The 288,358-nt window shown below is 36.5% G+C and overlaps 1 protein-coding gene and 1 non-coding gene across 5 annotated transcripts; one reads left to right on the forward strand and one right to left on the reverse strand.

Annotated features, from left to right (window-relative positions):
- Positions 1-31,148: 31,148 nt before the first annotated feature.
- Positions 31,149-234,313, reverse strand: SEMA3D (semaphorin 3D). Of its 4 annotated transcripts, XM_004739634.3 has the most exons (19): positions 233,873-234,309; positions 219,561-219,762; positions 158,452-158,642; positions 138,405-138,565; positions 120,581-120,643; positions 112,410-112,529; positions 107,078-107,171; positions 104,083-104,211; positions 94,229-94,371; positions 79,582-79,696; positions 78,110-78,179; positions 75,030-75,174; positions 60,807-61,029; positions 58,345-58,433; positions 56,220-56,261; positions 53,088-53,245; positions 50,656-50,720; positions 43,485-43,624; positions 31,149-35,663 (listed from the first exon to the last, which is right to left on the reverse strand). In XM_004739634.3, exons 3-19 carry the CDS (start codon positions 158,600-158,602, stop codon positions 35,238-35,240), a joined length of 2,334 nt encoding a protein of 777 aa, XP_004739691.1. In that variant the 5' UTR covers positions 158,603-158,642; positions 219,561-219,762; positions 233,873-234,309; the 3' UTR covers positions 31,149-35,237. The 4 variants fall into 4 exon arrangements, with proteins under 4 accessions (XP_004739691.1, XP_012916243.1, XP_012916254.1 ...); XM_013060789.2 differs by lacking the exon at positions 219,561-219,762 and having other exon boundaries at positions 233,873-234,308; XM_013060800.2 differs by lacking the exons at positions 219,561-219,762; positions 233,873-234,309 and adding an exon at positions 233,367-233,434.
- Positions 126,254-126,358, forward strand: LOC123387100. The gene has a single exon (XR_006601462.1). It is a non-coding gene; the product is annotated as a U6 spliceosomal RNA (small nuclear RNA).
- Positions 234,314-288,358: the final 54,045 nt, after the last annotated feature.

Here is a 288,358-nt window from a genome sequence, read left to right on the forward strand (position 1 = left end):
TTGTCCACTAATACTCAGTTGCCATTCTCTTCATTGTTAAAGGTTTGTTTGAATGAGTGTCACTGAAACCAGATGATGCATACAATCAGTCTTCCACTGTACTTAGATGTCTTTTTTACAAATTTTTTAAAAGATTTATTTATTTATTTATTTGACAGACAGAGATCACAAGTAGGCAGAGAGGCAGGCAGAGAAAGAGGAAGGGAAGCAGGCTCCAGAGAGCCTGATGCGGGGCTGGATCCCAGGACCCTGGTATCACGACCTGAGCCGAAAGCAGAGGCTTTAACCCACTGAGGCACCCAGGCACCCCCTTAGATGTCTTTTCAAAGATATCATGTTAGAATGAACTGTTCTGCTATTAAGTTTTAAAGTGAATACTTAATGTACGTTGATACAGAAAAATATCTTGTAGAAATAAGTGAAGACCACCTAATAAGACCACCAAAGGGGAACAAACAGGGGATATTTATTCAGAGCTTGCTATACCAAGAGAGTCAACCACCACCTCTTGGGTTTGGCAAAGGCTCAAAGGCAGTCACGAGAGTGGGAAGCTTTACTGTGGAGGGGAGGGGAAGAGGGAAGGCTTCATATAAACTTTAATTGAAGTTTGTTGCCATGAGCAAGCTAGGGCGAGGTTAACTAGAAGTAGAGGATCCTGTGTGGTTGGTTTGAAGAGCACATTTGACATTCACTAGTTGGTCCTAAGCTGGGAGCATGGGCAAAAATTAGGGATACTGGCTGGCACTCATTGAGTGAGTCTATCCACCAACTCCTTTCTGTTCCGGGCTGATTGCTGCAAAGACCATGGTTTGCCTTTCCTGCTGGTTGTTCAGATTATGGGTCAAAATTGTATTGTCATAAATGATGTGGCCCCTGTACATTTGTATATCTATTTTCTGGATATAAAAATAGTTATGGGTTTGTTTAGTAACAATTTGGTCAAGATATTACTTTCCTCCACATCTTATACCAAGAAGCAAGTGAGTTGTGTGCACAGAAGATTGCATAAATTTCTACCTCCCATCGTTCCATTATGCAGTCTTATTAGAAAGTTGCTTTCTACACAATGGCCACAATTGCCAAATTATGGAAAGAGCCAAGATGTACTTCAGCAGACAAATGGATAAAGAAGATGTGGTCCATATATACAAAGGACTATTACACAGCAATCAGAAAGAATGAATACCCAACTTTTGTATCAACATGGACAGGACTGGAGGAGATTATGCTGAGTGAAATACGTCAATCAGAGAAAGTCAAGTATCATATGTTTTCATTTAACTTGTGGAACATAAGGAATAACACGGAGGGCATTGGGAGATGGAGAGGAGAAATGAGTTGGGGGAAATCGGAGGCGGAGACAAACCATGAGAGACTGTGGACTCTGAGAAACAAACTGAGGGTTTTGGAGGGGAGGAGACTAGAGGGTTAGGTGAGCCTGGTGGTGAGTATTAAGGAGGGCATGTATGGCATGGAGCCCTGGGTTTGGTGCATAAACAATGAATCTTGGAACACAGAAAAAAAATTAAATTAAGATGTTTAAAAAAAAAGAAAGTTGCTTTCTAAACTAAAATGAATGAAGCTAATAACAATTCAAATATTGACAGTTAAAGCTAAGTTCCCAATAAGTCACTTCATTAAGTTAAAAATCCTCAGCATTATGTATTGGTAAATTGATACATGGCTTTATTTTGGCAATGTCTGACTGATAGAAAATCTCCCCAATCCCTCAAGCATATATAGGAGAAGGTCAAATCATTGACTTCATATTTCATATAGTTCTTTTCACTTTTTTGTTTTTAAATTTTATTTATTTATTTGACAGAGAGAGAGAGAGCACAAGCAGGGGGAGAGGCAGAGGGAAAGGGAGAAGCAGGCTCCCTGCAGAGCAGGGGAAGCCTGATATGGGACTCGATCCCAGGACTCCAGGATCATGACCTGAGCCAAAGGCAGTGGCTTAACCAACTGAACCCCCCAGGCACCCTACTCTTCCTTTTTTTCCCACCTTGCCAAAACTTGTACAATGCTTCCTCATTTGCTGTATATTATATCAATAATGTATTTATCATTGAGGCACAGATGCATTCAAGTTTATTACACTGTCACTGAATACTTTAAAAAAATACTGATTTATCCAGCATAATAACTCAGTTAATGTCAAATTTAGCATCGTGTCAAAAGATATAATAAAAAATTACCAATTTATGATAATCTCTTAAGTATATTGAGAGTATTAAATATGAATTAGTTTAAAAGTTTAATCGTATCTAGCAAGAAGAATCTTATATGCTCTTTCAATAGTAAAACATAGAGAAAGAAAGAAAAATGTACTTTTAAAAGAATAGATTTCCAATGGCTTATTGATTCTATTTTTAGAGTTGTTTTCTGTTGTGTCTTTTTATAAGCATGTAATGAATGCTGATGACATTTTGCATTCATCTCTTATTAACTGAACAGCTGCCTTTAGATAGAGGAGTTATTACCAAATAAATAAAGTTAAGATACTGACAGAGAAGGTATATAACAATTATCTTCTAGTCACCACATACGTTTTGGACATACCACATCACCGAATACTGGGCACAGTTTCTACTGGATGGGCAGTGACACACCTAGACCTAACCTGTCTCCTCCCCTGGGTTACAGTTGGCTGAACCCACATTCACACCTGACACTAGACTGATCCGATTTTCTCCCATGAGAATTATGGCTTAGAGGCTAGATAGTGATTGTCTGATATAGAATAAAGAAAAATTATATCATCATTCGACAGATGTAGAAAAAAACACGTCAAAAAGCTTTCAGTAAACCAGGAATATAAGTGAACTTCCCCATTCTGCTTAAAAACATCAACAAAAAACTTAGAATAAACATACTTAATTGTAAAACACTGAAAACAATAAGATAAGAACATGGCTAGGATAAATACTGTCTTTACTTATATTCTTCTTGTCTACTGTCCTAGGAAGGAAATATGGGAAGAGAGTGGGAGAGGGCGGAGAAGAAAATGAATTGAAAGGAAAAAGTACAATTTATATTAAGGGTACGAAAGGGGCTTGTGTTACATTTGAGTGTTCTATTTCTTAAACTGCTTGCTTAAGATAATACATAATCCAAGAGGAACCACGTTACCGAGTAATTACTTGGGGTAGAGATAAGGGAATAACCTTAGGTCATTTAGGACAATTATTTTTGTAGTCAGGTGATAATTGAATCTCATTAAAACTACCACATGTGAAACTATAGCTCCAAGCAGAAAGTGAGGGTGTCTTTCTCCTATATTGTCCCCAGAGTTGGAAAAGGCCACCCTCCTTTCTATTCAGTGAGTTCCCAAAAGATTTAATTCCAAATTTCTACATTTACAACTCCCTTCTACTCCATGATTTCAGAAGGGCCGTTGTGAGAAGCCTTGGAGTGGGAATCACCAGTGGAGTATTGTTGCCTTCATCAGTATATCATTAAAAATTATACCATATAAAATCATACAAAATCATATAAAAATATGATTTACCAGTATTAACTCCAGACTTTTCAGACCCCACAATTTCCATTCTCATGTCTGAAAATAGATCGCAGCTCTGATAACAGTTCACGCTGTTTTCCAAATTAGGCCAGCAGAGCCTTTAACAGCCAGTGTTTTAGAGAGCATGGCCACCAACTCTACTGTTACAGGTACTCAGATAAAGCAGATGTGATTTAAGGGACACAGGAAATCTCCCCAAACACAATATTCACTTATAAATAAACGCGGATTGCCCACTGGTCCTACCAAGGTGTCTAAACACTTCACCATCCTACATAATTACAAGGAAAATAAATCTAGAGTAATTCAAGTTTAGACAGAGATGGAGAGTAAGAAACAGAGACCGAGGGAGAACTAGAGAGATTGCTGAAGGGTGGATGACAGGGAGGGGGAAATAAGCTTGAGAGATGGAGAGAGAAAAAGAGAAAGGCAGAGAGGATGAGAAACACATGGAGAGAGGGAGAGAGAACAAGAAAGTACAGAAGAGCACTAGGAAAAAACTTGCTCTGTCGCAAAAAGAGAACAGTAACTTTATGAGTGTCTTGTGAAACCCACACACAAGATAAAAGCCAGGCCTCAGAAGAACTGAGAAGGAATTAAGGGTGTATTCTACTTCCTAGATTCACAAAAGAAACTCTCATTTTTATCTTCTTCAATGTACTTGCTTCATTTTCCTTTGCTTTTTACAGACTGACTTCTCTTTATTCATTCACTCACAGAAGAACACCAAGAAATGCTGCCTTTAACACATGATTCCCCTTGGTTTTTTTTTTTTTTTTCCATGCCAATTAATTCCCTCTCTGAGTCTCAAGTTTATTTTTTAAATATTTATTTATTTATTTATTTGAGGGGTGTGGGAGAGGCAGAGGGAGAGGGAGAGAGAGTCTGAAGCAGACTGTGTTGCGGGCAGAGCCCCGTGTGGGCCTGGATCCCACAGTCCTGAGATCATGACTTGAACTGAAACAGAGAGTCTGATGTTTAAATTACTGCATCACCCAGGTGCCCCTGATTCTCACGTTTTAATTCCCCAAAGAGCTAATTTGATTTGCCACACCTTAGGTGTCCATCCCTGACCCAAACCAGCAAGGCAATAGGGGGAGGAAGGAGCTTGTCAAATGCAAGGTCACAAATTAAACTGGTTTTGTTAGAAGTGGGAGTAAGACAACCACCTCATAACTCACCCACCACTACCTTTAGTTCAAATGATTAAGGGACACAATGAAAATGTGCATGTTGCCTGGAAAACCACCCCCTCACACACAGTGACTCAAACGAGTGTGCAATTTTTTAGTCAACCTCCAGTGCATTCAAATCATCCCTGATATATGAGTGATGATCTAGGGCTGAGTTTTGTGCTAGGATCCATGGCCGGTCTGGGGGGATGAAGGAGGTGAGGAGGAAGGAGAACTGGTTGACTGGAGAAAGTGGCAGATATGGAGGATGCTGAAATGTGAAATTTATACCGAAGCACTTAGGCAGAGTTTCCTTACAGATATGATTGTCAGTTCAAGTTAAGTGTTTATCTACTACAAGCCCCTGCCCTAGTACAGAGGGGGAAAAAAAGACAAAGAGATAGTAAGCAGTCAGGTCATGAATCTGCCTCTTAGCCTCCACCTTCTATCAAACTTCCTTTGGGAATGACCTTACCCCGACGCCTCTGTTTCCACCACCTTCCTCCACATTACAAAGCATCTGGGATTCCAGCTCTGTTTATGATTCTGACATGAAATTGAGTTCCTGTATTAACATGATTAACATGCAGCACAGTAGAAATTACTGCGACCACATTCTAAAGTCACGCCAAACATGCACCCTCTAGACTTGATAACCTTCAATAAAGATCACAAATGAGCGTTTTCATTTTCAAGGGAGAACATTTACTTCAGGATCACCACCCAGAGAGCTACACTCATGTTACTGGGGCATGATTAATTTTGACTCATGAAAATGGAACTCCTTTCAGTCGTTTCTGAACTTCCATTCGACCTGGTAGGAAAGCAACTATCATACACAAAAATACCAAGAAGGGTACACATTAAACCCACACAAAGAGGGATTCGGGCCAGGTTTTTGGAAGGATATTCGAGCTTAGCTCATGTCACTGTTGCGCAAACATAAATTAAAGAAGGGAAAGTGCCAGTATCCTGACCTAGTAACAGCATGAATCTAGGCTTGGGCCTAACGTCTAAATTATCCATTAATAATATTTTCAGTCTTGTTCAAACGGGGCATGATCCTTAGAGCAATTCGGAAGGGTTTGATGTGTGGTGAGCATTGCTAGCCCACATAAGTCAAGTAGTATCAATCTCTCATGGTAGCAAGAAACAGAGGTAATTTGCCAAATGCTACCCTACTGACCTGAAAGGACTGATTTACCTCATATGGAGGTTTCATTTAAGTGGGGATTTTATTTACTAGACTGACATATTGTATGCTGATTAAGAGGGTCTCAGAATATTTTGCTTCCCCATGGTTCCCTTTTGAAGTAAGGTTTGTATGTAGTTGCACATTACAAGGTACTGAGATAATATTCTTTAACTAGAAATCAAAAGTATGGGAAAGCCGACTCAGAAGGATATCTTTGATATATCAAATTGTTAAAATGCAGACTGTTTATCACTGCTGATTCACAGAGGAGATGCTTTTCTTCTCAGAAGTATTCAGCAGATGTTATTTTTTTATTCAGAGTTTCTCTGTACTGTATATCCTACAGAGACATTATATTTAAATGTGATATATTGAGGGCTTCTTAGTCTGTTGTTTAGGATCATGTTACTAAAAATGAGACTGCTTCTCTCACAAAAGGAAAAGAGAAAAGCCCTTTGATAGGAGTTACAGTGAAGCATTCACATTCTGAGATAATGCAGAAAAAAGGTTATCACCTTGGAGTGCACTGTGTCACTGTAATTTCTGTTTAAAGAAATCATTTTGGGGATTATGCTGAGACCATTCAAAAAATTCTACCATCATAAAAAACAAATTGCTTGTCAAGCCCACGAAGTCGAAAACCCAGCTGACTTGGGGAGTAAGAAGGAGAAATAATTGTTGAAATACAATTCCAAATGCTTGAGAACTGCCTCTCATGTTTTGTCCTGTGGGTCTCTGAAGGACTCAACTGACAATAATGCTGTTGCTAGCCCCGGTGATACTCCCACGGCGTCGTTTAGTGTTCTCTCATCATTAAATAACAGACATTTTGTGGAACTGATAAATATAGTCTTCAACATTAACTAAATAATCCTCCCAATAGCCTGGTAAAACAGATGGAGAAAATAAAACAGAGAAGTTAAGGGGCTTAACTCAGTCCATAGAGAAAACCTTGTGACTTAGTTAGTATTAGACCTCCCTAGTTTCAGTTTATGACACCTCTTCTTCCATTTTTTACTAATAAATAGCAACCAAGTCTCCAAACCACAACCACCCCAACCCCCACCCCCTCAGGCTTGTCTTTAATTCTTTCCATTTAATCAAGAACAGGACACAGTACGGCTGCAAAGGGAAATTGTAGCTGTGGTCATGTTTACATTTTTTAAATGTACATATTCATAAGCACTAAGATAGATGGCTTTTAATAAGACATTTTTAATGGATAAATATCTTCATTTTAACTTTTTTTCAAAAGACCAAATTGGTTTGAAGCACCTTTTATCTATCAGGCTCTAAATTATTTCCACTTCTTGCTCTTTGATACAATCAACTCTTCTATAATTCAGTAGAATTAGCTTACATATTTCATTTTTTCTTGGTGACAAACACTTTGTTAGCTGCTAGAGGAGTATAAATGAATATGAACTGGGTGTCATATTGAAGGAAACCGGGATGGAGAAGGAACATGATGACTGAAAAAATAGTAACGGTCATAGTAATGACAATTCCTGAGAGTTTATTATGTTCCAGACCCTGTCCTAAGCATGCCTCATTTCATTTGATCCTTTAATATAGGAGCTATTTCTAGTCTCATTTTTTATCGACCATGGAACTGAAGCTTACCAGGTTAATGCCTTTACACACTGAATCCATATAAATAACTAATAATACCCCATTCTCCCATCAAACAATCTTTTATCACTTAAATTTTTCATATAATTTTTCCACACAGAGCTTTTCTGATAGTTTTGGTTACCAAAATAATTAATACTTTTCTTTCTGGTTTATATTTTTATTATTTTTCTTGGCTTGAATTTCATCTCCAAGTCTAATCAATTCTGGTTCAGTGACAAACAGCATTTCAGAACCTGCAAATTTGAGAACTATTTTGACAAATATTTTTAGGTCATGCTACCATGTCAGTTTTTGTGGGTTAGTGGTTTTTCTCTCAAATACCAGCTGATCTTTGGAAACTTTCCTGAGTTTTAGATGGATGTGAATACTACTTTTCTATTGCCCTTTAAAAACATGCCTCCATTGCTGTATTTATTTTTATACCTTAGTTATATGATATCCTTCATTTTCAAATGGTGAATATCTTAAGACAGAAACTAAATCTTGCTAAATTTGGATTCTTCAGGGTCCAAGTTCCATGTCTGGTATATAATAAGTTTCAAGGTTTGCTTTATTGAACTGAATTTTACTTTCTTAAGAAAAGACCTTTATCTATGAGATCTTTAACTTTCCTTTGCATCACCTAGTCAGTATTTCTGTCTCTGTATCTCTCCTGTATTTATTTCTTCTTATTTCAGAGGAGTAAAGGTCTCCCCTCATTTTCCAAGGTGACCCTAGCAGTTTTGCACCAAGGTCGCTATTGATCTGTTTTTCTCCTTGACCAGTAGTTACCAATGTCCATGCTCCCTTCAGCAGCTTTCACAGCTATTTCTTCCTTTCCAGTTGATTATAAGTTTTATTTAGACTTGTCAAAATTCCTCCCAGAGGTTACAATAAGGGAAAGGGTTGGGGGGGCAGGGAAGAGAGTAACTTCATAGTAGAGAAACACTTACTGATCCAGAGGGTCAAGGTCAACACCAACAGGGGTAAATCACGTTGACAGCATGTACATTTGACACAATATGAGAAAATGGCTCTTCATCTCTGCAATTTTCCTCTAAGAATGCATATCCCCAGTCTAACTACAAGAAAAACACCAGACCAATTCCAATAGGGGGCATTGGAGAAAATGCCTGACAAGTACTATCAAAGGTGTCAAGAGCACTGTTTTCCAGTGTTGGTAGGGCTCTGCTCTCTGCAGAGGTTCTAAGAGAGTTTCTGTCCCTTGACTCTCCCAGCTTCTGGTGCTTGTTGCCCTTCCTGTGCTTGTGAATGCATCATTTCCATTTCTGGGATCACAGTTCTTCTTCCCCTGTCTGTATATCTCTCCTTTATTTGTCTATTATAAGAACACTTATGACTGGATTGAGAGCTCACCCCCTAATCCAGGACAATCACATCTGAAGACCCTTAACTTAATTACATATTTTTTTTAAAGATTTTATTTCTTTATTTGATAGAGATTACAAGTAGTCAGAGAGGCAGACAGAGAGAGAGAGGAGGAAGCAGGCTCCACGCTGAGCAGGGAGCCCAATGTGGGGCTTGATCCCAGGACCCTGAGATCATGACCTGAGCCGAAGGCAGAGGCTTTAATCCACTGAGCCACCCAGGCACCCCCTTGATTACATATTAATTACATACAAAAAGCCCTATTTCCAAATAAAGTCACATTCACAGGCATTGGGGATTGGGACATGAAAATATATTTCAAGGACCACTATTCAGTCATCTATAGTCATCAAAAACAAAGAATGAGAAGTGGTGACAGCCAAAAGGAGTCTAAGAGGGCACAACAACTAAATGTAATAATGTAGGATCCTAGACTAGATAAAGGACATTACTTGACAACTAAGGAAATATGAATAAAGAAAATGAGTTTAGTTTATGATAATACATCAGTATTCGTCTATTCATTGTAAAAAATGAACCATACTAATTCAAAATGTTAACAGTAGAAATTGGGTGGGAATGTATGGGATCTAAAACTATTCTAAAAACAAAGTCTACTCTAGAAACAATTCTACATTTAATCCTTAGGTCCTAACAGTTCCATTAAATAGAAATATAATGCAAGCCACTTGTGTAATTTTAATTTTTCTAGAAGTCAAATTTCAAAAATACAAGGAAATAAGTGAGATAAATATTAATAACACCTTTCATTTTATGCAGCCCAATATATCCAAAGCATTATCAATTTAGTAAATCCTTGATATAAAAATTAATGCTGTATACTGGCAATCCTTTTTTGGCAATATGTTTCTATGTAGTACTAGATAAGACAGAGGAGCCTGACAGCTCTCCAATCCAATAACAGTACTGTAGACAACACAAACAGGTAAAGCGGAATGTCAGTCTACGAAAACAACAGAATAACAATTGTATGTTGCTTCAGCTTTTAGATTTAAAGGAATGAGTTTACATAAAATTTAAAACTCAGTTTCTCTGGCATACCACCACATTTCAAGTGCTAAATAACCACCTGTTGCTAGTAGCCACCACCTGAATACAGCCACTCCACATTCTCCTTCTTGCCGTTACCTACTACATAAGAAACTATCTTCCCCCAAATCAGTGCCTTCCCATAACAATCATTTATTATATCTCATAATTCTTTGAGTTGACCTGGAAGTCATTTTCTGGTCTTGCTTTATGTCTCTCATGCTGATGGTGTTAGAGAGCCATGGGGGCTGGAACATCAGTCGTGGTCCTATCACAGTTCTGGCTCCCCAGCTGGGAGAGCTGAAAGGCTGGGCTGAGCAGGGATACAGGCATGGCCAGGCCTCCCTTCTCCCAGGTTGTCTCAAGTCCTCTCCCTCCACTGGTGCGCCCTCCATGTGGTCTCTCCATATGGTCCCTCTAGCACAGTAGCCACATTTAGTGCATGGTAGTTCAGTGCCCCCAGAGACTCAAAGGTAGAAACTTCCAGGCCTTCATAAGGCTTAGATCTGAGACTTGGGCAGTGTTACCTCTCCCACATGCTGTGGTTTCAAGTGAGTCACAGAGCCAGCACAGATTCAGAGTGGAAGGGAAATTCGCAAGGGCATAAATACCAGGAGGCAAGGCGATTAAGGTGCTAGAGTGGGGGTTAAGTTTTCAAAAAGCATTTCCTTTACAAAGATCATCACTGTTAATTCTCATAATTGCGTACCATTATTTCAACATAACAGAGATACAAGAGGTTAAGAAATATGCCCAGCAGGTTGCCTCATTAAATGGGGAACCTGGGATTCAAACCCAGGCAGTTGTTCTGACTCTGGAACCTCTGCCCTTCCTAATTGTTTAAACACGAAATTTGTTAACTTAAATGACTTCTAAGAACAAAAAGAAAGTGAGAGAGAGGGAGAGGAAATGGGCCTAATAAGCAATGTTTCAAACTCCTGATGTTACGTTTGTTATGTTTAATGACATTCTCACTAACAGGGATTTTACAATCAGCATTAATTACACTTGCTGGGAAAAGATCTCTCTCTCTTTCTCACTATCTCACTCTTGTTCCCTTTCTCCCTTTCTTTCTACAAATAAATTGTGGTTGTGTGAAAATTTCTGCCAGCTTTACACAAGCTTTGCACTTAGAAGCCTCAGTAAAACGCATTTTTGTCTAATCACCGGTCATTCAGGGCTCTTTCTGCTGACCTTAAATGCTTTCTTCTTCTTTATAATCAATGAAGACTCATCAGTGACATTAGTAGTTTCGTGTAATATAATATTTTTGCATTCCATACTTTGCGGGAAAGAAATCAAGTCTGACAAAGTAATGACCTCAAGATAATTGTCATTAACAAAAAGGTTACAGTGTTCTCACCAGAATAAGAGAGCGGGTAATCACTCTACGTCTTACTTTGCTCTGAACTCTTTAAACATAACAAATAATCATGCTTTATTAAGCACCTGCTCAGTGAAGTTGGGAAATCAGAGGATGGCGACATTAAACCCTGACCTTTGACTTCTTCTGTCAGATGCCAGAATGATTATTTCTACTGGATCTTGGTTTGACATTAGGGAGCAATCTACTAATCTTCATTCTCCAAAACTTGCTCTCTCTCTGGTCTCTTGCTAATGCTTATCTTGTTCTGTGTCTTAGATTTATTATGATTTATTCACCATGTGGGGTAACAATATCTCTTTTTATCTCCACAGAAACAGCATCTATATAATGTTGAGTCCTAGTTCTCAAGGGAACTCGGGGAAAGTTTGAAAACTTAGGAATAGGCATTGACCTCTACCCTTTGTCTTCTTTCCTAATACAGAATTTGGACAAGTGGATGAGTAAAGAGACATGTGAGAAGAAAAGACACTGAGTCCAATAAGCTGGGACTTCTCCCTTCAGGAATAAATATTGGAATAACACCACACTCAGAAAAAAAGAGTGATGGATTTGATAGCTTTTCTAAACAATTGGCCTAACATATTTGCTTTCAAATATAGTCACTGGGCCTTTCGTATTTTGAAAGTGCAGTTGAAGTTGACATTGTCTTTAAATTATAGATATGATGAAGCCCAGAGCTATGAATATGTCAACCCAATTATATACAGAATGAAGTGTGGGGAAAAAGTACTTTAGGGGACCAGACAGGAGAGAGAAAACTTGAGGAAAATACGTACTCCCATAGAAATTGTAAGAGAAAAATGAGAATTACATTTACTGGATATCCATTATGTGTCAAGCGCTGTGCGGGGTAGATCACAATGAACAGGAAAACTGAACAACAGGAAGCCCACAAAATGGAGCAGAACAGAGTAATAAGGAGATTAGTAAGGACAGAACGTCAGTGAAATAATGAATTTATAATGAGGATTTGCTAAAATCACACGGAGATAACATCCATTTCAAAAAATTCCATAGCATATCAGAGCTTGCATCATCTATAAAAATATAAGTGGGGACAGACAGCCTTTCTCCTACTTCCAGGCAATTTATTGAGCTTAATCAATCCATAAGCTCCCCAATGTTCTTTTCAAGTTACTCATTCCATTTTGGCTGAAGTTATCCACCCAAGTGTTTCCCTTGTCTGCTGCTGTGAACAGGTTCGCCATCATGAAATGTGCTGCTGTTGAGCCACTTGTCTCAATTTTGAATCCCTTTAAGGATTCAAGATGAAGGTTGCTAAGTACAGAGTTCAGGTTCATACCAATGCAATTGCTTAAGGGGAGAGAGGAGAAGATAGAAGATAGAGGGTAAGAATATTCAGGAGGTTTTAATGTGCAGTGCAGGGCCTATACCCAGGCCTAGAATGAGAAACTATCTAGAAAACAGAGTTTCTGAAGGAAAAGAAGAGAAAGGGTAATGGTGATAGCCAAAGAAGTAGCTCTGATGTCACTATTGGCTTTTTGTTTTATATTGTTCCATACTGATTTTGTTTGTTATATTTTCTTTATTTTCTTCTCTCACCTCCTCCAAAGATTTAAACCTGGAACTCCAATAGGAAATATTTTAATTCTGCTCAGAAATTATAATAGAAGTTGTAGAAAATAATCCAGAGTAAAAATTGAGAGTCTGATGGATGGATTTGAAAGCAAGCAAAAAAAAGAAGACCTGAAAATCTTGGGCTTCAAGAAAGGACCTACAAAGTAAGAGAAAGGATAAGAGGAGCTATTAAAAATGTAAAATGTTGGTTGATTTTTTGCAATGGACCCAGCAGAAAAATTGACTATTTTCAACTTGACCACACTGACTAAGCAGTAAGAAACTTACTAGAGATAATCCATATACAAATAGAACTGACCTGAACTGTACTTATGAGACACATATCACCCATGCGCTTATTTTTTTAGTATTTATCTTGCTCAACACACATACTCATAACACATATTCATTCCCCAACATGCACTCACACTGTGCATTTCATGCTGAAGTTAAATGTCCTCATTAAATGGGGAACCTGGGATTCAAACCCAGGCAGTTGCTCTGACTCCTGAACCTCTGCCTTTCCTAATTGTTTAAATATGAAATGTGTTAACTTAAATGACTTCTAAGAAGAAAAGTGAGAGAGAACTAAAGAAAGTGAGAGAGAACTAATTAAAAGAAAAGGAAAGTGAGAGAGAACTAATTAAGTATTATTATTACATCTCAAGCTAATGATGAAGACATCTGGAACTTTGTGATCCTATGGATGAAAGCACTAGGGGTTTCTGAAGACGAGCTGCGTGTTAGTAGGATAGAGACTAAAACTGAGAGGACGTTGCAAAAGATATTGTAATGTAGAGGCATGTAGGATACATGTGGGGCCCTTGGTGTTTTTGCTGAGCTGTTCTCCAGAAGGAAGCACACCGTGGGAAAATGATAAGTAGCAGTTCCCTGAATGAGTGAGGGGTTGCAGGCCAATGCTTCCATGCCTTTTCCATGGCACGCAGGCCTAGGAAATGTATGGCAAGCACAGATAAACAGATGCAGTTTCTTGAACTGGAGGATATTGACTGCTGGGGTTCCAGCCTACCCCAGAGCTTACACGATGCTGAAAGTATGCAGCTGGGTTTCTGAGCACCTGTGTGTGCTGTGGCTTATTGCATGGGAACCACCAATGAAGTCTATGAAAACTTCACTTTCAATACACTTTTCTTGAGGCCTTGTATTAGTCTATTCTGACTTTTGTGTCTTCTGGATAGATGACACTTATCTGGAGTAGAATTGTGTCCTCTCCCCTAGGTGAATGTAGCTCCCAGTTGGTAATATCTACATCTTGGCACTAGGTACATGGACTAGATTTTCCTCCTGCTCACCCACCCACTGGGCCCTCTTACAAAATATAGTCAATGCTTAAACAACACAGTGGTTAGGGACACTGACCCCTCACACAGTTTAAAATTCGTGTATAACTTTCACTTCTCCAAAACTTAACTACTAACAACCTACTATTAAATGGAAGCCTTACTGATAACAAAGTCAATTAATACATATTTTGTAGTCTATGTATTATTTACTGTATTCTTCCAATAAAGTAAGCTAAAGAACATGTTATTAGGAAAATCATAAGGAAGCGAAAATACATTTAGAGTATTCCACTGTAAAAATCTGCATATAATTCAAACCCACACAATTCAAACCCATGTTGTTCAAGAGGCAACTATATATCCACTCTGTATTTTACTGTCTTTTTATTTTAAAAAATTATTTACCTTCCAATCTAATGGTCACAGACTACTGTATACACCACGCAGATTTACTCCTGTGAAGCTATCCTTTGGCATAAATGTGTGTTGTGCGTATCTGCACTCTACCTGGAGAAGCCACACAATTCATGGGATAGTCCCCAAGTATCCCATTGTTGGATCAATGATCCCATGCACTTAAACTTCCCCTGTGGTTTCCATTTTGCCTAAGGGATATTACTGGGCTTTTGAGATATCACTTTTTTGGGGAAAAAAAAATCCCAAGTGTTTATTCTTTTTGTCTAAGGGATATTACTGGGCTTTTGGGATATCACTTTTTGGGGAAAAAAAAAATCCCAAGTGTTTATTCCGTGCTATCCTTTAAACTCATCTCAGTTGTCTAGATAAAACAAAGATTTAAATTTCTGGGGGTTTTCAGTAATAGACTTCTTTAGTTTTCTGCAGTGATGTAGCTTTTCCTTACGTGTATGTCCTGTTGGTATTTCCATGGGAATAGCAGGAAGGGAAAAAGCAGTTGGTTATTTCACTCTCTTACATGGAGAAATGTATGCGATTTCTAGAGACTGAAAGAGAAATGGTCTATTTTCCATAATGTGTATTTTAAATTTTTTACATGAATATGGTTGTAATTTCTGCAAAATTTTATCAATCCAAGACTTATCAGACTTAACCCTTTCCAAATGAGAGGGAATCAGTGTAGTAAATAGCTTTAAAGATGCTCTTTAGTAGAGAAAGCCTCAGGCTCCCTCCTGCCACACAGCCCAACATTTCAAACACTGACATAGCTAAGAGATGACCATTTAGCCAACTTACAAACCTGCTGACCTGTTCCCAAGAAAGGATTTCATGAGTAGACATTAATCTAATGTTTTACTTTAAATTGTCTTCCTCCTCTCACCCAGAAAATCCTCATCACTGACCCTTAACCCCAATAACTGTGGAGTAAAGGAATGAAAGCATTGTGATGTTGTGCTCAGAAAATTACATTATACAAGTGAAATAAGAGTCCGTATTTTCTGCATCCATCAATGTCTGGTAAAAGCAAAATATCTTAATATCCTTATTTCTGCCATTGCTCACTAGTGTAGATGAGATTGATAAAGACTGATTTCTTTTTAACTGGTATGTTATTTTAAATGCATTCTGAGCTATAATCTCTTTAAAAAATGAGAAAGACTTTGAAAAGTATCTAGGTTCTAAATGCATATAAAATTGACATGAAAAATGTGATCCAAGCTCAATTAACCTTGTTAAACACATTGACCCCCAAAAGTAAATTGCAGCCTTAATTTATTTAGATCTTCCATTTACAAATATGCACTGTGAATTTTCAAGATATTTAAAAAAGAAAGAAAGAACAGTATTTCCAAAACATATGTGATCAGTCAACCCCTTTCCAACAACATATCTGTTAAAATTTCTAGAGGAGTATTTCAAAAACCACTATTTGGGAAGCACAGCTATAACACCTTTATCAGTGTCATGAAAGAAATCTGGCAGAGATAATCAAAGTGATGTGTCCATAATCTCTTAGCGTCAATTCCTAGAACAGTACCCCAAACTCTAGTTTCCAGGCTTATCTTCCCGCTACATTGCATGCTTCAAATATGTGTACATATTGTCACGAGATGATCATCATTAAACACACTTTCCTATATAAAATTGTATTGTCTCTTTATCATTTTAGAATATATTAAGGAGTTGTTTCATTGTCTAATGAATCTAAAGTCAAGTGTATAATCCTAAACTATTGAAGCTGTTGTGCTTTATTTTTTGTTTATATTTAAATCTTGCCAAATACATATGTATACTATTAATATAAATTGAATGACACCAGACTGATAGGAATCAATATAAGTTGGATGATTTTGTTTAATCTTAGCTTATAGCCCGCAAAATATAGTCAAGTAGCTCAAGTTGGCCTATCACATTTCCCTTCATTGACATGACTGCAAATTCAATCTGAACCTAATGTTTATGTATCTACTGCATACTCTGAATAAAGAATTGATTGAAGCCCCTTTTATAAATACAGTTTTGTTATTAATCAAGTTAAACATTTCAATAATACACAAAATTACTATTTTCTTGGAAGAGGGTATCAGTGGTAAAGCCTATGATAAGAGCACTTAGCTCAGGAAATAAGAGATGGAGTTGTAACTTTAAGAACTGAGTCGGGGGGGAAAATAATAGTATTTTTATATGAAGGATTTTTGGAACTTTCTGGAGGTCTTGAAAACTATTTGGTAAATTGAAAAGTAAGAATACTTTTACCAAGCCGAAGATAACTTAGAAAGTAAAATCTGATTATTGCCATGACTAGGAACTGTTGTTTTTAAACCAAGATAAAATGTGGTTTAATTTATCCATCTTGTATAATAATTACATTGTTATCATACTTTCATAGGGAATGCAGTTATGACTGTTTATTATAAAAAATTTTTCATTCTAGTATCACAGACACTTACTAAAGAAAAAAATATATCAAATTCTAATGGAAGTTTAGCTATAAATGAAAGGAACCTATTTATTTTTCTTTCTTGTGGTTCAGAGGTATGGGTTTCTGCGTCCTTGAAAAACCTAACAGCATGCAGCATATAAGGGAACAGAAGGTTTTTTCCTTCCATCTGTCTCCAGGTTAGAAAGATCTTTCTTTCTTCAAGTTCTTTTAACGGTCCCATCTAAGCATAACTTAAAAATAGCCCTAGCCCTTAAAGATTCCCTTTCTCTGGAATCACACTTTGTTTTTTCAGCCCTATAAAGAATAGAACAACAAGATACTACTATACGCCTATTAAATGGCTAAAATCTGGAACACGGAACACACCAAATACTGGTGAAGATGTGGGGCAACAGGAACTCTCACTCACTCATTACTTGTAATGCAAGGTATCTTTAAACAGAAACACACATAAAACAAAGCTATGTATTGATTGGTTGATGCAAATGTACTGGGCACTGACAGGAACCTAACCCTGCATGTTTCCTCTGGGAGCAATGGCTTAGTATTTGTAATTTCATGATTGCAGTGACCAACATACAGACATGCAAACAAATAAATATACAGTTGATTTTCATAATTGGCTGCAGTAATTTTTCATAAAGTCGTTGGTCACTGCAATCATGAAATTACAAATACTAAGCCATTGCTCCCAGAGGAAACATGCAGGGTTAGGTTCCTGTCAGTGCCCAGTACATTTGCATCAACCAATCAATACATAGCTTTGTTTTATGTGTGTTTCTGTTTAAAGATACCTCATTTAAATATGACACTGATTTACTGAACTCAAGACCAATGGAACTGGAACTCATGCTTGTACAAAGATTATTTACATGTCTGCAAATGACTGTTAAGAGTACTGGTTACAAATTAATTTTAGTGACAAGGCACATTCTCAAAACAATCTCAAATGATAATAATCAGTTATAATTCAATAAATGGAGATGTTCTGAGAGAAGAAAATAAAACATATAAGGCTGATGGTTGGATTCAGGGCAGGATTCACCAAGAAACAACTCTTTGATATGAGACCCTATAGATATGTGTTTTCCAGGCTGATACAGAAAATGGGCAGTCTCAATGGAGAGCATAGCATATGTGTGTGCACAAAAGAGAACCTGCATGTAATGTCTGAGCATAAAGAACAGGATAAAGGACTAATAGAAAATGAGCTAGAATGGCAGGAAGGGACCAACTTGGTAGGATTTACTGTAAGATAAAATGTTTGGAGTTTGTGAATCATAAGGACGTACTGGAGAATTATGAGGAAAAGCGGTGGAATTATCGGATTTCCCCGTTAGAGAAACTTCACTGGCATCTCATGAAGGATAGATTGGAGAAGCGTGGCACAAGTCAGGGAAACAGAAAGTGAAACAATTTGGCAATTATTCAGGAGACAAGTGGAGGTACCAATATTAAGGCAAAACTGAGATATTGAGAAGATAAACCTAGAAAATATTTAGGTTCTCTTTTGAGTTAATAAACAATAGTTAACCAAAATAAATGAATGATAGTTGATGTCAAATTTGGGAGCAAAATGAGGAGAGAGAAAATTTTGGATGTTGCCATCCACCCAACTAAGGTCACGTCTTCAGATTTGCTTCTGTTGCTTTGAGATGAACGGTAAATCCTGAAAGTGATAGCTAACAGAAATTTTGCCCAAAGAGTTTAGGAGAAGAATCTTAGTACAAGATGCCTATTTGAGAATCTTTAGAGTAGAAATGGCAAGTTGAGCTGAATACTTACATTGCATTATATTATGATATCGGTGTTATCCTCAATTTACAGGTGGGCTACAGAAAGGATACATAACCTTCCTCAAGTCAAATAGTTTTCAAAATGTAGAACATGGATTTGAACCAAAAGGTTATGGATTCAGATAATTCAGAGTCTTCCCTGGAGTATGTTATAATTTAAGAACTAGATAAGATAAGAAGCTGAAAAAAGACTTTAAGGAGAATGGCATAGTAGAAGGAAGAACCAAAAGAGACTCATGTAATAGAGGCAAAGATGAAATTAATTTGATGTCAATCATCAGTGCCAGAGGTGGGAGAGAGATCTAATAAGAGATGAATAAAAAATAGTGTCACCTTTGAGTCACTGGTTATCTTAGCAGAACTCCAATTCTTACTGATTTGGGAAATACGGGAAAAGAGAAGAACTAGATGTAGAAAGTATACTAATTTTACATTTAAACATAAATGTAAAAGAAAAGAGATTGGAAGAGCTATAACCAGAGAATATATTTGAGGAAGAAGTGATGTTGAAAATAGAAAATAAAAAAAAAAAAGAATTGATGTAGTGAGTTCTTGGTGAGGACAGAAATGGATGAGATCCAAGAGTACAAGTGGAGAGGTTACCTTCAACCTCTAAGGTACAGTTAAAGAGATAAGATTAGGTGCAGGTATAATATAGATAAGAGGGAGGTTGAAAAAAATTGGAACTGGTAGAGATTTTTCTTTGAGAAATAAAAGATAAATATATTTTCATTTTATTTTTTTTCAAAGAAGATAAATGGCATTATAAAAAACATGGCAGATGAATGGAAGGAATGGTTCTTTGGTCAGAGGGGAGTTGGTAATACACTTATGCTGTCAAGATGACTGTCAACCACACCTGGAAAGCAGTAGAATCTTGACTAGAACTTAACTCATTTTGAAAAAAAGGATCAGTGCTAGGAAGATTTCCTAGGGATGTTTCACTTTGGTTATCTTAAAACATAGAGTCCTAATCTTACCGTGATGAAGGAGGGAGGAATGGGGTCTCCAATCATCCACATGGCTTTAGCCCCATTCTTCATCCTTTCTTGCCTTCAACATAATCCCCCCCAACCTCTGTCACCAGGATGTAAGAAATACCATCATTTGCTTTACATATTGGCTTTCATCCCTACTTTCACTAGGATCCCTCTAGCTGAGGATTACTTCTTCCCTTGGAGCAAAATTCTTTGCAGACCATAACTCGACCATAGTTCATATAGTTTTCTCTATCTGTCTAGAATCCCTGATTCAGATGTTTATATGTTACTTCCAAATCAATCTGAGAAACTGAGTGTCACCTTTTGAGCCTTTTTCTTTGCTTTCTTACAGGACTTTCACTCAGCTTCTTATCCAGGTTTTATTTCCTGTTAATTTTCTAGCTGTAATCTCTACTATGATTTAACTTACCAATTCAACCTTACTTTTTCTCTTATCCCAGTCTCCTTGCTCTGTTCATCAGCCTTTACTTCGCTTCTCTTGATTCTCAATGGATCACAATCTCATAACATCTGTTCAGTGTAGACACACTGTGTGTGTATGTAAATGGGTATAATGCACAACAAACATGTACTTGATACCCACTCCACAAGGCATGTGTTCACACCTACCCAGGAAGAGTGTGTATTAAGGCAAATGAGTATATGGTTGAACATCTTTGACAAACTAAACTGTGGAGACACAGCCAGGAAGCATATTATAAAAGTTTTCTTAGGCTAAAAGAAACTATACAAATCATATAGGAGATGATTCCAGGCAGGGCAAGAGATAAATCTCTGTCAGATTCCTAGCATACTGAGATCCTCACTAAAAAAACACACTTTCCCATGTTTTTTCTTCTTTTTCCCTAGCTGGATTAATTTCTTACCTCACATATCTTCAAAGCAGAAATAAAATGATGAGTGAATGCTGCCTATACACACACACATGCATGCACACACACACACATACAGACACACACATTTGAAAAATTTAGATCCTGCTTCTAAAGAGATTATTGTTCTAATGGAATATGTCTGATCCTATTGGTTTAGGGATCTCTGCACTTCAACAGTGACATGGAAACTTCCACAGAGGGTTCTGAGGGGAAAGAAAAGATACAGTTTAACAAACCTGTATTGCTTTACTCTTTCTTATAATTTTGGAGGATTATACAGTATATATTAATCCATAATGTGTTCATATAACATATGTTTCTTAAATTAAAAAAATGAATACGATACAACTTAAAATAAAGAATAAAATATTGGTGGAGTACTGCCAGGCTCCCACTCACCAGAAACTTATAAATTGGAATATTACTAATCACTACTCCTTTTACCTTTTACTAATTTTTTTTCTATTTTTTTGCTGCTAATCACTCGAAGTCATTTTTTTTTTTTAAAGATTTTATTTATTTATTTGACAGAGAGAGAGAGAGAGATCACAAGTAGGCAGAGAGAGAGGGGGAAGCAGGCACCCTGTTGAGCAGAGAGCCTGATGCAGGACCCTGAGACCATGACCTGAGCCGAAGGCAGAGGCTTAACTCACTGAGCCACCTAGGCACTCAATCACTCAAAGTCTTAAGATGTTCTCTGTAGTTCATTGTTTTTATAAATACCCAGAAGAGTAATTGCCTGCAACTTCCTTTTGGAACCTAGTCTTCCTTATGTCATGACTCCTGCACCTTGGTCAGCACAGAACACGTAAATGCTGTTCTGGAGTGAACACAGCCTACTCCTTTTGATAGTGTTACCTTATATATGTCCTGATGATAACCTTGGCTCCCTGGAGAGAAGGGAATCTGTGCCAAGGGAAAAATGGAATTGAGTCCACTAAGCCTCCAGTAGAGGCTGTCTAATATGCCTTCTAAAATGGAGTCCTAAGTCACTTCAGTTCTACAGGTACTATCACTCTTTACCTCTATGCAGAAGAGCAGGTAACTTCTGACCAGGAGATCCTCTCAGTCTTAACAAAGAGCCCTAATTGGAGATTGATCTGATACTCTGGGAACCACAATTGTTTTAGCAGAAAGGCTAATGCTAAAACACAAAAACAACTAAATATCAATGAAAGGGAGGGTTTCAATTTTATAAGTGTGAATGAACAACTAGAATGCTACTAACTGAATTTATGAGCGTAATAATTTAACTTGGTGCATCAACTACCACCCAGTTCATTCCACACCATCTTCTAACTCCATGATTGTGTTTTCTAAGTCTACAGGAATATATGAATTCAGGAAATCAGAGGAATAAGACATCATCTCAGGAGAAAGAGAACAAATCTTTATAATAATTCTTATGTGGCCACATGGAAAGTTACTATGACTATTCTATTTTTGTCATCCAAATTCATCCTAAGTATAATTTCTTGACTGTGATAACTTAATAGGTATAGCTATTCCTAAAACAAAGTTTAAGGGTTGGGCTTGAGAATCAGTGCTACTTTTATCAATATGCAGCTACAAGACAATATAGAATGAGTCAGAGCCTACCAAATGGGGTTCAAATACAGTCTCTGCCCACATGGTGCCTCAGTTTCCTCATCTGTAAAATCGGGATGAAAACAGTACTGTTTTCACAGGAAACTATGGGAATTAAATGTGTTAATATTTCTCAAGCATTTAGAACTGACACAAATTGTGTCTCTACTAGTATGTGTAAAATAAAATAGCATTGGAAAGCTCATTTAATCTCTGGAATTCTGTGTTTTTTCATTAGGAAATAAAAATTCAAGTAGTATTAATTTATTAGGTTGTTAAAAGAATTTCATACAGATTGCATTACATAAACATTAATTCCATAATGATTAGCTATTAATAGAAATAAAACTAAGTCTCCATATAGCAGTAATGAGAACACTTATTACAGACATTCTCAATTTACAAATGGGCCAAGAGTCAGTATTATTATTGTTAAAAACTTAGAATTTAGACTCAAACAGCCTGGATGCAAATCTCGGTTCTGCCCCTTACCAGCTTTATAATATCTGTAATGACATTAGGTCACACATTTATTCTCTGCCCTGTATTAGCTTCTTCTTCTGAAAAATGTGGACAATAATTCCTATGTCTAAGTGTTGCTGTGGGCATTAACTGAGATCATGTCTTCAAAAGAGCTGACACATCAGATGCATGCAATAATGGGTAGGTATTAGTAACTTCCGTTTGTGTTGTGTCCCAACATTTGAAACTCAAATCACATTTTCCTCAGGAAGCTGTATTTCAGATTGTGACCAATATCTTGGGAAAGTCCATGTAAGAATATTTCACTAAAAAATTAACTAAAATAGGGACGCCTGGATGGCTCAGTGGGTTGAGCCTCTGCCTTCGGCTCAGGTAATGATCCCAGAGTCCTGGGATCAGACCCCCCATTGGGCTCCCTGCTTCCCCCTCTCTCACTGCCTGCCTCTCTGCCTACTTGTGATCTCTGTCTGTCAAATAAATAAATAAAATCTTTTTAAAAATTAACTAAAATAAAAACAATATTAAAGTGGAAACATAGCAATCTAAAAGGAGCCATTAGGAAACCTGGACTATGGCTACCTTCCTAGGTAGGTACCTCACACTTTTTTTTTTTTTTAAGATTTTATTTACCCATTGGACAGACAGTAGTAGCAGACACAAGTAGGCAGAGAGGCATGCAGAGAGAGAGGAAGGGAAGCAGGCTCCCCGCTGAGCAGAGAGCCCGATGCGGGGCTCAATCCCAGGACCCTGGGATCATGACCTGAGCCGAAGGCAGAGGCTTTAACCCACTGAGCCACCCAGGTGCCCCGTACCTCCCACTTTTTATAGGAACATCCACCAGGAGATGTTTCTCCATGGAGAGGCAGATGTTCCCATGGACCAACAGTTCAGTAGCTGCTGTGTTCTGCTGGTCTGCTCAATGCGGCACTCTTTCTCTCCCTTGGTGATCTCAGCTACAGATGTTTGAGCTGATTATAGTTCATAGTTCAAAACATTAGTAGTGCAATTGCTGGGTCCTAAGGCATTCTATTTTCAACATTTTGAGGAACCTCCATGCTGTTTTCCAGAGTAGTTGCACCAGCTTGCATTCCCACCAACAGTGTAGTTGGGTTGCCCTTTCTCTGCATCCTCGCCAGCATCTGTCATTTCCTGACTTGTTAATTTTAGCCATTCTGAAGTGATATCTCATTGTGATTTTGATTTGTATTTCACTGATGCCGAGTGATATGGAGCACTTTTTCATGTGTCTGTTGGCCATCTGGATGTCTTCTTTGCAGAAATGTCTGTTCATGTCCTCTGCCCATTTCTTGATTGGATTATTTGTTCTTTGGGTGTCGAGTTTGCTAAGTTCTTTATAGATTTTGGACACTAGTCCTTTATCTGATATGTCATTTGCAAATATCTTCTCCCATTCTGTCAGTTGTCTTTTGATTTTGTTAACTGTTTCCTTTGCTGTGCAAAAGCTTTTGATCTTGATGAACTCCCAATAGTTCATTTTTGCCCTTGCTTCCCTTGCCTTTCGTGATGTTCCTAGGAAGATGTTGCTGTGGCTGAGGTCGAAGAGGTTGCTGCCTGTGTTCTCCTCAAGATACAAACGTAGTGCTCTGAAGGGGCACGTGCACCCTAATGTTTATAGCAGCAATGTCCACAATAGCCAAACTATAGAAAGAACCTAGATGTCCATCAACAGATGAATGGATAAAGAAGATGTGGTATATATATACAATGGAATATTATGCAGCCATCAAAAGAAATGAAATCTTGGGATTTGTGACAACGTGGATGGAACTAGAGCGTATCATGCTTAGCGAAATAAGTCAAATGGAGAAAGACAACTATCATATGATCTCCCTGATATGAGGCAGTGGTGATGCAACATGAGGGCTTAAGGGGGTAGGAGAAGAATAAATGAAACAAGATGGGATTGGGAGGGAGACAAACCATAAGTGACTCTTAATCTCACAAAACAAACAGGGTTGCTGGGGGGAGGGGGGTTGGGAGAAGGGGGGTGGGGTTATGGACATTGGGGAGGGTATGCACTTTGGTGAGTGCTGCGAAGTGTGTAAACCTGGCGATTCACAGACCTGTACCCCAGGGATAAAAGGTAAAAAACTAAAAAAAAAAAAAAAAAAAAACAGCAAAATACCATTATTATCATTGGTTCATGCAAGTGCACTCTCTTTGTTTATTTTGTCCCTGAATCTAAGCTAGTCCATTAAGTTTGCAGAGCTGAAACAAAGGTGTGAATGGATGCCTCAGGCATCAGGCTGGTGACTCACTCTATCTGCCTCCCAAACTTCAAGGGGCCTCCAGCATGTGCATGTGAAAAATTCAGGTCACATCTGTATTCCATCCTCCACTACCACCCTCCTTCTTGGGCCCTAGACATCAAACAGACAAAGACTCTTTCCTTCACCAAACTTCACGTAGGCTCCCCTAAGCCCTCTTCTAGACTTTGATCTGGGGCTTCAGTGTCCATCCTATAGGACCTGCTGTATTGCTCAGTTTCATAAGAATCTTGTCAAGTCAGTTTATCCAGAATCCCCTACCGTCAATATCTGATCACCCTTGATATCCCATTACTTCCTCACCCTTCACCATTCCTAAATGTAATGTGATTACCTTGGCCTGCCTTCCTCAAGAACCCTGTTAAGTTGGTTTAACCAGAATCCCCTCTTTTTTTTTTTTTAAGATTTTATTTATTTATTTGACAGAGGGAGATCACAAGTAGGCAGAGAGGCAGGCAGAAAAAGAGAGGAGGAAACAAGCTCCCTGAGAGCCTGATGCGGGACTCAATCCCAGAACCCCGGGATCATGACCTGAGCCGAAGGCAGGGGCTTAACCCACTGAGCCACTCAGGCACCCACCTGAATCCCCTCTTACCCCTGACATTTCCTCTTAATAATTTTCTCCTCACTGACCCTCACTCACCAGCTTGCCCATGTTAAATTTGGGATTGTGCCCAGTTTTGTGGCTTTCTAAAAAATTTCAACAATGGTGTTTTTAACTTAAGATGTGGAATCCTACTAATTCACTCTCACTGACTCCTTGCAATTTATCTATATCCCCCCCACCAGTTAGAGAAGAACAGAGCACACTTTTATTTCCCTTTGGTCCCCATCACCCCTCACACCATTATAACAATACTAAGAGGGGTGAACTGACACCTTACCCAATTGCCCATGTTGGCAAGAGATACCACAAACTACTTTTCTGTGTTAGTAGCTCTCTTGGTAAGGTACAGTGGAAAACAAAGGAGATTTGTCTAAATCTGCGTGGTATGGAGTTCCTTTTTAGATCCTCAGATGCACATCTATATCATGTAAATCTCAGACAACTCTCTACTTTTACCAAAATAATTACTTTTATATTTTTGTTCCTTAGATCATTTGTATACTTGATATGTAAAATACTGTTGTATAAATACATTGACAAAGAGCTTTAATTTATATTGCATCCAAAAGGGAGGAATGCAGTTTGTTTTTGTTTTTATATAATCACAAAGAAAGCAAATTGCTATAGCTAGGAATGTTTGTTTTTCAGACATAGGAACTTGAAGAACTGATTTCTGCAAATTACATATATCATCCTGTGTTCAAATTAAAATCAAAACTCTCATATGTCGGTATTTCACTTTTAAGATATATAATGCATCTGAAGTAACACATCATAATAGTTCCAAGTGACAGAAATTTACTTTGCTGTTTAAGAGATAAAATGTGTAAATGTAAGCAGTGTACCTAATCCAATAACATTTATAGGGATGAGAATTGATAAACTGTTAAAACTTTGGTTTGCTTTTATTGAGCACTTGGCTTTAAAGATCTAGTAGAATGTTTTCCCAAGATTTCATTTAACACTTATGTGCTCTTACATGTGAATCAAACAGGAAAATGCTTTGGCAAAAATAAAATACTATTTACAAAGGATATCTGTCAGAGAAATCTATATTCTTGACTACGCTATGAATTTAAATCATTTAAGTTTTCTTTAAAGACTTCTTTTAAGTCAAAGCTGCTTTTAAGCACAAAGTCCTGTGCTTAAACAAACCATCCATTTTAAATTATATGGACCTTTTTCTATCAGTTTAAATCTTGTAGTTTGTGGCATGGAGTCCACCTGAATCAGGAGGAAAAACCCAACAATACCAGTTTGTAATTGTTGTTTAAAACAGACGAGCATTCAAAATGAAAATAGACCTTCATCAATTTACCAATTTAATTTAAAAAGAAGCACATGGAGCAGGAATTTTTAAAAATGTTTCCATTTGGTGGAATTCTTTTCTTACTAGTTCCTTAAATAAAGAATCACAATAATTTTGAGGGAAACTCTTTTGTTGTTTCACAACACTTGTTTAACTCTTTTGTAGTTGCTAAACACTGCTAGATACTAAGAATAGAGATTTAGTTGTCAAGCAATTTAGCTTCTGGCGAAAAAAAAAGGGCAAATTCATAATTTTGTATGCTTTTTGGTACCTAAGAAATATCTCATTAAAGTACAGAAAAATTAGTGATAATTTACATCAGGATACACACTAATTTAAGCTCCAAGTTGACCACCCACTTCTGCTTATGTTCACTGCATGCCTTATCACACCTGCTTCTGTCACCCGTGTCAATGACCACAGAATAATTCTAGCTTTCATTTCTCCTGAGCACCAAGTCCGTATATCAGACTGCTTACCAGACACTGTTCAAATCATTCCCAACTCAGTATTTAACGTTGAAACCATGACCTCCCACCCTCCCCTTTTCAGTAATCCTCCCTATCAGTGATGGATACGTTCCAAGACCACCAGTGGACACCTGAACATGCAGATATTACTGAATCCCACATACACCATGATTTTCTTTTCTATTACATATATACCTATGACAAAATGTAATTTACAAATTAGGTACAGTAAGAGATCCATAGCAATAATTAATAATAAAATAGAGTAATTATAAAAATACACTGTCATGAAAGTTAAGCGAATGTGTTCTCTCTCAAAATACCCGATTGGACCGTACTCACCCTTCTTGCAATGATGTGAGATGGTAGAATGCCTTCGGGAGGAGATGAAGTGAGGCCAATGACGGATGCAGACACTGTGACGTAGCATTTGGCTATGAGTTACCTGCCGGTTGGTGAGTGGAAGGATCATCTGCTTCCAGGTCATGGTTGATCAGGGAAAATGAAGCTGCCCATAAGGGGGGGGGGCAGCTGTATTTACCTTTTATTTTTTAACTGTCATATATCCAGTTGCAAAACATGGAAATTGAGAAGTCATTTTTCATTTTATATTTATTTCTCATATGCAGTTTATTTTTTTACCATCAGATGAGGTTTTTTAAAAATTAACATACAATGCTCTATTTATTTCAGGGGTACAGTTCTGTGAATCATCAGTCTTACATGATTCACTGCATCTAATATGCAAATTTGATGAAAATCTTTTTCTGTCAATTTTTTGCTTAAAAATACCGAAATGTCCCCCTCTGTCTATAAGATTAAGTCTCTATCTAATCTGAATCATACAGTTCCTAATAATCAGACCCTTGGCTTCTTGTCCAGCTTTCTATGATTTTCCCATAGGAGTAAGTTATGTTAATTCTCATTCAAAACTGCCTGTGGCCACTGAAACCCGAGATCGCTTCCAAATGTCAACAACGCAAATTACAACAGGTGATTCTATGTTTTTGTTTATTTGTTTTTCAATAGCAAAAATGACCTGTATGGAAGAGCTACAATTATAATACAATTCAGTAATTGAAGATAATTGCTCATACTAGTTTCATTATATTAAAAGCTTAGAGGGATGTGGCCCGTTAAATAATCCTTTTCCTGATTCTAAACGATAACTTCCCATCTCATGAATTGGTTTCATTTGCTTCTTTGCTAGGTTTATGTACTTAAATTAAGACTCTCTGAATATGCCCCCTCCGCATATTCCTGCAATACATATTGAAACACACTAGCTCCTCCCTGACAGGACCCAAGAAAATTGAGAATTTGTAAAAGGCGAGAAATGTCGGGCTGCCTTTTGGCCCTTCTCTATACATAAACAAAACATAATAGTAAATTAAAAGGGCAAATTATATTGATATAAAATCTTTCCTACACAAAGTAATGATTTGTGGGACCATTTAAAGACATTTTGCAAATTGTAAGTATTTCTCTTCCTTCTTCAGTTACCTAAAGAGTATAAGTCAGTTTATAATTTTGATATGTAAGCCAGAAAGAAGAAACTCTATATTTTAAACATCAACCTTGAACAGTGTTCAATCCAAGAAAGGCCAACTCAGCTGTTTGGAGTCTTTTTGGCATATTAAGCACGAAAGTTCAATATCCCAGATGCCTTAGGCATTTCCATAACAATAAGGTGTTACTTTGAAAACTCAACATTATCCCAGGGTCCCTGAGGCCAACCAAACTCTTAGCTGTCATGTTTAAAAAAAAAAAAAAAATCAGAGTGTCCGGAAAAGTCCATAATGTAAGAGTAAATGGAACTGGAGGGCTGCGTCTATTACAATGGTTGAGTACCTAGTATTTCTATACACTATTCTCTCTTTTCCTCATCCTTTCGAATTTACAATAGAGTAATTTGTTCTGAGACTTAGAGCCTTAATTTGTGTTCTACTGTGAAATACCTGAAGCACACAGAACTGTAAGAGAACGATATATTGAAATGGTAATTGAATGCCCAACTTTGTCAACTATTAACATTTAAATATACTAGTTCCTACAAATATATGCAATATAATATAAATACAACATTGGATTTAGATATTTTTTTAAGAAAATAAAACCGAATTAAAACAATGGTATCTCCCTATATTCTCTTGTTTCTTGAGGAAAATTTATTTGAATTTGGTGCTTAACTTTTCCAGAGTGTTTTTTTATATATTTACTACTTACATATGAATGTATGTATCCATAAGCAGTATCATTTGCTTCTTTAAACTTGATATGCCCAGTATTATTCTGTTTGCATTCCTACACTCCTTGATTGTACTCATTTGACATTGTTTCTGAAATTTTCTATGTTGATCCTGCAGATCTTTTTTTTTTCTCATGTAAGCTTCTGTATCCATTTAGCAACTATACTTCCAATTCATCCATTCTCCTTTTGTAGAACACACAGATTGTTCTCTTTTTTCTATTATAATTAATCCTACAATAACTATTTTTGAAAATGTCTATTTTTGAAGGTTCTCAGGGGTATGCACTTAATTGTGAAAAGCTGATTCTTGGAATATATACATTTTAAACTTCATTGGGTGTGCCAAATTAGTCTCCAAGATGTATGTTTGTACCAATATACACACAAAGGAAATGTATATGATCTTCTGAAAGAAACAGTAAAGTAATTTGCGGCTTCATCTTCCTGATGCAAGACTTCCATGGGCTAGAAAAACTGTTCACGTAGGTAACAAGTTGTGTGGTTATAGATGATTTAATTCTCAACTTAAATATTAAACTCTTGTTTCTTTCATCTTGAGAATTACTCATGGACTTTTCTACATTCAAACAAATACAATTGGAATTTTCTCCATTATTAATATTGTGTTGTGTTTTATTTACACTAACGACTTGGACATGATCCTAGTAAGATTCTACTAAAAGTGCCCCTTATAAAAGTATTTTTTTTCTTGTAAAGATTATATGTTATTTTAAACTCTCAGGTTTAGAGATTGCCAGAGCAGCCACAAAATCTGACATATTTTTGTACAGTATCCCTACAAGCTATTTCATAACCAGGATTGGGGGGTATATATTACCTATTACAAATACAAAATTTCCTTCACAAAATGTACCAAATTGGCAAGAAACATAGTTTTCTCTAAAAGAAATTTCTTTCTAAAGCAAAAACAAAAACAAAAACCTCACTAACTCCTTTAATAAATTATACTCATATAGCTACACATATAGAGGAGTACTTTCAAATCTCATAAGATGATCATTGGAAATCTTAAAAGTAGTTACTTGTGGGGGTGCCTGGGTGGCTCAGTCGTTAAGCAGCTGCCTTTGGCTCAGGTCATGATCCCAGGGTCATGGAATTGAGCCCCGCATTGAGCTCCCTGTTCCTGGCTCCTGCTTCTCCCCTTCCTTCTCCTCCTCCCACTTCCCCCTTCCCCTGCTTGTATTCCCTCTCTCCCTGTGTCTTTCTCTATCAAATAAGTACATAAAATCTTAAAAAAAAAAAAAATAAAAAGTTGTTACTTGTGATGGTAATGTTTATGTCAGTGTGCCAAAGTCTAAATTTAGATCACAGTAAAGTGTAGCTATATAACTACATTGATTGGGGAGAGACATATATACCTTTCTTTCATAAGAGAAATTACTGCATACTTATGGTGAAAAACATATTTACTGAAGTTTACCAGGAGATTTTTTCTTAGGTAATGGATTTAGTGCAATTCCATGTCAAAAATCCGGTTACCATATTTAAGGTTTCAAAACAAAACTTGCACACACACGTTGCAACATTCTGTTTATAACCATAGAACATTAATGTTTGTGTTTTATTATAATACAACCAAAATATACATTTGACAATTTTCAATTATTTTAGATTACAAGACTACATTTCTTTTAAAATAGCAAAACTGTAATTTGAAATTGATTGGTAGCCACTTACAATATTAGAATTAAATTACATGATTAACTGATAGATTATTGCCCTTCCCCCAAAAAAACATCTATCTCAAACTTACCATAAATACTTTACACTACAAAATATTTAAATGAGAGGTATAAGTCATGTGCATGTTCCTGTCTTTGCACTGTCACTATGTAGAATGCTGGAATTTTAGATCTTATTTTTTAACCTCACATGTAAGCCAAGTTATTTAAAGATTTTGGTTATTTCCTGTGAGAAAAGTATATCTTTCTATAAAAACACTTGAAATATCTTTTTTTCTAAACTGTCTATTCTCAATAAGGCTAATCAATTTTCCAACATGTTGTCTAAGACAAATGTAACATTCTAAAGAGAAGCTGTTTCAGTTTTAATTTTTCTTTGTATTTATGATATATATGAAATATAGCTTATACTTAAGTTTAAAATAATCAGTGTTTAATTAATGCTATTGTGCAACTTCATGTTTTGTGGCCATCTGGATAATAGAAACTTGTCTTTGGAAGCTTAATTTTGATAATGTTGAAAAACAGGCACTGGCCCCTGAAAACTTGTTTTTTAATCGAGTATACAATTCAGCAGGAACAAAACTTAATAGCATAAAGGAACTGAAATATAGACCAAAGGCAGAATTCAATAGTAAGACCATTTTGTAGGCAGCATATTGTAAATGAGCATCAGTTAGCCAACAGATTGAAGAGATCTGGTGTAGACTGCAGTTCTTCTACTGTTGTAGCTTTTGCAAATTTCTGAATTTCTTTGTGACTATTTTTCCATCTCTTAAGTAATTTGGTTGGTTTTCAGAAATGTTTATTCAGTAATATGAATGTAGTGTGTTGAGCTCTTTGGAGGAAAAAAAGGATCTACATAAATTAATTACTTATACTCTTCGTTTCTAAGCAAACTCTTAAAATTCCCAATAAATTGAATGTAAATGTATGCAGAAAGGCAGGATTCCATTTAGCAGCATAAATAGCTGGAATGAAATGCAGGAGAGAATATGCAAGTTAAAGACGTATGTATTCAAAACAGGGGAGAAAAATATGAAACCAAGACTAAGCAGACATTTTAAGACTTCTCCATAGATAGCCCATTTCTTAAACATATCTAAAACTACTAACTATAATTTCATTTTTCATTATTTCAAGGAAAATTTGGTAAAACCTTCAGTGGTGAGGAAGTATATATTGTATCTCATCTCTAGACTTAATATATTCATACTGTCCATCGAAGTGTTCTAGTCAGTTAAAGGTTAAAAAATTAAGTGTAGCTTAGATGTCCTCTGTTTTTATAAATACACATAAACCTTTGCCCATATGTTTTTTTTTATTCTATGACATTTTGTTTACCCAATATTTACAATATTTCAAATATATTTTAAGCAATTATCATAAATTACTGTTTTAGATCCAAAGCAGCCAAAATATTAGCTGTAAAGTAAAAGAGGTTACCCAAATTTTATCTAAATAATTAAGATCAGAAAAAAGTAATTAAAAATGGCTTGAGCATTCATATTTTGATGAAAACCAAATTTATTACATAGGTCAATCCTAACATTTGAGCTTCATGTAATTTTCCCAAAGTCACCTATACTTTGATCATGACTGTCTGATATACAAATCTTAGGAAATCTTAAAAAATGAAACATGCTCCCATTTATTTGCTTTGAGCTTGCCACAAGTTCCTGGGACTTTTAAACCCAGCAGATCAGGAATCACAAACACTTTCCTTGTGATACACAATGTGCAGCCTGATTCTCCCCCCCAAACCCCACAGCTATTCTTCCGCATTACTTTTTAAAGAGTGATTGTTTCTGGTTCACTTTGAAAAACAAAACAAAACTTTAAGGTTTCCATCTAGTGAAACATCCACAAATATTCACGGGTATCATTTCAAAAGGGGTCCCTAACTTCGTACAGCCGTGTGATTACTCTGAGATAGGTAAGCAAGGCAAAGGAAGTGAATGTAAGACTGAATGTTCCGAACATAACGGCAGCCACAGACATGATACTGAAATTCTCAGAAGGCACCCTCTAACCACACAGGTTCTCACAGGCTCTTCTTTCAAGACACGCAGAATGCATGTGAGACGAGCAATGTCTGCTATTTAGTTTTCTGAAAGGCTGCCTTCCATGTGAGGAAGTGACTAATTTTTCATTTCACACTAAAAAGGGCGTGAAGAGGCAAAACAGAAGAAGGCAAAGGGTTCGTGGTCCAAGAAGGAAAGGTGAGTTCTGCTCCAACAGGCAGGAAACATACCATACGTCCGCAGAGAGGGAGAGTCAAATTGGAAACATTTGAAAGTGCGAACAAAATGTGAAGAATGTTTATGTTAATGCTGTGAGTTTGGTTTCCTTACATGCATTAGGCTTATTTATTATTAAATTACTAAAACAAGGCTATTTGAATTACAGCATACAATCTCGGAAATGCAAAAAGATTGTGTGAAGAAAAGATGTCAAAGAGTTAATTTAACCCTTTCCGTTGTCAACATGTTTGCATTTGTTCTATTACTCAACAAATACATATCCCCGCTCCCCATCACCGTTGTCTACCTATTTCTATCTCTCTCTATATGTATATATTGTTCTTTTCCTAGTCACTCAAATAAAATCCAATAATCCAATATTCAGGAGGGAATAAAGGCAGTAAATGGAAATAATTTACAGAGTATAATGAGATTTTAGAAAATGAGAGAGGAAGTACTACTGAAATCCCATTGGTTGTAAATAAATTTGTGTTCATTCTTCTCATGATCTAGAAAATTTACTTTTCCTCAGACTTTCACTAGCAGTTTGTTATAAGGTGGAGTTTTTTTTAACAGATGTATTTCAAACTGGCAGCTATTTACACTCTAGTGAATAAAGTTACATAACATTTTGCCCAGTTTATTTGTGATTGTTCTTCCTTTTTATGAGGATATGAATTTCCCCCAAAGCTAGAATTTATCACTGTCCTTTCTGTCTCTTAACAAATCCCATCTGCAGGCCTTTCCATTAGGATGCAGGATACATCACGGTGTTTCCCTTATTAAAATGTTTTCCCGTCACTTATTAAAATATTTATGAAGGGCTCCATCCCTGGAAGCTCAGTATACATTCCAAAAAGACATAACGGAGCAACAGCTCCTTTCTGTGAACTTGTTAACTCTTGACAAGTCACAAGGAGCCCTGGGAGGAACATTTATATCCTTCAGTAAGTCACACTGCTGTACACCGAATGTAACCTCTGTGGTCTGAAATAACGCACCTCTCCAAATTCCTGGACCCTGCACCAAGAGTGAAAGTTCCTGCTGATAGCGTGAGCTGTACGAATTTGTGTCTTCCCTCCAACTCCAACCACAGGGTAGCCAGTTCTAGAGTGGAATGATGTATCTGTTCCTAAGAACGCATATACAGCACAACGGCATGGTCAAGTCCATGCTTAATGGCCATACAAGGGAAATAGAGCCCCTTATCATAATACCAAATTTGAGGCTCACTCCGCTCAGTGATTTACATCACATAATAAATTCAAAAACTCGGCACAGCAAACATTTACAACTGTGAAGCCCCCATTTTGAGGATAATTCTGATACTTTGCAGGTACGTGTTTAGTTCTTGGAAAACTGGTTCAGAAGAATTATTTGCCCTTACTAGGCCATATTCGCCATATATAGTCTTATTCAGATCATTGTTCTCGTGTGCTTTGCCTTAGCAAAACTCCATGGAAAGCTCTTATGAGTTAGTGTACAGGGTGCACAAAACAGAAGGCGGTATTTTTGCAGGTAAAGAATTCTTTTCTTTAAATTAAAAAGACAACTACGTGTCCACGGCTCTAGGAAGCCCATCCAGGTCTCTGTGATGTCTTCGATTCCGTTTCTTCTTCATTTCCTGCACGTGCTTCCACTTCGGGCCGCCCTTGTTTCGCTGTCTTCGCTTCTCCCGGTGCCACATCTGTTCGCATAACTGGTCGAGGCTGAAGTTCGGGCTGCTGAGGATTTGGATGTAGTCTTTGTACCTCAGCCGGGACTCAGCCAGCAGATCCTTGACCTGCCCCTCCTCGTGCTCTGCCCTCTGGGTATTTTCCATCTGTTCGTTCTCAATGACATTCAAAGTCAGCTTCACTATGGTGTGGATAAAAGTGTGTTCCTGGGCTCTGCAGTAATACATTCCAGAGTCCTTCTTCTGCAGACTTCGAATCAGTAGCCCATATTCTGTTTTGATGATCCTTTCATCAGGTTTCAACTGCAGAATTGGAAAAATGTAGGTAATAAATGGAAAACAGAGAGGGCTAGGAGCAAATGAACAGAGGCAAACCTAGTTTTACTTAGTTGAACCTAAGAGATCTATCCCCATCTCTGTCATCGAGCGCAATATTATCAGCCATAGTTGAGAATTTAAAAAATTCCATTAAAGTAACAGCCCTCAAAGATGCATGTTTGCCTCTCATTATTATCTAACTAAACCTCTGAATATAGTTAGTTTTCTGCCAGTCTACAGATAGGAATGAAAAGCTATAAAAACCAATGAAGTAAAACTGGAAACTATCAACGAACCATCTTTATAGAGATTTTAGATACCAAGTGGTATATTAAGAACACCAATCGGTATTTAAATTCCAGAGCTAGAGCCAGACATTGACAGCCTTTGTGCAGAAAAAGAGCGTTTAGGGCATGCTACCACCTGTAATGGAGAAATAGAACAATGGGTGCAAAAGGAATTTACTCTGTTTCCTGGATATCACCCAATAAGCGAGCTGAATAGCATATGGAGACTCTTAAGTGGTGACTTGTTAACAGTCTAATGGAAAAGCATGGATATAGCTTTTTGGGTTTTGGAGCTGTAACTGAGAATGACCCTAGTTCGAAGGTTAGCAACATTTAAACCTGAATTTCCCTTTTTACTATGGACCGCATTTTGATACCGTGTGTACATGTGATACTTGAGATGATGTCATTTGTGGAAATATTTGCCATACCTCGGTATACTATAACACAGTAATGTGATTTTAAGTGTGAGAAAACTCAATGAACAAAAAGAACCCCTCCTGGAATGGGATGCTCTTTGCCCTTCGAAGCCAGAGTCCTGAAAGACAGCTCAAACATTTGAGCTTGACTGGCCCATGGGCTGGTGTGAAGAGCAAACCTACCTTCCTTAAGCCTAGAGGCCTCTTTAACCACACCAGAGCCCTGTTTCATGTGGAATTTTGTTGAGGGTCTCGGTGTTAAGTAGAATAACAACAACAACAACAAAGAAGTCGGGAAGATTTCCCAGTTTACACATCTGCCCTGTACTGTAGGCTTTCAGTTGACGGAAATTGAGGTAGAAAGACAGCTAAATTAAATTTATTCACAGTGGGTGGACTCAACTCCGCATCTTTATGTGAAAAATATGTAGGAAAAAGTCCCTCCTATTCTGGAAATATGAGAAAAGGAAAAGAAATATCTCTGGCTACTGGCCCAATTAACTAACAAGTATACCAACCACCCTCCATGCCAGAGAAATGCAGCTGGTGGGGTACCACTGGAGGCCAAAGGCAGGTCATGGCCCAGATCCTTGGTTCCTGAGGCTGAATGGTCTCCAGCCTAACCACCTTCCAGGCTGCATCCACACCTTCAGGATTTTGTTCATTTGTTTGTTTCCCTTAACTTTCCCCATTTGGTGATTTGGGTGTATACTATTTATTTTAAGAATGGATTTATTCTAAAGGCCCAAGCATTTTAAAATGCGACCGTAATACACATTAATGTTGAATTCACTTACATTCTCAGAGATTTGGGGAGCCTCGTGCCTAAATTAAATGTGAACTTGAATTGGGAGGACTCTCAAGGACCAGTCCTCAACAGAGATAACAAACTCACATTTAACACACTACATGTACCTTTTCCTTCAAATGATTTTATTGTAGGCATTATTCTGTAAATTTTAAATACATCTTAGATCACAAAACGCTGACTCCATCGCGAAGGATCTGGTCCTTATCTGCGCACTCTGCTTCCCGTGATTACTCATTTATATTCCCCGACTGGTCCTTCCATTTATCAAGTTGGCGACATAGCATATGGTGCATTGGGGGGTTAAAAGTAAAGCTCTTTGAAGGTGAAAGTGTGAAGCATTATTAGGAACATTATAGACCCCTGCCAGTGTTGCGGGAGAGTGGCAGAGCTGAGAGGTGACGTTCTAAAGCCTTTATTTGTGTAATTCTCCTCATAGAAAATGGCCCGTGGTTATGAGCATGACAGTCAAAGTGGGTGACTTCAGTTCCATGTCATCTCTTCATCTCTAGATTCCCTTTTTGTAACTGGGACACTTGCTAACGCTTAAACTGCACTTCATGTGGCTTTGAGAGATTGTCATAGCTCTGACTCACGACTTTTTATTGTTCTCTTTAATCTCCTGACAGGAAGAAATTATGACTTTGATTTCACACACATTATGTAACACTTCATCATTATCCTTGCTATTCTCTTTCTGTATCCTGTTTGTCCGGCTCCCCTTCCCTCCTTTCTAGGCCATGTCCGTGGCTACAGGACTCCATGTTTCATAAACACCTGGCATCTCCTTACTCCCGTGTGGTCCCTTCCTTTTCCTTTCTTCCGTGGAACGCTTGGTTTTCCTTTCTTTCTTTCCTTTTTTTTTTTTTTGGACCCATAGATATAAAACTTGCTTTAATAAATTTCTTTCTGGATCTATTGTTTATTAGATTATTTCAGTGTTTTTTATTTTTTTTTTTTCCCTACCCGAATCTTCAAAAATAGGCGTTGATTGAAATCCTATCTCTAATAAAATACAGTTGGGATTGATATATTTTCCTAGGATTTTTTTTTTTTTTTTTTTTTTTTTGCGATCTAGAGACAGGAATCTGTGCCACCGCAACGAAGCGGCTGGTTCACGTTGGCCTACTTTACATTCCCATTCTCTCTGCCGCTTTCATTCCCTGCTGGAAGAGGATACATTCCGCAGACTGTATCTCGACAGTGAGATGTCAGCACAGTCCATTTAGAAAATGCAGCTCCTTTACAAAGAGATAATGTAATCTCTGGCCACTGATTTAAACTCATGGAATTTTCTCCACTCTAAAAGTGATAAGTAAGAACCGCTCAGCTAAATCAAAACCATGCTTGAACTGAGGTCGACTATTCATTTGCCTAATGTGAGCAAGGATAATATATTTGGCATTATTAAATGTAGATCTTCAGTGAAGGGCAATTCATTTAAAATGAAAAGAGTAACGTGGAGAGGGACAAAGGACGTTTAGGTACTAAGCAGCAGGTAAAGGTCAGGGACTCTGCTCTCCGATAATAGCAGCCTAATGGTAATTCCTTTGCAGATAATTCACCTGTCAGTTCTCTCAGAGCTAAAGTATTGCGCTGTCTTGGAAGTGACTGGGCCTTCAAGAATAGCTCTTCTCTGCAACAAACATAGAAGGCTTATTTAAAAATAGTACAGAAGCAACTCGTTATTTAAAAGAAAAGAAAATTTGAATTTGTATATATCTAACTCCTAGATTAATTTGGTACCTTTGAGTAAGTGTAAATAGAAAATGTAAATTGCGATGGTAATAATAACATCACAAGATAACTAGAAAAAAATATATATTTGCTGTTTTATTGGGGAAAGAGTTTCTAAGCATAATGAGTGAGAAATCATAGACATATAAATCTACAGGTTTGTCCCCATGAAATAGAAAACTCTTCTTTGTGAGGAACAAAAAATTTGGAGACAACGAACATAGTAAATTACTTCTAATATGTATAACATTAGAATGTTAACATCAAGGGGCACCTGGGTGGCTCAGTGGGTTAAGCCTCTGCCTTCGGCTCTGGTCATGATCTCAGGGTCCTGGGATCGAGCCCCGCATGGGGCTCTCTGCTCAGCGGGGAGCCTGCTTCCCCCCTCTCTCTCTGCCTACTTGTGATCTCTCTCTCTCTCTCTGTCAAATAAATAAATAATATATTAAGAGAAAAAGAATGTTAACATTGATAATATATAAAAGGCTGTGAAAATGATTTTTAATGAATACATCAATGTATTCTTAGTCAATGTAAAGTAAGCAAATGATGGGTAAAGCACTTCACCAAATACACCTGAAACCAACAGCTAAGAAACATGACAAGGTAAATTCACAGCCACTAAAATTCAAAGAAATAGGTGTTTACAGGGGCACGTGGGTGGCACAGTTGGTTAAGCATCCAACTCTTGTTCCAACTTGGGTCCTGATCTCAGAGGTGTGAGATCAAGTCCTGTGTCAGGCCCCATACTCACTCTTTCCCTCCGCCCTTCCTCCCACTCCCAAATAAATAAATAAATCTGTAAAATATAGATATTTACATAATATGTTTAGATTATATGACATTTTTCATATCAAACTAGTAATGATGTTCTTAAGTTGTAATACACAGTTTTGCCTCAGAAATTCAGAAAAGGTACTAATATAGTGACTTTGATGAGAAATTAGCAATGTACAGTTGTTTATCAAAAGCCATAAGAAAATTAAAGCCTTTCACTCAGTTATCTTACCCCAAAAGATCTGTCCTAAGAAAGCATTTAGGAAAGCAGAGGAAGATTTAGATATCAGGAAGCTGACTAGTTTTTTTAAAGAGGAAACATGTTATTTAAATAACATGGAATAATCATTGGTGACTGTGACATCAGGGTAGCGGGTGTAAGGGCCAGGAAAAATATGATATTATAATAGAATGTTAAAGAAAATGCTCACAGTATAATGGTTAGTGGAAAAAAGCTGGAATAGACATCATCAGAGGGCGCACAATTCTTTATATGTCCCTATATTTTCAAGACCATTTATATTGCTTTTATTTTTTTTTTTTAAATTTTATTTACTTGACAGAGATCACAAGTAGGCAGAGAAGCAGGCAGAGAGAGAGAGGAAGGAAAGCAGGCCCCCCGCGGAGAGGCCCTGGGATCATGACCTGAGCCCAAGTCAGAGGCTTAAAGCCACTCATCCACCTAGGCACCCCTGTATTGCTTTTATTATAGAAAGAACAACAATAAAACAAGGGCCTACAAAGAGAAAAATACAAATATTTGAAGATGTTTTTAAAATGCTTTTTAAAAGCTACACACACAAAAAGATATTACCACAAATGGTATAAGGTATTACTTCTAGTCATTCAGACCCCAAGAGTTCAGCAGAAGCTCAGGGACTTCCGATTAACTCGCTACTTACAGCGTAAACATCATCAATTTCAAGAGTAGCTTTGTAAGGAAGTCAGCACATAAGTGACTCATGACCTCCCCAATAGCACCCAACTGTGAAACAGCTCAGCGAGGAAATGTTCTCCTCCTGGCAGAGAATAAGCTGGTGACAGCCTCTTTGCCACAGGAGAGTCTAGTCCCTCCCCCGGGTTTTTTTTCAGTAGGGGAAAGATTCCGAACTGTGACCTCCTTGGTCAGGAGCAGAAGGTAGCCTGCTGGGAAAAGTGCTTCACATCTAGTCTGGATCTTGCCCCTTTCCTCAGTTCAGGAAGCAGGATCGCATATCCTGGACAATGTGTAACTACCTACTTACCAATGTAGATGAAAATACCAGTTGCAATATTACAGCTAAGATACTTTAAAGTGAAATACACTATTTCTGCTCCATTAAGATTCATGGAGCATGGTATCACCATGACTGTGTGATACACTCTTTTTGTGTGTGTGTGTGTGTGTGTGTGTGTGTGAGATACACTCTTAAAAGTGTATTGCCTTTTCAGGAAGATAAAAGACGTGAATGCAAACATGAATAGGCAAATATATGTATCTCTAACTAAGAGATTACCCCAAGCAGAGCAACATATTTTTTTAAAAGTCAGATTAAATTTGCCATGGAAGAAACATAATTATTAAAGATTTCTATTTTACTGATGAGAGATGATCAAAACTTACTGACTGTAAAATCAAAATACTAGTTTGGGACATTTAAAAGTAAAATATTGCACTGTAACTAAAAATCTTCATGTTAAAAATATTCAGAAAACATTCCCCCAAGATTTCTTTGATAAAAAGTTAATGCTTTATGTTTCAAAGTTACATAATCACTTCCAGGTCAGAAAATTCTTTAATATATATGGGGAAAAATAACCATTTAGTATAAATGTGGATATGCTGTAATCTTAGAATTTATGGATGTCAGTAATGATGAAGCATCGAGTTTTATTGGAGAAATCTGACATAACAAACACTGGAGTATTCCCTTGGTTTTAACTATGTAGAGAGTCAACATTTTAGCTTAAAAAATTGTTCTCGAAGATTTCAGATGAAGAGAAAGGTCTTACCACCTTAATGTAACAGTGAAACACATCTTTACATCAATTTCTTATGATAAAATTTGGTCCTTCTACTGCAAGGCTTCTCAACCTCAGCACCACTGAGTTTGGGACAACAGAATTCTTCATTGTGAAGAATTGTGAACTGAAGAATGTTTAACTTTATCCCTGACTTCTATCCACAGGATGCCAAGAGCAGCCTCTGCACCACCTCCCACCAGCTGTGACTATCTATTCAGTATCTAGACTATCTATTCAATATCTAGAATGTCTCTAGATATTGCCAGACGTGGACAGTGTAGCAGCAAAATCAACTGCCGTTGAAAACCACTATATTATACTAATGCCTGACTGATTACATACATTATTTAATTTTTTAAATGATTTTATTTATTTATTCAAGAGAAGAGAAAGAGAAAGCGGGCATGATTTTGGGGGGGGGGTGCCATCAGAGAGACAGAGGGAGAAGCAGATCCCCTACTGAGGAGGAAGCCTGATGCCCACCTGGATTCCAGGACCCCAAGGTCATGACCTGAACAGAAGGTAGATGCTTAACTGGCTGAGCCACCCGGGTGTCCCTTAAATGTTTACAGACTTATCAAGGAGGCTGTATTTTAGAGCATTTGGTCTGCCTATTTATGTGACAGAGAAACTAAGTGTTAGAGAAGTCACGACCTGCTCATTATCCTCAGCAGTCAACTGAACATGTGATCAGTGCTAGTTCACATTTCACACATCTTCCTGATGGAGAGTTATCTGCAATTGTATACATGTATTTTATACTTGTGAATAATCCTCTGCTTTGAAATTCACATTCTCTTCTGTATTTTCTCCTTTTATTTTCATAGTAACTTTTGTATTTATTTTGTTCACATTAGAAAATTCTGGCCTATATGGGCTCAGTGATATTACCAAAGAACACAGAACCAGAATTCAATTGAACATCTAATTCTGAATCCCAAGTTCATGCAATTACTCGCTAACTTGTCCTCAGTTTAATATCAGGACTATTAGAACTCTGTAATGAGTTTCGCTGGTTTCTCTTAGGCACTGAAAGAGAAAAATAAAAACCCTGCCAATTTCCCTTTGTTTCATGGCCCTTTAATAATAATACAGGATTTCTCAAGCTACCTGAAATCGTCTCATTAAGTTCAGTAACATACATAACCTATCTACCTCACAAAATCTCTGTGACTGTTTCAATTCCTATGTATGTCCTAGATACACTGAAACAGAAAAAGTAAAAAAAGATGAAGGGAACATCCATGTTACTTTCCCCTGTTGATTTAATTTTAATATATAACTGTGAAAAGGTACATGTCCAGTTAGTTATCCAACTTGTCCATATAATAGAACAAAGATCTTTCTATTGTTATACATATTCAACCTGCTTTATTTTATGATAGAAGTTAAACACAATCTGAGTTAGAATTTAGTCCTTATCTTACTGTGGAGGAAAATATTGTGTTCTTATTTTTGATCAGGGAATTGTTCTACAATATAGACAATCAATGAGAAAAAAAATTTTGAAAAAAATTATGTAAATTTCTCCTAAAAATTCAATCCTCTTTTAAATATACTTTGTTAATGTATCTGTTTAAGTTGTCCTATTCTTATCTCCTATGCATTGTTAAGTTTCATGTTAGTGAGTATAAATTGTTATCTTCCTTTTTATCAAATAGTGATGAGAGTACTGTATGGCACTATACATTGAACATCTCTCTCAACCAAAACTTGATTTAACTTTTATACTATTTCCCTCAATATGATCATTCTTTGGTGACTTCTAACTTACCTCCTCTCGATGCTCATCTCCTGACCGCTGGACATACCACTTAATAGATGCTTGTTGGGATTTAGGTATACATTCCAGAAAGGTTGAATTAAATTCAATGCCAAAAATCACCTTTTCATCAGCAGTTTCGTGACTAATGCCTGGAAAGCAAACATGGAATAGGAGATTAACCTTGACCTTATTTTAAAAGCAATGGGAAAATAGACTGATTTAGAACAGATGCTATGGGGGAAAGATTCATATACATTATTAAAGAAAAAGGAAATTCACAATATAATATTGTTACCTAAGACTCAAATATTATCTAATAGACTGACTTTTAAAACTCTATCCCTGCACTGCAATTTTAACCTTTCATGAATATATTAATTTGCAATTGTTTTTTTTCAAATAAGAATTCATAAGACCCAACTCTAAACCTTGAATCTATTTCTCTGAGCTGAACTGAATAAAACTTTAGTGTCTTTCAATGCTTCACATGTTTTAATTTGTAATAAAATGCATCCAATTTTGTGGATAGTTTGAGAAGAAGAATTTACTTCATCCTTTAAGAGAAATTCTATTGTGAATTGATCCACAGAGCTGACCATATAACATGAAGACATTTTAACATCAAAAAAGTAAGTACAATGGTCTATACTTGATAAAATTCCATAATAATGATATTGACCTAGATGCTTCTAGCTAGATTATTGAGCTAGATGCTGTAATACTCTGAATGTGGACGTTATCTGCATTATCTACCAAAAAAACAAAACAAAACAGTTTTCTTTTATTCAAAGAGGGATACTTAAGCCCAACATGCATTTGCCATAAGACAGTTAATGGGATGCTAAAGGAACAGTGTCTCAGACACCTTATTCTCGTAAATCAACTGCACCATCTGAAATACATTCCATCCAGAGTAGCCAAAGGCTGTGTCCCATGTGTGATCTAAGATCTGTAGCTCAAATTTGATCAAATAAAAAATGACGGCTGTTCAGCCTGGCCCAAACATGCACTTTTTCATCATATATTCAGATGTCTCAATTCTGCAGATGGGCCTACTTAGCATTTTAGGCATAAACGAAGAGTAAGGCTTAAGGGACCTCTATGAATCCTAAATGTAAGCAGACAAAATTATCAGCAAATGGCATGAATGCTCATTTATCCAATAGTTAGACTTTCCTTTGAAGAAACTTCTTTTGAACTTGTTTGTGTTTTACCAGCAATGATTAAGTCAGGCGTGCTGACACCATTATGAATTAACCTCCTCTAACCTTCAAAATGTGTGGATTCCATTTGAAACTTGTAAGATATCCACGGTCCCTGCCAATTCAACAGATTATATCTACGATTTTCACAGTTAATAAATTCCTAATGCACAGAAAGATCGCAGTGTCAATCACGGAAGAGAAAGACACACATTATTTCATAGCAACAGATGCCATTCTCCTGAGAAAAAAAGCTCCCGAGCAAAGCAGGGAGTTTGCAGGCTGATAGTAAGGTGATGAGGCCAGGACTGGAGAGAAATCAATTAGACTGATTCAAGCAAAGAACCGGTCAAGTCAGTAAAATCTACATTAATGAAATCAAGGAGAGAAGTGAAATAGCTGAATATGTGGAATCCTTTATCCAATAAGTAAAAGCAGTGACCCCTTGACACAAAGTCCTCACGATATCAGTTTGACAAGCAATGAATTCATTGTTGTTACCAATAATCTTCATTTCATTTCTGAGTTTTATAGTTCCCATTTTTAACAATCTCATTTGCAATTCCAACAAAAAGAATGAATATCTAAGCATAAACTTAACTAAGGATGTGAAACACCTACACACTAAGAATTATAAAGCATTCATTAAAGAAACGGAATAAGGCACAAGTAAATGAAAAGGAATTTCATGCTCATGGATTAAAGGAATTAATATTGTCAAATGTCCATACTACTTAAAGCAATCTAAAAATTCAATGCAATCATGATCAAAATTCAAACAACACTTTTCACAGAAGAATAAACCATCCTAAAATTTGGATGGAACCATAAAAGACTCCGAACAGCCAAGACAATCTTCGATAAAGAAGAAGAAAGCTGGAGGTATCACACTCCCTGATTTCAAACCATATTACAAAACTATAGTAATTAACACAGTATGGTATTGGCATAAAAATAGGCACAGATCAATAGAACATTAAATAGAGAGTTTCAGGAATCGACATACATGTAGATAGTCAAATATTTCACAACAACGGAGTCAAGAATATACAATAAGAAAAGGACTGTCTCTTCCACAAATGGTGTTGGGAAAAGTAGACAGCCAAACATCAAACAATGAAACTGGACCACTATTTTACACTACACACAAAAATTAACTCAAAATGGATTTTAGTCATAAATGTAAGACTTGAAACCATAAGACTCCCAGAAGAACATATAGGCAGTAATTTCCTTGGCACTGATCTTACTGATGATTTTTTTAACTTGATGCCCGAGTACAAGCAACACGAACAAAAATAAACAAGTAAGACTACACCAAACTAAAAAGCTTTTGCACAGCAAAGAAAGCTATCAACAAAATAAAATGTCAATCTACTAAGTGGGAGGAAATATTTACACATCATATATCTGATAAGGGCTTAACATAAAAATTATATAAATAATTCATACAACTCCACAGCAAAACTCCCCAAATAATCCAATTAAAAATGAGCAGGGGAACTGAATAAAACATTTTTCAAAGAAAACACAACAGATGGCCAATAGGTACATGAAAAGATGTTCAGCATGCCTCATCATCAGGGAAATGCAAATCAAAGCCACAGTGACTTGTCCCCTCCTATCTGTCAGACTGGCTATTGTCTAAAAGATAAGAACTAAGAAGTGTTGGCGAGGATGTGGAGAAAAGGAAACACTTGTGCACTGCTGATGGGAATGTAAATTAGTGCACCCACTATAGAAAACAATTTAGAGGTTCCTCAAAAAAGGATAAATGTAACTAACATATGATCTAGCAATTCCATTTCTAGGTAGTTACCTAAAAAAAATAAAATAAAAACACTAACTCGAAAAGATGTATCGCTCCATGTTCACTGCAGCATTATTTAGCCAAGATATGAAAACAGCAGTGGGCACCATCAAGTATGAATGGATAAAGAGGATGTGGTAGACAGCTACACAATGGAATATTTTTCCGTCATAAAGAAGAAGAAAATCTTGCCATTTGTGACAACAGGGATGGGTCTTGAGGACATTAGTCTAAGTGAAGTAAGTCAGAGAGAGAAAAATACCACATGATCTCATTTATATACAGAATCTAAAAATAAACAAACAGGGGCGCCTGGGTGGCTCAGTGGGTTAAGCCGCTGCCTTCAGCTCAGGTCATGATCTCAGGGTCCTGGGATCGAGTCCCGCATCGGGCTCTCTGCTCAGCCTGCTTCCTTCTCTCTCTCTCTCTGCCTGCCTCTCAGTGTTCTTGTAATTTCTCTCTGTCAAATAAATAAATAAAATCTTTAAAAATAAATAAATAAATAAATAAAAATAAACAAACAAAAAGACTGAGCTCACAAATACAGAGAACAGATTGGTGGATGCCCGAAGCAGGAGGTGGAAGATGGGTGAAATGGGCGAAGGGGGTCAAAAGGCATAAGTAAATCCCGGAGATGTAATATATAGCATGATGGCTATAGTTAATTGCATGGTATTCCATATTTCAAAGTTGCCAAGAGAGGACCCCTTAAACGTTCTCATCACAAGGAAACAATTCTTTCTGCAACTATGTGTGGTGAGGGATGCTAACTACACCTATTGTGATTATTTCGCAATGTATACAAATATCCAATCATTCTTGTTATATCCTTGAAACTTATATGTTCTATGTCAGTTATAACTTAACCAAAAAATCTCCTTAAGATTGCAAATAGTTTGTAAATACCCTCATACCTTTAACTTTAATTCCCACAGTTGATTCTCTGTCTCTGGCTTCTCTTCTACAGGTGTCAATTCTATTTTTTTAAAAAAAATGCTTTGCCTTAGAAATATGAAACAACTCCTTATAAGCTGCAGGGTACACATGAACTCACAAACTTAGCCCAACCTATGTGAGGTCTTTCTGACTTTAATTATTGATGCTTCGCGTGCTTTCAAATTTGTCTTTCCCCTCATAGTGCAGCTTGAATGCCATCTGGCTAAGCATGCTTCCCTTTACCATGCACTACCCAAACATTCTTGTGTGCCTACGGCACAGTATCCATTCCAGGGACAGAGACAAAATCGCCAAGTGAATGGAATCGATAAAGAATATCGCATTTGGGTGTGCTGTGCCCTACAAGTAAGAATAAAACAGATCAGAGAGTAGGAGGTAGAATGAGGAGAGAGGATGGTCAGGACAGGATGGTCAGAAGAGTTGTCTCTGAGAAATGAACATTTTAACTATAAAATTCAATGGTGTGAAGATGGAGCCATGTGGACACAGTACCTAAAGAATTCTTCAGGTACAGAGGAAACAAGTTCAAGTATAATTGCAGCCAGAACGAGGTTGGGGGTTTGGAGAAAGAGAAAGCTGGTGAGTGAGCCATGTAAAAGCGACCGCGAGAGGGGCTCAGAGCACGTGCCAGTAAGCAGAGTCTGGAGGCCATGGTAAAGGCTGTGGATTTTCTTCTAATTGTTCTTAGAAGCGGAGGTTTTTGGAAAGGTCATTCAGGCTACCAAGTGGAACAGAGATTGGCCAGGGGTAAGCATGGAAGCAGGGGAACCAAATAAACAGCTCTGGGAGAGCTGTGGTGGGGGTTTGGGTTAAGTGGACATGTACGCAGGGAATGAGAAGTAGGAGCAGACGCAGCCATAGGGTTATAAGGACTTACTGACAGGTTGGTACCAGGATGTGAAAGGAAGAGAAAAATAAAAAGATGACGTCTGGGGGCGCCTGGGTGGCTCAGTGGGTTAAGTCTCTGCCTTCGGCTCTGGTCATGATCCCAGGGTCCTGGGATCGAGCCCCGCATCGGGCTCTCTGCTCAGCAGGGAGCCTGCTTCCTCCTCTCTCTCTCTGCCTGCCTCTCTGCCTGCTTGTGATCTCTCTCTGTCAAATAAATAAATAAATAAATCTTTAAAAAAAAAAAAAAAAAGATGACGTCTGGCCGCTTTTGTCCCTAAGCAGCTGAGTGAGTGGGGGCGCTATTTATTAATATGGGAAGGTCTGCAGAACACTAAAGTCTAGGAAAAAACACAAATTCTTTCTCAGATATAATTTGGGATGCTTATTAGGCATCTAAGAGGGGCTCTTGGCTGGGAATGCAGGTCATACAAGTCTGCACACAGGAGAGGGTTTAGAACCGGACTCTGGATTTGGGAGCGAATTGCCTTAGACCCTATTGAAATTGATGGCGTTAGGCAGTAAAGAGGCAGAGATTTTCTGTTTAGATGGTGGGATGAAAAAGACAGATGAAGAACCCTCGGAAGGACAGCCCGTACAGTAAGGGGAAAACCAGAAGGATGTGAGGCCATGAAGGCTAAAGGCGCTGGGACACATCTCTTTGAAAACAAAAAGCCCCGATTAGTAGTTCTTGTTCAATTTCCTACTGCAAAAACTACTACTACACCTGAAATCAATCCATGGATGGCTTAAAACCAGCTCACAAAATTCCTAAATAATAAGCCCTCAGCTCTCATGGGACCATAAGGACTGTTTCTAGGACGTGCCTGCATGGAAGTCAAACGAAGACTGTGTTCCAAGGAGGAGGGAGTTGGACATGAAGTAAAAACGAGAACTAAAAATTGGCAATTGGATCCGGCAAGGTGGAAACTGCTGGAGACCCTGCCAAAAATTCGATCGGGGGCAGTGATGACGATGGTGAGCAAAGCTGGGTGTGGTGGGTTGTAGCAGGAACAGGATATGATGAGTCACTTGTCTCCACCCTCTGCGGGAACTGCTTTCTGTCACTTTCTTTACAACAGTTATCACTATCTGACAGAATATATTGCACTTGTTTTTACGTTTCCTGCCTGTTCCTTCCCCTAACACAACGTGAACAGAATTTCCAGGGATGCGAGGGTTGTTTCTTTTTTATTCACCGGTGTTTCTTCAATACCCGTAATGGTTCCTGACAAATCTCACGTGTGCGAATGAAAAACCGTATCAGAGCACATGGCAACGACTGCTAAATGAAGCACTGGACATGACGGGGAGTCACCCACACATTAGAACGGGGAGTCGAACATACGATGTTGGACTGGAGCTTATTTTCCAGAAGAGTGAAATTATGAATGATAAATACTGTTTTGTTTTTCAACTACAAACCTTTCAGGCCACCAGTGAGAGACTACGAAGTTTGGGTGGTTCGTTCGGTGCTGGGGTGGTCACTAACCATGTGAGGCAGCATTCAGCTGTGTGTGCACGCACGTGTGCAAGCGCATACACTTTCTATCTGAAGGTAGAGCTTGACAGTGGAAAGCAAACAAAGCTTTGGAATATATACTCTTAAGAGTTTTTTTCTCTGTTATCAGACTCGACAGAAGTCTTTCTATTCTGTACTCTGTCCTGTTTGTACTCAGACTCTCAAGATCTTCCATGAAATTTTCTCTGAACAATACAGCCTCTGGTGATCACTCTCTTTGTTAAACTCCCATTTCACTAATTGTGCTTTATGACATCTCCCCAAAGAATCTTAAGCTCTCGAAGGAGTTTCTTTGTCCCAAAGTGTACCCAGGACAATTACATGCACATGGAAGTCACTTAATAAACATTTACTGATTGAACGAAACCATGAGTTAATAATGAACTCCAACAATGCATAGGCTAACTTTCTAACAAGTGCCTACACTCTCATCAAACTTTTCTGGGAGGGTCTGCGAGTTTATCCTAAATGTCCATATGTTTTGGACTATATCCTGTTTTGTCTTTATTAGCAGTTTCTAAAATTTACAAGAATGGATAAGGCAGTAAAAAGTACAAAAAAAAAAAAGGACAGGAATTTTAAAAGACATATGAAACAAATAATGATATAACAAAGGATTATTCACTTAGGCATGTAGACAGGGGGTTGATTTATAAAATCTCCTGTTGCTGTTCCAGAACATACCCATTATATAAAATAAGAGCTTCTTATACAATATATATTTTAAGTCATACCATAAAAAGACACACAAAGACTAGGCTTAAAGTTTTAAATGGGAGGAAAGCATATTAAAGCTATACTCACTGTCTTCTACGTCCCAGCACTGGGTGATTGGGTCTCCATACTTCACATCTTGCCGTCTAGCTCGCCTATGGAAAAGGGATTAAATGGTTCAGAATATCAAGCCTGAGAGCCGGTAATATATAAAGTCTGCATCTAACACTAATAACAGTGGCAGAGCAGAACTACTCTTGTATTATGGCTCAATTGAAATACCGGGCAATATTCCCATCATTCTTACAGTACTTCAAATACTACTAACAATAGAGTCCTAAGAGAGGTGAATCCTGTTTTGGAAATAAGTTGACTAGACCTTTATTTTATTTATTTATTTACTCATGTGTTTGTTTATTTATTTATTTTGTTTGTTTATTTATTTATTTATTATGCTCAGTAAGCCAATGTATAGTACGTCATTAGTTTTTGATGAAGTGTTCAATGATCCATTAGTTGCATATAACACCCAGTGCTCTTCTGACTTTAGACAAATTATTCAATAGAACAGGTCAACTATAAATATAATCCAGGTTTCAGATACATCCAGCAGGGTCAACTCTCCCTACCCTCTTTTTTGCCATCAGTCAATGGAAAAGTAGTAAGATATAAGAGCTTTAGCTAGTGGTCAGGGAAGTAAACGAAAATAAACAACTCTTTACCCTATGAAGATTCACTGTTAAATAGATTCGATTGAGCAACTAGTTAAGTATTGTCAGTGCAGATGGAAGTACAAGTTTGATACGGCAGGAGTGGCCCAAAGTCACACCTATCTGCTGAGAGCTTGTTCACTTTATTTTTCAGAGAGTAGCGTTAGTGATAATAATAAATAGTGCTGTTGTGCATTATTGTCCCATATTTCCTTAAAACAATCATTATTACATAAAAAAAGAAAAAGCTGCTACATCAATGTTAAAGAAGTTCTTACACTCTTACAATATATTTTCATTGGCTTTGGCTATTTGATGTCGGCACTTTGGAAACTATAAAAGTCACAGTAAACTCGGCAACATCTAGGGTGTCCCTTCAGGGCAGTGCTGATCAGGTGATAACCCCGTACAAGATTTATCTATCATGTACATTTTTTTGGCTCATGTGCACGTTATGTTAAGGTAAGGGAAAATATCACAGCGGCATGTCTGAAAGATCAGAGATACAGTCTTGGGAAATATAAGAAGAAAAATTATGATGGCATAAGGTACATGAGGTCAAGAATGTTTTTAAATCTTGGCTTCTTAAGAAACAGGGACAATTCATCAAACTGAAGGTTCATTACCAACTAATGAGCACTCTTGTTTTTTAGCTTCTAGAAAAGAAAACTATTCCCCAAGGACTCCCTATCATAAGTATATTCTTAGCCAAAAACTATAATGAAATGTTGGGGTTTTTTACTTTTGACTTGTAATAATAGTATCTCTCCATACACATCTAATGTGACATTTTCAGGGAGTATAAAGTATCTCCTAATTTTAAGCAGTACCTGCTGTTGTACTCTACATTGAATCTGTGATTCCTGGAATTTGAAATTCGACTGATTTGTCAAATAAGAAACAAGTGTGTATGCACTAATGGGACTAACCTATGCTCACCTGTTATCATCATATTTTGTTACTACAGACCTAAAGATAAAAAAACAAAAACAAACAAACAAAACCCCACCATATACAATTTGCTGACATTTTACATAGAGGAGAAATACACTTTGAACGATAGTAAAGAAAAAAATGTTACTAGAATACACATTTTAAAAATTGTTATCACTCTACATTTAGCCAGCATCAGTCATATTGATGGCGTTCAGGTTCTTTCCAATTATTGCGCTGTTGAAAACAGTGCGGAAACCAGATCAGTGCTTGAATGGCTTTGCGGTGCTTTTGCCCATGTGTGTCTTGTTGGCTCAAAATAGCATGATTTTTAAGAGCACATAAAGCAATGAACAGCAAACAGCCGAGCAACATTTTGACATTTAAGTATTTCTGAGTGGCAGAAGCTGACCAAGTTAGAGTTACTGTAGTAGAAATAAAATTGTACCAAGTCACTGAGAGGTGCCTGTGGGCTGTGTGTAATCCACACTTCTACAAACCCATATATTCAAACTTTATTTGCAAAACAGTAAGGCTAAATATATACATATTTAAAAATAAGGGAAGAAGGGAGGAATGTAAGCAAGAGCAAAGTAGTCGAGGAAAACAAACTTGTAACGGTATTTAACATAGAGAAGGGAAATAAACAATTGATCTGAACTTCTAAAGTTCCCCATTTCAGAACTTCAGAATATTTTATTTTATTCTTCTTCCACACTGAGTTTTATGCACAAGTGTAAAACAACATGGAATTGTAATATTCCTACCGCACACCATGTTTTCTATCTATTTTCTCATGAAACTGTAAGACAAGGGATGCGTGTGAGATATTCACTGTGTGGAAAAGAAGGCTATCCCTTAACTCGATGTGCCTCTTACCTTTTTGAAGTGGGTGCGTATCGAGAGCATGCATTTCCATCCCAGGCACAGTAGGGGTCTCTGGCCAGACAACAGTCTGCACAGGCTTTCCCATACGTGTCGCATCTGTGCAAGGAGAGCTGAACCAATCCATCGCGGGAGCCAATGTACAATTGTTGCTACAAATCAAGCAAGACAAATGAATTGGAAGCATCTTTCAGACCAGTCTTAAGAACTTTCCTTTCTTGAATACCACACCACAGACCTAAATCTGTCTCCTCGGGCGTCCGTTGTACAGAACATAAGCCCTGGTGTAGAAACATAACCAAGACGAAGGTAAGTCAATCGCTTCTACTCCCGGCAGGATGGTGGTTGGATGACGTTGACACTGAAATGGACAGCATTCTAGGGCTAGGCTAACCTTGGCAGTAATTTAAGAAGGTCAAAAACCAGCTGTTAGACTGAGGAATTAAGACGTCAAATTCTTTCTCAATGGTTGAAAATACGCTTTGGTAGATTATATCAAGCACAGATGCTTGAGGCAACACTGAGGGTCTTCCTCTGCTGTGGCCTCCGACATGACAGATGACTGAAAAGGGATTTGTAAAACCTTCTTGTGGTTTGAACCATCTCACTTGCTAATGAAGTATTTACTGATCCCTGAAGGAAAATGGGTTCTAAGAGGAAGAGAAAATATTTGGTATCACTGTGAAGAAAGTATTAAGGAGGTTGGAAAGATGCTACATCACGAATGAAAGGCTACGGGATCCTAAAAATGTAGCACATGAAGTCACATTTTGAAAATAAGCCCTGAGAAGAATGCACTGCTCTGTAGAGTGTATGTGCAGGAGGAGGCAGGGAGACAGAAGATAGAGTTGAAGGAGCCAGAGTCTGTGCCTTTGGGGAACTCATGGTCAATACTCCTGGACCATGTCAAACATTGAACAAGGGGGAAAGACCTGAGAAATAAATATTGACATAAACACCATATATGTACTCAGCCTGCAGAAACATGTCTTATACTTCTCCAAACCATGACAGTGTTAGCTAGGACTTCCCTGTTGCTAAAAGCAATGGCTCCTTGTCCAATGTCTGCTTTATTTAAATTCTCTATGGTGTTTGATGCCAAGAATGATACCTTCCTTGAAACTCCCTTCACTTTTTCTTGTTCTCTGTCTTTACTTCTGCTTAAGACTTTGGTTTCCGTTGATGATTCCTTTCTTTGCATCAAATGTTAGGGGGTGCCTTGGTGGCTCAGTCGTTAAGTGTGTGCCTTCAGCTCAGGTCATGATCCCAGGGTTCTGGGATCGAGCCCCGCAAAGGGCTGCCTGCCCAGGGAGAAGCCTGCTTTTCCCTCCCCCAATCTCCCTGCTTCTGTTCCCTCTCTTGCTCTCTCCATCAAAAAAATAATAATAATAATAAAAAAATTAAAAAAATAAAAAGCTAGGTGTCCCTTCTTTTCTATCCTCATTCCTTTGCCTTTCTTATTGTCTAGAGTCAGTGGCATCTTGAAAAAAATGTTGAGGTGGACTTATTGATTGCCCTCAATCTAGCCCCGCTATCCTGCTGTGGTGAGAGGCATCCGGACACAAAGGGAGCAGTTGTCCCTGAGTCCCCCTCTCTCGGTCAGCCACTGTATCCTTTCTTTTCTCTTACACAGAGCCCTTCACTTCTCTTCCTCTCCTTTGCCTCTGGCACCGCCACCAATTAGCCTTATCATTTCTTTCCTGGATTACTTCTAAGTGTCCTCATATTCCCCCTGGCTTCAGCCTTGTTTTCAACCCCAGGACTCTGTCCGTCCTCCACCATGGTGTACCACACGGACCCTCCTAAGAGGAAAATCTTATCCCAACACATTCCTGCTGAAAATCTTTAAAGTTTTCATTGTCCTTAGATAACATTTTTAAACTTCTTAGGAGGATATAGAAGGATGTCCCTAATCTCCTCTATTTTGTCATCCCAGATTCATTTCGAGCCTCCTTGTCTCCTGCATACACATATGCCCTTTGCTCTAAGTGTCCACCAGCTTATTAGAAGCAGCCAAGGTCTCTCACTCTTCACAACTTTCCAGATGTTCTCCTCCTCCCCTTGACATAGGCTTCCTCATCCTACCCTCTGAATTTATTTGGCTAATGGAAACATCCTTCATAGTTCGGGTACATGTGTCTTCTCCGTGCTGTCTTCCTCTGCGCCTCCTGGCTCCTTCTTAGACACCCTCGTGTTCCCCCAGTATGTGCTTCCACTATTGCTCTGCACTGTCAGTGTGCTCCTCCTCCATCTCCTGGCTCCACTGGGAGCTTTTGGAAGTTAAGGACTATGCCAGTCATTCATTTCTATACCCTCCAAGGATAGACGTAGGCTTTCAAGAACTAAATGTTGCATGGACAAATTAACAGAAAAGACCAAAGAAGGAACCTATTTAGATCCTGTCCCTGATACCCTCTGTATCATAACCAGGCACAGGAGATTAAGACAATGTTAGCAACGCCTTATGGTTCAACACATGGAGCCATAGCTTTCTTAGCTTAATGCAAGTCTGAACCTCTGAAACAATTAAGATTTGGAGTATCCAGAGAACTGCAGAATCTAATATCATTATTGTTATTATTATTACTTCCCACTCACAATGTAGCAATTCTCTGTCTAGAATTTTGCATGCAGCATCCATTCGTCAGGAGGCGGATTTTATTTCCCTAACTTCACTTTCCTTAAGGAACTTGATTCCTTAGGAGACAGGTACTAAGTGGAAGGCTGGAGGTTGACTCTTGGACTCTTCACCACCACCGTCTGTAGTCTAACTTCTAGATTCCCTGATTAAAAATAATTTTTAGTGATTAGGGCTGGTGTTCTACATGAATTTCTTATGGCCTTGACAGAAACACATCCTCAAGAGACAAAGACAGTGAGCTCAGTTTTCAAGAGCCAAGGCAAGTGGAGAATATATCATTCACTTAATGATATTTGGTTCTACTTTAACTAAGGCAAGACTGAAACAATGGCCTCTAATGGGTTAAAAAAGAAACAAATAATCTAGAGCTTTTTACATTATTTACAATTTAACTTCCAACTTTAGTAGATTTTCCTTACAGTGAACTTGAATTTGAGTAACTTGTTGTTTTTGTGGCTATTTTTTACACAAAAATTAGAAAGTACCTGTTTCAGAGACAGCTCCATGTTCAAGATGATTGATGAGTGCTGAAAAAAGAAGTCAAATGTTAATAAAGGTAATTAATAATGTCTTTTATAGTAGCCAATATGTTGTTTTATCATGTACCAAAAATCTCTGAAGTAAACTTAAAGGGTCTGTTACACAGGGCAGAAAAGGATATGAATGTTTGCTATTTCCTTTCAATGTGTTGTAAATTCCACCTTAATAGAAATGATCAAAATAGGTATTTTAAAGTATCTTATTCCAGAAAAATTACCTAAATGTATGAAGAAACACTCCGTGCATTGAAAATCGCTCCCAGTTACCCATAAGGCTTCTCTTTCTAAATCTGCTTATCTTAACTGCTTCCATATAATTCAAAGTAGCGTTGACAAGAACATCTCCATAATTATTTATTACCGCATTCTGCTTTTCCTTAGATGGGTAGTTCAAAAGCTTGTTTAAGTAGCAGAGTTCTGAAGAGTTACAGTGCTCCTTGCTGATGAGCATGGTTCTTTCTGGAGCACTGCAAGCTACTGATGCACATGATTTTGAGATGTGAACTAATGTTAGCTTTATTTGTAGAAATTATGGCTTTGTGCATTCAATAGAAAATTAGAAACATGAACACAAAAGTTACCCAACTAAAGGATGGCAAGCTTCAAAAATTTTTTCATCTGTTTATCATCTACCAATCTTTCTGTTTATTACTCATTCATGTTTCACTGGTCAATATTTTCAAACTGATAAATAGAAGCAAATACCAAAAGTTTAAGAAAATACATAAAAAATGACAGAAAGATGTTAAAATGAGAAAGTTCTATCCAGTAACTTTTTTTTTTTTTTTAATGAAGAAAATATTATTTAATTTTAACGGTGGAATCCGAACAATTCCTCTTGACCATGTAAACCTTATTCTAAAGTGCTCTATGTGTTGTGGGAGTTATATTTTTGGCTTCTGGGTTCACACTTATATTTGACATCAGCTTCTCCCTCAGGAACCACCCACGACTTGGTTTTTGGTAGATGCCACATAGCAGATCTTGTTCTAGTTAACTCCTGGACCACTATTATCATCACAATGTAAACAGGATCCTGTGGAATTCAGCATGTTAATTACTTCACTTTCCTCCCTGTGGAGGGTTCTTCCCCCATTTTAAGGCGGTAGGTGTTCACAGGGAAACAGCCCGATTTAATGAACTCTTTCAACACAAAGCTATGAAAGGAACAACATATTTTTTACAGGCTCCTCTCAGAGATAAAATTTTATTTCTAATGTTATGCTCAGAAAATAATTTTAAACTAAATGTTACTAAATGTCCAGAAAGAACACCACAGTTCAAATGCACTGTTAAATGACTATGGTCTCTGGGAAACAAACGGAGAGTTTTAGAAGGGAGGGGGGTAGGGGGATGGGTAAGCCTGGTGATGGGTATTAAGGAGGGCATGTATTGCATGGAGCACTGGGTGTTATATGCAAACAATGAATCATGGAACACTACATCAAAAACTAATGATGTACTGTATGGTGATTAACATAATTAAAAACATGTTTCCTAAAAAAAAAAAAAGAAAAGAAAGAAACACAAAATTTAATTCCCCCTCCCAAAAAGTCAGACATTCCCCAAATCTGGAAAACTATGATTTTAGATCTACTAACTCTTTAGGGGAATGTAGCATACATAAAGAATGAAGACTTACTATCATGCAACTTAAAAAAAAAATTCCTTACATTAAAGTAGGGACCTGTGATTTACACACTCTTCCAGTTTTCTGAAATTCAATTGAGGAAGAATTGAAAAGTAAAATTTATGAAGTAGAAAAGCATCTGGATAGTCAAAGAGACCCCCGGCTTTCATCTACTGTGGTGATTTGTCTGACCATATGCTTAGAGAATAAAGTAATGAGGGGCAATCCCAGGAGCTCTGAATTTAGTGGTATTCTACAGGGAAAGGGGAGTCCCCTTCTGAGTTGCTTTTACAACTTTTTTCCATTGCCTAAGGAAAAGGAAAATAAAGAAGCTAAGTGCACAAACTTCTCCAGGGAAAGTGCCAGTGTATTTAAACATACTGTTCTAAACCAAGTGTTGTTAAGTTTCGTCGTCTCTTCAGGAACTCTGGACTCTCTTACCTTGAATACCTGCAACTCCTCCAACACTACTTCTTCCATATTCCACTTCTCCTTTGAAATGCTGACCACTTTGAGGACAGTCCCAATGTCTGAAAAAATACATTACCTATGATCCAGCTGTTTCTACTTCAGTGTTTGGCTGTAAGTATATAGCCAGCTACCCTGAAAATGTTTCCCTCATCTTTCTTCAATGCCTCTCAAGAAGTCAGATTAAATAAAGCATGCAAGAAGAAAGCTTAATGGATGGGATTCTCTCCTTTCAAAACACGAGAGTTTCTAGCTCATAAAACACACACTTATAAAGAATATATTAAAAGATGTGTACTTGAAGTACATTCCTAGCCATATATATAATATATAAATATTGGTTTATGTAAACATAAATATTTATATATATGAGACATATATATAAATACATAAATATAGGTTTAAGTTATAACTAAAGCGGAATGACCTTTTTGTAACTTAATTTGAAAGGTGCAAATACACTAAAATATTTTTTTTTCTCTTTCAGCGTAAGACGTATTTATTCAGTACTTATATCCAACTTACCATGAAAGGTAGGATATATACCTTTTTTTTTTTTAACATTTTATTTATTTTTTTAAAAAAAGATTTTTATTTATTTATTTGACAGAGAGAAATCACAAGTAGATGGAGAAGCAGGCAGAGAGAGAGAGAGGGAAGCAGGCTCCCTACTGAGCAGAGAACCCGATGCAGGACTCGATCCCAGGACCCTGAGATCATGACCTGAGCTGAACGAAGGCAGCGGCTTAACCCACTGAGCCACCCAGGCGCCCGGATATATACCTTTTTAAATCATGTTAACAAATGATAGAGAAATCACTGAAGCCATCTACAATGTTGAAAATTGTAGTGCACTCATCAGACCTGTTTTATTTACAGAAACCTTACTAATGGGCTAGAAACTGAAGTTTTGTTTAAAATTATTTTAGTTTAATTTAAAAGAGTAACCCAAATTTGAAAGACCATTGCAGTTTCTAAGGCAGCATCTTATTACAAAAAGACAATCAAAATCAAAAGAACGTTTTAGAAAAAAGAAAAAAAAATCTCACTTGGAAATTAACTTACACAAAATAGATGCTTTTAAATTCTGCCACTGGGTTGAAGAATATTCACATGTATGGTAATGATCTTATTTGCACAAAATAGTCTGAATTATTTAGCAATGTTTTTAAATGATTCTAGGATCTTTGAAAAATATTAAATATACATTTCCCAAATGTCATAATTAAAAATCTATCCATCTTAGTTACCTTATAATTTTCTCAGGAAAAGTCAGGTAGTACCACCTAGTGGCTGACTGGCATTTACAACACTAGAAATGTTGACCTAGGGATGCTTTGGACAGGCTTTGCAAATTATATGGTAAACTCCTTGGAATTTGTGAGAGACTAATTATCTCAAATTTTGTCACTTCACTAGTAATCTCTATAGTCTTGAGAGAATCACCTCCTTTCCTGGGTCTTGGTATTGCCATCTGCAACATAATCAGGCTTGACAACTGGTATTCCAGAAACGCCCTCTAAGTGTGGCACACACACACACTCCCAGATAAACCCTACGTTTGTAAAACCAGTATATTTTAAAAAATAAAACTGTTCTATAGTTCTGAAAACCTATTTCAATAAAAATGTCCATTTCTTGAAAACCTATTAATTTCTATTTCTTTATGCAAGACCTGATTCATGAAATCATATAACATTTATCCAGGATGAAGTACTTTGGTCTAAATGATGCATGTTACCTTTACTGCCATTAGAATTCACCTGATATTTTATTAAATGATACTTTCCTCTTTCTTTTTCTTTTTGAGACATACTAAATATGCAATATTTCCCTTTCTGAAGAGAGATTTTAAAATTGTTTTATAATTACTGAGTTGACAGATGAAAATATTAAATAAAATAGGCTCTAATTATGAAAGTGATAATCCACAAAATTCAAGAAGAAAAATAATTTTCAACAACTTTCTACTTTTAAAGATCTTTAAAATATGTTGCTTAATTTTTGAAAAGCCATTTTAACTCAGTCAGCAATTCTCAAAATTGGGTGAAGGGATCCTTTGAGGGGGTTTGTCAAAAATCTCCCTAGAGACAGGAAAATGTGAAGTTTGAAAAGAAGCATTGCTTTGATGTGCTCGTTTAATTTTAGTCCATAGTTGATCAACAAATATGTGTTGAGCACCTACTCAAGTAGGCATATTGTAGTCATAACATACAAATCTATTTTGAAATCTCAAATAACACTAAAGCAGGCAGGGAGATATTTACAACGGTCACTTAAAAGCATGTGTTATGCAATGTTAAGGAATACTGACTAGATATTAGCTACTAATTACCCAGTTCGATTTTGACCCATAATCTTTTGGAAGTTTTCGTTTTCTTTATTTAATACTGAAAAATTCTTTGGGAAGAAATCATAATCTGGTTTTAGCATACCTGTTCCAAGGAACATCACGTCATATTGGCCATCTTCTGCAACAACATGATCCACCACAATCTGGGTCAGTCTGTAGTCCACATTGATCCTCTTGAATGTTGGTCCTCCCGCAACAGGGTATACTGATTTAAACATCACAGGGTGCCGCTTTATGAAACTGATGACGTCATCTGGGAAATCTCGGGTGGATTTAATCAGTGGATCATAGGTTTTGCTTGGACACTGAGAAGAAATGAGGAGAGGAGTAAAGACATTGTTTATGTACCTGAGGAATTTCTACCTACTTCTAATAAGGTTTTTAAGACTCACCATTGATAATATTAAAGGAATGGTCAACAGGATCAATACAGAATCACATGTCCTTATATATAATAGCAGTTTATCTTGAATATATTTAAATCCAGTTTTCTCTCTCAAAGACACCTTAATTATTTTTTTTAAAGATCTTATTTATTTGACAGACAGAGATCACAACTAGGCAGAGAGGCAGACAGAGAGGGGGAAGCAGGCTCCCCACTGAGCAGAGAGCCCTATGAGGGACTCGATCCCAGGACCCTGAGATCATGACCTGAGCCAAAGGGAGAGGCTTTAACTCACTGAGCCACCCAGGCGCCCCAGACACTTTAATTATTAAAGTGGAATATTATTCAGCCATAAAAAAGAACAAAGTTTCATCATTTGAGAAAACAAGGATGGATCCGGGGGGCATTATGCTAAGTGAAATAAGGCAGACAGAGAAAGGCAAATACTGTGTGACCTCACTTATATGTGGCATCTTAAAAACAAAAACACCAAAATCATAGATACAAAAAATAGATTGGTGGTTATCAGAGGGAGGGAGTGGAGGATTGGCAAAATAGGTGAAGGGGTCAAAAGGTACACATTTCCAGTTATAAAATAATCACCTCATGAGAATATAGTGGATAGAAGGGTGACTAGAGTTAATAACACTGTATTGCATATTTGAAAGTTGCTAAGAGAATAATCTTAATATTTCTCTTCATAAGAAAAAGAATTTTATAACTCTGTATGGGGTATGTTAACTAGACTTATTGAATGTTTTTCAAGATATACAAATATCAAATCATCTGAAACTAGTTTGTCTCATCTGAAACTAGTATGTCCATTATACTTCAATTCAAAGTTGCATATATTTTAAGTCCTTTATCTATGCCCATTTGGGATTTTGCTTTTGAAATACTCTTTTCAGCTATACTAGCACAAGTGAAAATTTACAATTTCAAATCCAAGGCAATTGTCTTTTCTTCCAAAAAGTCTGACCTCAGAAAGCTGAATATAAAACCCCCATGCTACATATTTCTGTTGTCTTTGAACTGTTCTGTTCTTGAATTAACTTCAAATCTCAAAAGACAACTGTCATTTGTTGGCAGGTGAAATGGCTAATGGTCATCAAAGAGAACCCAGTAAAACAGATTATCCTTGCTTATTCAGTCTTCCCAAGTTTCTCAAAAACTTTCTAAATAAAATGTTTTATTTTTTTTTTCTGTATTTTCTGAAGTTTCCACAGTGAATTACTTTTTCCTATGTAGATACATGAAATATGAGTTGAGATAATTATGAAGAAATTGATCTATAAACAGGAGGAATGTATGAGAAACCATTATTTTCAATTTCTTTTCATTCATTTATGATTGCAGTTTTAAATTAAACCCATAATTATTAAAAATTAAATGGAACAAATTACCACATCATAAAAATTACTTGTAAAAGAGCTCTAATAGTTTTACACTTTAATTAGTCAGTTTTTTAAATAACTCGTGTGAAAATTATGCTGTGAACAATTCAACAGCTCTTTCCTGAAAGGATCTGTGGAGAAGCCATTCAGGGAGTTTTTCACTTCTGTCTGAAACTGTGTGCTTTTTGAGTTCACTAATTCAATAGTTAGCATACCCTGCCCCCTGGTGTTAAAATACAAAAGTTCAAACTAGTACAAATTGAATTTGGTGTGCCTTTATCCAAAGAACACACGAATTCAAAGAGGATTCTTTTATAATTAGATTTTTTCACCAAATAGTTATCCTTCCTCATGCCAAATATATTTTGTTATTTCAAAATATTGTAATTCATAAAGTTAATTCAGAACAATTCTGTTATCACATTTGAATTCTTAACAGACTAATACATTCTTGTGGAATGGAAAACTTCGGCTCTATGTTGCAGATGTAGAGAAGAAAATGAGTGACATTAAGGAAAGTCTATAAGAAAGCACTGATTTTCCCCCCTAATTTCATATTTAGACAAGTTGGAAACATAATCTCCCCTGAAATGAGCCATTTACACCAGGCTCTAATTAGAATCTTGCCAAGGCTTCAAGCTGTACTTCACAGATCCTTGAACTCAAGAGGATCATTCTTAGGGAATGAAATATACTGGAGTTAGTCACAATATGTGACCCCAACCTCCAATTTTAAGGGAATAAAATCATAACGGGTCACTAAATTAGAAGAAATCTTAAAGAAGTTGTACTAAAAAATGTTCATGATTTTCCATTTGTAATTTGAGAGTATTTCTATCTTTTATAGAAATCTTGCATGTCTGGTCTTAAAACAAAACAAAACAAACAAACAAAAAAACCTAAGCTTTTCCTGATAGCTATTTATTTGTCCCAGGTCTGCACCAAAGGGTACAGCATATTAGCCATTTGGTAATTATTTAGCATATTCTTAACTGGATGCTAATCTAAAGATCTAAGTGTCTTTACTCATTGTTTCTAGCACTTAGCCTCCAGCCAAGTGGAATCTGTCAGCTCGATAATGGAAGGAACCCTATATTAAATAGATTAAGCTACAACTCAAAAGGATGTGGGGCTCAAATGATACAAAGCTCTTGCCCAATTATAGGCTGCACATTTGAGGCTAAGTCAAAGGCAACTTGCAATGGGCTTATGGCTTATACTGCCTGAGGTACAATCTGGATGGTCTATCATTAAAATCAAAGCAAAAGCATGATTTTCCTTGCATTACATTTTTGAAATAGCCCTCCAACTTAAGAAAAAAAAATTTTCTCTTGACTTTGCAGCTGTAGTTATGTAAGTAGGCAATTTCCAAAAGAAGTATCATGACATTCAAGCCACGGTTTTTGATACCAAAGTTTCAAATAATTAGGAATTTTGATATGAGTAAGGTATAAAGGAATGAAGACATGGACAATTTAGCAAAGAAGCAAACATGACAATTTTCCTCTTTGCTCACCTCTGACGAAAAAGATTGAAGGGTAATACAATCTAAGAAAAAAAGAAGAGAAGGAAAACCTGGTTTCCATTGACCATTATAAAATGATCTTTGGAAATACATTTTTCCCCCCTCTGGCAGCTTTTCCATCTGGCATGCTGCCAGTGTTTGGATAAGATCTTTATCCTGTAGATTGCTGTGCATGATCTCTGAGGGCTGTGTCTCTACTCTGCTTTCACAAGCGAAAGTGATTTGGTAGAGTTGCTCCCTGAGGTTTAAGATAGTACTGTTTGAACTAAATATTGTTATTTTAGCACATTAAAAACAGTGAAATTTTTCCTTTGATATCATACAGCTGTGTAGCACACAGATCTAAAAATAACTAGAGATGCCAAGCAACCTAAGCAGGTAAGACCGTAAAGAAGGCAAGAAAAATCCCATAAAGGAAAAGAGAAAGTGTGGGCAAGTGATGCCTGGGTGGCACAGTCGGTTAAGCGTCGACTCTTGGTTTCTGCTCAGGTCACAATCTCAGGGTCGAGAGATCGAGGCCTGTGGCGGGCTCTGTGCTCAGGGAGGAGTCTGTTTGAGGTTTGCTCTCTCCCTCTCCCTCTCCCTCTGCTGCTCTCTCTAAATAAATAAAATCCTAAAAAAAAAAAAAAAAAAAAAAAAAAAAAAAAAAAAGCAAGGGAAAATGGTACATCGGAAGTAAATGATCATATTAGCTTCCTCCCCAAACCCTAGGAAATGTTTCTATCAAAGCTATACATCTCAGGTATTAAAGATCTCATGAATTTTTGTCTGTATGTACGTCCTCTTCCTTTCTAGCTGGTAGTGATGCAGTCCATCTGACTCTATGGTAGAGGACCATTTATGTGGGCTCCAGCTTTCTTAACATTTGCCTGATTTCCACCACTTCAGTTCCTATAGGAAATAAGTCAGGGAACTTCTCTGTCTCCACCTACTACGTTGAAAAAAGGCGTAAGTTAGTTTAAAATTTGAGAGGGAAAGAAAAGAGCTATACCAAAATTTCAAAGTGTAAGTCTCTTGCTGGAAACAAGAGCAGCACGAGAGTGTCCCAGAAGAGGGACCTGCCCGGGCGCACCGTGAAGGGAAAGGGTTGAGCCCACCCGCAGCCGGCCCCCCGGTTGGGCACCCATCTCCCTGGGCCGGCTGCACGTATGGCTGGCGAGGTGTGACTGTCTTAGGCTTGGCGGATCTGCCTGTTTGTACAGGGCCTTTAGCCGGGCACTGGGAAGCGACTGAGGAGAAAAATAGGTTTTATCCATTGAGAGCACTTTGCCCCTTGGCAAGGCACCAGACAGCTGTTAAAAGTTTTCTCCCCCTGCTGCTTCAGGCTGTTCTCTACAGGCTGCACTTTCCTTTTAAACAAATCAGAGGATTGACTCAGGCGAGGGAAGAAAGACGCGGCACACAGGAAGACTAAACTGGGCTTTCATTTCTAGCAAGCTGAGAAAAATAAGCTACATATGGAAAGGAAGTCTGATTTGTATTTATATTAAAAAAAGGTGATTTCATAGGTGCCATCCTATCCCCCCGCTGATTCATCTAAGAGGCATTTTATAACACAGATGAAGAAAGATCCTGTATTTAATGTTAGAGCCAGAAAGGCCAGGGGTACAAACATACAGATACATTTGTCTCTTTTTCTTTTCTTTTCTTTTCTTTTTTAAGCCCGCTTTATTCTTATATTTGAAAGTTGACTACTCTGCTATGTTTAAAAGGTAACAACAGCAACAACAAAAAAACCCCTCAAGTTTCTTCTTTATTGTTCAACGTCTAATAAAACAATGTGTCTTCTAACATTTGAAGAAATGAATTTCCTATCTGCAAATATCCATTCCAAATTTTATTTAGCAAGTGAATTTCAACCTCTGGACCTAAGCTCCCCAGCTTATACGAAGGCTGGATTCTGTCTACTCTAACTGTGTAGTAATTTAAAGAAGACAATTAAGCCAACAATTCTGGATCATTTACTTTCTAAGTTAAATAGTTTTAAGCTGAATTTAATCTTGCAAGAACTTTAACAAAACATGGCTGTAGCTCCTTCTCTATTTTAAAAGTTTCCTTTCTTTTAGAGGAATTTCTATACAACAAAAAGGAAAACAGTATTGAACACAGTAAGTGATGTGGGATTTGGACAAATTCATCTTAAAAGAGAATGTTGGTCCCATGGAAAAGCAAGCTGAAAGTCAGCTGAAAAGATGAATTGAGAAATGTTAGAGATTAGTTGTCTCTCACCTTTTCAGAGAAACACAGCCTGTATACAGTTAATGGAAAATGATAGTGATGTTTTGTCATATGCCCTGTTAAGTGTAGTCAGATTTGGGAACTGAGAGTCAGGAGGCCCAGATTGTTACACCTGCCTCCGCTTCTCTCTTCGGGAATCAAAAAGCTGAAGGGATAGAATTAAAGATAGCCTTGGTAAGAGGTAGGCCATGCAGCGAACAGATGTTGGGGAGAAAATAAAACTGAACTTAATATAGTTGAGGCCTCTACGAGCTAGTGGTGCCTACAATGAGATCTTCCTAAAGTTCCCCACAGATTTTTAATAAAGTAGGACAGCTTTTCTTAAAACGAAACAACAACAACAAAATGCTAGTCCTCTTGTGCAGGTGCCTAAATCGGAAGCTAGTGAGAGATGCTGCAAGGGAATTCTTCCGTTATTTTTCAGTCCCATTTATTAAGACTATCACAGTCTCGCACTGTGATAGTCTTACTAAATGTTTAATTTTTTGAGGACCCTCCATACTGTTTTCCACAGGAAGCTCAGGATACTATTCTTTAATCAAGCTTTTCATTTTAATGCCAGTATTGTTAACGTACAGTGCTATATTAGTTTCAGGGGTACACTGCAGTGATTCAACAATTCTATAACATACTCCGTGTTCCCCATGGTAAGTGCACTCTTAATCCCCATCACCTCACCCATCCCCCACCCACCCTCTGGTAACCATCTGTTTATTCCCTACAGTTAAGAGTCTGTTTTTTAATTTGTCTCTTTTTTTTCCTTTGTTCATTTGTTTGTTTGTTTCTTAAATTCCACATAGGAGTGAAATGATACAGTATGTCTTTTTCTGATTTATTCTGCTTAGCACGACACTCTGTAGCTCCAATCTTGTTGTAAATGGAAAGATCTCATTCTTTATTACGGCTGAATAATGTGCCATTGTTTGTATGTATGTATGTATGTGTGGAGATTAGATTGATAGATAGATAGATGTAGATAGGTATCTTCTGGATATAGATCTTCTTTATTCATTCATCTGTTGATAGACACTTGGGCTGCTTCCATAATTTGGCTATTGTAAGTAATGTTACAGTAAACATAGGAATCCTTGTATCCCATTGAATTCTCATTTTTATATTTTGGGGGGCAAATATCCAGTAGTGAGATTCCTGGATCATAGAGATCATAGGGTAGTTCTAGTTTTAATTTTTTGAGGACCCTCCATACTGTTTTCCACAGTGGCTGCACCTGTTTGCATTCCCACCAGCAGTGCACAAGAGTTCCTTTCTTTCCACATCCTTTCCAGCATTTGTTGTTTCTGAGTTTTTGATTTTGGCTACTCTATCATTCTGAAGTGTGAGGTGATAGAGGATACTGTTTTTGAATTATGTATTTTTCTTTTTTCATGCTATGTTTGGATTTGGCCTTAAAACATTTCTTTTCTACAAGAAGAAAATCCTTGCTTGCTTGGGACAGCTTACACCACAACTCGGACCTAGTTTAGATGAATGAAGACATACAATTCTAAGAATCATCAGCTTATGAAAATAATGTATTACAGGAGTATGTCATTGTTCATGCACGACAGTTTTGGTAGATCAGGAAAGAGAAGATAGGGTGCCTACAGAGTTTTGAAACTTGTGGATTCCACAGTGATCACAGACCTTTACCGTTAAAAACTTGGGCCAAAGTAGAAGTTGGAATGTTTAAGCAGTTACTCTAGTTTTAGGTGAAATGCCATTGCATGGACCCAGTCCGCTACATAGATCAAGTTACTAAATATAGAACAAGTTACTAACATTACATATTATTACCCTAAGACACAATTTCTCAGGGATTTGCTTTTTTGAAGCAAAATCACAAATCAATCACGGTCAAGTCAGTGATGCTTTGGCACATTAAAAGTAAAAATGGCCTTCTTAGCCCAGGTGGACGTGCCAGGACCCACAGCCGGTCCGTGGCAGCATATTTGGTAAGACAACATTTCCAGTGGACCCGGAATCAAAAGAATCTTGAAACGTTTCAGGGTCTTTTACAGTGTTAGAAAGTTCAATAATTTGGTGGAAATAAATAAGGACTGTTAGACATATCCACACTCACATTCATAGTTTAGGAGATTTTATCTGATAGCAGAGAAGAGAGACAATAAGGGGGTGGGGTGGGCAACGTTTAGCCTTTACCTTTGATTTACGCTGAGAAAAGCCCATCTGAGGAGTTCTACGCAATGGGGCTTCTTGTTTAGATAAGACTTGAGATGTTATAGGAAGGGAGAGAGTTCATTGTTTTACATTTGGCATTCGTAGTTGAAAAATCACTTAACATTAAAGCAATGTTAATGTTGACGTTTTGTAGTGGGTTGGTTAAATGAAATAGCTAGTTGATTGAGGGGAAAAAAGATGTTCAATATTTCTAAAGATCTAAACTTCTAAAATAGAGTTGAAGAGGGGAGATGTTTATTCAGGGATTATTTGAGATTTAATAATTGTTAGTCAAGGGGCACCTGGGTGGCTCAGTGGGTTAAAGCCTCTGCCTTTAGCTCAGGTCATGATCCCAGGGTCCTGGGATGGAGCCCTGCATCGGGCTCTCTGCTCAGCAGGGAGCCTGCTTCCTCCTCTCTCTGACTGCCTCTCTGCCTACTTGTGATCTCTGTCTGTCAAATAAAAATAAATAAATAAATAAATAAATAAATAATTGTTAGTCAAGTTTTTATAGAATACGAGGGCCAATAAATAGGAATAAGCAGGTTAGCCTAGGTGATTTGATATTTCATTTGACTTAAAGGCACCCATAGGATAATCAAATTACGGAATTAAGAGTACCTATAACAACCTCTTTTTGCTTCCTACCAAAGAATGGAAACTTAGTTGGGAAAACCATGTGTAAGTTTTGATCTTTCCAAGTAAAGCTAAAACAGTTCAGAGTAAAAGCAGTAAGTATTTAGTGGGCAATGGAATTTTGAAATGAAGTTATTGTTACAAAATTAGAGGTTTAGAAATTGTCAAAAACTGTGGCAAAATAATTTGAAGAATAGTGAAACAGACGTTTCTTAAATATTTGAACCTCAAAAACAAGTCCTTCCCACATTTTGGCTATTATCAATAGTGCTGCAATGAACATGGGAATGTTAATCTCTTTTCAAGACCCTGATTTCAATGCTTTTGGATAAATATCCAGAAATGAGATTGCCGGATCATACGCCGGTTCTATTTTTCATATTTTGAGTAACCTTCACACTGTAGGTGGAAACAGTGTAAATGTCCATCAACTGATGAACGGGTACAAAAATGTAATATATACACACAAAGGATATGATTCAATCTCATAAAAGAAAGGAGATTCTTCAATATGTGACAATGTAGATGACCTAGGGCACATAAAGCTAAGTAAGTTAGTCCAAAAGATCTAAAAAAAAAAAAAAAAACCTGCATGTTTCCACTTACATACATAGTCAGACTCATAAAAGCAGAGGATACAACACTGGTTGCCTGGGGCGGGGGGTGTGGGGAGGAGTGGAAAGTGCGATGGCACTCGTGAACAGGTTTACAATTTCAGTTACTCAACATGAATCAGTTCCAGAGATCTGTTGCACAGAATTTACCTACAGGCCATGGTGTATTGCGCACTTAAAAACCTGTTAAAAGTGTAGCTCTCACAGGAGGTGTTCTTAAGGCAATAAAACATTTTTAAAGTACTCTCTTCTCACCTTTTTGATAAGGGAATGGCTTACCAACTGAAGCTGACTTTCAGGAAAACATTTGTTAACATTTTGCACTTTGGCAAGAATTATAAGATTCCTTATCAACAGAAAATAAAACTGCCAAGTAAATCAAATGTCAAAAATGAAACCTTCGGCCTTTAAAAATCCTCCTGATTCTGCGTTTTCGAGCAGCCTGCTACTGTTGGCCTGACCTCAGTTTGGTTTTCATTTCTGACCTGTTCTGCTCGCTGTGGATTCTTCCTTATTTTATTTCACGTGGAACTTACTATCAAGGCCTAAAGTTCAAAAATGATTGAAAAAGCCCATCTGAGCAACATTCAGTTTGTTCAGGGATTCAGTTTGGACACCAGAGGGCAGGAGAATCCCTCGGAGTGAAGGAACGGCTCCTTGTCCTCCTCGAGTTTCCAGGCTGCTTGACATTGTAGAGTAATGCTGTCGTGGTAAGGCCAGGAGTTTAGGTTTGACTTTTGTCACAGGAAGTGCAGAACCCTGTCAAAACTAGAAAACGAAAGCAGCTGTGGTACATGGAGAGTCATAATGTTTGTGGCCCTCAGTGATATTGTCCGCAGAAGGACCAGGGGAGCACAACTTTAGAAGCAACCTTGATGAAAACATGAGTGGGGAAATGTAAGCGCAAAGGAGGTTTTTAAAAATAATCTATTTAAAAAATTTTAAGTTCAGTGGAAAGTGGCTTTCACTGAAGATGTGGACTTTTCGTACAAAGCAAATGATTTAGCAATGGTTTTATTAAAGTAAGACGTGTGCCCCAGAATTACAAGAAAAGAAATGACAACCATAAGAAGGTGTCAACACTGCATTATTATCTGTGCAGAAAACAGATCAACCCTCGGGGAAACAATCTGTTTCTTTACTCACTTTGATCTCGTGGAAGGTAGAATGGTGCTGAGGTTAACGGCATTTGATTCGGAGTTTCAGGTAGAGTTAAATTTAATCCCCGTCTTACCACTTCAGAACAAGAAAGACCCCTATGTTTAACTGAAAGTGTAAAGCAAAATAAACAACTTCTGACAGCAACTAGAATAGTCGTTTTTGTGTCGCTAAATTCTATAAAGAGGACATAATCTTCCTGATCAAAGTGAATGCTATTCTGCTGCTGTTTTTCTGGACTCTTTCTCTGTCTCCACTAAAAATACTGGCTCTAGTTTGGGCTATGAAAGGTTTACAGATCTTCCTACACTTACAGTTGGGGTTACGTCCCAATAAACCCATTCTAAGTTGAAAATATTGTAGGTCCCAAGTGCACTTACTACCCCTAACCTGGTCAACGTGATCGCTTAGCCTAGCCAAACTTAACCGTGCATAGAACACTTACATTATTAGTCTACAGTTAGGCTAACTCCTCTAACACAAAGCCTACTGATTATCAAGTGTTGAGTATCTCATGTAATGTATTGAATACTGTACTAAAGTGAAAAATAGAATGATTTTAAGTGCATGGGTTGTCTAGCTTACAATGGTGTGACCATTATAAGTCACAATGGTGACTTACACCATGTGTGTGTGACCGACTGGGAGCTGTGGCTTGGTGCCGTGCCTGGCCTCACCAGATTCTCACACTACATATAACCAGCCCAGGAAAAGATCAAAAGGGAATATTCTAGGTATGGTTTCTACGGAATATGTTCGTTTCCACACCATCATAAAGTCTAAAAATCAGAAGTCAAACCTTCATCAGTTGGGAACTATCTCTAGTTACAAGGCATAATTATCAAACCTTAGTTACAGATTTGAGTGTACTTACACATGTAAAAAAGTATAGGAATTTCTTGAGAAACACTGATGTTTAGAAAGGCTAAAGAAATGATTCTGTTAAATGACACTTTCTTGGGCCTGATATTTTTCCTTTTCTTAATTTTCAAAGAGAAAAAAAGAAAGGTGAGGCATCTCTGTGGTCATTTGGATCCAGCCTATTTCCTGGATAAAATCTGAATTCTAAGAAAATATGTACAGTGTAAACACTGTATACTTTGAGAACTAAGTAGCAAAAACTGGTGTGTTTACTGTGATGGGACACTTTTTTTCTCACTGATGGAAAGCTCTCCTTGCTGACTTATGCATTACTCATGGTGGGGAAAAGTCGCTGATTCAGATTTCAAGGAAGGGGCTATGCTCTTAGGAGGAGAGTACTGGGACATGTGATTTGTCCTTCCTTTTTTTTTTTTTTTTTTTTAAGATTTTATTTATTCATGAGAGAGAGAGAGGTAGAAGGAGGAACAGAGGGAAAGGGACAAGCAGATTCCATGTTGAGCACAGAGCCTGATGCTCCACTCAATCTCATGACCCTGAGAGAAACCAAGAGTCCGACGCTTAACCGCTGAGCCACCAGAGCTCCCTGACACATGATTCATCTTCAAGCCTCCTATGGCATTTCACAGCTCTTCAGGCAGGAGGAGAGAAGTGGTGACAGGTCCCTTGGATGCACCTCTAACCTATACTATAATTGGAAAAAATATGCAATCTGGATGCATTAGCATATGACCATTTTCATGATTAATTTCAATTTTTTTAGTGTATATATATATACACACACACACTAATATACATATACATATATGTGTGTGTGTGTGTGTGTGTGTGTGTGTGTATACACATGTAAATCGTTTTCTCAGGGGTGCCTGTGCGGCTCAGTCAATTAAGGGTCCCACTCTTGATTTTGGCTCAGGTCATGATCTCAAGGTCATGAGATCAAGCCCAGGCATGGGGCCTGCTTATGATTCTCTCACTCCTTCTCCTACTGTCCCTCCAACCCCCCAAAAACCATTTTCTGTAATAGTTTCAGTCCCAAATTCTCCAATAACATCTAGATGACTGAATTTTTTTTTTTTAGTGGCCTGAATGGGCATAGTATTTTCCAAAATAAACTCATGTAGAAGCAGCTCCAAATGTGATGATCTGTGATATTTAACCCCATAATCCTAATATGGTGAAATTTCCCCAACTAGAGTTCCCTCTGAATTTTAACTATCTTCCTCAAAAAGCCCCAAATATATATAAAATATAAATTGAAATTCTACATATACTCATATATAATATACTATATAATATCATTATATATATTATACTATAGAATATACTATAGTACACTATAGTTCAGTATACATATATATAGAATATACATTCAGTAAAAGGTATTCTATTCTATCAAAGGGGGAAATAAACATATTTTAACATAAAAAAATTTTAACATAATGTCATACTACAGAGACTAAGGCCTTGGACTCTGCTGCCAGAGTATCTGGATTTAAAACTCAGGAGCGCTACTCATTAGTTCTGTCACCTTGGGCAAGTTACTGCACCTCTCTGTGTTGGACATGGCTCATCTGTACAATGGCATTAATGACAACAGCACTTGTCTCTTAGAATCATTATGAAGTTAAGATCTGTAAAACCTTTAGAAGAGTACCTGTGCATCCTAACCGTAAAGAAGACGTGATATCTATCTATCTATCTCTATATATCTATAATGGAATACTACTCAGCCTTCAAAAAGAATGGAATCTCACCATTCACAAGGATGTGGATAGAACTGGAGAGTATTATGCTAAGTGAAAAAAGTCAGTCAGAAAAAGACAAATACCATATGATTTCACTCATATGTGGAATTCAAGAAACAAATAGATGAACACAAGGGAAGGGAAGGTAAAATTTGAAAAGGTGAAAACAGAGAGGAAGACAAATTATAAGAGACTCTTGGCTATAGGAAACAAACTGAGGGTTGCTGGAGGGGCAGTGAGTGGGGAGATGGGGTAACTGTGTGATGGGCATTAAGGAGGGCACATGATGTAATGAGCACTAGGTGTTATATGTAACTGACAATCACTAAATTCTACCTCTGAAACTAATAAAACAGTACATGTTAATTAAATTGAATTTAAATAAAAAATTTGTAAGTGAAAATCATATTATTGGCAAAAAAATCCTTTTTCCACAGAACTGTGATCACCTTATAATCAGTCCAGAAAACATACTTGAAATGTATTCCTATTGAGGAATTACAGAAGGGAAAATAGACATGGTTGTAAAGTGTGTTTCCCAAATGTAATTAGGCTATGTAAGAGGAAGATGAAAAGAGAATTCAGAAAGTCTGGCCACCAACTGCTTCCTGTTTAAGAGCAAACATATGAAAAGATAAAATTCAGTAGAGTTGTATGGATTAAGTCAACATTTTTTTTTTTAAATTTTATTTATTTATTTGAGAGAAAGAGTGAGAGAGAGAGGGAGAAGCAGATTCCGCTAAGCAGGGAGCCTGATGTGGGACTCCATCCTGGGAATCCAGGATCATGACCTAAGCTGAAGGCAGTTGCTTAACCAACTGAACCACCTGGGTGCCCCAAGTCAACAATTTTTTACAGAGATTTTGATAATTACTTTAGATCTCCTGTTGGAAATACTCATGTGAAACATATGTGGGAAAAAAGGGCATTTATCTCTTTTTATTAGGTCAATTAGCTCATCCTAAAATATTTAAATCACTTAAACTGTTTTAATCACATCAGTGAAAACAAAACAAAACAAAAACCTTCCATTTACAATGCAAATACAGATTTTACACTGCAAACTGATTTTTTTTTTTACAGATGCCACATAATAAAGAAATAAATGAACCGTTGTAATTGATGTAGTCTTTGAAAAGTAGAAATGAAGGCCTGAAGACTCTAGTTACATATAGAGATGTATGTGGGAAATAAATATTTATTTGGCATTTTCATTTAACCTGGAATATTTGTCATCCTATATATTCAAGATAAATCATCTTGACTCTGTAGACTTACTGCAAACAAGCACTATATTTTCAGCATCGCCTGCTCCTTATGATACAACCCACTATTTCCTGTAGAAGTTAAAGCTCTTACTCAAAAGAAAAAAAAAATTGTCAAGTTCCAGAGAAGGATGGAAACGCTAATACATCACTGTGAATAAATAATAGGTATTTTTTAAACCCACAGTACATGTTGCTGTGGTGAATAGCATAGTTTATTATAATAGAATTAGGAAGAGGATATGGGCTCCAGAAAAGAATTTGATTATGAAATTGGATACATACTGTGCCAGGTCGGGGGTAAGGAATTCTTCCATCATACTGCACCCAACGGTGGTCTGCACTTTCCTTATGAGCATAGGGACCATTGAAAACTGCTCTGATGTCAGCCATGCTGTACACACAAACAGCTGAGCCTTTGAAGATGGAGCTGAAAAAAAGCAACATGATCCAATCACTCCCTGCACGTCCGTCACTGTACATTTATTTATTGGGCACATATTATAACCAGGTGTGTGGACAAACTTGGGAAGCTCATTCCATCTGAGAGATGCTGCAGACAGAATGTGTGGACGTCTTTAAGGAGCTTACACCCAAGTAATCCTGAAAAAATGTGCTAGCAGTTACATTACGGATACCTATAGTAACAAGCAAAGCAAACACACAGATGGGCCCCCAGTAGAGGGCTGTCTGGTTATGTTTTCAGAGAGAAGGGGCCATCTACATTGACACTTGATGGATACATGAGGATTCACTAGAAAAATGAGAACAGAAGAAAATATGCAGAAAAGAGTATCAAATGTATGTACATGCTTTTGAGATTTATTTGGAGTTCTTGCGGCATTTAATGCCTTCTAAAGAACTTATAAAATAAAAAAGTTATATTACCTATTTTTTTTATAGAGGAACAATTTAGGTATAAAATTAATTACCTCATTTCTGTTTTCTTCAAGCAAGTGAATGTCCATAAATATCGGCCATTTATAATTTCCTAATTTCTATTAATTTGAAAAAATGTTGAAATTCTTTTGTGCTTCTCCCCGAATTTTTGAATTTCTTCTTGAATTTATGTATGTAACTTATGGATTACTTAAAATTAATCTTAATTACATAGGACGGGAGGAAACATAATCCAGAAGCAGAAAAGCTCCATTGGAATTTCACAAGTTTTAGTAAATTAGTGGTGAAACACTGCCCTCAGATGTTTATTTTCTTTTTAACTTCTGGAAAATAAAAGACATCTCTGCATCTAAAATTTTCAGTGATTTCTGTTCATTAAAATGAGATCACCCTTTATGATCTAAGAGACCTAAAATCTCAGCACTACACAAGCAAGCCAAGGATTCTCTAGCATGGGAAACTCAATCATTGATATTCTTGGAATGAGGGGCGCCTGGGTAGCTCAGTCAGCTAAGCATCTGCCTTAGGCTCAAGTCATGGTCCCGGAGTCCCGGAGTCCAGGAATTGAGCCCAGCATCCGGCTTCCTGCTCAGCAGGGAGTCTGCTTCTCACCCTGCTCTTGTGCTCTCTCTCACTTTCTCTCTCTCTCTAATAAGTAAATAAAATCTTAAAAAAATATATATAATCTTGGAATGACATTAATGGGAAGCATTGGGAGCTGAGGGCAAACAGGCAGCTGGGAGAAAACTCTGCTAAGAAGGGCAGTGATGCCCCCATAAAAATCACATCCTCTGCGTAGGATATTTTAAAGGAATGATACATCATGCTTTATGGTGTTTCTATTGTCACAGATTAATTACATCTTCTCATAGGACAAAGGGTGGGACACTGCATCCCAATATTACCTCGGTCCTTGGGGCGGCATTAAAAATAGAATAATAAAGTACACCAAGAACAAAGGGTTGACTTGTAACTTCACACTCTGGGTGGGCAGAAAACTTGGTAAGAGAAAAAACATAACTATCTTGGGGCTATATTTCCCTGGCACATGTCTATGCCTTGTGTTGGAACACACAGTGACTTCAAAGACAGTTCTGGGAATGGAAAGATGCCAAGAGAACTAACGCTGACATACTTGAGTAACTACAGGCACTTGCTTTTCCTGCCTCTTTTTAGTTCAGATATGAATTTGCAGAAAAATGGAGTCCAAAGAGCAGAATTCTTTGGGTATCTTCTTTATTTTTATTTTAAAATTTCACGAAGCATTTCATTTTCTGATGTCATCTGAACCAACTCTACTGGCATAAGGTGTAAGGTGAACTGAAGGAAGGTAATCCCACAGAAGAGAAATTATACTTTGCCTGCAGACTATTTTAATAATTTATTTGAAAGGAGGCAGTAAGACTATTTCCCTAATACCAATACCAATACTGCCAATTCTTCCAATACTAATGTCAATATAAACAATAGTGATAGCAGAGCTGTGGGAAAAGTAAAAAAGGAGTTCAAAGAAGGTGTTGCAGGGAGTAATGTGTAGCAGGAAGAAGGCTGTCCCATGTTCTAATGTAAGTTACTGAATTAAATGAAATTAATATTAGGTAAAATTATGTAAGGTCCATATATTCTTTGAGAAAGCTTCAGAGATGCTAGGACAACTTTTAAGGAAGTCACAGAGTCTCAGTGACAAGTGCAGGACAGTATTACATGGAAAGAAGACAAAAACACAGGAAAATTAAGAAAACACCTTTGGTTCTAGTCCCGTTTTTAATACTGGTTGGCCCATCTTCCTGGCGCAAGTCATACAAACTTCCTTTGCCCAAGTTAGTAGAGCAAAGAGTGTCGCATCTCATGACTGAGGCATGTATTTCTGTAATACTACTTCTATGTCATGCAGCTTAACCTATTTGTTATGGTGAGTATATGCAGGCACCTTTGCATCCTGTAACTTTAGTCTGGGAATTTAACTCGCAGATGTACTTGCTTACTTGCTCATATAGGGAAAGAGCCGTATGTACAAGTTTAGTCCCTGATGTGTTGTGCGTATGGCCAAGCCCTGACACAATAGAGATGTCTATGTACAGGAAATTAGCTAAATGAATTGTGGCAATGGATACGGAAGTACTCTGCTGGTATAAAAAGAACAAAGAGACATATTATGTTTTGATATTGAAAGAGTTCTAGGAAACACTATGTGAAAGAATAAAATGGGTATTTTTTTTTTCCACATAAAAGGAAGGGGCCGGAAAATACAACTGTATTTCCTTACATATGCCTTACAATTCTATAGAAGAATTCCAAGTGTTGTTTTGTTTTTAAAGGGAGTGGGAGAGGGAGAAGCAGGCTCCTGATGAGCAGGAAGCCTGATGTGGGGCTGGATCCCAGGACTCCAGGATCATGACCTGAGCAGAAGGCAGACACTTAATGAATGACCCACCCAGGCGCCCCTTGTTTTGCTTTTAACTTACCTGGTTGTGGTAAAGACTCCATAGACCACAGGATTTCTTTCATCTCTTGTGGGGAGTAAGTAAATATCCTCTATTAATGGAAGAAAAAATAACAATTCATTATATTTTTATATTTTAGTATTACGTATTTGCCTTTTCTTTAAGAATACAGTACTTCTGAGACTCTAACAGGTATAAAATTCAGATAACAGTAAAAGTCGTTACATTATGACATAAGAAATTAGGGGTTAAAGGCCGGTTTTCTCGGGCACCTGGGTGGCTCAGTGGTTTAAGCCGCTGCCTTCGGCTCAGGTCATGATCTCAGGGTCCTGGGATCGGGTCCCGCATCGGGCTCTCTGCTCGGCAGAGAGCCTGCTTCCCTCTCTCTCTCTCTGCCTGTCTCTCCATCTACTTGTGATTTCTCTCTGTCAAATAAATAAATAAAATCTTTAAAAAAAAAAAAAAAGACCGGTTTTCTCACTAGCTATGTGGCACTGAACTGGATATCAAGCCTCTTAGGTGTCTATTTCAATTACCTATAAATGGGATGATTCGCTGATAATCTCCATGACTATTCCCAGTCAGAAGTATGTGACTTCTGACAGAAGAGTAACTAAAAACATAGGGTGTTTTTACCCTCCGTTGTAAAAAAAAAGTCTTGCCCTGTAATTGTGTCAACTTATTAATAACTCAATTATCTATTTGCTAGAAATATAAAAATCGCTACACAAGTTAATTACCTGCAAAATACTTGCTCAGTATTTTGTAAATAGTTAAGCAGTATTGATACCAAAGTATGTGTAAACAACCTCCATTAAAAGTTTTTTAAGATGTGAGCATGCTTATGTACCACATGAGAAATCAGCCATGAAGAGTGAATATATACTTTAAATACCGTATGGCAAAAATCATTCAATGATAACATCATTTTTACACAGCAAGGCAAAAACAAGTTCAAAAGATAAGATTTGATGATGTTACCTTTATATATAGCTGAAAAAATTCCTTCTAGAACTAGCTTTGAGAGGAGTAAAGAGGGGAAATTCAAGAGAATGACCCATTGAACACTTCTGAGTATTCTTTTTTTTAAGTCGGAGGGAGTGAGTTCACCCAGTCTCCCGGGCTCTCCAGCAGAGGGCATCCTCAGAATAAAGAACCCAAGTTCTCTCTGCCTACAGACTGCCGCGCCTTCCAAATTAAAAGGCCACATGGAAAATGAATGGATTCCAGTGAACCTTTGCTGGTAGCTCTTTGTCTCTTGCTGCTGCTTTGTTTCCTCCTAACTATGAGGATGCTTACAAAGAGGGGAATTGCTTCATTACAACGTGCTCTGAAACCTAGAGCACCTCCATGTTCTTTGTGTGTGTATATTTAGTAATAACACTCCTACAAGCTGTCCTGGGCTCCAAGGGGGGCTAAAATAAAAGAAATGCTGAATTTATTAGGCAGTAGTTCATTTTTAAGAAAAAAAAAAAAAGGAGCATGTGACTCACGAAGCTCATCAAAATGAGTGTCTGCCCCATCATTTCCAGGAATAGAGCAAACCAATCTGGCTTTAAGAAAAGTCGTCCATTTGTTTATCAGGCTGCGTTGTCCTCCTACATCATTCTGGGTGGGGGAAAAAAAAGAAAATAGTAAAGATACAGATTTAACATCATTGCTTACAAAGACAGGGAGTCTACACGTTTAACGCCTTGAACTTTCAAATAAGGGAAAAGGCAGTTTTGTCCTTTCTTATTCATGCTTTTGTCATGGGTGAATGACTACGGTGTGTACAACACGGCTCTCCTGAATGAGATGCTGGCAGGGCGACCCAGGACATGACTGGGTCCTGGAATCAAATCTCACCTCTACCACTTTGTGCTCCATGGCCTACAAAAGGCTACTTAACTCTCCAAGTTTCTGTTTCCTTACTGAAAAAAGTATGAATAGTGTCTTGAAATTGATTATTTTGATGATTAAAGGGAAAAATTTGTATACCATGCTTAGGATAGGGGTAGAAAACTTACGTTCAATAAATCCTAGCAATGACTTGTATATTATATACATGATAAAGATCGTGATGTACAGCCTTTAGAAATATGCTATAGACTTAAAAAAAGTCTTTTTCCAAAATTAGTGCCCTATTAATTAAGCAATAAGGCAACATAAACATACACATAAAACCAATCTTGTTTTAAAGGCTAACTGATGTCTTTTCAGACTTTCTCTCACTGTGAAATATTTCATTAAATTGTTCTTTAGACAATTACCAAGCCCATGCATTTAAATCAATTCAGTAAAACAAATTCAATAACACCATAAAAAGATCTGTTTCTTATTTTTAATTTAATAGTTTCCCATGAACACTAAATTCATACAATTTGTTATCTGACCAGACTAGATCTGCTATGTTTTCAATAAGTAAGATGAGACTGTTTCATGGCACAAATACTGTAAGTACTTAAATCAAACTTTCAAAAATTACTTCTGGAGTCACTGTTTCCATTAATGTACTTACATCTAAATGTAAATTATATAAAAAAATTTATCCTTCATGCAATTTATGTTTTATAAAATTAATAAAAGTTCGCTATGAAATACTAACTCTGAATATTTCGGAACTGTATTCCCTGTGCTTCTTGTATCTCTGAAAATTATATGAAATTAGAGAAAAGTATCTAAATAGCTCCTCCAAAGAGGAGAATTCGAAGCTGGAGAAATAGTTGCTATTCTTCAAGAAAGGGAGAGGAAGAAAGGGAAGGGGAGGGAAGACAGAGATCCCTTTGCATATTAACTTGGGTGATATGGAAACCCAAATTCCAGATGATATAATCTTAGTAAAGCAAATCTCAGAAGGCTATAGATTTGTAGGAGCACTCAGAACACAGTGAGGTCCTGAGACCATAGGCTGGAGCTCTCTTTATAGCCTTAGCATCTAACACCCTGGGTGCACCAGGGCACCTAGAGTGAGTGAATCCCATTTTATTTTGTTTTGCTTAAAGATTTATTTATGTATTTGAGAGACAGAGAGAGAGTGCACTGAGGAGAGGGACAGAGGAAGAGGGCGGGAAAGAGTCTCAAGCAGACTACCCTCTGAGCACGGACTCAGACCCAGGGTTCCATGCCACGACCCTGACATCATGACCTGAGCCTAAATCAAGTTGGACACTCCCACTGAGCCATGCAGGCACCTGTGAATCCCATGTTATATCCTCTCTGCTAAACACCAGAATACTTTTCACCAACAGCTCTGTGGACATAAGTAATAATTTTTATGTTCTTTATTTGTTCTTTAGGTTTATAACAATGTAAAAAGAAAAAAAAACAAATTTAAAGACATTCAAATTCAATAAAATATTTCCTATAGGAACTAAGATTTGCACTTAAACAAAATACTGTGCCTCACAGTTTGCGCTGTGTCTCGCTGTTTTAAATTTTAAATGATCCAAATCAGTGTGCACTTCGTCTTGGAACACATGTCTCCCCGAGTTCATGTGGACTGGCAGATATAGAAGAGAACCTCCATGGTTAAGTACAGCGATTGTTTGGAAACTGGACCAAAAAAAGACCTTTCTGGCAATAGTATTTTGACACTGACACTGTTCAGAATTTCTGACATGTGGCGATAAAGCAAAGCAAAAGAACATTTAGTTGATTTTCTCATAATTTTTCATTCTTCTCAGAAAATGCACTCCCTATTCCTTTCATCCAACACCTACTGTGCATATGTCACTAATACCCTGCTTATCAGGTGTTTAATAAGTACATGTTCGATGATTAGTGAGTAACTAAAAATACAAGATAAAATTGATAAATGTCCTTTGAAAGTATAGATAAATACCAAAAGAGTTAAGTCTCCTCTGAAATGTCTTTGTAGTGGAAAAAAGGAGAACAGGCATTGCTGTGGAGTTAGACTCAATATTGTTCTTAAAGTGAGGGTTGAGTTCAGACATGCAGAGGTTGGACTCTTCAGGAAATATTCTAGGTGCTAGAAACTAGGGGGAAAGGGCAACAGATGGAACACTTTATAACATGTACAGAGAACCAGGACAAATTTCATTTAGATGAAGACTGGGATAAATGAAAATAGTGGAGGAAAATGTTATAAAAGAAAATTCGAGACAATCCAGGAAGGCTTTCATACCAGATCAGAGCATATTTATGTCATTTAGTAATATGCTATTTAGTATAAAGTATTACTACAAATAAATGAAAGAAAATGAATACATGATCTATTTCATATAAAAACCCTCTAGAAACCAATGTGTCTATACTTGCTGTTGAATATATGTGTTGTATACGGTGCTTCTATTGTTGTAGTATCATTGCTCAATAATAAAAATAATCAATATTTAAGCTAGCTATTGGATGATTAACGATGGCTGCAGCTGTGAAGACAGATTTATCTAGATATGACCTTTATTTTTTTTTTTTTAAGATTTTATTTATTTGTCAGAGAGAGGGAAAGAGAGCGAGCACAGGCAGACAGAATGGCAGGCAGAGGCAGAGGGAGAAGCAGGCTCCCTGCTGAGCAAGGAGCCCGATGTGGGACTCGATCCCAGGACGCTGGGATCATGACCTGAGCCGAAGGCAGCTGCTTAACCAACTGAGCTACCCAGGCGTCCCGATATGACCTTTATTTTTACTGCTAACATCCTCAGATCATTTAATAAATATAAATCCAGATGTTAATATGAACAGGCAAAAACACGGATGCTTCCTTCTATTAATGATGAATTCTGTTTTAATGTTTAGTAGGATTCCAGTGAGAAAATATGTTATCTGGAATCACTCAGAAAGAAAGAGATTTCTAAATAAACTTAAAAATAAAAAGTAAGATATCTTCTCATCTTTCTCATGTTAATATGAATAGGCAAAAACACAGATGCTTCCTTCTATTAATGATGAATTCTGTTTTAATGTTTAGTAGGATTCCAGTGAGAAAATATGTTATCTGGAATCACTCAGAAAGAAAGAGATTTCTAAATAAACTTAAAAATAAAAAGTAAGATATCTTCTCATCTTTCTCATGAACCTTGATTTATATCTTTTTACATTCATAAGTGTTCTGTCTTTTGTATTTTTATGTTAGCAAAGCCCTACCCATACTAAGCCAAGCTCTCATTAAAATCTTTCAATTTTTTAATGCACTTACAAATTTATAATATTTAAACATTTTCATTGCCTTTATTTGCACATTTCGAGTTAGCAATAAATACTAAAAATAGTGTTGATTCAATATACATGAGGAAATATATCCACTGTCATGAATTTAATGCCAGGGACTATGTTTGGTTTACTGCTTTACCGCTAGCAGAGTCGTTGCTCAAATTATTTTGTTAATTGAATAAACAGATATATCAAATATTTGCTCCACAACATTCCTCTATCAGGTATCTACATCACTACTTCCATAAAAATTAGCAATCACATCCACTTATAAACATTTTATGAGATAAAGGCAACAATAAATGTCCCTTTTCAAAGTGTCCCCCTTTTCCATTTGCAGTGATCATCCATATTCAAGACAAACCATGAAACAGTTCTAACTATTCTACGAGGCTCAAATTTGTTGGACAGGAAAGGGACTTACACTGTAGCTTGTGTGTGTGTGTGTATAAAATATTATATTATAAATATAAATAAAAATACTATATAAAGATATATAAATAATATATATTTTATATATACTTATATATTAAATTAAATTATATAGAAATTATATAAAAATTAAGATATATATATTTATATAATATGTATATTATATATATAATATAAAAAGTAAATAAATAAACAAATATATATTTATATAAATATATAAATATTTATATAAATATATATATTTGAATAAATATTTATATAAATAAATATATATATATATATATATATATATATTTAACCCAACAAATGGAAATTGCAATTCTCTGAACAAAAAGAATCTTTAAATGTTCTTGCCAATCGTCGAGCACCCTTTCCTGGCCCCTCAAGGAATAAAATGATAAAAAAAACAAGCAAAATAAAAAAAAAAAATCCAGGTCAAAGATGAAAGCCACCTGCTCTCAGCAGGTAAAGAAGTATAATTTCTAGGATAATAGTTCTCAGGGATGGATTATAAGCATTTAATGACTGGATAGTAACTCTTAGAGACATCCAGAAGCATGACCTGGAATGGCAAAGTTCAATTCTCAAGGAGTTGTATTTCTCCTGTAGGAAAGGAAGTGTCAGTTGACTGACTTGACCACCTCTCAGTCCCTGGATTTGTTTGCAAATCCACAAAATCTCCCCTTGAAAACTTTAAGCCCTGAGGAGGGCTGAATGGGAGGTAACCACTTTTGTACTAAATTGTCACCTCCTTGCTTATTTTTGTGAAGTTCTAAAGAACACAACTATCTCACTAACACAATAGATTTATTATTGAGATGTCAGAATCAGCAGCTTTTAGTCACCTCTCTTCTGTGCCTCCACTCTATCACAGCTTCTTTGTGGTCAGATTGCCAAAAGCCTTGACATTCTCTACACAAAGATGCAGATGAAAGTAACAAAGAAATTAAATGTAAACAAGTGAGACCACATGGGTTCCATGTGGGGGGTGAACACAGAGGGGGACTGTTTTCTTATTCTCTATGGCTTTTTATATGTTTGTGACAGTTCTTAATTTTAAAAACAGAAAAGACAGAAGATGAAACAAAGCACAATTTAAAATCCTTCAGCAGCTTGAAAATAAACTCTCTGGGCCAGGTGCTCTAGTGATGGCTGCATATTACGAAATACTATGATTTCCACTCATAGGCTACTGATGGGTAGATCAGTCAGAAGGCAGGTTAATGGTGATTCCATTTTGCTTCTACTGTCCCAGCAGATTCAAGTGCTTATAAATCTTACATAGACATGTGGAGTAGCTACAAACTGTCACACATGAACTTTTATTGAGTATGTCTTTTGACCTTTAGGTCACTATGCTGGGTTCATCTGCTAAACACAATTTTATCTGTATACATCATCCTCTTTGCGGATCTCTTAGCACTTTATAAATATGATCCTTTTCACCTATGTCTTGGGAAACAGAAGCTCATGGAAAATACAAGAATTGACTTTTAGCTTCTACGCTCTTAACGCCTGAAGACTTTATAAATCAACGAAATCACAAGACATCTGTGAACATGTTGTATTCCATTAAAATATAGATTAGCGTTCAGAAATCTGTAACCATATTTATGAGTTTAAGTTGAAAGACACCAGGCTTTTCCAGTCAAAAAACACTGAAGGATGGCACATCTTCAGCACTTAGAAAAAAGAAAAAGAGAAAGAAAAAAGGTTTGATGCAGGAGTCAGGCTGGTTCATAAATTCTTCTTTGCTTAAAATTAGTTCTTTTGCTTAATGCTCTTCTGCATCCTCGTGCGGGCAAGAGAATGGAATTCCCCCAAACACTTTGAAAACTATCATCTGTGTAGTTTTTATGCACACTTCTCCCCAATTCTAGCTTTTAATGACATTTAGTCCCAGAGATTTTGGTTTGAATTAATACTACAATATTGTAAATCAATAAACGTATTTTTTTCCATAACTGAAACTGCCCCACTGAGATAAACACATAGATTTCCCATGGACCCTTTTTACACATTCAGTATAAGATTAGGGCAATTTAATACTTTGGTGTTTGCAATGTAATGCCTCTTGTATTTTTCAATACAGCATTCATATTCTTTATCTGATCTGTCATTTATGATAACAGCCATCCCTTGTGAATTTTAAACAGTCTCGTGTTAAGATATCCCTCTGAATTGCCTGAAGACCCATTCCACCAGGAAATACTGGGGCTAAGACCCCAGCAACTGACCTTTCAGAGCAACTGTCCAGTGTACTCCCTGGGCTGCCTCGAGCTTCACACACTTATTTCCAGGGGCGGATTTTAGAACCTTTGTAAACTTAATACACATGGTCTGTATGGGGCTGGGTACGTAAATAAAAATGATAAGGATAATCCAGACACAGAATGGCCTATTTAGAAGCTGGAAACTATAATCATGATGTGACAGAAACAAAAAATAAAATCTGGAATAAGAGGTTCCAAGAGCCTCATTAGGAAAGCACATCATATACACTAAAATATGTATATGAGAGCAGAGCTTAAATGAGGACATTTTTAATACATTAAATGAACTAATGGAAGACAGTGAATTACAAGGACTGAATCAAATGAGACAACTATGTCGTTGTGCTTTCCTTTTTAGCTCGGATCTTCCTTTGCAATGTGTGGTAACCACGTTTCATCTAACTGTTTCATTGAGATGGGGGAAAAAAAGTAATAGGGTTATGACCACCAAGAAATAAAAGCAAAATAGGAAAGTAAGGAGTCTTCTATTTCATCTACAAATAATCTTGAAATCCCTTAAAGGTAAAAGAAACAAAGCTATGCAAACTCAAACATCTCAGACAAAGGGGGGAGGAGAAGAACAAAATAAACAAAAAAACTTGTGTGGCAGGTATTAAGCACAGTGATTTTTAAGGGATCTATTCTGAAGAGGCTTTCAAGACAACATATATATATATATATATATATATATATATATATATATATATATTTTTTTTTTTTTTTTTTTCCCCTAAAAGGGACTCTCGTGTTTAGAGATGACTGTTTTTGATTTGCTATTGGAGAATCAAAATGGAGAACATGTTTTTCTAACTACCGCAAGAACTTGTAAAGATTATTAGAAATGCAGAACTAGGTAATAGTCTCTACTAAAAAGTTCAGTTTCTAAGATTTGACAGGTTAAAATTAAGTAAATGTAATCATGATAAGCATTTTTTTTGTTTCTTTTTTTTTTTTTTTCAGGTAGGATCAGAGCTCAATAAATTAAAAAAAAAAAAAAAGCTACAGTCAACAGTGTAAATCCTGGCCTAGGAATTTCTGACAGAAAAACAGATGGAAGTGAAGCAAAAGCACATCTGTAACTTGTGGCTCTAAATCTCTCATTTAGGTTGTAAGTGACACGTTGAAAAGTAAGCAAAAGACCCCCACAACTCGGCAGAGATCAATAAATACGGAAAGTGTCATCGGCCTAAAAACACAAATCTTCAAAGGCAGTAATTGTCCAAAAAGGACCATATATCAAGGTAGACAATGCAAGTGGAATCAAGGCAAAAGGCTATTAATGAGACCCCCAGGCAAGTTATGTGAAAGGACCATCCAAACTGAATTCCTGGCATGGACCAAAGGAAATACTGCAAAACAAAAAAGAGAACTGGCATAACCTACAGCTGGAATCCAGAGTGGGCGAGCTTAAGTAAGCTAATGGACAATGCTTCCAAAAATGAACAGAATCCCAAAGTAATGGGAAACAGCCTTGAGGCGAAACGTTGCAAGCAAGCCTCACTGAAGAGACTGGTATTTCCACACTGTAACTTACAGAGTGAGTCTTGAAGGGACACACACACACACACACACACACGTGGTAATAAACACCACAGAGACATAAATAATAGTATCTGAAAGGACTATTCAGAAGGTTTATTTCAGGCTGTCTCACCTGTTCTTTCAGTTAACATTTATTACCTTGCCATGGAGATCTGTGTAATTTACCATTTATGAGAGCAGACCAGGGTGTAAGGTGCACCATTTGGTGCTTGAAATATTGGCTATATGACAGAATAAAGAATTATAAAGTCTGGCAAGGCTCTAGAAATCATCTAGGCTAAGCATCTTATTTTAAATATGAGAAAAATGGAGTAAGAAGTTTGGTAGGCAAGTAGGGATACCATTGAAAAATAATTCATCAGTAAATGTGTTCTGCCATATACAAAGATAAACATACTGAGTGTGAAAGTGATTGAAAGGAGGTGCTTACTCTCCTGAGGTTGTCATGAAATGTACTCTAATTCAGCTTCTTTACTACATTTAGCGTCTCTCCCTGTCCACGTCTCTTGTCTAAAATTTGCATTGTTCAAATTCTCCACAAAATTTTCACCAGACATGTCTCCAAATCCTTTTGACTACATGCAGAAATAAGATCCACCCTCCAAGTACAAATGTTGCTAAAAATGAAGGCAAAATAATAACCATAACTTCAAACATCGAAACTAATTAAATATCATCTCTTCCCATTAACCTTTAGTAACTGACCTATCTCTAACCAACCCCTGTCCCTAATATAAACATACTACCACTCTTGCGCTCTCAAGCGCAGTTGGTTGACCGGGCTCCAAAAGTGTGAGTGTGTATGAGTGATATGTTGTGTGTGTGTACGTGATTTTTGACATTTAACTCTCTGTTGTATGACACGGCACATGTCAATCTTCTACATTGTTGATTGCTTGAAAATAGAGACCTAGTTAAATCACTCTTGTTTTCCAGCACCTTCCTCAGTATCTGCCACACCCAAATTCATATGATCTCATTTAAGTCTCTCACTTCCTTGGTAACAACATCATGGAAGAGATGGGTGCCCTCATTTCCTAAGTTAAGAAGCTAAGTTGGGGGGACCTGGGTGCCTCAGTCAATTAAGCCTCTGCCCTCTGCTCGGGTCATGATCCCAGGGTCCTGGCATCTAGCCCACTGTCAGGCTCCCCACTGCTTCTCCCTCTCCCGCTCCCCCTGCTTGTGCACTTGATTTCTCTCTCTGTGTCATCGAAATCGAATATGTGATTTTTAATAATAATCTTATCTGACTTCCTTTTGGTGTGCAATATTACTGACAACTACTTTCTTCTTGAAATAGCTTTTGTCCTTTGTCATGGCACTCTCAATGAGTTCCCCACCTACTATCAAAGTATTTCTTCTTGGATGCCTGGGTGGCTCAGTTGGTTGGATGACTGCCTTCGTCTCAGGTCATGATCCCGGAGTCCCAGGATCGAATCCCACATCGGGCTCCTAGCTCCATGGGGAGTCTGCTTCTCCCTCTGACCTTCTCCTCGCTCATGCTCTCTCTCACTGTCTCTCTCTCTCAAATAAATAAATAAAATCTTAAAAAAAAAAAAAGTATTTCTTCTCAATTGACTTTATAGTATTTTCCTCTGTTTTTGTTTTATTTTGTTTTTCCCCTTAAATATTGTTGTCCCTTGGGATTGTGTCCTTGCTCACTGATCTCATACTACATATTTCCCTGCACTATTTCACACACCTCCATGACTTCAAGAACCACCAGTACATGGGTGATTTCTAAGTTCATAATTCCAGACACCACCAAGCCTCAGGTTTCCATTTTCAACTGGCTATTTTGGCAGCATATCCCAGAGCCACTTCAAGTTCGACATGTCCAAGTATAAAATTCATGCCCTTACACAGTATTTGGTGTTTTTGCTATCAAATATCAGAAGATATCTCTTTGTGAATTTCCCTCATCTCTGGTTATCTTCTGGAAATCACAATTACTAAGAATATAGGAGTCTGTGTCTATGGGCAGGTATTAATGTTTCTGGGACAGTAATAGGGAAGAATTAAAATGCATCAAGGATCCAGTAGGACAGGAACTTGTTGCAGCCTCTCATATACATTATGATGTCGCTATCTGCAGTATCAGTCAGTATACGAATGGGGAAGATAAGACCTCTTATGACTTGAAATTTTACGTATGTTTTAAAGGGGAAACAATCACTATCCTGTTAATTTCCCACGTACTTGTTATGTTCCCATCACAGCAAAGCTCTTTCAAGATTTTTTTTTTTTTAAGGCTTTACTTATTTGAGAGAGAGAAAGTGAGAGAGAAAGAGAGCATGAGCAGGGATGGGGGAGAGGGAGAAGCAGACTCCCCTCTGGAGCCTGACACCAGACTCAATCCCAGGACCCTGAGATCATGACCTGAGCCGCAGGCAGATGCTTAACTGACTGAGCCACCCAGCTGCCCCTTTGATTTCTTAAATGCTCTTTCCCACCTCTGAGATTTCACATGTGCTTTTCCTTCTGCCTGGAATATTCTTCCCGATCCCTGTCTCTTGGCCCTGCAATTTCCTGATCATTTTCAATATCTGGTTCAAAAGTTACTTTCTCAGACAGAAGATCTTCTACAGCCAATCTAAATCCCACCCATTTTTCCTAACCATGCCCTGTGACCACCCGCTCACTTTAGCACTTATCGCACTTTCCAATGATATATTAATCTGTGTTTTCTTGTTTAAAGCATATATCATTTAGTAGTTTGCAAGCTCAGTGAGTACAAATATAACTTCTTTTTTCTTTTTATCTTCTATAAAACTATTGTTTATTTAGCAGAGCATTGTGCACACATTGTTAAGTAAATGAATATTTTCATAGTTTATATTTATATTGTAGCCACTAGCCATGTGATACTACTTATCTTTATTACTTAAAGTTTTTATTTTAATTCCAGTGAGTTGATAACACACATGATACTATTTAAATTAATATCAGTTAAAATTAAATAACATTAAAAATTCAGCTCCTCTGTCACACTAATCAAATGTTAATACTAATAGCCACATAGCTCCTATGTTGGAGAGTGGACATATGGAACATTCCTATCATCACGTAAAGTTTGAGTAGACAGACTAGTCTACACTAAGCAATTAATAAAGGAAAAGTAACAAATTAAGGACTTATTAGACATCCATATCTAGATTCTATGCATTCTATTCTATTCACTTCTATTTCCTTTAGGGTCCTTAGTCACAAATATTTCTCAATCCAGATGGTTCCTCAAATTATTGCTAAGTATATCTATCCATCAAGTCACTTCTTTTCTAAAAAAAAAAAATTGATAATTTCTCATTGCCTACAGGATAGAGTTTGAACTACTTAATATGGAAACAAGACTTCTTATCTTCCAAATTACCACTCTAATCTCAAATGACATTGCCCCCCATATACACCCCTCCAGTTCCACTTTCAACAAAATTTCACCCTTCTGGAAACCAAATGTATGCTCTTACACTGCCTGAAAGGCTTATCCTTTCCTTTCCTTTCCTTGATGTAGTCCTCCTCCTTCTATAGGATTTGATTTTTGAGCTTCGTCAAATATGCAGTATTCTCAGCTCCTACCTGTCACTTAATATTGTGATTATCGGTTTGTATCTCTATTTCCTTCAGTGTGCTGGGAGATTTCAAAGAAAGGGGACAGCAGTGTACTTATCTCCCAGGGTCTAGTGTATTACTGCATTTTGTCCAGATCTTATATTTTGTTATTATTGAGATAATGAAATAATATAATAATGAGTGGGTTACAGAATTGAAAAGACTCACTCTTATTCTATAAACAATCTTTAATAATTTTTGTGTAATTTTTGCCTATTTCAATGAACCTTCTCCCCACCAATCACAATACACTACACAAATAGTACTATCTTTGACAGGTCAATAAAATGACTTTTACTTGAGTTTAGTAGCTGAAGAGGTAGGGAACACTTAAATTGTCACCAGTTTGGAGGCTAAAGGTCATCAGCTACAAATGGAAACAAATAAAAACAACAAAACCAGAATATTTATAAATATATGAGCCTGTAGGAATATCCTGGTGGAATAAAGAGTATAAAGAACTCCCACATTACTAAAAAGTTCTCTAAACTCAGTAAAGTGTACACAGTTCACTTTTACTTCTCTAACATGATCTCGGACTTCTTGGATCTTTGCTTATATCTATCAAACTCAATTTTGTTTCATAGCATAGACATACATTTGTTATTATTTCTTGAAACTGAAAAGCAGTGTTGTAATAATCCCATGGGGGTTAAAAAAAAAAAAAGGAACCAACAGAGAGGAATAATATGTTCTGAATAATGTCAGAAGAACATTTTATGTGAAAATAATATTTAACAGCAACTATGAGGCCAAACAGTTGTTTTCTTTTTAATTAAACTTGTTATTATTTACGGGACGCCTGGGTGGCTCAGTCATTAAGCCTCTGTCTCTGGTTCAGTTGTTTAGCCTCTGCTTTCGGCTCAGGTCATGATCCCAGAGTTCTGGGATGGAGCCCCGCATCGGGCTCCCTTTTCGGTGGAAGCCTGCTTCTCCTTTCCCCACTCCCACTTCCCCTGCTTGTGTTCCTGCTCTCTCTCTCTGTCAAATAAATAAAAAAAAATCTTTTAAAAAATTAAAATATAAACTTCCTATTTTGACATATTTATAAAAAGATTTCAAGTCATTTTACATCTTGTCAGTGAAATCTCCATTTACAAGTGCTCATTTTTTGCCACACTTTAACCCTAAATTATTAAGTAGAGTTCAAAACTGTCAGAGCATGCTGCAATTAAGAAATTTTAGAGATGTATGCAAAACCAAATGTTGTAAACATTTGACGAACGGATCATATGTGTAGTGGAAAATTCTGAAGATGGTACTAACTAGAAACAGTGATTGAGTGAAGAGAGGTAAGAAGGACCTCCATTATATCTTCTTTTTTTAGAGGAAATTCATCCATCACATGTCCTTATTTGATCTCACAATTTGTTAGCTTTTTATCCAAACACAATGGCTTGACAAAATCTTGCTGTGTGGCCTTGAGTTTTTTGTGGTGGGAAGATTCCTGCACTACAATTCTCTCAGCCTTTTTAATTATATAGGAGTTTGTTCATAATTAAAACAAAATGCCCCAAGGCTTGTAGTTGAGTCTCTATCATAATTTTAAAATAAAACTTTATAAACGGGGCAACTACATTTTTCTTCAATATATTCTTCCACCTCTCACATAGCTTTCAGTACATTTAACAATAGAGTACAAATACTATTTTGTAACAGATGATTTTCTATCACATGTGTTAGACCTACGAAGAAATAAGTATTGAACTCCTTCACAAAACACTTGTTATTGGTGTTCATCAGAGAGTGACTTGTAAATCTTTTTTGACATATTTAATGTAGTTCATTTATGTAAATGATGTCAATCCACAGCCCCGCTTTTCAGGGTCGGAATACTGTTGTTACAAAGCATGCTTCAGTACACTAACATGCTACGACTCCTCCAAGCAATGGCCATTCATCTCTAGGCAAGAGGCTTCAAGAGAAATTACTGTGAATTCTTGGACTCTGAAAGAATGAGGATGCTTTTTAGAGAGGTCTGTCCCCTGGGGGTAAAGGGATCAGGGGGAGGCAGCATCAGTGGCTAGGACACTAGGAAAAGAGTGATGTGTGCTTGGCCTCATTCAAAGCCATGTTTTCATTAGCACTTTTAAGCTCTGTGATGGTTTGTATTTCTGTCTCTGAAAGTGTTCAAAAGCCTGAGGGTACAGATGGAGACAAAAAAGTGATCGGCTCAAATAGAAGAAAATGAAAAGTTTGTACAAGACCTAAAAAAAGCTTCCTATTCAGAGTACTTATTAACTTAACAGCTCTTTTTTAATAACAGAGTTTATGAAAGGTGTCTGGCGATTTAAGGAAAGTTATTTCAAGGAAGATAAATCCAACTGAAAAAATAATATATTGAAATCAAAGTGTGAGCCAGGAGCATTACTATTCTATAAAGCTTGTATTCACTCAAATGAGAACTTGAATGGAACAAATGGAAGTGTTTCATAGAATTCTGTTTTCCTGTAACTAACATAAAATGGCAATCTTAAAAAATGAATTGCAGTGTTCTTCACAAAAAAAAAAAAAAGTTCTGCATTTTGCTTTGTTTTTTCTTCTTATCTCATTCATTCTCAAAGCCTAATCTAGATAAATGGTCTAGAAAATATTTACTATAGTATTACTATAACCACATTTTCAACTTACTCGATCCCTATAAAGATACATAATTTTGCATGTGTGATGTGTTTTCATAAAAATACCAGACCTTATTCTGTCCATGTTTAAGTTACTCCAGTGATTACACTACTTTCAACTTCAAAATCAAATTTAATGTCCAAAAGCATTTTAATTTCCATGGTCCAGGACAATGCAGGGATCTTACCGGGAATAGTGAATACTGGCAAAGGGATAACCTGTCAAAATAAGGAGCAAGCTGCCAAAGAGATCTAAGTCAAACCTGGTTAACAGTTCTTACTGGGGAAAAAAAAAACAAAAAGCAAAACAACGAAAAAAACCCTAATACTAGAAAAATTTGTATCCTTTTCTTTTCTTTTCACTTTTGGATCGTAAAAACTATTCATGTAAGATAGTGTGAATTTATCTTACCACTTATGAATGATGGACATTGACTTTTACTTCAACATTATATAATTAATTGTTCATACACACACATACATGTTACTTAAGTAAGATAAATATATCTTGCCTTACAAACTCTTCCAACTCGAGAAAGGATGGTCTTATCAGAAGTAGTGCCTTCTTGAGATGATTCACGAAAGAAGAAATATATTTTATCGTCATCTGGATTATAGGTGTCCGGTATAGGGAAAGTTCCGATAAATTTTGCTCCTGTTTGAAAGAAAAGAAGCTATGGATTACCATACGGAGACAACGCATCCAAGATAGCATCATCTTGGGAACAAGGTGTCTTTGAATGGGAAACAACGATCAGCAGAATAAAAAATAAAACACAAAAATATGAACCATAAATGGAATGAGTAAAATGAGACATACCCACAAATATACAGGACATGATACAGAAACATGCATTAGTATGCAGGGATCTCAAACAAGTTCTCTAGGAATTCCAGAGAGCCGGTGAGAACATGACTGGCTGATGTTCACAATTGCTTTAACTCAACAAATTTACCTAGAAAGTCCTTTCAAACCTGGAGAATCTACGATTTTATATTTTCCTTGTATTTGATGGAGTCACTGTTTTTTTGTTTTGTTTTGTTTGGTTGTTTTTTTTTTAATCACAATGTATAGAATGAAGAGCTTAGGGAAAACTAGAAACAACACCCCAAATTTTTATACATCATGATGTTACTTGCCACCTTTTAGGGAAAAGGGAAATTAAAACAACTAATTAATAGAGCTTGGGTTGACTCCCTTGTAGGTTCTGGAGGCACTCTTTGCAGGTTTATATCCTATCTCTCCCACTTATTACACGGTGGCTTTATGTGAATTTTTGTCTTCTTTATGTCTCAATTTCCTCATGCCTAATATGAGGCTATCAATCATCTACCTAATAGGATAACTGATATGATAACCAAGTGAATTAATGTATGTAAAGCACTTGCTATCTGGTAGTGACTGACACACAATAAGGGTTCAATAAATGTTTCAATAAATTTATTTATTTATATTTAATTTATAATATTAATTGTATAATTATTTTTATAATTATAACATTTAATTTTAAATATAATTTTTAAATTTAAATTTTTAAGTTAAAATTTTAAAATTTTAAATAAAATAGAGTTTTATGATTATAATATTAATTCATATTTAATTTGTAATATTAATTATTTGTAAGTGTTCAATAAGTTTATTATTAAATGAATCTTCAGGATGGTAATCATGATTATGAACACAAACAAGAGATTGATAGAAAATTTAGCACATCCACACACTTGTTCAAATAACAGGTAGCTGATAAAAACAAAGTACACATTCTAAACATACTGGCATGGAAAGATGCCCATAATATAGGTCAAATGAAAAAAAATATTAGAAACTCAACTAATCCCTTGGCCCTGCACCAATGACAAGCCAGTTTGGATTACTAATTCCTTGTTTAAAAACTTTGGGGCATTTTCAAGTTTGGGTTTTATAGCATTGTGAATGAACCAAGTGACAGATCTGTAATGAGGTGATACTAATTTGGAAACTGTTCTTTTGATTAAGGCAAAATAGAGAGTATGGTTATTCGAGAAGAAAAGAACCTCAGTGAAGTAGAAAATGGGAGATGCCTGGAGGGAAGCACAGAGCAGTCTTTAGGAAGTAGAGCAGGAAACAAGAGAAGACAAAAAAATTTCAAACCACAACCACCAGCACCATAACAAAAACAAAACAGAAAAGAAGATCAACATTTGCCCTATTGTCATGTACCCCAGGAGTCCCGAAAATCATCTCCTGCTAAAGCAGAGCAGTAGGCCAATAGCCCAGTAAACAACTTTCCCAAGAGCTTTCTTCAATAAACAAAAGTTAATGTTTGATTCCAAGTGATGGGTAGTTCAGTCTTTGACATCCCAGTCAGGCTGGGTCACTGGGGTTTCCTATCCAACCTCTTCTCTGCTTAAATGGGAAACTTTAAGAGGAAAATGAGTGGGAATTATGTGCATGAACTTTCTCTCCTTTGTTCTTTATTATTTCCGAGTTCTTTCCCTGAAGTTTAGAACTCCAGTGGACTCTTACGCTCTTGATAATCTCTCTTTTCATACAGTCCTAGGTTACTTAAAAAAAAAATAATAAAATAAAATAAAATTTAGAAAATCATGTAGGGTTTTGGGGGATGCCTGGGTGGCTTGGTCAGTTAAAGCATCTGCTTTTGGCTCAGGTCATGATCCTGGAATCCCGGGATTGAGCCCTGAGTCTAGCTCTATGCTCAGCAGGGAGTCTGCTTCTCCTTCTCCCTCTGCCCCTTCCCCTGCATGTATGTGCGCTCACTCTCTCTCTCTTTCTCTCTCCCACTCACTGTCTCTGAAATAAATAAATAAAATCCAAGAAGAAAGAAAGAAAGAAAGAAAGAAAGAAAGAAAGAAAGAAAGAAAAAGAAAGAAAGAAAGAAAGAAAGAAAACCATGTAGGGTTTTGGGGTTTCTGGGTGGCTCATTCCACAAAGTGTCCTACTTTTGATTTTGGCTCAGGTCATGATCTCAGAGTCCTATAATCGAGCCCCACAGTGGGCTCTATGCTCAGCAGGGAGTCTGTTTAAGGATTAGCTCCCTCTCCCTCTGCCCTTCCTGAGCAGGAGCAAGACACAAAAGGGATAAAACTGAAAAGATACATGAATTATAGGAATATGATTGGCTTGTTTTATCTTAACAAATATTTGAACTTTAAAAGGGGATTCACACAAATAGAATTTATCATAGCACTCATATAATTTAAATAAAAGTTCTACATGAAGCATGTCACCCTTGTAACATTTATATCCTATCACTTTAATGATTGAGTTGAATTTATAATTTAAAAAATAACCTTGTAGTACAAATTTACAGTCCTTTCTCTCTAGAGAGGAAATGAGAATTTAGTGATGTGAAACAGAAAATCATTACAGGTAAAAGGAATTCCAGTGTGAGAGACAGAGTTGCTTGTAAAGCTTTCCTCAGATACTCAGATGGGTGAAGTGGTTAGAGGAGACAATTGGTAAGTCTTCACTTGTTTACTGAGTTCAACAAAAAAAATAATTCTATGACAAAGTGGAATGTAGATGGTCTGCAGGGTGACCAAATAAATATGACAATTCCTATTCTCCTTTTGCAGAAATGCACAGAAAAACCTACTTTGGGTATTGAAAATACTATCCAAGTTCAGGTATCACCATTTGAAATGGTCAAAGGTAGAATATGACACCAGTCTACATTCCAGGAATTTTATCTATGATATCAGTGGGGGAAAATAGAGTAAATACTAGCCAATTTGTATTTCTTTCACCTTTTAGCTAATATACAATACAGATGATCAATAGATCCTAGATGTTCATAGATAGATAATCACTTACATTCAGTGACTGTTGATTTTATTGGATTCTCTTTTAAATGTTGGTTCTAAGTCCTATAAGTCAACCATTTTGGAGTACTGTGAGAAAACTGAATGATGGGGATTTTGAAGCCAAATGTTTATTATAGGAAGAAATCTAATTATGAAAAATGAGGTAGTATCAAACAGTACTCTATTGTGTGATTTCAATAATAAGCATACTCATGAGGAAAAAATAAATGCGTTTCAAGAATATAGAATATCTTTCTTGCAGATTCAATTGAGGTCCTGTCTTAGAAGAATATTAATGCTAGTATTTTAGTATAGAAACTCTTTCTTGAGTTGCTGCCAAGTTTGAGTAAAAATAGTTATCGTTTAATCAGTGTATGACATGCACAGTTGTTGCATTAAATAATTTAAAATCATAACAATAGACACCTGGGCTTTATTACAATGGCACATTTTCCCCCTTCGGCATTGAAAAGACATGCTCTAATGGGGATAGAGTTTAAAATCATGCATTTTCACAAATGAGCTATTAGTATGACATGTAGAGGCACTGCCTAGTGAAAATGGCATCAACCCACGGAGCCTGCGATATGAGTCACCAATCTCTTTGCACCAGATGAGCACACCCACACCGTGAATTAACAAATAGTGACTTCCTTCCTTTCCTTCACTTCTTGCAATATCTTCTCACTATCCCTTTTAAAAAATGTTACCCTTTCAGAGTGGAAGGAGAATTTGCAGACAACAGAATTCTCCAGGAGAATTTCAATGAAACACAACTTTCAGTGAAAACTGCCTCCATATGTTAAAAATAAAAATTTAAAACAGAAGTTCTCATCTACTCCAGCAAAGAAAATAAAAACATACGCATCAGAGGCATCATTGTTTGTTTTCATTTTCCAAATGGTCATCATACTTCTAAGCTTTACCCTAAAATTCTCATGAAAACTCAACTGTATTTGAGTAACCATTCAGACTTGTATCTACATTCCCGTTTCCTGATGGTTCTAAGATTAAGTTGATTAAGAAAAGTGAGAAAGAGAAGTATGGAACCATCCAAGACTTCATCCAAAACCGCCCATAGTACTGCATCTTCGCAAGTTTTCATCCTCCTGGTGAGGTATTTAGCAGACGGATTGGTCTCCCAAAGAAGAGGTCGGTATTCACACTTCTTAAGGTTACTGAACCTGGATTAGACAAAGTCCTAGAGGAATTCTGACAAGGATCCTTGGACTGGTAAGTGAAGAGGATAGCTGATCTTGCTCTGGCTAATTTTGGACAGGGCAAAGAACAAAATACGGGATACACACAAGCATTAAGGATTTTATGGATTTAAAAAAGATTTACATAAGAAGTGTGTAAATCTGGAGATTCACAGACCTGTACTCCTGGGGATAAAAATACATTATATGTCTATTAAAATAAATAAATTAATTAATTAATTTAAAAAAAGATTCACATAAGATCATACTTTTTAAAAGGTTAATTATTTAAACACACTCAATTGCAAATTTAATTTAATTCTTACATTTCACTTAATCTAAATGTAATATTGCTTTACAATTACAAGAGTTTAGTGAATCACAAACATAAAATTATCATTCTAAACTAAAAGTGGAAGTACAGAGAGGAAAATTTAACAGGAAGAAAACCTTTCAAACTGTCTAACCAGAAATACATAATACAATGATGTTTTACTGTATAGTAGAAACTGATTTGACATTGACCCCGACTCCGTCATTTGAAATATCGAATATCTGTCAGTTCTTTCAACCTCGCAACAATTTTATGAGACCAAGGCATGAGTTTCACATACATCTAAGTGAACAGTAAAGAAAATTTATACTTTTGTTGCATTATTTGATTGTGAGCTACTGCACACAGTTAATAAATAAGTACCGTTTTGACCAGCACTGTCTAATAGAAAAATCCTGTGATGATGGAAATGTTTTACATCTGTGCTGTCCAACATGAGAGTCCCTAGCCCACGTGGCCAGTGAGCACTTGAAATATGCCCAGTATGTCTAAGGAACCAAATTTTAAATGCATTTAATTTTAATTAATTTAAATGTACATGTGGCTAGTGTCTACTCTATTAGTGCCACTTCAAAGCAAGTAGTCTACATCAGTAACTGGTACATCAGGTCCAATGTTAAGGCAGAAATAGCCTCTATTCCCGTAACTGCCACCAGAAGGGCAGTCAAACTTGTGACTCAAGAGATAGGGTACACTACTGCTTTCCGAGGTTTGGTACTGGAATGGAAGGCCAGGCTTGGGGATAATAGACCTGGACACACCTTCTTCATGTTATCTTAGTTTATGGAATATGAGGTTGAATAAGATCATGTCTATGATAACCTTATTCCCAGTAATCTTTGCAGTTTCCCAATCACTGTATTTTGTTTCCCCGTCCTCCTGATTCCAGCGAGATGATCCACTGACCTCTGTCTTGGGACCCCAGGGTAACTCTATCTGGAAAATGGCCACTTCTCAGAATGGAAAACAGAAATGCTTCCTAAGCAAGTCAATCTTTTGCCTTAGCCAATCAAGTACTTCCTCATTATAAGAAACTCATATAGTTTCTATAATTTCTCCCTTGCTGTGCCCTAGTTTCCACGAACTGAGAAGCTCCTTGGCTGAATGGGTCTCCTGAAACATCATGCTCTTCTAATTCTGGGCTGCCTGTCCATTAGCAAACAGCTGATCTGATGTTCTCACTAACCCTGACTTCAGAGATTTTGCCACGGTCTTCCACATCACTTACCCAACCACATGTTCTCTCTCTGCTCTAGCACCTGCAACCAAACCCACATCCTCAGTTTGCTATTGCACAACGTAGTATGTAGGCACAGCCTTTGTCTGTAAATAAGGCTCCAGGAGCAGGGGATGTGCAGTCAAAACAACAGAATTTAGGCCGATCATAAAATATATCCTAAAATGTCAAGAAAAAAGTATCGAGAGCAAGAAAGACATTCCTGACTTTCAACCCCACATCTACTAGCTATCTGTGCACGGTATATATGACTTCTAGTCTATCCCCCATATGTAAAGTGGGAATAGTAATTCTCTCAGGATTATACCGGTAAATAAAATAATACTTTAAAAGTGCCTAAAATAGTGATATTATACAAAATAAGTTTAAAGCAGAAGAGATTAGCGACAGGAAAGTGGATTAACAAAGAATAAAATAGTGGCAAGAACCCAGAGATCAAGTGATGATGAGCTACAGAATGATGGTGGCCATGGAAACAACAAGGTCGATAGATATTTTGGCGGAAGTAAAGGCCCTAGTGATAGATAAGATAAAAAGGGTGGGGGAGAGGAAGGAATAAAAGATAACTTCAAGGTAAATGGGTGGATAATGTTTAGAAAGTTAAGATAGATAGAAGTCAGGAAACTGGTGTTGAATGGCAGGTTCTAAAGGGAAAATAAGATAATTTAAATTAGATTCCAGGGATTTTAGATTTTTACATATTTAGTTTTTTACATATCTCTATCTCTATCTGTATCAGCATATATTTAAAGAAACTCAAGCAAAGGATCACAACTTAAACAACTTGTAAAAAATAACCAAAGCCCCCCTTGTGGCACTATCAGGGTGAAGGCTTAGATCTCTTTATTCACATATGAAACATCAGTTTCTTTCTTGTGAACTGGAAGGAAAATATAAGACACACAAATAAATATTTTTAAGGGCTCTGAGTTGCAGAAAAAAGGTTTGGAAATATAGTTTCAGGAAACTTGAACACAGGAAACAGTTGGGAATCTGAGAGTGGATGAGCTCACAGAATCATGAAATGCAGAGAGAAAGAAAAAAAAGGTGGTCAATAGTTAATAAATGCTTATCAGATGTCAGTGGACCACAGAGCCTTTGGTGTTTTAGTGCCACCTCCTGTCTTTTTTACCATCAAGAATAGTGACTATGATGGTGATGACAGCATCTACTCTGAACTCTTAAAATTGTCTTCCATTAGATTTCCCAGTATCATCTTCCCTATATGATCTAATTTAATCCTTAGAACACCCTGTGAATAAATACTATTACTATGCCAAATTTTTGACAAAACAATGTAGACACACAGAAAGGCTTGACCAAGTTCACAAATAAGTGACATTCAGGATTTAAACCTACATTCTTTAATTCCACAGAAACAGAGCTGTGATTCTTGTCTAAACTAGGACACTTTCGAGAGATACAGAACATTAGAGGTAGACTGGAAATATGAGGGCATATGGGTCATATGGTCTCCTGGCCCGTAATCACTAAGCATTTTGCTTTGACTGTCTTAGAACCACAAATGTTAGTTTTCCTAATTCTTAGTCCTTTGCTTGCATTCAGTAATCTTTGCACTAAGACTTTTCTACTTTTTTTCTTCCTTTTTCCTTTCTTCCTTTTTACTGACTTCTTTAATCACCAAGTTCCTTCAGTATCCATCCCTTCTCTTGAATTCCGTCCTCATAGCCTTGGATTTTTCTATCCCCAAACAAATATCTTCTATTTAAAATATTTGTTGCTGTATATTCTCACATCCATCTCCACTGGCAATACCTCTGTTCTTGTCCCGTATTTTCCTATTTCCTTGCTCTGGCTTCTTTCACTATCCCCATTCTCTTCTAGTGTTCTCGTCATGCTAGTGTCAGTTACCTTTATAAAAAACAAAGATCTGCTTCCCTGATTAAGACCATGGTATGGATGAAGGGGTAAGAAGGCACAAACTTCCACTTATAAAATAAGTCCTGGGGATGTAATACACAGCATGGTGACTATAGCTAATATACTGTATTGCATATTTGAAAGTTACTAAAACAGTAGATCTTAGAAGTTCTCATCACACACAGAAAAATACTTGCAACTATGTATGGTGACGGATATCAAATAGACTTTTTGTGATCATTTTGCAACATATACAAATATTGAATTATTATATTTTACCCTTGAAACTAATATAATGTTATGTGTCAATTATACTTAAAAAAAAAAAACAACAACAAAAAACTAGGCCATAGTTAACTTCCCTGTGGTGTCAGGATAATATTTACAGCTTTCCAGTCCCAACTCCCACTCTCTCCTCCTAATGATTCCAGTAGCCGTCATCTGTGAGGTCAGTAACCCTCCCTTGTCATCTTTGTAAACCCAGGAGTAGAACAGCATTCATTATACCAAGGGTCCTCAAAAGTTGTTACTAAATAAACCAACTAAAGTCTTCCTTTGTGATCCTTTTCACACAGCATTAGAAACATGCTAGTCAAATAATAGTTGAATAAAGATTTCCGACATTATTAATTCTGCAATGCCATTGACTTCTAAATGGACCTGTCATTGTTAAGGGATAAACAGAATAATCTCTGAAAAGAGTAGCAATTTAATGACATTTGCCATCCCAAGATTAAGAAATACAATCTATACTTCATTTTAAAGCCATATGTATATCTTGTTACCTAAACAGATATGGGTAAGTTTTTCTATTTGGTAAAAATCCATGGAGTCACTCTCAAACCAAGTATTTCCACAAAAACCTCACAATGCTCAAGAAGATAGTCTTGTCCTGACTGAGTGTAGAGAAATTAATGAGAAATCACATAATTTGGGAGATATTCTAAATTTGTCTTCCCCATTAATAAGGCTCTTCTTAGGTCAAGGGAGAGCCCATTGTTGTGTAAACAAATGTATCTGGAGGTTCAGACTAAAGAGATGTTTTAAAGTGTTTTTCCCTTCTGTTTATGTTGTCACTGCTTAAATGATACTGAGAGATGGAGAGATAGCCCCTAGGAAATGTCTACCAAGGCCTCCTGCACTAAAACCCAGTATTTATGGTGGGAACGAGAAATGTTGTTTGCTTAAATGGCAAAATGTTATGTGATTCTGCCACGCTATATCGCAATAAAGTCCTATGATAATTAGACAACATTAGACTACCATGATTAAATCTGACCTGCTGTAAGGAGAACATAAGCAAACAGTAATTAATTAATTAGTCAATTAATTCATTAGTGGCTTTCTTAAAACTCAGAATACTCAGAATAAAAAAGTCCCCAGATAAACTAATGTCAATATTAATACGCTTAAAATTTTAGAGGGACATTCAACCCAGGTATAAATTACTTTTAACCAAAGAAGTTAGCATCACAACCTACCCCCTTGTCGATAGTATTTGGCTTAGTCATTAAAAAACAGACTTCAGGAGAAAGATCGCCAACTTGAGCCCCAGGGTCTATAAGTGACCCGTTATAAGAATTTGACCAAATTTCTCAACCTCACTCTGTTTAGTCATCTGTAAAAGGCACATAATAAGAATGCATACCTCATATGTCATTGTGGACATTTAAAGGATCAATTAGAGCATGGAACAGCATCAGGACAATAGCACACTCTCAGTAAGTGTCAGCTGTTATTATTATATACACAACAGGTCCTGGGGATTTGTCTAAGAGGGAAATTAATCAAATGTATTTTATAATGTTAAGCTAAACCACTTATTCCCAAACACATCTGAGTGAGTAATAATGAGTTTCTTATCTACCCAAAAGCAAAGGCAAAAAAAAATGAAAAGAGAAAAGCACTAACCATTGAGCCAGTAGTGCTCTGAAATGTCAGTTCTGATGTAATGATGGTCGTGAGTAGGCCCAAGGGACCGCGTGAATGCCGTGTCTTTGCCAAGGAAATCAGATGCTGTTCCAGAGTAGAGGTACTCATCTGAGAGGGAGAAGAAAATACACAGGACTTCTATGAGTACAGCAGCAGATACTACTGGCAATACACTAATTTCATGGCATGAAACCAAAGGCGTTCCTTGCTTAATATGAAAAGATACTGTTTCATAAATTTTACATTCAAATTTTGAAAAATCTGTAGCGTCAAAGACCGGATAACTCAATGAACTTTGGTATGTTGATGCTAGAGACCTGAAGATAAAAATGGCCAAAGTCTTCAGAATTCATAACTGCATATGCATTAGCTTCTCTTATGAATAAGCTCTTCCTCCTTTCTCCTCTCCCCACAAATAATTCAAAGATACACTATAATTAGGAGTTTGCCTTTGTAGCAGCCCCCAAAAATTACTAAAAAGTAAATGCCATAATGAGGAATGGATTGCGTAATTAGTATTTACTTAACCGACACAACCTCAATGACCACAACTTTTCTCTGCCTAACCTCTGCTGAAAGGGAGCTTTCAGCACTGAAGTCATTCTTGGTAATTATAACATGTTGCATTCCTTGTAGCTAATCACATCTCTAATGGTTCTGATAAACAGGAATTCCTGAAAAGAAAAAGATGTGGCTATTACTGCATACCGAACTTCTTTGTCCTGTTATTTATGTAAAATGCATATCCATGTGTTGCCAGAAAGAGAGAAGTGGGGGTGGGGGTGGGGATGCAGAAGAGAAAGAGCAGGGGAGGGAGAAGGATGGGGAGAGAAAAGGAAGAAATGGGGGAAGAAGGGGAATAGAAAAGGATTGAGGGAGAGAAAGAGGGGTGTGGGCCACTGTTCCTTAATGCTAGTGGGCACTTGGAGAGGAGAGAGACAAGAATGCTGTCCCTACGTTGGAATATATTGCCCTTTGAAAGCTATGCTTCTATTTTAAGAAATCCTTACTTATAGTCAACAACGTTGAGTACACCTAACAGACAAAAAAAAAAAAGACTAATTTCTACAGAACATTTAGATTTATAAATGGCCATGTATAAGAACAGTGAAAGACACCGTTTTATCACTAAAATCCAATTTTTTTCAGAAACATTATCTTTAAAATTCTGACTTTTTTTTTTTTAAAGATTTTATTTATTTATTTGACACAGAGAGAGATCACAAGTAGGCAGAGAGAGAGGGGGAAGCAGGCTCCCTGCTGAGCAGAGAGTCAGACGCAGGACTCAATCCCAGAACCCTGAGATCATGACCTGAGCTGAAGGCAGAGGCTTAACCCACTGAGCCACCCAGGCACTCCTAAAATTCTGACTTTCTATAAGTGATTGAGATATTTCCTGAATCTTCTGATTACATCCATCTAAATAACCTGTTATTCAACTATTTGAGTCAACCAATCTAAATAATGACAGGAGTCAATTTCCAAAGGAAAAAAAACAAACAAAACAAAACAATACACAGAAGAGAGAAATCCAGTTAGGTAAAATAAATATAGATATGGTATTACTTCCTTCTCTTAAAGCAATCTCCTAAAATTAATGGTAAATGATAATATTTCATTTGTGGAGCAAATTTTTAAAAAACGGAAGAAAAAAATAACAACATCAAAAAGGCATTACTTGGTAAGAGTTTGAAACAAACTATTCATTTGAAACATAAAAAACTATAGATATTTGAACATATTGTCCAAAAAAAAAAAAAAAAAAGTGTGTGTTTCAACCTAAAAACTCTATCTGTAGACCAGGCTTTAAAACTGTCTTTGTATTTAAATCACTTAGGGATTTGTAAGAGGGGTCACTGATGCCTGCAATCCATTGTTTTTATTAAGGCTCTGTCAACCCCACTTGACAGATCAGAATCCCAAATCATCTATCTCACTTTCTGAGGATAAAGACTAAACATCAGTCATACGATTTTCAAAACACACAAAAACACGCACGCTTTCACTTCAAAGGAAGATCACTAGTTCTCACTAAGTGAAAATTAAAATGTCATGGTACTTCACTCTTACCGTCTATTCAAACATTTGATAGACAAGTTCAATAAAAAGAGAGTAAAGTCATGAACCAAACCAAGACAAAAGGGATCCTTATAATGTTGGACTTCAGACCACACAGCACTGCCTTCTTTAAACAGGACAGTCACCTCACAAGCGAATTTAAAATGTAGACAAAGCAAGAGAAGACTGAATGTGCTAACAAAAATTTCGCATTGAGGGAAAAGGTGTTATCACATTCTATTATCTGTATTTTATATTACCTGTATTCCACCATTTGTTTTATTAGTTTATCTGCTACATCTTATTATTAATCCTTGCACTCAAATCTTCAGCATATTTTGTAACCTGTTATGTTTAAGGAATTGCTAAATTTAACTTCCATAGAAGCCAAATAGGGACATAGCTTCGTATAAGAAAATCTAAGACATCGAAATAAAATTATAGAATAAGAAAGTATGTGTCGTTTGCATTAAAAAGAATTCAACCTGAAGTTCATTTAAAAACTGTGTAGAGCGGGGCCTGGGTGGCTCAGTGGGGTAAGCATCTGCCTTCAGCCCAAGTCATGATCTCAGGGTCCTGGGATGGCCCTGCGCTGGCTCCCCGCGCAGTGGGGAGTCTGCTTCTCTTGCTCTCTCTGCCCTTCCCCTCCTTGTGCTCACACACTCTCTCTCTCCCAGATAAATAAATATAGATTTAAAAAAAAATTAAAACTGTGTAGAAATGAAGGATTTGCTTGGTCCTCCGCTGAGGATAAGGATGCTAAATATAGAGATACGGCACTAAAATACTATAATCAAAAAGCCCGTGAAAGAGTAATCCTGGATAATCTTTAACTCAATAAGAAAATGTGGTTCAGTCCACACAAACCTTTTCAGAAAACCACCTAAAAGCGAGACCTGCCTGCCATTGATCTTACCTGTCATTACTGAGGCAAAAGGCTGCTGAGGATCAAAAGGACATTTCAGTCTGCCAGACTCCAAATTCTGTGTGTCTAGTTTGAATATAACTTCCTGTTAGGAGAAATATTAACACAAGTGAGGTTTTTTTTTTTTTTTTTTTTTTTTTTTTTAAAGAGCAGAATCAGCAAGAAGATAGGAGATAAGAACGAAATTCTAACTCATTAATTCAGCAAAAACTGATTGAGCGTTTAGCACAGGCATCATGCTGGGCTCCTTAATCTTCAGCAAATATTATTTCTGGCAAGGCTCAATTCCCAGGTTTTGGTCTGTGTTTGCCCCAAGTAGTACTGATAATACTGAATGAATTTTTCAATCGGAAGCAGTGATCTAACCATCAATTCACTAAGTCTGGACCACTCTCATTATCAAAATCACCAGCAAGCACACATATTTCTTAAGGCTAATAACAAATTTATTAAGCCCCATGAGCTAATTTCCTCATCTAAGAAATGAATTTATAGGGCGCCTGGCTGGCTCAGTCCGTTGAGCATGTGACTGCTTATCTCAGGTTCATGAGTTCGAGCCCCATGCCTTCGGCTCAGGTCATGATCTCAGAGTCCTGGGATCGAGCCCCGCATCAGGCTCTCTGCTCAGTAGGGAGCCTGCTTCCTCCTCTTTCTCTGCCTGCCTCTCTGCCTGCTTGTGATCTCTCTCTGTCAAATAAATAATAAATAAAATATTAAAAAAAAATAAAGATTTTATGTATTTATTTGACAGACGGAGATCACAAGTAGGCAGAGAGGCAGGCAGAGAGAGAGGGGGAAGCAGGCCATTTGGGGCTTGATCCCACGACCCCAAGATCACTACCTGAGTCAAAGGCAGAGGCTTAACTCACTGAGCCCCCCCAGGTGCCCCTAAGGATTACTTAAAAAAAAAAAAAAGAAAAGAAAAGAAAAAGAAGAAGAAGAGGAAGAAATGAAATTACTCTAAGAATTATATTTTCATTACTATTGTGGTTTATTTACTCATACATTTGCAACTTTACCAAAATAGGCCTTGTGACACAAAATAGGCCTTTGTGATTTTAGAGACATAAAATCATTCTAAGGCAGGCAGTTCATTTACAGATCTGTTGATAAATGTGGGCAAAAAAAAAAAAAAACAACAACAACAACAAAAACCCTGTTGTAATATTTTCACTATTATGAAAACACTGTACACATTAAAACCACATAGTTATTTTGGCTGAAATATCTATTTTTATAATAGTGGCCACAGACAGAATGACATTGGCAGACTTTTAATATTCAGGAAAAAATAACATCTTAAGTTGAACATTCCAAGAAAAATATGAATGTATAATGAATATGGCCCCATGAGTTTGAGTGTTTCATAACAATGACAACACTACCACCCAGCAGAAAGGCTGATGACTCACCCTGCACATGCGTTAGTTAGAGAAATCCAGCATTTCAGAAATGTTCTCTAGATGATGTATCTACCAAGTTATATCAGGACACACGAGTAATAAGAAAGGAACACTTAGTGCTGCTTATCGAGAAAGTAAGCAATGAAGCACAAGGGATAGAGGGAAACGGATTGTTTGCCATAGTGTGTTGTCGTTTCAGATTTGTTTCTTCTGAACAGAACCAATAGCAAGGACCACCTTTTAAAAAAGAGGAGTGAGAGTAATTTAAATTGCATGACTGACAATGGCTTTTTCATAATTTTAAGTAAATGCACTTTAATGTTAACAGGAATAGTGCCTGCAGTGAATAGGTACTAACTGTGGGCCGGGGAAATTTATGTACATGGTCTCCGAAATCCTTGCCATAAGCCTAAAACTGTAGCTACTTTAAGAATTCCAGCTTTGCAAGTGGAATACTGAGGATGGAAGGGGTTAACTATTTTGCTCAGCATCATATAGCTAGTAAGAGCTACAGCAGTAGCTTGAACTCTCAGGGCTGTCCCCAAGTTCATGCTGTTAATGAATCTCACCTCAGAGTTTCAAACTCATGGATTTAAAAAAGTGTTGAAATCAATTTATAGACTCACCATGACCATGTCATATGATCATGTCCAAGTGTGTTTAGTTAGAACAGGCCAGCTAATGACAAGCTGCGATAGGAGCCTTGGCACGAAAAAGGTACAGTGAGAACCCATTTAGGGTGTGCTTCTCAACTGGGAATGGGGCTAGAGAGACGTCAGGAAAAAAACACCTGTAGACAGTGGCTCTTATGTGTGTTTAAATATCACTAAGGGCACATTATTTCCCACGGGTCATGTTTGAACTGTGGACTCTAGAGCCTATAATGGGATATTGTAATGGGAAAAAAGTAAACTGAAGCCCAGTGTGCCAGAGAAGGAAAGACGAAGAAAATAGGAGAATGTCACAGTTGATGAAGAGTACGAGATAAACCCTCATCATTGTACAGACTTCTGTTTTTAAGGTGCAACATTTCATTACATTCTAAAGATAAGCCCATAACACTGATATCTTGAAGTCTTAGGACAAGGTTTCCCTTATAATTTCCCAGAGAAAGGAACTATGAGGAAAGCAAGTTTCCTTAAACCAGAGTCAAGGACACTAAGAAGAAAATTTTGTAAAAAATAATGGTTGACTGAGTGGACTTTGGGAGATAAACTGACTGAATTACAAGGCACTCATTTTTGAGATAACTTCAGTTTCATAAGAAAATTCCTCCAGCATAATTAATTACATAAGATGTACCAACGTGTATTGTTGAAGTAAAGAGATGAGCGTGATAGGAAACATGTAATCATTAGAGCAATGAGGCAAATTATTGTTAATACCACCCCCACTTAAAGATGAGATTTCTGGCAGAAGAGGGGAGATCCCAGAGGAAAAAACATACCTCCAGTGTAATTATTAAACAAATATCAGGCATTGCCAGTATCACAGAATAAATGTATATATTTACACACAAAGAATATATACATACATATATATATATATACAACCCACAAACACCTACACACGTATGTACCCGTACACATATATACACACAATTTACACATACATACGCATGTATACATACACTGCAGACATTATTTTTACACGAAGTTCCCATACACACTTATAAAATCCTTGCCTTGCTGCCTTTCACGCTCCTATTGCCTCGCATGGCTCAACAGTAAGTAGTAAGTGCCTGGAATGAAGCAAGTGCTCTGCCAAAGCCCATACAAGCATTTTCTCATTTTATCCTCCAAATAATTCTGTGTGATAGTTACTATTATCATCATCCTCATTTTGCTGAATAAACAGACGCTTTTGGAGTTTATGCAGGGCATGTAAGTCTACAGAGCTGGTAAGTGACTGAAGCCATAATTCAAACTCTGGCTCCCCAGGCTCCCAGATTAGCTGCTGACAACTGCCCTGACGCCTGCCCTGGAATCTGGATCCAACCAGCTGCTTGGCATGACCTCCCTGAACATTTCCCAAACGCAAAACGTACAAAACTCACTCACTGTTTCCCTCGCAAACTTGTTACTATTCTCACCTCAGTAACACCGCTCTCCAACTCACTGCCAAGGACAGAAATCTGGGATTCATTTGAGCTTTTCTCCTCTTTCCTCTCACTGCCCCAGTATTCCCCAGAAGGGGGACTTCCTACACTTCCCTTCTCCATCCCTCATGTATACTGCCGGTCCCTCTTTCCAGCCACTTCAGGAGCAACCTTATCTACTTGAATGTGGGAGATCCTTCTGACTCTTCTTGGAAGAGCAGTGAATTCCTCACTGAAAAACATTAACGATCTTCAAGCAGTGTAGCCCTACAATTACCTGACTCCTGATCGGTGGAAAACTCATCAGGCTCCCATCGCAGCTCACCCATAATTCTCTGAGTCACAGAACATGCATATCTGACTGCCCCAAGCCCTCTTGACAGTCCCAAGCTAGGTAATTAGCTCCATCTAAATTCCCTTTCAGCCCTCGTGACTTTTAGGAGTTAGAGAACACTATGTGCATCCCTCAGCAAGTTGTGAGTTTGGCCTTTAGCCTCAGGCCTCCCAACACATCCACGCTGTGGGGCTATCTAATATAATTACACCCTATGCTACGAGCTACTGTTATATATTACCCTTCATCAAAGCGAGGCGAGCGAACATTATACCAGCAACAAAGAATGATGGATTCAAGTTGCCAAGTCTCCTAGTGGTTCAGAGATTTAACTATGAGGGTTGTTTTATTTTCAAACAGTTGAGAATGGGCTGGTTAGACAAGTTGGTTAGAGAGGAAAATTAATCCAGCCACAGCTGTGGGTTTGATCTCTGCATGAATCAGTTAAATCAATGTAAAGAAACCTGTTCCATAAGCCCAGACTTTACTTTCAAACACACAGCCAATTATCCTGCAAATATGTGTGGTTATTCACAAGTGGTATATACATAAACATAAGGATGACAGTACAACCCATCAAACCCATACAAAGAAACAATTTAGAGTATGTACTCTAAAGCCCAGTTGGGCATGCTTGATCTAGAGACAGCTTTGGTTCAATTCCTTGCCAAACCACTTATTAGCTGGATGATTTTAGGCATGTTATTTAATTCCACTGAGACTCCATTTTTACTAACTTGTAAGTTGGGAGTTATAAAGGTACTAACTTCAATTAAGAACTTTGTGAAATTTCAAAGAGACAATCCATGTAACGTGCCTGGCACAGTCCAAGATGCAAAGAAGTCACTTTAATGTATTAGCTATTCATTAAATTACTGAAATCTACATGTTTGCCATTTATTAAAATGTTCATTGATAGCTGGAATATAGTACTCTTAATTTAGTGCATCTTTATTTGTACTACGGCAATTTGGCATGGCAGAAATAATGAGTTCAGTGTGCTAATGACTATATAATTTTAAGAAAATAATTAAAATTCTCTGGACTTAGCGTGCACCACTGTCACCGTATGTAACAGGTCAAATTTGCTGGACGGGAAAAATGAAATTATTTATAAGATACAATTCCACTGCGAGGTTGTGTGGGATTTGGATTTTTACTAAGAGCAACCAGTATAGACCTAATTACAATGGAAACTCAAGAGAAAATAAAGACATACATGGAGCCCATAGAAAACAAACACTTGAAACATTTTACACTTTTAATTTTGATCATCTCATTAAAAAAACTTCTAATAAAAAACTTTTTATTGGGTAGATAAAGTGTGTAATCAAAATGACAATCTATAAGGTGCCTGGGAACCTGAGTTCTTATGATTCATAAACTATATGATACACACTTTATATTCAAATCTGCCTGTTTTATGTCAAAGACATTAAGTGACAAGATATTATAACTAATTGTTTTCATGCTATTTCATTATATTACCTCCTTGTAGACTCCAAGATCAATATAACCACATATTGGATGAAATGCTCCAGTTCCACACACATAAAGATGAGTTTTGTTATAGGGTTGAAGTACACGGATGAAATTTGCACATTCTGTCTATTGGACATAAAAAAAATTAAAGCATTAGCACGCAATTCACGTTTTTGAAAAATTATCATTCATACCACCTGTTTTCCAAGTAGATAAATCATTAAGAAAAACAATAGAAATGAAAATGATTTATAAGACATGCTTAAATATCTGACTTAGCGAAAGAGGCAAAACAAACTAGAAACTGTGGCTTAAATGAGTGACTGAAGCTTTTTTGAAGTTTTACAGGTGTTGAACTAATCAGAAAGCTAGAATGCACATCTCCACGGTATTCAGCAGGGCCTAGAGAATGGATGTCAACAGAATGAGATATCCACACCTTCTTTCAGGAATTACCTAAGAACAAAACCTGTCATGTTCTCATGTTCCCACATTTTTATCCCGCATAGATCCTACTGTTGACAACATCAACCGTCTCAGCTACACTGAACAAAACACAAACACACTTGTGTATTCCCATGTATGTATTCCATTCTTATTGGATGGAATGCCCTACCACTTTATTCCCATCTATTTTCAATGTTACAGAGCATTTAAGATTTAATTTATGTTTATTTCAAGAGTCTTTTGTTTTTCCCACCCATTTTCTAACACCAAGTCAAATTTTTAAAGGGATTTTTATATTTCTGCCCATTTTGCATGTGCTTGGTCCTAAAAATATATCTTGTATTATTATTTTTACTTATCTTGATTCCGATCTATATAAAATATCAATATCCCTGTGGCTATTCAGATTTTAGAGTGAAAACCTATGCCCGCCTATTTGTCGTACAGAGTTCCTAGTCTCTAGGATTTTCGTGGGCCAGGTAGCCTTGCAATTTTATGTCTCAAGAATTCATAGATCCCAATTAATAAAATGTGCACATTCTAACGCAGAAGAATGTTACAATGAATTAATGGTATCTTCTGTTCTCTGCTTTCCTATAAACAAAGCAGTTGCTTAAAACTGCCTGAAGGGACCGTATCATTATCGGTCTCCAAGAGAGCTACACAAGTCAAGAAAGTTTCTTTCACAGATAGGCAGACTTAGTCCTCTTGAGGCTGGGCGGGGGGTGGGGGGATGGGAGTGGGGGCACTTCTAAGAATGTGCAAATTACACTATAGACATCTTTATTATCTTGAATATTTTCATATATTTTGTGTATGTTCTCAAACATTCATTATATGCAGTCTCTTAAGAAATGAACACTTCAAATTCACTAAGACAGTTTTCTGGCAAATAGTCTTGTTTAACAAAATCCTTATTATATCAGTTTTCACCTTTCTGTCAAGGTGTTTGATGGAGAGAATTTATTTTCTGTTTGCACAAAGGCACCACGGGGTTCTAGCTTCATATTCTTTAACATCATGTTAGGCAATCTCCAACGAAAATCGAATTCAGATAGTACATATGTCATACTCATGACTTAGAACAAATTATAGAGACACAGTAATATGAGAAAAGCCAAGGCAAAGGGTTTAAAAATGTCTGTGGTCATCAGATCAACTGTAATGACGGCTTCATCACTAGAATGAGAGGTTTTAAAATTCTTCAGCTTTTATTTTACTCACTCATGCTCACTGAAGGAACTTTTATTTCTTGGTCGTCCCCCTCCCCTCCCCGCCTCACCATGAAGCCCTTTATACAAGGGTGAGATCTATACCAGGAACAGGACACAGGGAGGGGAAGAGTAGAATTACACTGCTGGAGTGAGGAGGGACTGACTCGCTGCCCATTATTTCATCATTTTTAAAAAAGCTATTTTAACAAATAGTCATAGAATTTAGAGGGTAATTGTGATGAAGGGAGCACATGTGTCCTCTAAAACTCAGGGGTTGAAACCCTAAGCCCCGCAGTGGGATGGTAACAGGAGGTGGGGCCTTTTGGAGATAATTAGCTTTCCAAAAAGACCCCGAGATGAGGATCATCATGATGGGAAGAGACAGAACTCTCTTTCTGCCTTTATCCCCCTCCTTCCCTTTCTCTCTCTCTCTCTCCCTCTCTCTCTCTCTCTGTGCCAGGTGAAGATAAAACAGGATGATGGTCATCTGCAAGCCAGGAAGAGAATTTTCATCAAGCACCCAATCTTTTGGCACATTGGTCTTGAACCTCCCAGCCTCCAGTACTGTGAGAAATAAATGTTTGTTGTTTAAGCCACCTAGTTTTTGAGGTTTTTTTTACAGTAGCCCACGCTAACTATGACAGCAATTTTAAAAGATTCTGCAACAAGTATTTGTATAAAGAGATAAAGCCACTTCTTTTCCAGATTATAAATTATGGAGTCGGAAAGAGTGGGGACTATGAGAGACACAGCATTGTTTTTAAAAAGGCTAATAAGGTCCGGGGTGAAATTTTATACACAGAGGAGACATAATGTTACTGATTATAAAGAAAAAGCTCTGAATCACACCTAAAATATTTCACATCCTTTAACTTTTCTAGGAGTACCTTATGAAAACGCAGCCAGCCCTGGAAAGTAATTTATTATGTTAGTTTTCTGACTTGGTGAGATATTCACTAGGATTTATGACATTCCTCCTCCTCCCAGATTGGGCTGACATGGACCAGAATAATTTATGGGTGAACCCTGAATTGTCTGACAGTTTACAGAAAAGTCAGTTCTGCTCCAACTGTTCTGTAGTGAATTTGAGAGAGGGTAACTCTCAAAGCAGCCTGGAGGCAAGGGAAAGGCAATAGTTGCCTGAAGGAGAAGAAAGCTGGGAACAGATCCTGCAAGATGGAGTTTTGCTTAAATAGCAGGAGCAATGATTAACTTGATTTAACTCAACTTAGCGACCTGCATGGGTATTCATGGCAGTGTAATTCCGTGAGGCATGAGAAAAGATAATTTTGAGAAGCAGCTTTTTTAACTTTTCCCGAAAGCTGGCTAATTTGTTAGCTATTCCCTACAACTCCAAGTGTGGTTGCATGTGAGCGAACATTTCAATTTAGGGAGTAATATGCTCAAATTTGGAAAAATATGAATTTCTCCTTCCTTCCTTATTCTTCCCACCTACTTCCCCCCCACCTACTAGTACTTCCATCAGAAGAAAGAGAAAATTTAAAACTAGTATCAACTTTTCGATTCTCTCAAGTAATGCTTCAATATTTTACCTCACATATACATTTACAAAATGAAATTAAATAAATAAGACATATGTAAAACTGAATAAATATTATGTATTAACACTTGGAATTTTAGTTTCACCCTAGATATGGTGGGGGGGGAAGCAACACATAAATGCATCAATTTTAATTCTCTAGATTTATATATAGTCCAATTAAATCTAATTCAGCTTTATATATATTCTGATAACTAATTTATAATTGCCAATTTTAATTTATTTAGGTTATATGTTGAGAGACACTCATGACTTAGGTATCAAGTTTGTTTTTATTTTTAGTGTATTTTGCAGAATATAGTGATCATTAAACATTTTTGGTCATTACCACAGACTTTGCACAGTGCTCCAGGGTCTAACAGACCTCAGAACAGAATCCAGTCTACAGAGTGTATGAGTGGTTAAACGGCTTAAGCAGCCACTCTTGATTTAGGCTTAGGTCATGATCTGAGGGTCCTGGGATCAAGCCCAGCTTTGCTCTATGCTCAGCGGGGGTCTGCTGGAAGATTTTTTTCTCTCCCTCTTCCTCGGCTCCTCCCCTGATAACACATGCATGCATTCTCTCTTTCTCAAAAAGAGATAAATTCTACACAGGTATGTGCTTAGGTCTTACAGTGTTGAGAATATTTTGATAAGTTGTCAACACTTCAAAATAAATACATGAAAATCCCCATATTACATTTCTCTCTTAAAAATGCGAGATCTAAAATAAAAGTTTCTACAGAGCAAAAACTAGCTGTTGTAGCAAGACAGAGGAAAATATTTTAAAGAAAAAAAGGAAAGTATGCCTATTAAAATATTTAAAAGTGGTTCAAAGGATCAAATTTATCCTATCAAATAGGATAATTGGGAAAAAATATTTTCAAGTAAGTTGATCACAAAGTAATAATATATTTTATACATATTTATATATCTTAAAACATGTATAATAATGATATAATAATATATATATGTTGAAATCTGTAAATAACCAGTAAGGAAAAAGAAAACACTAAAATTTAAAAATAAAGAAATTATAGGGATATGAAATTCCAAAAAATAAGCCCTAATTTTACAAATACATAAAATATTTAGGATTTATAGTGATGAAAGAACTTCAGGCAAAAATAACAAAAATAATTTTCTTTTTGTTGGCAAAGATTAAATACATTTATTTTATTCATTTACATTTTAGCAGTAAATATTAACCATATGTTATACCCACCATAATTAGTAAGGGTATGGCAAAATATACCCCCTCATGAACATGCACTGCTGGTTTAAGCACAAAAGGCATAAACGTTCTGGAGGGTAATTTTTGCAATGTGTATAAATAATTTTATACCCCCCCCAAAACCCCCAAATTATATCCTTGACCTGTAATTCTACTCAATAATCAAAGATGTTCTCAGTATTTACATATTAGATTTTTCATGTGACGCATCACTTATAATAGCTAAAAACTGGATATATACCAAACTTCTAACAATAGAGGATTGATGAAATAATATATAAAGGAATGCAGTGTGGCTATTAAAAGTTGTGTTATAAAAAGGAATTTAATGACATGGGAAAATGCTCATGGCAGTTTGCAAAGTGAAAAAAAAATGTTTTAGGGGACTATGTATACAATGATTTCATTCTGAAAAATAGTAAATAGATAAGATAGAAGAATAAACATCAAAATGTCACCAGCTATCTCTGGGCAGTGTTCATGGGGGAGGAGATATTTACGGATGACTTCCATGTAATTTGCAAACTTTCGACAAGGAGCACTTTGTTTTGCTTTTAGACGTTCTTTAAAAAAGAAGAAAGAAAGAATGTAATCACAGAAATTGGGAGATGGAGGATCCTTGAAGTCTACGGCATGTCTCCATTGACAAGGTAGTGTGCCTCTAGGGTTAAGATGACAAACACAACCCAGGCTACCCACATCCTGTGCGTTCTTTTGCCTGAACTGAGCTGTTGACTCCACTCTTTATAGTCAGGACTAAGGACATTTCTTTAGCGACTTTCTTTTGAATAATATTCTAAGCAGAAATAAAATACTATGAAATAGCTTCCTGTCACTATTTCCTTTCTTTGGACCAAACTGGAGACTGTGGTCCAGAAAGGGGAATAGTTCTCTTTTGTTTCCTCATCTTCCACTCCCTCCCCACGCCAATTAGTTAACTTTCATTACGGTAAATAATTCACTATTTTTCCAGTTATATAGTACCTTTGTGTAAAGGGACAGTCTTTCCAAACACTTGTTAATCCTAAAAACACTCTTGGGAAGTAGGTAAAAATTACTAGAGAGAAGGGAGGAGAGAGGGTAATGCCAAAGGTAATAAAGAGGTCAATAAAACCACACACTTGTCTCAGTTTTCTGTCGGCTGAAATCTGTGCAATGCTGTAAACTGAGGATCTCTGTTATGGGGACACTGAAGAGAGAAGGGATTTGAGGGGTACAGTTTGAGGGATAAAGTTTTCAGACCTTATACAGAGAGTTCAGACCTTTATGTGTAGATCACAGTGTTGTATAACAGCATGGATTATGCGGCAAGACTTCTGGATTCAATTCCTGGCCTCGCTATTTACTAGATATATGATACTGGGCAAGACATTTAATTTTTCTGGCCTCAGTCTTCTCATCTATAAAAGGAGGGATAATAATAAAGTCTAGCATATGATATTGTTTTAAGGATTAAACAAGATTATAAAGCATTGGAAGCTGTTCCTAGAACATGGTAAGTGCTATAAAAGTGTTAGTATTTCTAAAATCAAAAAACACTATTATTTTAAAGATTAAAAAGATTAAACAGATTAAACAGAAGGAGACAGAGATATTATCCCTACATGAGTCAACATCAAATTCTACAGATTGCAGTACAAAGAGAAAAACTCTCCACATCTCTAGTCCTGGGCTGGTAGTAGGTGTGCTTGAAGGTTTAAGGTGATTATAGCTCCCAAATACAAACGAATTGCAGGAATAGGTTCCATATACTGGGTCCTACATGCTCTAGGATACCACCACCAGAGAAGTTTATCACCCTTTGCTTTAACTTAATAATAAGGGCAACTGAGTTACTATATAACTAGAACTAGTGAACATTCTGAAATGAGAACATTGTCACAAAACCTTCACTGATTGTTTGACCTTGAGTCTTTATTCCTCATGGGAACACTGACATTAGTTTATTGGAGGAAATTTAAACCACTTTTTCCTACTTGCCTCCTTTTTAAACAGTCAGTACTGGTATGACACAAAATATCAAAGTATTTGTGTTGTTATGGCATGTTTGTACTGTTATTAAAATAATTTTGAAAACTCTCATAATCAATGCATCTCTTTTTCCCCTACAGGTACAGAAAAAGGACTGAGGATTTGCAGACCTGAGCACCTGCTCAGTTAAGATATTAAACAGGGTGAAGAGATTAGAGATAAGACAGGAAGAAGACTGTGTTATAGAATAGCTTGATCTTTTTCATTTCAAGTAAAATAAATGCAAAAACTATTTCCTGTTTCCTTTATGCTAATAGCCCCTGATATATTTCTGTTAACATAAATGTGCCTGAAAAGATAGCATTTAATACTGAAAGAAAACAAAATAGGGCATAATCATAAGTTTCTTTCTTTTGTTTTGTTTTGATCATTTTGTGTTGCAGTGGTCGTTACTATGTGTTAAAAGCTCCATGACAGTAAAAACTGTATCTTTTCATACACATATTTATGTACATATTTAGGTTCTTAATAAATGTTTGTTGAATAAATAAATACATGAACAAATGGATGAGCAAACCAGCTGCCTCAAATTCTTAGTCTTCTAAACTTCCCCTCAATTATTAAGCATCATGTGTCATGTTGTTTTATTTTTGTCCCATTGATAAAGTGAGAATTTTTGTATCCAATTATGCTTTCCTCTAACACACACTCTTTGTTGTTATTAAATATAAAGGCATGGCTCAGCTTAATACCCCTGGGTTACTGTGTTTACAGCAACATTAGAGCCCGTTGCACAAGAAGCCTCAAGATATCCATGTTTCTGAAAAGTTTAGAACCTCTTTTCATCTTTAGTTATGTTCAGGAAGTCATTTATTTTGCCAAGAAGGAAAAAAAAAAAAGAGAGAGAAAGAGAGAGAGAGAGAGCGCACAATTCTTCCTATCACCACAGGGCAAGAAGTCAGGGCAGAACACAGAGCATCTGGCCTGAATCAGAACACTCCGATGAGGAGAAGAGGCAGAAAGCCACAGCACTCTTCCATCATTGCTGGAGATAAAACAGACAACACGATGTGGGGGAGAATGCAGGACAACTTGGACAATGTGAAAGCAATTCAGACAGGATGCCTCCGAAGCAATTAAGTAGGTCTCCTGTATCTATAGGTTTCCTTAAGGCAGCTTGAACCAGAAGTTTCTATTAGAACCTCAATATTTATCCTTTATAAGTTATTTCATATAGCTACGCTTAAGCGAATTTTAGAGTGAATTATTTCTAGTTCTTTTTCAGAATGTTATAATCCTTCTTAGTCTCTCTATAATGTCAGCTCTTGAAATTTTTCTTCTGGATGATACAAGTTTAATTTTAATCCAAATTAACTTAAATATTTATCAATTGAATGTTTGTGATGCTAAAATACTCATGATTTTGTATGCATTTGCAAAATATAGGTATATAAATGAAAAATATACAATCTTATGGGTATATTTTTTATTTTTTTTAATATTTTAAGTGCATTTCTGAGATTTGTGTGAAGAAAAAAATGATATCCAGAATTAGCACTTTAGAAAGTCTAGTATTTCCAAATTTCTAAGAAGAATGGCATTCCATTTGCCAAGATAGAAATATTTTATATCTTCTTAATCTTTACACAGGATGCTAATGCAGTCTTAAAAATAATATACCAACACAATTAATTCAATAAAAACCAATATAAATATTTATTATCATATCAGTACCAGTTTAACAAAGATATTTTTAAAGTCTCATACTTACATTGGCATCTTTCCCAGCTAATTTACATAATTCCACCCGTTCTTTTGCAGCAGGCCAATAAATCTGTAAAACATTTCAAAGTGTGTCAGAATCTCAGTATCTAAAACACCCTACAATTCTAATCAGGGAAATGAGTGTTAAATTGAAGAGTGGATATCAAGCTAAAAGCATGTTGTTAGATATGATGTAAAAATCTTGAGATTCAGTTATTTTCCAAAGCCACCCTAAAAAATTTTCTAGGAAAAACTAGAGAACCATCCATTTGTATATTTCAATCTTTTAATTTAATATAGGTAGATTATGCTGAGAAGGCCATACAATCTTAACATGATGCCAGTAGAATTTCAGCATAGCATTTACTTAAGAGATTCTATTTAAGCTGTTTTTGGGTACTTACCCAGAGTAGTGGGGCATTATAAATGTGTACAGGGAAGTGCACGAAACAACACTTGTTACAAGCATTATTATCACGCCAAGTCAAAGATCAGTGTGGGTCTGCTGGCAAACGTAACATGTATGGAGCTCAGGCGCATCTGTCACTTAGTTAAACATTTTTGTCTGTATTATGTTATTTAAATTTCACAATGACCTCATTAGATGGCTGGGGTTACTCTCCCCATTTTCACATCAGAAAACTCATTCATACGGCCATTAAGTAACATGTCAAGTAACATGCCACAAACGTAGTCACCGGCAAAGCCAAAATATGACCCAAAGTCTGTCTGACCTAGTGGGTCTCAGTCACTACATAGTAATTATTATTTGGGGAAATGATTAAGGATGAGAGCAGCAAATCCCTTGGTTGGTAGCTTTTGATCATGTTTTAACCATCTTGAATTTATCCCACGTGTTTTCTTTCTTTCTTTCTTCCTAACAAACTTTAGCAATTCTGTCAAGAAGGTATTGCAAAATAAGGCTCAAATAGTTACTTTACTCCATTAGCTTAAAGAAAGAAACATTGTGCTAAGCTACAGGCAAGAAGAAACAAGAAGAACTAACTCCCGAGTTGCTTATATGTTCCAAGAGTTCCTGACAAACTGATTATGTTTCTCACCAATGTTAGCAGAAAATGTCTTAACAGCTGAGGAAACAGGAAAATATCCTGAGGGAATGCACCAAAAGAGACTTGTTAAACGTGGAATTCACAAATGACTTAGAAGTCACAAGTATTTATATGGTATTATCTTCATAGTAAAACTTTAGGGTTTTATGGCTCTGAATAAAGAAGAATAGAGAATACCACTCAAACTCTCTTAATAGGCAAATTCAATAAAATTACTAAGATTTTAAAAAGAAGTAAGATTTTCCATCTAGAGCACATTTTAACAGGCTGCAAATTATGTCCAAAGGTATGCCTAGGCATCTCTAGCAAAATACAGGCAGAATGTTTAGAACCAGCAAGTACACTCAAGTGATGGGCTAACCTTGATGCGGCTCGTAAAAAGGACCTGAAGATGATATTTATTCAAAAATGGTTTAAATAATGGTAATTATGTGTTCACACAATTTTGAAAATTAGCAAGCCATAAAATACAACTAGACCACAGCAATAAAAATTAGCAATTTGTTGTCAGGTAAAAAAAGTACAATCCCCCAAATTACAAACAGAATGATCCCCTCAGAATAATGTTAAAAAAAAAAAAAACCTTAAATAAAATAGACACTTTTAAGGTACGTGGGTAGATGGAATAAGTAAGTAAAAAGAAGAACAAGAGAGTGATGAACACGGGATTCAGAGCAATGTTGCTCCAGACTGGAAAAAAGAAGGCTTACATGGTGGTAAGGAACCGCTATTTATCAGACCTTGGCTTTTGTTGGGGATGGTATTTCAGGAATTTAATGCATAATTTAAAACAGCTGTGTAATGCAGATTAGAGAATAAATTAATCAAAATGGGCCATGCACAGGCTGATGGACAATAGTCAATCATCTACCTAGAATCATGAGGTCCTAAATAAATGAATGAATGCAGAGTAAGCATAGAACACTGCGGTGGCTGGGAAAGTTGAAAGTTTCTTCCAGTTGCTTTTTAATTGTTTGTATATTTGCTTATTTTTTACCATTAGTAGCAAAAACACTGACGCCAGTCTCAAGTTATTTTTTTCTTGATGATTCATTTTTATTATTATTTTTAATTGTGGTAAAATGGACATAACATAAATTTTACCATCTTAACTATTTTTATAGTTCAGGACCATCAAGTATTTTCACTTCATGCAACCAATCTCCAAAACTGTAACTTGGTATTTGCTGATTCTTGAATATTATAGTGACTTTGTAATATTATAGTGATTCTTGAATATTATAATGATTTCATTGGACTTAAAACAAAGGGTATGCAGAATACATAGCCATGATCTGCCAATGCGTTTAACCATTAGTTCGTTTTACTTGGTCTCTAGATTAAAACTTCTTTGAGTCCTTAAAATATGTCAGATGCTAGTCTTTTCTGTTTTTTATGATAAATTTCAATCACATTTCAGAAATAAAGTTAGAACAAATAATTACAGATATTTGTTCTGATCTAAATATCATATTGGTATAAATTCTATAAAAAAAGAAAAGGAAAATACAGAATTCTTCTCTATTAAGTAAATAAGATTTAAAGAGGAGGAAGATTATCACAGGATTCTTTTTTTTTTTTTTTTTAACCTTGAATCAGCTTACTGGGTAGTGAGTTAAAGCAAATCATGAGATAAATGTTTCTAATATTGATTTTGAATATATATGTAGGGGCTTCAGGAAGGAGGGAGTTATTTAAAGAGTGATGAAATGTAGAAGCTATCCTTATGTCTTCTTTGAAATCTGAATGAAAGTTTCAAAGTTAGCACAAAGTGGGTATTGTTCACTAATTATTCCTTCAACACACACATAATTACAAAGGGACCTCTGTATGCCTGGCAAGGTGTGGCACTGAGTGAGGAAGATAGTTCTGTAAACAGAGAAGGTAACTGCATTTCTCCGGGAGATACAAAGTGAGCAGAGAGCTCAGAGGATGGAGTCACTGGGCTCAGGGGGCACCACAGGACCCCGAGTGGCTGACCAACATACAGAGCCCGACTATTGAGCCATTGTTTTCAATTACTTGCTCTTAATAGTTTCGACTCTAATTTTTTCTTAAAGACTTAACGCTAAAAACAGGAGTTGCAGATTCCTTTCTGCTCTTTGCAAAGGAATACAAATCTCTAAAAGATGTTTTAATGGTTTTGTTGTACACTTTCGGCTATTAATTTTAAGTCCTATAATTGTAAGTTGAATTGACTGTTAAGTCACATAATTATAAATTGAAATGTGTCATCCTACTTAATGAAGCAAAAAAAACTAAAATTACAAGCATCAGAGAATCAGGTTTTTGATTAGTGGGTAAATGTTTTACAAAGATACCTAAGCACTGAGAATTTGTTGAGCGCCAGAAACCAATTTTAAATAAATCTTCTAATTTCTGTTTATAAAGGATATTTTTTCCCAAAATGTAATCTCACTTTTCATCATTTACCTTTAATCCCATAATGTCTAGACCCTGTTAAAAATAGAAATTATCCTTTAATCATTATTATTGTACAGTAATTCAAGATAGTATCACAAAGATAATTTTATTTCTTAAGATAATGTAAGCCTTAAAAATAAAGATTCATTAAGATTAGACACTGGCTTATTTTGACACAATGCTGTCAAGAATTCAGGAATTGAAAATAGAATTACCTTAATGACAACAACCTAGGAGATATCTGATTGTCTTCCAGCCTCAAAACATTTACTTAAAAGGAGGTAAAAAGAATCATTGTAGTTGTGCCAATATTTAAAAGCTATCACTTTAATTATGATTTATAGCAGGATTTTCTTTTACTCACCACCTAGTCATTAGAATAAAGGGTCTTTTAAAAAATATTCCTTTTAATGCTTTGTTGGTAAAGACTTTAAAGAAGCAAAATTTCACTTAATTGAATTTAAAAATATAATCAAGCAAAACAATAAGTAAAAACAACAAAAAACCCATATACTTATATGGGGTTGGCAGAAAGATGTTTGAGTAATATTTCGGTTTTTCAGTAATGTTTTGAAATGGCATATATGTGACATACATATCACTATATCTCTATATACATAATAAAAGTCCTTCACGACTTTCATATTCTTCTAGTCAAATTGCGTGTATGCATATGTGCGTGTATATGTGCACTTGTGCACAATATGTGAGCGTTTGCATGTGTGCATATATGTGTGTATGTGTTTGTAGGTGGATGGAGAGGGAGAAGAGAGAGAGAGATGCACACAGAGATACATCCAGAGAGATGTTAACTCTGGTTACTAACTCTGATTGAGCACAGAATAACAGAATTCATGAATACTCCCAAGTTTCAGCTTGGTTTACACAAAAGCCCAATAAGGACCTGAGATCCACAGATTATTTCAGTACTGGGTATTATCATATTCAGTAGCCCTTATTATTTCAGTAAAAATACAGTGTCCACAAAATCCATAAAAATCCCTCTTGATAATTAGGTAACGTGAACAGTTTTGAAGCAGTGGTTTTTAATATTCTCATGACTTCCGAATTTATTGGCAGTAAAATGACATGTACATTTCCTTGCACTTCAGAGCATGGTACATGCAATGTCATGCTATATTAAAAGCTGTATGAGCAGGACAAACAAAACACATACCCCTAAAGTTGATGCAGCTGTACGACTCCCTTAGAAAGTTACCCGAGGATATTTTTCTTTCATTTATCAAAAAGAGACATACCAGAGGCAGAGAAGCTACTTGCGTAACTGCCATAATAATTGTCCTGAAGTATTGCCATGGAACGCTAGTTTTTTTTTTTTTTTTAATTAACATATACTGTATTATTTGTTTCAGGGGGACAGGTCTGTGATTCATCAGTCTTACACAATTCACAGCACTCACCATAGCACATACCCTCCCCAGTGTCCATCTTCCAGCAACCCTCAGTTTGTTTCCTGAGATCAGGAGTCTCTTATGGTTTGTCTTCCTCTCTGGTTTCATTTTGAGGGAACACTAGTTCTTAATTAACATTGTATGATGTGCCAGAGACAGCTTGTAAGGCTATCGTTTTGGCAGACAGTAGACTTTGGAACATTGGTGCTTAGATACAAAGGATCTCAAATAGGTACAAAGCTTACCACTGCTCTCTCCACCCACATGGAGAACAGATGTCAGAAACCAAACATATCTTTTCTGTGGATCCAGATGAACAAGAATTTCTCTCAACATAATTATTCAGGGTGTAACTACTAATTGAACCGCTACTAAATAATTAGGGGTTGCAAATTAATTTTAATTTGTGTGCTAATCTTATAGATCAAGTTAGTAACAGAAAACTACTCTGGGAAACAAGTAAATAAATTTATAAAATTTCTGCACTTGCTGTGAAGTGTGTAAACCTGGGGATAAAAATATATGTTTATAAAAAATAAAAAATTAAAAAAAAAATTTCTGCACTTGGAAATGACAATTTATTGTTTAATGTTTCAAAACAAGTATGTCTGAAAAGTCAGTCTCCATATTCTATAATTTACTGATTTAACCGTGCTATTATATTTATGTTGTTTCCCTAACATTTCACAACTGAAATAGAATATTTCCAAAGGATTAATTTGTGTAAATTTCACTTAGAAGGATCAAATATTAACGTCTAAAAATATATATGTGGTCCTCACTGTGGCAGCACATTTACTAAATAGAATGATACACAGAAGATTAACATGGTACCTGTGCAAAGATGACACATAAACTCAATCCATATTATTATTTTTTGTTTAAATTTTTGTAAAGATTTTATTAATTTATTTGAAAGATAGCGAGAGAGATTGAGAGAGAGAGAGAAAATAAGCTGGGGGAGAAGCAGAGGGGCAAGCAGACTCAGTGTTCACCAGGGAACCTGTTGTGGGGTTTGATCCCAGGACCCCAACATCATGACTTAAGCCAAAGTCAGATGGCTCTGACTTAACTGACTTGAGTCCCCACCTAAGTGCCCTCCAAATTGCTTTTTCTTTTTTTTTTTTAAGATTTTATTTTATTTGATAGAGATCACAAATAGGCAGGGAGGCAGGCATAGAGGGAGGGGGGAAGCAGGCTCTCTGCCAAGCAGAGAGCCCGATGCGGGACTCGATCTTAGAACCCTGGGACCATGACCGAGCTGAAGGCAGAGACTTTAACCCACTGAGCCACCCAGGTGCCCCCAAATTGTTTTATTTTTAAAGACTAAGAGTAAAAATACATACATGTATATATATACATTTTTTCTTTCAGAGTTATAGAATATAGATTACAGTATAATAAGAGATCATTTTAATGAAATGAAAATTGTCCTCAGTGTCACTTTACATATGCTCAGTGGTTATAAAGTTACATTTTATGAGACAGGCCCTACTGACAAAGTTACATTTTAAACAAATTTTTAAAAGAGATTTAATATCAACTTCCTTATGAAAATATAATGGGAGTGGCATGCATTTAAAAATACAACCTATGATCTGATTATCTTATACTGATTTATTTGCTTATCTCTATCCAAAATCCAAAGTGTTTTTTGTTTTTTGTTGTTCTCTGAAGAAATTTTACTTCCTTTTGAATACAAACAGGTTAGAAAAACTCACAGGTAAAGGCTGCAATGTCTCTAACAATTATTGTTTCATTCATAATTTATAAAGCATATTAACAGTATCACCCGGTAAGGTGAAAATGTCAGGCACTTTATTTTTAATTATTTAATCTTAGGCAAGTTACAGAAACATTCAACTAATGAAAAGGCCTATAACAACATCTTAAGGAAATTCTGATTATATCTGCTCTTTATTCCATCTTTGGAGAAGCAATATGATTGACTCAAGTTAGCCAGTGTAAGGTCAGTCAAAGGGCCCTTGGCCTAATTCAGAGATGCCAAAATTGAAAGGAATACCCAGAAGGGAAAGTTACAACTTATTCATAAAACCTAATTACGGACAAAAATCCAGAGCCCTAAAAATGAAGATGGTTGTTTTTGTTTTGTTTTGTTTTGTTTTTTATAGACAGGACCACAGCCCAAGTACCTTTTTTTTTTTTTTAAAAAAAGATTTTATTTATTTATTTGACAGAGAGAGATCACAAGTAGGCAGAGAGGAAAGCAGAGAGAGAGAGAGAGAGGAGGAAGCAGGCTCCCCGCCGAGCAGAGAGCCCGATGTGGGACTCGATCCCAGGACCCTGAGATCATGACCTGAGCTGAGGGTAGAGGCTTAACCCACTGAACCACCCAGGCGCCCTGCAGATGGTTTTGAACAGTTGTAAAAAGAGTTGGGAAAATGTTGGCCTAAATGCCATATGGTAAAGGATTTGAAACAACCAAGCGAGTAAGGACTGCTCTGGGCTCCAGGAACGGAGAGAGGTAGGAGATCTGAGCTCAAAGAATGATGTCCTGAAAAATAAGGACAACAGAACCAAAAGTAGAGCTTGCATGGTTAAAACTGGCCGGGGTTGGAGAAGGGGCACGGAATTGTTATGGATGGGGAGATTTACTCTTAAGTTTGGGTATGATCTGCCCATGTACCTTCCTTCATGAATGAAGTCTTGAGTGAGACTTGACTCTCCCTTTTCCTTTTTAGGACTCAGCTCAAAGCCGATTTCACATTTAGCCTTCTTCCACCAAATGTCTCTGAATGCTAATACATTGGTGTTTATCATATCCATTGGGCACTTTCCTTTTGCAAGTAAATTGAGTTTGGGACCCTTTCCTGGGCATAAAGATCAATGGAATGCAATGGAACTAGAATAGTAAATTTGAGCCCCCACTTCACTGATCACCATATGATCACACTCCTATGTGGAATTTAAGAAACAAAACAAACAAGCATACAGGAAAAAGGAGAGAGAAGCAAACTAAGAAACCGAGTTTTCACTCCAGAGAACAAACTGGTGGTTACCAGAGGGGAGGCGGTCATGGGGACGGGTGAAATAGGTGACGGGGATTATGGAGCACACACTTGTTTGATGAGCCCAGGCTGGTGTGTGGAAGTGCTGAATTAGTATATCACACGCCTGAAACTAATATTACACTCTATGTTAATTACCTGGAATTGAAGTAGAAACTTTGAATGAATGAATGAATGAATGAATAAAGTTGGGTCCCCCCCCCCTCCGCCCAGGATTATCACCACAGTTTTTAACAACACTTATGTGATATTTTCTTATTTGTTTCCTTTTTTGGTCTCTATCGAACACTCCTTTTAGAAACTGGAGGCCCCATGAGAACAGAGACCTAACCAGTTTTATTTTCCACTGGATGCCCAGCATCTGGAAGAGTGCTAGAGACAGGGTAGGAGCTCAAAAATCATATATTGCAAGAAGTGAGAGGAATGTTATTGTATCACGATACCTAAAAGCAGTTTTAGGAAACCCATGAATGGACTAGTAGTTTTGAATTTGTGCTGCAGTCACATGTGAATGGGAGTGCAATTATGCTTGTGGATAGATTTATAATTCTGTATGACATACAGGTCGCAGTCTTCATTACCTTCCTAAGTGTACAACTTAAATAAATGACTCACTGAAGTTTAGTGACTACCGATCTTGAGTGACAAAGAACATTGCTTCTACTTCCTACTCTCTTTAGTACCTGGCACAGTATCACATGCGTAGTAAGCACTCAATAATTATTGAAAAGTGATCTGCAAAGTTTCTCTTAAAATTAGAGACAGGAAAGGAGTTCTTGTGAGAGTTCTGGCAGAAATCTGACCACATCCTGATAGTCCGTGACAGTGACCAGATGGGACCAGCCCATGGGCACCCAGGCTGGGTAGCCAACACGTCCATGAACGAGGTGATTGTTTTACCTCTACAGTTACTAGAAAGCATGTGCTTCACAGGCCCTGGGAACAGATTAATCATCATGAAACTAAGCAGGGTGCCGTATCACAAAAGTTAACTTATTGGGATGTCCACATGGTTTCCAACGTTTATATTTTCTTAATTTCAAATATTAACTAAGAATAAAAAAGGTGGCAATTTTCTTTTTATCAATCCCTTTGATTTTAAATGAGCAGATATTTATTCTGAGACTTTCTCCCTAAATAATAAATTTATAGGGCAAAGCATTAGAGGGGACTGTCCTATTCAGCCATGATGTGAGTTAGAACTGGAGTCAGAAGGTCATTCAGACTTATAAAAGCCTTTCTGCCTTTACTCAGTATAAAACAAGCAAATGCAGGATCTTCATGTATGAAAACCCTCTTGTTTTAGACTTCCTTGAGGAAAGGGAAATAACAAAGCTCTTTTCATGCATGCTATGCGAGAGGGTGTTTAAACATTCCACTAAAAAATTATTGTATTTAAAATTACAAACTCACTTAGCTTGGTTATTTTCTTAATATAAGTGCTTAAAAATAGGGGCACAGTGATGAACTTTAAGTAACTTAATTTTTATAATCACATATTGAGTTGATGTTAAATAAGGAGAAAAATAGTACAAAAATTGCATTATGACTGTTAAGTGGAAGAAAAACAACTGTCACATTTATAAACATGGAATTGCCTTACTAACATTTTGTTAAAAAGAAAATAAAAAACAATCTTCTTAACGTAAGCAAGTTCTAGGTTAAGTGTTTAATATTTATGTTTATCCAATGTTTTCTTTTAAATAATTCTGATTATTTTGTGGTTAAACAACCAGCAGAGTCAAGTTCTGAAGCAAATGTGGGGACCTAAATTTTAGCAAGGCAAAACGAAGTTGTGTCAACTTATTCCACAAAAATATGGGTTTATGTTAGGTAGACTGGGTAATGTATATATTGCTTTTGTACAGTGATTTTTCATTTTAAAATCCATAGGAAAACTTCCCTCCCCCTGAAACATATTTAGGAGTTTTTATATTAAAAAGCAAACATAAATTACTTTAAACATAAAAATTATAAGTATTCTACTGCTTTTTCCTTGAAAACTATAAGGTTAACTAATAAGTTTTAGGTTTTTGGTAGGGCTCATTAAAAGATCTCTCTTAACACAGCAACTCTTTGAACATTTTATTTTATTTGTTAATATTTTTTTTAAAGGTATTTATTTATTTATTTATTTATTTGAGAGAGAGAGAGAGAGAGAGCATGAGCGGGGGCGGGGGGGGGGTGGGGCAGAAGGACATGGAGAATCAAGCTCCCAGAGAGCAGGGAATCCTATGTGGGTGATACCAGAACCCTAGGATTATGACTTGAGCTGAAGGCAGATGGACTGAGCCACCCAGGTAACTCTGAACATTTTATTTTTAAAAATTTTTTTAAAAGATTTTATTTATTTATTTATTTGACAGAGATAGATCACAAGTAGGCAGAGAGGCAGGCAGAGAGAGAGAGCGAGAAGCAGGCTCCCTGCTGAGCAGAGAGCCCAATGTGGGACTCGATTCCAGGACCCTGAGATCGTGACCTGAGCCAAAGGCAGAGGCCTTAACCCACTGAGCCACTCAGGTGGCCCCACCATGAACATTTTAGATATAATATTTAATTTTGGCACAAATGAGTATTAAGAGAAATGATTTTTTAATTAGTTAAAAAGGAGCAAAGATGATTAAGTATTATCTCAAAATGAAAGAAAACCATTTGAAGATCAATTTCGAAGATCATTGAAAAATGGAATCAGATTCCAACAGAAATCATGCAAAACAATATGTAAAACAGCATATGTTTTGTTTGAGGCTCTACTAGTCAAAAGGCAAATAATACTACGAAGAACATTAACATTTTTCTTTCGGTTGCCTCTATGGTTCTAGTTTGTATACTTCAGGAATGATATATAAGAAGGATGCCCATTAAATCTGGAGGTAAAACAACATCCTTTTGAGGGTTCATTTTTTGGCTTTGGCAGGAAGGCAAAATGTTAAAAGAGAAGTTTTAGCTGAACAAAAATTCAAAAATGAAATGCTAGGTCAAGAAGCAAAAATTCCTTATGTAGGCAGCCAAGAATCCTATAGATAATTTCACCCATGTTTGGCTGTAAATACTCGGAAACTGGAGATTAGAAAGCTTTTTCCTTTCCCTAGAGAAGGATATTTCACCTGAGACGGGTCTATAATTTGTCCTACAACCCCCAGTGTGAGGAGTAGGTGCCAGGAAAGGAATTCTGATAGGACCTCAAGAAGCACCTGCTATTAGACATGCAGTTGGTTGGAGCATTCTAGATTAATGTCTAAAGGTGAGAGAAAGCCTGACAAGCTGCAGGGAAAACAGAGACCAGACTCAGTGGCTATACTGACATCAGGCTGAACTTCTAGAGTGTGTCCAGGAAAAGACACATGATGGCTTTCCAGGGAACAGATGGAAGCCATGCTCGCTCAAAAATGGGATGGCATGAGGTCACCTTAGGTCTTGTTCAAGAATGTTGAGCGAAAAAACTTCAGAAGTTAATACCTCATTAAAGTGCAATCCATCTTAGGATAAAAAATGGGAATATACCAGTCAGAGAAGAAATGTAGTCACACTTATCCAGAGAACTGTGAGGGAAAGAACTCCAGAAAGAGGAAATTCCCCCCAAAACTCACCAAGATGCCATTGAAAGAAAAGTCACCTTTAAACATCTGACAAGGCCAGAAAGTTGAGAAGTGAGGTCCCTTTGATAATGACAGTAGAGTAGACACTTGTCCGAAGCCCTCTCCTCTTCCCTTCTTCTGATTTGACTAGAGGGGTCATAAACTGTGTTTAACAAGCTTCAGGAAGAGAAGGAGTGCTAGGTAGGGACAAAGACAAATCTCTGAACACCCCCCTGCCGGGAGTCTTCCCTCACAAGGCATGTTCAAACAGGAACAGGTAGAAGAATCAGAGGTTTGATGTTACATGAGGTTAAAAGTTTTATTACATCAGACCAGGCCTTTTAATTGCTGGATAACAACTGCATGTACTACCTTAGAGTAACCCCGAAAACCATGGTAGCCTGCTGGAGTTACCAGACAGGTCTGGAGAAGAGTTCCACAGAATAGATGAAAGAATTGCAGGAGGTAAAATAAAGTTGTTTATTATTACACTCATTGAGTTGATATACCAGTCGCTATTGGGTTATAGGTAAAATAAACAATAACTATAGTCTCAGAGTAAGTTTATTTCTCATTGATCTTCATATGTCTGCTTCTATAGCCCACTTGAGAAAGAAAAAAGAGGAGAGAGAGAGAGTGAGTGAGAAGCAAAGGAAACCAAGAATAAATCCTTGAATAATATGAATACAAAAGAAATACTTAATTTAATAAATCATCCCCTTTGTGACCTGTTTGCTTACATCTTGATTTAGAGGCTCACTCCACCCATGCATGGTTTGAAATGCTTCTAAAGTGAGTAACGTTTTCAGATAGAAAGATCCCAACAATTCATTAACTCAGAAGTCCAAGTAACTAAGTTCGGTCACTAGGAAGTATCCCCAGGGTCCCTGGGTGATACTGTCTGTTAAATGTCCCACTCTTGACTTCGGCTCAGGTCTGATCTCAGGGTCATGAGTTTGAGCCCTGCGTCAAGCTCTGCGCTTAACGAGGAGTGTACTTGAGTTTCTCTCTTCTTCTCTCTGTTCCCCCTTACTCACTCTTTCTCTCTCTCTAAAATTAATAAATAAATATATATTTTTAAAAAAGCCTCCCAAGTTTTACTTCTACAATGCATATAGTTGGTTTCCACCCAAAGACAGATAAAACAAAATCAAAGGAATATTATTTAGGGTATAATTCTGTTAAGATATATATTCAATGATGCTTAAGTGGTATTTGTTATTTTATTTAAAAAATATGTTCTCTGCATATTATTTAGTGGATAATGCTAACTACTCATACTACAGAGTAATTATGTAGTCTTTAATTCTTTCAGTTAATTATATTCTTACTCCCAACAACCTCAGCCCACCAATTCTTACAATATTGAAGGAAGAAAACTTACAGAGTATAAGAAAATCTGAAGAGATCTGCAGAAGACCAGAGTTCATAAAGCTTACATACATTAGAGAGTAACAGAGAACTTTCATTGTGGCAGATGAACTCTCACATAAGCAAGAAAAGTAAAGTTCAGCTGATTTTTTGACCTTCACCATGTAGGGTGTTGAAAAATGAATTACCTCAAGGATGTTTTCTCATAATGAATACTTTCCAAGGCTATGTCCTAAAAGAAAAATAAATCCTGCCAGATAAGTTCCTTGCAGAACTATCTAATCTTCATAATTCTCCCCAAATAGGCAACATATACTTTTCCTTTTGACTGGCTGAAGAAACATCTGTTTGCCTCAGGTAGCCTTAGTTAATGAGAAAAGTGTGAGTCCCTAAATAATTTTTTTTGTCCAGAAAACTTGTTTTCTATTCCCTCTCTGTAAATGCAATGATCAATGTAATTGATTCCTGCACATTTCTTCTGCTTGAGGTAATTGATTGATGTAAGCACCTATTTTAAGTTCAAAAATGGGAATTGACATATTTCAGGCCAATGAGATGTGAGGGTTCAAGAAAGGTCTTCTTAATCCTAAGAAAGAGACATAGTAACTGATGATCTTTAATCACTTTACATTTTCTTGTCTGAATGTGATCCCTAAAATTGTCACTGTCATCTTGCTACCAACCTAAGGATAATGCCAACAAAGAATGACAGACAGAAGAGACAGAAATAACTGGGTCCTTGATAATGTCTTTAAGCAGATGATAGTCCATCTCTGTAGCCACCCAAACTCTGGACATTATTCTTATTATATAATGTAATAAATTTCCTTAAATTTTAGCTGTCTTTTCTTCTGTGTAAAGCCTGACACATTGGTCTTACGATCAAGAGAGAAAAAGAACAAAATTCCCAATTCAAAAAACAATGAAGAAACATATTCTGTAGCGTCTTTTATGTGTAAGACACTGTACTATACGCTAAAGGAGAATCAGAAATGCTTGGAAAATAGCTCACTCCCCATTCAAAAAGGGTATAATTTGGATGGGAGATATACTTATTTATACCAATGAATAAAGATAATTCTATCTGTAGGACAACTGACATTGATATTAAAATACAAAATGCTGTAGTAAACACAAAGGATTGTCAATTCCTGTACCATAACGGGAGCCTTGGGGAGCAGAAAGCAATAGAAGGGTAAAATTCGGTAACTGCCTTGGAGCATTGAGCAAAAAAGTGAGTGGCAATTTCATGAAGTTTTAGCAAAAGCACAGAACTTGAAAGGAATTTATTTTGAAAGGAACTAACAGAGAATATTGGGTAAAAGAATGAGAGAGAGGAAGGGAGGAAAGCAGAAAATAAATGGCAAGTGAGGGAATAATGAACAGTGGATAAAAAAAGACTGGAAACAGGGAGCGCCTTGGAAGTCAACAGAAACCTGCAGTTCATTCAACTTCATCGGAAATCAAGAACTCCAAAAGTGTATAAACAGAGAAGAAATACGGTCAGATTTTTATTTGCTTAAGAGATAACACTGATGGTCATGGTGAATGGATTAGATAGGGAGAAAATGGAGATTCTCTTTTATAAGATAAACTCAGTTGAATAATGGTATTATCACTTACACTACAGGGAAATATTGAAATACTCACCACCTTATCAGTTTGGCCTGTCAGCTGAGGCTTTATTTGGTCTGCATCACAGCTCAGTTGTTTCTTTATCTAATACTACTTCCCCAGTGGCCCTCTCACACGTGTTGATCCCAAGAACACTTCCTGACAAATACCCTATAAACTAATCTCCCCCTCCTGGATGGCTTTTGGGGGAATTTAACCTATAGCACAACAGTAAGAAATGGTTCCAGATGCACATCCTTCCCTTCGAATGGAAGCACATTGGGCTGGTTCTGACTATTTTGTTTTGGTCTAGTGGTGGGAGGAGGAAATGTCCAATCAATGTGCATATCTATCCTGAACCTGTCCCACAAAGGGATGTACAGAATATTTCTTAGCTGAAGAGAGAGGCCTTATGGACCAACAGTGGAAAAGCCTACTTGAAGTGAGAAGTATCCCACCCCATGCGTGCTTACACTTGCCGCTAAGTCTATTAAATCCCTGTGGAAATAGTCATTTCTGTCAAGAAAAGATCAGAATCTTATCCCTCTAATCTAAATAACAACAACAAAAAAACAAAAAACCCTAAAACACAAAACAAAGCACCTGGTGTACTTAAATTTTACTTTCTAGAGAGGAGAAATATCCTAAAAGGTTGAATTTTTATGCTCTTCCTCTACAGTCATTAGTCATCAAAACTATTGAGCATATAACTGTACCATTCATTGTAGAAGACTCAAAATCTCTTTTGAATAAAGATAATACAAAGGATATTTGCTGAATTCATCTGGTAAAGGATGCTGCTAAAAATCCCAGGGATTCCCCACTAAAGGCCTGTGGCAGTTATGAAGTAATGATGGCCATTTTTCAATAGGCACATCCTTGTTTGTACAAAGACTTTTACATAAACACATATCCTAAAATTTGACACTGCAAATGAATGCTTTCTGCAGACTTTTTTTTTAATTTCCCAGAGAAAAATATCCCCAACCAGTCACTCCTAACTCAATTATATGTTGTAGATTGCTTTAAGTCTAGGGCATACAAAGGACATCCTTCAGCCCCACAGAATCCCACCATGTGTGGTTTCTTCCACAGAGAAGTTTGGATTTTTGCTGAAGGGCATAGAGCCAATGCAAACCACATAGGTCTAAACACTGCTAAAGCACTCCATCTTGACACTTAAACTTGCTACTGTGGAGTACCTTTTAGCACTGGAGTGATTTATATAAATTTTCAATGTGAATACCTACATAAACATAAATTATTTCTTTTGTATACATAACCTCTTCATGAATTATACATTTTATAAAGATAAAGGAATATCAGCTGGGCAGAAAATCTCTGGTACAGTCCCTAATTTTACAATGTGTTCAAATAACCATTTATTTCAATAGTATCATGAGGGAAATCAATATTTCATAAACATTTATTTTATTAAATATTAGCACATTTCAAGGATGGAATGCAGCCAAAGAGAGATTTGCTTAAAATAGTCACAGAAGGAAGTTATGTTATCAGAACTTATTTTAAGCAATGATCTAATACACTCATTTCAGATAAATGAACTTTTTCTTCTAATCCCTGAAGGCAGAGAATAGCATAAGAACAAATTCCCTTAAAAGTATGAATCGCTTTTTGCTCTTATACTAAAACTGAGACATATTTAGAAAAATGCTTTGTTAGCTATGTAGGAGCTCTTAAAGCAAAACTGTGAAACTAAGATTTTCTTTAGTGGCTTTCATAAAAGAAGTTATCTCTTAAGATATTTATTGATGAATGAGCTATTAGTTGATACCATCAATAGGCTCTCTGATACAAACACTTTTTTAAAAAAATTACTAAGGAAAAAATACACCCTTGAAAATAAATGGAATGGAATCATAATGGCACAATGAAGGTAAGCTTTTCAAATTCTAGCACATAATTCACAGCTTATCAAACTACAGAATTAATTTTTTTTAAGAAGATAATCTTATGAATTTGTAAGTGTATTTGGACGACCACAAATCAAGAACAACTACTGGTAACATTTTACCCTCAAACCTTCTAGAATCATCTAATACATGCATATACACTTGCATTCAAAGACTATTTCTTTTTCAAGTCTGAGCATTCATAAGAGGTATCTCCTTTTCTTTTGGTAGACCTAAAAAATGGGCAGGAGAACTACTTAAAAATTAAATTATTAAAAGGCAAAAAACTGTTCTGATGCAGGCATTAACTAAGCAATATTAATATATATGGAGATAAATATTTTGCCTATCTAGACTAAATCTCCTAGTCCTGAATGATATTAAATAACTGAGCAATAAATATTTAGTTATTAAAAGCATTTCCAAATTAGAGGTTTAAAAGTGATCATTGAGGTGAAAGCTATTTGAAGCTTCAAAGTTCTATGATGACCTATGAATAGCCCTTTCTGAATGGAAAGAATCCTCTATTAATTCAGTGTTGGAAATTATTGACCTGAAATCTTTAATGGCTCTTAGCATTTTTTTTGAGGGTGGTGGGAATACTTCTGAAAAAGGAGAGAAAGAGAAAACAATCTAAGATGTCTCGTAGATGCAGAATGGGTCAAGGATTATGACTTCTCATCCTTCAATCCCTTCCAGTCTTGGCATCCATTTTGGCTTGCACAGATAATGGTATTTGTTAAAGTACCAGCTGGTCATAATTTATAAAGCCTAAAGTGTGACACTGTTTCCTTTGGGTACCATGTTCCTACTGCAAATGTAAAGCACAGCAGCAGCTGCTTTTTGTTTTTTCAATAATTAGCATATATTTTCTTTTAGTGGTAGATTGCTTTTCATGAGCTCATATTTGGGTTATTACTAATCTTACCCTCTGAGTGTGATTGGGCCATTGGAGAATACTATTCAGTGAAAATACAAGAGTGTAGGGGAAAAAAAAAAACAGTGTGGTGTTAAAATGCCACCATAGTCACACTGCCAATTTAAAAGTATGGTTGTTAATTGAAAGTTAATACAAAACTTAATTTTGCAATAATTGCTTTAGATATAAATGTTAATTATTAATAACCCATTTGCCAGATTTTCAATCTAAACCATTGCATTTCTCTTGTATAATCTCTTTCATTCATATTCTCAATGGTTTTATTACTATGCTTATTCACTCTAAACGGAGAATATGTATATGTACTTAAATCCACAAAAATCTAAAACGTGTAGCCCAAGCAAGGTGTCCTTTTAATATGCTCCTTTTGGACATGTAAATGACCTAGTGATTTGACATTGAGTCACTTAAAACAAAAGAAAAGGAAGGCACAGATGAAGATAAATGGATATTCAGTCAACTTTGTAAAAACAAACTGACCTTCTTAAAATTTTTGTTTAAGTCAATCAGACTGAGCAGGAAGATGTGGTCCTTGGCTCCTACAAGCAGCCTGCCCCTCTCCTCATCCAACAGAATGGTTTGGAAATCTAGTCCTTCTGATGAACCCAAAAAGGGTATGCAGCTATTTGAAAGCAGCAAGTCTATGGGAAAGTAAAAGGAGAATAGAAAGAAGGAAAAAATTAATTGGCAAAATATTTATTTGCCTCAATACACACTTTTCACACTCTGTAAATGAATAAATACAGCATGAATGCTTCAATTTAGATACAAGCAAACAATATACAGTTTTAAGCACACACTCATGTAGAAATCAATATGATTTATGACATTTGTATTTTATTGATACAATATGGATCTAACATGAAAAAATGAAAGACACTAAAATGAGTATCAAAGCAATTAAATGCAAAATATTTCACAACTCTGGTCATCTTCTTAAGTCATAAATTAAAGCATCATTATATAGCACCTTTGCACATGGATTAAATCAATTAATATAGGCAAAGTTAGCATCGAACTGATTGTGACAAACCTCAGAGCATTTCTTTGCCCTCTACTTTTGATAACATTAAGACTCATGGGTGAGTTTGGAGGATTATACTCTTCCTAGTTCATGTATTCAGAAAGTAAACAAAGTAGCCAAATCCGAGAAGATGGGTTCTGAAAGATATATGACCCTAAACCAGTATCGGGATCAAAACTGTAAAGCAAGAAGAGACCTTGAAACTCAATTAATACTAAATCATGATTTTATAAATGAAGGTATTTAATTCCTCCAAGGTGAAGCCACAGGCCCTAAAGTCACAATGTCACGTGGTGGTAAAGTTGATAATGTGACCTCAGTCCCAGTCTCCATTTCTCTTTGACACGTGTCTGTATGTCCTAATTCTTTTTTTCAGTCACAGTTGTGATATGGACAGACTTATTTAAATCTAGGTCTGGGTTTATAGAAATCCAAATCTTTTCAACAGATTTTGCCTCAAGTATTTGTCTTAGCTTCTCATTTTCTACAACTGTATAATATTGAATACCAATAAAGTAATAATATCACTCATTCCTTATTAAAGTCCATTAGATATTGCTGGACTTTAAAACTAAAGCATTATTTTCAAGTAAGTCATTATTAATTGATGAGAAAAATATGAAAAGATGATGTCTCAGAATAGGTATCAAGATACTTCTAAAATGTATCATGGCATTGTTTAATCTCTGTAAAAGGGATCTTTGAGTCTTTGAAATTTAAAGTCTATATATTCCATATATCAACTGCAGGATTTATTATTATTTCACCTTTTTATTTTTACTAATTTACTAATCTATAGTGGTTAAATGTTATTTCCCTTATTCAGCAAGACAGATTTTGATCTTAGTTTTGACAAACCATGAGACTCTATGCTGGAGAAGATACAATACTATCTGAATTCTCAGGCAAATATGGTATTAATGTTCATGAATCATGCTTTATGTACACTGGATAGAAGTCTGAACTCTACATTAATTATTTTCTATTAAGCTTGATATAACTTTAACAGGTTTTCAGACCAGAGACACATGGAATAATATTTTCTAGCATCTACAAATACGTAAGCTTATTTTTGTAGGACTCATATCCAATAAACATTCCATACTAACCATAAAGCAGAAATGAGGAATGAATTATATAAGCTGTTAATAAATCATGGAGCTGTGAGGAATAAAGGACTTCATATATGATCAGCATCAGAATGGTGCCGAGCACTCAGTAGGTTCTATATAACTATCGGCGATTGCAATCGTGATGATGTATTTTTTAAACTTTCTACAAAATCTATGAAGAGGAAGTCATTATACTTCCCAGCTCATATAATTGTTAGGATGATTAAAAGAGATCATTTATACAAGGTTCTTAAAACAATAGCCTGAAGATAGGAAAAGTTCAGTAAATATTGACTGTTACTTTGAGTACGATTATTAAATTTCAGCTTGGGCAAAGTAAGTTCTATGAAAGAAGAATGTTCTCTTGCCTTCCCTTAAACCTGAGTTGTGAAGATGAGAATTCCTCTGTATTTTTTTTTAATAAAACTGGACTAATATTAAAAAGCTATTCAGGGGGTGCCTGGGTAGCTCATTCAGATAAGTGTCCAACTCTTGTCTCAGCTCAGGTCTTAATCTCAAGGTCACGAGTTCAAGCCCCACATTGGTTGGACTCCACACTTTAAGTAGACATGAAGCCTCGATTAAAAAAAAAAAAAAAGCTAGTCAGTCCACAGATAATTATAAGAATCTATTACGTGTTGGGCATTGAGCATGCTGTTAAGGGTGTGGTCATGACTAAGCCCTGCCTTCAAGGGGCTCACAGATCAATCCATAAATAGATACACATACAAAATACAATATAAGTGAAATAAATTCTAATACAAGTATACACAAAAGAAATCTTTCAAGTAATTGTGTATCACCATATAAAAGAAGATGATAACCAATAATAGTGTTGAAAGACAAATGGAAGTTTTACAGGAAAGATAAAAAGAAAAGTTTATTTAAGGCAGAAGAACACGGGACTGTACAATGGCATCATACATCGTATTCAATGTATTAAAAATTTTTTTTAAAGATTTTATTTATTTATTTGGGAGAGAGAGAACAAGCCGGGGGAAGGTCATAGAGAGAAGGAGAAGCAGACTCCCGCTGAGCAGGAAGCCCAGTGGGGGACTCAATCCCAGGATCATGACCTGAGCAAAAAGCAGATGCTTAATGGACTGAGCGCCCCCCAGGGACCTTCAGACACTGCATTTTTAATATGTCTCCTACTCTGCAGTGTCAGCTCCTTCAGCAGAAAGACTGTGTCTAACTTATCATTGAATCCAAATCACTAGCTCAGTGTCCTGGAGACAAATTAAGTACTTATTAAATATTTGTGGAATTAAAGTATAATTTGGAATGCTAGAACATATACTGTCCATGTGAGGCTGGACATCAACACAGTCTCCAGATAATCAGAGCCCAAAATGGCACGCTGGGGAGTTTGGTTATCATCTAGGTAACCAGAAGTCACTAAAATATATTACACAGAAAAGTGACAAAGACTTTAACTGAGTGTTGGGGAAAAAAGTCTGGCTGCAGTGTTTAGGATGGATGGGAATTGGAAAAGTGGGAGCAAAGAGACTACTCAGAAGTTTCTGGAAGATGGTAAGACCCTGAGTTATGGCAATGCTAATGAGGGGAGCGAGATGTTAAAGAATCTTGCCTCTCATTTGTTGTTTCTTTTGGTACCACCAGGGAAATAAAATTGAAGTAGTCACTCGCTTTCTTTTACTATAACCAATTCTATTGGGTTTAGTTTCAAATGTGACAAGGACAAACAGCTGTGAAAATAATGACTAACGTAAAGTATTATCATTTCAAAATGATTTAATGTTGCCTTGTAACAATGTTAGCATCAAAACGATTAAAGCATCCTTCACCAATCCTTTGTAGCCAAACTAAATAATTAGACTTAGGCATTACACATGAAAATTTCTCAGGCTGACGCATACATTTTGAAAAGACCTTGGGACAGGGATTGGAACAGGTTCCCTCTTCCCCAAGCAGCTTATCTTTCTTGCATTTTTGCCAAACCAAGCAAACTCATTTCTGTTTCCACAGGATCAACAGCTAAAGTCCGGGGGTGGGGGAGGAAAAAGAAAAAAAAAAATACCACACAACAACAACCAGGGGTGTGGATGGGGGGTTGTTAATTCCAGACCCTGCATCTTCACACCTGTAACTAATACACCCCTAGGATTTCTGGGATCAGAAATGGATGCAGGCTCTGAAGGCTGAAAATTCATGAATGTTAAAGACTAAAAATTTGGCAATATAGTTCAGAGGTTTATTTTCTTCTTCTCCTAAAGTGGCAATTCTCAGACATATAATTTTTAAGACTGTCCATAGTGTGTAGTGCTTTTTGAACAGAAACTCTGCATGGTGGGGCAAGTGTGTTGCTTTACACACGCCATTCAGAGAGGCCTGTTCTGTACATACTCAGCCCGCCTCACCTCTCCTCAGAGGACAGCAGCCTTTGCCTCTAGGTCCTAAATGCATTCTTTGTTCTGTCTACCTACATCTTTGACCTAATCCACCGTAATCACTCCTTCTAACTGTTCTTGTAGCAATTCATTGTCCTATCGCCTTATTCTCAGCTTGTAGGGTCTCTCAATGTCCCAGGCCCTCAAATCCTTACTCTTGGTCTAGCAATATACTTTTGGAAAAGCTACAAGCTGATTTTTTTTCTGAAATAAATGAAACAAGGATTATTAATTTATTCCACTAGGGAAAATATGGACATCATTTCCACGGTGGATTTTAATCAAATGATGACACAGACAAAGTGTTCATGTTCCAAGATCAATTAACCACGGCAGAGCAACAGGATGGTTCTGAGGATCCAAAACCCCTACCAATAACATGATTTTTCCTATGTCTGTATCTGTGTGTGCACTTTTCTGAAGGGTACATCCAGAGTCTTCATCAACATCTCCTGATACCTGTCCAAAAGTCACAGAAACTGTGTACTTCCCAGATGTAGTTAATACCCATGTTTTGAATAATTTCTCACTTCTAGCACTAAAAAAGTGAGTCACTACCTTTATAAAACTTGACTTTGAAGGCAAACAACTGAGTCACCTAAGACCACCAAGTATACTCTGCCCATATTGCAAAGACTCTGGCAACAAGTTCCAATCTCAAGGATTGGACAGCCGAGCGCAGAGGAAATGCTCTTCCACAACAAAAATGAAAATATGCTTGTAACAGAGGACAGCAGTAAAGTTGTAGGCTGCTAAATATCTTTAATAGTGAAATGGAAAAAAATTCCTGTCTGCCTTTCTTTTACCAAGCCAAATAATGCTACTTAGTTCTCCCATCATTACCTGTGGGTGGAGACACCAAATGGTCTCTAAGCTCCTTCCAATAATGGAGTTCCATGGCATTAGAACCTTATGCCTAACTTTGCTAAAATTAAGGAGGTATCAAGTTAACTCTCCCTCACCTACCTCTTTCTCAGCATTGCTCTGTTTCTTGGAGCAGATCCCCTCTACCATTGGGAAGAACAGAAATAGAGCATAAAGAAATTCCAACTAGAAGGAAATTCATTCTATCAATATTCCTTGTCGGATTCATGTGTTACCGATGCAGTGAGGTCCAGAATGGTTAAGTGGGCTTCACAGAACCAATTTACTCTTAACAGTGAAAGTCCTCACTCGCAGCCAGATGCCCTCTCTGTGAGGGCAAGGCTACAGATCCCGTAATCACTGCCCCTATTTGAAATAAACCTTTGTTCTGAAAAGAATTCTTTGTATCTCCCTTTTAGTGTCCCTTAATACAATTGTTCATTCAGCCTGAAGAACATTTGACCTGATGGTCTACATTCTTCCTCTTCACCCCAGAAAGGAAGGGAGTGGTTAGTCACTTTGAATCTAATAAATTTAGGATTAAGTAAGACAGACTTCCTCAATGTTTGTTAAGTGAACAAGATCCCATACCCTTGAAATCACATTTATTGCCAGAAATCCTGAACAGGGTGGAGTTGACAGTTTCTCTTACAAGAAGACAATGTAGCTAAAAAATGGCTTCCCATAACCTTTAAAGAAGAACACTTAACAGATTATTTTTTTAAGAAGATAATCAAAGTTATTAAAGGCAGAACTTCATGGGGTTAAAAGAAAATCACCTTTGAGGAAAGTCAATTTCTAATCTACTCCAATGTAAGGAATAGAATTCTTCAGCACAGAAAGCTTTCAACTCAAAATGGGCCCAGATCAAAACTTGATTGCTTTTCCCTACGATCTCAAAATATTCAGCACAAAACCTTATCACACCCACTCTACTTGTCTTGGAAGGAAATCACCATTATATCAGTAAGGCTGTTCTGAGGTTTCTTGAAATACGGTCACCTCTCTAGCGTGTTCTTTGAAGAGCTGTCTGAGTAAAGAAGTAAAGAAGTTTTTATTCCTGTCTTCCCCATAAATTCAGCTTTCCTCCCTTGATCTCTGAATCCCCAAGGCTTTCATGTTGTTAGTATCTAAAGATTCCTTCTATGGATTCCTTCTTGACTTTGTTTCCAGAGATGTTTTGGCTACCAAACCATTCCCCCCCAAAAAGCCTGTTCTCAGTTTGGGTCAAGAGTTGAGTAAAAGGAGCTAGCTATTCATTCCAAATGAAAATTAGTCCCTAATGTTGTTGTTCACTGAGTTCCTTTGGCTCGCTGTGAGCTTGTATTTGCTTCCTCACCATTTGATCCAAGGAAACGCATGGATTCTGTCTTGGAATCAAACTTTGGAAATTTAACTCATCTTAAATTGGCCCCACCTGACTTTCAATTGGTTTTCTGAGGCGGGAGATCATATGAAAAGATTTTGGTTGCCAAGATAGCTCACTTCCACCTATCAAAAACACAAATTATTCTCTATTTATGTACAATCAGTCTCCATAGCTAACTGCTCAACAATATCAAATATATCAAGAAAAAAATATTATTCAGACCCAAAACCCTTACAAAAGACTGAAAAGACTGCTTCAAAATTATAGGTGAGTATTATATTATCTTTATACTTTCCTAAGTGAGAAGTCCAGCCCTGTTTTTCTCCTTCCTTCCAAAAAAAAAAAAGAAAAAAGAAAAAAAAATCAGATTTCCATTTGCTCTTCTGCAATGGAATGCTGAAGATCATTCTTCTCATTAGGTTTTAAAACATTCTCTATTTCAATAATAAATCAGATGGTACCATGTAGGGAAACATAAATTAGAAACAAATAAAGCCTATTATATCATCAGAGCTTTGTTCTTGCCAGGACAGGATGTGCGGTAGAGTATGACAATTTTACATTGTCACATTTCCATCAACATCCATGCTTTTAAATCACAGGCTTATTCTTATTTGGCTAGCTTTCAACAGCAGATGCTTTATATAATCCATCACACGTGAGATTCATAATTTATGATTATAAGTCCTTTTAAAATCTCAAAAGCTTTGCTATGATAATTTTTCCCACTGACCTGTAAAAGAAGGCTAACATTTTAAGTACCTAGTACATTTCCAGAAAAACAAGGTCAGAAGTAGTTGAAGTAGTTGACAGGATAATTTCAGGAAGACTGATTCTAGTTTGACAATTATTTTCTTAACTCCCTTCATGGTCTGAAGATGTTCTCAATTTTCAAATTTTAAGGAATGTTTAAAATCAAGACACCATGTTGCAAATGCATTTGGATTGGTTTTCAATCACGTATGTAAATTTAATTTTTATAAAATCAGAGGGGCATACCTTAAAATACCACCTGGTATGAATTCTAAATAGCAAGACAAATACAACAGGAACAAATAATTCCTTAAGCTAAGATCATGACAAATGAATGTACAGAGCAAAGAGCTGTGAGAATAACTTTTGAAAAGGACAATATTTTATAACAACATTACTTTTTAAAATTAATTATATTCATCAAAATTAAGTATCTGCATACCAAAAAGTAATATTAAAAGGCATATGTAAGCCATCTTCCTCCTCTTTTGTCCACCTCCAATCTAGTCCCCAAAATAAAACATTTCGTTTACTTTCTCTTCCGTTTTATATTTCTAAACAATACGAATATACTACTATCTTTGAAAACAGAATTTACAAATATTTTCATTGAATTCCCATTTATAGAAGTTGACAATCTAAATTTCTGATGCCAACTCTTTCCCTCCAATCAAGATCCTAATGTAGTAATAACACACCCATTTTTACGAACACTATATTCAGTGACTCCATTATTTTCAAAACGTAAATATTCTTTCCTACTGAGAAAAGTAATTTTCAGGAAAACATTATACTTTTTTTCCTTGAAAAAAACCTGTTTCTTTTATTGATAATTTCCTAGTTATGACATATGCTTAGTTTCGAAATCATGATCGTCTTTTTTTTTTTCTTAAGATTTTATTTATTTAATTGACAGAGAGAGAGACAGCGAGAGAGGGAACACAAGCATGGGAGTGAGAGAAGAAGAAGCAGGCTTCCCACCGCTGAGCAGGGGGCCTGATGTGGGGCTCAATCCCAGAACCCTGGGATCATGACCTGAGCTGAAGGCAGACGCTTAATGACTGAGCTATCCAGGCGCCCCAAAATCATGATTAAATCTTTCCACACTTTCTGAAAGGTGCCTCCATAAAATTTTCATATGAAATTCTGTCAGATCATTTTCTTTTGTTTTTTTCCTGGAGACATCTCAACTGGGCCCTTTCTTCTCCTCACAGATTGGATGGTCTGTTCTCTCCCCTGATGGACAGCTTTTTCAAACTTCCTTCCACCTCTCTCTTATTACTAATCCCACCTCTCCTAGATCCTGTGTCTTCCTCCTTGGTTTATCTTCTTAATTTTGGTGAGCACATCTCCAGAACCTTCTTAAGAAAGGGTGACTGAGACTTAAATTTTTAAAACTTTCCATGGGTGAAAATCCCTCTAATTATTACAAATTGGGCTAAATACAGAATTCTGGGTTGAATAGCATTCACTCTCAGTGATCTGAAGCACATGAACATGACATTCCAGCTTTCAAAGTCATGACTGAGAAGTCTCATGCCATTGTATCCCCAACCTTTGAATATGTCTTTATTTTTTCTGGAAGTTATTTGAATCACCTCTTCACTCTTGCTATTATGAAGTTTAAAATAATTGGAGTGACTACATCTTGGATTTTGTTTGTTTGTTGCTGTTTTTCATTTATCATGCTGGGTACTCAGTGTGATATCTGACCTAAAATTTAATTTCCATTAATCCAAAAAAACTTTAGTTTTGTTTTTCACTCCCAACAAACAGAGGTCAATTCCTGGTAGAATTTTTCTCTAGGTTTCTCCAGAAAATGTCCTCTATTCACATGCTCAAGGAAGATATTCTTGGTAGAGGTGTCCAGAGACTTTGCATTAAAATATGCACACAGACTTCCAAAAGAGAGATTAAAAATACAGTCATAGAATAATGTTTTCCTGAATTTCAAGTCATATTCATAGGCATAAGCATTGAAATAATGTTTTCCATTTATAGTTTCCTATAAGTTTTTGTCTCACAAATTGCTAGAACTCTGCTGATGACTTTGAATAAAATACCTAAAACTGCACTGCCTCTATCAAATCACAGTTCAGAATTTCCAATAACCTGTTTGATACTGTAGTTTTCCCCCCAATCAACTGATCTTACTGAGTTTGATGACTTAACAACATGACTTAGTTCCCACGCCCAAAAAATCAGAATCCTTTTTAGCTCTCCTTCCTTGGTCCCTTACTCTTTTTTCCTGTATTTAAATAATTGGTACTTTTTTTTTTTTTTAAGATTTTATTTATTTATTTGGCAGAGAGAAAGATCACAAGTAGGCAGAAAGGTAGACAGAGAGAGAGGGAAAAACAGGCTCCCTGCTGAGCAGAGACAGCCTGATGCAGGGCTTGATCCCAGGACCCTGAGATCCTGACTTGAGCTGAAGGCAGAGGCTTAACCCACTGAGCCACCCAGGCACCCCAATAATCGGTACTTCTAAGTCTATTTCACTTCCCTCCCACCAACACCCAGCTAAATTTAGTCTTACAGATTCGATCATGCACATTTTTTATTCTTCCTCCTCAAATATTTATTCCTATTGTCAGTCAAGCCAAGATCCCCAACTGACTCATAAACAACTTTGTTCTATGCCTTCCTCCTTCACTAGTCTCTACCGCATGATGTTGTCTATTTTGTTTTTCCTCCTAAATCACAATTAAGTTAGGTCATGACCAAAATCCTCCAGTGTCAATATATAATTCATTAAATAAAGTCTGAGTTTTGTCCAATGTTCGAAGTTCCATTTCATACCCAACCTTATTCAAAATTCTTCAACAACATTTATTTTAAAATTATCCTAATCTTACAGCATTAATATATTCGCAATTACTTTGTCCCTTAAAAAAAAAAAAAAAAGTAGAAGCCCTTGTAGATAAGAATAATGTCTAAATCAATGCTGTAATTTATGGCCACTTCTTGCATATAAGAAGTCTAATAAACACTTAACCATCAATTTTTCAAACTAGTGATTCTTATGTGTGTTGGTTTACCTAGCTTCCATCTAAATCAGAATTTATGGGCTTATTAATAATTTAGAGAGGTTAATGTACCATTAGAAGACCTAACTGTGGCTCTAATGCTTTGCAGTCATTAAAGGTTCCTGTTGTTATCTCCAAATGCTTGGGGGTGAGGGGAGGGGAAAGAGAAGGAGGTCTGAAACAGAACACTCTAGAACAGGGCTTCTTAAGATTTAACATGCTTTCAAGTCAGCTAGGATTCTTGTTTCTCATTTAGAAGAGGGCGAGGGGCTAGGATTATTTAATTCTAACAAGCTACCAGATTATGCTGATGCTCCGGATCCTTGAACAAAAGCTGGAGCAGAAAAGCTAAAGTGCAAAGTGAACCCACTGCACTGAAGAGAAGAGCTAGACCCCTCCCTCTTCACACTAGAGTTTCTTGCAAACACTTGGAACATGATATGTGTTAGTTTATGCAAGAAGGCCAGATTTTTTTTTCCCCCTTTACAATTCGACCTTGGTCAAATCTGCACATCCCTAATTTATTCTAAATTAGCCTAACTTAAATTATAACCAACTTAATTGCTATAAGTAATAAATGACCTGCTTGGTTTAAATCAATAATATGCGAACTATTCCCCCTCGGTTTTCTCTTACAAAGTAGGGAAGTACCTGTACTTCATATGCATTAACCCGGAAGGAAGATGCAAAAATGACAAATAATGATTCATTCTTGACTTTTAAGCAAATTTCCTGTTAAATGCAGCAGCAGAAATCCTACCAGAGATGCCTAAACATAATTGTATTTGTAAAGACCTTCCATTTGTACTTCAGTTAATTCAGTACATGTTGCTTGGACTCTCTTTGAAACCTGTCATGATATTCATTTTGTGCTCTGTAAAGCTCAAGGAGCTTTTCCTGTTTTATTTAATTTGATCCTGAAGGAGAACCAGAGGATTATCACCATTTTCCAGATGAGAAAAACTAAACTCAGAAAGAGCAAATCATCGTTCTAATGATGCCAGAGAAACAGCTAAAATCAAGGTCTTCTGAAGTGAAGCCCTGTCAACCACTACAGCTATATTTTATATTTGAAGATTTAGCATTTATTTAGAAAAACGAGATTCTTTTTCAAAACAACTCTACTTATATTTTTACGGAATGTACCCACAGACAAGTTCTATTGCTTCTTCCACTTCATCATTCCACTGGGATTACTAAAATATTTATCTTACTTTCTTGACTGTGTCTGGCTCACTGTAGCTTCAGACAAACCTCTTTATGAGTGAGTATCTCTCTTTGGAAGTAAAAAGCACTTAGTTCTAATTTATGCCTCTTTTAATTAATAGGATTAAATCAGCATGTTTAAAGGACTCTTACAAAAGTACAAAATATATATTACAACTTCTTAAGAAGCAGAGAGGCAATTTATCAAATTTTCTGTGAAAAGAAAGACATTAATTTTTAAAATGACCTTGAATTTATATTTTTACACATGTACTGAAAGAAGATCATTGTAAAAATTTCTTTAATAAGATCCAAAAAATTAGAGCTAAATTTTAGGTAAGCAAAATCCTAAAACAAGCAGTGGCATATACAAAATTTTATCTCCTTAATAATTCATGGAATAGTAAATCAACCATATATAACATCTGTTTAAAAGGAACTTTTTTAACCAAAAAAGAGCTGACTGGGTTTAATCCCAGAAAAAAATTGCCTTTACTTAAGCAAAGACCATCCTAAAGTCCCTTCCAGGCCTACACATAGCCAAAGACACACCCGAAGTGTCTCAGGATGTAGCTCTCTTTTACCCTGCTCGGAGGATATTGCTGACCTTTGTAGACCTCAGCGATATTTACACATCTTCTTAATTCCAAGAATGCTTTTTTGTGTGATACTTCTATGAAAATATTACGTCTTATGTTGTACCTTACACTACTGTGTAACTTCCATCATTTTGTGAAACTCCACAATCAATGTTTAGAACAGTGCTCAAATACAGTATTAAATAGATTTTAATTATTATTAATTAATAGGCTTGGATGCAGGCAAACTGTAGTATAAATACCATTGAACTGAAAAGCAGGAGAGAGGGATCAGTTTTTGTTGTTGTTTTTTAATTATCTCTTATGTGACCTTGGGATTGTTATTTCATGTTCCTGGAGTTTTCTATCCAAATCAATAAACATATATACTACTTATAATCTATAACACTGTATCTAACTGAACACATTCCTCCTTAAACAGTTCTCTATCTGTTTGCCCTCTGTTTCCATCTAAATAATAGCTGATATCAACAATGACCCAGATAATAGTTCATTATGCAAAATAAGCCAGTTTCATTAACATTTGTTCTAAAAGTAGCCTGGGGCTCCTAGGTGGCTTAGTCAGTTAAGCATCAGATTCTTGATCTCAGCATTGTGAGTTCAAGCACCACACTGGGCTCTACGCTGGACAGGAAGCCTACTTAAAAAATAAAATAAAATAAAAAACATAAAAGTAGCCTGTTTTAGAGAAAAGAATGGTGTTTCATCAATGTTTTCTTCAGTAAGGTATGGATTATCTCACATCTCTTCTGAATCATGGATTATTTCTCTCCTAGATTATTTCAACTAAAATATAATTATGATGTTATTTAGTTCACAAAAAACCCCAAATCTCTTGATTTTATTTTCCTTCTGGCTACAACTGCCCATGTCTCCATTACAGAAAAAAATCCTTGAAAGAATTATCTATAATTGCCTACAGTCCCTGAGCCAATGCTCTTAAGTATCCATCCTAACTGCCTTGGCTTTCCCACTCAACGACACTGCCTTTATCAAGGTCAACAGTGAACTCTTATTGAATTTAATGTTAATTTTTACTTGTTATCTTTGAAGACACATTAGCTGAATATGACACTGCTGATAATCCCTTTTCCTTTACTTTCTTCATTGACTTCCGGTGTCCTATAACTACTGATTTTTCTCCTACATGGGCACTTCTTTTCAGTTCACTTTGATGCTCATCATTCTTTTCTCTACTTTCCTTGCTTGAGAGATTCCCAGAACTCAATCCTTCAAATTCTTCTATGTCTCTTAGTTATCTTTTAGAGTCTCATAGATTTAAAATTTTCTATAGGCTAACTGCCAAATTCATATCCCCAGTCATATGTCCCATGAACTCTAGCAATTATATACTCAAATGCCTTCCTCTCATCTTACTTAGACATCTAGTAATCTTGTCTTCTCAAACAAATATGTCCACTTGATTTCCCTCCAAAATCTACTTCCTTCATAGTCTTCTCTATTTCAATTAATGGTATCTCCATCCTTAAGTTAAAACAAAACAAAAAAGATGGAGTCAGATTTGACTCCTCTATCTTTTACTTTATATTTTATCCATCAAAAAATCCTGTTGGCTCTACCTACATATCATCCTCTTTTCCTACCTCATTGAAACCTCATTGATCTGGCCCAAAGACCATCATTTTTCACCTGCATCATTACAACATGTCCATTTCCCTGAATTCTCCCTTTTGGTGTATTTACAACACAGAAACCAGAATGATCCGATAACAATGAGTCAGATTGTGTCACCTTTGTGCCAAAATTCCCCAGTGTGATTTCCATAACACTCAGACTAAAAGCCAATATTTTAACAATGACAACAGTGGAAGGATCTAATCCTTTTTCCTCCTATTAACGCTCTGATTTTGTCAAACGTTTTCCCCCATCCAACTGTTTTTCAGCCATACTGTCTTCCTTAGGATCCTTAAACATGGCAGACACATTTTCACCTCATAATCTTTGCATTTGATGTTCCTTTTGTGAAAAAATATTGCTTTCCCAAGTATACCCATAATTTTAACAACAATTTCTTTAAGTACTCGTGAAAATATCACTCTCCCAGTGAGATCTTTTCCTTTCCACCATACTTGACTACCACATCCCCACCATTCTTTAGCTAACTTTCCTGATTCATTTCTCTCCATAGCATTTTTCATCTTCTATTTTTGCTATGCAATGTACTTATGTATGGTCTGACTTTCCATATCAGTGTATAAACCACATGATGACAGGGATTTTGGCCTCTTCTGTTTGCTGCCAGAACAAGGCCAGAAATGTAATGGGCACTCAGAAACTATTGTTATTAACTGTTGACAGTTAAATATCACATACACAGTAAGATTATCCTTGAACTCTTAAAACTACAGAAGCCCAACAGCCGCAATTTAGAGAAAATACATCTGGGAAAGCAAGTGACCCCATTCAAATATGGCACATCTCCTAAACTTAAACCATCAATGACTTGCTTTATAGAAAAATACATGTATTACATGAGAATTCCTACTATAAGATTGATAATGTTTGTTCACTAAATACTTAGGGAGAGGTATTCAGAGCAAGTCAGCTTCTTTTCCCATGAACTTGACAACAAAAATGCCCACTTTAGATTGCATCATGTGGTCTGAACCCCTGAGTGATTTTATGATTCATTTTAACCCACTCTGAGGGCTACCAACCAATCAATGACATTACTCTTATCAAGGCCAACAATGATCTTTTTAACTGTAAGGGCTTATTACCTACTAGAAGACCATAATAGTAAAAATACTGGAGAGTACCTTTAATAAATTTATAATCTTTGTGTGGTACTTAACTGAAGGAAACCAACTCTAGTAGAAAATGGTTTGGGACTAAGTGGAAGCTATTTTAATATATGTGGTAAACAAGAGGGATCTATATATCTTTCAAAGTTGTTTCCAGAAGGAAATCATTGGTCTGCAACCATTCATATGGAGCAGGATAATAACATTTCACAAAAAATAATAACTGACAGCATTTATTAAATGCTTACTATACCAAACACTGTTTGAGGTGCTTTACATGGGTGAACACACCTTAACAATATGCTGATTGGAATGAAATAAATTAATGCATTTAGATTTGCTGTAACACTTACTGTGTTATGAATAAGAAAAGGGCAGAACAGAAAATAAACATCCAGATATCTCACAACTAGTAGTAGGAACAGTTAAAACCTAAGCAGTTTGGCTTTCTTCACTGTTAAATCATGCTGACTCAAGATAATAGAATTAATGTTAGACTACTCAAATCAAATAAGTTACATGGGTCAAAAAACCATGAATCTCTTCCCGAGACACATGCTACATTCTTAGCTAAATAAAGTAATTTATAAAAAAAAGAAAAGTATACAGATTAATCCACTCATTTCTCAGAAGATTCCAACAAAACAAAGAACCATTCTATTAAATACATTGTTTTAGTTAAACAATAGAAGAAAAACTTCTAAAGGTGATTTTAAGTTTTTCTTGCCTATGAAAATACATATAAGTTTTGGAGGATCAAAAACTTATACTTTGATAGTTATTGAGAACATATTGCCCAAAAAGTTAATGGTGAAAACTTATATATATTTTTGTATCTTGATATCTGCATTCCTGAATAATGTTTCTCTCAAGAACACCAGGTAGCAAAAGCCTGGACCTTGAACTGCAGAGATAAAAACCACAACTTAATTTTGCCATGTAATACACACTTCTTGTTTGGGGACAAGGCCTTCAGGCTCTGAGTCTCAGAGCTTCTTATCTAAAAGATAGGTACAAAAACAATGGTTTTCACGGTATCCTAAAACAGATACAATAAAGTCCAAGAGGATCCTTGGAGCCTGTCACTCTCTTGTTTTATATTCTTCATTGCACTTCCCATTATTTGAGATGATATTCATTTATTTGATTACCTGTTCTTTGTCTCCTCATCTGAAAAAGAAATTCAAAGGGAACTGCGACTTTTCTTGGACCTATTAAACATAGTGATTGCACCATACATATTTGCAGAAGGAGTAAATATATGGTAAATACTAAGTGGGTGAGTTTCCCTCCTCATGTCTAATACTGGTGTTTTGTGGGTTTACTGTGATTCTTTGAGATAGCAAGAGTTTTAGGGTAAAAATTTTCAAATGGAATTGATAGCTGAATTCTCTTTATGCCAGGTTCAAAAAGGATGTGGTAAGAAAAAAGACTATATGAGATACATGCATATACATGTATCATATATATACACGTGTATAACATATATCATAAGACATTCACATATAAATTAGTACTAAAATCTAAAATTAGGAAAGGAAAAAGAAAGGCTAAAGAGACTATACAAAAAAGAAAAAAGTATAAAAAAACCCTACAATTCATCGTAAGAAATGAGACTTTGTATATTAATTTTCATTTTTCTTCTCCTATTTCAAAGTTTTTGTCCATTTCTCTTTTATCTGTGTTACTTATATCATTTACTCATTTCCCAGACAAATAACATCACAGATACTAATGATTTCTGGGTATAAATATCCTTAAGTCAAAAAAGTTCCTTCACAGTGATTGTGAAATACAGAATGTTTACACTATGACAGGACTGAAATCCATTATCTCTCAAAAGTTATTTTTACTGCATCTGAAGTATAAACTGTACATATACGTATCACTGTGAGATGCCCACCTTGTGGGACAAAATATATATAATAAACTTATAACATGAAATCCAGAAATATAGAACATCCTCATCTTCAAGGTTCCTTACTTGTTATTTAAGAAGCAGATTTAGTAAGCATAATGTGCAAGAATTCAAAATATGCAACTCAAGGGAAATCTCTTTACAAAACAATAGAACCAAAGGAGCTCCTGTGGATTCAGAAGTTCAAAGCTAAGTCTTTATCAAAGAGCATTCTTTGGATAAAATGGTTATTACATTTTCTCTTGGCCTTTAAGAAATCCCTCAAAATAATCTTTCAGCTGTTCCAAGTAGCTAGCTCTACTGATACTGGCTGCATCTCTGGTCAGCATCTAAGGAAGCATGAACCACGGAAAGCAAAGAAGACAAAGCTAAGTCTGTGACCATAAAAGTTATTTTTGAAAACAAAATTAATTTTTCACTTTAGCTGATTTTTCTAACCTCACATTCTGGCAGTGTTTTAATGCCCAAAGCACAAACTTCAGACTCTCCCAAAGCTATCTAAGCCATGGGTGGTACTGGCTGATCTCAATTCATTAGTCAGGTTCAGAAGAGAAGGAAAATGCCAAGAGAGACTTATGATCATTATCTCAGAAGCAGGAATGTGGTTTACAGGCAATTTCCGTCACCATAACCCCAAACTGGCAGGAATTTTGTATGTCATAACTATTTATTCTGGAATAGCCCACTTAAAAATAGTGGGATTTGACCTACTTGCCTCCAAAACTCTCAGATATGGTATAGAAAAGGTAGACAGGGAAGCTGTTCACATGCTTGGAAGTGGGTGGGAAATATGGAGATGGTAAGGCAGAACAGATGATTTCCAAAGAGAAGATGCCATATTCTTTAAAGTGGAAAGAGGAGTGCCCTGTATGGGTTGTGAGTGTTTCTCCTAGGAAAGATGAATAGTAGTTATTCATATGGGGAGCTAGTAGGGGCCTGTGTGTGTGTGTGTGTCGGGAGATGGGACTGTGTGTGTGTGTGGGGGGGGGGGTTGGGAGATATATGTAATTCCTATCCTACATTCAATCTTTGCTACTGCTTACCAGACTTCGACATGTAAATTACCTAAATGTAGAGAAAAACCTAAAAAATATAACACTAGGCGCTGAGAGGAGTAACAGTCGATACAGAGATAAGAAAAACAAGATTTTTAACACATAGGGTTGATTCCAAGTCCAAAATCATATCCATAAAAAAAAACAAAACAAACCCAAAAAACCTCTAACTAGATGAACTAACTAGTAGCAGCTGTATGGAATTAATTAATGATGTTTTTCTATCTGTAGAAATCGATTTATTTTCCAATGATCAATTACCACATTTGGGCTAATATTTTACAACAACTCATATGAAACTGTGATTATGATCTAAATGGTCGCAATGACAATCTATTTTTTCCCATACTTTATCAAAAGGCACAACATCTCACAAGTCTGTAGATCTCTTTTGGCCACCCAGTGATCTTAAATAGAGCATCTGTCCTTCTTCAATTCTTAACTCTGTTAATTTTGACAATTGGAAATCATACCATCAGTCAAATAGGAACATAGTGCTGCTGTCAATCAATTTTCCAGTTCACTCTGGTCTGTAAGTGCCTCAGTGAAGAACAGCTAGTGACCATGGCCTAAGAAACTGGATCAGGCACCTGGGCTCCATGCAGCATGAAGCTGACTTCAGGGGCTGGGTCATGACTATGTCTGAGACTCTGGCAAATTTTTCAGTTTCTCAGTACCTCCACATCCTCACATAAGGGACGGGGACGGTAATAATCCCCACCACACCGGGTGCTGGTGAAGATGAAATGACAACCCACCGTCCTTATACCAATGCTTTGCTCATAATGAATCACCAGTGACTGTTAACTATTATAGGTTCTTTGCAAGCCTGATTTCTTTTGCATTGTTCACAGATTATCAATGCAATGTTCTTTTTTGATTTTTATTTATTTGTTTGACAGAGAGAGATCACAAGTAGGCAGAGAGGCAGATAGCAAGAGAGGAAGGTAAGCAGGCTCCCCGCCGAGCAGAGAGCCCAACGCGGTGCTCAATCCCAGGACCCCGGGACCATGACCTGAGCCGAAGGCAGAGGCTTAACCCACTGAGCCATCCAGGGGCCCCATCAATGCAATGTTCTAATCTTATTCATCGTATCATGGGAACCAGAAAGCATCCCCTTTTTTCCCCTTCAATCTCTTTATTTTCAAACTTTCTGCATCTCTCTTTCTCCCTCTCTCTCTTTTTCCATTGTTTGGAGTTTAATATTTGTTTTCTGTTCCTTTTCTTAAGGTGAATTTTGAATACAGACAAATGAACAAATCTGACTTGTGCATATGATGGGTTGTGAAAAAAGCCACATAATTGAGTAATCACAATCCCTTATCAGGATAGAGAGCTCTTTCATAATCCCAGAAAGTTGTCCCTCATATCTCTTCCCTGTTAATCCTCCCTCACCCATACAAAGGCAAAGTTCTGGTTGTTTTTTCCTTTTTTTTTTTTACCTGTTTTAAAAATCCTAGAAAAATATAAAAACTCAAAAATAATACATTACCTTAACTCTTTAATTCATGAGATATAAATTCCAAATAAATATCAACATATGAAATGTATATTGGGTATAATGTTAATTCCATTTCCATTTCCATTCAACATCAAGTTAGGTTTTATTACTGATATTTCATCTGGTTTCAGAAAGTAAATTGTCTTAAAGATTAGTGAATATTAAAACCACAGGCATAATTTTTTCCTCCCAAGTTCAGAATAAAGGACTATAAGTCCCCTACATTCCTCTCATTACTGGAAGTATGAAAGAACCCAAGAAAAGAAATATCTTCAAGCATAAAATTTGACATGCCCTCCCTTTCTCTGTGAATATTTGTCTATGTATACACACAAACATATGCATATATAAGATGACTAAATATAACTCATATAAACTTTGCTTTTATATTAATTTAAATATTTAAAAAATTACCTTAGCATATTTCATTTCTTAAATAGTTTTTCATCTCTATATTTCAAGCCTTTCACAGGATCTTTTTAAAATAGTAAATACACATATGTTTGAGATCTTGAAGGTACCTTACTGTGATAAACTTTTTAAAGATATCTTACTGTGTTTAAATATAAATTGTCTCAAACTAGAGATAAACTAATTAGCATGAGCCATATGAAATTAATGTTTTTTATTTTTAGGGATTGACTTGTTTTAATACAAAACTGATTATAACCTACAGACCAAAATCTCCTAATTATGCTAATCAGTAGTTGATTATTGTAAATAATTAGCTGAAAAGTGTACACAAACACCTTTGGCATAATTTTCCTCATAAAAATAAAAAAATAATTGGGCTTTGTGTTTTATAATAATAATTTTATTAACTGATGTCAATATTATAAACATTTCACTGAAGTCAGTATGCATTTCTAAATAAAAGAAATACAGTAACCAAAAAGACAATCTGAAGAACATTTATACACTTACCTTTGTAAGTCAGCTTGAGTCGTGGAATATTTTGCTTAGAAGTTCCAATGACTGGAAGAAACAGCATGGTCATGCTTAGTATCATCAAGGCATGGAAAAGGTGAAAATCGTGGCTTCTGAACTTCGGTCTCTCATTTTTATTAGCAGTCATGATGAAAACAATGACCTCTTTCAAATGGTGTTAATTTAATCTAAAAAATAAGAAAGTGGCTATTAATACAGCAGTTTATAGATTTTCCTAGACTTATTAAGGTATAATTTTCTGAATGTGTATAGTTTTTAAAAAATAATTTTTGTTTAGATCTTGCAAATTGTTATAAGGGAAATAAATCAGAAATAAATAATAAAACTTAGGTCTGCCTTTATTCAGATGCAGAGATCAAGACATAACTAAATTTCAACTATTTAGGATGATTAACATTTCTTCCTCCATTAAAGTTTGTCTGTTTGTTCTAACATAAATGCAGAAGGATCCAACTCTTTCTAACTTGATGAGGTCTTTACTCAGATAGGAATACTAGTAGAAACCCATTCTTTCCCCAAATCATTCCCAAGGAAAAAAGATGTCTAAGCAAAAACAAATAAAAGCTGTTATTTTCAGGGAGTTCATTTCTTGTTTCTGATATAAAGATGTTTTAAAAGTCTACTTAAGGGGCACCTGGGTGACCCAGTCCATTAAGCATCTGTCTTCGGCACAGGTCACAATCCCAGCGTCCTTGGATTGAGTCCTGTGTCAGACTCCCTGTTCCATTGAAAGCTAGCTTCTCCCTCTCCCTGTGCTGCTCCCCGCTGATTGTGCTGTCTCTCAAATAAAGAAATAAAATCTTTAAAAAAAAAAAATAAAAATTCACTTAAAATTTGAAAAAATAGGAATGATTAGGTCGGGTCACCACCACAGATTTTAGGACTGGGATGATGCAATCTTACCCACACCGTATATACTACTCCACACAGGACAATACTGAATAGAAAAACAAACTAATATAAAAGGGTTGATAAAAGAGAGGAAATTGTTATTAACTAGGCTGCCACAAATAAGCTGCCTTGGTTGTCTTTTTCTGTTTTTGATCACGACCTGAGCCAAAGTCAGACTGCTTCTAACTGACTGAGCCACCCATGCACCCCAGTTGTCTTTGTTAAGACATGGAATAAACTAAAACACATATTTCAAACTAAGACTGATAACTATAATTACAAATAATAGTCATCGAATATTTATATGTACCAGATACTTTTTGTTTTAAAGTGCTTTCCATAAATGAAATGACTTAATGCTGTTAAATTAACTAAACAAAGGAGGCCATTAGACTCAGGTGGCTTTGATGAGGTTTGGCCTCCTTAAGCAAATGGAAATCTAAGTCAATAAATGCATCAAAATCATAAAATCAAAGCTTTAGGGATAACCAATCGCAAACAACCAATAGACCTTAGGCTACAGCTGATTCTTTCTTTGCTTCTGCACTTTCCGCACACAAGTCTGTCCCTGACTCCTGAAGGCAAAGCTTTGCTAACCACTTCCAGTTTGGCCCTACATGACTGGAATCAATTTTTGCATAAAAAAACTTAAAGTTTTAAAATGTCTCAGTCTATCTTTTAATAATGCTACTACAGCCATGAAGGATGGATATTTACCTCATTTTACAGATGAGGAAACTGAGGTACAGAATTAAATGGTTCTCCTAAGGTCACATGGCATATAAGAAGTAGATATAAATATGTGGTCAGGACTTGAGTTAGAGTTGGCCTCTTAAACCCCTAGGTCTTTGGGTGCTTTTCAGTATGGTAGAACATGTGATCTTCAACTTTTGCAGTCTTCAACTTCTCTTCTTTCTCCACAAAGTTACCACTGCCTTTTTGTTTTTTTTTTTTAAACATATAATGTATTATTTGCTTCAGGGGTACAGGTCTGTGAATCATCAGTCTTACACATTTCACAGCACTCACCATAGTACATACCATCCCCAGTGTCCATAACCCAGCCACTTATCTTTCCCTCCCACCCCTCAGCAACCCTCAGTTTGTTTCCTGAGATTAAGAGTCTCTTAGGGTTTATCTCTCTCTCCAGTCCCACCTTATTTCATTTTTTTCCCTCCCTACCTCCATGACCCCCTGCCCTGCCTCTCAAATTCTTCATATCAGAGAGATCATATGATAATTATCTTTCTCTGATTGACTTCTTTTGCTCAGCATAATATCCTCTAGTTACATCCATGTCATTGCAAATGGCAAGACTCTGGGGGTTTTTGATGGCTGCATAGTATTCCATTGTATATACCCCCACAGAAAGAATCTTGCTATTCTTACTTCCCAGAAAGATTTCAGATATAGTACCTGCTTTAACTTCTGTCCAAATAATGTCTGTGCTTTCTTGGTAATAGCTGTAGCTATAATAAAAACATCTTTAAAAAATTACCTTAAGTAATTTTCTTATTATTTATTATTAAAGTATTCTCTGTTTATATGGTTTAGTTTTAAGCAAAGGTGTAATATGAGTGAACTTTCTTATGAAAGATCAACTCTTTAGTAAATGCCTATGCATATCAGGGATCTAGTTACTTTGAATCTCAGAAGTCAGGATCAATCTGGGAAAATGAATTAAAATAAAATTTAGGGATGTACTGATTTATTTTTATACATGACAAGCATTTTAAGGACAGACAACAAATTTTATGTTTCATGAAATGTTAAATATGAATGCTAAATAAATTATATTTTATACATATTTTTAAATATATATTTATATTATAATAATTTAATTATCTTCAAAGATACCAACAGGAAGTACCTAACTATTCTGTCTTGTGTGTAATCTGTGCATATTTAATTCTTTGATTTAGAAAATTACTGCATATGTGAATCATCAAGGTAATTTAGACACTAATTTAACTGTGGCACCTGGGTGGCCACTCAGTTAAGCATCCTACTTGATTTTAGCTCTGGTTGTGATCTCAGGGTTCTGGGATCCAACCCCAAATTGGGCTCCATACTCAGCAGGGAGTCTGCTTGAAGATCCTCTTCCTCTGCCTTTCCCTTTGCCCCTCCCAACCCTCTCCCCAACAACCTCCACTCATACATATTCTCCCTCTCTAAAATAAATTATAAATATTTTTAAAAAGTAGTATTATACTAAATATGCCACATATGAGATATTATATTCACATTTACTTGACATTCCTTGAGCAGTATTAATTAAATATAATTTGAGAGAAAACAGAAATGTCCTTCTAACCACAAAGATCTATGCCATCAGTAGCAGTCCATGAAAATTTTAATTTTTAAAATTTCACTTATGTATAAAATAAAACACTAACAAAGTCCTTCTTTATATATTTAAAATAAGTTCTTAAAAAAAATAATTGCAAAATAAATAAATAAATAAATAAATAATTGCGTTATTTTAAAGGTAGTAGAAGAAAATGTCTGTTACTGCCACAAAACAGTCATTTTAGCTGCTCCACAGGAAAATTTATCAAGATTAGATTTAAATTATGTACATTTTAAGTTACTCAATCTCTTCAGAAATGAATCTTGCAATCTTTCAATTTGTCATTTATACCAGTAAAAAATAGATACATTCTATTTTTGACTTACAGATCCTCCTTAAAAACTTACTACTTTTATGCAAATAAGAACATACCTACAAGAATATATATGTAACAGTCATTAAGATCACAGCTGGTCCCCAACCATTTATTAAGATGAGAAAAAAAAAATAAGACTCTTCTCTGAAAGTAGTTGATTACATATAAATAAGTAAAGCACCATGAAATGATTTCTAAAATCAAGATAATTATGGGATGCTATGGAAGATAGATAGCTCAAAGGAGTATCATACAGATTTAAGCAAGACAAGGATAGTTGCACAGAGGCCAGTGAAAGGAGAATGGAAAGCAAAAAGAGATAGTTTCAGAGGACAGTGATAACTCATTAACGGTTCTTGAAAAGCCAGAGCATTATAGACTTGGTTAGACTGCTATGATGAGAAGGGATAGAATAGCATAATCCAGAAAGGTGGAAGAGAGAGGACACCAAAGATGAACTTGACCTAACTGCTAAATGTGTCTGATGCCTGTTTTGATACCTAATATATTATGACTCAAATAATGCCATTACTCCACACTGCCTCTGATATTAGATCATATGTGCAGATTCTACGCATATTCACCAGCGACTCTAATCCCATTTGGCTGTTCCTTTCATTTTTCCCTTTATCTACACGTTAGCCAGAATATGGGTACTAATTGCAGAAGATCCAGAGCTTTGGCATACACACATGTATTCCTTCACTTACCCTTCCTCCTACTTCCTATACCCTCCCCCAACCAAAAAAAAGGAAAGGTAAATGGAATATAGAATTTAAGTATATTAAACTTCTCATTAGGTTTAGTTTTTCTGAGATTCTGGACATGTGAAATACTACCTTTTTCTTCATGATGTGCAACAAGGCATGTAATGCGAATGTATGTTTAGGTACACAGGCAAAAGAGAGGGAACTTTCCATGTGTGCATTTTATTAGCAATAATGACCTCAGTACAGGACCTTTCTTGGGAATTAATGACCAGTTGGGGTTAATGGCCCTTGGCTCTGTATTGAGATATCTACTCCTCCAACTGATCATTAATCGCTAAGACGTGCCCTGTGCCTCCAACACTATAACTTAAGAAGATTGATGTTTTGGTTTTCAATGAACAGTAGTCATACTGTTCCTTGTAACCCAACTCATTAATACTGTTAAATAAGTTAAAAATCAAAGTGCCGTTTTCCTGGCTACATGACATTCCGGTAAGTGCATGCACGTGTTCTTACATATGCTAAGGGTGAAAGACAAAATAAAACAAAAATCCTGAAACTGCCGGAACTTGTTTTTTTTAAACTTTAAATATTTTTCTACTATAAAACAGTCATTCTCCATAATCTGCTGTTCCTGATTCATTGTTTTTCTTCCCAACAATCCTCTGAATTCAATAGTTAATCTTTTAATTGAGGTAATTTATGGGTTAAATGGAGAGCCAACAACCTCTCCACGAATCTATTGATGTTTTGCTATCTTCCTTCCAGTGGATGTGGATGTGTGTGTGTGTGTGTGTGTTATGTATGCACACGTGTGTGTCCTGCATCTGGGAGGAATTACAGAGAGAAGTAGGTGTGATTTAACCTAAAGTGGGTGGATTTAGTGAATTGCATAGGTTATACTGCATGCTACTGTCTGTAACAAGCTCGACCTGGAGCCAATTAACTGAATGTAATCTATTCCAGATGTTCACTGGAACAAACAGCACTCTTGGGGATCTTCAGATGTGGAGCCAATGGAGAGTGTTCTGATTATGAGAGATTTTTACACACTGTTCCACTAAATCAGAGATCCAAATGCATAATCTAACATTCAAGAAGGCCTTGTGCCATTTCCCAAAGGAATACAAAGAGTCCAGGGCTTACTGGATGGATAGTAAGTCATCAAAAATATTATGAGGAGCAAGGGATATAAAATTTTATATGTGAATTTCATTGAGTTGCCTTATTTACTTATATCCGTCTATTCCAAGTGTCATTAAGATAATGTATAATTATGGGGAAAAATATATTCTATGCATAGGACAAAAATTTAAATAGGTAAGTCTTGAGACTAAAAATCTGAACACATAGGTTCAGGATTTTTTTCTCAGGGGTGTGTGTGTGTGTGTGTGTGCGCGTGCGCGCGTGCGCATGTGTATTTTGGGGAAAGAGGCAAAGAATCCTTGATTTTTTAATTTATAAAGGGTTATTGGTTCCTCATACCTTCGTGGTACACATAAGGTCACTTGAAACTTTTTTACTCATTCAAGAGACATGAGGAAACATGACTACACACAAATTAGTAGTATTAAGTGTATAGGCTTACTTTGGCTTAATTGTAGCTCATACTTTTGAATCACTATTTGATTAGATGGTTTTTCTGTAGGATACACAAAACTGATAAAATATTAGTAATACGACTTCATGGTAAGGATGGGGACAAGAAACCAGACAGAAATTATAGAAGAGACTTGAGAGTCAAAGAGACAATATAGGCAAACAAAGAGAAGTTTTTTGTTTGCGGAGGGCTATCTTCTATTCCATGGATCAAGTACAATGATAACAAAGAAGAATGCAAGTGGTATGTATGAAGATCCACTAGGATAGGCGCTTGGAATGCTAAAACTTTCATGTACATGTATTTTATCTCATCCTTTCTAAATTTCTTTTTGCATGTTTTCTAATATATCTAATATCTTACTACTTAGCACAGTCAGGGGTATGAAATCACTGTGCAAGTGTATAGTACTCTCACCACTGACTAGAATTTATGGGGCAGAAAGTTTTCATTGAAAAATTTTAACTATTAATGGGCTTCATTGTTTTAAGAAGTCAGGAATTCCTCAACGATTAGTATATTCCCATGGAGTCTGAGAGACCATCTGATGTTTTTAGACATCATGAAGAACATTTAATTAAATGTTAATTACTTCCTTAATCCTTATGGATATTTCACCATATACCAAACTAAACATGAATAGCATCAGTAATCAGCTATAAAGTTGAGCTGAATTCTTTGTAAGTAAAGATACACTACAGTAGTTACATTTTTATTTGCTGGGGTTTAATCACAATGTCTACATTTCTAAAATACACTGAAAATATTTCGTATAAATACCTGCTCAACAAAGCCCTTTTGTTACATGTTACTTGGGTTTACATGTCTTATAAGCTTGTACTTACAGCCACATCAAATTATATAGGATCTCAGCCCTAATGAATCCAGTTCAACAGAAGATAATAGTAAAACTTCAGCGCATACAAGTGTAACCTGTTAAGATTACTACTGTGGATGGCACTTTTTTCCTGAACATAACAGTAATAACAAAACAATGCTTGTAAAGGGGTCCTAAAGAAATAAAGTGTCCCTAAGGCCCAAATTGCTCAAATAATACAAAAAAAAAAAAAGAAAAAGAAAAAAACCACTACTGTAAGTGACTTTATGCTAGTCATCTTCCTTATCCTAAATTTCCTATCATTTTGCTACTCAAGGAAATACAGTTATCATCTCATAGGGTCAGAAAAAACACCAAGAGCATAATCTTACTTGGTCTCTCCTTTAATCTGATTACTCCACAATTCAAAGACTTAAGATTTTCCTTTTCAAAATCTCACACTAGAGAATGGTTTGTTCGATGCAACTTCTCATGACCAAGATCATGAGAAGATCTTAAAAAGAACACCTTTTAGAATTCTGATATGCATTCTGAGAATTATAGAATATTTATAGGTATTCTATGGAAATAATTATAGAAATTATAGAATACTTGGCAAATTTCAATGTCTGCCCTTTATATTCAAAATATAAATGTATAAAATGGGGCACCTGGTTGGCTCAGTCAGTTAAGTGTCTGCTTTCAGCTCAGGTCTTGATCCCAGGGTCCTGGTATGTAGCCCTGCATCAGACTCCCTGCTCAGCATGGAGTTTGCTTCTCCCTCTCCCTCTGCCACTCCCCCGGTCCATGGTCTCTCTCTCTCACTCTCTCTCAAATAAATAAAAAAAATATTTAAAAATATTAATGTATAATATACTTTAATTGATTATTTTTTAAAATTTAACAACCTCTACCTCAAATATTCTGATACTTGACTCTCACGGTTTAAAAAAAGTTTTTCTTTTTAATAAATAGAATGTTAAATTAAGCAGGGCAGGTATTAATGCAATTAAGATGGCAAAATAGTTGTATTCTCTAGAAATAATAAAATAAGAATTAGCCATGTGTTTATAATCCAGAGGATCTTCTAATTTATTTTTGTGCTTTTATGTTTAAGGAATGTCATTATTATCAAAACTGAGTGATATTTTGGCGAAGATCCAAAAAGTTTAACTTCCTTTTCTGAAGTATACATCTAGATATTAATGTAGACATTGAGCTGTATGTCCAATAAAGACTTTCCCAGACTTTACAATATTTATCTAATACTCCTGCTAATGTGATCAGCAAATAGATTTAAATCTTAAACTCATTCTTTAATGATAAAATGTACAAAATATTCTATATACAAACTAATCTCGTATTCGGATGGTCTCTGTGTCATCTAAAATAACCACGCACTAGGAAACTTTTCTTTCAAAGTAATACAGGTGTTCTATTATATTAAAAGATATTATCATGGCGTTTGCTTCTGTAAGGCTTATACTACTGTTGAAGCAATGCAAAGACACACAAAGAAAAGAGGATGGCACCAGCATAAGAATGATGGACAAGTGTGTAGAGTTAAGAATTTTTTGTTTCCTGACATGCATGGTGGTCCTGAGCTTTACAATTTTCACATGTATGCTGCATTTTTCAAATAAAATATTTATTGAACTAATTAATTATGTTAAAAAAGGAAATGTACAGAAATTTTTTACTACTTAATGCATACTTTCTAATAAGACTGTGAAACAGGAAATTCACCATATCCTCAAAAACAGTATACCGGGAATTATTAGTTACCAACCTATAAAAATTATATAAATGTTATACAAATCATTTATGTATACAAAATAGTATTTAAGTAATTTCCCACAGTGAGTCCAAATTAAAACATGGGTTTGCATTATAGTTAACTTAGAATCTCAAGCTTGTAACTATTGGAAACTAATAAATATTTACAAATGAATTAAGTCATGTTTTAAGACATAGAATATAGAATAAATATAAGGATTGTTTGTGAAGCTCCTCAACTTTTAAATAAACAGACCAAGAAATCCAATCAAACCTACCAGTAATTCCAATATTTAACAGCAATTTTTTTAAGCAAAAAAGGCTTATGGCAAGAAAAATTTGACCTTGAACTTCATATTCACATAAATTCTCCAGGAATGCATGTACTTTCAAGATCAAAACACTTAAAGTAAGTTAAATGACTCCTTTATGGCCTTTTTTTTCTTTCTTTTTTTTTTTTTTTTAAGGAAAAAAGATGTACTAAACACATTAACACTACTTGTTTCATCACTATTTAATGAAACACCTAGGGAAATAAACTTTTCTAGCACCATGAGGCATTCATTCCATCTGCATAGGGAGGAGACTTTAAATAATTCACTTCATAAACAGCACTACCTGGGAATAAAAATAGGCAGTGTGAGAAAGGAAACGTAATGTCACAGACAGACTTCAGTAACCCAGTCTTCAAAGTAAATTTTAATTTCATGGTATTTGAAATTTTATGACTCAGCTGGGTTAAATGGGTGATGGGCATTAAGGAGGGCACTTGTGATGAGCACTGGGTGTTGTACGTAAGCGATAGATCACTAAATTCTGCTCCTGAAACTAATATTACTCTGTATGTTAACTAACTAGAATTTAAACAAAAACTTGAAACAAACAAAAGTAAATAAAATAATTTTAACGTGATCAATGTTATTTTACTTGTTTTTAGCACACTGAATTCAACACAACTGATGACTATGCAAACAACAAGGCAGCCTTTCAACAAATAAAACATTTTCCAGCACTTTTGGCAGTAATAGTTTTTTAAGGATTATTGCTTATATTTTCAGTGATGGTGACAGATGTTAATGGATTTAATCTTGATTTAAAATGTTTCATATGCAATTGTTATAATCCACATATTTTTATTTTCACTCAACAATTTTGAACTTGGCAGATGAGGAAACTGTGGCAAAGAGACAGTACTTCAGTGGCCAAGGCTTCTCAGCCAGGATCAGATGCAGGGTCAATTGACTACACACACAGAGCCCCTCCAGGAATGCAAGCGAGGTGGGGCAGGTAGTGGGGGGAGGAGAGCCTATCCTGGGGTCCACATTGTCTAGAGAATGTTTCTGAAGATGAAGAAGGGCTTTCAACCCAGTGACTGTGACTGCTGGGATGCTCCCAGTCTCTCTTTGGCAATGTCCAATAGAACATTTGCTATAGGGCAATGCTCTGGATCTTGTCCAATAAGGCGCTACAAGCACACATGGCAAGTGAACACTTGAAAGGCAGGACATCTAGAAACTGGATTTTAAATTCTATTAAGTTTTAATGAGCTTAGATCTTTTTTTTTTTCTTTTTCATCTCTTTCTGATGTGTAGGTCAGGGACTAGTCTATCTAATCTAGAGTAGTAAAATTAGTATTTACTGGGTAATAACAGTAACAGTTCTGGGATAGTAAATGTAAGTACAGAACAAGAAAGGGCGAAACATTTTATTTTCTCTCTTTCTTTTTTTCCTGGTAAGAAAATCTAGGCATTAACTGAAAGAATTTATAAGGCATAATTATCTGTTTTATAGTTCTGAATGGAAAACTAACAGAGATTAACCCTAAAAATTTCCCTTTTCTTTCCCCTTAAACTTATTTGAGTAAGATGAAGACAAAGAACTCTTTCATCTTTCTATTTCAGTAGCATTGGGAACTATTTTTTACAAGCTAAACACAACTAATTTTTGTTTATAAAGGAGCTATTTCTTTTTCATTTATTTGCATTTTTAAAAAAGATTTTATTTATTTATTTGACAGAATGAGAGAGAGAGAGAGAGCATGAGAGGAGAGAGGGTCAGGGGCAAAAGCAGACACACTGCTGCACAGGGATCCTGATGTTGGACTCGATCCTGGGACTCCAGGATCATGACCTGAGCTGAAGGCAGGCGCTTAACCAACTGAGCCACCCAGGCACCCATTTTATTTGCATTTCTAATTGTGCCTTTCTTAGATGTCTATTGCAAAATAAATTTGCACATGCTCACTGTAGGGGGGATGCTAGCCCAGAAAAGGGCTAGGCACCTAGAAGATATGGTTATCCATAATAAAAGTCTGTGAAATCTGTCATAGATTCTTTACCAGCTCCTATCGGAAATCAAGATGCCCCCAAACCCTGACAGAGTCAATATTCTCATATTTAGTTTAGTTCTACTACTAAAACATTAACAATAATTTAAAAAATAAAGTTATAACTTTTATAAATAAACTGACATTATAATTTCCATTTTTCTACACTTAGAGGGTTGCATTGTTAAATTTCTTTTATTTACATTTCTAAATGGCCCTAGTTATAACTGTAACTCTGGTGGGACACGTAAGAAGTAGAGAAGAGGTAATTAAGCACTCAGGCACAAAGCTCAGCTCTGCCATTTGCCTTCTGTTTCTCAATAAAGTTACTTAACCTCACTGTGTCTCACTTACCACACCTGAAATAGCAAATAATATGAGTATTTAACTCGTATGTTGTAAATATTAAAAAAACATGCTGTAAAGCACTCTATTATGCCCAATACATAGTAAGTGCTCAATGAGTATTAGATCTTTAGAAATCATTATATTCCATCTGTCTTCATTTTCCATTAAAATTCTTTTTAAGTACAAATGCAAATTATGAATATAAAGACATTTAATAATGACCTAAATATATGTCTACAAATTTTAAGGCCCGTAAAATAAAGATACTTAGGAAAATAATATATAACCTCCAAGAATATGAAGACAAATGAAGAAAGTATTTGAAGAGATCACCAAAAAGGACAAATGAACACGACAGCAAATGAACAAATTCCATTTTTATGGTGTAAGAGGAGGCTGCCAGTGATTGTTTGAATTTTGTTATAAAGGATAAGACATTGTACCTCAAGTGTTTCCAGTGCTCTTCATTTAAATTAGATCACATAATTTATCAGGAAAGGGAAAGAAATAAATACCCAATAAAATAATAATTTCATATAAACCTTAAAATCAAAGTAGAATAAGGATTGGTGAGTACATATAATACCTAACTTTAAGATTATCACTTGTATTAAAAAGATGAAAATAATTAGGGTTCTTTTGGTGTGGGGTTTTTTTATTTTTTCTCAGAAAATATACTAGTATCAAAGGGGGAAAAGGGAATTTAAATAACTTTGTGGGCTATGCAGAATTGAAGGGTATAGTATACTCAATGGTATATTCAAAGTATAGCAATAACATACGTCTATAATTCAATTTATCCTTTTTAGTGGATCTTAATACACTTAATACAAAAAATTAAATATTTTGGGGTTTTTATGCAGCTATCCAACCTGTTTCACTCAGTGTATTATTTTCCATTCCTAACACTAGCCTTTACTTTTAAAATGGGTATAAAGATCTTTCATGAACTTAGCTCTTTGTTTTCCACATTCGTTAAAACAATTTACTCTGCCTAATTACAATGCCACTTTAGAAGTTTACATGCTTTATACTGGATAACTTATGATATCCTTTGACACGTGTATAAGATTATTTTAAATAGTTAATTTAAATAATTGTTAATTTATTATAAAATAAATTTTAAAATTCATACCAACTCATAAAACACACTTGATCCTATCAACACCCTATGATTATATAACATAATATAGCAAAATTTTCTCTGATATGTAACAGGAGTTAAAAAATAATTTTTAGTTTATAATAACCCAGAAAACAGAAAAGCAGTATCTCCTGACTGAATGAAAGCAGAGCAAAATTAGTTATTATGTTCATATTCAATTAGGTTTAAGTAAATTTAAAAAAAAAACTTTGATTACATTTTTAAATCATTCCAGGTCTGTAAACATGCCAAGTATTATTTATAACACTTTTCAAAATTACTATATTTACAGCATACCAAAGATTTGAGGTTGTCTCTCTCACAGATTTAGGGTTAGTTCACCTCTTAGAGCATCTTAATATATCTGCTAGCCCTAAGATGGAAGATAAAAGCACATATTAAAAAAACCTTTCCATATTCAATAATTGTTTCTGTATATATTTGTGTAAGTATTCAATGTTTCTATAACATGAGCTTTACTGTCCTTAGAATGCATATTTCAATTCACGTTAATTAGAAACTAGTAAAGCTAAAAATAAATGACAATATATTGTGTAATACCAAATAACATTATTGTAAAATGATTAAATATTGTTTTATAATACAAGTTTTAAACTTTCTTTATATATATCTTCCTATGAAGATATTATATATGTAATATTTTAAAAATATGTTTTAATATACTATTTAATATATTCTATATAATTATTGTGTATATAATAATAAGTATTTATGTATTCTATATATTTTTATGTATACTGTGTGTGTGTGTGTGTATGTATATAATACACACACATATATATATGCAGGGTGGAGCAGAGGAAGCATGGAGGCTGACACAAGGCTTGATTTCATGATCCTGAGTTCATGACCTGAGCCAAAACCAAGAATCAACCTTTAACTCACTGAGCCACCCAGGTGACCAGAAGATATTGTGCTTTAAAGTATGACTCTATAATTCCTTCAGAAACAATGTTGAGTATACTAGATATGCAGCAGAGAAGCACAGTGTGAACCTTGTTGAAGAGCCATGGGTAGTAAAGCAAATTAATTCCTTATACCTCTACTCTCTTAATACTTACAAGGGAGTAGTTTCTGGGATCACACACATTTGTATTTAAAAAGCAACATACAAATGCCCAGTGCATGAGCAGTCTGCCTGTGTAAAGAATGGACTGGGTACAGGGTGCCTGGGTGGTTCAGTTGGTTAAGCAGCCTGCACTTGATATCAAGTCAGATCATGATCTCAGGGTCCTGGGATTGAGCCCTGCCTTGGGCTCCACGCTCAGGAAGGAGTCTGCTGGAGGATTCTCTCTGCCCTCCCTTTGCCCTGCCCCTTCTTTTACATGCTCCCTCTCACTCTCTCTAAAATAAATAAGTAAATCTTAAAAAAAAAAAAAAAATGTGGCTGCTGCCTTACAAAGTGAAACTGATCAATTTCTATTTCTTTATCAGACAACCCTGTATTTCTAAACACCCTCTGATGTTTCTCATGTAAACTTATTTTGCCTTTTGTTTTGTTTTGCATAACATGTTTTGTATGTTCTTTTGAAGTCTGTTCTGAATATTTGGCCGTCCAGTTAGCCCTTCTACCCTCACAGCCATCCTTACCAAGTTCCCTATTAACCAACATCAGTTTCTTTTTCCTTCCTCCTTTTTGAGATATAATTGACATATAACATTGTACACATTAATATCAGTTTCTGAGCTGTGTTTAATTCCATCTTTGCACCCTCTGCTATATGTGAAGAACTGGATTTAAATGGCTATCCCAACTCTTTTAGGATAAGCAAGGAATTCCTGTGTTTAGCACATAGCTACAGGTGGACATTTCCCCATTTTTATTTTTTACTAGAGAAAATGTTTTATCCACATGACCTCGAAAGTTTCACTAAAAAATGAAATCAGCCCTGTAGTTTGGCTTTTTAAATGCAGAATTCACTTTAGGTAATCTCTCAAAATCCTCAATAATTCAGTTCATTTATTTTTGCCACATGTTATAGCAACTGAGATAAAATTCTCGAGTCTCAGGGAGGTGACACAGCCTAAGAAATCAAGGCTTGGCTGTGCAATGATTCAGGTTGCAAATCCATTTTCACTACTTATCAGCTTTACACACTAAGAGAATTCACTTAATTTCTCTAAGTCCAGTTCCCTCACCTATATAATGGATTCTCAGTTCTTATCAAATATGACTGTTGCAAGAATAAAATGAGATAATGCAAGGAAAGCACTTAGTACTTTGTCTGGCACATAACTAGCTCTCAAAAAAAAAAAAAAAAGCTTTAGCATAAAGCTTTTTCATTTTTGCATGGACTGTGATAGCAACTATTTTCCCGAAGATAGAAAGTGAATATAAAACTTATAAGGAAGCCTGAAAACTCCCATGTACTCCTATTATGCTTGCAGATGTGTTTGTATAACTTGACATTAAAGTTCCCAACCTCATTCCACAATGTAAATTTTTTCAATGTATAATCAGATAAAAATCCCTATTAAAATAATAATAATACATTATTTTCTTTAAGCTAAGAATTTGATGGGCCATATGCACTGCCAAAATGAAATCCTAACCAAAAGAACACACTTAATTGCTTTATTCGTTATGGAAATTGTTAGAAAATAAAAATAAAGGCAAAATAAAACAAATATTTTTGTTTGAGAACATTCAACTTGGCATTACCAAATATGTTTGCAAAAAAAGTCTATGGAGGAAGTCTCAGAAGTGAGATTAATATTTATAAACAGTTTTGACAGTCAGCCAATCTAAAGTTACTCCTGAAAGCTTATTTGGATATTGTTAAGAGCCAAAAGAGTTTATATACATAAAGAACTTTAGCTTTAATTATAACTGCTGTACTTTTCCAGAGTATTCAAAACACTGAAATGTTATAGTATAGTACAGTTTAAAGACCTTTCCAAATAATATTTAGGCCATTCCATACATCTCACAAGATTTGTATTTGTTCTTTCCAGAACAAGTGTAATTTCCATCTACAGACACTTCCACTTTTTCAGCCACATGAAGGCAAGGACATCAATCACATTCACCACTCTATCACCAAAGCCTAGCACAGTGCCTCGCAGAAAGTAGGGGAGGAGCATATATTTGTTCAACAAATGAAAGAAGCCGTCATTCTCTTTTTTCCTTTATCAGCCCACTTCTGTGGCTTACGGTAATAAGTAGCTACAATCTCTGTATATCATTCCTATGTGTGATATCATGATGACTCAAAAAATCTGGCAAGCTTCAAGAGTCCTAGAATCACATGGAAACTTTGTCAGACCAAATTAGAATGACCCATAGCTGCTACAAAAATCCATATCAAAAATGAAAAAAAAAAAAAAAGAGAGAGAGAGAGAGAAGAAAAGAAAAAAATTAGAAGGAATGACTGAGTCAGAAACATTCTTGGTATTTTGGTATTTCTGGATATCTTTTTTTTCAAGAGGGTTCAGAATCACATTTTTCTATGACCTCACTTGAGAATGTTACGGAAAACCCCTGTATGGAGAAAGGCCATGAAATGTGAAGAATTTGAAATTTGGAGTTAAGTAAGGTTAGGTACGAATTCCAGTTTTACCACTTTCTGGACAAGATTTTCTTAAAATTTAGGAAACACTGTCATCATGTTATGTTTTTCATTTTGAAGTAATATATATTAAAATCCTTATCCACACAGTAGGTGTAAAGTAAACCTTAGCCATTCTGAGGATTATTCTTTATTACAGATTAAGATAGCTCCACTCTCCCAGTGGAGTGTGATCTGTCAGTGAACTCTGTTGGTACTTAAGATTTGGAAGCAAGCAAATGCTCCTTAATGATTTGGAAAATTCTGAGATTCACCCCTTTCCCCCATCCCCGTGGTCTCAGTGGAGAAACTTTCATAAGGAAAGGTTATTTTAATGTGATTCTTTCTTTACTATCACCTTTATACTCCTTATTTCTATCTTTGGTCAGTTACTGACCTTTATCTAAAAGACAAAGCAGAAAACTGAACATCGGTAGAAATTAAGCACATATTAAGAATTTTCCATTAAGGGGCACCTGGGTGGATCAGCCAGTTAAGCATTGCCTTAGGCTCAGGTCTTGATCCCAGGGCTTTCTGCTCAGCAGGGAGTCTGCTTCTCCCTCTTCTGCCCATCTCACCACTCATATTCTCTGTTGCTCTCTCTTTCTCTTAAATAAATAAATAAAATCTTAAAAAAAAAAAAGAATTATCTGTCAAGCATCCATCCTGTCTTTACAATTTCCACATTCCTAGAACATTCATAGCACAAACCTTTTCCCAAGAAAATGTACATCCAGATTAAAAGAGGATGGGAGAACAGTGTCTAAGTGGTAAAATATGCAATCCACTTGAGAAAAAAGTAGAGAAGTAAAGATTATTGCTGTCCTTGGCAAGAAAGAATGTGAAGTTCAATTATAACATCACATGCATGTGTCTTTTGGAATGTCAAAGAACAGCAAAGAATTCTTGATCATAAAACAAGAAGAAAAGATATCTTCAAAAAATTCATTTTTTCAGACATCTCTTCAATAAAACTTACATTGCATTACTCCAATAAAATTAAGAGTTCTCTTTGCAAAAGGCATTTTGTGTACTATTTTAGTTATTTGCTCAAAAATGGCTGACTGCCACAGACTGTGATAAGCATCAGTATTAAGTAGTCTTACAACTTTGATTTTTTAAATATTGCACTTGAGTCATTTAAAACAAACATATATAACATCTATCTGGTGCAGAAATTCAGACACTTCAGAAAAAACTGTCACAATCTATCAATGGCATTACAAAACTAAGTGTAGAGTATTTAAATTATACCTTAGTCTATGACTGTTTTTCTTTGTAAAAAGGGTAAAATCATTACCATCAGAAGGCAAATTATGCCTTATTATTGCGAAAAATAAATTTACATCAACTAGAAGAAGACATTGTCAGTATTTTGCTCTTTACAGATTTTTGTCACACAAACTCAACTATTAAAATGTGACTTTTTAAAATATATGTCAGCTTCTCTGGTTAAAATTTTGTAAAGGACACAGAGAACACAGGCAATGAGTCACATTATAGCAGAAAGAGCACTGAGTTAAGGGTCTAAAGATGTGACTGAAGTCCTGGGTTTATCTCATGCAGGACATCTTGTCTTTAGGAATTTAATCAACAACTCAGAGACTCCTTTTATATAAAGTTAATATCTTGACATGTCACTGACCTAACGTGGATATTAGGTAGTTCTCCTAGGTAGTGCATATAAATATTTCAAAAATGGCTAACAAACAATATACATAGCCCTAACAGCCCCTTTACACAGATTTGCTTTTTCAACTTCATTTCAGAAAGTTTAATTTTAGGTCTATTCTAATTTTTTCTTTATCAAATAGACAAGAATACACACTTACAGACACACACACACACACACACACACACACACACCCCAAGAGGGAAAGGTAAAGAATTCTCTGTTACATCTGTTTTTTAATTACCAAACAAGGTTGTCGTCTGTGTCAGTGATGCCATCTCATAATGTACATGCCATTTAACCTCCAGGATTAATTTGTTCCACTCCATTTTCAAGGCCACTAAAGGAGCCTGAGTTGCTCTGACTGTAAGCCTAAATTACTACAATTGGTATTCTGGACTCTGTACTTCAATCCAGGCAGTGCCTGCCGTTTCCAGATTTGTTTTCTTAAAGTGCTTGCTTTCAAAATGCCATTTCTAATTTAAAATATAAACACCCTAGTTTGGCATGCCAGTTCCTTCTTTACATAAATCTCTGTTCTTCCGTGTACACTCCCTGTTTTGAGCAAGATGGTCAACGAATCCTTGCCATCCAAGTCATGTTCATTTCCTTCTCCCTGTGCATGATGCCCTGCCCTCCCAGATCCAATCTCATCCAAAAAGCATTTCTGGATAAATTCCAGGTCAAAACATTCACTCCCTATCAGGATCACGATAGTACATTTTTTTCTACCACATTAACTTACAGTCAAAGTATCTTGTATGTGGTTTGAATTGTACACACCTCTTATCTGTTCAAAAATGCTGAAAGATGCTTAAACACAGAAAATTTCTTAACCTACCTTCAATAGCCCTTAGAACCTGATGAGACTCCAAGTAGAAGCCTAATTCTATCTAATCTGATTCTAAAACAAACTCTCATGTAAATTCATTTTCCTAAAATACTCCAATGGTTTACAACTCAGCCTAAAATAGCCACATTTCAGAAAACACATCCAAAGTCATGGTTATGATTTACATGTATAGCTACATAACAACTTGTGTGATTCTTAGTCAGGTGTGGTTTCATTTAAAATCTGTCATGAAATCATACTAAAAGATACCAATTAGCTTGTAACTTTACAAATGGTGTTTTCCTTGAAAAAAATCTGTTGTTTGTTTAATGATCTCTTATTTTATGGCACGAACGGGCATATGCGTATGGCAGGACTAACTGTCCCTAGTATAAAGACTCCTATTTCCTGTTAGGGATACAAATGTAACCAGCCCTGAATTTGAGTAAGGCACATGGTAGAAATTACATTTCTCATCCTTTTCTCAGAGCTAGTGAGACAGGGTTAATAAAGTCTCACTAATTCAAAGTGATGTGTATAATGCCCTTGACATTTCTTTAAAATAAAGTGCTTGCCTCCTTTCCCTTTCACACCCTATCCCAACAAGCTAGAACGTGGACCAGGTGCTTGTAAGCCAGCTGTGGTCACGTTGCACCCGAGGGCAACACTTGGAGGAAGTCAGGGCAAGAAGATAGAAAGAATCTGAAGGCAAACAGAGCAACTTACTCACCCTATTATTTGTCCTTCTGCACAACAGACAAAGATGTTACAGTCTCCTTTGAGTACTGCATTTGGGGGTCTTTTTGTAGCAGGAAAAAAATGCATGTTCATTTTATTAATAGTTTTTAAATGCTGGTTTATGGGGTGACTGGGTGACTCAGTTGGTTAAGTGTTTGCCTTTGGCTTAGGTCATGATTTCAGGGTCCTGGGATCATACCCCACGTCAGACTCCCTGCTCAGGGGGGAGCCTGCTTCTCCCTTTCCCTTTGCCCCTCCCCCAACTCCTACACATGAGCACATGCTCTCTCTCTCTCTCTCAAATAAAATCTCTTAATAAATAAATGAGATAAAAGATGGTTAAGGATAGGTTTAAAACCTATAGATACAAAATCTCTGATAGGATCTGTATCCTCTATTACTTATAACACATTTTATAATGCAATTATTTTAAATCAACTTAAATGTAGAATATTTGCCCTAAAATTATGAGCAAGTAAAGTTTTAAAATTTCTGTCATATTATCAGAAGATAAGAATTCATAGATGAGATTTGTCTTTGTAAAATTCCATCTCTCTCAGCCAAAGATAGTTCAGCAGTACTTAAACAAGTCTTCTATGTTTGTGTGTTTCTTTTAGCATATCGAAGCTCTTCCTTTTTTCTTTATTCATTTTTGCTATGGATCTCACAGACATGTTCTCCAACATCAAATACAAAAATAATGTTACTGCTGAAACGCTAGTTAGTAAGCTGTTAATAAGTGTGGATCAAAAGTCTGAAATGATAACTGACATGGAATTGATTAGAAGTTAATAAAGAAAGAATGATGGGGGGGCACCTGGGTGGCTCAGTCAGATCAGCATCTGCTTTCAGCTCAGGACATGATCTTGGGGTCCTGGGATGGAGCCCCACATCCACGTCCAGCTCCCTACTTAGCAGGGATTCTGCTTCTGTCATTCTCTCTCTGCCCCTACCCCTCTTGCTTGTGCTCTCTGTCTGTCAAATAAATAAATAAAATCTTAAAAAAAAAAAAAAAGAAAGAATGGGAAAAAAGAAAGCATGCCCTCATTTTATGGCTAACAGACAGTGTATGTGTCACCTATAAACATGATAAATGCAGCCCAACCCTACTCAGTGAGAAGAAAAGTACACTGTGGAATTCTTTTGGTAAGCTAACCTTGGAAAATACTACTCATATTCATAAAAATATAGGACGCACTATAACTAAACATCTCCTGTGCCTAACTTTCACAGTGGTTATAATATCTTTCATTTTGTGTTTATTTATACACATAACATTATGTTAGAATACCTATGTAATATATAAAGAATATTTAATAAATATGTAAATTGATTTACAAGTATTCAACATTGAAATACATGGGAAAATAATATCAGATTAAATATAAACACATTCTGAATACCTCTACTTCAAAACGTATTTAGTGTAATCAGCATAGTCCTCACACAAAAGGCAAACCCAAGAAACTTCATTTTCATCCTCTTAGAATTTTTCATTTTTTTAATAGCAACCATAACTAACAAACATCTTTTTGTAATGATAGAATGGTCTTTAACTGAAAACATCCTGGTATAAGTAAACATTTAACTATCCAGTCTGAAGAAAGCAGTATTGTCATTGATTCCTGACACTAGTTTGAGGCAATAGTTTTTTGACACCAGTTTTTCTCCTTAGACAATTAATCTGACCTTGCTATGGTCTGAATGTTTGTGTCCCCCCCAAAGTTCCTATGTTGAAATCCTAAATGCCCACAGGAAGGTACTTAAGTCATGATGATGAAACCCTCATGAATGGCCTTAGTGTCTTTAAAAAAGAGGCTTTAGAGAAATCCCTAGCCCCTTCTACCAAGTGAGGACACTGGAGATGATGCCAACTATAAATTGGGAAGAAGTTCCTCAGGAAAAGGCAACCATTTGAAACTTTGATATTGATTTCCAGCCACCAGAACTGTGAGCAAGTAGTTTTATAGAGCAGCCCAAACAGATGAAGACAGATCTAAGTGTTACTGCCCTTTTCTTTACTGTCCTTTACTTTAAAATAAGGCATCTGGAACCAATGGAATGCTAGGGTCTCTTTTAAACCTAAAATGCCAGGATGGCAGATCTGGTCATGTTAGTGTGTCTCCCGTTCCCCCAAATTAAAAAGCCATACGGGGGGAATTCGGCAAGATGGCGGAGGAGTAGCAGACTGAAATGACATCAGGTCCCAGGAGTTCAGCTAGTTATCAAACCATTCCAAATACCTACAAAGTCAACAGGAGGCAGAAGAGAAGAAGAGCAGCAATTCTAGGAACAGAAAATCAACCATTTTCTGGAAGTTAGGACATGCGGAGAAGTGGATCCAAAATGACAGGAAGATATAGCGTGGGGGGTGGCGCCTCCCAGCAAGCAATAGAGCAGCAGAGTACAAAATCAGAACATTTAGAAGTCTGCTCCACTGAGGGACATCGCTCCAGAAGCTAAGCAGAGGTGGAGCCCTCACGAGGACAGTATGATCTCAGGGCCTGTGGGGTCACAGATGGATAGGGGGTGTCTGAGTGTGCCTGAGATCCCAGGAATCGGAGCTAGGAAGCCAAATACAGAGACAGAGCTGAGGAGTGAGCTCTCAGTTCAGGGTTACCTTAAACCATGATCCAAGGCACAGTTGGACCATTTCTCTTCGAGCAGGGACCCCACAAGAGGCAGATCCAGAGAGACCCCCACTCCTTCCTCCTCCAGGACGATAGAACAGGAGAACACAAGGCAGGAATCTGCTGGGTTTGTAGAATCCAAATGGGGCCATATGCCAGCCATAGAAATGCCCAGTCACAGGCCAGGTGAGCTCAGAGTGCAGCCAGAGACCCAGAGACGAGAGGGACCCACTGCTTTTCTGTGAGGGTGGACTGAGGAGTGGTGGGGCCCTGAGCTCTCGGGTCCTCTGGGCTAGAGATTGGGAGGCCACAATTTTCACTGCTGTCCTCCAGATCTCTATGGAAAGTGTTCAGAGAACAAAAGTACTGAAAGTGAACCCAAGCAGATTACTTAGCCTGGCTCCTGGCAAGGGCAATGCAATTCCACCTTGGGCAAAGACATTTGAGACTCACTGCAACAGCCCCTCCAACCCCCCTCTGCTGACGATCAGCAAGAATATCCAACCAAGACCAAGTTCACTGATTGATAACTGTGGAGCTCCAGAGTTAGGGGAAAGCAACGCAGAGAATTCATGGCTTTTTCCCCATGATTCTTTAGTCTTGCAAAGTTAAATTAATTTTTTTTTCTTTTTCTTATTCTATTTTTTTAACTTTTCCTCTTTTAAAAATTTTAACTAGTTTATCTTAACAGTACCTTTTTAAAACAAATCCTTTTAAATCTTCATTGTTATAGCAATACTTCATCCGTTCATTTTATGTAACCTTCTTTTGTGTGTATATATAAGTTTTTTTTCCTTTAAAACTTTGGGATATAATTACTTCTAATAGATCAAAATATACCCTAAATCTAGCACAGGGACTTGTTCTAGTCTCCAGCCTGAGCAGATTCTCTCCTCTTTTTTTTTTTTCCCCCCTCTTTTTTCAATCAACCAACTTATTAATTCCTTTTTTGGATTTTTTTTTTAAAGTTTCATCTTTACAGTTATATTCCATTCCTTCATCATGTTTACCCCTACCTACTTTTGTATATATATATAAGTTTTTCTTTCTTTAAGATTTTGGGAGGTAGTTTCCTCTAAGAAACCAGAATACCCCCAAAATCAAGTGGGTAGCTCTGTTCTATCCACCAGTCACAAACACACACACACACACACACATATAAATTTCTATTTTTTAAATTTTTATTTCTTTTTTCCCCCTTTCATCTCCCCCCCCAGTTTTGGGTCTCTTCTGACTTGGTTAGTGTACATTTTTTCTGAGATCCTTGCCACCCTTTTAGTATTTTATTCTCTTGTTCATATATTCTTATCTGGATAAAATGACACGGCAGAAAAACTCACCACAAAAAAAAGAACAAGAGGCAGTACCAATGACTAGGGACTTAATCAATATGGACATTGGTAATACGACAGAACTAGAGTTCAGAATGATGATTCTCAAGGTGCTAGCTGGGCTCAAAAAAGGCATGGAAGATATTGGAGAAACCCTGTCTGGAGAAATAGAGTCCTTTTCTGGAGAAATAAAAGAACTAAAATCTAATCAAGTTGAAACCAAAACACCTATTAATGAGGTGCAATAAAAATGGAGGTTCTTACTGCTAGGATAAATGAGGCAGAAAAGAGAATTAGTGATAGAGAAGACCAAATGATGGAGAATAAAGAAGCTGAGCAAAAGAGAGACAAACAACTACTGGACCACAAGGGGAGAACTGGATAGATAAGTGATACCACAAGATGAAGCAATATTAGAATAATTGGGATTCCAGAAGAAGAAAGGGGAGGGGGGAGAAGGAATATTGGAGCAAATTATAGTAGAGAATTTCCCTAATATGGCAAAGGGAACAAGCATCAAAATCCAGGAGGCACAGAGAATCCCCCTCAAAATCAATAAGAAGCGGTCCGTACCTTGTCATCTAAAAGTAAAACTTACAAGTTTTAGTGACAAGGAGAAAATCCTGAAAGCAATCCTTATATCAGACAAATTAGATTTTAAGCCAAAGACTATAATAAGAGATGACGAAGGATACTACTTAAAGGGTCTGTCCAACAAGAAGATCTAACAATTTTAAATATCTATGCCCCTAACATAGGAGCAGCCAACTACACAAACCAATTAATAACAAAATCAAAGAAACACATCAACAATAATACAATAATAGTAGGGACCTTAACACCCACTCACTGAAATGGACAGATCATCCAAGCAAAAGATCAACAAGGAAATAAAGAGCTTAAATGACACTGGAACAGGTAGACATCACAGATATATTCAGGACATTCCAACCCAAAGCAACTGAATACACATTCTTCTCTAGTCCTCGTGGAACATTCTCCAGAATAGATCACATCATGTTTCACAAATGAGGCCTCAACCAGTACCAAAAGATTGGGATCACTCCCCACATATTTTCAGACCACAATGCTCTGAAGCTAGAACTCAATCACAAGAGGAAAGTTGAAAAGAACTCAAATACGTGGAGGATAAAGAGCATCCTACTAAAGAATGAATGCGTCAACCATAAAATTAAAGAAGAATTGAAATAATTCATGGAAACAAATGAAAATGAAAACACAACTGTTCAAAATCTGTGGGACACAGCAAAGGCAGTCCTGAGAGGAAAATATATAGCAATACAAGCGTTTCTCAAGAAACAAAGGTCTCAAGTACACAACCTAACCCTACACCTAAAGGAGCTGGAGAAAGAATAGCAAGGAAATCCTAAACCCAGCAGGAGAAGGGAAATCTAAAGATGAGAGCATCAATCAATGAAATAGAAACCAAAAGAACAGTAGAACAGATCAATGAAACTGGGAGCTGGTTCTTTGAAAGAATTAACAAGACTGATAAACTTCTGGCCAGACTTATCAAAAAGAAAAGAGAAAGGACCCAAATTAATAAGATCATGAATGAAAAAGGAGAGATCACAACCAACAACATAGAAATAAAAACAATTATAAGAACGTATTATGAGCAACTATAAGCCAGCAAATTTGACAATCTGGAAGAAATGAATGCATTCCTAGAGATGTATACGCAACCAAAAATGTGCCAGGAGGAAATAGAAAACCTAAACAGAACCATAACCAGTAAGGAGATTGAAGCAGTCATCAAAAATCTCCCAAAAAACAAGAGCCTGGGGCCAGACGGCTTCCCACGGGAATTCTACCGAACATTTAAAGAAGAATTAATTCCTATTCTCCTAAAACTATTCCACAAAATAGAAATGGAAGGAAAACTTCAAAACTCATTTTATGAGGCCAGCATTACCTTGATCCCCAAACCAGACATAGAACGCATCAAAAAGGAGAGTTACAGACCAGTATCCTGATGAACACAGATGTGAAAATTCTCACCAAAATACTAGCCAATAGGATCCAACAGTACATTAAAAGGATTATTCACCATGACCAATCTGTGGGATGTATTCCTGGGTTGCAAGGTTGGTTCAACATCCACATATCAATCAGTGTGATACAATACAAAAAAGAACAAGAACCATATGATACTCTCAGTAGGTGCTGAAAAAACATTTACAACGTACAGTATCCTTTCTTGATGAAAACTCTTTAAAGTGCAGGGATAGAGGGTACATATCTCAATATCATCAAAGCCATCTATGAAAAACCCATAGTAAATATCATTCTCAATGGAGAAAAATTGAGAGCTTTTCCACTAAGGTCAGGAACACGGCAGGGATGTCCATTATCATCACTGCTATTCAACATAGTACTAGAAGTCCTAGCCTCAACAATCAGACAACAAAAAGAAATTAAATGCATCCAAATCGGCAAAGAAGAAGTCAAGCTATCACTCTTTGCAGATGATATGATACTTTATGTGGAAAACCCAAAAGACTCCACTCCAAATCTGCTAGAACTTGTACAGGAATTCAGTAAAGTGTCAGGATATAAAATCAATGCACAGAAATCAGTTACATTTCTATACACCAAGAGCAAGAAAGAATAAAGAGAAATTAAGGAGTCGATCCCATTTACAACTGCACAAAAAAGCCTAAGATACCTAGGAATAAACCTAACCAAAGAGGCAAGGAATCTGTACTCAGAAAACTAGAAAGTACTCATGAAAGAAATTGAGGAAGACATAAAGAAATGGAAAAACATTTCATGCTCATGGATTGGAAGACCAAATATTGTGAAAATGTCTATGCTACCTAAAGCAATGCACTCATTTAATGGAATCCCTATCAAAATACCATCAATTTTTTTCAAAGAAATAGAACAAATAATTCTACAATTTATATGGAACCAGAAAAGACCCTGCACAGCCAGAGGAATGCAGAAAAAGAAAGTGAAAGCTGGTGACATCACAATTCCGGACTTCAAGCTCTATTACAAAGCTGTAATCATCAAGACAGTATGGTACTGGCACAAAAACAGACACATAGATCAATGGAACAGAATAGAGAGCCCAGAAATAGACCCTCAACTCTATGGTAAACTAATCTCTGACAAAGCAGGAAAAAATGTCCAGTGGAAAAAAGACAAAAGACAGTCTCTTCAACAAATTGTGTTGGGAAAATTGGACAGCCGCATGCAAAAGAATGAAACTGGACCATTTCCTTACACCGCACATAAAAATAGACTCAAAATGGATGAAAGACCTCAGTGGGAGACAGGAGTCCATTCAAATCCTTGAGAACACCAGCAGCAACCTTTTTGACCTCAGCTTCAGCAATTTCTTCCTAGAAACATCACCAAAGGCAAGGGAAGCAAGGACAAAAATGAACTCTTGGGACTTCAAGATCAAAAGATTTTGCACAGCAAAGGAAACAGTCAACAAAACCAAAAGACAACTGACAGAATGGAAGAAGATATTTGCAAACATATCAGATAAAGGGCTAGTATACAAAATCTATAAAGAACTTAACAAACTAAACACCCAAAGTACAAAGAATCCAATCAAGAAATGGGCAGAAGACATGAACAGACATTTCTGCAAGGAAGACATCCAGATAGCCAACAGACACATGAAAAAGTGCTCAACATCACTGGGCATCAGGAAAATACTAATCAAAACCACATTGAGATACCACTTCTCACCAGTCAGAATGGCTAAAATTAATGAGTCAGGAAATGACAGATTTGGAGAGGATGTGGAGAAAGGGGAACCCTCTTACACTGTTGGTGGGAATGCAAGCTGGTGCAGCCACTTTGGAAAACAGCATGGAGGTTCCTCAGAAAGATGAAAATAGAGCCACCCTATGACCCAGCAATCACACTACTGGGTATTTACCCTAAAGATACAAATATAGTGATCCAAAGGGGTACGTGCACTCCAAGATTTACAGCAGCAATGTCCACAATAGCCAAACTATGGAAGGAACCTAGATGTCCATCAACAGATGAATGGAAAAAGAGGAAGTGGTATATATATACAATGGAATCCTATGCAGTCATCAAAAAAATGAAATCTTGTCATTTGCAATGACATGGATAGAACTAGAAGGTATTACACTAAGTGAAATAAGTCAATCAGAGAAAGACAATTATCATATGATCTCTCTGATATGAGGAATTTGACAGGCAGAGTGGGGGATTTGGGGAGTAGGGAAGGAGAAAATGAAACAAGATGGCATTGGGAGGGAGACAAACCATAAGACTCTTAATCTCAGAAAACAAACAGGGTTGCTGGGGATTGGGGGTAGGGAGAGGGGTGGCTGGGTTATGGACTTTGGGGAGGGTATGTGATATAGTGAGTGCTGTGAAATGTGTAAGCCTGATGATTCACAGACCTGTACCCCTGGGGCAAATAATACATTATATACTAATGAAAATAATTAAGAAAAAATATCCATATAGACAGTCTGAAAAAAAAGTTTATTGGTAACAAGAGTGCTTCCCTTTATAAAGAGAGTGTGCCCCATATTCATGACATTTACTTAATGTTGAATATGATTTTGTCAAAATGTTTGATATAAATTTCAGGTTTACTCAAGAAAAAGAAAGTATATCATCGACACATCCAATCAAGGACTCCAAGACAGAAACAAAGTCCAATGATAAGTTTCAATAAGCATGTATAAAATAAAATAAAATTGCTTTTCAAATAAACCACTTATCTATAAATGCTTAAAAAATGAAAACATTTTACTTTGCCAATGTTTTAAACTTAAAGCCACAAAATAGGACACTGATGTAACAAGATACCTATTCTATTTGTATTTTGATGGTATTTTTGTTTTTCCCCCACAAAAAACGCCTACAGGATGCAGAGTTAAAATATAGTAATACATTTTTATAATTATTATTGTCAGCATAATCTCCAATCATATTTGAAATGGTGGGATATTTGTAGCAAGGAAAACAAAGGGGTATCCATAAATAGCTTTGGTTGGGCTTTGGTTGAAAGGAACATGTCAGTATGTAGAAGAACGCTAAGAAACTTGTAATAGGGGCGCCTGGGTGGCTCAGTGGGTTAAAGCCTCTGCCTTCGGCTCCAGTCATCATCTCAGGGTCCTGGGATTGAGCCACACATCGGGCTCTCTGCTCAGTGGGGTGCCTGCTTCCTCCCTCTCTCTCTGCCTGCCTCTCTGCCTACTTGTGATCTCTGTCTGTCAAATAAATAAATAAAATCTTTAAAAAAAAAAAAAAGAAAGAAACTTGTAATAAATTTATTTGTGGCAATGACAATACATTTGCTCATTTGATATTATTATACGTTTTAATCTAAACTTGTAAGTGAAATGTATAATAGAATTTAGTAATATAGCAGGGTTAATTATTAGAAGTACTGGAAAATCGTGCACTCAAACATGGTATGTTTCTCCATTAGAAGGCATTAAGAAATTCTGGAAAGAAAAACAAAATTGTTAATCTAAATCACTGAAATTTTATTTTTTAAAAAGTTAGCAATGATATCTAACATTAGATTTTTTACTTCTGTCAATCTGAGAAACCATTACTGATTAGAACTAGATTTTAAAATGGGTATTTGTTCACAGTATTTGTCACTTAAACTATTGTCCTAAGTACCTTATCCTGCTATTATCATAAATAACAATGTGGTGGTAACATTTTTGTCACACTTAACACATTAATGTTTTGCATTATAACTTATTTGGCTACACATAAGTAAGAGGAAATCCACAAGGGTTTAGACAATGCAAAATGTATTTGGATTGGGATTTCACTTTAATAAAGAACTTACCCTTATCCACTACTATTTAATTGACTTTCATAAAAAACATATTAAATTCCTTAATAAATTACTCAACAAAATATACAACAGTTTACTATAGTATAACTCATCCTTGGGGAAAATCTGTTGAACTATAATGTGAATAAAGATAATCCCAAAATTGTTTTTAATAAAGAGTTGTCATAAGCTTTAGATACACAGCTAACTGAAGTATGTGCTCTATGAGCTGTAAGTCTGAAACACACATTAGATAATATGTTTTGCTGGAAGGAAGCTAAGAGGAGAATTAAGGAGTATTTTCGATAGTGGTAATGCTGATAGCTTTAAATTCTTTCAACTACAATTCATAAAGCATTTATAACCTGATAGAGATTCTTCTAGGTGTTGGGGATAAAACACACACAAAAATTAGTCAAGTTCTTACCCCCAATGGGGCTCTCTTTCTATTAAGCATGGGTACAGGGAGGCATATAGTAGTCAAAAGACATATTACACAGATCCTGACAAGTGCTAGAGAAAAAAAAAATTGTGAAAAAGAAAAGTATAGAGAATGACACTGGTTGGGGTTTGCGATTATAAAGAAAATGCTTACAGAAGGTCTCAGTGAAAAATTAAATTGGATCAAAGAACAAAGAAGGTTAAAATTCAGTGAATGAAATACCCAAGGTCTTAGCTGTGGAAATGGTAAAAAGTGATGGTTAGATTTTGCATGTGCTGTAAAGATGGAGGCAATACCATTCATCAAAAGACTGGGATATGGGATGGGAGATAGAAATGCTCAGAGGAGGTTTCCTAGAAGATCAAAATTTGGGTTCTGGAGATGTTAAATTTGAGTACTGGACGTGAGCCTGGCTAAAGGCAGCTGGATTGAAGTCAGCAGGTGAGGATAGCAGTCAAGGACAGAAGTATACCTTTAGAGTCAGCAGTGTATGCATGGCAGGAATGAGAGGTGAGACTGCCAAGGGCAGGAATACAGAGAGAGGAAAGAACAGGTCTGTGCACCGATTCTGGACATGCTCCTTTGTGTGAAGGGCAGGGAGATGAGGCAGAATCGGCAATCAAGCCTGGGAAAAAGCGGATAATGATGGAGTAGGAAAACCAAAGGTGGGGGGCACTCTGGATCCGTGTGAGATCTTTAAAGGAAGGTGAGGTGATTAAGAGAGCCTGTGTGTTGAATGTTACTAATGTGTCAAAAAGTCAGATCTGGGAATTGACCATTGATATAAATGGCATTACGAGTTGTGCAGTAAATAAAAAATCAACTGCCATTCAAACGGATAGCTATTTTTATATGCTTTTAACAATGGAAATATCATTTTACATCAGCAAATGCCTTAAATTTAAGGCTTAAAGGGACCTGAAATCAATGTAACAAGATGGAATTGCCACCTTTCTCACAAAGTCTAAAGAAAAATCCTTTTAATTCACTGTGAGAGCATTTCTAAGAAAGTAAATTAATATTATTTACCGTAACTTAGTCCAATCTAAGACACTATTATAATATATATCATTATGTTAGGTCTCATCAAGACAAACCACCACACAACAAGAGCAACAAAAACAGTAGTAATCACCACATTTTTCTCCTCGGGTGAAAATCAAAACTCTGCAAAGTTAAACTATCAACACAGCAGAAGTAAGAATGATCAAAACAGCTAAAATTAAATAAATCTGTTGTATGCTGCAACTACTGAACAGTTAACAAATTACTATAGGCTACTATTAATAAGTGTCTTATAAATTTTAAATATATAATTTGAAAACTATATACTAACATATTCGTAAAATTAAGTTTATAAGGCTTGATTTATAAGAGATGACAGAATGTTACTACACCTGAAACCAAATTTACCATGTATGTTAACTAACTAGAATTTAAATAAAAACTTGAGGGGTATCAGTGTGCCTCAGTCGATTAAGTGGCTGATTCTTGATTTTATCTCAGGTCACAATGTCAGGCTCTTGAGATGGAGCCCACATTAGGTTCCACCCTCAGCAGGGAGTCTGCTTAAGGATTCTCTCTTTCTCTCCCTCTGTCACTTCCCCCACTCATGATCTCTCTCTCTCTCTCTCACTCTCTCAAATAAATAAATAAATCTTTAAAAAAACACTTGAAGGTAAAAAAAAATGATAGAATTTTACAAATACAATACTTACAAACATATGGAGAAAAATTCTATTTTATCTGTTTGAAAATAATAATTGAACCACTACTGTGATTGGAAATTAATGTATTCAGTCAAGAAAATATTTATTGAGCAACTTCTAAGCATCAAGCACATTTTCAGGCAGTGCAGATTCTAAATGAATACAGAGAAAAGAATCTCTATTCAAGCAGCTTATGTTTTAGAAGAAAGAACAGAAAAAAAAACAAGAAGGAAAGGACAAATGTATCAGAATGTGGTAAGAGCTCAGGAGAAAAACAGAAGCAATAAAAAGGTGAGATGGGGAAGTTGCCATCTAAATAGGATAACTTATTTAAGTGATATTATGTAGGTTTATTGTGAACATTTCAAACATTTCCACTCTTTTATTTATTTATTTATTTATTTATTTTTTAAAGATTTTATTTATTTGACAGAGAGAGAGAAATCACAAGTAGGCAGAGAGACAGGCAGAGAGAGAAAGGGGAGGAAGCAGGCTCCCTGCGGAGCAGAGAGCTCCATGTGGGACTCGATCCCAGGACCCTGAGATCATGACCTGAGCCGAAGGCAGAGGCTTAACCCACTGAGCCACCCAGGCGCCCCCATTTCCACTCTTTTAAACAGAGGAACAACATTAAAAGCAAAGACTCAATTCTCCTTTGGAGTATTCCTGGGCATGTAAGATTAGAACAAAGTATTATTTCCTTCACTTTAATTGGAAAGAGAAAGATGTCTTTTTTTTTTTTTTTAAGTGAAAAGAAACTGCCTCTGAACTCTTTTTTACCTGGCATTGTTCCTGTCTGAATTTACCAGGTAGGATGGTTAAAATGTCCAGATGTATTTCCATAACATGGTTACAAACCATAATATCTCTGTTGACATGACAATTGGAAAGACAAATGCAAAACAAGCTTTTGCCGAACAGGACAAAGAGCTGGTTCCTTCTGAAATCCAAATTAGAGTGAAAATATAATCAGCCTATTCATACTCAATCAATCTTGAATGAGTAATAAGTGACTCCTGGGACTTGTAATTCTTACAAGAGTTATATGCTGTCTGAATATGGGAGCTAATTAAATTAAATGACATTGTATAATAGCATATATTATGTAAAGGGATAAAGTAAATTCATTGCATCAGTGGAAATGAACTGAAGTATTTTACTGTTCTAATGTGTGCAAGATCACTTACGTTAAAAAAAGCAAAACGGGGCGCCTGGGTAGCTCAGTGGGTTAAAGCCTCTGCCTTTGGCTCAGGTCATTATCCCAGGGTCCTGGGATCGAGCCCCACATCGGGCTCTCTGCTCATTGGGGAGCCTGCTTCCCCCCTCTCTCTGCCTGCCTCTCTGCTTACTAGTGATCTCTCTCTGTGTCAAATAAATAAATAAATTTTTTTTTTTTAAAAGGCAAAACAAAACCTTGAGACATTCATCATGATGTCACTTCAAGCATCAGCACATAATTTCGCTCAACTCTCCTGTTACAGCTAAATTCTTATTTCTTATTTCCTGATTTGTCATATATCATTTATTGTTTATAAACAATAGTGTAAAACTTGCAAGACACAAACACATTATTAACAGTTCCTGATTAGCACAGTGTCCTTATTAAGGGCCAAATCTATGGAATCCAAGTTTCAAGAAGTTCTCCTTGGGTAAGAGCCTAGTGTTAAATGAATGAATGAATGTGTAACCTGACTTAGGGATTGGAGGGGGAAGTTTTTCAAACACTTTTATTTAGAGCAATGTTTTGGTTTTATTACATAAAAATGATAAAAGTAAGAATACATTTAGAATTCCCAAAAGAAGGGCGCCTGGGTGGCTCAGTGGGTTAAGCCGCTGCCTTCGGCTCAGGTCATGATCTCAGGGTCCTGGGATCGAGTCCCGCATCGGGCTTTCTGCTCGGCAGGGAGCCTGCTTCCCTCTCTCACTCTCTCTGCCTGCCTCTCCATCTACTTGTGATTTCTCTCTCTGTCAAATAAATAAATAAATAAATCTTTTAAAAAAAAAAAAGAATTCCCAAAAGAAGAAAAAATCTTTTAATCTATTTCTTGTTGTAGAGAGAGAGAGACTTGATAGTTTTTAGCAAAGCCTGAGTATTGTTCTTTGTATCGACTAATTTACTCTCAAAAAAAATCAATTTTCAATATTAAAACAATTTCTGGGACTCTACACAACAAAACAAAGACATATGCCTCAGCACTGACTAAAGTCAAAGGTTTCTGTACATTCTCTCCCAAAAATACCTTACTGTAAAACTCAAGGTAAATTTTACTGCTGCTTCTTTTATTAATAGAGATTATAGTTATTACAAAAGTAGTATCTTTGCATTATACGCAGTTAAAAAGCACAGATAATCAGAAAGAAGAACATAAAAACATCATACCTCTATTCATACTCCACTCAGAAACTATCATTGTTAAAGTATTATCTTTCCATATTATTCTATGCATGTACACAAATATACTTTGTCACAATGCGATTATATTAAATATTCTATTTTGTAACCTGCATAGAAGTTAATTATCTTCATTTTCCCTGTCAGTAACTACTCATTCCATTTAATATCCATTCTATATTAAAATTTTCAGGATTGTCCCCAAACTGTTCTTTATATCTGGTTTGTCCAACTTAAGAGCCAGTTCCATGCGACCCACTGTAGTTGTTATGTTTCTGTCTTTTCAACCTAGCACACAAAACATCCCCCTTTCTGTCTTCATGACATTAACTTATTAATGAGACATAGGTTAGAGTTAGCTTTCTAAAAATGCTTTAACCTCTTCATAAATTTCCATGTTATCAAGAGGTAATAAGTTATTTGAAAACCATGTGTTAACTAACGGCACAGTATGTCTATTTCTCAAAGCTTTCGTTGGAATCTGGAGAAAATTAATCACTGTGCTATCGGGGATACTGTGCTAATTTTTAAAAGATTGAGAGTTCTCTTGATCTTTCCCCACTGGGAGAAGGACATGAAGCATACCTCCCTGACAGAGTGGTACTGCCCTTAATCAATGAGCATGAAGGTTTCTAAAGACAGACTCTTAACTATTACTTAAATTCACCTTCTCTGGGGTCTGTACAAAGCAATTTCCTCCATGTACTCCTTCAGCCATCAGAGGGAAATCTAAGTAACAGCGTATTCCTGTTGGGCTAAGTAGTACTAGTTTACCTAAATTAATGTTTATTTAGTATTAACAATGTTTTCTATAGAAAGAAGCTGGGCTCTGTTTTCTCAAGGTTTTTGCCAAGTCTCATAAATCTGGGAAAGAGCGGTCAGTGTAACTCCTCCTAATAACCAAAGTGGCCACACACAGAATAAACAAGGGCCTAGTTTATAAAATCGTCACTGAGAGACCCTATCGGAGTAAATTTGGATCTCTCAGTATTAATTTATGATGTGTGTGATGCACTTTGCACTCAAAGAAAGAGAATGGGAAAAGAGTTAAAAAATGCATTTAAACATAGGTTTAATATATTAATGCACTATTTAAATTTAAAAGGCACCCTATCCTCCAAAAAAAAAGAAAAGAAGGATAAAGAATGTGTTTCTGTGAATTACATGGAGGTTGGCAATGCATTTGAGTTGGTCTGATTATATAAGAATTTCTAAACAATGATATACATCATCACTAAAAACAGATAATTTGCTGGGTATTTCTCCCCCAGTTTTTAAATTATTTGACTGCTTCCTTAAAATTTGAGATGGCATTTCTTTACCAATATAACTGATCTTTGAACCAAAAATGCCTAGTAAAATGTTGAGAAAGTGCTTCATTTTATCTACAATTTCAGTATTACTTAGAGTTAATTCTATATGAATTTTATTGTTTTAAAAGTCAAAATTTATTTATCTGGACATGAAATTACAACTTGATTTAAAACTGCATAATAAAAACTTTCTGAAGATGTAGTAATTTATTTATAAAAGACAGAGACCACATAGGAAAACAAGGACTCTATCTCATGGTGGTCCTATTTTTATGTAATCATTCTCCATTGGAATACAACATTTTCTCCAATTTGTATTCATCATGGATCTCAGAGAGCAGGATGTAGACAAATTTTAGAAAGAATAAAGGCTTCTGGTATTTGTTTGGTTTCAGAGATCCCAGGAAGAGGTTCTTCATAAAAAAAGGAAAGAGGGATGGCATTTCTTAGTGTCTGAAAATCCTGTCAATGTTTTCTTTAATTTTATGACTCCTTTTGTTTTCTCACTAGAAAGATTCCCAGACAAGCAATATGATGTGAATGTAATAACCTTTTCTCTTCTGGCTGAGTGATGGTTTCTCAAAATAAATATAACCCATCTTATATATCTTTCTCCCTCAGTATTTCTGTCTTGAACCATACCCACAAATTGAAAAGACTTTCTCTGCAAATAAAAGATGCAAAGACATCGCACCCTCAATCAGGAAAAGTAAAGTCAAGGACAAGTCTACTTCAAGAAGATTTGCTAAATTTTTAAAAAGCTACCTTGCTGGAAAATGAGGAGTACTGAAAATACAGGTCGTAGAAAAAAGCTTCCATAAAATGAACAGGACATTATCACAAGTCAACCTCCTCACAGAACAAGATAAGAGAGTACATTTAATAACCACCACAACAAAGAATCCATTGGCAAGAAGGCCCTATGTTGGAGAAAACTTACAATGTATTTGCAGAGAAGTTCTTTTTGATGACTTGAACACAAAACTTTGAGAGATCAAAATGTATATACATAAAGAAAGAACACTTGATATAAAAGGATAATTCAATCTACCTTATATTTATATAGTATTTTGTAATTTTGTTGTAGACACAGAAGACATCACATTTTGCATGTTACACTCTTTTAAATCCTTTACTTAATTCTCCATTTAAGATAGCATGTCATAGTCCTGATACAAAAAACAAGTAGTGGGGCACCGGGGTGGCTCAGTGGGTTAAAGCCTCTGCCTTCAGCTCCGGTCATGATCCCAAGGTCCTGGGATTGAGCCCCACATGAGGCTCTCTGCTCAGCGGGGAGCCTGCTTCCTCCTCTCTCTCTGCCTGCCTCTCTGCCTGCTTGTGATCTCTATCTGTCAAATAAATAATAAAATCTTAAAAAAATATATCAAGTAGTGATATTTTTCAAAGTAAAAAATCCAGCATAGTGGCAGATACCACAGATAAAAGAAATGAAGGAAAGGGCTGCAAGAACCAGTCTTCTCACATAGTTACAAATTTATGTAGGTGGAGAAATGAGCAGCAAAATCTCCAAGAGCTTTTGAAAACATAGCATCAGACTTTTAAAGCAGGTTACAAAAGAACATTGATCATCTGTGTGGGTGCTCCGAGGAGCAGCACATTTCACACGGACAATTCAAGAGAAGAGCCTCAGGAGTAGAAAGACCAAAAGAAGACATTTTGGCATTCCCGTTAGGATACATCAGTGAATCAGAAAAACATCCATCTGTCCAGGGAAGTGGTTCATCATGCTGCAGACCACAATGTTAGTAAGACTTGTCCATGGCCACAGGGTTTCTGTCCATCTTTTTTTTTTTTTTAAAGATTTTATTTATTTATTTGACAGAAAGAGATCACAAGTAGACAGAAAGGCAGGCAGAGAGAGAGAGAGGGAAGCAGGCTCCCCGCTGAGCAGAAAGCCTGATGCGGGGCTCGATCCCAGGACCCTGAGATCATGACCCAAGCCGAAGGCAGCGGCCCAACCCACTGAGCCACCCAGGTGCCACTCTGTCCCTCTTTTTAATCAACCTTACTTGTATCTGAAATATGTCTCTAACTACAGACCTGTTTCTAGCTACTTAGCTAGAAAGCAATTCAATACCAATCACACATGCAAAATGTAATGCCACAATCAATTTAGAGTAAAAAACTGGTACACATACCTATACAGAGAGAAACATGTACTTGTGTTTCTGACATTTAGGTGATACAATTGGATGAAATGAAAGAAATAAAATTATTTTTCTTCCGGCATCTTATTTTTGCATGTTATTTCTTTCTCCTAATGTTTTATATACCTAGATACTGCCCATCACAGTATCGGCTAATTTATTGCTTTCTGCCTGTGTGGTTGGATCTGAAATAATCAGAGTCAGTCCTGGATGTATAACATAGGTGACATGTCCTTCCAATTACCTTCAAAAAACTTTCATCCATATGACCAACTCCCTGCTATGTCTCCCCCTAGATTTTTAGAACTCTTTGAGCTGAGAGAATTTAGAAGGTTCCAGACAAACCAGCCTGCTGAACACTAGTTCTGGTTTTCATTTCCTCAAGCACCTATCATTTGTGGAAAATCATTTCAACCAGTGAATAATAATTAAAGAAATTATCCTTACTACTAAAGTCTGCTACTAATTTGTTATCACAGCAAAAGATTATGATGATCTATTCTTTAAAGGGATGGAAACTTTATCAACAGTTTTTAGTAGGAAATTAGAATTGAAAATGAACAGGTGGGAGAAAAATTAACTCAAACTTTGTCTGCAAAATCGTAAGAATTTCAGTGACAAAAATTAGTATCAACATTAGCCTTAGCCCTGCCCTAGATAAGTAAGAGCTCTATGCTATTGCATTTTTTTTAACAATTAAAAATTGATTTATATTCTTCATGATTCATTTAATTATAACTTGCTTTAGCTTTCTGTCCTGAGCCTTCAGTTGGGGACACTAATAGCTCTCATAGTTGATTGTGAAGTATGTAGTTTAAAAATTCTCATATGTGATTTCTTCTAATAATCCAGATAAGATCCACTGAGTTCCTTAGCTGAGGGTAAATACACATTTCTATAAGATATTTGTTTTTAAAAGGAAACAATGTTTATATAGTTAACTGGGTTACTGAAATGCAAAAATGAGATAAAATGGAAAATTAGTTCAAATCCTCTGACTCAGAGCACACCAGGGTTTATGTGCAGCTAAGATATACATGTGAGAACACAGAAACTCTCTGCTCAGTAAAATATATTTCATATGGATTGTTTAAAAAAAAGTAGCACTTCTAAGTGAAAAGTATCATTAGAAATGAAAAACATTTAGTTCAACTCTTAAAATGCCACATCAAAATGTTAAATGTCCCAACAGACACTGATAATATTGTTCTCTTAAAAATACAAAAGTAACATTTGCCTCAAGCCATGATGATGATACCATGCATCATAACTGTGTATTCTAAGATGAAATTTCCAAAACCACAGAAGGTTATACTGTGAAACCTGAGAAATATTCACAATAAACAGGCTGAGAAAGTGAGAAACTACTGAGATGAAAGAATAAGATATGAGGTTTTACAGGTGGCTTACAGTGTTTTCCATTTACCTCTACCGTGGCAAGGGATTTTTGACTTTTCAATGTTAAGATTCAGGGGCTATGATTCATATTAGCAATAAATAGTTTAAATTCATGATTCCCAAAGCATGTGCCAAGGCACCCTGGAGCACTACAGTGAACCCCATCCCCCCGCCCAAGGATGCTGGAGGGTATTTGGAAATTTCAGAGTAAACACATTTGACATCTGTCAGACACTATGCAAACTACCATGCAAGGTATTTCACAGGAGTGCAACATTCCTTTCAAGGATGTCAGAGCTGTGTGAAGCTGGGTGTCCAGCAGGTGACGTGACGAAAAGCTAGTCCCTCCTAAAAAATCCATGTGGAAAAGGTAATGAAATTGGCAGCATTCTGTTCCTAAGGTTTGAGAAGTTGCCCAGCATACATCTGCATACACACACACACACACACACACACACACCCATTAATAAGTAATTGTGGTTATTCACCATTGAAACAAAAGTATTAATTTTATTTTTTCCTTCAATTTAGCTTAACAGGACAAAATAACTTACTAAGTTGTTTGGCCTTAACCAATAAGTTATTTGGCTGCAACTATTTAATGAGCAGAATTCTTGGCTTTTGGCTGTTGGCCTAATGCTGCCTTAAAAATATTACCAAGCTGCTAAGTTACCATGAACTGAAAAACTCTGGAAACTTCTAAGTGCTTTTCTAGAAAATTAAACAAAACAAAACAAAACAAAACAAAAAAACAACCAAAAACGTAATTTCTATAAGTAGGGTCACCTACCAAATCATGCCTGAGGAAGAATTTGTGCAGGCTATCAACTAATCAATTCACCACTTAGATCTTCAAGCTTCATTGTGCTATCTCCTTTACTCTCTCCACACTTTCCAGCTTTTGCTATACATAAAACCAGAAGATTATAGTCATTGAAAGTTTTCTATATTGCTGTTTTCTGAGTTTATGTCTGAGTCCAGTTGGTAGGTAGGAGCGTGATATAACAATGTCGTCATTGTAGCACCACAATTAAGCCCTGCTGGAAAGAGTCCAAAGCTGACTTTTTCACACCAACTTTCCTCCATGGTAATGATGTTATTTTGTGTTTCCTGTGAATTCCTTTCATTACAAAGGGGGGTAAACAAAGTAACATTTCAAAATAATGTTCCTTAGGTTTTAAAATTAATATAACCCAGTCCTCACATAAAAGTTTAATATCTGAAAGCTTCTTGAAATGCTAAGTGATATAAATGTTTAAATAGCAGTGTTACCTGCAACAAAGAAATACACATGCACGCGCACACACACACAGCCCTATGGAATTAGAGAGGTGATCTAATATTACTGAGACTAAAGGATAAGTAAAGCTACATAAAAAGGAAACTGCCACAGAAACCCTGTGTAAAAATAGAGTAGAGGAAATAAATTGTTATCTGTGAAATTTGTTGATTTTTCTCATTCCCTCTTTTCATCAAACATAGTCTATCTTTATTTCTTACTTTGGAAATCTCCAATAAAAACAGGTGAGCTTCCCCATGTTTATGCATATGTAAAAAAATCCTGGAAATCTTTTCCAATCCCAAGTTCAAACAAAGCAAACACACAAGCAAACAAAAAGAGTATGACATGCTTAACGAACAGCAATAGATTATTTTCAAAATCAGTTCCAAAAAGTGTATAGTTCTTCATCAGGAGTTAATAGACAAGAATATATCTCAATATTAGTTAAAATTGAGCTTCGTAATGGATTTGTGTGTATATGTAATGATCATACAGGCATGCACTTTTCAATTTAATTATTATGGCCTGTCTGGATACTATTCTTCTACATACTCAAAGCATCTTGTATAATGTTTTTTGCATTAATATTCTATATTCAGTTTATTATTGAAGGTTCCAGGATATCTTAAGTTTTTATATTAGCCTTTTCCTAAAAGATGTTAAGTATTTTTATTTCATATTATAAATTCACAAATTTTAGATCCTCCCTAAAAAAAGAAAAGTTTTCTGAACTTACTTTGATCAAAATAATGAATAAGCCAAAAAAACTAATCTGAAAAGAAAACCTCTTACAAATATGGTATATGCCCTGAGTGCTTTTCTTTACTTCTAATTATATCAAATGTTCATTATCACATGTATACTATGGCCTGATAACAATATATAGGAAAATATCATCACTGTACAATTTTCTGCTTCCCTCTGACTTATTAACCATTTATTATTATCATCATCATTTGATTCCTTCTGTTGTTTTGTTTTTATGTTTTATTTTACACCTATATTTACTTGTAGGAAAGAATTTGTTTATCAGAAGAGAGTGCTTTTTTTTTTTTTAAGATTGATTTATTTATTTATTTGACAGACAGAGATCACAAGTAGGCAGAGAGGCAGGCTGAGAGAGGAGGAAGCAGGCTCCCTGCTGAGCAGAGAGCTCCATGCTGGGCTCAATCCCAGGACCCTGAGATCATGACCTGAGCTGAAGGCAGAGACTTTAACCCACTGAGCCACCCAGGCGCCCCATGAAGAGAGTACTTTTTGATCGTAGGTTTTGATCATTTCAACTGATTGTTGGACAAAAATGTTACTGAAATGTGTAAATAAGTAACAGCTGAATTGAACTACTGATTTTTTGGCTAAGGCAAAGCAGTATATGAAAAGCTCTATATTAAAAGATCAATGTTATCCATAAGCAAGTAAAAGGGGTATCAATATATGGAACTAAATTTGAGGAAGTGGTGATGCAACATGGGGGCTTAAGTGGGTAGGAGAAGAATAAATGATCTCAGATTTAAAAAAATAATTGATTTGGTAGCCAAAAGACATACCTGTTCTTGTCCAAAAAAGAATAGTTTTTAATATGAGGACACGATAAACCTATGTCAGGTTTGTGGAGAAGTTGGCAAAGACGAAAATGACCTCCAGCAGAGTAAATGTTTAAAAGGCTAATTGTAGTAAAACAAACAAACAAACAAGCTAAGAGCTATTGAAAATAATGGAAATGTTGGAAAATAGTAAAACTATAGAACATTATAGCATATGATAGTTAGAAATGACTTAATAACAGAATAGCATTGCCTACATTATATAACAGTGACATGCCTTCAAATATTATTGATAATGTCATTATCGAAGTAATATCTATTTTTATAGAAGTGTGTTTTAGAAAACAAATGCAACTACAGATCCCCATGAGAAGCTGACCAATTACTTGTAGCTCATACAGCAAATTTTATTATTCTATGAGACTAATAAGGTAGTCGAAAGCCCTGGCACAGTTGTTAGTCTTCTGCTCTGGTTCCCATGCCAATCAAAATCAGGTAACCTCAGAAACTGGGACTGCAACTACAACTGTTCATACTGAGCAAATATCAGAAAATTGCAATTGTTCATACTGAGCCAGGATCAGAAAGCTATGGCTGCTAATTCAGAGAGAGCTCAGTAACTCTTTATAGGTCATTTCTAACCTAGTGACAACATTAGAAAGTATGTGACAAATAAGACCCAAGGCATCCTAATGAGTTCATACTGTTTGTTTCAGTGAAAAAACAGAAGCAAAAGAGTTAGACAGCAGAGATCCAAAATCATTTGTAATCCAAGATCTTTTTAAACTGATCATTTCTCTAAAGAATATTGCAAGTGGTACGGACATAGATTATCCAAAGACAGCTAGCCTTGGTAAACTCTCACGTAAGACAGTCTCCTCTCGTTCTACAACCTCAGTCCAAAGAGACCCTTCCTTGCTTCTGCTTGGTCCTGACTGCCTGGCCTCTTGTGCCTGCTGAACCAAGAAACCTTCAGACGTTATGGACATCAGAGAATTCCTAAGTTCCAGACTCTGCCTATGCTCCATTTTCTTAGGATTCTCTGGGATATACATTAAATTACAGCTCAGGTAAAAATAACCCGTGGTGGTGGTTGTTAACATTTACTTTTTAATGAGACACCTTGAGTATTCTATTTTTAAAAAGGTGAAACAAGACTTGAAAGAAGAGAGGGGACTGGGCAGGGAGGTACACTCTTGTTCCATCAAACCTCACACAAATACCACCACGTGGGGGGTCTGCCACTTCCTCTGGGCCAAGACTGACCAGACTTTTACTTCTTAGCACTGTAGAAATGAGCATGTATGAAATGCACTTGCCCAGTTTATTCGTGCTTTTTATTGCAAATGAAGTAATGATCAGTGTGGCAATGATTTGAAATACAGTAGTGCAGACGGTTTCCTTGTTTATAGGGAACTAGAAAGGGAATATAAAGCGCACTTTGTAAATGTACCAGAGAGAACCATAAAACTGAATAAGCCCATTGACGAGAATACAACACAAGGTGATAACTTTAGGTTAGCCCTAAATAATAGACAACCATAAAAAATAATTAGGTTTAAACACATAATCTAGAGAAAAGACTTTTTCTAAAAAAATGCATACATCTAAAGGGAATTTAACTAAAGTTTAGATCTACTTAAAAATATACTTCTCATTTTAAAATATGGCATAGCTTGTCTTTCTACTTATAAGGAATTAATTATGTCATGTTATTATTGGCATCTCCCTTCGTGTTTTATCACACTGATTGCTTTAAAATGATGTAATAGCCTTTCTTATTCTGCAAATGTTTTTCCAAAGTTTTATTTAAAAAATTGTCAAATGTACATCAAAGTGTACAACACACATCCGTATCCTGACATGTGGATGCTAGAAGTGACATTTTTCTGTACTTGCTTTTATCCATGTTTATCCATCCTGTCAATTCACCTCATTTTTTAAAAACATTTTTCAAAGTCAGGTGAAGATATTGGTACATTTCACCCCTAAACACATTAGCATTATATAAATACTTCCATTTTCTCTTATAATTTAAAAAAAATGTTGCTAAGAGATAATGATAATGAACAAAATCTATTTCTTACTGTATCACTAGGAGGCTAGTTAACTTATTCATTAGAGCTTAGTGCTTTTGTGGCTATGGTCTTAGTTTTGACCTCCCTAATGGGTCAATTAGTTATTTTCTTTTCCATGGGTGCATATTAAACCTCTAATAATACTTGCCCAACCTGAAACCTAATGTATTTTCAACAAGGGAATAACATGCAAGAATACAGGAATCTTTAGTTACACTCAAATTGGTGAGCAGCCCCTATTGATGACGTTAATTAAAGACATTTTGTGAATGATGCATTTGTGCACTGAATGACTATAAAACATTTATTATTTGAAAAAATATAATAAAATAATTATAGCTTTTTCCTTGGAAGTATATCATATATACATATATGAATATTTTATTTTAGGTACTTTTTTTCTGAAAGAAAGAGAGAACATGAGCTGGGGGTGGGCAGGGTCAGAGGGAGAAAGAGAAGCAGACTCCCCACTGAGCAGGGATTCCCAACTTGGGGCTGGATCCCAGAACCCTGAGATTGCTTTTATCCATATTCATGGATATCCATATCCATATCCACCACTGAGATGGTGACCTAAGTCAAAGGCAGCTGCTTAACCAATGAGCCATCTGGGGGGCCCTAATAATCATTTATTTATAATGCAGATTTGATCTTCAATAGAATGCACATTATTAGGGGCTAATATTACTAGGCTGATCTTTGAACTTATCATAGAACAACAAGTAAACAGTTTTTGATTTTTCATTGAAAAACAGAGGTACCTTAATGAACAATTAAATGTTGAGTTGTTGAAAATAATGAATAGCATAATTCATCACACTTACATAATTCCCTTTATTTTACCTACTGTGCTTTTAAGTCCACCTTTATTTTGGTTTATTCAGTTATTTTGGTCTCTCTTCTTAAGATCAGTTGTTTTCATCATCTATTGCTGACAATGTGTATATATATATACATGTTTAGAAATGCTACATGTAGACAAAATAAGGTGTTAATATTCTTATAATTCATACTATGCCATAGAATAGGTAATTCTTAAAATAAAAAAGCAGTCTTCAACTTTCGTGTATTCACAGAATGCTAGAACTTGATTCAACAAATGAAGGAATAAGTACATTTTCAAGACTGTAAAGTCCCAAAATTATCTCTTGAGAAAAACAAATCTCTTTATGACTTAGGCATTCTAATTCCATATGGAAAAACTGTAGGTGCTTACCAATTTAGAAACAAACTCCATCCCTTATGTGTTATTTACATGTCCCCCCAAAGTTACCGCATATATGTCATCCATATTTATTTAGTATAAAGAATACATATAAAAATAAGCAAAAGTTCAGAAATTGACACCTCTTTATAAAAAAGACTATTGTGTCTACCAAGAAAATCACCAGTATAAGAGAAGTAAAAAAAAAAAAAATAGTTATGCCATGTGACTATCTTACAAACTGCAAACTGTTCATGGAAATTCCCACAGGAAACCTATCATATAAAGCCATGGCTCTAACAGGTTTTGTTTGGAATAATGATGCCATTAACACTTAGTACCACAGTTCCCAAATGGAAGTGAGTTTGCATAAAGATAAACATAGTAAGTAACTGTGCAGAGAGGCTGACATGCTTTAGGAATAAATGCCACTTTAACATATAGAAAATCTCACTATCCTTGACACAAGCCTATCTTTTTATTTAGTTAAAAAAATCCGAGTTTTGATTCTGTTTCTTTACTTTATAAGAATAAACATTGATTCTTATTTGCTTAGAAGTATAAAGAAAGTCAATACTAAAAATATGACAGTGAATAATGTTAATATCAAATAAGGTAACCATTTTGATGTTAATGTTAAATTACTGATGTGGTTTAAATAAAGATAACTTGAATGACAGATTAATACTTTCAAAATACTAATAGAAAGATTTTTAGTTTATTTCTCCAACTGAGATTAAGAGCGCTTTCACCTCCTTTTGTTACAACTGAGGGGACTGTGACAATTAATTTCCACACTGCCGCCTACCACAGTCCATACCAGCAGGTCACAGAAGGGGGGTTTCAGGAGTCTAGATTAGCCGTGAAAACACTCCAAGTGGTAAAACTCAATACAAACAATTTCGACCAGCCAATCATTTCAAAGTTAGCTCCCAAATCCATGGTACCACACTCAAAATTTCCTCCATGTTCCAATCCTTACTGTCTTTATTCTCTAATTCCTGGACTATTCCAACATTTCCTCAGCTCGCTTTCCATCCTCTCTCTCCACTTCTCCACTCATATACAAATCATATTCATACTCCAAAGCTGTTTTGATAAAATCCACTGAGCAGGCAATGAGAAGACTTGCACTGTTTTACACCCAGCTTTTCAAATTTTCGCCATCATTCTCAATTATCCAAAATTTTATTTGGGATTTATCTCTCTTTGTTCCTATAAGCTGTGAATAAAGTGTTATCTTATTCTCACTTAGTCATCATATTTTTGAATCCTGCTCTTGTTATGTACAAGGACACAAGTGACAAAAGGTAAGTGATTTGATGTATTAAGCAGTAATCACTGTAGGAGCAGGGTCTAGAATAAAGGTGTGGCAACCCCTCCCTCACACTAGGCTGCAGATGGTGAGATTTCAGTAACTATCATGTGACTGTAAGGAAGAAGGAGAAAAGGCAGGGAAGAATGGAGTGAAAGAAGAACGGAAGACTAACTGGTATTTAAGAAATACAAGCCATAATTTACACTGTAACTATTCCAGAGATATCACACCTATCACATCGTTCCCCAAAATATATAATTTATGGATAAAAAAAACTGAACCTAATGTTATTTTATTAAGCTGGGTAGAGTGGTATTATTTTAAAGATTTTATTTATTTATTTGGCAGAGAGAGACAGCGAGAGAGGGAACATAAGCAGGGTGAATGGGAGACAGAGAAGCAGGCTTCCCACTGATCAGGGAGCTTAATGCCGGGCTCCATCCCAGGACCCTGGGATCATGCCAAGCAGAGGGCAGACACTTAACGGCTGAGCCACCCAGACACCCTGCAAAGAGTATTAAAAATAATTTATAGTTCTATTCCCTGAGCAAATTTAAATTTAATTTAATTTAATCTAATAAAATTAAATTTTTAAGCCTAACAGAATAATGCCAAACCAACTTATCCATTGGATGTAAAAAAAATAAACAAAGCAAGAAAAACAAACAAACAAAAAAAAAAGGTAAGACATTCAATAAACATAAGGGAACAAGTGTATTCTTTCCCAGGGATGTGTGAAAGAAGTTGATGTGGTTAAGAGATGGATGCATGTGCAGTTGGGAGTGGCCGAGATTCCAATTAGCACTGAGTGTGACACCGTGGAACTGAGAAGATGTTGGGTTAGATCAAGAAAAAAAGAAAGAGAGGAAAAGAAACAGATTAGATCATGAGTTCAGCAGGATGAGTAAACTAAAAACAGCACAACACAGAGCTAAGGAGTTATGGGAGAGCTAAAGGGCAAGAAAATGAGAGAGAGAAATGGAGATTTCAGTCTGGAAAAAGGATTAGGCAGAAGGGAGCTGCAGGAGAATGGGGGAGATGGAGCATGCTGACTTTGCCTGTAGAGACAGGCATCGTCTCTCTAATGAGTACCTCAGGGAATAAGGAGGCATCATAGCAGCACTGGAGGCAATGGGACCCTCCTAGACAGAGCTGGTAGGGCTGCACCTGGAGCTCAGACGCAGGCACCTCATTATCCACAAGGTGCAGAGAAGCTGGAAGGAGTTCAGAGACATGATGGAAGAATGATTAAGATACAGAGAAAAACGATTTATGATGCAAGATTAAAGCACGAAGCAAGCATGAAGTTTGGCTGAGCAACAAGTTGATGGGCAGAGTAGCTATCTACAAACAGACAAAAGAGATAAATCATCTAGAGGAAAAACATTATTGCTTAACCCGGTACCAGGAGGAGCGGTTTATAGAGGACAATTGCAAAAAGGAAGAAAAGAAGGCAGCCCTAAGATTAGGAAGGGAAGTATAAACCTGCAAGTGATAAATCTGTTTGCCTGATAATGGAACAGGGTGCTGTCCTGGGAAATAGCTGATATCAGCCTGTATGTACAAAAAACAAGCAACTTGACCACACCGATGTTGCCATGATTCTAGAAAACACAATCAACAGAATAAAGAAATGTTAGAAGCACATTAGCAATTCAAGCTCAATTCTCAAAAGACTCAAAAATTTAGCTTTACCCTCCATCTTTTGTTCATACAATGGTCTTATTAATTCATGACTTGGAATGTACGGTCGTTTGGAAGTTTCCAGAAAAGAGTAAAATAAGTTAACTCCTTTCAATATTGCTTCCAGCGATTCTATGTGTTGGTTTGCAATACCGTCTTTTTAAAGATTAAAACGTAAATGAATCACTTATATAATTAGACATGTGGGTAGATATAAAACCTTGAAATCACCACCCTTGTGGGAGTGAGACGGCTCCTCACAGAAGGAAGCAAAGGATTCCCAGGTGGACTTCATTTATAATAACACACACTGCCACATGTCCGTGGAGGCCATCTGCGTCTTCCCTATGAATCATACTGGAATACCCAGCCTATCACAAGAAGAAACTGTGAACTACCCACACAGGTATTATTTTTGGATTATGATCATCCGGTCAGCAAAAAAAGTATGGTACCCACCCACCACCTCACATACACCAATATTCAAAGCGCCACGTAGAAAAGTTCTTTTATTAAATAAGACCAAAGGTACAGATTTCAATACTTTAGGAAATCTCCTGATGCTCAACAGAATTGAATCAAGTAAAATTTTCATACTGATCTGGTCATATTTTCCATTTGTTTTCGTTAGAATTTTTTTGTGCTTGACAAACTTTCATCTCTGTGCTTTAAGAACCAAATTAATCATCTGTACCTGTTGGGTAGTAATTTCCAATTTGTAACACATGTGTGAGTGTCTTATCTCATTTGAACTTCACCTTTGAAGTGAGGTACTATTAAACCTCCATTTTATAATAGACAAAGCTGAGAATCAGAGGAGCTACTGAGGAGCCAAAGTCAGGTTTACAAGAAAAACCACCAACAGCCAAGACTAGAGTCTTCTGACTGCATGCCCTGTGATACTTCCACTTCACTCTATTCCTGACGTGATTTGTGTCGTCAATCACACCACCAATTAACATTTAGAGTTCTTACAACAGCGAGTACTGCATAAAGCCACATCATCATGAGTTTCTGGGGAGTCATTAGAGCAATTTCCTTAAAAGTATAAAAGATGAATGAAAGAAGCAAATGAAGTAGATCAGGTCAAAAATAAGAACAAAACTTAGTCACTATATTTTACAGGAAGTGTAGCCATTTGTTTTTACAGAAGGACATATCATAGCTGATTAAAATACAACTCTTGCCACAATGGAAAAAGACAGTGAAAGACTTGGGTAGATGTAAGCATTTAGAACAAGAAGATACTCTAACATGAGCTAGGGTGGAAAGAAAACGATGTGGCAGAGGTGTACTAGGAGGGTGAGGTGAAACTTGAGGAAGAAGAATGTGGAAAAATAGTGGAAGCTCTGTCAAGTTTCCAGGAACTAAAAAACAAGCATATGCACAAAAAGAAACTTGGCAACTTCTTCCCAAATGCACCAAGGAGCAATCTGCAGAACAGAAGTTTCCAGTAGCCGAGAGGAAATACACTTAGCAGAGGGAAACATCATCTTGGAACTGACTGAAAGGAAAATAACATCTAAAATGTTCAGATTCCTTGGAAGATAGAAGTAAAGGAACTGAGTCAACTATGGAATGTCACAGTGCAGAGGTTAAGAGGCTGAGGACATCCCAAGCAGTGAGTTAAAGGCCTGAAAAGGACAGGGTTGTGGTAGGAAAGGTGAGGGACAGGAGAGGGAAAAGTAGTATATTCTAAATGGTAATTTACATTTTGAAGAGAAGGGGAAAATTCCTAAAAGAAAGGTGCAAAAATTAAAATATAGAGAGAACAAAGAAGAAACCAAAAAGCAGCCTTTGAAAGTGCCTCTCCATGAAAGATCTGGGTCTACAACCCATCTCTGTAGTAGGAGAGAAGTTGGGCAAGTTATTTAATTTCTTTATGCCTCACTTCCCTCATCTGTGGAAAGTAGAAAATAGTATCACTCACCATACAGTACAGTAATAACTCATGGAATTCTTGCAAAGAACACAGTCCTTATGAGACAGTGAATAATAACATAAAGTTAAAATTTTAAAAATTCATATTTATAATAATTGAAAAATAAGTGAAATTAAAAAAAAAACCTAGCAACAAAAGCAACAACAACAACAACCCACAAAGGCTATAAAAATGGTAAGTCTAAGTGAAAATAAGAATGAAAGAATCAAGTGTCCACCAGAAAGGATATAAAGAGAGTGAGAATGATTAAGGCTGCTCTTTTTTAAAGTAATGAAAAAAATGAAAGATGTTACTTAAAATTTTATCTGATCCAAGGCAATTTACTATGAAAAATGTAAATTGATGGAAAATGGGCAAAGCAGCCCCTTTTTTTCTGAAAGAATCAATTCAGAAATCCAGCTTCAATCATCCAGAGACTCCCTTCTTCTCAGTCCCAGAATTGCCTTCAACTAGCCAAGTGTTTCAATTCTGATTCAAGTAAATAATCAAGCATTTCATGTTGGAATGCCCTTTCAAGAATACTAAAGAAAGTAATTCCTGCCTATCTTCCAAATATAAATTGAATTAAATCATAGATGCCTGTTCTAACAAAGAAGTCTTAAGTCTTTCACTATGTTATAAATATTTATTTTTAAAATGGAACAATCAATAATAACAATGACCAACTTTTTAAAATGTTTATTATGTGCTAAACCCTACACATTCCAGCTTCTACAGTATACATTATTTTTAACCCAAAGTAGGTTGTGATAAAATTGATACTCAGAGCAATTAAACTGGTACTTTATTCAGGTCATAGAGCCCTCAGTAGTACAGTATGGATTTCAATAAAGGTCTAAGTAAAAGTATGATTTTTTAATAATGTTTCCATATTGAAGTCTTTCTTGAATAATTACTTGAACTGAACCACTACATCACATAATGCCAATCATCCTAACTTAAAGTAATTATTTAAACCAGTATTTTAAAATCATTTTTAATTTTGGTAAACTAAATGCAACATGAAATGTACCATCTTAGCCATTTTTTTTTTCCCAAAGATTCCATCTACTCACTTGAGAGGCAGAGATCACAAGTAGGTAGAGAGGCAGGCAGAGAGGGGGGGGAGCAGACTCCCTCTGGAGCAGAGAGCGCGATGCGGGGCTCAATCCCAGGATCCTGAGACCATGACTGAGCCGAAGGCAGAGGCTTAACCCACTGACCTATTCAGGTGCCCTGCCATTTTTAAGTATATAATTCAGTATCAGCATGCATATTCACTTTTGTTGTGCAAGAACTCTCCAGAATTTTTTCATCCTCTACAACTAAAACTATTGAACAAGTCACCATTGCCTCATGCCCCTGGTCCTGGAAACCATGTTCTATTTTGTATTTCTATGAGCTTGACTACTTCAGATACCTCATATAATTGGAATCATACAGAATTTATCTTTTTGTAATGAGATTATTTCACTTTAACATAATATCCTTGGGATGCCTGGGTGGCTCAGTTGGTTGGGCTGCTGCCTTGGGCTCAGGTCATGATCCCTGCATCCTGGGATTGAGTTCTGCATCAGGCTCTTTGCTCAGCAGGGAGCTTACTTCTCTATCCGCCTCTGCCTGCGACTCTGCCTGCTTGTGCATTCTCTCTCTCTCTGACTAATAAATAAAATCTTTAAAAGCAAAACAAAACAAAACAAACATAATATCCTTAAGGTTTATCCATGTTATAGCATGTAACAGGATTTCCTTTTTTTTTTTTTTTTTTTTTTTTTTTACAGGCTGAATAGTTTTTCGTTGTATACATATGATGCTGCATTTGGTTTGGCATTTACCCATTGATGAACAATTGGGTTATTTCCACCTCTTGACTAATATGAAGAATGCTGCAATGAACATGATGTGAAAATATCTCTTTGAAATCCTTTTATAAAGTCTTTTGGACATGTACCCATTAGTGGGATTGCTGGATCATGTTGTAATTATATTTTCAATTTTTTAAAGAACTCCATACTGTTATCCTAACCTGCTGGATCATTTTACATTTCCATCAACTGTGCACAAGGTTCCAATTTCTCCATATTCTCACCAACACCTGCTATCTTTTTGTTGTTTGGATGGAAGCCATCTCAATGGATATGAAGTGCTATCTCATTGTGGTTTTGATTTGAATTTCTCTAATGATCAGTGATGCTGAGCATCTTTTCATATGCTTGTTAACCATTTCTCTATCTTCTCTGGAGAAATATCTATTCAAGATTTTTGCCCTTTTTTTTTCAATCAGGTTATATTTTCTTCTGTTGTTATTGAGTTATAGAAGTCCTTTATATATTCTGAATATTAACCCTTTTCAGATATGTGATTTGTAATTATTTTCTCCAATTCCATAGGCTGCCTTTTTACTTGGTCATCTCATTTGACAGACAGAACTGTTTAAGTTTTTTTTTTTTCTTTAAGATTTTATTTATTTATTTGACAGACAGAGATCACAAGTAGGCAGAGAGGCAGGCAGAGAGAGAGAGAGGAGGAAGCAGGCTCTCTGCGGAGCACACAGCCTCATGCGGGGCTCGATCCCAGGACCCTGGGATCATTACCTGAGCCGAAGGCAGAGGCTTTAACCCACTGAGCCACCCAGGCGCCCCTGTTTAAGTTTAATATAACCAAAACTAGCATATTTTTACCACAACCTGTATGTATGTAGGTATGTATGTATGTATCCAAAATTATGTGAATCTAAGCAAATCCATGTCATGAAAATCAAGAAGATAGAGAGACTTTTTGAACCATCTAGCTCTTAAAAGATAATGTCAAGGGGGAAAAAAAAAAAGAAATGCCCTTACTCATTTTCGTTTCTCATAGTCTGAGCATCTAACCAAGCTGCATTTGATTTTCATGTTTAAAGATTCATGGATTTTTTCATACAACACAGCCTCTAAATATAAGCCAGTTACTTCATCTGTTCTGAAACGAAGGAATAGCGACTTGATCCAATGCCGAAAGAAATTTTCAGTGTTGCATGTTTTTGAGAGACTGAAAGTCAGCCCCTGATGTGGCACATAAACTCTGTATAATACATTTTATATTTCAGTTTTGCAAATTTTCAAAAGAATATAGACCGTATATAATAAATACTGACTTTAGAATGTAGAACCTATATTAGATACAACTCTGCTGTATTTTGTTTACAGCTGGCCAATATAATGTAGCCCTTTACTCAGAGAAATAACAATGTAATTTAAAATTGTATACAAACAGTTGTATTTTAAGCAGAATGTAAGTGCTATAAAAGATATATAAATGAAATAGTAAAAAAGTCATGTCCTGATTGAGATGGGGAGGAAATGGAGTGGAAATTTTGAAAATTTTGTAGTAGAGATGTTATTTAAGCTGGAATTTTAGAAGGAGTGAAATTTCAAGAGACATGATATGACATAAGAAAAGAGGTGATATCATAGTTTTATGTGGCTAACATCAGCGTGATCTAAGCTGCAAAAGAGATTACAGCCAAAGACATTTAGACTGGATTCTGCTGCCACTCAGGGCAAGGATTGGATGACAACAGCAGTAACAGAGCACAGCTGATAATGAGGGAATCACATTACCAGGAGAAAATCACGCCTTACCCAGAATGGTGTCATTCCTTGTGGCTTTTTTCAGTAACCTGACGCACATGTATGTCAATATCTAAAAACCCACAACATTTTAAGTCTGCTTCAGGTCATTTTCTTTTAACAAAAGAAGAGCCTCAGCTATTCCTGATCTCTCTCACATAAAATAGGGACAAATGTGTGGTGTAGGAATTGCAAACTATGAAGATAATATGTAGTAGAAAAAAACAGAGAGAGATATATAGAGATATGAGAAGACATGTCAAGGAAAAATACAAACTGGTTCACAAGTTTTTTTTTTTAAAAAAACTTATGTTCTCCATAACATAAAATTATATAAATACATACCCGATATTACATGTGGCAGTAGTTTTTAATCAGTAGAAGAACGTGCCAAGGAAATGGTTAACAACATAAGCAAATTTAATAACTTTGAGAATCTAACTTGGTTAGAATGAAGTTGTTTTTGCTTTTATTTATAACAGCATTTCATTTACATAAATACATATACATACACGCACACACACACATACACACACACACAATACTTAATGTTTTAGTTTTGTTTAAATCTTATATTTTTCTGTAAGACCTTGTTCTTGTAAAACGTCATGTTCCAAACAAAGATAAGGATTTGGAATGCAAAATCCTAAATTAGTTAGGGCTTATTATTAAATGAGAACAGGAATATGAGTTAGGAGACTATTAAAATTATTCAGGCAAAAGATCATGAAGGTCTGAATCATGTGTTGGCAGTGGGAATGGAAAGGAGGGAAATTTTAAGAAAACTTGATGAACTAAGTGGAAACAGAGCAGAGGAAAGTGATAATAACAGCAGCTAACATCTCTGCAGGAATAACTAAGGAGCTGACACTATCCTAAACTGTGAACTCATTGATTTATTTAATCCCCACAGTAACCTATTACATATTCTTATTATCCTTCTTTCCCACAGTAACCTATTACATATTCTTTATTACCCCATTATAGATGTGGAAATTAGAACAGATAAAATAAGGCATCCGAAGCTATAAGACAATTAAGTGACAAAGTTAGGATGGAAATCCATGTCGATGAAGCCCAAAACACATATTCTGCATTGCATTAGAGATGACTGTTGTATGAAATTTGGTTATTCATTGGATGATGGTAACAGAAATAAAGAAAAGTGATTAAGAAGTTCAGTAAAGAAGGGACGCCTGGGTGGCTCAGTTGGTTAAGCAGCTGCCTTCGGCTCAGGTCATGATCCCAGCGTCCTGGGATCGAGTCCCACATTGGGCTCCTTGCTCAGCAGGGAGCCTGCTTCTCCCTCTGCCTCTGCCTGCCATTCTGTCTGCCTGTGCTTGCTCTCTCTCCCTCTCTCTCTCTGACAAATAAATAAAATCTCTCGCTAAAACCCCTATTTTATTCTACACATTTGTGTTAAATATGCAGAAGGTCAACAAGGTATGTAGAGAAGAAAACAAGAGAAGGAGGTTATGTACATGAGGATAGAACAGATTAGGACCAAAGCAACTGATCATACCATTGTCTGAATAATGGTGTACAGGTACTGTGAACATTGAGCATAAATTAACAAAATTTCAAAAGTTGGATGAAAAAAATGTCCTGAAACATGGCACAAATCAATTGGCCCTAGAGAAATATCTACCAAGAGTGACTGGTGAATCAGAAGTACTTCATTAGTTACAGATAAAAAGAAACCACTGTGGAGATAATGGACACAAACCAGATTATACATCACAGCGCAGGAAAGACATCAACTACATCAAAGCTTTAGCATATGAAATGTTACAATAAACTGATTTTGTTTTGCTTTGTTTTGTTTAAAATGCCTGACCTTGAGATCTACGTTGGATGCATGGACAAATGAAACTAAGAGTGTCTGGAAAGACCAAGTACAGTCAAGGGTAGAGGAAGCACAAAAAATTTCAGTAGAAGTAAAGAAAATACAAGTAAAGAAAAGAAATGAAAGAGCTAGAATAATGAGTTTAATTATAAGTTTTTACCTCTAGGTGATAGATAACTTTTTTTAAGGTTTTATTTTTTTTTTTATTTTTTTTTTTTTTTTAAAGATTTTATTCATTTATTTATTTGACAGAGAGAAATCACAAGTAGATGGAGAGGCAGGCAGAGAGAGAGGGAAGCAGGCTCCCCGCTGAGCAGAGAGCCTGACGCGGGACTCGATCCCAGGACCCTGGGATCATGACCTGAGCCGAAGGCAGTGGCTTAACCCACTGAGCCACCCAGGCGCCCCTAAGGTTTTATTTATTTATTTGAGAGAGAGAGAGAGAGAGAGAGAGAGCATGAGTGGGTGAGGGGCAGAGGGAAAGGGAGGAGCAGGCTCCCCACTCGGTGGGATCAGCTCGATCCCACTGGGATCAGCTCGATCCCACAACTCCTGGGATTATAACCCAAGCCAAAGGCACATACCTAACCAACTGAGTCACCCAGGCATGCAAATAGTAAAATTTTCTATGAAGCTGATAATACGGTTGGAGACCCATTTGATTGTATTTTAGTAGGAATATGATTATTTCCCCCTAAAATTCCCTAGATTTGTTTTTATACCACCACAGAAATATCCTCAGGAAGAGTTATAAGCATTCAAGCTCTACCTGTATAGAGATACAATCAAAAGACCAATACATGTAAGAAGGGAGAATGTATTTTCACATCTATTTGCCAGTTTAAAAAAAAACAACAACCATATAAAACTCGGGGAATTATTCCAGGAAGGTTGGAATTTCCCTCTACAGGAAAATATCTACAACTGAAATATGTAATGCAAAAAATGAATACATGATTGAGAAAAATAAGACTGCACATCTGCTTCCTGGTAGAATTATGATGAATACATTGGGAAATGTTGCTTTTGGTTTCTATTATTAAAGGTGACCACATCAAGAAAGCATGATATTGTGTAAAAATGTTATCTTTCTTTGTTCACATCCAGATGATAAATGGACAGTGGCAACATTTTAGCTAAGTCTCTACCTCCTATAAACAAAAAGCTATAAACAAACCCATAGCTGTACTGCATAACATTAACATGAATATTTTTCATGAGGACATTAATTTTGGATTAAAGTCTACACTACAGATGAATGGTTTGACAGCATTCTGTGTCAGAGCTGCTTATTTAACAAATGTGGGAAAGGATGTATGTCTGCTCACATAATCTATCCATTACTTAACATTTTGGGAGGGAGGATGAGTACAGTTAGACATCAGTCCTATAAGAGTTTCATCCTTTCTACAAGCAACTCAGAACAAATCATATGAGGAATAATCAACAGCAACTACTACTTAACAACTTCTAATGATGTTTAAGTATGATCTTTTAAAATTTTTATTTTAAAATAGTGGAGATACTACTAAAAGCCTTTCTTTACATAGGAGTTAGAGAATGTGCATGAGCATGAGTTGTCTTCAAATAAATCTATTGTTTCTTTAGGTTTCTTGAAGGATGAAGTTATCCTAAATGTCTAATTGTCAACAATTCAGGTATAACACATTATATTTATTTTCTAAAATATTGTCAACATCTTTAAGAAGTAGGATGCTTTCCTTGATAGGAGTCAGCTTTGTGACTACACAGCTATATGCTTCCAGACACACTACAACTAATCTTACTAATATGGAATATTAATTTCTCAAGCTGGTGGCTATTCCTCCCCAAACACTCAGTGCTGATCTTAAAATACAGAAGTTGTTCTTTCATGTTTAAGGAAGGAAAAGAGAGAAGTGAGAAGGGGAAGGAAGAACAGAAGGTCAAGAGGGAGAGGAGAGAAGAATTCACATTATTTCATCCTCAATCTTCCCTATAAAATTAAGAAATTGGACTAATTTCTCTCTCTCTCTTTTTTAAGATTTTATTTATTTGAGAGAGAGAGAATGAGAGAGAGAGAGCATGAGAAGGGGAAGGGTCAGAGGGAGAAGCAGACTCCCTGCCTAACAGGTACACCGATGCGGGACTCGATCCCGGGATTCCAGGATCATGACTGGAGCCAAAGGCAGTCGCTTAACCAACTGAGCCACCCAGGCGCCCCCCTCTCTCTCTTTTTTTTTAATTCTGAAATATCATGAGTCTATGAGACAAATAAGGCAAGAATATTTTATTGTTTATTAATGTTATTTTTAATAGAGAGATTTCCAATTAAACATTCTGAGATTAACCATTTACCAGGGTTACACTGATTATTTCCAAGGCTGGGATCAAAACAAACAAAAACCTTCAGGTACTAGTTTAGTTAAATAAGTTTTAACAAAATACACAATGTTGGGGAAACAGCAAAATTCTGTACTGGATATGCATAAATTCAATATATTTGGAGTATAATACAGAATTTTAGGAATATTATTTTCTGAACACTAATAGATTCTTACTCTCACGTGGTATTTTTGTTAATATTATTCTGAATGAAGGAAATTAAAGTCAAAATGAAATGACAGTAAGGAGGCAAATAGTATATTTGGCACATTTTCCTAGCTTATTAACTTAATAGTACATAAGGCTATAAAAACCTCATTCTAGCACCTAACATTTTTTATAATTAAATAACTGCTGCTATCTTATGAGACTTATTTTAGATTCTTTGATCAAGAGAAGGACAATCAAAGACTTCCTGATACTTTCTAACCCTGATAAAGAAGGTGAGATTTGAATTAACTTTTGAAAAATGGGAAGGGTACTAAGAAATTTAAAAAAGGAATAGAAAGTGACAACAAAATAAGGATTTACTATTTACTATTTTACTATTTACTATTTTACTTCATAAACTACTTAGGTAAAGTTGACCTAGGTTCTACTACCAGTTTCATGATATCTGCTTTAAAGTGGTTCTGTACACAAGCTCTGTATCCTCTATATCCACAGATTATATCAGTGAGGCATATGGGTGGCCCAGTCTGTTAAGCGCCTGCCTCTCAATTTGGGTCAGGCCATGATCTCATGGTCATGAGATTGAGCCCCAGGTTGGCCTGCACACCGGGCATGGATCCTGCTTGAGTTTTTCTCTTTCTTGCGCCCTCTGCCCCTCTGCTCCTGCTCCCGTTCTCCCTCTCTCTCTAAAAAAAATAAATAAATACAAATAAAATAATATTTAAAGATTATTTCAGTAACCTAAAATATTCAACTTCCTTTAGCAGGAAAAAATCATTACGTATTCTATATCCTGTTGGAATCACTACTAGCTTGGCGGGTTCCTATGAATGGCACCTAAAAATAATCATCTGAAAAAGAAACCCTCTTGCCTCACCAAAATACATGGAAAAGTAACATAAATTATCACCTTTACTTAAAATTCCATCATTTGTAAATCGGTAAATCTACTGATTTGTAAATATTCATTCACTAAAGTAATTAAGGGGCGCCTGGGTGGCTCAGTGGGTTAAGCCACTGCCTTCGGCTCAGGTCATGATCTCAGGGTCCTGGGATCGAGTCCCGCATCGGGCTCTCTGCCCAGCAGGGAGCCTGCTTCCTTCTCTCTCTCTCTCTCTGCCTGCCTCTCAGTGTACTTGTAATTTCTCTCTGTCAAATAAATAAATAAAAAAAATCTTAAAAAAAAGTAATTAAAAGCAATAAGAATGAGAGTAAAGTTATAAAAATAAGACAGAGTTGACTCTTGATGCTATTTTTTTTTAAAGATTTTGTTTATTTATTTGACAGAGAGAGAGACAGCGAGAGAGGGAACACAAGCAGAGGGAGTGGGAGAGGGTGAATCAGGCTTCCCACTGAGCAGGGAGACTGATGTGGGGCTCGATCCCAGGACCATAAGACCACGACACGAACCGAAGGCAGATGCTGAGCAACTGAGTCACCCAGGTGCCTCTCTTGATGCTATTTTTTAAAAATTGTTCCTTCTCTTGATTTGCTCTAACAAAATTATCCTTAAGAAATCACAGAATAGAAAATGCCACATTCTAAAGCTATATATACCAAGAGAGTGATATATATAAAGTGACTGGTTTTGTGATTATTTAGAAAATATTTAGAAATTATTTCAAATAAATCCTATTTATCCAATCTCAAAAACATTTTATTTCTTGTGAAATAGAATATGGTTTTATAAGTTATTATTGTTACAAGATGTATAATTAATATAAGATACATAATTTATAAATCATTATTACTATATTGGTGAAGATTCCTAGCAAAAGTGACAATTAAGGGAATAGACTAATCTGAAAAAGTACCAAGACAGGCATTAGAAAAGTATTTTCCCATAAAACATATTCAGTTTCACTTCCACTTGTGCAGAAGCTGAAGTGACCTTTAGGTTCAATTTCTGGAAACTATCATTGATTAACACACTTGCTGCTCCTATCAGTTATATCCCAGAGAACTGCCAAGCAGATGAGGCAGCATGAGACAAAGATGCTCTTTGCATGTTAGATTGCTTACAGTGAGATGCGGGAGTTACTTATTTATCTCTGGGCTCTTCCTAAACTTCCTCCTTGAGAGATAAGGGCTCAGCTTCTCTTAGTGAGCTTCATCCCTAAGTGCTGTATTGCAGGTTTCTCCAAGGTCCCCTGGAGTCCAAAATTTAGGGAGTAGGGATCCAGGGCTCTCTTAGTAGTTAGATAGCTCAAGTAGGGCAAGTTCAGCACTGGTATGTGGTCTGCGAAGGGTCTGGTCCCTGGACAGGAGACTGAAATTCAGGAAAATGTTGCTGGGCAGACTTCCAGCCCCTCTAGTGGTGGACAGTGAATTAGATCACTTGTTCCCCTTCACTCTTTACAAAGGGGCCTGAAATAAGATATTCTGAAACTGGAACAGAGGAAGAACATTTATTGAAACATTTCAAAAGCAATACCTCATTAGGAGAGACAGAGGGATAAGCTAGTGGATGAGTGTAGAGGAGGGATGGGTGTCTTAGGGTTGGCGGAGGTGAAAGAGGGAGGTGGGGTGAAGGGGAGGCAAGAAAGGCAGCAAACTTGGTGTAACTCTATGGAAGTACATCATCATTTCCATCTGATTTTTTTTTTACCTCTTCATTTCGGTAAAAAAATTCTGTTTCTATACAGTATCATAGGAGGTAAGCTATGAGCAAGGGGTTCAAATGGGCAGCAGGCCCACATTGGAGGGCTCAAGAGGTATCTACACATTGGGTAAAAGAAAGGAGGAAAGGGGAGGAAAGCTACTGAATAAGTCTGTATTGCTTCCTTGGGGAAGGAGCACAGCAAGGATCTATGAAATGTTACATATCCAGCAGTAGACAGCTAAATGAGAAAGGGGGATCTAAGAAATAAGTCTGGAAATTTAGATGGGTGCCTACGGATTTTTTAACTTGCTGTTTAGCCTCTAGAACTAGCTGTTTCTTCTATGACAAAACTGGCACTGATGGGTTCCTTTGCCCTGGATTCTTCACATCCTTGTATCATGGTCTGTTACATTTGCCACCAAATTGCAGTTGACCCTTGAACAATGCAGGGGTTGGGGTGCTGATTTCCAGAGTTGAAAATCTCCATAAGACTTTTGACTCTCCAAAAACTTACCTGCTAATAGCCTCCTGTTGGCCGGAGGCCTTACCAATACCATAAAAACCAGTCCATTAGCACACATTTTGTATATGTATTACATACTGTATTCTTACAGTAAGCTAGAAGAAAGAAAATGTTAAGAAAATCATAAGGGAGAGAGAATACACTTGGAATACTATACTATAGTTACCGATACCAGTTACATCATCTTTTTATAAAATGAATCATCTGTCAGCGCCTGTATCAGTATTCTCTCATATGGTACAAGACACTGTAGATGTTACAGTATTACTAACATTAGACATCAAAAAGGAAAAGTTGATGTGAAAAAAATTCATATTTATTTACTGGTGTAACAATTGAAGCACAGATAATGAAGAAGCAGCTGTATAACTGCTGACTGTACAATCAATATAGTTATTTGATAGTAGCCTAGCCTATACACAAATGAATGAATTGTTATAAAATTTTTATGGCATTCAATATTGCAGTCATTTGTAATGCCGTAGTGGAAACATTGCTACATTTTCTAATCCACTCATCTGTGATCATTGGTGAATACACAGTTTTTCAATTTACCAAGGAGAGAGGTATACTGTATATAGCAAATTTACAAACCAGCAAGACAACAAACACCTTGTTAACTTTATATTAAATATTACTCACCTTACACACTAGATGTTCTACAGGATGAATATGATGACGGTGATGACACAGAAACAGCTCATACAGTTAGATTTTCAATAAGATACACATGTACACAACGGGTAGGTTTGTTAACTGTATGGCGTGATGATTATTTTCTGTTCATTAAGTGGAGGTGGATCATTACACAGTTTTCATCCTCGTGATCCTTATGTTGTGTAGGCTGAAAAGGAGGAAGAGGAGGGATGCGTGTCTTAGGGTTGGCGGAGGAGAAAGAGGGAGGGGGGTGAAGGGGAGGCAAGAAAGGCAGCAAACTTGGTGTAACTCTATGGAAGTACATCATCATTTCCATCTGATTTTTTTTTTTTACCTCTTCATTTCTGTAAAAAAATTCTGTTTCTATACAGTATCAATCCTTCTCCTGCTATTTGCTTTAGTTTCAGTGCCCTTATCATAGAAGAGCCCATGATGTAAAAGAAGCCCAAAGGAGTCTTGAATAATTGAACCTCTTCTGCCAGATTGTCTCATGTCAGCTTGTTCTCTGTACTACTTCTTCTATGTCTTTTTCCTCACTGGTCTGGCACAGGTACAAAAATACTCATCTTCATCAAGTTGTCTTCTGTTATTCTCCTGGTGTGGTGTCTGTTAGCTCCTCAGTTTCTCCAAGATCCAAACATATATCTTGAAGCCCTTCACCACCACCCCGTTTTTCCCCATATCTACAATCTCTTTCATGATTTCCATGATTAGCTTTGTCATAAATCCTGTGAAGTCATACACACATCTGGACACAGTTTTCTCCAGCAGGGATTTATTGTTTCAGGCTTGATGCCTTTCACAATTTTTTTTTCTATAAGGATGACATCTTCAATGGTACAATCCCCCGAGACTTCCATGATGTTCTCTATTGGGGTTCTCTTCCAAAATGCTGACAATCTTTTCATTAGGGTACCATGTGTAATGAGCCTGAAAATTTCAAAGACCCCCTAACCTAGAGACTACATTAAAGACATTATGTTTAGCAAAAAGTAAACCCCTTTGATGCCTTTGGTATTAAGTTCATGGGGTGCTGGGTGGCTAGGGGAATTGTCCAGTATTAAAAAAAGTTTAACAGGTAGTCCGCTACTGACAATGTACATCCTGACTTCAGGGACAAAGCATGGATAGAACCAGTCCAGAGAAAGGGTTCTCCTTGTCCTAGCCTTGTTGTTATACAACCAAAGACTCGCAACTGATATTTATCATTTCCCTTTGAAGGCTCAAAGTTTAGCAGCTTTATAGATAAGGACAGTCTTGATCATAACTCCAACTGCATTTGCACAAACCAGTAGAGTTAGTTTATCCTTTTTTGCCTTAAATCGTGGTGCTCACTTTTCTTCCTTACTAACAAATGTTCTTTGTGGCACTTTTTCCAGAATAAGCACTTTCATCTGCATTAAAAACCTGTTCAGGCAGATATCTGTTCTCCTCAATTTTTGTAATGGTGTCTGAAAACTCATCTGCTGCCTCTGGGTTCGGGGAAGATGCTTCTCCTCTTATCTTGACATTTTATAGTTTGAACCTCTTTCTAAAATTATGAAATCATTTTCTGTGGCATTAACATTTTCCAGCTCTAGAGCCTTCACCTTTTTTTTTTTTTTTTTTGCTTTGTCTTATAATGACTCCACTTTTTCTCAAATCGTCTTAGAGTCTACGGTTATGCCTTTCTTATTAGCAACACTGCATCCACACAAAAAGTACTTTTTTTTTTTTGCCACATTTTCAGTAAGAGTTAAAAAACACTGTTCTGAAAAAAGTGGAAGGTTTTTCTGCACTTGCTGGTACAGCTGCAATGATGGCCTCATTAACTTCCCTTTCTTTTTCCTACAATAGTCCCACACTGGATTCATTGATCGTGAAATGGTGGCAACCGCCACGGCAGACCTCAATCTATAGTACATAACCAGCACTTCAACTTTTTCTTGTACCGTCATGACTTTTCTCTGCTTTCTGGAGGGTACTTCTAGCATCACTAACCTTCATATGCTTCCCATAGTTTTATTTGAGGTTTACCGTATTGCACTAACCACAGTGAAAGATATGCGAGAACCACAAGAGGTTACTTTTTACAGAAATTTACTGAAGAGACAAACTGTTGCATGCAGATGATTAGTGTCACACCGTGTTTTTAGTGGATACTCCCAACCCTTGAGCTCACTGCAATAGCAACAGGATGTGGCTACAAACCTGTGTCAGCAGTACAGTACACATTGCAGTTCATTTTATGCCGTTATGACTTAATATTTTGTCTTTATGTTTGTTTACATTTCTCTCAAGTGGGAGCATCACCATGACAAATTGATACATTTTAACTTTTTATAATAGTAGATTTGTGTATATTGTATGGCAAATGATAAACCAGTATCTACATATATTTTAGGCATTCCTGATGTAACTTCCTAATCTTTCGATTATACAATGCTATGTGAGCTTTTTCAAATTGTTGTAAATCTCTGAAAAACGTTCCTATAAACTTGTTGAAAAGAAATGGGGATAGAAGCGAACCTGTGCTGTTCATATCCACCTTGTTCAGGGGTCAACTGTATGTCTCTTTAAATGCCCTTTTGTGCAAGATAAGAAGATGGTGATAGTCAATCCTAAAATAACCTTCTATTACCCAGGAATGAAACAGTGAGGTCACCAAAGGACTTTCATTGAATGAAATGAAGATCATTCAGCAGATAAAGAACAAGAAGGCATTAAGAACAGTTTGTAGATGGTGTGAGAATCTGACTTGATATACAATTTGCATAACCTGAATAAGGATAAAGAGGAGATTGTACTCATAGAATTGCAATGTGCCTTATAGCATTTGATTTTTCCCATATTAACTCATTTCCTATATGAACCATTTAGCCCTGCCCATGCCCCTATGTGGTTAGTACTTTCACAAACCCCCAGCTGAAAGATGGGAAACAGGTATAGAAAGGTCAAATCCCTTGTCTGAGTCGCACCACTCAGATGGGACAGAACTCAGACCTGAACCCAGGTTGTCTCCATCCACAGGGCTGAGTCTTAATGATTGCACCATCTTCCCTCCCACACTTTAAAGCCCCAGTTTGAAGTTACACTAATCAAAGACTCTGAAACTTTCAGCTACCAGAGAAACCTCCTTTATAAGTGGAGTATTGAGCAATGAAAGCCAGCCCACAAGCGCTGAAGTGGTACGGTGCAATAAGTGAGACCCAAGAGAGAACTTGGGGCTCGAGATGACACTTGGGCATAAGCGGAAGCAGAAGTTAAGGAAGAAGATGACATAATTTTTAAAAAGACTCTAGACCAACAGTATGAATAGGACTTTTTGTTTATTGTATTTAAGATCCTAAAGAGATGTGATGTGACCCATAAAGATAATGACTTCTTTTATAATTGTCCACTTCAGGGGAGCTATGTTTTTATCTGTCTTTCATCAGCGCCTCTCACAGTGCCCAGTGCAGGCACTTGACAAATACTTTGCAAAAGATGGAAAGGGAAGGAGAGGTAGGATGGCTCAAAAGTAATAGGGATATACGTGAAATAGCCTTTGTGATGAAGGAAGATACATGTGAAATGAACTTTATGATGAATTACATATCTAAAGCAGTGACGAGAGAAAAAAAAAAAAAACCAAAACAAAACCAGAGGCAACAGGTTCCAAATGGAATTATTTCATGTATTAGAGATGATGTACTTATTACATACAAGCCTTGGTGATAGGCTATGGGAACACAAAAGGTGTCATGCTATTTAGGGAATGCATGTGAAGGTGGCAAAGACAATGGGCACCAATGAGGGGCTAGGAGAGGTGGTGACAGTAAAAGGCAAAATTTTTCCAAGTGAAAGGAGAAATCAGTGCAGCCAAAGCCCCATGAGGAAGGAGTAGAGACAAGGTAGGCCCATGGGGTTGATGCTGGTCTGTCTTGCTTATTGGTTTGGGGAATTTAGACGACTTTTTGGTTTTGCTTGTCCCAATACATTATGTACTTAAAGCACAAACATTTTCAACATTGTGTGTACACGATAAAGAAGAAAAGGAAAATTCTACATCTTCATTTCTGATTATCAGAAATAACCAATGGTCACAAACTATATAGAAAGGATGACAGTTGGCTGTCATGGAGATGATGGTTGTGTGACTGGTAAATACTAGGGAAAAGTATATCTGAATGCAACTGTTATTTTAAATAAATTTCAAGGGAAAGTGCACAGGGTATGAAATGACTACTCACTGTACTCTAATAACGTTTGAAATAGGAGTCCAAAGTCCCATTTCTTGGACTATGAAAAGGCCTCTATGACAGTGACACAACAAAAGGGCTCTAAACAGTCAACATCCAGAGACAGGGGGTAGGGTGGAGTGAGGAATCCATAATATCTTAGCCCAAGCTCTCTGAAGGGTTTATTGAGTGCACATGTGTACGCAAAGCATTTCTCTTCTATGCAAGTCACTCCTGCCAAAAACTTGCCCTTTTTAAAACCTGAACAATGAACACTCCCTGCCAAGCCTCATCACACTGCAGTCTAAGACAACAATCCCCATGGCTCTGTGAAATGAAATGTTATTCTCTCATCTGTATACCCAGCACAAATGCTTTTGAACAGCTACTCTACAGGTGATAGAAGTCTTAACTTCAAAAGCTGATTTGTATTAACTTCCCATTTTAATATCATAAATAATAACATGTGACTTCATCATGCAAATACTTCTGCAGAGACTTGTCTGGCTTTAACTTTCTACCATCCAGCTTGAAGAGCCACGTGTAACACCCTAATTCAATTATCGTAAGGGAAATAGATGAAACTCCAAGACAGGCTCTAGTGGGGCCAAAAGAGTGAATTCTGAATCAGATTATACGTCAACGATGAAATTAGTAAGTATACAGTTGCACTATCTAAAGATTTTGTCATCTGACACAGAGTCAAATCTCAAAATTGATAAGGTTGGAGATGATTATTTTCATTTACAAAGATTTTTAAAAATGTGCTCTAGTTATAATGATGTATTCACAAGTCATCGATTACTTGAAAATACATTGATAGGAAGGAGGTAAAAAAGGAGATGACAGGATAGTCACTGGTATGCATTTTAAAAGATTTTGGTCTGAGTATGAGATTTCTCCATTTCTCTTTCAGATGGGTTAAATTACCATAGGCAGGATCTCTCTTTTTTAAATAATGTATTCAATTATTTTGTGCAACAAAAATGAAAACCCTGAATCTAAGATTCTAGTGAGAACCCAGAGCATATTAGTCATATTGATCAGGGTCTTTTTCAGACACTTTCATTATTTCAGGAAATTCACTGGGTCATAGCAAAAAAGAGGGCCTTTAGTCACATATTCTGGGATTGGTTTCCATGACTTTTCCTGAACAAATTCTTCAAATGTGTTTTTTATGCTATGACTCATGCAAACTAAAAACAGAAAAAAAAAAAAAGCATAGCTAAACTTTTCAACAATTGCCACAGTAGAACACAAATTCAGCAGAAACTATAGTTAACTATGAAGCACAAAGTCAGGTAACTCAAATAATTGTTAAGTATGAGGTGACACTCAAAAATGGGACTCCAGTATAAAAGCTTAGATAAGAAAGGTAACATGACAAAACTTTCAGTCCAATTGCAAGAACAGCCTATTTCAAGAGAGTGAAACTCAGATTTTTTAAAAAATACAAGCAATTTGGAACACAGGGAAGAGAAGGAATAATGTGTGATTTATAAAGAAGGAAAAATGAGAAACACACACACAAACACACACACACACACACACACAGACGTAAAGGGAAATTGCAGCCTGTGTATCCTCCCTACTCTACACGGGCTGGAACATAGATGAGTCTCAGCTTCTGGGAGATTTTGGGGGGACATAGAGACCTCCCAAGTATATTTATAATTTTCAAAGTAGACATATGTGTATTATTGGATAGGGAATAATATTTAACATACTTAATGCAGTAGATGTCCTTGAGATTCAAAGAGGGGCAAAAAGAATAAATAGTTGTTGAGCCATGCTGGCAAGAATTTTGGAAGCATAATCATCATCCAGAACTGAAGACATCTGGCACGGGTGATGGATCTTGTCAATATCAACCAAATAGCAAGGGTGAAGCCGGAAAAAGTTTGCCTTCCATTTCAATATATAAGATTGATTTATAGGACATGGCTAATACACAACTATCTTTGCAGAAAACCTGTAATAATGGTAATCTGGATATTTTTTAGTAACCCAATTACCACATTTTCTTTCAAAAATGTAATTATAGGAAGAACAGCTAATTCAAAATATGTGTTTACCATAATAAGATCTATAATATTTAGCATTTTAAAAAAGGCAAATTAGTAGCACCTTGAACTAGGGGACTAAACTAAGCATTTAACTAAATGACATTAGCTTTGCTGACCAGAGAATGGTTCACCTCTTACATGGTTTCTCACCATGCTTAATCTATGTGCTTTCAAATATAAGTCTTAAAAATAGGCTTTATTTTAGTAGATTTGCAAAAACATTGAGAAGATATTACAGAGTCCCCCTAAACCTACAACCTATAGTAGTTTCCCCTATTATTTTTATATATTATGGATATTTGTTACAGTCAATAAACCAATACTGATATATTATTAACTAAAGTCCATAGTTTATTCTAATTCCCTTAATGTTTACCTAATGTTCTTTTTCTTTTCATGGATCCCATCCATGACACCACATTACATTTAGTCCCTGTCTCTTTGGCTTCCTTTCTCCTGCCTGTGACAAATTCTCACACTTTGGTTGGTTCTGATGATCATAACAGGTTTGAGGAGTACTGGTTATACTGTAGTCGGCACCCCTACTGGAATCTGCCTGATGTTTTTCTCATGGTTCTTTGCGGGTTTTGGGGAGAGAAAATGCAAAAATATCCTTTTTATCTCATCTTATCAAGAATACTATCAGGGCGCCTGGATGGTTCATTTGGAAAACCTCTGCATTTGGCTCAGGTCATGATCTCAGGGTCCTGGTATTGAGCACCACATTGGGCTCTCTGCTCAGCAGGGAGTCTGCTTCCTCCCTCTCCTTCTCTGCCTACCTCTCTGCCTACTTGTGATCTCTTTCTGTCAAATAAATAAATCTTAAAAAAAAAAAAAGTTCATACTATCAACATGCTTTATGAATGATGTTGACCTTGATCACCGGGTTGAGCTTGTGTTTGTCAGGCTTGCTCACCCACTACAAAATACCATTTTCCCCCTTTCTATTTGCAGGTAGAGACCGTTCTCAGTTTACACTTCAGAAGTAGGGAGTTATGCTTCCCTTCCTTGAGAACAGAGTATTTCCATAAATTATTTGGAATTCTGCATGGAAGATTTGTCTCTTCTCCATTCACTAATGAATTTGATCATTTATTTATATTAGCATCATCTCATGGATATTTATTTTATATTTTGGGTTATACTCCGTACAACTTAATTTTTTTGCTCAAATTCTTCCAACATTGGCCACTGGGAGTTCTCTCAGTTGGCTTCTCTATCTCTCTGACATACCCATCATTGTGTGTATGTGGTAGTGGTAGTAGTGGTGGCAGTGGCAGTCTGTGTATGTGTGTGTATGTGTATGTTGAGCACTTCTTTAATTTTTTGGCATTACAAGATGGTCTAGGTTCATGGTATATATTTCCTGCCTCAGTCCTGGAATCAGCCATGTCTCTAAGAATCTCTGGTTCCTTTTACTGGAGAATGGCATTAGAAAACAAGACCTAGGCACTAACCATCACATATAAAGTTTATTTTTCCAAAAAATTTTAATATTTAATAAATAAATAAATTTCATATTTAAGCTAAAAATTAACATATGTATGTAGGTTTATGAGTAAAATATTAATAATACTTTTTTATGATTTTCTATATTTTCCAGTTTTTTAATGGAAAATATAATGATATTTTCCATGATATTAATGGAAAAATAATGATCAGGAAGGATATCTGTGATGAACATCATTACTATAAAAATAAATGATCTACAAAAAAAAATGTGCCCATTTCAACAAGAAAACTCAGATTAATATTAATTTCTACAAACCCAGTATTCAGCATTTTACAAGTAAACAAAGAATTCTGAGAGTTTTAAATATCTATTTTTGAAACGAAGTGTTATATTTCAAAATTGGAAGTGTTTTTCCAAATAAGAATAGTATTCATCTCAGAAAACACTTTTTTCTTTCACTATCAGTTCAGATATGAAGAGCAAACATTTATAGAGAAGCAACAACAATAACAAATACCAAAACGCAAGAGCACCCGAGTTTCATGTGATACGGACTGGTCTTTCTGATAAGGAAAAGAAACAAAAAGTGGGAGTAAGAGTCTCACTGAGTTTATACATTCTGTCAAAGAAAACTAGACTATTTAAATGCAATTTGAGATTATGACATCATCAGGCATGGGTTCAGCTGTCAACATAATATGTAAAAAAAAAAAAAAAAGGCTTCTGTGGAGCTATTTAAGCCTTTCAAGAGGGTACTTTGAACTTTATTTTTAAGCAGTTCATACATGCTGATAATAAATGTATGGATTATACTACTTCTCTGTCTCTTCAGTAAAGCAACTCCAGACAATACCACTACTGAGCAATCCCGTTAGTCTAATTTCTGCTAATGTAGTATATTGGCAACTACTGATGTTTAAAACTCAGTAATTAGGTGTCAGTTACGTAGGCTCATTTCTGAACCAAATATGACATCGACATCCTTAAAAGCTGTTTAAGATATGCAAAAGATTAACTGAAAAATGAGACCTAGTAAAATGCATAATCAATACAGAAAAAATAAATCAATTTTTATCTGATGGTAGTTTAATAATGTGACCTTCATATACCTATGCCATTTTATTTATTTTCCATGAAAGCAAGAGTACTATATTTCTTTTTAAGACTCTCAGTAATTTAGACATTTTTGCTTATTTTATTGACTTTATTCTTAGTAGTAATTGTACCATTTAATGATGCTTAATTCTATTTAAGTAGAAAAATATAGCAAATGGTTCCATTTTTCCTGTGATTTGCTAGTACAACCCACTAATAGAAAACACTATTAGCCACCAGTTTTAAAAATATAAAATGTTGACGTTATTATGTTAAGTGACCCATAGAAGAAAAAAAGAACATAAATTATTTCTAATTTCTGAAGAAGACACCATAACTTCAAAAAGATGATAGATGCAGATTCTTCTAGAAACCCTTGGTCATTTAATTCTCGGTTTATTTTATACACTTCTATGGAAGGTTAATACCTATATTTTATTGAGCTTTGCAAAAGAATGCACAAACTGTCTAAATTCACCAGTGAAAAATTAGTCAATTTGTTAAAGATACCCTGTTCTAAGACTATGAGAAATTATTAAATATTAACATGGAAATAAGAATATTAATGAACATAGGTTAAAAGTCATTAAAATCACTTAAAATCTAAGTATGAATAGTGCTTCCTTACATATTCCAGTTTCTTCAAGTACTTAAATATTTATGTTTTTAATAAATTATATTTTAAACTGCCTAATTATTTAAGTATATCTCATTACTATGAAATTTCAGAATCATTTCAAAGACCTTAAAGTTGCTTATCAATGTATTTCCTGTGTATAGCAAATTTTGCTTTACTTATATACTTTTTTCTAATTATACTTAGGTACTTAAAGTTGAGGTGAACTAATATGGTCACAGATGGCATAGATACTCATGTTAACTGGTCTTTCTAAAAAACACAAGAAATTTTAAAATGAAAGAATTACTTTTTTGTAGCATGCAACAATTTACTAAGTTCTTTTTTTTTTTTTTGAAGATTTTATTTAATTATTTGGCAAAGACAGAGAGCTCTTGAGAGCAGGAACACAACCAAAAGAAGTGGGAGAGGGAAAAGCAGGTTTCGCTTGAGCAGGGAGCCCAATGTGGGGCTCGATCCCAGAACCCTGGGATCATTACCTGAGCCAAAGGCAGACGCTTAAGGACTGAGCCACCTAGGCACCCCATTAAGTTCTTATATACCTATTTCACATGATCATTATACCATCTCTGTATGTTATGCATTACGATAAAACACTCAGCATCTCACCACTTTTTTCTATGAAAGGGTAAAACTCAGCTGTGAGAGAAAACTCTCCTTCCTAAAATCTCAGAAAAAAGTAAGGTGTAATACCAAAGATCTTTAATCTGATCTTATATAGGCAATAAACTGATTCAAAATCACTGTATTAAATATTTAGTTCACGAATTAGATTTCAGTATGTGTTATGCACCTGGAATATGTTTAGCATTGTACCAAATGGAAGGTATAAAAAGGTAAAGACCAATTCCTTCCTTCCCTGTTCTTATGATCTAGTCAGGGATCATAAGCAACAAAAGTAGAGAAGAAAATAAATCACTGGAAAATCAGAATATTGGCTTGAAATGTATGATGCGATATAAAAAGAAAGAGATTTTGGCCAAGGTTTCCTGGATTAGTGGAGTATTTTTAAAACCAAATTTGGAGGTAGAAAGAAATGTGATTAACAAATTTCGCCCATGGTCAATCATTATTATTGCTATTACTACTTATTTCACAAATGTGGATATTTCTTTTTTCTTTTAAGGAATGTGTTACTCACTGTTGAAAAGCTTACTATTTAATTGGGTGATCTGTATAGTTCCAGGTATTTATGGAAAGAATAATAATTTTTCAAAATAGAGCTATGGTTACTCTTGTTCATTAAATAAACCATTTGCTAATTGGCAAGAATGCTTCCCAAAGAACTTATGTCAGCACACCTTTATATTTCCCAGACAGAACAGTACAGTTCAGAGTCACATCTGTTTTTCTCAAAATAATGAAGCCATAACAAACAATCTGAAGACATACTAATATTCATTAAACCGGCACCAATTGGAATGTTTTCCTCTTGAGACTGAAAAGTTGACATCCCAAATACTTAATAAAAATGGGGATGACCTAATTTACTAACTCTGTACAAGCAGTATACAAACACTAGTTGACAGAGATACTTGCCAATTCCAGAAGACCTCATCAAAATCATCTTCCGTTCTGTGATAAACCTTCCTTTGGCTAACAAATGCCCATGTAGAATGAGAATACAGTATGAAGACTAAAAAGGAGGTACCCCTGAAACTTCCTGCTTCAGTTTAACCCCAGCCCCAAACAATGTATTTCCTACTTTTGGAAAAGAAACGGTGTGACAGTAATTCAGCTTCGTGACTCAAGTTCAAACGTATAGTTGATCTGTTAGCCTGTCACTGGAAATAGTGCATGTGCTTCCTCTGCCTTTGTAATTGTTTATATTCCTGACCTTCCCTGACACCAAAAATAATTCCCATTCCCATGTTTCCCAGCCCTCGACACACGCACAGAGATTAAAAATTCCACTTATCCTGGTGCAAAAATATAGAAAGCAAATTCATTGACTAAGACATACCTATACAGGCAATTCTTCAGGAAGGCAAAATAAAATCCAGATAATTATTTCTCTATCTTTTACCCTTAGTTTCTGCTGCTATTGATTATGGTTTCCTGACAACTGCAAAACCTTTTGCACTGCCAAATAGTTTTCCTTGACCTCCCCCTCCCAGGCAGTCATCGGGAAGGTTAAAAGGAGTCACATTATTACTTCTTCTAAATGGATGGACAACAGACTTTCAAAAGGTAAACCAGTGTTGTCAAAGCATGAAGTAAGTCTTTAGGTCGTGACAACAATAAATAGAAGAAGGAAAACACCATTAACTTTAGGAAATTTTCTCAATATAGCCACGAGGCGACTATTTGACAAAATATGTTTATTTTGCTTTCATTTTTCCTTTACAAACATGATTAAAGCCACTAATAATCCCTATAAGGTACAATAAGACCTGTAAATATAGATTATTAATATCATGTGTCTATGATTCTTGGCCTACAGACTTGATGTGGTTTGTACCAATCCTCAATCATGGATTCCATTTAAATTCTTGGATGTGCTTCCCTGGTAAATTATGATATACAGATGCACTATCAAACTAATCTTAGAGAGGTCCTCTCTTTAGGTGGGGTCATGGAAAGCTTCCCTGAGTCCCTGAAGGGTGAGCCATGTAAAGGTAAAACTGTCCCACTCTCAGCTCTGCCCCTTACTAGTTTATATTTGGACATATCAATTAACATCTTTACATCTTGTTATTCTCATTTCTAAAGTGAGAATAACTGCTTTGTCTACTCCTCTAATTGTCAATTCCATTTTTAAGGATGATCATTTATCGTTAGGATCGCAAAAAATCAAAATGGGACACCACTCATTTCTAACTCTCTGTGTGTCTGCTTTTTTCCACCTTAAAAATAAGGAGAAAAATGATATTTTGTGTAGTACTGTTGGGAACCTTAATCGTGATAACGTAATAAAGCACCTAGGATTCAGTACAGTGTTTGAAAAATATCCCTTCCCTTCTCCACTAATTTTCCATTTCATAAATGGGCAAATTCCATTTGAAATGTTGGCAGACCAAATCAGCACCGTTTTATTGTCTCTCAGCTACCTCTTGACCCTATTCTTATCTCTTCCCACATCACCTTCCTGTATTTCCTGGCCTTTCTCTTCCAGGGGCCAAGGTCTTTGCCCATCTCCCTGACCCGGACCATCACTTTGTAGCTTGTCAGGGATGCCTCCTCCGGCCAGTTTTAGCGCTGGGAGGAGTCTCCAGGCTAAAGGCTGCCTGGGACTGCTCACTTCCAACCCCAACCCTCCCTGCTCATCTCCTCGATGTCTGGCCTCGGAACTGCGGGAGAAGCGAAGGCATCACTGGAGTGATGACATGAGGCTCTCTCCCTTCCCCGCCCTCCACATTTTTCCTTCCACGTGCGGAACCCATAAGGCTCGGACCGCTCTCGCCCAGGCGGTTGCTATGGTTACACAACAGCAGCACCAGACCCAGGAGGGGGGCTCATCCCTTCTCTACTTTCCCCCATAACCTTTTCCTCTCCTCCCCGTTCGGGCCTCCCCCAAAACACAGTCAGGAAGAGAAGCCTATGCCGCTAACTTGAGACTTTAAGCACCCCCATTCCTTCTCTAGTGCAAACAGCACTGACAAGCTAAGGCAGGGTGGGAGGGGCTTTGGTGGAGAAGAGTCCTTGCTCCGCTCCCGACCGAAGGGCGAAAAGTTCGCCCGCCGACTTAACTCCCATCTCCGTAACCAGGAATTTGGGACCTCATTGGCCGCAGCCGCCGGGCGCGCGGCTCGCGTCCAGTCCCTCGGATTCCAGCTCGCCAGCGACAGCGCAGCGTCTCCTCCTCCTGTCAAGTCCCCTCCGCGCTGGGACGGAAGCAGAGCAACTCAGCCCACGAGGTTGAACACAAGTCACCGGGGAAGAAGAACGTGCCAGTGCCGAAAACAGCCCTTGCACTTCCAGGGCAGCCCGTTAAGGCTTCGACTCCGGGCGGGCCGGGAAGGGGTCGGGAGGGGACACCCGGGGCCGGGGGTCGGGGACGGGGTAGATCCACTGCGTTCAATTCCCAGCAGGAGTCAAATCCGGGCCTTTCCAGCTCCAGCCAAGTCGAGGTTACCCAGGGATGCCCCGTTCCAGCAGGAGTGCGTTTTGCAATAACCGCATTGGCCAGACAGCCAGCTTCGTGGCTGGTGTCTGACTCCAACCTTACCCTCAGGGTCTAGAAGGATGCACGCTTCCATCAGACCCGGAGTCGCGATTCCCTCGCGAGGAAAAAGGCGTCGCCCATCCCTCCCCCAAAGCACCACAACAAAAACAACCGCTACGGCCTCCTCGTCCCCTCCCCCAGCCCATGGGAAAGGGAGAGAGCGAGGGCGCAGATACCCTTGGTCAAGTCCTCTCCAGACGGTCCCCACCATCGCGTCTCCCAGTGAACCTGCAGCCGGCGGAAGCCACGGAGCGCATTCGAACGCGCTCTCCTGCCGCCTTGGCCGCGGAGGGAGCCAGGAAGAGAGTGAAGTTCCCGGGAGCGTCTCAGGAGGAAAACTTTGCTCTGTGCTGGCCGCGGGCGGCTTCGGCTGAGGAGGCGAGGGCGGCGGCAGCGGGGCGGTGGGACCGGCCCCCGCCGCCACGCTGTCCCCGGCGCGGCGAGCACAGGCCGTCCGCTCCTAGGCGCACTGATTCCCAGTCTGTCCCCCCGCGCGCCCACCCTCCGTGCGGTCCGCTTCGGAGCGGTTTTCCCCGTCCCAGGACGGTTCCTCATCTCCTAGGGCTGCGCATCCTCGCTTCGGACCCACAGCCACCCCCCAAATCCAGTCACCCCTGCTTAACTCCGCGGTCCCCAGCGCGCCCTCCCACTGGGGTAGCAGGTGACCAGAAGCCAGCCTTACCTGCTACGAACTCTTCTCCCCCTGTCTCTGGGCCAGAAGTCCTTTCAGGAAGAGAGGAAGGGGATGCGGGCTATGGGCGAGCGCGGCGGCGACCCGGGGCACCGGCGCAAGCTCCTCTGAGAGGCAGCCCTGGCTGAGCCGCGGAGCCGCCGGCGGCCCTGACGGAGCGCGGAGGCTGCGGCCGCAGAGGCCAGACGGGGAGGCAGGGGGCGCTGCTGGCCCCGGAGCGCCGAGACGGGACAGGCGGGGAGCCAGGCACCAGCTGGAGCTTTGGGGAGGCGAGTGTGGCGAGGAAAGGCACGCTCCGAGCGGGAGGGCGGCTTTTAAGTTTGTGGTGTGACCGCAGCAGCTGTCCTGGGAGAGACTCAGTCTTTCTAAAAAGGGGATGCTCAAAACGCCGGGGATTACCTCTCCCCTTCCGATCTCCTCCCCCAGCCCTCTGGGCCCCCCTTTCCTGTGCGCGCGCCAGTCCTCCCCAGCGTGTCGAAGTCCATCCCTGCCGGCGCGCAGGCTGTCAGCAGCGTGGATTAAATGGAGCTCCGGCCACGCTCAGGCATGCTTTTCCGGGCTGGCCACCGTGTGCACTGTCTGTGCGGCAGCCTCTGACGTTTGAGCCCGTGCCAGGCTGCCTTTGGGACCTATGTATTCTATACCACCAAATTCGTAAGGACCTCCCGCGGAAGAAACCGCACAATGTCCGAAACATCCTAAGCCTCAAAAAGAGTATCCGTGTTCCAGTACGTAAAACCCCGGAGCCACTGGCCTTCAAAAAGCGAGCATTAGTATGAACCGTGGAGAACAAACCTCCGTTAAGGGGCTAGCACGAGGACGGACCAGGTAGAGGGGGGAGGGGAAATTGAGGCAGAAAACGCCCCCAAGATATAAATCTCCTTTCCCCTTTACCTTATACCAGGCCGACAGGGTTATGTCATCTATTTCTGTCCGGAGTTTTCCTTTATAGATTTGTACAGGCCGTGGTCGTGCCAAAGGAAGCTGAAGTTATGGGGACCAGGGATGAACCCACATTTTGTGGAGCCTGGAACTTAATTTAAAGGTGGGATTCTCTTTAAGAAAAACAATGCGGAAATAGCTTAATTTCTACAGATCTTACAAAAACGACCATGTGAATTTAGTGTCAGACTACCCTCAGGGTCCTGGAAAGGGCAAGTGATGAGTCCTGAAGCTTGGGTCTCCTTAGCTTCATGGTAAACCTTTCTGCGATTGAACTCTAGAGATCTGGAGTCACACACCTTGCACTTATTAGTCCCAAACATAAAGCTGAGTTGAGAGTAGGGGAAAAAAGCAGCCACAGGGTTCTGCATTTGTCAGCTTGATTTAAGAGCACAGCTTGTAAGGTCCCAGAGCTCCTTTGGCAAATGACAAGTGGTGTTTTAGTTTAGGGATAGTGAGCAGTCAGTGGCAACAATGAGAGAACTGGAAGGTGGGAGGAGACTCTTCATTTAGTGTCTCCTCTGCAACAGAGAGCTAAGGGCCACAGAAGCTAAACGGGTCATTTCAACTTACAGATGGTCAGTGGCAGAGCCCGGCTCAGGAGGGATTCAAGTTTCCTAACTCTGACCAAGGTTCTTTCCTGTGTCTCATGCTGCCCCATTTCTGCAACCTTGGTTTTGACTTTCCACCAACCAACCCCATAATTTTCCTCTTTAGATACAGGAAAATTTAAGTCCTTACAGACTATTCTGACCTATAGCAACTTTTTTTTTTTTTTTAATGCTTTGTATTTAACGTTATACTCCCCCTCCCCGTTTTGTAATTAACCATACCCTTGGTGTGTTTATTGCATTTTCCTATATATTTTATATTATTTTATCTGTTTATGCCATTGCTCCTCAATCCAAATTGCAACCTCCTTATAAGAACAAAATACCTCTTTTTCTCCCACAGCACAGCTTGGGGCTTTGCATGTAAAAGGCTAATGATAAGTAGTTTTTGACTTTTAAAAACTATTTATTAATTGTCTAATAATTTTGTCAGTTTATTGGCCAGAATATTGTGTTTAACTAGAATTGCGGTTAACTAGATGTCCCCCTTTTCTCTCCTGTCGAAATCCTATCTTAACATACTCAAGCCAAACAGCATCTCCCTTTGCTACTATTTCTACCTTTTCCACAAAGCCTCAACAGAATTAATCATTCCTTCCTGTTTTTCCAAAGCACTTTGATTTCACTACTCTTATAAGCCCCTTTCATGTTATGTCATAATTAGTTGGGCCTGTGTGCTCATCTGCTGTTGGTTGTTTTTTGTCTTTTTTTCCCCAAGCCCCTAAAACAATCCCTATGAATTTGCATTGAACTGATTTAGTTTGAAATACCCTGACTTCAGATTTAGACTGCATTTACTAGGGCGTCCTGAATGTACCCTGGGAAGACAACATCTGGAAACTGGGTTCTGTGCTTTCCTTCCTTTTAATTGCTCTGAGCACACAGCAGGCAGAATCAACTGCACAGCACAAAGTTGTGATGAATGGCCTCAGCTGTGTCCATGGCTTTGTAATCCTTATGGTACTTCTCTAAGTGTCGTGCATATGGTAGGTGTTTAACAATATTTAGGTGTTCAGTTAAGTAAGTTAATAAGTTAGGTACTGTAAACAGTGGACAGGATGATGATGATCAGCCACTGCATTTATTTTTGAACTTCCACTGAGATACAGGATCCCATCAGTATGGTTTTACAACACTTTCTAAGAGTTTGAGATTCACTGTCATCAAAAGCAGCTGGTAATCTGTCCTGTAGGGCTAATACCCTATCTAAATCCTTGCAGTAACACCTAGCAGGGAAAATCTTCTTTACGTTAAGTTTTGTTAAAATGTAAGGTGTATTAGACAGTTTAAGATATCTCCAAGGGTGGCTAGTCAAGATTCAACAAGTGATTCTTAATGACACTGAAAGCAGTGTGTATATCATCAGTTAGAACTACCCAGTTGTTGCTCTCTACCTGTTTTATTCTGAGGAAAAGAAGAAAAAACAGAAATAAAGGAAAGGAAAAAAAGAACAAAGCACTGTCCAATTTCCAGGTGCTTGGAAAAATTTTTGAATACATGATTTTGTCTTGAGGGTCAGCCTCTTACTCTGATATACTACACTTCTCCCATCTCCATTAGGGCTTACTCAGACGGAATCTGAGTAAGTCATTCTTACCGTATGGCAATAGATATGTGTTAGAGTATGTGAAATACACTATTTCTCATAGGATTACATTTTAATACTTAATGAAGCCAAAGAATAAATTTCTAATTATATGATTTCAAGAATCATCAATCTACGTTGGGAACCATAAGGGAAGGCAGCAGGGATAGCTAAGAGTAGAATAGGTATATTCTAGGCTTCTCCAACTCCACATATAGCTACCTTTGCCAAGAAGACAGGAGAAAGATAATTACTGGGTCCAGAATTTAAATGTAGCAGGATCTCAGAGGATTTGGCTGCACTTTCAGCAGAAAGTAATAGTTTTTCCAACAAAAATCTATAGTCTTAGTTCTCTCTATACTGTCTTTTATTCACGAAGAAAGGAAGGAAGGAAAGAAGGAAGAAAGAGAGATAATTTGGTGAATTTAAAGGAAAAAAGGAGATCGATAAAAGAAACTGCAAAGTTCTATGTACAGAGACAAGGGAAATGGAGATAAAACTCAAGCATTTCGTGTTCACAGCTATAAAACTAGTCATACCTTGATCATACATAAAACCTCTCTACCTTATAATAAATACTACTTTATGAACGTTTTTCCCACGTACTAAGGTATCAGTACTGACAGATAAATGTTGTTATACTCATTAGAGAAAACTGGAGTATATATTAGTTTGTATCTAATGAGAACAAGTGATGGCATGAGTTGAAAGCAGCTCACCCATCTCCTAATCTTCTATCAGGTGTTTTCCCCTTATAAACTTCAGATTTTTTTTTTCCATTTGTTTCATTTGATCACGGCAGTCCACTCATCCCTGGATCATTAAGCAGTTACATTTTAAGATCATTAGGTCATACTTAGTGATGGAAAAGAACACACCTTTCATCTTTATTTCGATATTAATTACACATACATAGAACTCTCAGAAGTAAATGTATCTGTTTCTCATCTTTAAGTAAAGACAGAAGATGGTTTACGGTGAGTTAATCAGAATGTAAAACTGTCAGAACTTTGCTTAATGTCTCTGAGTTTTAAATTCTTTTAACATCATAAATAATCATAAACATTCAGAGTTAGGAGAGGCCTCAGAGACCTTCCAGCCCTCATGTTATACGTGAGGGACCCGAGGCCAGGGAGACGAACAGCTCACCCAGCTCCTTCTAACTCCTGCTCTAAGCCCTCTACAATACAGCACCCTGCTACAGTGCCTTTACTTGAAGACGAAGAAAAAGAAAAAGAAAAAAAATCAGCTATTTTTCAAAACCTATCCAAGCCAGAATCTTAAGGTTATATTTACTTAGCTGGTTTGGGGTGTGGTGAATAATTAAATTCAGCAGGAATGCACTTCAAAATAAAAATAAAAACACAACCCAACCCCTTTGGCCCAAGTCCCGAGACCTCAGAAAAGAAAACCTCCTTGACTGTGAACATTTGCTGGAGGTCGGAAAGCCTTTCTGAGCCCGATCTAGGAGTCCACATAGCTAGTGCAGGATGGAAGAGTTTATAGTCAAATAAATGATTCTTTGTGTTGTGTGTATGTGTGTGTTTTCTTTCTTTTATTTTTTTTTAACAGTGTTCTTAGATCAACAAACAATCCTCAAGGAAGGATTTTAAGGAAAAATAAACACCTTTCTTATATATCATATAAGAAAAAAATCATCTTTGAGTTTGCTTTTCTTAATACCTCAGGCCACCACCACTCCACCCTGAGAACATACTTTAGAAATAGTGTATTCTTCTAAGAAAATGGAGGAGGGGAGGGATTCCTGTGATACCTAATCGAGGCAAGCCTTATTTGTGTAAGGGTGATGAAACCAAGAAAAATATGCCCTCTTGTGGCTTATTTGTTCTAGTTCACAACTAATCAACAGTACTCTATTATTTCCTGAAACTCAAACATACCTATATTCCAAGTGGAATTAAACTATTCCTTTGTGCAGTAACTGGAGAGAACAGGTCCATGCCGACAGCATGAAGGCATTCCAAGACGTCTGCTTTGTTCAAGGTCGTATGCAGCTACCGAGCCACAATGAAATCAGTATCCCTAAAAATGGGGGAACATTTTCCAAAATAACCCACAGATTCCTACAGATCTTATAAAAATACCTTTTAAATAAATACATTGATAGAATTTCTTTCCTAAATAGTGAGGTTTCTTTTGGACAGACTTAAACTATCAGTTTCCACAAATAGGAGAAAATTCATAATTTCCTGCCCTACTGTATTTGTGCCTCTAATATTTCTTTAACTGTAGGAGGATGCTTATTTTTCCACTGAAAAAAAGTAAAATATGAAGGTTAAGAGAATGCCGATTTTCATTGTGTGCGTACTTTTTTCTCTTCTTTCCTCTTATTTTATTCAGAAATGAGGCCATAACAGATGTGTGGCAGCCAGTGATTTACAGACACAATTAATTTAGTTTTATGACAAAAAATGCCTGCCATGTTTTCCTGAAACCACAAAGTGGAGGTTTAATGGAAAGTGACCTCTGGTGAGCAAGAGAAAGATTTTCACATAACTGTGATTTAAATAATTTAGATTGTGGATTCTGAGAAACAAACTGAGGGTTTGGGACCAGAGGGAGGTGAGGGGATGGGTGACCCTGGTGATGGATATTAAGGAGGGCACTATTGCATGGAGCACTGGGTGTGGTGCATAAGCAAATTAAAAAACAAACAAATAAACAAATAATTTAGTGCCTAAGTGGTGTCAAAGGTTTGAAACAAGCCAGATTGTTAACTCTTTAGTCTAATCCTATAATAATAATAATAATAACTATTATAATTATGATTAACATTATCATTATCATTTTGCAGACAGAAAAACTTTAAGTGACTTAAATAAAACATTTTTCATTGGCCTGGATCTATTTGCATATGAACGGGCCAAGGGAGCTGGCTCCTTACCTCACCATTTTGCTGCAGAAGTAAACCTTATTGAATCTTACTCATCAGAAAAATGCAACTTTCTAAACTGCCCAATTTAATACATGGAACTATTATTTTTCTAAGTTACAAGCTAACATGGGCTTCTGTTCTTTCAAGTTTATGATCATTCTGACCCTTGTGGCCCAGATATATTTTCATTTATATTACCATTTGAAAAAACAATCATAAAACAGTTCAAGATTTTAAATTTTATTGACTTTAAATTTAATAAAGAAAAATAAATCACTATAATATAATACTACTAACAAACTGCCTTCTCTTTCTACCCTGTACCTTGGTAAAATTATCTTTCCTTATGTATAAAAAGTTTTACTTCTCAAACTTTATTCATGTATTTGCCAATAATGTCTATGATTAAAAGCCTATGATTACACATATACTTAAAAAATTATCTCTAATTTTATTGTACTTAAAACTTCTAATTTTAAGAATAGAACCAGTTTTAAAAGAAAAAAATGGTCATTTAAGAAATATGTTAAGAAATTAACATTTCACTAATTAGAATAAAAGACAAGCCGTCCATAATAATGAGTCAATATCGTAAGTATATTATTGATAGCATGTCCAATGTTAAAAACGATGACCTGCCAATATTAACTATTAAAACATTGTAAATTTCTGGTATTAAAACAGTGAGGTACTGTTTAGTGAACACATAACCAAGCAAAACAATTAAAAGTCCAGAAAACAGATGTAGATATATTATAATTCACGCATGTAATGGGGATTTTGTTTTCTGGCTCCAAACTTCAGTGGACAATAAATGCCTTCCTCTCTAAAAATTACTTTTGTTGGGGCACCTGGGTGGCTCAGTCATTAAGCCTCTGCCTTCCGCTCAAGTCATGATCCTAGGGTTCTGGGGTCAAGCTCTGCGCAGGCCTCCCTGCTCTGCGGGAAGCCTGCTTCTCCCTCTCCCACTCTACCTGCTTGTGTTCCCTCTCTTGCTGTCTCTCTGTGTCAAATAAATAAAATCTTTAAAAACTTGTTTTTGCTATGTAGCATTTCAAATAGAAAGAATAGCACCGTAGACCCTCTCACAATAAAACAGAAATTACACTCTAGAATATGTCACCCAGCTTAGGAATTAGAATATTACAAGTATCTTCAAAATTATCTGTGCTCCTCCCTGATTGCCTTTGCCTACCACACAGAAGTAAACAATATTCTAACTTTAATGTTTATTTTCTCTTCCTTTCACCCCACATATGTACATGGCTCTAAGTAATGTATTCTGTGATGTGCTGTTGTTATTAGCTTTATATAAATAGTATCAGCTTCATAAAAATGGCAACTTTCTGTGATTTTCTTTGCTCAGCTCTAAGATTCATCTTCTCTATTGCGTATGCTGTTGTTTTTGCTCTCTTTTATTTCTTTTAATTATATGATTGTTTGAACATGTCATGTGTTATCCATTCTTATGTTAAGGGTCAGTTGAGTCATTTCCAATATTTTATTACAAAAAGCTTCACGAACATGCTTGTATATGTTACTTTATTTTTCTGTTACCCAACTTGAAGTCTGTGTCAAGCTCTGTATGAGCCAGTTATGAATGCAGAGATCAGTCCCAGTATGTCAAGCCAAAAGCATTTAATATAGGGAATTGAGCGAAAAGATGTTGGAAAGAGCCATGAGAGAGAGGAGGAGGGAGTCTGAAGAGTAAAGGGAGAGGAAGAATGTACTCGAAGATTGGACACTACTAATGCCCCAGTGTAGAAAGCTGGAAGTCTAACACACTGTTGGGCATGATGATCCAGTATATACTAGATCTGCTAAGATGTACTGCTTGACTAGGACGAGGTGGTGGAAAGCTCTTATCTCCAGAACGCTGGACTTGGAACACCTCAACCCTGTTACCTCTGCACCTGCCACTACCAGAAACCACAACTACCTGCTTCATTCCAAGAGCCAAAAGCACAAAGCATTTCTGTTCCTTTTGCCTACTGATCTTCTGCAAATTTCTTCTCTTGACAGAATCTAACCAAGAGCCAGATAGCAATGCAGTACAAAATGAAATTTTCAAATTCCCAGGCCCAGACAGTATTCAAAAGGGCAAACATGGCATTGAGAGAGAACAGTCCAAGTACAAACCTTGATTCTTCCAGAAAGCAGAAAACTTAACTTAGTGGTTTTCAGGTAAACTCAGGCACGGATTTCTCAGTCTTTTAACATTTTAATAACATTTCATTCCAGGGTTCTGCTCTTCTTTCTTTTTTTCTTTAAGATTTTATTCTTTTATTTGATAGAGAGGGAGAGAGAGAAAAAGGGAACACAAACAGGCGAAGTGGGAGAGGGAGAAGCAGGCTTCCACTGAGCAAGGAGCCCAATGCGGAACTTGATCCCAGGACCCTGGGGTCATGACCTGAGCTGAAGGCAGAGGCTTAACCCAGGGAACAACCCTGGGGTCCCACATGTCTGCAATTCTTTACTTTCTCTCAATCCTGGTGTTAAAACTCTAAGGGGTCCTAAATAAATACAGTAGCTGAGAAGTGGACTTGTTTGCTACCACGACGGTAACAAGTGCCGCAGCCTGGGGTGGCTTAAGCAACAGAAAGCTACTTGCTTGTAGTTCTGGAGGTTTAACATCTGAGATCAATGATTAGCAGAATTGGTTTCTTCTAAGGCCTCTTTCCTTGCCTCCTTGGCTTGTGGATTGAATACAAGGTCCCCTCCTGGAATTCATCCTCTATTCTTCTATGTCCATTGAATACCCATCATCCAATCATAAGTTCCTCTCAAGTTGTTCTTTGTTCAAAACACTAAGCTTCTTTGAGATCATCGTCCCCTTTCAGATACTTACATGCCATGTTCTCCCTTGATAAAATAGAGGTTTGGGAGTGATGGCTACCTTCTTGAGTCCTCTTGTGGCTAAACACGTTAGTCTCTCATTCTCCTTACTGACTCTACACCACTGTATGATGGCACACAACTGTGAGGCTGCTAGAGCCAGAGGTTCAGAAGTAAGGTCCTAATTCTCTTTTCTATCATTTTACCAAATACGCAGAATATTCTATCATCCCTGGACTTTGTCAAACACTGGCAAGCTGGAAGAAACCAATATTCCCATCTAATTGTTTTGCTTCTTCACCTCAGTGACAGTTTCTCATAACTGTCAAAATTTTATACAGTCCTTGAGTAGGGATAATCTGTTGTGGGTTTTTTTTTTTTTTTAATCAATCTCTTTACCTCTTGGTGATGGCATATATTTTATTACTCAGGATTTACAAAGTTGAAAACAAACAGCCTTTTTTTGTGCAAATTGCCAAGACTTGTTTTTTGAGATCGTGCTAGGAGTTTCAAGAAATCTATTTTGAAATCTTAAAGCTGAGAGTGAACTTTTCTTTTCCCTTGAATTCTTTTGTGTCTTCCTTTCAATTAATGACCCCATAACAACATAGAATATTTAGTGACTCAATAAATGGGGGATCCTGAGGTAACCAGGAACTGCTGAAATAAAAATATTTGTATATTGAAGATGTTATCTCCAAAATATATTCTATATATAACCAAAGATGGTCTTTTAAATCAATGAAACAAACAAAATAAATAAATAATTATTAAACTGTAATAATTAAATACTGAGATGATTTAGGACTTGTTTGCAACATTCTTTCAAGTGGAAGCCATTCATTAATGTTTTGAGTGTAAAAATGAATGGATACTCCAAAAATTGAAGATTTAGAATTAAAATAAAAATGAATCCAGAATCCAACTTCACACCTATGCAAAATAATTACAGGTTAGTTTCATATCTCAAAGTGAAAGGTAAAATAATGTGTTTCTTAGAAGACAACACTCATAGTTGGGAGTAGATAAAGACAGCTTAAACAGGGACGCCTGGGTGGCTCAGTTGGTTAAGCAGCTGCTTTCAGCTCAGGTCATGATCCCAGCGTCCTGGGATTGAGTCCCACATGGGGCTCCTTGCTCAGCGGGGAGCCTGCTTCTCCCTCTGCCTCTGCCTGCCATTCTGTCTGCCTGTGCTCACTCTCTCCCCCTCTCTCTCTCTGATAAATAAATTAAAAAAAAAAAAAAGGACAACTTAAACAGTACGCAAAACTGCTAACCATAAATGAATACCTTATAAGTTAGACAATGTTAGATTAAGAGTTTCTAGTCATCAAAGACAGCATTAATAAAGTGAAGGGCCAGAGAAAATACATGCAATCTATATATTTCACAAAATCCCATATCTAGAATATGTAAAGGACTTATTTAAATGAATACGAAAAAGATAAACAATCCAAGTGGTCTAAATATCTGGGCAGACTTTTCATAAAAGAGACTATTCAAAGAGCCAATAACTTTTGTAGTAATCACGGAAATGCAGATTAAAACCACTGTGATTCCTACATACCCATCAGAATGACTAAAATGAAAAAAAGACAAAAATCTCAGTAGTTGCTAAAGATTTAAGGATCAGAACTCTTTCACACCTTGGACAGAATTGTCAATTGTACAACCTCTTGGAAAAACACTTCAGCATTATCTACTAAACCCTAAATATATGCATACCCTATGACAAGCAATTCTATGCACAGATTGTTCCTGAGAAAAATGTGTAGATCTGTTCACCAAAATAAATGTACGATAAAGTTCATGGCAAAATTATTTGAAATTTTCTTACACTGGAAGCCATGCAACTATTCTCAACAATACAATGGATAATATATTGTGGACAATTCACATAATGCAAAGTTATATAACAAAAAAATAAACAACTGAACCAGCAATTAAATTAATTTTAGAAAAAAAATAGGAAAAGAAGACAGACACACATAGCAGGATTGATTCATAGTTAATCTTTTTTTTTTTTTTCCTGGAGGTAAACAAGTTGACTCTAAGATTCATAGAGAAAATAATCATGCAAGATTGGAAGATTTGACTCCATGATCTTGACTCATCTAAACCAATAACAAAGAACATCATTGCATTTGTTCATGTTTATTTCTGTGTCTTTCCATCATGTTTTAAAGCTTTTTCATATAGGCTTTGTACATTTCTTAGAAACATTACTCCTAAATATTTTACTTCATTGCTAATATTGTAAACGAGGACTTTTAAAATTATGTCTTCTAACCGGATATTGTTTTTAATGTGAAAAAATTGCTTTCTAAATACTAATTTTATATTTAGCTAATTTTCTAAATTCTTTTATTGTTTATTTTTATCATGAATTCTTTTTTTCATGAATAATGTCATAATTATCACACACACTCACACATATATATATACACATATATAAAATTCAGTGAATAAAAATATATAGGGTAACATCTTCTCCTTTTGAAAGAACAGATTTTCCTAAACCAGTGAAAATAGGTAATTCTCTATAAGGAGTTTGGTTGTGGTGATTTTTAAGTTTTTTAGTTCTAAAATACACTCTTTTTTGGTTCAGTCAAAGGTGGTTTTATTCATAGATGACTCCTTTTATTTCAAGGGTGGAGAGGATGAGTAAGTCTTCTGATTTGGTAATTCTGCTCTGCTTCCATAGGATGTTTAATTTATACTCCTCATTCCCTCCTGTTCTGCCAGTATCAATCCCTCAAGAAATGCCTCCCTCTCTCCCAGAAGTTGTGCCTTTCCATAACTACTAGTTTTTTTTTTTTAAGATTTTATTTATTTATTTGACAGACAGAGATCACAAGTAGGCAGAGGGCAGGCAGAGAGAGAGAGAGAAGGAAGCAGGCTTCCCACTGAGCAGAGAGCCCAACGCGGGGCTCAATCCCAGGACCCTGAGATCACAACCCGAGCTGAAAGCAGAGGCTTAACCCACTGAGCCACCCAAGTGCCCCCATAACTACTAGTTTTGATCCTGAACTTTTAAATCCTGTCCATAATCCCCAGCCTCCATGCAGTGATCTGTCCTCAGTGTCCAAGCACGGAACTCTTTCTCTCATGGGTCACTCATGTTTTCTGCCATTGCTCGCCCCACCACCCTCTCCTTGTTTCTGTTCAGTCTGCTCCTCACTCTCAGATCTAGTATGGGTTCCAGATCAAGACTTACTCATTTGGGTATGTGTATTTCCTTCCTTATATGTAAATTAAAGATGGCAGTATTTTCCATCTCTTATTTAAGATCTAGGAATGAGTTTAGGGTGGTTTTATGTATGTTCCTTCTTGCTCTATATGGATTTTTAGGGGCTGGGGAGAAAAATTCTGATGACGTGGTTGCCACTATTATACAGAAACCCAGAAGGTTTTCCTTTTCTCCATAAAACACAATTACATTATGGTTTTATACTGATAGCAATTATGTAGTAGAGATAGAAAGATACGTGATTTTGTAGAATTAGGAGAGAACTTCTGGACGGGGTACCTGGGTGGCTTATTTGGTTAAACATCTGCCTTTGTCTCAGGCCAGGATCCCAGGGTCCTGGGATCCCCATATTGGGCTCCCTGCTGAGTAGGGATCCTGCTTCCCTCTCTTCCTTCTGCCTGCTGCACCCCCTGCTTGTGTTCTCTCTGTCAAATAAGTAAGTAAAATCTTAAAAAAAAAAAAAAGGAAGAGAACCTCTGGAATGATATCCTTGCCTAGGCAAGAAAGAATAATTTTTAATACCCAAGTAGAAAATTTACTGTTAAAAAGAACAAGGAGAATTTGTGATAAAATGCAAGAGGGCAGAGTTATGTGCATTAAGAAGCAGAGTCAATGGGTAGGAGACTTGGTGTGAGTTTCTGAAGTTCTCTTCTTATTGCCTATTTTTTCTTGGTTATGTAGGATTAAGACCAGCAGCTGAAGTGAGGACTGGAGTGGGTGTAAGAGGGAGAGACTGGAAGTATGCAACAGGGATCCAGAAGAGCGTGGGTGTGCTAGAAGCAAAATCAGCAGAGTTGTATGTTTTTATTCTAGTTCATTTTAGAAATATGAATATATTCATATAACATATGTTTTCATGAGATGATTAAATGTAGTGTTAGATTTAACCAGAATTGTAGTTTTGCTATACTTGTTGAAAATTGAAAGGGATATTTCAAAAAAGACTAAATGTAAAGCTCTGCTGGAGTTCAGAGAAAAAAGAGACATAAGTTAACTTAAGACCTAACTTAAGTTTGTGTAGAAGAGACTATAAAGTGAGATGAGTGTATAGATCGTAGTAAGATGGATTTGGGGCAGGATGAGCAGAATGTAAGCATCTGGGAACTGTGAGGGTATATGTGGGAGAGGTTGCAAGGTAAAGCTCTTTCATGAGAAAACCATGTGAGCAGAATCTTGATGTGGAAATGTGGACAGCGTGTAAAGGGGAAAATGAACATTTCCAGGGTTCCTGGAATGAGGATGGATAAAACTGTAGGGTGGAAAGCAAACTTGAAAAAGTAGATGTGTAAGATATATAGCAGATTTTGGATGTCTGTCTAAGAAAGCTAGGACTGTTCAAATTGAACAGGAGAGAGATATTAAAGCAAAAACAAAAACAAAACAGTAAAACAAAGTTTGAACACAGTAGTGATTCAGTGCTCCTCACTTTAAGAAGTGGCTGCCAATAGCATGTGTCAGAGGTGGGAGAAATTAGAAGCAAGAAGTCCTTCTAAGAGATTTTTACAATATTCTAAAGTAATGAGGATCTGAACTCAAGGAATGACCGGATAATCACAGAACAGGGCTCAAGTTGGAGAAATAGTTGAAAATTATCTGTTTTATATAATCTGGATTAAACAGAAAGTAGCTTTAAAAATAAATATTCCTTTATGAATAACTAATTCATAATGAAGAAGACTTTTTACAACCTTTGAGCTCTTGAAAGATAAATTCATATTTTGGAATTGGCTGAAGAGGATCGGTAGACTAGAATAGACTGTTACTTAATTGACCTTTTCCGCTTTAGTCATCTGAGGGCAGTGACTTTTCCAACTTGCTAAAGGCATCTGAAATTGAGCATTATCCCAGAGCACTTGAATGAATAGACTTTTGAAATGGCAGCCATTGATCTCATATGGTAAAAACAGATTGTCAGCCACTTTAAAATGGTCTCCTGAAGTCATTTAATTGATTTGGTTAGACTTCGACATTAATTTTTCCTAGAAACAGTTCCCAGACCTAGGCCAGTGCAATACAATCTTAAGTTTTAGAGAATAGCTCAATTTCTACAGAGTAGGCATATTTTGTTCCTTCAATGTGGCCTGATGAGAGAACTTATAGCCATGAAGGAGATGGGTGTTTGTTCCCTCCCTAGATAGACTTAACACGATCGGGGAGAAGAGGCTTCTTGCACAGTGAAGAAAGCTAGGTTTCCTGAAGACTGGCTTTTTGGAAGTAAGGAGATCACTGGAAACAGGGTTGCATTCCCAGTCTCACTTGGTATCTTCTTCCTGTGACTTCAAACCCTGAGATAAACTTGAAGCTATTTTGAAATTTTCTGATGAATCGTAACATCAGTAAACAGAGGGAAACGAAAACAAACAAACAAAACATGTTCCTGTTATCTTTTCATTCTTCCCATCTCTTTCACCCTTACTTTGCCCTCCCACCTTGGTCTTCAATTATCTTAGCTAAATAAATAGTTTAAACTTTCCTTTTAAGTTGTTTTCAGTCTCTGGATAAAAGAGCAATCAAACTCTGGGACCATTTGTCCCTCCCTTCATGTCTGTCCCTAAAACATGACCTGGTGCTTGTGTAGCTTCAAGACAGCGGCCAAGTGCCAAAGCCCTGGGTTGTAGCATCCGTCTCTGGCTTTTTCTGTCCTACAGAGCAGCTCACTTACCCATGTAGGTGAGGCTTGCCTTGGTTTCTTCACTGAAGTCCGTGATAGGAACAGTAAGTGATGTTTTGATTTCATCAGGCCCAGTAGCATTTCCTGACAGGGCCAGACTCCCCTCAGGCCTCGGTGGCTCTATAAAACACTCTGAGAGCTGCCTCCTCTGTCCCCTCGCCACAACTCAGCCACAGCAATCAATGTGGAATTTCTCCCTATGACATCTTGACTTCCCTCTCCGTCTCTCCAAGCTCTTATACAGATTCTGAGGAAAATGACATCTCAGGGCCTCCCTCAGACAGACCACCAGGCTGAGGTGAATGTGCCCAGGTTGGTGGATGACCGGAAGTATAGCCTCCCCCTTCCGTGATTTACCCAATAAACATTCCCCTCTCCAAGCCTACGTTGGAATGTACTTGAGTGTTTCATGACTGCTTTCATTCTGTCTTCTCCCCTCCAATCCCCATGGCCTGGAAATCACTAATGTTTTCCTTCCTCTTTTCTTTACCCCAAATATGTATAACTTATTTTATGTAACACTCTTTGGTTCAGCAAGCCAAGCTTGGTTCTGAACATGTTAAAGGGTGAGGGAAAAAAAAAAAAATAGACAACTCTATTTCTGGAAAATCCAGCACCCCAAAACTATTGTTCACCACAAAGTCTTATTATTGAACATCAGATGCAGAGTGCTGTTCTTTTTCTATGCATAATTTCTGAAACAAATTATAGGGCTCCAGGAAACAGACACTGTGGGCAGACCAGGAGAAGGCCAAGGACTCAGAGAGGTAAAAGGGAAACACATGAAGAGCTCTGAAAATTTTCCTTTTGTCACATATACATTAGCATAGATGCTGATGAGGTGTCTTTCAGATCTAAAGATTAAATTCAAATATGCAAATGCTTAAAGTAATATCACTAATTAGGGAGAAGATGAACACAAGATCATGCCTTCCTCAGAATGTGGGCAAGCCCTGACACTGGCCTGGAATGGGAGATGGAAAGACTCCATACAATATGTGGTCATCAAAGTTTAGCTTCAGACTCCATGTTTGATCCAAACATGTTATTTTACTAAATACCTACTTCCACATGATTTTTGTTGTATCTGAACTTTTGCATGATCAATGACTCTATGATTAACAGATTGTCACCGTATCAAATAAACTCTGTTTCTGCTTCACCTCCCTACCCACAGATTTCTTATCTCACAAAAGTAACAATATTTATAGTGTAGAAATTTCATAATTGTTATAAAATTGTCATAGATAATAGAACAGATACTGTGAAGTTATGGTTAATTGAGAAATCATGACCTGGGACACCTGGGAGGCTCAGTCCATCAAGCATCCGCCTTCAGCTCAGGTCATGTTCCCAGGGTCCTGGGATCAAGTCCTACGTTGGGCTCCTTTCTCAGTGCGAAACCTGCTTCTCCCTCTCCTGCTACCTGCCGCTCCCCCCAACCCCTGCTTGTGCTCTCTCTGTCTCAATCTCTGTCAAATAAATAAAATATTAAAAAGAAAAAAAGAAAGAAATTATGACCTTAATTTTTTTTTTCAGTCTTTAGTTATGTGTTTAGACATTGGTTAAGGGCTCCTGGGTGGCTCAGTTGGTTAAGTGACTTCCTTCAGCTCAGGTCATGGTCCTGGAGTCCTGGACTCGAGTCCCGCATTGGGATCCCTGCTTAGCATAGAAGCACAGAAGCAACTCCTAAAAAAATAAAAACAAGAAAAAAATGGAAACACTATTTTAAAATTATTTTCCAAAAAACTTTAATGGTTAATTTTTTTAAGTTTGACATTAGAATGTGTCATTGTATTAGCACTCTTCCTAGTTTCTTTGTGCAGTCACCCAATTACAAGTTTCCAGTATCATATGGATGCTCCAATAAGATCTGACCCTCTGCTTCTCCCTCTGTCCCTCTCCCTTCTCATGCTCTCTCTCATTCTCTCTCTAGAAGAAAAAAAAAGAGTGAAAAAAATTTAAAAAATAAAATAAAAAAGAAATTATTTAAATTGACCTGTGACAGAAGTACTAGTCATGAGCAAAAAGGCATTGGGATGTTTTCATCATTTTCATTCAGCCAAATTCCATAAAAGAAGAGAGGTTTTATAACCTCTTCGGCATTTATTTGTGCAAGATGTTCCACAAGATAGAATAGCAACTCTCAACATAGAAAAGAATGTTCAACAAATGTTTAAATGCAGCACTTTTCAGATAATATATACTAAATAACCTCCAATGTTGCTTGCAGAGAAACTAGTCTGCTGAAACCAGGTGTAGTAGAAATCAAAATGATACTCCTTCAGAGTGCAAGTATTTCTGATGATACCTGCCATTATGATTCTGCCCATCATTCTACCCCAGGAAAGATGCTGAACAAAGTTTACATTCAGTGAAAATGGAGATCCAGGTGGAAGTTGAGAAATATTATTTATTTTTATCTCTCATGCTGATTGCTTTGATGTGTTGCCAGATATCTAGATTCAAGGATTAAGGATTTTTTTTTTAAGTGATTTTGTGGAAGTAGCAGGTACATGCAAATATGGATAAAAATATAAGTTAAGCAGTAATGTTAACTTTGTGAAAATATTCAGTAATTATTTTTAATCTTTGAAAAATTTTTAAGCTATGCATTGACTCAATGAAATGTCTTTATCACCAGACTTCAGATTAAAGAGCTAACATGAAAACAGGTCTTCATCTTGGTCATATACTACAAAAAGAAAAATAGTTTAATAAATTAGTCACAGTACCACCTTTTATAGTGCCCTCTGACAGAGTTGGATGAAAATATCTTGTTTCTTTTACTGACCTGGGGAGAAAGTAAACACCTACCTTTCAAAATTTTAATTTATTTAAAGAATATGCTCAATGTATCCTGTTTTACTCTGATTCAGTTTTCAAAATTGTACACACTAATTTATAAAAGAAAGTTCAGTAACTATTATTACAACGATCATAAACATCTGATTTACATAGTTACATTTATCAAGTAACACCATCGATTGTAAAACATTGCTTACTTTTAAAATTTAACATACAGATGTGTCAAAGCAAGTTGAGACACTCCTTGCCTTATTTAATCATTGTATAATGATCATGATACAAGCAGTAAGTATCCTATTTGAGCACCCATACGATACTGCAAACTTGTAATTGGGTGATTGAACAAAGATACTAGGGGCAGTGCCAATACACTGACACATTCTAATGTCAAACTTAAAAAAAAACCTAACCATTAAAGTTTTTTGGAAAATAATTTTTAAATAGTGTTTCCATTTTTTTCTTTTTTTTTTTTTTTTTTTTTTTAGGAATTGCTTCTATGCTGATGAGACTTCAATTTGGCCGAATTTTGATTTTGTTACTTGTTCATTTGGCCTTTCCCCAAATAATAGTTCAGCATATCCTTATCACAAAATCAACATGCTGGAAATCTGAGCCTAGAGAAGCCACAGTGAGGACTGAGAACATGACAAGCTGCCCTTCTGCCTCACGCACTCCTTCGGGTCTCGCCCACACTGCCCCTGGGAAATGTGAGAAGAAAGGCAGGCTAAGTAATAAGTAAACGAAGGCACTCCTTTTCTGGCACACATTTATAGATAGCTTTAAACAGTAAAGAAAATCCACATGTCATTACCAATCATTGAGGTATGTTAATTGGAAGAGGGAGATTTTGTTTCAGACTGGGAGTGATGGGTACCTCTGAGGAAGGACATGTCGCAAGTGTGTGAACATCTCAACCGAACATAGTCAAGGACAGTTGGCCTTTTGACACCCCCGTTGTTTTATTTAACTCCAGGTCCACACAACTTTTCATTTAGTAGATAGTAACATCACAAATACAGTAATCAAAATTAGTGTATAGAGTAGTCCAAGTGTGAAATTTCTCTAACAGAACAAACTCTAAGTGGATCTGCTGATACGATTGATGGCAAAACAATCTGTGAGGGGGCCATTTATTTGTGTAGTGCTTAAAAGTGTAGGTTTTTAGATATAACACACACATGCACACACACAGAAATATACCTGGTACCATAGTGCAAAGCTTTGTGCAAATTATAGTAAACCACAGCTTACATGCACAGCTTACTGGTCCCCTGGGTAGGGCTCATTAGGCAATTGTGAATCAGGAGGAGGCCTCAGAAAGAATAAGGGAGAGGGAGGGGGGAGAGACAACACTTCACAGTGCCTCACTGCTGAGTAGATGCTCTTGTTTCTCACCAACCAATTACCTAAAATCTTTTAAGGGCAAAAATAATCATTATTATTTATTGATCATTTCCTTTTCCTCCATCTTACCTCCCTCATCCCCATCTTTTTATAATATTTTCTAATGAGTCATTTACTTTCCCCCCCAATAAGCTTCTATATCAACTACCAACAAGGACAAATTCTAAAGCTCAGGTGGTTCAGTTCAATACAGTAAGATTTTTCAGTAATAAATGATCAACTAACAAGTGAACTCTTAAGCTCTAAAATTTTATATTTTGTGTCTACATATTTAATTCTCAAGGTCAGCTAAAATATGTTTTCTTTAAAATAAAACCCTAAACTACTCTCTCTGCTATTCTCACTCTTTATCTTGGTTATTATTAAATCTGACAAACTATGGACTACGATTCAAAAATTTGCAAGAATATCGGAACTGGAATGATAACCCCTGTGAAACTTAAGGTTTGGAGTTTATTGATCCAAATACCTTATTTTCAGTTGAGTAAAATGAGAGTCAGAATGATTTGTCCAAGTTTATACCATTAGCTAATCGAGAGATCCTGAACTAGGATCCTATTATACACACAGTCTCTCTTAGCAGATGCTAATTAAGTAATATCACAAATCTTCTTTTTGGTAAGAAAACATACGTTTCTACACCTGAAAAGATAATCTGTTGATTAATCTTGCCTTTGTTTCTCCTGTCAAAATATTGATTAGCCATTATTTTTTTTAAACTTTTTTTTTAAAGATTTTATTTATTTATTTGACAGAGAGAGATCACAAGTAGGCAGAGAGGCAGGCAGAGAGAGAGAGAGAGGAGGAAGCAGGGTCCCTGCTGAGCAGAGAGCCCGATGCGGGACTCGATCCCAGGACCCTGAGATCATGACCTGAGCTGAAGGCAGAGGCTTAACCCACTGAGCCACCCAGGCGCCCTTGATTAGCCATTATGTAGTTATAACACAAATGATAACACAAACTACTTTAACTATACAAGATAGGTATACTCCTTTTCACGTAATTTATGTCTTCAGTGATTTCCTCAAATCACAACCACTCGACACTCTAAAGTTAACTGGAAATCATCCATACATGCACAAACATTAGTATCATTCACAGTTCACATAGGAAAGGTACAGTGAAAGAATCTGCATGATTAGATGCAAAGCTGAGGTCAGAAATGAATAAAATTATATCATGGACAATACTTGCTTTATTTTAGTAACCAGTTCAAAGAGCTGGTTACTAATAGCATATTCACAATAGATATAAAAATAAATATTCAGTAAGAATAAAGAGTATCCTGGGGTGTCTGGGTTGGTCAGTCAGTGAAGCGTCTGCATTCAGCACAGATCATGAACCCAGGGTTCTGGGTTCGAGTCTCACGTCTGGATCCCTCTTCAGTGGGGAGCCTGCTTCTCTCTCTCCCTCGGCCCCTCCTCTCCTCATGTTTGCTCTCTTTCTCTCTGTCAAATAAATAAATAAAATCTTAAAAAAAAAAAAAAAACAACACAAGAGTAAAGAGTTTCTTGAAAGAGACCCTATTTAGGGTCTTAGAGATGGAAGCTGTTTTATCTATTCCAGAACAACAGAGGGCAAAAAAATCAAAAGGGTCTGTGCTAACTCATGTCGACCATTTCTGCACCTAATTTGTTTGATCTGTAAATATTATAAGATAGGGGTCAATATATGATCTTCAGAGCTGCTAGACTTACTGCTGACTATGGTCCTCAATGGAATTAAGCCAATGGATTTTATCACAGGCACCTCAGCATTTATTTTTTCCTGCATTAATCAAATATTACAATGAATGCTTGGTGTGAGTCAGACGGTGTTGCAGATGCTACAGACAAGTGCTGAGCAAACACAGTCTCTTAACTCCTGGTTTCAGTTGAGAGACAGATATCATCAAATTAACTCCCAAATGAATGTAAATTGGAACCATGATCAGTGTTAGGAAACACAGTGCACGTTGCTACGAGAGATTAAGTAGGGAATTCCCTGGTTCTCTACCGTCCTAACTCTTGTCTCCCACACAGCATTCGTCAATACTGCTTACCAAAGGAGGAACAGGCTTAAAAGCAAGTTTAAGGAATTTCTGAAAAACTGAGCCACTGAGTTCCTAAACTGCGTGAAAATAGGAAGAGCAGTAGGAACAATTCTAAATATGCATTAATTCCATTTTGCTTCCCTGATTTCCTTCTGCTGCTCTCTGATGTCTGCTGAAGCCCTTTCCCAGGTTGAACACATCCCTTCTTTCTGTCTTTTTCTTTACGTTTATTTTAGAAAGGATTCCTGCAGCCCACACCTGTAGGTGAGCATAGAGAGCCTGAGCCTTTTCTTTTGTAGGGTGCTTGGATTCCTAACATCAAAGCACTTCAACAGAGCAAAATCTCTGTTTGCTGGAAAACCCTCAGACTCAGAACAGCAGTGCGTATTTGCTAAACTAGTACTTTTCCACAGGGCTAATCGGTTCCTGAGTCTGGGAAATATGGGACCTGTGTGATCTCTCCCATATTTCAGCTTTGATATGGGCTTAGCTTTAAAAAAAAAAAAAATTAGTCTGCCTGTGAATTGTGTGCACGTGTGTGTATGTGTGGGTGTGCTTGTGTAATTAGACATTTGAAAAATAGTATTTCTTCTAATATAAAAATTTTATACAGTTGGATAAAACCAATCCTTATTCAAGGATTTATCAAATATAACATGTTTGATATTGAAACTTCACTTTGGTAGCAAGGTTTTCTTCCAAACTCTAATTTACAAATTTATATTATTTTAAAAATATGCACTATATATTACCTAATTATTATCTAATTATCTAATTATTATTATCTATTATCTAGTAATTATCTAATTATTATTTATTTAAGGTAGTTTTCATTTTCATTCAATTTATAGCAACTTTTTACCATGTGATTACATTTCAGGCAATATATCTGTTAAATAAAACCTCATGTAATAATGGTTTGTACAGAGCAGAATCATAGACTTGCCAAAATTTTGTCATTAAGAAAGCTTACTTTGTCAAATATTAGGACAACTATTTCATATTCTTGCAAATTTATCCTAGAGGTTATACATTATCAGTTCACAATAAAATATATTACAATGAATTCAGGGATTTTAATACTAATATTTTTGTAAGATCAGTTTTTCCAAAATGTTAGCAATGTATAGTATGGATTTTTTTTTAAAAATTACAATTGTATGTTGGACACTCCAGATATGGTCCTTCTTGTAACCTATTTTATCAGTAAATAGTTTGTTAAATATAATGTGTTTAGTTTATAAGCACACATATAAAGCACTAAAAACTTTATTTAAAATAATAGTATGTAAAAAGACTTTGCCAGACTTCTGAATAATTTCTACAAGTGCTGAAAGCACCCGTGGAGATACTAGGCTTTAACAGTTGGAATTGCTTTGAAAATGTAGTCTCCTAAATTCCAATATGACATTTTCCACTTCATTTATATGTTATCAGGTAAGTAACATAAAATCGCAGGGGGGGGGGGAAATCCTCCTTTCCCATAAACTTCAGATAAGAGTATTGTTATTATTATAATTCTAGAACACGTGTTTGTCTTTTAAAAAATCACCCTGTATCTCCAGTGAACTATTCTCTAATTAGTATACTGATAGTTCCCTGTACGCACCATAATCTATATTTCTTCATAGTTGGATAAAGGATGTTCTTCCCTTTAGTGCTGTCTTACCCTTTAAAAATATAAGAGAGGACAGTATTCTTTGTCACTGAACAAAAACTGCTCTCTTTAATACACTTAATGGAAGTGCATGATATTTTTAACCTTCATGACCTATGCTATTTGATCAGTCCCAAATCTGCATTTGATACATGTATTTTATTTTCGATTTTTACTTTTTTGCACAACATTATGCTAAACTTAATTTAGTTGACATCAGCAGCATTTCTAGATGTGGCTGTCTTTGGCTGCCTTTCAGTCTCATGGGCTATATAAAAAAATACATAAATTATTAAGTTTAGCATCATTGAAAACATGTGCATCTATGTAAAAATGTCATACATTCAGTGGCTCCAATCTGTGGCTGTGGTCATACAAACCCATAAACGTGCAAAATCCTGTATATTGATTCAAATAAACAAAATCCAGCTGGATACATAACCTGATATTGTGGTTTGGGTAGGTACCATTTTATTTTGTCGAACATCAAATGGGAAGAGTAATAGAATACACATATTGTTTGGGTTAGTTGGCACTTCCTTGCTCTAACAAATATGACCTACCCTTTAAAGTCAAATCACTAATTCAGTGTTGTGGTTTGGTAACAACAGGACCTTTTCCACATTCCAATATTTGTCATCGTTTGAAAATATGGTCTAGATGTATACATTTTATAATAAAATGTTTGCATTGTTGTGTTAATTGTTCCTAGGATGACCTCTCTAGGATCGATTGTTAGGGAAGGGAAGACATAAATGACAAGTAAAGAGAAAGATGTTATTTAATTTTAGTCTGATGAGAGTGAGATGATAGTAGCTCTATTAAATTCTTTTAATTTAACATCTGTTTTTTATAATGACAATTTAAATGGTTATTTCTACGTGTAACCCTAAATCAAGCATTCTAAGGACTGGTCAGATTATGCATATATACACATTTTCCTATGATTCCTATTTTGACCTGTTTCTGTGAAAATAATTTATAATATTTTTTCTATAGGAAGAATAGCGAAAAATCCATCTTTTCTCCAGTAAGTTTATTTTTAAATTTGTATTTCATCATTGATAATTTAGGAAAGGTCCCTTCAGTCTTATAGCTTGCTATAGCTAAGGTCATATAAACATTTAGGATTGTTCTCAAACTGCAGGAAATTCTACTAAGCTTCTTTTTTTCTTTTTCCCATATAAAAGCTATGAAGTTCAGGACATTTCAGGTTTTCCTCAGCAGTGGAGAATCACTGCTCTCCTTGATCTTGCACTCATTCACTGGAGCCTTGAAATGCAAATCACAGGGTTTTAAGCATAAGCTTTATTACTTTCATGTTACATCTACCTCTGTGCAGACCCTGTGAAGTAGATGTTATTATTATTTGCATGCCAGAAATAAGGATGCCAAGGCTTAGGAACATAGAGAGACTGCCCACTAATATCACAGATCAAGTAATCCGGAGCTTCTTGGGTTCAGGTCCAATTTGTTTAGTCTGATGTGTATCTCTTTACTCTCCAGTTACCTACACTTCTTTAGCTCTAGTGCTGTGATTATTATTCATTTTGAGGCCTTCAAAACTTAGAATCCACAAGCATTTATTTTGACTCTGTCTAGATATCACTAAGTGATGATGAGATATGCCTATTATCACACCAAACTAATTTATTCAGTCCTTTATTCACCAACTATTTATTTGGTATCTGCTCCATGTTTACATACTTCTAGGCTCTGGAAAGATAAAGATGAGTGAGGAAGATATGGTCCTTGCTCTCACACATCTTTTAATCTAGTGAAAATAATGATGAGAGATTACAGACAAATGAGAAACGAAGATACGTGTTCTGGGACACTTAATTCAATAGACAAGGAAGACTGATAAGTGGAAAAAGTCAATATCATAAAGAAGTGTAAGACTTAGCCAGTAAAAGAGAAGGTAGATAAATCAGCATGTTCCAACTCCCAGCGATCAATATGTGAGGATACTTTTTATTGTTGTATTTATTTGCCTGGGAATGTCCTTTGCCAAGAGGTGCCTAAGCAAACACTTATTCATTTGCCAGTTAATATGTTAACTCTTTAAAGGCCTTTTATGACTCTGACAAGCTATTAGTTTCTTTGATGTAGGTGTTTTCTTATTTATATATGGAGAAAATAATTGCCTTTAGTGAACTTTTAGCACAATGCTTGCTATAAAGCGGTCATTAAATTATTGTTATCAGTTATTGCTACTAGCCTGTGGTCTCACCATTTTTGGGATTCAGTTGCAGCACTCATAGCCTCATATGCTTTAATAATAATCATTAGTTAGCTAATTATTCTGCCATTTACAGATTTGCCCACAAAAGAGGAAGTCATTCTTGGGCATGACTAAGTAACTGGAATAGTGTCACCTGGGTAGGAATTTCAAAGAAACGAAAATTGTTCTTGTGAAGTAAAAGGATATTCAGTTATTCTTCTTCGAATGAGTTTCCTGCACAAAAAAATGGAAACTTTTGGAAGAAAGATATGCTTTAATTGGATAAAAGAAGAGGTCTCTAGACTTTTCTGAGTGTACACATCTTTAAGTGAAAATTACCTGAATACTTCCCAACATATGTACATTTATTTATAAATGAGGTGCATTTATTATTGTACTAATACATTATGTATATTATAAAACATTCATGAAATAGGAATTAGGAATAAGATAATTTAATTTTCAAGGACTTTTTAAAATTTATTTGTGAGCAAGAGGGAGAAAGAGAGAGCAGCAAGCACCAGTGGGGGAACGGAAAGGGAGAAGCAGAGTCTCCCCTGAGCAGGGAGCCCAATGCAGGACTCAATCCCAAGACCCAGGAATCATGAACTGAGTGAAAGGCAGACACTTAACTAAGCCACCCAGGCACCCCAGGAATAAAATAATTATTAAATAAATAATGTTTCCATATACTTCCACTATATCATTAAATCTCTTTGATGTAACTCCTCATATTTTAAATAGTCTTAAAATTTTTGATATTTTTATATGGTTTCTTGACATATCTGATGATATCATCATTGATTTTTACTTCATGATGCATGGTTCAAAGAGTTTATACTTACAGAAGACAAGTCAGCTCTACCTCTCTTTTTTTTGTATTTCATCTGTGTTTGTATTTGTAGTATAATCTTCAGTCTGAGCCTTAACATGAGATAATTTAACTCTCCATTTATTTTAGATAAAGATTAATATTCATACAAGTTGAAATATTGTATTTCTGACATGACCAAACCAGGATTACTTATCTATTTGGAGATCAATGTCTCGGAATTATATTTACCAGCTATAATTTATGACTATATGATAAGATTTTAAAGTAGTTTTTATCACTTAGGAGGTTTTCTTAAAATATGGGAATTCTCAGGTCCCAACCATCATAAATTTTATTCAATAGATTAAACTCAATTTTAATGTAAAATCCCCCAGTGATTCTAAAACACACTTAAAATTGGCAACTAGAGGATATAAATTCTAGAATTGTCTGTTCACTTAAAACAAAAAAAATCTCCCTCTTTCTTAATCATGGTTGATTGTAGAACTCTTAAGTAGACTATGGCCCATGTTTACATTCTGAGTGGTAACAAGTGTTGTATAGCTTACAAGACCACATCCTCCATAAACCCAGGCTTACGTGGTGAAGAATCTGAGGAGAAAGAGTTTGTCGTTCCAGCTGCCAGAGAAAAATACTATAGGTTGTTCTCTAGAGCCCAGAAAGAAAAGGAAAAGAAGAAAAATCTAGGAGCCCTGTGGGGCGGGAAGAGATTCCTATTGAGGAATGGCAGAAATGGTTATGTTGGCTTCTCTGACAACGTCCTCAATGAATTAGAGCTCAGAGTGTACACTGATCATATTTTATTCACGTTTGTATTTCAAGGGCTTTATTCGTACATGGTCCATGTTAATAGTAATATCAGATGGAGGACATTTTGGCTTTCTCAGCAATATACTACGGATTCTATAGCTATTCTCTATCATACAGTATTATATGTGAGTTTGGTACAATATACCTAGTAAAAATAGTTGCATAGTTACATTTAAACATCTATTTTTAAGTGGATTTCTAATATAAGTATGCAGAGTCAAAACTCTTGCACCCACATGTAGCATACATTCATAGGAAAACTATTCCAAAACACAGAAGTCTTTCAATGATGTGAGTATAATCAAAACACATGCTTCTTAATGGAGATACAGTATTAGTGGTAGAAGATTTACATAAATCTATAATTATACATGCAGGTATCATCATACTATGCCTAGCAATAGGGTTTAACCATCTCAGAAGAAATAAAAATTACCATAAATAAATAAAAATAAATATTGCTATAAAATATAAATTATTATTAATATTTTTAAAAGATATTATTTATTTGTTTGACAGAGGGAGAGAGCACAAGCAGGGGGAGTGGCAGACTGCTGGAGAGGAAAAAGCCAGCTCCCTGCTAAGCAGAGAGCCTGACAAGGGACTCAATCCCCAGCCCGAGGCAGATGCTTAACTGACTGAGCCACCCAGGCACCCCAATAAATACAAATTATGGAATGAGCAAGTGTTTATTTATATAGAAATAAATACCACACTTAAAGTCTCCCCTCATAAGATTTTCATCAATATTATTTGGTCAATAAGACATTTCAGATAGCAAAACTTAACTATGTACTCTGATATATCATTAGTAAAATATCATTAAAGTCCTCCACAATATATTTGTTTGCTTCTGACTTTAATAATACAAAATTGGTACTTTATTTTATCTCTTTTAGAACTTTATTTTTAAAATTTTCTTTATGTCCTTTTTTTCTTTCAGGTATTGTATTTTTTATATTAACAATTGGTAATATATCCTAGATGTTCTGAGTCAGATCAGGACACTGTGTGTCGTGTCTGTGTGCCTAAACAATTCACTTTTCTATTTACACTTTGGTTTCTTGGACTATATCAATAAGTAACCTAGACATATTTTGATAAGAATAAATATGAGTGATGCATTCAGGGTCTTTTTAAATTTTTTTTTCTCTCCAGACAAAGCTGTATTAATAAATTTATGTCCAGGTTATCATTATGCAATTTCTGGCCACACTTTTTCCCCTAAAGAGAAATTTAAAATGTTTATTGGTACTGTCTTCATTCATTTTGATTCACATTTTATAAATGGCTCAAGTCATTAATTTAGATGATTAAGTCATATGATTACTGGAAAAACATATTAATGGTTTCTGATTTTTAAAAAGTGAGGTTTTATCTCAGTTCTTTACCCCACCTACTGTGCAACTTTGGACAACTCATTTAACCCCTTTGGATTTTAGCTTTCTTGTGTATAAAATTAGAATAACAGCCTTATCTGCATTAGCTTATTGGTAGAAGGGATTAAAAAGATAATTGATACAAATGGACTTTGTAATGCCTAAGGATGACTACAGATTTAAACATAGAGCTTCACTTTTGCCTGAAAAAGAGACAATGCGTTTGAAAGATAACTATTGAGAGGGTGTTGACACAGAATGAAAGGAACTCTCTGGTTCTTTGATCTCAATATAGTGATCATTTAAACCCATGGTACAATCAGTTGCTTCAGGTCAGAGGGCCCAGGACCTGATTATAGAGAATCACGTTGCACAAACTGTAGGACAAAGAATTCAACAGAAAACTGCATCAGAGCAGTAAAGAAGTTGAAGCAGCAAACTGTAATTTTTTTGTATGTAAGGGTCAGGGTCAGGTGAAAAAGTGATGGAGAAGTTCAGAAGGCCTTGGCTTGAGGTCTTTTCAAGCAGACCTGTGCTCTAATACTATGACCCTATTGGAGAAACTGAAAAAAAATTAGCATGGAGCCCATTCAACCATTACAGAAGACATGATCAGTACACATTTGAACCGTCCTTTGTTCAAACATAACTTCATTTTGGGAAGAGAGCAAAATAGGAGTAAAACACAACTTAAAAAAAAAAAGAATGTGATTAAAATGCAAACGAACATGCAAAAGGAAGCAAAAGAGAAAGCTAGATACCACTCCATTGTTTGAAGTAGAAACTGTGGCATTTTCAAGATTAAGACTCCAACACGCCCTCACTTTGCAGCTGAGAAAACCAGGCCTTGAGAAGAGAGGTCATATGCCATGGTGCACACAGAGCAGAATTTGCATGTAGTTCTGTCTGGTGTCAAACCCTGTGTTCTTGAACCCTGCATCATAAACTACAAGACGGGTGTGAAGACGTCCTCGCTTGGTGGTCAGCAAAGACAGTTTATTATGGTTAGAGCTCTCCACATATAAGGGAGTGTAAAACAGATAAATGAGTATGGAACAGCTCACTTTCTCGAATTTCCAATTGTCATCGCTCACATGAAACGTATACACAAATGCACACAGACAAATAAGATGTCTCGTGGAAAATGTCAAATAAGGTTACGGGTATCTTCAGGAGAAAGCAGGAGAGAAAAATCTATATTAAAATAAACTTCATAATCAATATTATAAATAGCACCAAAAGAGTGAAAGAATAATTGACTTAAATGTCAAAGTCTCCTTTCATAAAAGCCGCCTTCCATCGTTAAAGAATTTCAACCTGCACTATTTTGTGCCACTCAGATTCATCACATGTAGGTTAATAGCCATCAAACAAGTCTTTCCTGAAGGCAAGACACAGAGGCAAACATAATAATCACTGCAGATAATAAGACTGCCAAAGGTTGCAGGGAGGTTTAGAAATCCCCAGTCAAATTTAACTGTCTGTTCTCAAGATGTGTACCTTACCAGTCCAATTACCCTAATGTGTATTCCCATTTACAGAATACACACCCTTAAAACTAAAAAAAAAAAAAAAAAAACCACCCCAAAACAACACACATCTGAAAGTCTTTATCTCTCAAAGTTATTTTGCTACCACTTTCACCCCTTGAGAAGCTAAACATTTCCTGGTGTTTATTCTTTTGACAGTGAGTTGACATTTTATTTAAACAAAGTCCTTTCTAAGTAGTGAGAGATAAAATTGGAATTTTGTATTTCAATGTCAAATTACTTTAATGGAAAAAACTACCTAAGGAGGGTGTTGGCAGATAGGTAGACACTAATGATTCCAGTGCAATACACATATTAATTACAAAAACTCTCTCTCTTTTTTTTTCTCTCTCTCACACACACACGTGTGTGTGTGGTGGTGTGTGTGTGTGTCTGCTAATCACAAATGTTTAAACTGACATAGCATTTTCCACTTTTTGTTAAAGATGAAGTCAGGTGATTTACTTTTCTGTGTATAGAGGATCTGAGCTGTTATAAAAATATAGACAGAATTAAATGATGCTTTCAAAGCTTCATTTGAGAAAATTTTCTCCCCCCCTTCCCCCCTCACTGCACTCCCACCTTGGCTAGTCATGGTATAAGGATCCCTTCTCTCTGTCTCCGAGAAAGGAAGGCATTGCTGTATATTTCAGTCTCCAGTGGATCTCCTGCCCTGGGAGTGCATCATGCAGGAGGAATGTGACTCTGACCTTGGGGCTAGGAGCTAACTATCAATTTGCACTTCTGCTGCCTCTACCACACTGTTCACAGAGCTTCCTGATACTACAATGATAAGTGAGCAAAGGGCTGGCGAAAATGTCATGGTCTCTTAAAAATTATTTATGAGTTGACAGATTTTTGCCTCACTTCTTGATAACACTTTATAAAGGAAGCTTTATAGAGAAAGTTGTTTATGCCCTTTACGTAAAAGCATACTAGCGACAGAGCCTTCTATTTCTAAAAAATGTACAGAAACTGGACTGTTGATAGACTTACTGAATATTAGGGCTTAACAGAAATCTAGGGATAATTTTGCCTTTGTTTATACCTTATCAGAGAGACAACTGAAGTCCAGAGAATTTATTTTTTATTTTTATTTATTTTTTAAAAGATTTAATTTATTTATTTGACAGAGAGAGAGGGAACACAAGCAGGGGGAGTGGGAGAGGGAGAAGCAGACTCCCCACTGAGCAAGGAGCCTGACTCAGGACTGATTTCAGGACCCTGAGAGCATGACCTGAGACAAAGGCAGACACTTAACCAAATGAGCCACCCTGGTGCCCAAGTCCAGAGAATTTAAATAACTTCACTGAATACCTTCCATTATCTAGAATTATAGCAAATCCTGGAGGAGTGTTAGTGCTGTGCTCTCTGAGAAGTGTGACACACTTCTCACATACTTTAGTTCACCTTGTAAATTAAAATGCCTGACTTCATGCATTAGTGGAAATATGGAACGGGAATATTCTAGCTGAAAGTCATTAGAGTTCATTTAGTGGAATCTCTTCTTTTGCAAGTAGGTAAACAGGCTCACCAAACTTGGATCAAGTAACAGTAAACTTGCCTAAAGCAAAAGCAATAGATGTGGATCTGGAATCTGGATGTTTTAACTCCTAGCCTGGTGTTATGGTATCAGAGTTGAATATATCATGTTGTTCACACGCTAGCAAAACCCAGTTACATCCATGTTCATCCCTTTTCCTCTTTTTTCCTGTGCCCCATTTTGTCTTTTGCTCAAAATCATTAAGTATTATAAAGAACTGTATTGTCACAGTAATGATAATTTCTTATACAATCCCCAAATTTCCATGCCTTAATAACACCTACATTTGTATTCAGATCTGTGTAAGTCAGACTGCTGGAGGGAATGGAGAAGGCAAAGGGGAAGAGGCTCTTCTATTCTCTGCTGATGGGAGTGGGAGCCATGAAAACTTGCCGTAGGATTGCAAACTGTAGGATTGCAGATAGAACCATCTCACTCTGACATGATTTACTGTTGGGGTGAGGGCAACAGTTCACAAACAGACCTCATGCTTTTTGTCTGGGCGATGCACAGCACCCTACTTCAAAATTTCATGGTTACAATTCATAACATAGAGAAATGCTTCCAAAATGGGTCTTATTGTAATTCAAAAGCAGTAATTCAGGAGAATGCCTCTGTTAGTAAAAGTTCAAAGGAATACAGTGTACGCCAGAGAAAATAATCGTTTAAATCTCACCTGATGTTTATTGACTTTTTTCCAAATTCAGAGCGAAAGAAGGTAAAGAATACCAATATTGTTTGGGGCCATTGAAGCACCTTAGTATTCTGGATCTAACATAAAGAGGGTGTACCTACTTTTCCTGAAGTCACACTCCTTTTATGTAAGTTACAATAGCACCCTTAACTCCTCTTGATAATGTGTTGTTGTTTGTAGCACAAACATCTAAACCAATTTATAGAAACTAAATGGTACAGATGTAGCTACTAATGTTGAAATTGTCTGTGCTCGCAATGTTTCTTGTGAATTATATTAATAAATTATATTATAAATAACTTATGTTTATGTTAAAATAAATTATATTAATAAATATTTTTTGAAGAAATGGAGGAAAAAATGAACAAAAAGATGACTTGGAGAAAAACAACAAAAAATAAACATAAAACCAATCCTATCTAAGAAGGTAATGATGTTTTAATCTATACCCAAACAGAATTTTTTCTATGTACATGTGCACAAATATATAGACACATTTATTTTTAAAAAAACATAAAATCATGTTCATGTATACTGGTATATTCTAGGTTATTTACTTATCAATATCCCAAATTGTTTTTAAGGTCATATGATATCTCATTTTATGGCTGGGAAATAATTATTCATCAGTCTTGTATCGTTGGACATCAAGTGGTTTCCATTTATTTATTTATTCATTCATTCATTTATTTATTTATTTTAGAGAGGTGGAGGGAGGGGGCAGAGGGAGAAAGAAAATCTTAAGCAGGCTCCACATCTAACCCAGAGCCTGATCCTGGTAGAGCTCAACTTCTCCAACCTGAGATCATGACCTGAGCCAAGATCAAGAGTTGCATGCTCTACTGAGTGAGTCAGCCAAGCACCCTCTATTATTTCTTAATTGAAACAGAACATCATGAGGTGGCCTTTTGTTGTTGTTTTTATAAGTAGAAATAACCATGTCCAAAGTGGCCCAAATGCAGGAGAGAGGGCACTAATATGTGGAATAATTCTCCAACTCTATCAATAACATCTACTTTAATCAGGGAGACATTGCAACTTTCCACTCAGTTTATTTCTGATTTGTTCAAATATTTGGATACATTTAATAAAAAATAAGAAAACAAAAACAAGAAAATGACTTTTTACATAAACCATAGGTTTTCTCAGTAGTATCCAGATGCCTTCATTGTAAAAGAAGTTTTATATTAAACATTATATATGTACATATATATAATGATACTAAACATTATATATAGTCATGTTTTAAATATATATATAATATATATACACACATATATATATAAAAAGAGAGAGAGAGAGTTAAAAATTAAGACCATTGAGGATTTTCTGCTGTCGAAGTATTTAAGGGTCATCTAATTATTTTTCACCCTGTTATGCTAATAAATATTGAGTGGAATAAATCCAGCAAACAGGTATTCCCTAAAAACTGAGATGTCTGTCTACTCTGGTGATATTTTTAAAATCCATGCTTCATGTGGATAAATACAAAAATCTTACTTTTCCTCCTCACCACAGGATCCTATCCTTATCCAAGAAGATTTTGTCTGGCTTCGTTTTGACTAGTTTGTTTCTTGAAATCAATATATTTGTTTCCTACTCCAAGTACAGAGTTATACGTTGGCTCTGGTTTTCAAACCACGAAATCTGTGGCGTTTCCTTTCTGAGGATCGCCGCCCTCGATTTTGCAGTGGAAAGAGAGCAAGCTGTGTTCTTAGGACTTGTCATTCTTCCTGTTCCCTCTTCTCCTTTCCCTTTCCCCTTCCTTCTTCTCTTCCTGAACAATTCAACCTCTAGGTGGGGCAGAGCACGGTAAGAAAGGTCTGAACTCAACTTTGGGGTGGGTCTGGTGAGCAATGTTCAGAATCAAAGCAGAAGGGTCTGTATAGATAGGGTGGGGTAGCCTGGTGTGGGACATCCTTGTGGAGGGGTGGGGTTTCAGAGCCAAGTAGGGTGGAAGGATGTTTGTATGTGGGGTGGATGAGTGTGAGGTGAAGGTAGTGTTTATCCTAGAGCAAGAGTTGCTAAACAAGATGTCCATATAGGGGATGGGGGACTGAAGTTAGTAGTTAGAAATTCGTTAGTATACAGGGTGAATGAAATGTTAATAAGTTAAGAATAATGGGACCAAGGTTTCTCACTGCCCAAGAAGGAAGTTACAAATGTGGAAAGGGAGAAGACTAGAACGGACCCTGAGATGTGAGTGAAAGTGGGGTATGAACTCATGGGTTCCAGCAATGGCAGATTTAGAAATAAATATAAATGCAAATACATGGGGCGCCTGGGTGGCTCAGTCGGTTAAGCAACTGCCTTCGGCTCAAACCATGATTGCAGTGTTCTGGGATCAAGCTCTGCATCAGGCTCCTTGCTCAGCATGGAGCACGCTTCTCCCTCTGCCTGCTGCTCTCCCTGCTTGTGCTTTCTTGTTCGCTTGCTCCCTCTCTCTCTGACAAAGAAAGAAAAAGAATAATAAATGCAAATATGTAATATATGTACATATAAATGTAAGTAAAGTATGTATGGTCTCTATCTAAACTATAAGTACGTAATATCAATGTAGTTTATATATATACACCGTGTTTATTCATACACTTACTGTATCTTTTCACGAACAGGGCCTTGGAGCAGTAAGCTAGCTTGCATCTTCTGTATTATATGAAACCAAAGTCTGACGGCAGATGTTTTAGATTGCTCGTTCTCTGGTTGATCTGGGTAATTCTCATGGGTTCTTTAAAACCATTCCAAGCATCACCCTCCCTGGGAGGCTTCTTTGATATTCTCCAGACTGTCAGCTGTCAATTCCCATCCTCGCTGAGCCTGCTTCTATCAGAGCATCTATTACTCTGTTTACTCTGCTTATTTACTTCTCGGTCCCACCCCCTGTGCTCCTCCTTCCATTATGTTCTCACCAGAGCTAACGTAGAATAGACACTCATCAGAGTTTGTCCACCACAAATTTGAAGGTGCATGAGAAAAAGGACACATTTCAGGTGAAAGAACACAAGCCTTGATAGTCCTAAAATCTTGGTTAGTATCTGTATGCCGTAACTTCCTGGTTTTGGAAACTTGGATGCGTTTCCTAATTTCTTTGAGCCTGAGTTTCTTCATCCGCAAAGTTTTTTTTTTTTTTTTAATTTTATTTATTTATCAGAGAGAGAGAGAGAGAGAGAGAGAGAGCACAGGCAGACAGAATGGCAGGCAGAGGCAGAGGAAGAAGCAGGCTCCCTGTTGAGCAAGGAGCTCGATGTGGGACTCGATACCAGGACGCTGGGATCATGACCTGAGCCCAAGGCAGCTGCTTAACCAACTGAGCCACCCAGGCGTCCCCATCTGCAAAATTTTAATATTACTTCTCTTGCCTTGCGATGTGTGATTTTTATTTTCAGGGTTGTAGAAGAGTAGTATATAATGAACAGATACATGAAGTTTATTTCTAAATGTTAATTGAGTATTATGTGAGTAATGATTTCTATTCTGTACTGATTTCTATTCCATGCATGAAACAATAGCTTGCTTATGAATAGACATTGAATAAAATGGTGGTTGGTTAACTATAGATACATACACATCAAAAAATTATCCATTCGGGGCACCTGGGTGGAGCAGTGGGTTAAAGCCTCTGCCTTCAGCTCAGGTCATGATCTCAAGGTCCTGGGATTGAGCCCCACATCGAGCTCCTTGCTCAACAGAGAACCTGCTCAGCAGGGAGCCTGCTTACCCCTCTCTCTGCCTGCCTCTCTGCCTACTTGTGATTGCTCTCTCTCTGTCAAATAAAATAAAAATTGTTAAAAAAAATTCTCCCTTCACACTAGCTTTATTCTCGTTACTCTTCATATTTTGAGAAATGTCTCATTTCTCAGTTTTTATAAGCACTCTTTGGAGTATGAATATCTTTCTAAAAAGGTAAATATTTTCTAAGAAAGAAAATGAAGTATTTCGTGAATTCCATTTCCCAAGATATGAATCTGTTTTTTACCCTTTATGGCATCTTTATATATAGACACATACTTTTTACTTGAAAATGCATTGGAATGGCTATCAACAAGTCACATCTAGCTAAATGGAAAGTGTAAAAGCTGGTCTAGATAACTATCAGCAATTTTGATTTAGATCATTATTCTCTTGAATTAACTGAAAACTGTGATAACAACATCAGTTGTCTTAGCCGGCTTGGGCTGTCACAGGAAAACACCAAAGACTGGGTTGCTTAAACATCAGAAATTTATTTTCTCACAGGGCTGCTGGCTGAAGAATTCTGAGATCAAGGTGTCAGCAAGGCTGTTTTCTGGTGAAGGCACTCTTCCTTGCTTGTAGATGGCTACCTTCTTGCTATGTCCACATATGACCTTTCCTTAGACAAACTCTCTAGTGCCTCTTCTTGCAAAAATACTAATCCTATTGGAACAGGGTGCCATCCTAATGACCTCTTCGAACCTCAGTTACTTTAGAGGTCCCATCTCCAAATTAAGCTAGTTTAGTATTGAGGTCTTCAACATATGAATTTTGGAGAGGGTAAATTCAGTCCATAATATCGGTATTAATAGGAATTAATTTCATCTTTAGTTGTGCTTATTAAAAAAAAATCTATCAATCTCATAAATTTGCAGGCAATGGATTGAATAAATTTCATATATGGATATCTTTAGTCAAATTCATTTTCACAGCCAATGTTTGCCAAAGATTTTATTTCTAAAAATGTATCTAATATATTCTAAGAAGTTATAATGATACATATGTTTAAGGATCTCCATTTCAGCATCAAAGTAATAACAAAAAACTGGAAGCAACTTAAAGGTTTATTTCTAACTAAATGATTATGTAAATTTTGATATGTCAATATGAAGCTGTCCAAAAGAATGTGGGAGATAATGTAGTATTGGTATGGAAATATGACTAATTTATATTTTTACTGCAAACAAGATAGTTGAGGAGAGTTACTTGTTTAAAACAAATGACTTATGTAAGTATGGTAGCAATACTAAATATTAGCAAGAAAATGTATGTAAATATAATAAATATCTTAGAAAGAGACCCTGTAAGGAAGAAAGAGTAAAGTGAGAGGTATTTTTCATTTTAGTCTCTACATTTCTTTAATTTTTAAATTATGTTTACCATGAGTATACATTACCTTTCGAATAATTGTTCACAAGATTTTCTATAACTTGCTAGAATGAGTAAATAGAAGGGAGTGGAAGCCATGAGGCTTCCTACTCTATTCAGCGGCTTGTTTAGATCTAACACAGAGATCTGTTATTAAACACATATTTAACAGCTATTTCTTTTTTAAAAATTTACTTTGTCTAAAAGATAGAACTGTGAAGTTAACCATAAAATTTATAAAATTAAAAAAAATAATAAAAAACAAAAATTCTGTTAAAGGCACAGAGAAATATTGGTGAGCAATGCATTTATGCTACATCAAATTTTATTTGTCAGTGCAGATTGAGTTTTGAATTTTAATGGAGCATGTTGCATCAGCATATTTTGAGCCCTGGATGTTAGCATGTGTTTTTAAACAAGCAAAAATGGATTTATGATTTTATGTTGCAAACATTATTTCTTAGAAAAGATATTAACTATATTGCCTTAAAAGTTTTACTTACTATACTAATACAAATGCAATACATACACAAAACTATAAAAATAAAATGAAACTCATGAAACTTGCACATGGCACTCATTTTGTTTTAAAAGTAGGAGAAATCTTCATTAAATTACATTTCTCTTTTACAAATACACCATTAAATTGTCAAAAATCCAGGGCACCTGTGTAGCTTAGTTGGTTAAACTTCTACCTTCATCTTAGGTTATGATCTCAGGGTCCTAGGATCAAGTCCCATATCAGGCTCCTTTCTCAGCAGAGAGTCTGCTTCTCCTTCTCCTTCTCCTTCAGTCCCTTCCCCTGCTTGCTCTTTCTCTCTCTCTCTCTCAAATAAATAATTAAAATCTTTTTAAAAATTGTTAAAACCCTTATTTAGCCCATCCCCATCAAATTCCCATATTGTTCTACAAATACATTATTAATACATTTCCCTACAGTATTAACTCTGTGTAAAATAAAATTCCATGGTTTTCATATTTTATTCACTCTCTTCTGTAAATATTCTTTCTCAGCTTGAATTTGAATTTGCATGACATTCTATTAAACATAAAGCTCTTTTTTGGAGAACTGAGCTCAAGAGTTAAGTTTTGGGAAAAAAATCTAAGATATATGCCTTCTATTCTTTTTTTTTTTTTTTTTAATTTAGGTTTGACAAATTAAACTTCATCTTGCAGGTGAAAATTGTAATCACTGGGAATTATTTCAGCTTCAATCCAGAGACAACTCAGTACCCTTATTTTTATAGACTAGTTCACATTCTCCATCCCAACCCCCAATGTGGAACATGTCACAAATTTGTATGTCACCCTTGCATGGAGGTCATTCTAGCTTTCTTTGTATCATTCCATTTTTTTTCCCCTTAAGTAAATGTGCTGCTGAAATGAGCACTCACATTCTTATTAAATGACACCCTTGTACACTTGGTGACCTCTCTTTTGTTACTTAAATATGAAATTAAACTATAAATGATAGCAAATATTCCTTCAATTTCTGTGGTTGTGGAAGAACACCAGATAGCATATTTGCAGGCTTTGTGGGATAGTTTCAGTACCAAAAACGATTTTGAGCTCATAGTTTGCTTTGATGAAATGACTACACGAAGGGAAAGGCATTTTTCCAGTTTTAACATTGAAAGCCTAAGATACTGATTTTTTTTTCCTGTTCCTATCCAAGAGAAATCTTTGTACCATAATCCAAAGATTTGCATCAAATTAGTTAGTATTGTTTAAAGGGAGGGTTGAACACAATCTCTTTTTTGGTATAGAAATATTATAGATGGCAAGTGCAGATGTTTTCAGAGCACATGCCATGTAGTCTTTTATTGAGTTTATATTGTGGAAATTTATGGTACTGTAAAGATTTATCTAGACATTACGAGGTAACTGATCGCAAATGAAAAAACCTTATAGTTCCTTATGAGGCCTGTGCATTAAGCACGATGACCTTTGTGCTTTTTCAAATAAAAATAAAATCATAAAAACAGTAATTGAGATCCTTTCTTACAGTCCATTTTTTTGAAAAATGATAGCAAGCTAATTGACTCTTTATCCTTTGTATTTATCTTTTACTGCAAAATATTTATCCTGCTAGAAAATATTGCTCTAAAATTGTAAGTGTTCTGTCTATAAAGTGTAAGGAGTAGGACTGAAAATGTTTGAACAGGATAAAAATATCCACATCACTATCTTTGAAGCATTGTCAGTTTATACCACATTTAATTTGAAACATATGTAATATCTGTATGAATACATGTAACATAAAGTCTGCAGATAAAAACTTTGTATTCTTTGAGCAGAAAAGAAACATGATGATTTAATAAATTAGACTTGTTTACCATTTGGTCATAAAGAAATTTAAAAAAAAGACCTCATTACTTGTAGGTGCAATCTCTCTTGGATTCTTTGTACAATAATACAAAAGTCTGCTTGTGATCATTAATATATTTTTCCAAGAAAAATCATATTAAAAACAATGTTAACATTGGCAATAAATATGTGAATCAAATAATTTATAAATTAAGAAATTGTTCTTGTTTACCTTGTTAATTTTCCTACAATCAACTTGGCAGAGAGACATAGGAAACTATCAATTTCTAAATTTTTATTATATATATTAAATTTGTAATGGGTACAATGTTTTATCGTACTTTTTATATATTTAGTATAGGACAGGAACACATATTTTCATTTAAAACTGTGACTACTTTCTTATGTACTTTAGAGTTTTTCATGTTTGTCCTACTGATAGATATGTTCCTGTTTTCATTTTTCTTATCAAATGTTTGCATAAAAAGTCAATAAATATACTGAAAATTCTAATTTGAGACTAAATAATTTTTATATGTCCAGGTAAAAAAAGAGAAAGAAATTACCATCTGTATATTTTTCTACACTCTGAATCATGTCTTTATTTTCATTTCTTGATCAGGTATTCGTCATCAACCAACCAGTATGTTTACTGAGAAATGAAACAAACCAGAGATATCTCTATTCTATTGTTTCTATCTATTGATCGATCCATCTATCTATCTTGACAAAAATCTACAATGACCTAATATTTACTTCTAGTCTAAGATCTGAAAATCTCATCAGATAATTTGTGTTGATGCTTTCCAAGCTACAGAGTTGAAATTTTGCTTTTTCTTCATGCAGTTTCCAGATTCTATTCTTTCTTTGGCCACCTCCGTGTTTTGGAAAATTGTTTTTTAAATAAAAAGACTTAGTGATTCCTTAGTTTTTTCTCTTTCATTTTATCTCCTCTATTTTTCTTACTGTTTTGCCATCCTAAAAACCGCCACTTTTTGTGATTCCACTTTTTATGAAATATGGGACAATGAAGAAGGGGGTGAAGAGAGAGAAAGGCAATGCCTCTTGACCACTCATCGTTCCAAGTTAAGACTTAAAAGCAACAAACTAAACAGAGTCAGCGTCTTGTGACCCATTTGTTTCTAATGTTGGTAATCCTTAAGGACCCCTGAGTTGACCAGTTTCTACAAAGCCTTATCACATAGTGGCCATAATATACTCTGGAAATTTTCCATACGGTAAAAGAAAAAAAAGTACCTGGTCTTGTTTCAATGTTTTTGGTTTTGTTTTTAATTTTATTTACTTCCTAATTAAAACAAAACCACAATTTTCAACTTCTCTTTGTAAACCGCATTTCCTATCTCCATTGTATTTCTTTCCACAATTTTTCAACTTCTCTTTGTAAACCGCATTTCCTATCTCCATTGTATTTTTCTTTTCTTTTCTTTTCTTTTCTTTTCTTTTCTTTTCTTTTTTTAATTTGACAGAGATCACAAGTGGGCAGAGAGGCAGGCAGAGAGAGAAAGGGAAGCAGGCTGCCCTCTGAGCAGAGAGCCCAACTGGGGGCTCGATCCTAGGACCCCGGGACTGTGACCCAAGCTGAAGGCAGAGGCTTTAACCCACTGAGCCACCCAGGCGCCCCTCTATTTATTTTCTTATCCAAGCATTGTTCACTAGAGAAGAGAAGAAATGTTCAGCAATAAAATAGAGCCTCTCTATTTTTAATAGAAAGAAAATATATGTCATCATATTTTAGAAATCCTGAAAGATAAAGAAATCCAGAAGATAAACATCTGTAAAAAAAACCCAAAAAAACAAAAACGTATTAGTTTCTGAGATAATCCTTTTGTCTTAGAGATTTCACTCTCAAAGTATGCAGAATATTTTTCAAAATATGCTTGAAATGTTACACTGCTAAATGTGTCTTGATTCATTACTAATTTTATTATTATTTTTTTAATTTAAGTAATCTCCACATCCCAACAGGAGGCTTGAACTCATGACCCTGGGACCAAGAGTTGCATACTTCTCTGACAGAGCCTGCCAGGCACCTCAATTCATTGCTAATTTTAAAAATATCTTCCAATAACTGAATATTTGGTTCAATAAAATCACATGAAAATATTTCTCATATTCAATAAGAACATTCAATGGAAATAGGACTTACTCCATTGGATCTTGTCCACAAAAATGGTCATTATTTTTAATAAAATAATAATTTATAATAAAAAGCAGTATTGTTGAATAATTAATATTGCATATTCCTGTTTGGTAATATATGTCCAATATGAGCATAACTTTAAGTGTCTTTGATGAACAATGAAAATAAAGTGAGTTAAACTTTATAGTCCAATTTTATCCTGCTAGCATTCCAAATGGAGTACTGGAAATGATTAATATACAAATTCTTCCAATAACAGAATTTTACATATTTGACATATTTAGGATTTCCCCTCTAACATGTCTCATTGAGTCTATTTCTAAATCTTTTAGTCCCTTATTCTTTTTGATCATTCTTTCCCAACTATGTACCTTGCCAGCCTACTACTACAAACCCCATTGTTTGGATCCTAGTTTTAAGTGTAGATAAGCCCCAATGTACATTTCCTTTCCAAACAGAAACAAACAGCAACAACAACAACAAACCAACCTCGTGCTGCTTTAAATAAAGCCTAGTTATCTGGAGTGGCAAAACTCGGACATCTTTTCCTGCAGTGCATTTATTGACATCCAATCAGTATATTTTTCTATTCCCACCACCACTTGCAGATTATTGCACAACAGCTTCGACTATCCCTCTGTATCAGTGCGTCTTAACACCAGTGCCTTTTTCACGTGGCTTACTCCTTTCATTCTTCATTAAATCTATTTTTGCCACCCTCAGGCTCCTCTGTCTCATTCAGTCTCTCTGCAATAAACTTTTTAGAGCCATCAGCAGAATCACATGCCTCTACTCTGACCAACCATTAAAACAATGATATTGGGGGCACCTGGGTGGCTCAGTGGGTTAAGCCACTGCCTTCGGGTCAGGTCATGATCTCAGGGTCTTGGGATCGAGTCCCACATCAGGCTCTCTGCTCAGCAGGGAGCCTGCTTCCCTTCCTCTCTCTCTGCCTGCCTCTCCGTCTACTTGTGATTTCTCTCTGTCAAATAAATAAATAAAATCTTTAAAAAAAAAAAAAAAACAATGATATTGCTCAAACTCTAAAAATGTTTTATTTCCTTCCCTTACTTTACCAAAATCAAAACTTTGGGTATCTTTACACAACATTTTCTGTGTCGTTAGTTTTGGGCTGCGTTTTGGGTTCAATGAACGTGTGTGGAATCAATCGTACAAGGACCCTCGATTGTGAAGATCTACTGAATTACTAAGACTGTTCCAGATCATTTTTATATTCTGTAATTATGCCCTACCCTTGTTACCACCGTCAACATATCTCATTACCTACACTGTAGAAATTGAGCTAACCCAATATGAGGTATTTTAGTATCATTTTCTCAATATCCATTTTCTAGTTTTTCTTATTAAGATTAAAGTCCTATTTAATGTGCTGGGTTCCCCTTCGCTCATTTAATTTGAATTTAATTCACTAATGATCACACTCCTTCCAGGTATTCAAATCTTCTATCTTCCTTGGCTGTTTGCTTGCTACTTTTTATGCATGCTTAATTCACCCCTATATCAAAATGACTTCCTTCAAACCTTCTACCTTCTCAGGTAGTCGTTAAAGCACTCTCTTTCCTCTATGTCAAAGGGCACGGAGGAGTAATCCCTGCTTGACTCCTGAATTTTCTATCCCCACTCAGTTTTCCTTTCATCTCCTGTTGCCCATTGCAACAATCTCAGTAAGAACATCAGCTCCCTCCTCAGAGTGTGTTTGGGTCCCAGCCTTTGAGCCTTTGAGCTCAGTTCCTGTGATATTTTATACCTTCCCCTCGATGAGGAGTGCACTCTCATTGATATATTGGTTGTTGCTCTTATAAATCTTTTTTAATTCTCACACTGTGTCTTTTTCCCTTTGTGCCTTCATAGGTTTCTTTCCTTTCTCTGCCCAAATGTACACATTCCCAGGATTCTATCCCCTGCTTTTTCTCTTTTTCTCTCCAATCCCTTTACTAAGTTATAATATTTACTCCATTGTCTATATCCATCATTTCTGTGTAGATTTGTTTCAAATACATTTCCAGACCAACTTCTTTCCTAAACTCCAGAAAGATATTTCCAAAGAGCTGCTTGAATTATCCATCTTAGTGTGTTGTGAATCCTGAGAACTCAAATTCTATAATTCTAAGTTAATCATTAATTTCTCTGAAGTGGATATTCCATTTTTGTTTTTTTAAAAAAATACTATAAGTCCCCTAAATATTTAAGACTTGTATTCTCCAAATCATTATTGAATTCTTTCAACCTTCACAGCAAAACTAGCAGTAAAGTCCCCTGGTGTCAATCTTCACTAAGTTTCCAATGTCACAAGACAATATGTTGAGATTTTTTTTTATACTTTTTTCATCTCTTATTTTATTACATATGATCCGTCTCAAGTTATTCAGAGGCTTCAAGATGGGCTGAGGGGAAAGTGGCACTGTTAGATGAAGAATAAAAAGAGGAAAAATAAAATTCTTCTTTTTCTTAAAAATAAGGTCTCTGTGTATCAAAAGGAATAGTAGAAGAAAGCAGAGGTAGATTAGAAAATAGTTGATTTGGAGGGAGCCTGGGTGGTGGAGTTGGTTAGGCATCCAGGTCTTGGTCTCATCTCACATGGAGACCTGCGTGAGGCTCTGTGCTCAGCGGAGAACCCACTTAAGACTCTCTCTGTCCCTCTCCTTCTACCCACTGCCCCCAATAAATAAACAGATCTTAAAAAAAGAAAGAAAGAAAGAAAGAAAGAAAAGAAAAAAGAAAAGAAACGAATCATATTGGAAAGAAAATCAAGATTCATCCATTCCAACTGGTAGACTAGGAGATGATTAGAGGATTATGTGGGCTAGGCCAGGGAAGAAAAATAGAGTTGGGAACATGACCGACAGGAAGGATTGCAAGAGATCCTAGAAGGGAGCGGTGGGCATTGGGAAGAGAAGTAGGTTAGCATCAGACACTGCCCCTCATACTCAGTACTGGGGAATCATGTGGAAGCTAGACCAATATCTGCTGAACATTTATCACTGCTTATAACCTCAGCAAGATTAGTTGTGGAGTATGAGCTCATGACTTCAAATCACCATTTCACCACCCAGCAGAGCAACCAACCACCTAAATATTCGAATAACCTTCATTTGAGTTTTCATTTTTTTTCTATTAACTCACTATATTTTTTAAGAACCTCTAATAGAGGAGGTTGGAGCTGGGTGCACTTTTCCCCCAAAGGAGTGGTCACAGGAAGTGCGGGAAGGAAGAGCTTGGTATCTATGCTTGAGTAAAGAGAAACAACATTCTCTTACAAATGGGCCATGATACAAACACCATTAACTTATGTATCTTCTGCCACAGAAGTTGTCTCACTCATAAATTATTACCATAAGGTAAACAGAAAGTGTGTACATATATGATGGGGTTGGATAATCTGATGAGAGTGCACAGAACAGAGGATTATTCAATTAATACTCCAGAAATAGGTTAAGTCTGGGCTCCACAGCATTTACCTAGACAGAGCATCCCCCTCTGCAACATTCACCCTCACTCATCTTGTTTGGTTATTTTGATGTGGGGAGGGAAAAAGAGAAAGATATCTGTAATAATCTTGTTAGGGTGCCCACACGGGGGTGGGACACCAGTTCTACCAGTCCTGATGGCTGATGTAGAGGAAGAGATATCAATAACAGCAATGATGAAATATGAATAATGAAAACAGTAGTGAAGTTTCTACTCCTACAGAACCGTAGGTCTGGGCTTGAGAGAGACAGAGGTTGTGAAAGACAAGGAAAGGTTGCAGAAATCTCCTAGATCAAAGGAGACTGAAATCACATGGCAGCCGAAGACAGTGCGAGGGCCAGAACTGGATCCAGATCAGGAAAATGTCATAAATGGTATCATGGAGCATCTCTCAAAAACCTGGATGAAGGAAGCGTATTAGATAATAGTATGTCATCAATGTCAAGTTCCTCAACTAGATTATTTTACATTGCCAAATGTAAGAAGATGTTGTTGTTCTTAGATATTACAGACTGATATTTTTAGAGGGGAGGGGCAACACCATCTATGACTTGTCTCTTAAATGTTTCAGGGGAAAAAAAAAATTAAAAGCTTCAAGGGAAGATTTTCAAGCTTTTGAAACTAGAGTGAGTGTGGTTTCCTGAGAGACCCCTGAAGGGCCACCTGGGAAGATGAAGGACTCGGTATCTAACTCTTATCTGTTGTCTTTGTGATGGCCCTGGGCCTACGCAAAGATTATGATAAAGAAGAGAAGCTTCAGTAAAGTGTTGGAAAAGGGCAAAGCGATACAAGCCCAAACCTTCTGTGAGTTGAACCAGAGTAGATTCATATCATGCTGTCCACCAGGATATTTTCCTTCAGGGCTGCTAGGACTCAAAAAGAAGCACGTGTGAAGCAGAAACCACTGGGAGATAAATAAGAGATTGTGCAGAGATCAGCAGATCAGTGGTCCTATTGCCAATGACCACGTCACTGGAATTGCTCACTGGCAAAAATTTGAACTGTCTCCAAAGACAACTGCTTGAGGGCTGTACCTATGGAGCTTAAGCCTAAAAGAGCTTAAGAAAGGCTCAGAAAAATTCCTGAAAGGCTTATAAGTTAACACTTTCCCCTCTTCACCATGTATAGACAGAAATAGATATCTAATATAAAATTTATTTTCACAGACATCATGTGGAAAGTTAAAATAGTTATTTTTTTTAAAAAACTAAAATGTTTTTGGCAGTTCTAAGAAATAATGAGGTAAATAGTGTTATTCGTATTGAGTCTACCTTTTAGAATTTACAGATTGGCAAACAAAGTTTAAAAAATAAGGGGAAAAGTGTGTGTGTGGCGGGGGAGGGTCCCTTTGCATTGCTGTCCAATTCTCTGTCTAGATCTGTCTGGGCAGAGGCTCCCTCACCCAGCGTGGGCTAGCAGCCCTCAGGGGCTCAGATAAATACTAATTCCTAAGAAATTTCTTAGCTGTTTAGGGAACGAGCTGAGCTTGATAGGAGCTGACACAGGTGTGCCTGTCATTAACCTCAGCAAGGGCTTTAGACAGGCCGTAACTGCCCCAGGGCTGCTCCAAAGCACCTTTGGGCATAGTAGGGAAGAGAGAAGTAATAGCGGTGGTGGCAGGTGTTATTTTTTTTCTACAGGAAAATTCCTTGTCTGAAATCATCGCAATTTATCATGACTATATATATATAAAATATAGTAATAAATGTATAATAGAATTGATAAATAAAATATATTAAATATATTTACTTCTTTTCCAAGTTTACTTATTGTTAGTTGTTTTGGGTATATGAAAATTATTCTTCTCTAGCAGAATTCGAGTTCCCTATTAAATGTTTTAGAATAGGGTGTTTTATAAACCAAAGAATGCTCCAATCATCATGTAAAAATTCATGTTTTTTTCTGAAAACAAATCTAAATGCCCGAATGGACATTATAAAAAGGTAAGTCTGGAAATTTTACCTTGTACTTAAGGAATCTCAGTTTTATGGCTATTTTTCATGGAGCAAAAGAAGGCCATGTTTAGAAGATATATATTCAAGGGAAGGATTTTTGTTGGCCTTTTTTATTTTTCTTTGTCGATGAAGGATCTCTGAGCAGTCATCCGCTAAGGATAAAGCATCAGTTGAGAGGGTTAGATGCATGATACGAACGAAAGAGAAAACAAGACTGACAGAAAAATTTTCAAAAGAAATAGAGTTCGTGATCTTGAAGCTCAAGTCTGGAATAATGAGGCACAACTTTAAAAAAAAAATTATTTATTTTAGAGAGGGGGAGAGAGTGAACGAGAGAGAGAGAGAGAGAGAGAGAATGGGGGAGGGACAGAGGGAGAGAATCTCCCGCTGACTCCCCGCTGAGCACCCAGACTATTGCCCTGAGATCCTGACAGGAGCTGAAATAAAGAGTGTGACGCTTAACCAACTGAGCCACCAGGGCGCTCCAAGACATTCTTAGTTGTGTACCAGAAGATGAAAATAGTGACTATGTAGGCCCAGTTCTATGGGAGATGTGTTTTCTTCTGGAGTAGCAAGGAGGGCGGAGGCAGCCCAGGAAGCCAGTCTGAGGAGAGCAACAGGTGAGGCAAATGGGAGAGGCAACGGGTCAAAGTTAAACATCTGTATTTTGTTATAGGGCCATTGTAATTCCTTCAATCTCTAAACTTCAGAATGATTTATCCTTATTTAAAAAAACTCTTAGACTAGGAGTTTCTTTTGTCCAACTAAGAATTTGCGAGTTTCACGTCATTCTGCAATATTTACCCTACATTTTCGTATATGGCTTCAGATACCCCACTTGTCTGCTGCTCGCAGAGCAGCACCTCAAATTGGCTTTCGTGTGCCAAATTCAAATTCCTGTGAGCAAATTCGTCCCATTTCAAGTGACTTCCTGCTGACCCTCTGTAGACCAAGAACTTTTTACAGTATCATCATCTCTATCAGAACGTTTGCCTTTGTTCACAATGATTTTAATCTTTTAATTTTTCAGTGTTTTCTCTTGAGTTTTTACAAAATGAGTGGACTATGGAAAAATAAAAATGATATCACTAGTAATCAAAGCAGTGTCTCATTAAATGAATATAATGAGATAAAGTGGAGATAATTAGGTATTTTAAAAAGAGCAAACCTTTGACCAACAATTATATTCCAATTTGACTTAAACCAGCCAACTTATCAATTTTGAATAAAGTACCGAAGAGGAAAAGAAAAGGCACAAAATAATGGAGGTCAGTAATTAAAATTGTCTAAAGGAGGTAGAGTTAATGGATTTATATTTTGAGATAATTCTTTAAAAGAGTTTATTTTTGAGAGAGAGGGTGAGGGGCAAGCATGACCTGGGGGAGGGGCAGAGGGAGAAACGGTCTGTGCTGAGCAGGAAGCCTGATGCAGGACTCCATGGGATCCTGGGATCACGACCTGACCCAAAGCAGACACTCAATGGACTGAGCCACTGATGTGTGCACGCATTTTGAGATGATTTTATAGTCATACACAGTTGCAGGACATAGTAGAGAAATCCAGTGCTTTCTTCACCCGGTTCCCCACAGTGGTAAATTTTGCCCTACTCAACTATAAAATTAAACCCAGAAATGATGACTGGTACAATTAATTCACTGGCATTCTTTAGATCTCACTAAATGAAAATGCAATCTTTCAAATGTAAGTCTATGGAAACTTTTAAATATTTGACTCGTAGCTCTTTCCAGGAATGCATTATATATGAAAGAATATGCTATGGTTTTGTCTTGAATGTATTCTAACATCCTCTACTGCAGACTTTGCCATTTCAGAATTTCTTATTTTATAAATCGCATCTGACCAAGCTCTTATTGGCACTAAGAAGAGTCAGCAACATTAATGTTCTTTATACGTATTCCCTTTTAAGAAAGTGATTTAACAATAGATAAGTTATGGAGATTTAATAAGCTTTGAATATACTTTATTACCTATTATACTTTTAACGTATAGTTTCTCCATTCTTTGTGTAATAATTTTGTGTTTATATGTTTATGCTTTTAAAACATTCTTTACCTTGGTACAAGCCACAAGCCACATGTAAATGAGCAGAATATAAACTGTAAAACTCCACTTAGGAAAAATCCAGGGTAATCGCTGGCTTCTGAAGCAGGAAGTAACAAACAGTGATGGTTGGTGGAGGAGTACATTCCAGGTAACATTCAAATCCAGACTAATAATCTTCCAGGAGATCCGTACAATCTCTTATATTACTGGACGAAGCATGAGAGACAAACCTTCCTTTTTAAGGAGTGTAGCAGCAGTTCACAGCTTACACAGTCTTACACAGTTGAAAATGTATATGTGACAGTCAGAGACACGGAACCTAAAGTGTGAAGTTTTGAAATGTAAAACACCCCGATTCAAAAGCATTATGATTCAAAACCACATGGTTGGAGTACGAAGTGGTATGAAGTCAAAAAGAAGATTCAGTGGGTGACGTAGAAGCAGGATGACTACAGGACAAGCAGATCTGCTGAGGCTGAGAATGGTGATTCAGTGTCTACATTGTGACATACAAAATAGAAGAAAAATCCCCTACAGAACTGCCTGAAAAAGCACTGGTAGAAATGTGAATATCGGTTTCCATGCAAGGCATTATGGAGTCAGTTCAGGTTTCTGTATGCCTTTTTTAAAGAAATAACACCAAGAAAGAAAAAAAGTCCTAAAAGCTTTAATGAGCTATAATGTTTGACTTTCTCAAAAAAATTTTTTTTCTCCCTGCTAGTTGAATACCTTCATTGTGTTTACCTCACATTAAATGAAATTGAAATTGCTGTAACCTTTGGCTTCCCATCCTTAGTACACACAGGAAACTTAAACATTTGTCTTACTTAGGACACAGGCTCTAAACTAACTAGAATAATTGTTGATTAAATATGTCAGCAATTATCAATTTTTTATACAACATGGTTTTGTTTTATAGGAAATAATGGACTAAAACAGAAATACTATTTTAAAAGCTATAGATTATTTCTCATTATGTCTACTCTTAAAGAGATTTCTTTACTTAAGTTATAATTAGTATTTCTCACAGAATAACAAAACATGTATATACTGTCTAGACTTGTTATCTTGCCTTTGGCTATGTCATAATTTTGAAACAATTAGGTGAGATTGAAAGAATAAAAGATAAACCAGTAAATCTGCTGAAAATTAAGAATTGTAACATAATATAAATAAGTACCTAAGATAAAGAACATATGGGCAAAACCCAGTAAAATTGGAATAGTTGTAAAGAAGTACATTCATTACTTGTCCCCATAACAATATACAAAATTCAGTACCAACTTTGTATGTCATAAATATATTCATTTGTGTTATAACATTTTGGTTTTGGTAAAAGCTATGTAGGAGCCTTCTTCACATCTCCAGTTTGTGGTGTCAGCTTGGGAAAGCTTCTCCGGGAGTATATATTTCAAAACAACAGAAGCAAGATTATTTAAGGCAGATTGAATTACACTCCTTTCACATGCATTGTTTTATTCAATAAGTGATAACAGAGTGCAGTTGGAACTATTTCACATAACAGAGGTATAGAAATTTTCTTCATAATTTTATAAAAAATTGAGGAGGCCTTTCAGGAATTTCATCCTCCTTCAGTTTTTATTCCTGGAGATTGTGAACCGTTTTCTTCAACAGATAATATAAATGTACTATTGTATGAAATGAAGATCCCCCAATGTTGAAAAATGAATGAGCCATAAATACATAAAATTACATTAAACCTCATAGCAACTAGGGAAATAAAAATTTAAACCATGAGACGATACATCTTAGTAGGTACTTATCTGCCAGTTGTGTAAGTTAAAAGTCTGAAAATACCAAGTGCCGGTGAGGGTACGTAACAAAAGAAATGCTCATAAAATGAAGACAAGAGAGTGCACTTTATAAACATTATAGGAAAAATCTAATAATACCTACTAAATTTGGAGGTAATTATTTCCCATAGCCTGGAATTCCAATCCCATGTATATACATCCCTCAATGTGTCAATAATTTCAGAACTTTGCAAACCGGATCATGACAAGTATAGAGAACAGAGTATATCCTTATAAACTATTGTTTTTATAAAGCTTAAGTGTATACAGCCACCCTAGAAGGAAAAAGTGGCAAAGATAAAAGTACACATACTCTATGACCCAGCTAATTCTATTTTTACCTATGTTGGTTGGAGGGCTCTCACACATGTACACAAAGGGACATTGAAGCATTATCTACAATTCTGAAAGTTTTAGAGGTAACCTTACTATCCATCAATGGTAGAATAACTAAATGAATTTTGGGGTATCCATATAAAAATATAGTAAAAGCTAAAAAACACATGAACTAGAGAACTACACATTTTCTACTTGGATAATGTCTTAAAAATGTATTGAATGACAAGATGAGAATGGTGCTTAACCTCTGTGGTCTTCCTCCCAAAACTCATAACCCCAGCCTAATAATGAGGAAAACATCAGGGAAATGCCAAACAGGGAACATTCTATAAAGTATCTGATTAATAATCTTCAAGATTGTCAAGGTCATTAAAAAAAAAAAAAAAAGAAAAAACAAAAAAAAAAAGGAAAGTCTGAGAAACTCCCTCAGCCATGAGGAGACTAATTAGACATGACTACTAAAATGTATGTGGTATCTTAGATGGGATCCAGGGATAGAAAAAGACATCAGGTCAAAAAGTAAGGAAATTTGTGGAAAGTATGATCTTTACATTAATAATAACGTAACAATATGGGCTCATGAATGATAACAAATGAATCTACTAATGTAAGATGTTAATAATAAGCATCTTCTAAATCCCTGCTTCGACCACCCCCAACCCTGTCCTTTGAAAACATCACAACTTCTGGGCCACTTGGAAAGATGCAGTGGGTTGAGTGTCCTACTCTTGTTTCGTCTCAAGTCATGATCTCAGGGTCCTGGGATTGAGTCAGGCCCTGCAGTCAGTGGGGAGTCTGCTTGAGGATTCCCTCCCTCCTACTCCTTCTGCCTCTATCTCTCTCTTTCAAATAAGTAAATAAATCTTAAAAAAAAAAAAAAGAAAACATCACACATTCTTTAATTTCTGATTTTGAAAAGCAATTGCAGATTTACCGATTTTCTATTTAAACTGATTCTTTGTACTCATATGAGTGAACATGTGTTAGTACGTGGTTTTAGGGAAAACCCAGAAATAGCTTTGTAACTGAAAGACATGAAAGTGAAAAATATAATTTCCTTTATTGGGTTCTTATGATTAAGGCTCCTTTCTCTTAGAAAAGTTAGTCTCTCGGGCGCCTGGGTGGCTCAGTGGGTTAAAGCCGCTGCCTTCGGCTCAGGTCATGATCTCAGGGTCCTGGGATCGAGCCCCACGTCAGGCTCTCTGCTCAGCGGGGAGCCTTCTTCCTCCTCTCTCTCTGCCTGCCTCTCTGCCTACTTGTGATCTCTGTCAAATAAATAAATAAAATCTTTAAAAAAAAAAAGAAAGAAAAGAAAAGTTCTTCTCTCAAATAACACCCAGGAGACATCAGGGCTTTAGTAAATTAAATAAAATTAAATTCTCCAAGGGATTATATAAAGAAATAATGAATTTAGTTGGTATGAAGCCCTAGCAAACTTGATTAACTCTCTCTTAGGGTTATAACTGTTTTACTTAACTTATATAATTGAGTATAAAGCCATAAGCAAAGTAATTTAGGAAGATTATTAAACAGTGACTTAATGACTTAATGCTGCCAACATGTATCCATAGGTGACCCAGAGACCCCAGTCAACTTCCATATCAGGGAAGGGGTAAGTTCTTCGAGCTTGGTTTTAAGCATAAGGTAGGAGCTTCCCTTAAGATATTCCACTCAAAATATCAAAGGGTCAGTTAGTTATAAAAATTTGGATCTTTGAAGTCAAATCTTCATCAGCAAAGTAAAATTCTAAGTTACTAGCATGTAAATATTATTTAAATCTGTGGGAACAGAGTTATCTCACAGGTAAAGAATATAAATAGACCTGCCAGGAGGTCAAGACTGCACTTTGATGAGCTGTAGTAAGTGTAATTTGAGAAAAGGAGATCTAGCCAGCAAATAAGCATCCTGGAAAATTGGAGGCAAATCTGAAGGGCTTTTTTCTTGATATGAGAAACAAGAGAATTTTAAAAAGGAGCAAAAAATCAAACCATTACCTGTTACACGGAGAGTCAAGTATGATGATGACCAAATAATGTCACTTGAATTTCCCGTATGGTATGCAAGTCACTGGGGATTGTGACACCTGTGGAGTTGTAGAGACTGAAGCTGCACTGCATTGTATTAAAGAACAAATAAGAATCGGTGAAATGGAGTCAAGATGTTTAAACAATTTTTAAGAGTCGTTTTGTTTTTGTTTTTGTTTTGTTTTTAGAAATGAGAGCCAAAGAATTGAGTAGTACCTGGAGGATGACCTAGATGGGAAGGAAGACTTGTGGTAAGTACTAGAGCAAACAGAGTACGTTGATGGTAATATGCCTTTGGAAAGCATGAATTTGAAGATTCTGGGAAATGTTTGATCATACCTTTTGAGAATTTTTCAGGAGATGGAATCTAGAGTAAAAATGCATTAAAAAAAAAATGCGTGGTCCAGGGGGGCCTGGGTGGCTCAGTGGGTTATGCCTCTTTCTGCTCAGCAGGGAGCCTGCTCCCTCCTCTCTCTCTCTGCCTAGTTGTGATCTCTCTCTCTGTCAAATAAATAAAATCTTAAAAAGAAAAATGCGTGGTCCGGACTTCCCTTTGATAGATGGAGGGACATTTTCTCATTGGAAAATCTTTGCAGATGCAGTTTGACTTGCAGGTTTAGTTTCAAAAAGATGAAGGAATTCATATTTGAAGTATGAGGTCATCAGCGACAAGGTTGGGTGAGGAAAGGAAGACTTCAAGGTTGGAGAACGTCATTTTTATTCTAAATGAAGCTCTTATAATTGTTCATGGTGGGGCCCTTGATGGGGCAAGAGATTTGAGGGGAGAAGTATAACTTGCTCATGTTGAAGCATAGGAATATAAAAGCTTATGAAGACTATAGCTGGTTCTCCCTCTGGCTCGTACTGTTTGCATGCATGAAATCTGTGGTAACTAAAAAGTGAAGTCAATCATTTCAGTTTCTTAATTTTTCTCTGGAAATATTTAAAAGCCAAGATGTAGACCCAGAGGAGGTGGGTAATTGGGTTCAGGCCCAGTGGGATTTTTGTTACATAATTGTGATACAATTAGAAGACAAGAGTGCTAAGATTGTCTTCAGTGTTGTGATTATATTAGTAGATCATAGAATTTTTTTATTTTTTATTATTTTTTAAAAGATTTTATTTATTTATTTGACAGAGAGATCAGAAGTAAGAAGAGAGGCAGGCAGAGAGAGGTGGGGGAAGCAGGCTCCCCTCTCAGCAAAGAACCCGATGCGGGACTCGATCCCAGGACCCTGAAATCATGACCTGAGCCGAAGGCAGAGGCTTTAACCCACTGAACCACCCAGGTGCCCAATAGATCATAGAATTCTAAACTGGACATGAAAAAGAGGAAGGGCTGATGGTGAAAAAAAAAAAAAAAAAGATGGTGAGTTCAAGGTCGTGAATAATCTGCAAGCCTGGAGTGGGCAGTGTCAGAGCACATGAACTGAAAGAATAAAATTACTAGGCCAGAGAATAGGATGAACAATTTGAGATCATAGATGTGACATAATTTCTGGTAACAATGGCTCTATCA

The sequence above is a fragment of the Mustela putorius genome, unplaced genomic scaffold (assembly GCF_011764305.1).
Source record: "Mustela putorius furo isolate JIRA1106 unplaced genomic scaffold, ASM1176430v1.1 tig00003845_pilon_pilon_pilon, whole genome shotgun sequence".
Classification (NCBI taxonomy): Eukaryota; Metazoa; Chordata; class Mammalia; order Carnivora; family Mustelidae; genus Mustela; species Mustela putorius.

Bases quoted from the DNA above. Each gene is read 5' to 3' on its own strand.
- SEMA3D (XM_004739634.3), bottom strand. From the start codon at position 158,602: ATGACTGCTAATAAAAATGAGAGACCGAAGTTCAGAAGCCACGATTTT. The intron at 61,030-75,029 runs GTATGTATCCAA...ATTTCTTCTCAG, and splicing joins CTTACCCCCGACCTGGCACA to TGTCCAAGCAAAACCTATGA. The intron at 53,246-56,219 runs GTACTTTCTAAT...CTTGATTTGTAG, and splicing joins TGGAGCTGTCTCTGAAACAG to CAACAATTGTACATTGGCTC.